The sequence below is a fragment of the Papio anubis genome, chromosome 14 (assembly GCF_008728515.1).
Source record: "Papio anubis isolate 15944 chromosome 14, Panubis1.0, whole genome shotgun sequence".
In the NCBI taxonomy this organism is placed as follows: domain Eukaryota; kingdom Metazoa; phylum Chordata; class Mammalia; order Primates; family Cercopithecidae; genus Papio; species Papio anubis.
In genome coordinates, this window is record NC_044989.1 from 30,251,161 (window position 1) to 30,527,223 (window position 276,063).

General features: G+C 39.8%; 1 protein-coding gene across 13 annotated transcripts; it reads left to right on the plus strand.

The window, feature by feature from the left end:
* Window positions 1–873: 873 nt before the first annotated feature.
* Window positions 874–227,278, plus strand: LCLAT1 (lysocardiolipin acyltransferase 1). Of its 13 annotated transcripts, XM_031655039.1 has the most exons (10): window positions 8,944–9,055; window positions 40,578–40,820; window positions 43,920–44,057; window positions 50,894–51,022; window positions 53,514–53,594; window positions 100,499–100,667; window positions 108,978–109,176; window positions 137,541–137,687; window positions 143,429–143,545; window positions 223,177–223,679. In XM_031655039.1, the coding sequence occupies exons 6-10, from the start codon at window positions 100,503–100,505 to the stop codon at window positions 223,677–223,679; spliced, it is 1,131 nt and encodes a 376-aa protein (XP_031510899.1). In that variant the 5' UTR covers window positions 8,944–9,055; window positions 40,578–40,820; window positions 43,920–44,057; window positions 50,894–51,022; window positions 53,514–53,594; window positions 100,499–100,502. The 13 variants fall into 13 exon arrangements, with proteins under 13 accessions (XP_009182197.1, XP_017802899.1, XP_021780404.1 ...); XM_009183933.4 differs by lacking the exons at window positions 8,944–9,055; window positions 40,578–40,820; window positions 43,920–44,057; window positions 50,894–51,022; window positions 53,514–53,594 and adding exons at window positions 874–895; window positions 25,362–25,532; XM_009183929.4 differs by lacking the exons at window positions 8,944–9,055; window positions 40,578–40,820; window positions 43,920–44,057; window positions 50,894–51,022; window positions 53,514–53,594 and adding exons at window positions 8,114–8,936; window positions 25,362–25,532.
* The last annotated feature ends 48,785 nt before the right edge of the window (window positions 227,279–276,063 follow it).

The window sequence follows — 276,063 nt, forward strand, 5'->3', positions numbered from 1 at the left end:
CAAACTACTTTGCCTCAAATATAGAGTTGGTATGTGGCAGTGGAACTGGATTGCATCTCGCTGTCTTTGCTATGCTTAGCGTTTATGAAACCATGACTATAAATTTTAAATTCACTTCTTACTGGTAGTTTGCCTACAGGTCGATGAACTGGATGGTGTTTTCTAGTGACAAACCGAGGATTGAGACATCTACTATTCTCTCACCTCCTGTTGCTGATTTTTTTTTTTCCTTGAGTTATTTATCCCTATTTCCCTAAGTCGATTGATGTAACCAACACAAGCTGATGTGATCATGAAACATGCATGACTTTGGTGGAAGAGACGAACACAGAGGTCAAGAAACAGGAAGTGAATCCAAGGTGAACTTGAATCAGAGCCTAGGGCAGCCCCATCCAAGATAGGGAAGCCATGGTATATAGTATCCTGGGAAGAATTCCAGGGTAAACTGGAAATGAGGACTCTTTTTTCAAGCTATTTTCAATTTATCCAGGAATAGAAGACACTGTTTTCTAAACACATGAACACATTGATGACAAAGGATAAAAACACATAAATGACGTTGTCTTCTTTTGAAGAAATCCTGGAAACAGACGGGTTTCTTAACCAGCCAGGAGTACTGTTCTGTTTCATTTCACCACTATGACCCAAGCATGGCATATCAGTCAAAAGAGCTTTGTGACCTTGGATACAGCAATCATTTTTCATATCATTGTTTCTAACTATGGGGCAGCTTCCACATGCTTGCCTCCCCCCATTTGTTCCTGGAAACTGTCTCTCATCACGAGGCAACAAAATGAACCAGCCTAGATTTCTGCGAATAAAGCATGTATATTTGATCCTGGGTGTTGCTTTGCATTTTATAGCCTGGGACATTTATAGCTGAGAATACCTGAAGGTAAGGCCTCTTTACTACTCTGTTGGCTTCATACGGTATTTTTCTTGGATGCCTTTCTCTCTTTTATGAAGAAAGTAATAATTTTCAGATTCTGTAAAACAGAATATACTCCAGGATACTTAGAAACTGGCTAGTCGGTAGGTCTAAAAGGGAAAAGGGAAGGAAATGACCATATATTGGACATCTAGTATGTACCCCCATTCCTAAGGAGCAGGTATTACCATCTCAATTATACAGAAGAGAGAATAAAGAAGTGAGGCACCATCAGAGGCATGACCTTCGGCATGACATGGACTCACCTGAGTGTGCATTTTGGCTACACCACCATCTAATTCTGCAGACTTAGTCAAGATTTCTGAGCCTCAGCTTTTTTTGTGTTTGTTTTATTTTCTCATTTAGTTTTCTCTTAACAGCTTTATTGAGGTATAATTGACATGCAGCACACTGCACATATTTAAAGATCTGTGTTAGTTTGTTCTCACACTGCTAATAAAGGCATACCTGAAACTGGGTAACTTATTATTATTATTATTTTTTTTTGAGAAGGAGTCTCACTCTGTTGCCCAGGCTGGAGTGGAGTGCAGTGATATGATCTCGGTTCACTGTAAGCTCCGCCTCCTGGGTTCATGCCATTCTCCTGCCTCAGCCTCCCGAGTAGCTGGGACTACAGGCGCCCGCCACCTTGCCCAGCTAATTTTTTGTATTTTTAGTAGAGACAGGGTTTCACCGTATTAGGCAGGATGGTCTTAATCTCCTGACCTCGTGATCCACCTGCCTCGGCCTCCCAAAGAGCTGGGATTACAGGTGGGAGCCACTGCGTCCGGCCGAGACTGGGTAATTTATAAAGGAAAGAGGTTTAATTGGCTCACAGTTCTCCATGGCTGGGGAGACCTCAGGAAATTTACAATCGTGGTGGAAAGGGAAGCAAAGGCATCTTTCTTCACACAGTGCCAGGAAGGAGAAGAATGAGAGCAAAGTGGGTGGCGGCGGGGGGAAGCCCCTTATAAAACCATCAGATCTTGTGAGAACTCACTCACTACCACAAGCGTAGCATGAGGGTAACTGCCCCCATGATTAAATTACCTCCCACAGAGTCCCTCCCATGACACATGGGGATAATGGGAACTATTAATACAATTCAAGATGAGATTTGGGTGGGACACAGCCAAACCATATCGAGGTACAATTTAAGTTTTGACATATGCGTGTGTACACCCATGAAACCATCATCCAGTCAAGATAATCCTAACCTTCTCCCCAAAAGTGTTCTACTGCTCCTTTGTAGCCTTTCCCTTCTCCTCCTTCCCACCCCGTTCCCCGGCAACCACAGGGACTGCTTTTGGTCCGTATGTGGTAGGCAGTAATAACGGCCCCCCAAAGATGTCCATGTCCTAATCCTCTAAATCTGTGAATATGTTACCTTGCATGGCAAAAGGGACTTTGCGGATGAGATTTTCCTAGATTATTCTAGGCCCAACCTTATAAAGGAAAGAGAGAGGCAGGAGAGTCAGAATTAGTGAAGGCTCAGTGATGATGGAAGCAGAGTTTTCAGTGTGAGATCTGAAGATGCGACACAGCTGACTTTGAAGGTGGAGGAAGGAGCCACAAGGCAAGGAACTCAGGTGGCCTCCAGAAGCTGAGAAAGGCAAGGAAATGGAATCACCCCTAGAATCTTCAGAGGCAATGCAGCCCTGCAGACACCTTGATTTTAGCCCCGTGAATCCCAGTGTGGGAGACTGAAGAATAGCTCTCAAAAATATCCAGGTCCTAATTCCTGGAGCCTAAGAATGTTACCATATATGGCAAAAGGAACTGTGTAATTGTGATTAAATTAAGGATTTTGAGATGAGGAGATAATCCTGGATTATCTGGTGGGCCGTAAATGTAATCACAAATGTCCTTCTAAGAGAGAGGCAGAGAGAGATTTTACTGTGGAAGAGGAGAAGGTGAAGTGATGTTGGAAACGGAGACTGGAGTGATGTGCCTTACAGATGGTGGCAAAGGCCACAGAACAAGTAGTACAGATCCTAGAAGCTGAAAAAGGAAAGGAAATGGATTCTCCCTTTGAATCTCCAGAAGGGACCAATGCTGCCAACGCTTTGACGTTACTCAATAAAACTGATTTTGGACTTCTGACCTCTAGACCTGGAAGATGATGAATTTCTGTTGTTTTGAGCCCCTAAATTTATGGTGATTTGTTACAGTAGTAACACGAAAATAATACACTGAGCCTTGGTTTTACATCTGTAGAATGAGGATAATATATTATTTCTGGGGTCATAATAAAATTAAATCACTTAGTTTATAGCATATGGAGTTACTTTCCTACAGTCCCACTTCTTTCTCCTCAACCCTGAAAGAATGTGGTCTTTGGCATAACTTAAGTTATACTTCCAGAGGTGGTGAATATTAGCAGGGCAAGATTTGTTTGTGCTGTAGAAGCTTTGGTGGGAAGACTTTGGGATATATGAGCCCACTCTAGGGAAGGATCATATTATACAACAATTGTAGGCTAGGACCAAGATCTCCACAGAGCTGGTCCCTGGGTAGAGAGGGCAAATGGTTAGAAAACCACCAAGAAAAAGAAGGGGTTTGTTTTTAAAAGGTTTTCTTGTTATTCAGGTATGGTGCAGCCAAAAGATGGGGATATAACTTCTATTGAAAAGATAATTTGTTACAGTCAAGATGACAGCACATGTCACTCCACGTGGGCCCACAGCGGGGAACACAAAGGTTGGTCAGAATGCACAAGCAGGCCAACTGCAGTGGCTCACGCCTGAAATCCCACTGCTTCTGGAGGCCAAGGTGAGGAGGATCACTTCGGTCCAGGAGTTTGAGACAAGGCTTGGCAACATAGTGAGATCTCATATCTAAAAAAAAAAAAAAAAAAAAAAACACACACACACAAAGCAGGAGGAAATCATGGGAAAGGCCTTTATTGTGGTTTCCATGGTAAGGAATGGGCAAGGCAGGTCACGCAGGCTTAGGATAGGCTAGTTTGATCTCAGCAGGCTCTGGGGTGTAGAAGCTGTCCCAAGTTGTCTGCTGCATTGGTCCTGGGGTGATTAGGGCAGAGGAATATTGGCCCGGAGTGTAAGAACCAGTTAGAGAAGGTGGGGGTTTGTGTGTCCGGATTAGTTGGTTTACTTATGAAAGGCACAGTCCTGGGAGAGTTATTTGCGATCTCAAGAACTTAGCTAACCCTGGGAGAGGTAGTTCTTTAGTGAGGCCTCAAATGACAAAGCATTGAGAACACAGAAAATAAGAAAATACAGTCAATATAGGTATCGGGATGGCCATCTCACAGTGATTATGTGGTCATCAGAGATGATTCAGTGGGGGTCAAAAATAGATGTTGAAGAGATTGGAAGGGGGCCTTAAGGGTCGTTACTATTTAGAGAAACAATAAAGAAAAGGTAACAAACATTTCTTTTTATTTTTTTTTGAGATGGAGTCTTGCTCTGTTGCCTAGGCTGCGGTGCAGTGGCACGAACTCAGATCACTGCAACCTCTGCCTCCCAGATTCAAGACAGTCTCCTGCCTCAGCCTCCTGAGTAGCTGGGATTACAGGCATGCACCACCACATCCAGCTAAGTTTGGTATTTTTAGTAGAGACACGGTTTCACCATGTTGGCCAGACTGGTATCGAACTCCTGGTCTCAGGTGATATGCCCGTCTCAGCCTCCTAAAGTGTTGGGATTATAGGTGTGAGCCACTGCGCCTGACCCATTGTTTCTTGCCTTTGGATATGACTGTGATGTCTGGAGTTGTGACAACCATCTTGCGGCCATGAGGCAATAAACATAAAAACGTAAGGCCAATATGCTAAGGAAGGCAGGGCAGAAGGAGAGAAAGAACCTGAGCTGATTGGGTGCTGTGGTTCACGCCTGTAATCCCAAATACTCAGGAAGCTGAGGTGAGAGGACTGCCTGGGGCTGCGAGTTCAAGACCAGTCTGGGCAACATGGCAATACCCTGTCTCTAAGAAATTAAGAAAGCTTAGCCAGGAGGATCTCTGGGGCCCAGGCTACAGTGAGCTATGATGAAATCATGCCACTGTACTCTAGCCTGGTGTCAAAAACAAACAAACAAACAACAACAACAAAAAAAAACAGAAAGAAAAAAAGGAAAAAAAAAAGAAATGAAAGAACCTGAGTCCTGGATGTCATCTTTAAGTTAGAGTTAATTCTGAGACCACAAAGGTACAATCAAGGTTAAGGGAAATTAACAGAGGGGAATGAAGCACCCTGAGGCTAGATACAGTAAGTTAGACCATCGCACACTGTGGGCCCTGCCTGAAGGGACAAGGCGGGGAGTGGGTCCCAGAACTCAGTGAGAGCTGGGCTCTAGAGTAGGTGAAGCGTGAAACCACTGCCACCCTGCAGCCCCACAGGGAGGGAGCCAGGGAAATGCAGCCTTGGGCTCTTTCTCAGCCCACCCTGCAGAGTCCAGCCAGGGCCTCCCATTGGCTAAACCCTGCCAGAGGCAAAAGACCAGGGAGTCAGGAGAGGAAAGCAGGACAAGTCAGCATAAAGATGGGGGTGGGGCCGGGCGCGGTGGCTCATGCCTGTAATCTCACCACTTTGGGAAGCTGAGTGGGGTGGATCACCTGAGGTCAGGAGTTCGAGACCAGCCTGACCAACATGGAGACACCCCATCTCTACTAAAACTACAAAATTAGCCAGGTGTGATGGCACATGCCTGTAATCCCAGTTGCTCGGGAGGCTGAGGCAGGAGAATTGCTTGAACCCGGGAGGCGGAGATTGTGAGCCAGGATGGTGCCATTGCACTCCAGCCTGGGCAACAACAGCGAAACTCCATCTCAAAAAAAAAAAAAAAAAAAAAAAAAAAGATGGGGGTGGGGAATGGGAAAGGCGAGAAATGGAGCAAAAAGAGAATAATCAGAACTATTAATAACTAGACTCCACAGCTGTTTTGTGTTAATGTAAATTTGTCACTACTTCCAAGCTGTACATTTTAGCACCAAACTCCTCAGCTACCAAAGACATGTCTTACTCCACATCTCAAGAAATCAAAACATTTCATTTCAAATGCCTTTTGAATTTCAGAATCTCACTGGATGACTGATGATATTAGGTAATGCTAAGTCTCATTCATAGAAGTTTTTGCAAACAGGGAGACTATAGGCTATAATAAATGGGCCACTCTGGGCCTCCAGTTAAGTATCTGTGGCCTCCGCTGGCACTGGGCTGCATGTTCCTTGTATTCATTACCTTGGGAGAGACTTGCTCCGATTTTATTGGCAGCGATGTACCTGACTCTTTTCTGAGGTCTGTTATGGAGCACAGATTTTCCCTTATTACTCTCACATTTTGAAGAAAAGGGAGCAATTACATGGGCATAATAACAAAAGTACAATAAGAACTAGGACTTGAGATTTCCTGTGTGTCATAGCGTGTCCCTGAGCATTACAGAGAGTGCCCTATTAAATGTGACTATTAAGTCAATGGCTCATGAGGTTCAACAATTCATCAGCTGTGATGCTCTGTTATCGGGGTCAGGAAAGAGTCAGAAACTTGTCCCTTTGGGACAGTAGAGCACAGATTAACACCACTTTTTAACTGTTATATACTACAATGTAATAATAATAGAAATGAACTGCACAATAAATGTAATGTGGTTGAATCATCCCCAAATCACCCCCTTCACCCTTCACCCTGTTCATGGAAAAACTGTCTTCCATGAAAGCAGTCCCCGGTGCCAAAATGGTCAGGGACTACTTCTCCAGACGCCTTGAAGAAATACATACATTTCAAAGGTGGATAAACCCCACAAGAATTCAGGAGCTTGCTACATTGGTGATATTTTAAAATAATTATTTAAAAAACTGGGGGAATAGTTTTAGACTTAGGAGAGATGTAAAAAGAGTACAGGGATTTTTCCATATATTCTTTACCCAGTTTCCCCTTACGCCAACATCTTGTGTAAGCATAAAACATGTATCAAAACAAAGAATGATCCTGGTATAATAGTATTATGTAAACTACACATCGTTTTGGATGCTGAAGTTGTCCAATGATCGGGCATGTCAGGACATTTTTCCCAGAATGAAAAACATGTTACTACACCTTGCACCTCTATCAAAAGGAAAGAAGCATGACATGACACTTAGTAGATCTCTTAGAGTTTAGAAATCAGCATATTTTCCCTTGGGAATTCTGCTCCTATCCATTTAGCAGTTGATGTGGAAGGTGGCTAGTGATGAGTAGCTCAGATCAAGAAAGGGCTCAGGGCCAGGTGCGGTGGCTCAAGCCTCTAATCCCAGCACTTTGAGAGGCCGAGGTGGGTGGATAGCTTGAGCTTGGGAGTTTGAGACCAGCCTGGCAACATGGTGAAATCCTGTCTCAACAAAAAACACAAAAATTAGCTGGGCATGGTGGCAGGTGCCTGTAGTTCCAGCTAGTCTGGAGGCTAAGGTGGGAGGATTGCTTGAGCCCGGGAGGCGGGGGTTGCAGTGGGCCACAATCACGCCACTGCACTCCAGCCTAGGTGACAGAGTGAGACCCTGTCTCAAAAAAAAAAAAAAAAAAAAAAAAAAGAAAGAAAGAAAAAGAAAAAAGAAAGGGCCCAGCTCTGTCCTCTGTGGTTAGTGCAGCCTTGCCTTTTGGGCTGTATCACCGGACACACCTCATGATGCTAGAACTCTCTGCAATCGAGTTGCAAAAGCTATGAAGAGCCTCTGGCAAGCCCCCAAAGAACCACAGCACAGCCCTTGAAGGTTCTGGAGCATAGCCAGGCCAACTCTTAACAACAACAAAAACGAATTTAGAGATCTTTTATTCCAGTAATCTTATTTTAAAGGTAAAAAGGAGGCCTAAGGTCATAGGCATAATTGGTAGAATTGACTTTTGTTCTGGTGTTTCTCTCTGTAGTCATTCTTCACTTTCTGATGCAATTTTAGCACATCTTAAATACTAAAATGTTCTGGAACAAACTTAGAGAAATTATGAAGCTGATTTAGGAAAATAGCACAGGAATCTTTGATTTACAGGGAATTTGGGGATATAATTTAGCTATGTTGAAGCTATGCAGCCAAAATGTAGACGGTCATTATTATTATACCATAAATTTTGTGAGGTCAGGAACTTTGTAATTTTAAAAATATTCACTCCTCTGTGCCTTGTTGAATAAACGGATGAAACGTATAGACACACATGAACTACTGATGAGTGGCTGTGTGTGATGTGTAGCTATGTTTATTATTTATAAGATTCTTATTGTATTTGTTGAAGGCCAAGTTGAGGAGGGCATTGCTTAAGGGAAATGAAAAGGGGTTTAATCACAGTCCCCACCATTCAGGGGCTTGCAATCTAGTAGGTTAGGGGACAGACACACCATGGTAGGTGAAGGAGACCTTTGGAGCAGTGTGATGAAGTTGCTATGGGAACTGGGAGGAAACATTTTCTAGGACTGGGGAAACACTGAGCATGCTGGAAAAACTTTGTGCTCCTGATGAGGGAACCTGGGTTCTAGAGCTGTTTCTATTACTGATTTGTCCTGTGTCTTCGCGCACCCAATTTAGGCTTGTAAATTAAACTCCCAGATTTCTGTTTTCCATTTTGCAGCTCTAGGGGTTGAATGAAACATTAGGTTTCCTGGGACAAATGACCTCCGCTAATTTCCTATTTCGTTATTTTCTTATCCTTACACCCCACCGTTCCGTGGGTCCCTCCTCTCCAGGAGGACAGACGAGGAAATAAGCGCGGCCTCTTTAAAGGAGCTCTCAAAGAAAGGCACCCGGGGGTATCCCGGGCTGTGGAGCAGGCGCGGGGCGCCGCGGACCCGGGCTTCCCACGCAGCCGGGGACGCCGTTGCGACACGGCTCTTGCAGCCAATCAGGACGTAGCCTTCCGGGACGCATTACTAGGGCGACGGCCGGACGCCTCCGCGCTTCTGGATGAATTAACGGCGGGTTCCGCTCGGAGGTTGTGACCCTTACGGAGTCCCAGCTTGCCCACGCACCCCACTCGGCGTCGCGCGGCGTGCCCTGCTTGTCACAGGTGGGCGGCTGGAACTGTCAGGTGAGGTTACGGCGCAAGGAAAATGGCGGCGGCCGGGGGATCTTAGAGGTGCAGGAGCGGGAGCTGTAGCCCGGGCTTTTCCTCCTGAGACGTGGGCCTCCCCCGGGCCGCGACCTTGGGTAACGGCCCCTGGCTTGGGAGTTGGGGTCCGGTGCAGGTGGCGGTGGCGTCGCTGGCTCAGGTGGGAGGAGGCGCAGGGAAATGAATCCTGGAGGCTGGCGGAGGCGTCGGGTGCGGAGGGGCCGCGCTAGCAGCGAGGGCTAGGTAGCAGCGGGGCGAAGAGTGTCCCGTCGCTGTTTACGCTAGGAGCGTCAAAACCTTCCTCCTGCAACCACAGCGGGTCTGGGAGCTGCGCCCTCCCGGAACGCAACCTGAGCTCAGCCACTGTCGAATCCCATCCACTAAAACGTCTCAAGTGGCCACCACGTGCAGGGCTTCGACGAGAGCTGTGGAGAGCAGGGCCTGGGGCTGCCTTCCCTGTGAGTCCTGCAGGCGCCAAAGGCCTGCCTGTAGGTGCCAGAGTGGCAGTGCCGCGTAAAGAAAGGTAGGCCCTAGCCAGGGCGGATGCCAAACCTGATTTTTAAGGTGTATTTTAGCTTCTAATTGCCCATTTGAAGAAAAGAAGTTGAAAGATAAGGCACTTAGACGTGGTGGTGGAGATGATTTGCTTGCTTGTACTTCTCTGGTTCAGATGACTTCCCTGGAAACATTGCATCTGCCTTTAAAGTTCATTAACTGTGTTTCTTGTGTACCTGGCAGTAGATGAGATTAGGGATTGAGAGTCACTTTAAGCCCAAGAAAAGTATTGAACAAATGTGTTGAAGGCATTACCAAGGTGAAATATTTAATCATATCGTTAACTTATTTGTTCAAAGAAACATCATGTCATGAAATATAACTACTTGGGTTAGTTTTCAAAAAACTGATGATGAAAGCCCTTTTTGTGAAACATGTTTTTTGAGATTAATAAAAATAAATCTTACCACTTTTTTGTCTAGGTTTCTGTTGCACATTGGACTTAGATATGCTTAATATGACAGATAAGCATAGTATTAAGTGACTTTTGTTTTTGGTAGTAGACTTGATTTTGTGGAGTAGTACTTTGTTCTGTAACTGAGAAAAATGTAATAGTGCTTGTAAGTTTCAGTCAATAGCTGCCATCTCTGGAGGGCCAACTATGTGTCAGTTTCTGTGAAAGTTAGGCTTCTTCTACTTTTTAGTTTGAACACGTGGTCCTCTGCATTTGCCCCCATGAGGTCTTTAGGCTGGCTGTTGCTGACAACGAGGAGGAAGCAATGGGGAAAACCCAAAAGATTCTTTCTTCCAAACTGGATCCGTGGAGATTTGGTCAGTTTGGCCTGGGGTTAAGATTATGTGTGGATTCTAGTCCAAACTCTGCCACTTAAAAATGTCTTAGGGTGGCCGGGCCGGTGGCTCACGCCTGTAATCCCAGCACTTTGGGAGGCCGAGGCGGGTGGATCAGAAGAAGGTCAGGAGATCGAGACCATCCTGGCTAACACGGTGAAACCCTGTCTCTACTAAAAATACAAAAAAAAAAAAAAAAAAAAAAAAATTAACTGGGCGTGGTGGTGGGTGCCTGTAGTCCCAGCTACTTGGGAGGCTGAGGCAGGAGAATGGCATGAACCCGGGAGGCAGAGCTCGCAGTGAGCCGAGACCGTGCCACTGTACTCCAGCCTGGGCGACAGATGGAGACTCCGTCTCAAAAAAAAAAAAAAAAAAGGGTAATCATACAACTTTACTATTGGTGTCTTATCTCTAAAGTTAGTATTTCGTGTTCAAACAATCTCATTAAACTGTTGGGAGGAAAAGAAAAGACAGTGTGTGTAAAAGGGCTTAAAAAAAGTTAAAAAAACAGTGAAAATATTTGAAATTTATTCCTCTGTATTCATGTACTATGCCAGGCTCTGAATCGGGGACTTACATGTGCCAACTCAGTCGTCTAGCATCACTGTGAGGTGGATACATTTATTATCTTTATTTTGCAGGTGAGGAAACTGAAGCACGTTGACGTTTAAGTAATTTGTCCATGTCACACAATTAGCATTGTGTTTCCAGCCTGTGTTCTTACTGTCTTACTACCACTATGCATACTATCTTCCTGCGACATACAGATGTGTTACGTATTAAGGGGAAACATTAATATATGCACAAATTTTTCATTTTTTATGTATATATATATTTTTTCAAAGGCTCCAGCGATGTCCTAGAATGAACACATATTTCAAGCCAGTAGTTTTGTTTGTGATCTTTTAGTTGTGTAAATAATCATGTTTTATTCCATTGGCATCCAGTTGTGTGGTAACAATTACATTTACCTTGGTTAAGTGGTATATTCATCTTACTTTTGTTGCCCATTAGTTAAAAATTTGTTTTGAAACAGAGGTATGATTGATTTCTTTTTTTTTTTTTTAAGAGGGAGTTTTGCTCTTGTTGCCCAGGCTGGAGTGCAATGGCACCATCTCAGCTCACCATAACCTCTGCCTCCCAGGTTCAAGTGATCCTCCTACCTCAGCCTCTGGAGTAGCTGGGATTGCAGACATGTGCCACTACGCCTGGCTAATTTTGTATTGTTAGTAGAGACGGGGTTTTTCCGTGTTGGTCAGGCTGGTCTTGAACTCCCGACCTCAGGTGATCCGCCTGCCTTGGCCTCCCAAAGTGTTGGGATTACAGGTGTGAGCCACCGTGCCTGGCCAGTTATGACTAATTTCTATCAGGAAGCACAAATCAGTAATTGAGATTTTTGTTTTTATTACATTTTTTTAAAAGAATAATTTGCTGGGGGACTTTTAAAAGAAAACTGATTTTAGTTAAGCTTGTTGTTTTGATATACTTGTGCTAATTTTTCCAGTCTTTATTTATTGAAAAAATAGGATGAGTAAAAGTGACTAGGACATTTATTCTTTCATTGAACCTTTATGGAATAGCCCCGCCAAGTCTTTAGGATGTAAACATTAACTCCTGACCCTACCCTTGAGGAATTCAGGGAGAAGTCCCAGGTCCAGAAGTTTGTAGACAGTTGAGACAAATAAATAAATGATTAACTAATAAAGTGTGATAAGAACTCAAATATAGTTGTGGGTGCAGAGAGCTGTGAGAGCACATAAAAGGGAACAGTTACTTCTTCTGGGGTGGGTCTGGCCAGAAGAGGAAGGGAGCTAACTGGAGGATAAAGGCATAGGGAGAAGCAGAGCAAAGCCAGGACAAGTGAGAGCTCATGGTGTCCAGGGGTCAGACCAGAGTATTGTAGGTGTTGCTGGGAGGGAAGCCAGGAAAGGTTAGAGCCAGGTTGTGAACTCTTAGCTAAGAGAGTGACTTTATCCTGCAGACAGTGGGAACTGTAGAAGGAGCTCGTTAGATGCATAACCTCAACTTTATGTTTTTGAAAGGTGACTTTGGTGACAGGGTGAAAGACAGACTGTAAAGAGGAGACCAGTTAAGGACAGTTTGCATACTCCAGACAAGAGATGGTGAGGGAAGGAACCAGGCATTGGCTGTGGCAGAGCAGAGTTCACATTCCACACACATTTTGAAAGCATGTTGTGAGAGTGATTGGATGTGAAGATAACAGGGTTGTGGAAGGGAATACGTGCTTGCCGTAAGAGTAAGGTTTATTTCTTTGGAACTATATGGTTGGAAATTGGAGGTCTTCTTAACTAATTTAGGAAAAAGGATAGAGCAGGAAGTTATTTGTTTAAAAGGTGTAGAAAGAATCATCTTAAGGTATGTTTGGGGGAAAAATGCTAGGATAGTGGGTATTAGAAATTTTTTTCTTTTTACATTAGGTTTTGAATATATTTGTACAGAAATCATTGTAATATGGAAGTAATCACTGATGATTTCTCTAGTTTTAAAGCTGATCTCCACTTGAACTTGTGTAACACTAAAGTTGTCCAGCACCTAACAACATAACATGAATGCAGTGCAAATCGACTACAAGGTAGGGGGTGCAAATCTTGCAAAAGAGGCAGGATTTCATGAAGTCAAAGGTAGGGGGAGAACTACTGAAACCATAAGTGCAAATAAAGAACTAGTGCCTAGAATAGGCAGAGATTCTTAAAAAGGACTCAGAAAGCACTGATCATGAAAATGATTGATAAATTTGTCTTCAGAGTTCATTAAACTTGGGAACTTCTCTTCATCTAAAGACACCACTAAGAAAATGAAGAGCAAAATATGGACTGGAAGAAGAAATTTGCAATTTATATATCTGACCAAGGACTCATGCTCTGTGTGTGTGTGTGTATGTGTAGCATAAAAAAATTAATGAGAAAAATCATTTAAAAAATGTGTAGGCGTCTTGAACAGGTACTTTCTATTAGAGAGTCTCAGAATGGCCAGTATGCATATAAAAAGGTACTTAACATTATTTGTCAGTGGGAAATATAAATTAAAACAATAATGAGATACTGCTATACACCTTCCAGAATAACTAAAATTAAAAAGATGGACAGTTCCAGTGTTGGCAAGAGTGTAGACCAGCTGGATCTCTTACATATTGTTGGTGGGGGTGTCAAATGGTACAGTCACTTTGGAAGACTGTGGCTTTGTCTACTCCTACCCGTGATCAAATGCTTGCATTCGTTCCTAGGTATACTCAAGAGAAACTAATGCTTGTGCCTACTAAAAAAACATGTTAAAGAATGTTTATAATGCCTTTATTCATGATCAAAAATTGGTTATAACTCAGTTGTACATCAGCAGTAGAATGGATGAGTAAATTGTGATATATTTATAAGATGAAACACTGCAGAACCAATAAAAGACAATGAATTATGGATATATGTATCAACATGGATGTATCTTACAGACATAAGTCAGACATAAGATTGTACACTGCATGATTCCATTTAAATGAAGTTCAGAAATAAGTACAGTACTTCTCTGGTGACAGAAGTCAGAATAGTGATTACTCTGGGTTGGTGGTGGTGGTGGTAATGACTGGGAAAGGGCATGAGGGAACCTTCTTGCAACATTTTTACATTGAGATGTGTGGTGGTTACACGGGTATATGTATATGTAAAAATTCAGAATGTGTAAAAATATGAAGATTTGTGCTCTTTATGTACATACTTTAATAATAAAAAAGAGGCTCTAGTGAGAGTATGGCAATGCAAGAACACTTTAAATGAGAAAAAACAGCAGGGATAATTATGAAAGAGGTACTTTAAAAGAATTTAAAAGGGGTGTGAGAGGCTCCAGGAGACAAATGAAGAAAAGTATAATTTTTTTTTGGCTAAAATGACTTTTATATAATTGTTTTGCAAAAGGCAAATGTGAAATTAAGGCTGTCACATCATGCTGTTTTACGATTTGGTCACAAAATTGTGCCCCAAGCACTCCATCTATTCATTAGTTTTTTGTCCTAAGAATTAATGCATAGTTGCAAAGTGTAATCTAAATTTTGATCAGTATAATACATGATATTTTATGAACATAATAGATTTTTTTGTTTTTTTTTTTGGGAAAATTCTAAGCAGATCTCTTTTTCTTCATTACAAAAATATGGTCCTTGTTAAAGAGAAATGGCTGTGTGGTCCTCTCCCCATGAGACACTAATTGCTATTGGATAATGAGGACTGCTGTAATTCCTTTGGCTGCAAGGTTTTTAATGCAGTGAGCTAAGAAAAACCTTCAGTGTGTTCCCTATGGCTGTGAGGTAATGTCCCAAGAAAGTCTTATGAGGTTTATTCACACCTTTACCTTGTCCTCTCCTTGTGGCAGTAGGGCCATAGGGATCCTACTGTAAAAACTCAGGAGGCAAATGGAAGAGACATATGAGGGGTTGCCATCAGTGAAAGCTGACAGTAGAGGATTAACCGCCTTTCACAGGTGGTTACAGAACCGTCTGCAGCCTTTCACTGCTGAGATTCCTGAAGACTTCAGTTGTTCACTTCCTCAGAGAAAGTGGATTACTGTTCTAGGGACAAAGATAAAGGGAAGAGTTATGGTACCCTTAGTTTTTCATCTCAAATAGGAGATCACATCTGTTTTATGTAAGTGTATATAGTTAATTCCCTTGGGAGAACTCATGGAGGAGAGGGATAGCATGTGGTGAGCTGGTATCTAGTGGTGGTGTCACAAAGAAGGGAAATGCTGGCCGGGCGCGGTGGCTCACGCCTGTAATCCCTGCACTTTGGGAGGCCGAGGCGGGCGGATCACGAGGTCAGGAGATCGAGACCATCCTGGCTAACACGGTGAAACCCCGTCTCTACTAAAACACAAAAAATTAGCCGGGCGCGGTGGTGGGCGCCTGTAGTCCCAGCTACTTGGGAGGCTGAGGCAGGAGAATGGCGCGGACCCGGGAGGTGGAGCTTGCAGTGAGCCGAGATCGCGCCACTGCACTCCAGCCTGGGCGACAGAGTGAAGACTCCGCCTCAAAAAAAAAAAAAAAAAAGAAGGGAAATGCTAGATGAAGATAAGAATAAATGATGAAGAAAGAGGAATGAGTGGTGGTGGTGGTTTTTCCAGCTCTTCCAGCTCCATGTGACTGGGAGCATGGACTGAGGGGATTGTTTTTACCTCTTAACAGGGACTCTTGCCCCACTGGAATGTTTAGGTATCTTGGGAAAGGCAGCCTTGGCTGTGGCTCTGACCATTTCTGCTTTCATAATATAAATACTGTCTTAGAATTATTTTTTTCTTTTTGTGTAGCCTTTAAATAAAAATTTACCTGTGTAGAGTTAGGGAGGAAAATGATTGAAAGTTGGGGTAGCTTAAACACCAAAATATTTCTTGACTAAACTTGATCATTTTTGGACACACACCATGGACTTGGTAATGGGGACAGAGTTTTAAATAAGACACGATTTATGTCTTTGAGCTTTACTGTGTAGAGAAGGAGATAAACACAAATCAATGCCTTCAGTACAGAGGTCACTGAGATTTCATCACCTCTAGGTTTTCTATGATGAAAAGTAAACATAGTAGCCATGAAACTGTTATGAAGACCATAGGTAGTAATAGCGACCCTCTCTTTTAATAATGTGTGAGTGCCAGGTGTATACTGAGTTCTGTTCTAAATGCTTTAAGTTTTTAACTCCTTTAACCCTCTCAGCTTCCACTGTGAAGTAAATACAAGTACTGTTATTATCTTCATTTTGCTTATGAGGAAACAGAAGCCCCAAGAAGGTACGGGGCATGGATTTGAACCTATGCAGTCTAGTTTCAGAGTCTGTGCTCTTAATTGCTATGCTATAATGCCTATTTTAATCTACTGTAAATTTAAAATATACTGTACTTGTGTGGCTTTAAGTGTAAGGGATTATTTCAGTGAGTGTGCCTTGTATTACAAATTATGTCCAAAGTTTCTGAATATCCATGCTGAATGTAACTTACTGTAGCTACTTAGGGTGAGTCTGTCTATAATGTGGGAGATTTAAATGAGACATCCTTTTTGCCTTTTCCCCTTTCATGTGTTATAATGATTGTTTTGATAGTCTTGCATGTTCCATTGTATCATTTCGAAATTCAGTAAAATATATTACCAGGTTTATTGTTTGTGTTATAATCATACACATAATGAAATTTTATGATGTAGTGCTCAACCTGAAGAGTTTACTGGGTTAACATACTTCTTAATGAGAGTGACTGCAGATTTAAAGTTAGGTTTTTTCATTTTTTATTTTTGTAGAGACGGAGTCTTACTCTGTTGCCCAGACTGGATTGCAGTAGCCTGATCACAGCTCACTGTAACCTTGAATGCATGGACTCAAGTGATCCTCCCAGCTCAGCTTCCCAGAGTAGCTGGGACTACAGGCATGTGCCACCGCACCTGGCCAATTTTTCTATATATATATATATTTTTTTTGTAGGGATGAAGTCTCTCTGTGTTGCTTGGGCTGGTCCCGAACTCCTGAGCTCATCTGATTCTCCCTCTTCGGCCTTCCAAAGGGTTGGGATTACAGGCGTGAGCCACTGCACCTGGCCCTAGGTTGTTTATATTTTTAACGTGGTGGTTCATTAAGACCAATTGATTAAATTAAAGCAAGAATTATGTTTGCTTTGTTCACTAAGAATGGGAAGGCGGTAGAGAAGCAGGATGGAAATAATCTAGAGGACTCCAAGGAGTGCCAGAGTGACCTTATTTTGTTGAATTTCTTTATGGTAGTAATGAAACCTATACAATTTAGCTTCTCTTTCCTTCAGAGAAGAAATATAGTAGAAGTCAGAGTTAATAAAGATTGAGTCTTCAATTTTGCTTGGCTACTTGATAAACAGTTCTTGTCTATTGAGTAGGCTAATCTTCAGGGAACTGAGTATACATTGGATATAATTGGATCCAGTGGATATAATTTCCAAAGCTGTATTTATTTCTCTTTTTATCTATACTTTATAAAAAAATTAGGAGTGTTATATTATCATTTTGAATGAGGAACTCTGAAATTGTATCTGATTTTCTCTTTTGCATTTGTACTTAAGGCTAGTCAAATATGTATGCCTTTTGCATACATATTTATTTGGAGATGGGGAGGTATTTATACCAGTTTCCTGTGGCTGCCATAACAAATTACTGCAAACACGGTGGCTTAAAACGTCAGGCATTTATTTCTCAACGTTCTGGAGGCCAGAATTCTGAAATCAGTATCAGTCAGCCAAGATCACAGTGTCAGAGGGTCATGCCACCTCTGGAAGATCTGGGGGAGAATCTGCTCCTTGCCTCTTCTAGCTTCTGGTGGCTGATGGCATTCCTTGGTTTATGGTTATATTATTAATCTCTCCTTCTTTGGTCACATTATGGCCTTCTCCACTTCTGTCTGCAGTTAGATCTCCCTTTTAGGTTGAGTGTGGTGGCTCACGCCTGTAATCTGGGAGCCCGAAACCATCCTCTGGAGGATTGCTTGAGCCCAGAAGTTGAAACCAGCCTGGGCAACATAGGGAGGCCCTGACTCTATAAAAAAAAAATTAAAAAGGTAGCCAGATGTGGTGGCATGCACCTATAGTCCTAGCTACTTGGGAGGCTGCAGCAGGAGGATCACTTGAGCCTGCAGTGAGCCGTGATCATGCCACTGAACTCCAGCCTGGGTGACAGAGTGAGACCCTGTCTAAAAAAAAAAATTGGAAGTGCTCCCTATGCTTCTGTTTTCTGGAAGAGATTGTGTAGAATTGATCTTAATTCTTTAAACGTTGGTAGAATTCTTTAATGAAATGATCTGGGCCAGATTTCTTTTTCGAAGGCTTCATTCAGTTTCTTTAACAGTTATTAGGGCTATTCAGATAATCCATTTAATTTTGGGTGAGTTGTGGTAGTTTGTGCTTTTGAGGAACTGATCCATTGACACACAAAGTGGGCGTCCTCATTACTGCTGGGCAGTTGTAGGAGTGTGAGCCCCTCTTTAGGACTCTACTAATACTACTGGGAGGGGATGGCCTTCTTACCCCTGGGCTGCGGTGAAACTGACTCTAGGCCTCCTCTGATAGATACCACGCCAGTAGGGATCAGGAGGGATGTCTCATTACTGCCAGGTGGGAGGAGAAACCCAGGCTCTCCAGGTGGTCTCCACAGATACTCCCTGGCAGGGGAAGGTGGTTTTATTACCACCTGGCAGGGAAGGAAGTCTAGAATTCTCCAGTATCTCCCCTGTAGGGATAAGGGGTAGACACACCTGAACAACATTACTGCCTCATAAGGGTGGAAACTTAGGCTCCCCACATGGCTTTTGCTTTTGTGGGTGGGGGTGGGCCAGTTTTTTTCTGTGGTATTGGCTGGAGGGCATGTTGTTGTTCAGTTCTTTGGCTTAGGAGAGCAGGGGTTTGTGTTTTGTTTTTTGTTTGTTTTTGTTTTTAAGCTCGTTGTCTGTGGTATATGTTGAGGCGAAAAGAAAACCCAGGGAACTCACCACCATGTTTTCCATGGGTCCCAAGGTGCCTATCTGGTTTGCCTTATCTGTAGCTTCAGAGTCCAGAGTCTTCCCGTATTTGTTTTACATATAGTGGCTAGGATTTTTAGTTGTACTTAGCTAGAGCAGTAGGAAAAACTACATCTATTTGATCTTGCTGGAAGCGAAAGTTGGACAGGGATTACTTTTTTATGGAGGAAAACATAGGGTAGAAATTGAGATGCATGAATTGGCCAGTAAGACACTGAAGGAGCTAGTTTTATGTTGTCATATACCAGGCCAGATTTATTTAGGTAAAAACAACACTCTTATTTAACAATATACAAAGTCCCCCCCCCCCCCCTTTTTTTTTTTTTTTTTTTTTTTAGTAGTGAGTAAGTCAAGGCCTCTGCGATTTTGGAGGAAAGAGAAATGCAAAGCCAGCAAGTATTTGTTAAATAAGGATTAGAAACGGCTAGGAGAGAGTGACTGAGATTGATAGTGTGGTGGAGATAGCTGGGGAGAGGTAGAGGGTGGCATAAGAACGGGAACGAGAATAATAGTAAGTATAAAAGTAAAGAATAGGACTTCATCAGGGTGAAAGTATTGGAGTGTACTTTGTCACTGAAGATCTTCTGTCTACTTAAAGTGAGACTTAAGGGTGGCAGTTTGAGGTAAAACCAGGCGCCACTGAATATCAAGAGCCTGAGAAACTGCTTGGGTGATTTGGCTAGTAAAGGCCAGTCCGTTATTGGACTGTATAGAGGTAGGAAGGCCAAACCAAGGAATTATGTCTGATAGAAGGGAATAAATGACCGCGGTGGCCTTCTCAGACCCTATGGGAAAGGCCTCTACCCATCCCGTGAAAGTGTCTACCTAGACCAAGAGGTATTTTAGTTTCCTGACTCGAGGCATGTGAGTAAAGTCAGTTTGCCAGTCCTGGGCAGGGGCAAATCCCCGAGCTTGATGTGTAAGGAAGGGAGGGGGCCTGAACAATCCCTGAGGAGTAGTAGAATAGCAGATGGAACAACTGAGAAGTGATTTCCTTGAGGATAGATTTCCACGATGGAAAGGAAATGAGAGGTTCTAAGAGGCGGGCTAGCAGCTTGTCACCTACACGGAAGAGGCTATGAAATGACGACAGAATAGAATGGGCCTGTGAGGCTGGAAGAAGATATTTTCCTTGGTCCAAGAACCATTTGCCTTGTGTGGGAAGAGATTGATAGGTGGAAGTTTCAGTGGGGGAGTAGGTGGGAGTGACCAGATGAGAAGGAGAAAAACTGCTATGAAGGACAGAAGTTGGAACACAAGCTGCAATTTAGCTACCTTATCAGCATAAGCGTTGTCCTGAGCGATGGGATCTGATGCCTTTTGATGGCCCTTGCAGTGAATGACTCCAGCTTCTTTTGGAAGTAAAGCAGCCTTGAGAAGAATTTTTATTAAAGAGGCAGTAATGATGGAGGACCCTTGTGTAGTGAGGAAACCTTTCAGCTCATGAAACAGCATGGTGGTGCAGGATATGGGGTCAGTATAAATATTGATGCGTAGTCCCTTTACAAGAGTAAGGGCCCGAATTAAGGCAATGAGTTTGGCTTGCTGAGAGGTAGTGGATGGGGCCAGAGCAGTAGCCTCAATGTAGCCTGCCTTTGCTGATGTGTGGCGATTAGGCCTGGTGCAACTGCCATCAATTAACCAAGTGTGATCAGGGTGAGGAACAGGAAAGAAGGAAATATGGGGAAATGGGGTGAATGTCAGGTGTATCAGGGAGATACAGTCATGGGGGTCAGGTGTGGTATCAGGAATAATGTGGGAGGCCGGATTGAAGTCTGGGCCAGGAACAATAGTAATTGTGGGAGACTCAACAAAGAGTGAGTGTACCTGAAAGAGCTGGGGAGGGCAGAAAGTATATGTGTCAGGTGTGAGGAAGAAAAGAGATTTTGGAAGTTATGAGAACCGTAGAGGGTGAGTTGAGCATAATTTGTGATTTTGAGGGCCTCTAAAAGTATTAGGGTGGCTGCACGGAGGCATGATGGCTAGGCTAAAACAGTAAGGTCAAGTTGTTTGGATAAAAATGCTACAGGGCGCAGTCCCAGCTCTTGTGTAAGAATTCCGACCACACAGCCCTGCACTTTGGCTGTGTGTAATGAAAAAGGGTTGGGATGAGTTAGGGAGAGCTAGTGTTGGGGCAGCTTCTAGGGCTGTTTTTAAGGAACGGAAAGAAGTGGTGAAAGGATTTAGGGTCTGTGGGGTCAGCTAGGTTTGCTTTTGTGAGTTTATGTAATGGTTTAGTCAGGATGGTAAAACTAGGTATCCAAAGGCGGAAGTACCTAACCATGCCTAGGAAGGAAAGGAGTTGTTGTTTGTAGAAGGGATTGGGGTTTGGGAGATTAGCCAGACACGATCAGCAGGGAGAGCCCATGTGTTTTCATGAGAATTATGCCGAGATAGGTAACAGATGAGGAAGAAATTTGGGCTTGACTGAAGTAATGGGGGCTTTCTGTGAAGCCTTGCGGCAGTACAGCCCAGGTAATTTGCTGAGCCTGATGGGTGTCAGGGTCAGTCCGAGTGAAAGCGAAAAGAGGCTGGGATGAAGGGTGCAAAGGAATAGTAAAGAAAGCATGTTTGAAATCCAGAACAGAATAATGGGTTGTGGAAGGAGGTATTGAGGATAGGAGAGTATATGGGTTTGGCACCACGGGGTGGATAGGCCAAACAATTTTGTTGATAAGGCACAAATCCTGAACTAACCTGTAAGACTTGTCCGGTTTTTGGACAGGTAAAATGGGGGAATCGTAAGAGAGTTTATAGGTTTTAAAAGGCCATGCTGTAACAGGTGAGTGATAACAGACTTTAATCGTTTTAAAGCGTGCTGCGGGACGGGATACTGGCGTTGAGTGGGGTAAGGGTGATTAGGTTTTAATGAGATGGTAAGTGGTGCATCATTTGTTGCCAAGGAGGGAGTAGAGGTATCCTATACTTGTGGATTAAGGTGGGGAGATACAAGGAGAGGATGCGAAGGAGGCTTTGAACTGGGGGAAAAGGCGGCAATGAGGTGTGGCTGTAGCCCAGGAATAGTCAGCGAAGCAGATAATTTAGTTAAAATGTCTCGATCTAATAAGGAAGCTGGGCAGGTGGGGATAACTAAAAAGGAGTGCTTAAAAGTATTGTGTAAGTTGGCACCAGAGTTGGGAAGTTTTAAGAGGTTTAGAAGCCTGGCCTTCAATACCCATAACAGTTATGGAGGCAAGGGAAACACGCCCTTGAAAAGAAGGTAATGTGGAGTGGGTAGCCTCCATATTGATTAAGAACAGGACTGACTTATCCTCTACCGTAAGAGTTACCTGATGGTCCAGGGGGTTTTCTGAGGTGATCGGGTAGCGTCAGTCTTCAGCTGCTAAGCCAAGGAGATCTGGGAAAGAATCGGCCAAGGAACGTTGGGTTTGGGCTCCAGGGGCTTTAGGAGCAGCGCTGATGTGAGTCAGACAGTCCGACCTCCAGTGGGGGCCCACATAGACAGGGCACAGCTTAGAAGGAATCCTGGGCTGCTGGCATTCTGAGGCCCAGTGGCCAGGCTTTTGGCATTTTTTTTTTTTTTTTTTGAGACGGAGTCTTGCTCTGTCACCCAGGCTGGAGTGCAGTGGCCGGATCTCGGCTCACTGCAAGCTCCGCCTCCCGGGTTCATGCCATTCTCCTGCCTCAGCCTCCCGAGTAGCTGGGACTACAGGCACCCGCCACCTCGCCCGGCTAGTTTTTTGTAATTTTTAGTAGAGATGGGGTTTCACCGTGTTAGCCAGGATGGTCTCGATCTCCTGACCTCGTGATCCGCCCGTCTCGGCCTCCCAAAGTGCTGGGATTACAGGCTTGAGCCACCGCGCCCGGCCTGGCTTTTGGCATTTGAAGCAAGATCCATGAGGATGTTTTGAAGGAGCCCCTGGGAGCCTTGGCTTGGATGTTCTGAAGTTCTTGTATGCTGGAGACATGGTTGTGGGTTGTCTTACTGCAGAGGCAAGTAGCTGTAACTCAGAAATGCGTTACTGTCTGGCTGCCTCCTCTCTACTGTTGTACACCTTGAAGGCGAGGTTGATTAATTGCTGTTGTGGGGTTTGAGGGCCAGATTCCAATTTTTGGAGCTTTTTCTAATGTCAGGAGCTCACTGGGTGATAAAATGCATATTAAGAATAGGGCGGCCTTCTGGTCCCCCTGGGTCTAGGGTGGTAAAGCATCTAAGGGTTGCTGCTAAGTGAACCATGAACTGGGCTGGGTTTTCGTCTTTACCTTGGGTAGTTTCTTTAAGTTTGTCATAATTAACAGCTTTGTAAGATGCCTTGTTAAGCCCTTCAACTAGGCAGGAAACCATGTAATCTCGCCTAGCTATACCTGGGGAATCTGCCTGTAGTTCCACTGGGGATCTTCTCAGGGAACTGCTCTAATGCCTTCCTGGAGGTCTGGCTCGTGAAGCTGGTGGTTATCAGCGTGAAATTGGGCTAAAGAAAAAACTCTTTCCTGTTTATCTGGGGAGAGGGTAGAAGTTAGGATGACATTTAGGTCATTCCAGGTTAAATCGTAGGACAGAGTTAGATATTGGAATTCCTGTATATATTTAGTGGGGTCGGATGAGAAAGAGCCTAAACACTGGCTGATTTGGGAAAGGTCGGATAAAGAAAAAGGAGCATTAACCTTGACTATGCCTTTAGCTCCAGTCACCTCTTTAAGAGGAAATTGTTGGACAGGTTGGGGAGGGCTAGTCGCAGAACGAAACTGTAAGCCAGACTGGGTGTGAGGAGGGAAGGTGATAGAAGGATTATAGGGTCGGGGAGCAGAGGCTGAGGAAGAATTGGGACCTGGCTTGGCCTGGTGAGGAGCACCCTGGGGAGGCGGGGAGAGGTCAGATGAGTCCATAGAAAAGGATTCAAAGGACTCAGAGTTTGGGGTGGAGACTGAAGGAACAGACAGGAGAGAAAGAAGAAAGATTTGGATGAGTCTCATTGGGAGCAGAGACTAGGGAGGGACCAATGTTTAAAAGAATGCCTGGACGTCAGGCACTTCAGACCATTTGCCCATTTTTCGACAAAAATTATCTAGATCTTGTAGGATAGACAAATCGAAAGTACAATTCTCTGGCCACTTGGAACTACTGTCAAGTTTGTATTGGGGCCAAGCGGTATTTGCAGAAGAAAATAAGACACTTAGATTTTAGGTTAGGCGAGAGTTGAAGAGGTTTTAAGTTCTTGAGAACACAGGCCAAGGGAGAAGGAGGAATGGAGGGTGGAAGGTTGCCCTTAGTGAAGGAGGCAAGTTTAAAGAGAAGGGTAGAGACACGGAGAAGGGGGTGGGGAGCAGCCCTGGACTGCAACATGGGTGAGCAGCCAAAGCAGGCGTCCCCGCAATTGACTTGCCACCAAGGGAACGTGGGTGAATGACCAAGGCAGGCGTCCCAGCGGAGATCAGACACTAATGGAACGTGGGTGAATAATCAGAGAGGCGTCTCCGCAATGATTAAACACCAAGGGACGACTGCCTTCCCGAATCCATGACCGGCGCTGGAGTTTTGGGTCCACGGATAAAATGTGTTTCCTTTGTCTCTACCAGAAAATGAAAGGAATTGAAATTAAGAGAAGGGAGAGATTGAAGGGTGGCACCAAGATTGAAAGGAGAGAGGTTGAGGGATATTGAGAGAGATTGGAGAAGACAGTAAAAAGAGGCCACTTACCTGATTTAAAATTGGTGAGATATTCCTTGGGCTGGTTGGTCTGAGGACCCAAGGTCGTAGGTAGATCTCTTTATGGAGCGAGGATGAGGACAGCGGACTGGTCCCCTGAAGGAGTCCCGCTGACCTGGGTCTTTGGCACCAAATGTCTCACGCGTCCGTGTGAAGAGACCACCAAACAGGCTTTGTGTGAGCAACATGGCTGTTTATTTCACCTGGGTGCAGGCGGGCTAAGTCTGACAAAGGAGTCATCCAAGGGTGGTGGATGATCATTAGTTCTTACAGGTTTTGGGATAGGCGGTGGAGTTGAGAGCAATGTTTTGGGGAGAATTATAAAGAATCTTCTTAAGGGTGGGGGAGATTACAAAGTACATTGATCAGTTAGGGTGTGGCAGAAACAAATCACAATAATGGAATGTCATCAGTTAAGGCTATTTTCACTTCTATGGATCTTCAGTTGCTTCAGGCCATCTGGATGTATACACGCAGGTCACAGGGGATATGATGGCTTAGCTTGGGCTCAGAGGCCTGACAGTTGGGGTGGGATCTAGGCTGTGATTTTGCCCTTGCTGTTCAATTCTGGCTCAGGGAGAAGCGGAAGCTCCAAGGACCTGGCCAGTGTTAACATTTCAGCTGCCCTCTCTCTCTGGATCTTTACAGAGGTGGCATGCATATTGGGCTCTCACCTCAGTCTTTTGGCATTCTCTTCCTAAGCACTATGACCCAGCTTCCTGAGTTGCTCTGTGCGTTAATCCATTCAGTACTCAGATGTTTCAGGTCCCTGGGCCCATAACCTGTTTACTCCATGAACCATCTGATTAGCCCAGTGCACTGTTCCCAAACTCTGCTTTCTCTTTTTTCTCCCATTTGTCATGTTCACAGGCTGAAATACAGAGTGGGTACTCTCTTCTGGGAAGCTGGCAACAAATGGATGATGTGATATGTGCATTCCAGGGGAAAGTAAATTGTGATACTTCTGAACCCATGGTCAGTTAATGAGACAGTTTCTAGCTACTGAACGTACTTTAAAAAGCAGGACTCTAAAAGCTTTGGGTAAGTCTTTGTAATGATTTAGATGCTTGAGGTTTTTGTCTTGCTTCATGTATCTGAACACAACGCTTTTTGAATTGATCATAGTTGTTCCTGTTTATGTTGTATTGTTGACATGTTCTATGCTTGTTCTATAACCTTTTCATTGAAAAATAAGTATTTATTTCTGTTGGAGGGAGATAAATGTCCTTTTTTAGAAAATAAAGTAATACATTTCTGTGAAAGAACAAACTCAGCATTTCTGTTTGGCATTTGGTTGTGTGATTCTTTTTGGATCTTTATTTTAAATATTAGGTACCATTTTGTTTAGAGTCAAAAATACTAAATCTTTAGACGTTATCCCTTACACTCTCTGCTGTATGCAGTAACTTGCTTTTGTTTGACATAGCAGCTTAAGTGACACCATTAGCTGGTGGTATCCTCCTTTGTGAGGGTCTGGGGAGTCTGGTGGGGTGGGGGGTGTTCCATCTATGTGGATAACTCTGACAACTGATTCTGACCATATCCTCTCTCATCTCTAGGCTCATGATCTCCATCTGCCCAGTGTTCATCTGCAATCTCTGGCTGTCACCTCAGTCTCAATTTGATTAAAACTAAATTCATTCTCAATCCCATATTCGGTTTCCTGCCAGGATATGTCTGTCTCTGTCTATTTAATTGTCCAGGCTTGAACCTTTGTAGATAATTTCGACACCCTCCCCCTCAGCCTTTTTCTATTGCTGCTGCTTTTGTAATGCTTTTGATGTTTTTTCTCCTGATCTTTATGCTTTGCATTACTTCAGTAGTCTACTAGTCAGTTTCTGAAATTATAGTCTCTATTGCTTGTGTATGTGATATGATGAAGAATCTATTATATCTGGCCTTTGTCTTTGGTTCCTGACAATGAGCTTCAAAAAATCTTGGAATTTCCTTATAGATGTATCTTTTGTTATTCATAACAAGAGTCTCTTTTGACCACACCTGAGTTTATCCTGATAAGGTGACTGTGGGTGGGCCCTTAGATAGTTCAGGAAAGGAGCTGTCCACATCAGAGAGACCTTGGTTTCTGGGGAGGGGACAGTGACTGGATAGCAAAGCCCAGTCATCTGGCTAGTGATTTAATCACTCATGCCTGGGTCATCAAGCCCCACATAAAAACCCTGGAATAGCAGTGAACGTACTGGTTTGCTAGGAGGATGACACCTGGATTTCTTCAGGAGAGAGCAGGGAAGCTTTGCATCCCGCTGCCCTCTTTCCTAGACCTTGCCCATGTTCTGTGCACCTCTTCCATTGGGCTGTTCCTGAGTTGTAGCCTTTGTAATGAAACTGTGATTGTTTAAGTATAGTGCTTTCAGTGATTTCTGTGAGAATTGTTGAAACTGAAGGGAAGTTTTGGGAATCTCTGAATTCGTAGCCAAGTTGGACATTAGTGTGGATAGCCTGGGGGGGACGTCTGAAGTGAGGGCAGTCTTGTTGGAAACCTTGCTCTTTAACTTGTGGGATCTGATAGTAACTCCAGGTAGTATCAGAATTGAATTGAATTGTAGGACACCTAGTTGGTGTCAGAGAATTGGTCTCAGAGTGCAGTGTGCTTACCCTTTGACAGGCATTGTGGCATGTGTGCTGTGTGCATTATTTCATGTAATGCCCACCATGGTTGGGTAAGACCTAGGATTTTAAAAATTTGTTTCTAGTTTTTGGTGTTTTTGTTGTTGTTGTTTTGTTTGTTTTTTGAAACGGAGTCTCACTATGTTGCCCCCACTTGTCTTGAACTCCTAGGCTCAAGCAGTCCTTCTGCCTCAGCCTCCTGAGTGGCTGAGACTACAGGTGTGTGCCACCAGGTGTGGCCCAGGTCTGGTTTTATCATCTTTGTTTTACTGGTAAGGAAAGGAAAGCCATAACTTTCCCAGTGTCACAGAGCAAGGAAGTGTTGGCAAAGTCAGTGCTTTCTGACTTTAAAGCCCTTTACTTAACCCTTTATGTTAGGCCAACTATCTTCCTTGCTGTACACATTATTACCCTCCTCTCATCTGGCTGCGGTGAACCACTTTTTCTAAATTGAACTTTTATCACATCATTTTTGAGCTCAGAACTCTACTCTCCATTACTGTAGGATAAAACCCATGATTTGCAGGCAGCCATTCAAGGCCCACTGGAGTACCATAGGCTCAAATTAATGCTGTCCCAGTCTTTATATACAACAAAAGGAAACAAATACCTATTGTGTTTCTTGGATGGGCCACTCAGTTTTTATCTCCAGCAAGTTGCACTGGAGATGAAACTGTGTCTTCTAGTTACTTGTAAAGTATAATTGGAAAGTTAGAGTATATGAAAAGAATGTCTGTGTAAAAATAACGCATGCTGACCAAGTCAGTAGTATAGGCGATAAGATGCTTCTGGAGTTCAAAAGAGGCACAGCTTCACTAAACAGGTGTATCTTGAGCTTACCATTGAAGAGATGGTAGGATTTTGAGAATTGTGACTGAGGGTAGTCCCCTTCTGCTCAGGAAGACCGTGAGTGAACTGGAAAGACAGTGCTGATGACAGTGAATACTTAAGTTTACCTGGGGGAAACTTCTGACACCAGGGTCTATTCCTTGTCCCCAGACAAGTTGAAAGTTGCAGCATAGTGTTTTAACTGACAGAGCTTGTGCTAATCTTTGTCTTTTGAAGCTAGAGTTGTTTAGAATGAACCAAAATCTATTTCAGGGCTAGCCTATGTGATGAGGTTGGATGATTATGTTAGTTAATACTAATTTTAAGAATTACCTTTTTTTCTGTTACCTGAGTTGATCAAAGGAAATTTTAAACTATAAAAGTTCAAAAATATTTTTGGTAGTGGAACATGAGAATAAACATATTCAAGGTAACCAGTCTGAATGAGGGATCATTCTTCAGCATAGATAAGATTTGGTAAATGGATAGTTTTAAAAAGTCTTCCTTGTACATGAACTCACATCATTATACCCAATCTCTTGGTATTTTTTAGGGTTAGAATCTCTCCTGACCATAGTGCTAGCTACTTGGGAGGCTGAGGCAGGAGGATTGCTTTAGTTGCTCAATAGTTCAACACCAGTTTGGGCAACATAGCAAGATCCTCTCTCTTAATAAAGAAAGTTAACTTGAATGCTATATACGTAATATTTATACATTTTGGAAAATAAAAAAATATATAAAGAACAGATCAGAATTACATTACTCAGAGATAGTTGATAACTGTTTATTTTATAGTGCTACTTTTATTTATGTTATTACCTATAAAATTTTGTAGCCTACTTTTCTCACTTTATATTATTAGGATTTTTCTATGTCATAAGATTTTTCGAAAACATGGTTTCTATTAATATATAAACATTATTGTACATAGAGATTTCTTTTTGTTTTCTCCTTTAATTAAAAACAGAGTCATTTATTATTTTGTAAGTTGCTTTCTTCATTTCACGTGTCATGTCTGCCTTTCTGAATGACTGCTTATGTTAATGTCTAGTCAGCCCTCTGTATCCACAGGTTTTACATTCGTAGATTCAACCAACCATGGATCAAAAATATTTGAAAAAGAATTGTCTCAACTGAACATGTACAGACTTTTTTCTTGTCATTGTTCTCTAAACAATATAACTATTTATATAGCAGTTACATTGTATTAGATATTATGAGTAATTTAGAGAAAAGTATGTTGGAGGATATGAGCAGGCTATATGCAAATATATCATTTTATATGAGGAACTTGTGCATTTGTTGATTTTGATGTCCTCAAGAGGCCCTGGAACAGATCCCCCATGGATGTTGAGACGATTGTGCTTCACTTTTTAAAAACTGGTTGCATAATATTCCAGTTATATGGCTATGCCATAATTTAACCATTTCTCTGTTGATGGACATTTATACTATTTCTAATTTTCACATACAAATAGTGCCTCCATGAGCATTTTTATCTTATATTTTCTTACTTTTATGAGTACTTTTGTAGGATAGAAGTTTAGAATGAAAATACTGGGTAAAAATGTACATGCATTTTATAATTTGCCAGCCATGCTGAATTTGTCTTTTAAAAGGGCTCTATCAGTTGATTCTCTTAGCAATTTATGTTTGAGGCCTTATTTTCCTATACCCTCGCTTTGCTGGATACTATCATTGTCAAATACGAAAAAGTAATTGGAAACATGGTATCGTGTTACATTAGTCTGATTTCTTTGCCTATTTTTAGTGTTCCTTTTTGTATGTGACTCTTGATTCTTGGCTCATTTTCCTATTGTAATTCTATAATGTTTTCATATTTTACATGTAACTCTTAATTCATCTGGAATTTATTTTGATTTTATGGAATGAAACTGCTTGATTCTGGAGGAGATTCAAGGGCTAGTGGGTCTTGAAATTGTGTGTCTGGAAAAATTTAGAGGATAAAAATAAATTTTGCTGCCTTTGGAAAGTAGTTTGTCTCAAATTTATTTAAAAACTTAATTTATTATTACCCAACTCTATAAAGTATGTTGGAGCAATAAGAAAATCTTACCAACAAAAAGACCCCTTCTTACCAATATAGAAGAGAAAGAACGCTTTGTTTTTATTTGCATGTCAGATACATGCAGATAGGTAGTTTGAGACTACAAAATTTGAGCAGAATTTAACTCAAACAGTAAAACAGACAAAACTTCTCTTGTATTCTTGGAACAAATGGATATACCCTGTGATAGTTTCCTGTGCACCTGATGAAATTCCCGAGTTAATTTCAGTGGTGTTTGTTTGCAACGTCTAGGGTCAGAAGGCCTATGACTTTGGCATTGTGAATCTGGAAACTAAAATAGGATCTAATTCCTGACAAAAAAGCTTGGCCTATTAGGGTTTTTTTGTTTTTGTTCTTTTTAAATTTTTATTTACTTTTTGTTTTGTTTTTTACATAGAGATGGGGTTTTGCCATGCTTCCCAGGCTGGTTTCGAACTCCTGAGCTCAAGCACTCAGCCCACTTTGGTCTCCCAAAGAGCTGGAATTACAGGCATGAGCCACCACACCTGGCCAGGCCTGTTAGGTTTTTAAAGAGACTGTCTGTGGTAGGCTGAAAATGGTTCTCTAAAATACTCAAGTCCTAATCCTGGAACCTGTGAAATGTTACCTTGTATGTTAGAAAATGGTTTTTGTAATTAAATTGAGGATGTTGATGTCTAGGGCACTTATCCTGGATTATCTGAGTGGTCCCTAAAAGCAATCCTGTGTATCTTTATCAAAGTGAGGCAGAGGGAGATTATATATACACAGAGGAAGTGGAGGCACTGTGACCAGGAGGCAGAGATTTGAGTGTTAGGGCCACAAGTCAAGGCATTCCCACAGCCATCAACAGCTGGAATAAGCAAGGAACAGACTCTCCCGTGGAGCCTTTGGAGGGAGTGTGACCTTGCTTTTGTTCTAATGATACTGCTTTCAGACTTTTTTGGCCTCTAGGAGTGGAAGAGAATAACTTTCTGTTTTAAGCCACCAAGTGATTTGTTACAGCAGCCATAGGAAACTACTGAACACCCTAAAGACAAAAGGGCTGTCTCCCTTTTATTAAACAAAGATTCATTATATGTACTATGTTAATTATTGTGAATGACTCTTAATTCTTATCTCCTCTTTGCTAATCACCGTTATTTACTGGTTTTCAGTGTTGAGTAACAGGCTAAACAGTCTACCAAAACGACGTTAAAATGAAAAGTTAACCTCAATAGTAAAGTTCATAGGGAAATATTTTGACTTTTTTTAAGCCTGGAAAATGAGTAATTTAGAATCATTTATATTATTTTGAGATTTGCTTTTGAATCGAGGACAATAGTCTGTTTATTTCTCTTATTAGTGAAGAAAGAACAACAGAAAGAATTTCAAGTCCATTACATTTTGTTAAAACTTTCCCCCTGCTGTACAAATTTTATTTTTTTCAACCAAGTGGTAGATTATATAACTAATGTTACAATTAATTTTTTTCTATTTTTTAATGACATACAACTTCTTATATTTTTGATAAAGTAACTCAAGAGTTGTCTAGATAAGTTGTATTTTTTTCAGTTTATTGACAAACTTATTTTTCTTGCCTGAATGATTAATTTCCTAATTCTGCTTTTACCTGTTTTTGCTGACAAACTTATTTTTCTTGCTTGATTACAAATGATTAATTTACTAATTCTGCTTTTACCTATTTGATAATTCTTTATTTTATTAGAATTTTTAGGACTTTGTAAATTTTTTCATAACGAACCAAGCTCATTTTAAAGTTCCGCTGTCTTTTTATGTTTCTTTTCCTTTTTTTTTTTTTTTTTTTTTTTTTGAGACAGAGTCTCACTGCCACCTAGGCTGGTCTCGAGCTCCTGGACTCGTGATCCTCCCACCTTGGCTTCCCAAAGTGCTGGGATTATAAGCGTAAGTCAATGTGCCTGACCCTTTCTGTGTGTTGTTATCTAATCAATCATTTTTACTGTCATCCATATTTCTATTTTTGTTTTTTAATCATACCTTTTATTTTAAAATTTTGACTGCTTGATTTTAAAATTTGGATTGCTTAGTTTATGTTCTGTTTATTTAAATATTATTTTAGAAAGTATTTCAGTACAGCTTTGTATGAATCCTGTAACTTATGATATGTAATGTCTTTATATTTTTTCTAAATATTCTCTTGCACTGGTTCTAAACTTTGGTGAATATCAGTCTCAGCTGGCAGGCTTATTAAAAATGCAGATATTCCAACTCTACTTAACACTCTGGGTGGAGGGCCTGAGCTGCTGCATTTTTAACAAGCTCCTCACCCCTTGGTAATCTGAATGCACATCAGCATTTGGGAACTACAAGTCTTGTATATTTTTAATTTTTTTCATTAATTCAGCAATTATATAGGAAGGCTTAAGAATTTCTAATCATTAGGGTTGTTTGTTTTGAATTATTAATTCTTAGTTTTATTGTGTCATAATCAGAAGCTTGCCCTGCAAAATTAATTGAAATTTCCATTATGGTCATTTGTAAATGGCCTCTACTGTGGATAGTTGGAAGAAAAAATAGCCATTTGATATATATCTGTTTTTTTTTTAAATTGAGGTGAAATTTACAAGAAATTAAGCATTTTAAAGTGGACAAATCAGTGGCATTTAGTACATTCATGTGTTGTGCCACCACCACTGCTATCTAGTTTCAAAACATTTTTATCACCCCAAAGGAAACTATGTACCATTAAGCAGTTGCTCCCTTCTCCCCAGCCTCTGGCAACCACCAGTCTGCTTTCAGTTTATATAGATTTGCCTATTCTGAATATTTCATATAAATAAAATTATGCAATATGTGACCTTTTGTGTCTTCTTCACTTAGCATAATGTTTTCAAGGTTTATTTAACTCTTTGAGAAACTGCTATTTTATATTCCCACCAGCAATATATAAGGATTGCAAATTTTCCATATCCTTACCAATGCTTGTTATTTTCCATTTTTAAAATTGTGCCCATGCTAGTGGGTATGTAGTGATATCTCACTGTGGTTTTGATTTGCATTTCCCTAATGATGTATGACGTTGAGTAGCTTTTCATATGCTTGCCAACCGTTTGTATGTTTTCTTTGGAGAAATGTTTATTCAAGTCCGTTGCTCATTTAAAAAAGTTACTTGTCTTTTTGTTGTTGAGTTGTAAGAGTTCTTTATATATACTGGATACCAGACCCTTGACTTGTGAATTTTTCTTCCATTCTGTGGGTTGTCTTTTAATTTTCTTGATGGTGGTCTTTCATGTGCAAAAGTTTTTAATCTGGATGCAGTCCAATTGATTTTTTTTTTTCTTTTGTTGCTCATGTTTCTGGTGTCACATGTTAGAATCCCTTGCCAAATCCAAGGTTGTGAAGATTTACCATTGTTTTCTTATAAGAATTTCATAGTTTTATCTTTTGTGTTTAGGTTGTTGATAGATTTTGAGTGAGTTTGAGGACACCTTCATTCTTTTACATGTGGCTAGCCAGTAGTATCATTTGTTACAGATACTATTCTCTCTCTATTGAATGGTCTTTGCACCCATCTTGAAAATCAGTTGGCCATAGATGTATAGTCAAAATTCTGGACTCTCAATTAATTGGTCTACAGGTCTTGGCCTCAGTCTCCCAAGTAGCTGGGACTACAGGCCCGCCACCACACCCGCCTGGGACTACAGGCATGTGCCACTGTGCCCAGCTAATTTTTTGTATTTTTAGTAGAGAGCCAGAATGGTCTCAATCTCCTGACCTCGTGATCTACCTGCCTTGGCCTCCCAAAGTGCTGGGATTACATGTGTGAGCCACCACACCCGGCCCTAATCTTTGTATTTTTTAATAGAGACGGGGTTTCGCTATGTTGGCCAAGCTAGTCTCAAACTTCTGACCTCAAGTGATCCACCCACCTCAGCCTCCCGAAGTGCTGGGATTACAGGCATGAGCCACCATGCCCAGCAAGAATCTGCATCTGATTGGTTGGGTCGGGAATGAAATCACACGAGTGTCAAAATGGTCTTGTGTGCCGAGTCAGTTTCTGGGTGGGGGTTACAGGGCCAGTGGAGCCAATTTCATGTTATGAGTAACCCAGGTGGCGTCAGTTGGTCCACCAGAATACTAGGTCTGAAAAATACCTCAAGAATCAGCCTTGGGTTTTACAATAATGAGGTAATCTATTGGGGTAATCGGGGAAGTTACAAGTCTTATGACCACTGGCTAGTGACTCTTGTCTAGTAAATAATTACAAAAAAGACAACCAAAATAGTGTCTTGTTATTATTTAACTATGCCTAAGTCTTAGCAGAATTCAGGCCCCTACCATAATTTGGACCTTGTGTCCTTTTGTTAGTTTTTACAAAGATGGTTTTGGTCTCTAAACAAGGAGGGGATTAGTTTTGGGAAAGGACTATTATTATACTTGCTTTAAGGTTAAAATATAAACTAAATTCCTCCCATAGTTAGCTTGGCCTATGTGCAGGAATGAGCAAAGACAGTTAGCTAATGAGGTTAGAAGCAAGATGGAGTCAGCTGTGTTAGTGTTTTCTCACTGTTATAATTTTGCAAAGGTAGTTTCAGTACCACACTGTTTCGATTACTGTAGCCTGGTAGTAAGTTTTGAAATTGGGAAGCATGAGTCCTCCAACTTTGTTCTTTTTCAGTATTGTTTTGGCTACTTGGAACCACTTGCAATTCCATTCATATTTGATGATTGGCTTTTCCATTTCTGCAAAAGTTATTGGAATTTTGATAGAGATTGAATTGCAGCTGTAGATTGCTTTGAGTAGTATTGCCATAACAGTATTGTCTTTTATTTATTTATTCTTATTTTTTTTTTGAGACAGAGTTTTGCTCTGTCGCCCAGGCTGGAGTGCAGTGGTGCGATCTTGGCTCACTGCAACCTCCACCTCCCGGGTTCAAGCAGTTCTCTGTCTCAGCCTCCTGAGTAGCTGGAATTACAGGCACCCACCACCACGCCCGGCTACTTTTTTGTATTTTTAGTAGAGACGGGGTTTCACCATCTTGGCCAGGCTGATCTTGAACTCCTGACCTCGTGATCCACCCACCTTGGCCTCCCAAAGTGCTGGGATTACAGGCGTGAGCCACCATGCCCGGCCTATTTATTTATTTTTTAAGACAGAGTCTCACTGTGTTGCCCAGGCTGGAGTGCAGTGGTGTGATCTCAGCTCACTGCAACCTCTGCCTCCTAGGTTCAAGTGATTCTTCTGCCTCAGCCTCCTGAGTAGCTGGAACTACAGGTGTGTGCCACCATGCCTGACTAGTTTTTGTTTTTTTAGTAGAGAGACAGGGTTTCACCATGTTGCCCAGGCTGGTATTGAACTCCTGACCTTAAGTGATCCACCCACCTCAGCGTCCCAAAGTGCTGGGATTACAGGCATGAGCTACCGTGCCTGGCCAGCACTGTCTTTTAATCCCTAAACCTGGTGTATCCTTCCATAGATTAGATTTTCCTTAATTTGTTAATGTTTTGTGGTTTTCAAAGTGTCTTTTACCTCCTTGGTTAAATTTATTCCTAGGTTTATTCCTTTGATGTTATTGTAAATGAAATTATTAATTTTCCTTTTGATTTGTTTATTGCTGGTGTAGAGAAACAGTTGATTTTTGTGTGTTGATCTTGTACCCTTCAACTTTGCTGAATTTGTTTATTAGCTCCAGTAGTATTTTTGTGGGTTCCTGGGGATTTTCTTTTTTTTCTTTTTTTTTTTTTTTTGAGACGGAGTCTCGCTCTGCTACCCAGGCTGGAGTGCAGTGGCCAGATCTCGGCTCACTGCAAGCTCTGCCTCCCGGGTTCATGCCATTCTCCTGCCTCAGCCTCCCGAGTAGCTGGGACTACAGGCGCCCGCCACCTCGCCCGGCTAGTTTTTTGTATTTTTTTAGTAGAGACGGGGTTTCACTGTGTCAGCCAGGATGGTCTCGATCTCCTGACCTCGTGATCCACCCGTCTCGGCCTCCCAAAGTGCTGGGATTACAGGCTTGAGCCACCGCGCCCGGCAGGTTCCTGGGGATTTTCTATACATAGGATCATGTCATGTGCAAATTCTTCCTTCTGATTTGGATGAATTTTGTTTCTTTTTCTTGCCTAATTGTTCTCACTAGAAATTCTAGTTCAGTGTTGAATGACAATGGTGAAAGCAATCATCCTTGTCTTATTCCTGATTTTAGAGGGAAAGCTTATAGTCACTTTACCCCTGAGTATGAAGTATGAACATCATTGTCATGAACCATTGCTGTGGGTTTTTCATAGTGCCCTTTTCTTTCTTTTAAATATTTAACATTCTTCTGAGTGGAGTTAACTAGAAAACTTTAAAGAAGCTAATTTAAAGTTTTTACTAGTTTATGGGACATAGTCTCCAAATTGAGAACAGAAGAAACATCCACATAGTTACAATTTTTGTCCTTAGGGCTTACATGGGCAAGAATATACAGAAAGCATTTATGGAAAAGGAGTTAAAAGGAGACAAGACTTTCAGAACTCACTGAATAGAAGGTGCCACTTGTTTATTTGGCTTTACTCTCTAAACTGTTGGAGTTGACAATTAATCCCCTTCTAAGGCTTTACTTTTTGTCACTGGCTTGTAAAACTGGAAAATTTGCCCAGATTAAGCCTTTTGATGTTTTATTTTGTGTTAATTTCTTCCTTGATTTGAGATAAATGTTTATAAACATCAACTGGTTTTTGTTTCTGAGGCCTACACTGGAGGAAAGGACCGTAATTACTAATGTTGCATCAGAAGTTGCTCAGACAAATGGAAACTTTTTCTTTTCTTATAAAAGTGGAAGTGCCCCTAGTATTAGAATGTACATTATTCTTGCATTTGGTAAAGTGTTCTATTGTCTTTTTTGTAGGCATTTTAATGACATTCAGATAGGTTTTATGCAAAATATTTATGGTAGGCCGGATCTTAAAAATATTTTTTGCAGGGAGTCAGGAGGTGATTACCTTTCCAAGTAATTTCAGGAATTTTCAGTTTTCCTAAATATTTATAGGAAGAAACCCAGGTTCTATTAGAATATTTTGTCTCCACAAGTCTTGCCAATCCCTCCTACCTGCCCCCCACCATACCTTGTAATGGAACATTTTGTGCCATGCATTAGATGAAACTTTTAAGTCACAGTGATGAGGAAGAAAAAAGATTGGCTGTGGATAGTGTGTTGCAACTATTTTTGCATTAAATCATAATTGCGCCTTTCTATCTTCTCTGGAGTTGAAAATAAAAATAAATGATTTGTTGAATATAGTTGATATTTGTGTACCATGTATCCATGGCCTCACTAGTCAGGGGAGAGCAGATTTCCATCTTGGAAAATAGTTTGTCTGGAGTGAATGTTTCTGATTAATTCATTATGTGTATATGACAATTATATGTGTATGATAGTTACATATGTTAGACAATTATATGTGTCTAACTATATTACATATGTAACTACCATATGACAGTTACATATGCTATACATGAAGACATATATATGTGTGTGTATACATATATAAAAAGTTCAGAACAAGGTTGTATGCTTCTTATAGTAAAAGGAATCTGAATCTGTTATGTTCTTTTAAGTTAGTGTCGTTGGGATAAAGAGAGCAGTTAGACGGAAGAGAACCTGGTAGGCTTAAAAGCCACCTGATTCTCCTGATTTGGGTCACCCGTATCTGGAACATCCTCTTTAATTTGGTTATCAACATGTTTTTTCATCCCTTTATTTCTTCTCTAATTCCTTATAATCTTGATAATTTATGAACCTAAACAAAGAGTTTTTGTGTTGATTTCTTCAGTGACATAAAAATTAACCTACTTCTGTGGATGGATAAATGAACATGGATGCGTTCTATGGAGCAGAGTCTACCAAAATTATTTTTTTTAATCATCTGAAGCACTTTGTGCTGTTGGATTGACCATTTTCCTCAGTTGTTTTAACTGTTTACAGGGAATGAAGATGAGTGGGCAACAGGTTGTGGTTGCTAGAGTTCATGACTTCACCATTATCTGCAGTCTGAATATTGGCTTTGAAGGTTCTGAAACCTGGTTTCCTAGTTTTATGCGGTGCTCATGACTTAATTTATACCAGTGAAATTTATAAGGGATTGATTTTCAAAACCCAAAGGCTTGTTTGTTAATTTACATGGGCAGTGGACCTTTCCAGTCTAATTTGCTGTTTGGATTGTTTTTGTGTTGGTATCTGAGTATCAAACAACATCTTACCAATAATAAGAAAGCTGTGTAGTGTGTTAATGACTTTGCAGCTATGAAAATACATGTGTAAAAGAAAAACTCATAATCAGGGAAGAAGGCAAATGTTATACCTGGTTCAATAGAAAAGTAATATAACCCACAAATTTATATGGAGTAAAGAAATGTTGAAATGGACCCAAATGGAGACAAAACTGGTTTGTTGGGGAGGGAGAGCTGGGGAGAGGCCCAGGAGGTCAACTGAACCTCCTGCCTGACAGGATAGAATTTACATGTCCCTCAGTTAACCTATAGCCTACAGAGTTGTAAAATAGCTCCCATCAAACAGAATCTGATAAAGTGTAGAGCTGTGCTATAAATCATGCCTAGTTTTCCATCATGTTTTTCTCTACATATTACTGTGAATTGTCGTGAGTGGGGATTAAAATATTTTTTTTTTAATTTGAGAGACAGGGACTTGCTATGTTGACCAAGCTGGACTTGAACTCCTGGCCCCAAGTGATCCTCCTGCCCCAGCCTTCTGAGTAACTGGGAATACAAGCATGTGCCACAGATATTTGAGTACAGTTCTGGATCCTCTTTGAGCATGATGAGGTTTTAAAATTGTACCATTACCTGGTTAATGAATGAACAGTTTTAATGATTTGGTTTTAAATAATTTAACTTTTTTTTTAATAGGACCTCACTCTGTCACCCAGGCTGGAGTGCAGTGGCACAATCTCGGCTCATGGTAGCCTTGACCTCCTGGGTTCACGTGATCCTCCTGGCACAGCCTCCTGTATAGTTGGGACCACAGGTGTGCGCCACCAAACATGGCTAATTTTATAAAAATTTTTTGTAGAGATGAGGTCTTATTTTGTTGCCCAGGCTGGTCTGGAACTCCTAGACTCAAGCAGTCCTCCCACCTTGGCCTCTGAAAGTGCTGGGATTACAGGCATGAGCCACCACACCTGGCCTTAAATTTGTTAGTTATACACAAATCCAGGTTCAGATTTACCTTGCTAGCCTTTTTTTGTGTGTGTGTGAGACACAGGATCTCACTGTTGCCCAAGCTGGAGTGTAGTGTAGTGGCACAATTATAGCTCGTTGTAGCCTTGAACTCCTGGGCTCAAGCGATTCTCCTGCCTCAGCCTTCCAAGCAGCTGGGATTACAGGCATGTGCCACCAGCACTGGCTAATAAAAAGTTTTTTGTAAAGGTAGGGTCTCACTGTGTTGCCCAGGCTGGTCTAGAACTCCTGGGCTCAAGTGATACTTCTGTTTCAGACTCCATAGTTCTGGGATTACAAAATTGAGTCATGGTCCCTTACTAGTCTTATAGAAACTTATAATTTTCTTTTTGGCACTGGGTCTTTTTTTGGATAGCTGGTGGTGACTTGGAGGCTGGCTGCAAGGGGCAGTATTAAATGTAATCTGGTACTGTATGGTTTTTTTTTTTTGGTAAACAAGTAACCATTGAAATTGTATACAATTATTGGGAGGCTATATAATGGGGTTGGAAAGAGTCCCAGCCCTGTGTTAATCTGTATTACTGACCTATACAACAGCATTTGCAGTTACTGTGATTTTCGACCTAATTTGTCAGAATCTTCATTTTAATTCATTCTGAACATTTTAATGCATGTTTAAATAGAATAAGTTTTAAATTGGCATGCCTGTTTTATACAACTCAGCCCAGTATTTTTCTTTTAGCCAGAATAAATGTTGAATGATTCCTTCCTTTTAGTGATGATTTCTGATATAGTTTCTCCTAATATGTGATGCCCTCTAGTGAATTCAGCCTTGCAGAAATATTTTGAGAAGCAGTAGTCAGTGTAATGAAATCTCAAGGAACATTCTAATAATTAGAACTATTCCTTTATGCTTTGTTGAGATGCAAGTTTCTGTTGCTGTAAGTGTTCAAGCAAAGATGTGATAATCCCCTATGAGTCTTATTGTTGAATGGAGTGAAACTTCTCCAGATGACTTCTAAAGTCTTCTTCAGCTTCGTGGTTCTAGCTTCCATATAAACCAGTAGTCCTCAGCCAATAAATATTGAACATTCACTGGGCCTTAAGCACTGTCCTGGAGGGTTGTGAGGGTTCCAAAGGTAGTATAGGTCATAGATGTGATTTCAAATAACTAATCAAGAGGATAAAATAATAGTAGCTAACCTTTATTGAACATTTACTCTGTTCCTAGAGCTGCTGAAGACAGTTACTTTGTCATTTAATCCTCACAATAGTCTTTAAGTAGCTACCACTTTTAGTCCAATTTATTTTTGTAGATATTGGGGCCACTGAGGTTAAATAATTTGCCCAAGCTCACACAGTAAGTGGTGGAACCAGGACTAGTTTATGTAAAATAATAGTGGATAGGAGGTGAATGGCAGGCCAGCGATCAAAGTTTCATCTGTCTTTACAGCCACTCCACATCACTTGCATTATCGCCTGAATTCCACCTCCGCTCAGATTCGTCACCACTGCATTCGATTCTTACACGAATGCAGACCCTGTAACTGTGCATGCAGGGGATCTAGGTTGCATGCTCCTTAGGAGAATATAATGCCTGATGATCTGTCACTGTCTCATATCCTCCACTCCTCCAGATAGGACCATCTAGTTGCAGGAAAACAAGCTCAGGACGCCCGTCGATTCTACCATTATGGTGAGTTGTATAATTATTTCATTATGTATTACAGTGTAGTAATAACAATAGAAATAAAGTACACAATAAATGCACCGTGCTTGAATCATCCTGAAACCACCCCTGCCCCTGCCCCTGCTCTCCATGGAAAAATTGTCTTCTGTGAAACCAGTCCCTGGTGCCAAAAAGCCTGGGGACTGCTGGTTTACAGGCTGTCAGCTCTCTGAGGGTGTATTTAGTTGTCTGTATTAAGCTAGCTCAAATTACTTTTGGATACCTCTTTACATTGTTACACTTAAGTGTATGATTCTCATATTAACTTCAGTCACAGAAGTGATAGTTAATAATTTGTACATAAGTTTGGCAGTTCATTTTAATTTTTGGCCCGTAAGGTATTTTACTTACTGTAAAGACTTACTTGATAAAATGACACAGTCTTATCTTCTTTTTCCTTTAAAACATCCATTCTTTGAGGTTTAGTGAATCAACTCCTCATTCCTATGCCTAAGAATCCTTTGAGGGCATTTATGACTTGTAGGTGTCTTTTGATTTTCAGAGACATTTACCGTGCTCTTTATTGGATTTTAAGGCTAGGGTAGCTGTTGTTCTTTTAGTTTTTATCACCTAGACTGAATAGAAATCAATTTCTCCATTTGCAGGTAAATTAATTTCATCAAATTAGAGCTAGCCTTTTGATGCCTTGCATTGTACCTGTTTGTGGTGTATTCAGGTCAGTGCTTGTTGTATGGAGAAAATATAGAATACATCTTCAGTCTAATTACTGGAAAGATAATGTGAGCCTTAAAGAAGAAAGGAATATTATATTGTGGTATATAAGGTAGATTGTTCTCATTTCTGGAAACTTTTTTGGTGTCCATTTATGAAATGGTTTATTTGCTCCAAAGTATCTGTATATAGCCTCTAATGGGTACACAACTAAGTCACAGATTGTGACCCCAATGGCCTGAACATCCCTTAGTCTTCATCTCTCCCTGATTTCACTTCTGCGCATACCTAAAGACTTGATGTTATCAACATATCACTTTATCTTTCCATTTAGGCTATCACTGAGTAATGAGAAGGAATGTGAGAAGAAATTAAATTGGAGACTTTCCTAGTGAAAGGAGAGACACTCAGAGGTGCCCAGCCTAGGATTTTAAGAAGTCTAGAAAGATTGAGCAGGGCTCTCGAGAAGAATATTTTAATGCAAGTAGGAGGTTAGGAAAATCCTGCCTGACTCCATGCCCGTTTTGGTAAAAACAGACCAACTTTTTAAGACTTCTTGAAATTTTACTATTTTCCTTCTATTTTTCTAATTTCTCTCTCTCCCCCCAGAAAGTTTCTGTAGCAGTGAAAAATCTCAAAGGGTTATTATTTAAGGGATAGGAATTAAGGAATTCTGTGGTCTGAATTCTGTGGCCCAGGATTTGGGAACATAAAGTCAAAAGTGTTAGTGAGGGGTTAAAAAAAAAAAAAAAGGCATAAGCCAGTTACAGAAGCATTTGTAACTGGGCCTCGCACACTTTAGGAGTTAAAACAAGAGATTGGGGTGTTAGGAGATAGTTTTATAAATCATTATTTGAAGTTAAGCATTTATTCATAGTGGTTAAAGACTGTGTTGTTATTAGTGCTATTTTCAGGTACATTTTTGTGAAGTTGGCTTTTGTAGGCTGACCTGAAAACCTAATCACTTTGTATAATGTAATTTTTTGGGAAAATGCATCTGAATTCCAAACAGCTGATTTAAATGCAGAGTTTTAGAATGCTACCTGCTCATAAGTTGGGACTGTTGTCTCTGTTCATATTTTGATAGAATTCCCAATTTGGTTCATTTCTAATCTGGGAAACAAAATTTTATTTGACTGTAGAGGAGGTAAATCTCTATAGAATAGTTACATGTATAAAAATAAGTTACTTCTTAGCTGAGTGTGGTGGTGTGTGCCTATAGTCCTAGTACTTGGGAGGCTGAGACGGGAGGATCACTTGAGCCCAGGAGTTTGAGGCTGCGGTGAGCCATGATTGTGCCACTGCACTCCAGCCTGAATGACAGAATGACAGCCTGTCAGTAAATAGATAGATAGGTAAGTAGGTAGCTAGATAGATTTGAAAAACCAGACATAGACACACATACACAAATAAAGTAACTTTCATAACCAGAAACTACAGTAATCTTTGGCATAGTATTTGTAACCTAAGACTTGGTTTTATATTGTGCAATAATTTAAAAAATCTTTAGGTTAAGATTCAGATGGACTTGCAGACTTGTGTTACATTGTAAAAGGGGAATCAAGCCTCCTGGGATATACTTGGTTGCCCAATTGCTGTGTTTCTTTAAGTATTTTTTCCCTTTTAGGGCCTTTGTTTCTTCATCTACAAAATAAGAATGTTTGTAATGGCATTATTCATATAGCTCAAACTTGAAAAATACACAGATGTCAAACAGAATAAATACATTTTGGGATATTTATACAGTGAAATACCGTACAGCAATGAAAAAGAAGAAACCATTTTGGCACTTACTTATGTGGGTGACTCTCACAGACATGTTGAATAAAAGCAGCCAGATGCAGTAGAGTATATACTTTTTTTTGAGACAGGGTCTCATTCACTCATCCAGGCTAGACTACAGTGGTGCGATGATAGCTCTCTGCAGCTTCCAACTCTGGGGTTCAAGTGATCCTCCTGCCTCAGCCTCTCAAGTAGTTGGGACCACAGGCGCACGTTGCCATGCCCATCTATGGAGGATCGCTCAAGTGATCCTCCCATTTTGGTAGAGATGAGATCTCACCATGTTACCCAGGCTGGTATAGAACTTCTGGGCTCAAGCAATCCTTCTGCCTCAGCCTCCCAAAGTGCTGAGATTATAGGTGTGAGCCACCACACCTGGCTGTGTATATGTTTGTTAATTCCATTTAGATAAAGTTAAAAGACAGGTAAGACTAATGATGGTCATATAATTCAGAATTGTGGTTACCATTGGAGTAGTTAATTATTGGGAAGGGACATGCATGAAGGAGGCTTCTGGGTTGCAGGCAGTACTCTGTCTCAGTCTGGATATATTGACTTGTAAAAATATTGAGTCATATACTTAGGGTTTGTACATTTTACTGAACCCTACAGTTTTAAGAAGGCTGAAAGTATGTACCAAAATGAAACACAAAAAAGAAGAAAGTAAAAGAAACAAAAGATTGACTGGATTGGGAGCCAGGAAAACTGAGATCAGACTTCAGCTCCACCACTAAACATCTGTGATTTTAGGTAACTCATTGACCTCTTTGCCTTAGTGATTGTATCTGTAAAATGGAAATAATCCCTGCCTTCTGTATTTCAATTAGGGTAAACACTTTCATCCTTTTATACTGCATTTCATTACATCATAGAGATAAACCTTTGAAAGCACATTGGAGGCTATTAAAAATATTCTGGATGTAAAGTGACATTATTTTCCTGTTAATACTTTTATACTTGTTGTATTAGTATTCTGTTTAATAAAAAGGACCGCATATAAAAATAGCAAAAGGGCCAAAGACTGGTCAGCTGAACCACATTTGTTACCTTTTTTTCTTTTTTCCAGACAGGGTCTTGCTCTGTTGTCCAGGGTGCAGTGCGGTGGCCCAATCTTGGCTGATGCAACATGCCCCTCCTGGGCTTAAGCTATCCTCCCACCTCAGCCTCCTGAGTAGCTGGGACTATAGGTGTACACCAACATGCTTGGCTAATTTTTATATTTTTTCTTTGTAGATGTAGGGTTTTGCCATGTTACCCAGGCTGGTCTCCAATTTCTGAGTTCAAGTGATATACCTACCTTGGCCTCCCAAAGTGCTTAGATTACAGGTGTGAGCCACTGCACCCGACCTATACTAGCTTTTGAATTCCTGGCAAAAATATAAAGTGACAGGATCAATTTATCTGACTTTTTCTCTTTTTTATATTAAGCCCTCCATCAAGTAGAAATTGAGCTCTTTCATGCAGGGTATGATGCTTCATGCTTGCAATCCTAGCTCTTTGGGAGGCCTAGGCGAGGGTATCAGTTGGAGTTCAAGTGAGCTGTGATTCGTCACTGCACGTTTAGCCTGGGCAATAGGGTGGGACCCTGTTTCTGGGGTCGGGAAAATTCGAGCTCTTTCAAAGTGTGCTGGGGTTTTATGCTGAGGATATAGTAGTGCACAATATCAATATGGTCCTTACAACTACAGAACTATAGAACTAAGGTTCTAGAGGGAATGACAGGTGGAAAACAAGGAAACAGACAAATGAATAAATAACCGCTGGCTGTAATGAGAGCCATAAATGAAGCACTCAGGACTGAGACAGAATCACTATTGAGGGGAACTTGCTTTAAGTAGTGGTCAGCCTTAGTGAGAGCTTGTTTAAGGAGTTGACATTAAGCTGACACCTAAAACCTCAAGGAAGAAACAGAGGTAGTGAAACAAAGTCTGAGAAGGTAGCCTGGACAATTTGTACTAAGCCCTGAGGTAGGAAGTGGCCTGTTGGAGAACCTGGCAGAAGAGGTTAGCACGGAGGTGGAAGGGGAGTGGTAATTTGATTTTTACTCTAGGCTCAGTGGAAAGCCGTTAAAGGTTTTTAAACTGGGAAATTGTGTAACTGGATTTACATTGTAAGATTACACGCAAGTGTTGGGTAAGTAGATGAACCTGTGGGTCTGGAGCTAAGATAATGTGTTGGAGGTATTTTGGTAATATCAGCATAAAGATAGCGCAAAGGAAAGAGGAAGGAGGAAGAGGATAGAGAGAAGACAACTGATGTCTGAGTGATAGGAAGCTTCAGCATTTAGAGGTCTGGTAGAGGAGGGGGAGCCAACCAATCCAACCAGGAGAGAAGGATCACCGACGTCAGAAGAAAACCTGGAGAGTGGTGTCACAAAAGCCAAGAGAGGCTAGCATTTCAAGGAGGAAGTGGCCATGCATGTGGAATGCTGCCAAGAGGGTAAAGTAAAATGAGGACAGAGAAGTAGCTCTTGGATGTGGCTACATGAAAGTGGACTCTTTTGCCAAAGTGGTTTCAGTGGAATGGTAGAGGCCGAAAGCTGACTGAAGAGGGAAGTTGATTGAAGAGGGAATGGGAAGTGAGGAAGCAGAGACTGTGTGTGTAGTTAATGATTCATTTTTCTGGGCAATCAGTTTAGATTTATACTTTGCTATCCCCAGGTATTTGAGGAGTCTTAAAAACCCATTCAGTAAGCCTAGGGGTTTGCATTATCCATAAATGGCTGTAGGAACTTAGTATTGGCCTTTGACTTCCAGTAATTTTTCTTTGGTTAGCATTTAATTGTTAATTTGAGAGATTCTGAATTTTGTAGGAGGCTTCCATGTATAGTAAAGCTGAGTATTCAATCTGTTAACTTCTAGAGAACTAGTATTATAAATAAATTGAAACTTGGATTATTTACCTTTTCAAGGAAGTAATTACAAGCCTTGAAAGTTATGCAAAAGCTATTTCATCTTGAAACACTTAGAAATTCATTTTGGTTTTTTGTGATTACAGTGTTCAGTAAGACAGACATCTAAATAGGGATTGCATTTGGCAGTTATGTACATGTTCTTGTTCTAAACTAAGCACTGTTTCTGTGGTTTAGATTTTTCCTTTATAAATAGAATTTTAATCAGTGTAGGTTAGATATTTTTCCAGGCATGTTATAATTAGCACTGGCTACAACTTAATCCTAAAATGTGTATAGTAAATCTAATAATATTTTATAAGCACTCCTACCATTAAATGAAAGCAGGAATTATTTGAATATTTTTAAAAATCTCTAGTGTATATCTTTCCAAAACTGTGTGGAAAGAATGTATGGCTATTAAAAAATATTAATACATAACTTGCTTGGTCTTGTCACCGAGAATGATGTTACTTATATTTTGAAGCCACATAGTCTTATATGCCATGATAGCTCATTCATATATTCTTTTGAATATACTATGTAGTAATGTAGTTACTGGAAGAAAAAGCATTGCTGTAGGATCTACTTTCCAAATGTGATATGTCTGCCAATTTAGGCCCAGTGATTTGGGAGGCTGAGGCAGGAGAATTGCTTGAGGCTAGGAGTTCGATTAAGAGCAGCCTGGTCAACATCGTGAAATCCTGTCCCTATTAAAAAAAAAACACCAAAAAACAAAAAACAAACCTAAGGACAAGCAATTTGGATTACAGGAAATTATTTAGTAGTATGGTTAAGAAGCACCCTCTCTGGTGTAAGATACACTTGGGGACCGGTCTCAGCTTTTTAGAATCTTAGATCATCAGAAGCAAGGAAAGTCAGAGAAACTGTCATAGCCAAGAGGAGCCACGGGAGACATGATGGCTAAATGTAATGTGGTATTCTAATGGGACCCTGGTGCAGAATAACATTAGATAAAAGCTAAGGAAATTTAGATAAATTTGGACTTTAGTTAATACAAATATAATATTGCTTCATTAGTTGTGACAAATGTATCTACTAATATAAGACATTAATATTAGGGGAAACTAAGTATAGAGTATATGGAAATTCTGTCCTATCATCACAATTTTAAAACTACTCTAGGCCAGGCACAGTGGCTCACACCTGTAATCCCAGCACTTCAGGAGGCTGAGGTTGGGGGGATCACTTGAGCCCAGGAGTTCGAGACCAGCTTAGGCAACATAGGGAGACCCTGTCTCTATAAAAATAAAATGAAATAAAATTAAAAACTACTCTAAAGTAAATAAGTTTATTAAGAAAAAGAATGTATTTTTATAACCATCTTTAGAAAATACAACCTGCCACACTTTGTAACTCTGATTATATGATTTAACCTTAGTAGACCTACTGTCTTTATCTTTAAAGTGAGGGTATAATGTGTCTACCTCCATAGGGTTGTTCTGAGGATTTAATGAAGCACTGCAAGCAAAAGAGCCTGGCAAAGTGTCTGGCATAGTGAATGCTCAACAAATGCTACTAGTGATGATGAAAACTCATCTTTAATTTTGTTTTAATGTCTGCATAAGCAAACCCACTTTCTTACATTTTGGTTGAGCTATAAGAGCTCTGGCATTGCAAACCAGACCCAGTTTAGGGTCTAGACCTACCATATCCATTTCCAGTTGTCTTAACTTGAATTTAAAACTAAAATTCCTAATGGATTTTAAAAGCAATTCTGCTTTATTCTCAAGCCTTAAATTTTATGGGCAACATAGTGAATGGGAACGAGTACTGAATAGGAATTAGGAGACCTGACTTTTAGGCCCCAGTTTGCCACTAAATAGTTTGGTGATTTGGGGAAATTTCTTTTACCTTTTTAGAAACTTCATTTTCTCGTTAGTAAAATGGGAATGTTGAACTGGATGCCGGTTATTTGTGAAATTGAGTTACATTGATATCTAGGTGAGAAATGGGCTTCAGAGCAGTCACCTTAGAGGTTTTGTCTTCCCAGGAGGCCTCCTAGGAAAATTAGTCTATTACTCATGTTTACATCTCATTTCGGACCAAATATAAGTGGCCCTGCTTGCTGATCCATCATATTCTCTGTATTAGGCCCCATGAGACTCTTTAATTGCTTCAAAAACTCAAATTCGCTTTCAGAGTTTGGAGATTTGTTACCATTCATTGAGGATAATTAATAGAATGTGCTAAAAGTTCTGCAGGGATTTCCCATAAAGGAGTTCTAAAAATACTGTAAGCAGTGACAGCATTGTGGGAGTAAGTATTGTGGCCTTCCCAAATCAGTCATTTTGAAAGCCACAGGGCTCTTTTGGAAATAATTCTGGCATTATTATTATTATTTTTTAATGTATTTACTCATTGTATAATGTGATTCTAGTTTTGAGACTTTTAAACTTTTAGGGTCTTCTCAGTTTCATTATAACTTCCTGGCTTTGCCATTAACCAATATTATTTTATTGTAATTTTAAGATAATAGCGCTAGGAAAGTACTGTGGGCAAGAACTGTGTTGTGCAGAATAAAATCTCTAATGCAGATCTAGTTTCTGTTTCTTTGTCCAGAGCTTAGAGGAAAGCTTGGCCACACATTGTATAAATGTTAGCCATCAAATTTTAATATGACTAGAACTATTATGATCAGAGTGTTTAACTGTGTGTACATTTGAGAGTGTAACATTTAGTAACATATTTGACAGTTTAAAAAAAGTGATTTCATTTTAAAATAATTAAGTTGAACTATTTATTAAATATTTCATTTTTCCATATGTGTTTTAAATTGAATTTCAGTGACCTAAAATTCTGTTTGTAGAAATAACTTTGCACATCTTTTACTATGGTGTGGTATGGTATATGTATGTTAGATTTTTTAAAAACAGTAACTCACTTAAGCAGAAAGTTTATTAAACCCTGACTAATTAAATTATCCAAACATGAACAGACTGCTATATGGTACCACTACTGGTTTTTGTAATATTAACAAGTCACTTAGTGTGATCTTTCACCAGTGAATAATTGCGTATTTTCCATGGAAAGCATTGTGATAAGAGATATATACTACTATTAGAAACCATTAACTTTAGAAATTATCAGCAGATGTTTTCCATGCATGGTCGGCTTCATTTGGTTTGGTTCCCCCTTAGCTGAATAGTTCTAACTTGACTGGAAAGATATATGGCTAACATTTACATGATGTGTTTGGAACGTAATGAAGCACTACACTAGACTTTCAGTTAATGGAATTTGTACCATTTTAATTTTTTGGACAGCTTTTTTCTCTATTTTTAAGGAGGTGTCATGTGCAGTGCCATCTTTTTCAATACTTGCCATTAGTGATATGTAAGGAAGAAAGGTTGAAGAAGTGATTTTTTATAGAACTATTATTTTATTAGAGGTTAGGAAATAACTTTCTTTCTTTAATAAATTCACATTTCCATTGTCATAAATAGTTCCTCTTAAGTGTTCACTTTTTTTAAGATTAAAGTTTAACACTTTCATTCCAAATAAAATTTATTTTTATCTCACGGTTGAATGATGACATTTGAATTTCCCTAGCAAAAAGAGCACTTTACTTTCTTCATTGCTATATTTAATGTTAACTAAACATTTTCCTATGTAACCTGTAGTAAATAGGAAAATAGTAGATAATGCCATTTTTAGTGAAAAGTAGTTCATTTAGGAATGGAACTTTTGATTGATGCTATAGGAACATCTGGATTAATGCTATTGCAGATTGTTCTTAGCATGCTAATTTACTACTTTCTTAAACTCCCTTTTTGGCTTAGTATTTGTCATATATGTTATATGTTTATAGAATAGTTTGAAATTGGGTTCAGAAGAGTCAGATACCTTTCTACCTTTTCAGCATGTATTTTGAGTATAGTTTATATGTGTGGTCTGGTAAGCCTTTCTGCTCACTCCCAGATAACTCTTGTTTTGTATATTTAAACCCTTACAGCTTTTAGGAATAAATCTTTTCTAATTTCCAAAGCAATACAGGCTTGTTAGAAAATATTAAACCACTAAAAATACATGATAAACTGGAAAGTGACGGTAAATCCTCATTGCCTATGGCATAAAGACTGACTTTGTTATAGTCAGGAAAGAGCATTATCTTAGAAAGAACTTTTGACAGCCTTAACTGACCTGTTAAAAATTTTTTTTAGTATAAAAACTTACAGCATGAAATTTTTATATTGTTATCACATTATATATCTTACAGAAGTTGAATTATAAAATTCAGCTTTATTAACAAGATATGAACTTGTATTTATTCTCATTTCATTGTAGAATGGTAGAAAATTTGACATATATTGGGGATTGGTTTTAAGTTTAGCGTTTGAGAACCACTGAACTAACCACCCTTACTCTTCTCTCGCTGCTCCCCAGAATACAGCCAGACTTGTCCTCACTCTTCCAGTGTACTGTTACTTAGCTTTGATTTGCTTGTTTTTGTTCATGTGGTTCCCTCCTTCCCAGTTATGTGCCACCCATCCTCCATTGTTCATTTCAAATCCTCCAGTGGCAGAGACTACCAAATTCCTACTAGAATTTGTTCTCTTCATCCTGAACCTGGAGCTAGCTAGCTCTTGTTTTCCTTGTGACTGAGTTCTAGCCAATGGAATGTGAGTGGAAAATGATATGTAGTGTTCCTCCACATTCTTTCCTTTTTTGCTAGGTGATGTGAAACCATGGAAGTGCAGAGCCACAGTGCAAGCAGCCTAGGTCTCTGAATGACTATGTAAGAGAGTTGCCCCACCAATGTGAGCCTTCCTCCTCCACCCTGTGATTATTACATATGCAAGAGGTAAATTACTTTGTTAAGCCATAATGTGTTTGGTGCTATTTGCTACTTCAGTTCCACCTACTATAATAACCTACTTTCTCTAGGAGGTAGTTCCTGACCATGCTAGTTCACGTAGATTATTTTTTCTCCTAAAATTCTATGATATTTACTAGTTACTTTTAATTCACATTTTTAAGAACCGAAAACAAAGGCAGAAAGGAAGATGGTATGCATTTAATTTATACATGTCTTGCTCACATAGATGGTAGGCCTTTGGAAGAAAGTGACTTTGCTTTACAATTCTTTTGTGTTTCCCATGGAACCCAGCTAAGACACTCAGTAAAGACTTGAAAGAAGGCAAAGTTGAGAACAAATCTTTAAAGCATAGATACTGGAGTCTGCAATGGTGTTAAGTTCAGTGACCTTCATTTATTTTAGTTTTCTCTGATTAGTTGTCCTTGATTATAAAGGAGAAAAATGATATAGAAAATCCATAATTTAATAAATTGAAACAGACATAAAATAATGACATTTGTAGTAGGGTAGCCATTTCCTTCTTTCCTCTCTCTCCCTTTTTCCCTTCTGTAAACATTAAACTTTTTTTTTTTTTTTTTTTTTTTTTTTTTTTTTTTGAGACGGAGTCTCGCTGTGTCACCCAGGCTGGAGTGCAGTGGCGCGATCTCGGCTCACTGCAAGCTCCGCCTCCCGGGTTTACGCCATTCTCCTGCCTCAGCCTCTGAGTAGCTGGGACTACAGGCGCCCGCCACCACGCCCGGCTAGTTTTTTGTATTTTTAGTAGAGACAGGGTTTCACCATGTTAGCCAGGATGGTCTCGATCTTCTGACCTCGTGATCCACCCGCCTCGGCCTCCCAAAGTGCTGGGATTACAGGGTTGAGCCACCGCGCCCGGCCGTAAACATTAAACTTTTACAATGTGTCATGTTTTAGGCCCCAGGGAGTATAGCAGTTAATAAAACAAACAAAAATCTGCCTTTCAGAGTTAACAGAAAATAAGTAAAACATTTGAAATGCTAAATACAACCAGTCCTAAGAAAAATAGAGATTTAGGGTGAGTGGACAGCAATATGAGTGGTGCTTGAAGTGTGTTAAATGAGGATGAGATGTGTTAGGTGGAGTTGAAGTGTGTTACATGACGCTGGTGTTATAATTTAAGTTGTACAGTCAGCAAAGTCCTGTCTGAGGGAGTGACTCTTGGGCTAAGTGCTGAACCAGGTGAATAGAAACCATGTGGCTACCTGGAGAAAGAGCTGTTAAGGAGAGCAGACCACAAGCACTCCTTAACCCAGGGTGAGAGTGATGCAAGTGTTCTAAAATTGTGATTATTTCACTACTCTGAATATACCAAAAATCATGGAGTTGTACACTTTAAATGTGTAGATTTTATGGTATGTGAATTATATCTTAATAAAGCTGTTAAAAAGAAAAACCATCAAAGCTTTAGAGGTCTTCAGCATCAACCCAGGGAAAAACTCTGGTTTCCTTACTGCTCTTTTTAGAGTGTTTGGCTTTGTAGTAGTTGTAGTTACCACAGTGAATCACATGAATTTTTTTCCAGTTAGGTCTAGAGACCGTGAATCACAGCAATCATTAGGAATATTAGTAAATTTGTATCAGATTACTTTGGCTGTAAGGTTTTAAAATTTCCAACACTAAAATTTGGTCATGTATGTGCAATCTTCATAGTTTGCTGCTAAAGTAACAGTAGATTATTATCATACATTTATAACTTGGAGAAAAAGGGTAATGTTGGCTTCATGCTCAGTAATGACTGATTTCAGATTGAGATTGTGCTGACTTTGCAGCCACATCCCTCACCAACATGGCAATTGCCTGATGGCACCAACCTTGGAACTGTCCTTACTTTCTCTTTTCTTTTAATGGTTTATATTGAAAACAGCTTGGTTGTCCCTGACTCTTGCTTTTTCAGATTCTGACTCTTAGATACTATCTTTCATTTTTTCCTCTGGAAATAAGTTTTAGCACTCAGTAACTCCCACATTCCAGATTCCAGCCACCTAGGCTGCATTAATTTAGACCCCTTTCCCTAGACGCTGAGAATTGTAGAGCTAGAAAGAGTCTTGGAGTGCAGAGTTGTGTAACAAGTCAGTGCAAAGCTCGTGTTAGGTTCTCAGCAATCCTGAATTCTGTCCTCAGTGTCTGTTTCCAATATCATTACTATATTTCCATAAGGAATTAACAAATGATGCTCCCCAAAGGCAGTCACCTTGACCATAAGGAGATTCTTCAGATCCTATTACAATGTTAAAATTATGGACTCGAACTTTGTATCTAACATCAAATCATTTCCTCTCAATCTGTAATCATTTTTTGGCCCAGGATCAGTTTTCCATTGTACTGATATGTTAGCATATGACCTCATCCTGGTTTACAGTTGAGAACATGTGACTTAGACTATAGATCTAGCCCTAGATCTGCTACAATGTGACCCTGGCAAGTATCTTAATCTTATTAAAGACATTTTGTATTTCAGATATAGTTCTGATAGCAGCATTCCCCTTTCCACCTTTGTACCACACAAGTGAGTGGGCTTGGAGAATACGGTTCTCAACATGTGAGTACAGTGAAAGCATATTTAATGTTATCTTCTTTACCTTCCTAGACTCAGTGGGGAAGAAAGGGAGGAATTTCCACTCCAAGAAGTACAACTTCTTCACGGTTTCTTACTACATAGGCAAGACAAGGTGGGGAAAGAGCCTATTCTGTCCCATCTGGTCAAGGAAGAAAGGGTAATTCTGCTAAGAGGTCTGTGTAAGGCAGGGATCAGGGCGTGCTCTGTGGCCCCACCCCATCCTGAAGAGAGCCAGTGAGGACTCTAGTTGCTTCTGTACAAGCAACCCACCATTGCACTTAAAACATGCAAAAAACTGGTCACTCTCTTAAACTTCACGTGAAGCATTTGTGTCTACATCCAAACTGATGTGTCTTAATCTAGCTATACCAGCCTCCTTTTAATAACTAATAATAACCAGCATTTACTCAATATGTGTACTCTGCACCAGTTGCTGTTCCAAATACTTTATATGTATTAACTCATCTGATTTTCACAACCCTTTGATGTGTAGGTACTGCTATTATCACCCCTATTTTTTACAACTGAGGAAGTAACAGGTTGGAAATTTCACTTATTAAGTGGCCAAGCTAGGCTTCAAACCTGGATAGTCTGACCACAGTCTTAGCTAATTTAGGGGCTACCCTGATTTTTTTTTTTTTTTTTTGAGGTGGAGTCTCACTCTGTCGCCCAGGCTGGAGTGCAGTGGCGCCGTCTCGGCTCACTGCAAGCTCCACCTCCTGAGTTCAAGTGATTGTCCTGCCTCAGCCTCCCAAGTAGCTGGGACTACAGGTGCGTGCCACCAGGCCCAGCTCATTTTTTGTATTTTTTTTAGTAGAGATGGGGTTTCACCATGTTAGCCAGGATGGTCTCGATCTCCTGACCTCGTGATCTGCCTGCCTCGGCCTCCCAAAGTGCTGGGATTATAGGTGCGAGCCACCGTGCCTGGCCCAGGGCTACCCTGATTTTGAAGAGGAGTTTGATTGTAGGAAGACTTAGGACTCAAAAAAGGAAATTTTCCTGGTAACCCTTATAATACACTAAATTATTTTACTTCTCTGGGTTTCTTCATCTGTAAAGTAGAGTTTTGAGAAACTAGGTACTTTAAATGCTTCCTGTTTGAAAAGTCTAAGATTTTGAATTATAATACCAAATTGTTACTTGTTTTCAACAAATTTAATACAGCATGGAATATTTACTTTTGTAGTCATCAGTATGCAATATACACACCTATGTGCAGAAGTATATTAAGCAGCACTGTCCAATATGGCATCTACTAGACTAATACATAGCACTGACTATTTGTGATGTGGCTAGTCAAATTGAGATATGTTGTAAGTGTAAAATACACACCAGATTTCAAAGACTTAGTATGAAAAAATAAATGTACAGTGTCTTGTTAATTTATTTTGGATTGATTACATGTTGAAATGATAACATTTTAGACATACTAGGTTAAATATATTATATACTTTTTAAAAACGTAGCAACTAGAAGAATTAAAATTACGGTTGTGGCTTAGATTATATTTCTGTTGGATATTGCTATTGTAGAAAGTCCTAAATGAGAAAGAAGGTATAGTTTATATGGGAAGGAAACTCATCTGGTGAAATAGAAGATAGTATGTATCTGGTAAACCCAAGTACATCTGTAAATATATTGGCCATGGATAAAAGTATATGTTTGATAAAATATATTAATTGAAACAGTAAATATATTAGTGCCATGTGTAATTCAGTAGTATATTTATTGAGCACTTACCATATACCAGCCACTCTTCTAAGCACTTTACATATATTAACTCAATACTTATCCTGAGGTAGGTACTGTTATTACTCATGGAGGCACAGTGAGGTTGTTAACTTGCTTTTAAGGCTACATTGTTAGTGGAGTGAGTAATGGAGTTAGACAGGGTCTGTATAGTTTGCCTCCAGAACCTGTGCTGTCAACCATTGTGTTGTATTGCCTTATTAAACTAGGTGACCTTATGATTTACTGTATTTCTGACTCTCATTATTTCATATGGTAGTATGTGCATAGATAACCCACTAGAATTTAAAAGCTTAGCAGATGGCCTTAGTACCAGCTTGTATTTATATTTTGCTTGTAGATTTATTTTTAATTTCCCAAGAGTGAATATTTATTTGTAGCTACCACTTCTAAGGCTGGTTGTTTATGCCTTAATTTTAGCCTATTAATTGCATTTGTGGTAGTACTCCACAACTTTTGTATGTTATATGTAGATGGTGTAACTGTACTTTCTGGGAGAAATGTACATGGCCAAATAATAATTTAAATTAGTGATAAGAAAAGGGAATATAGGAATTTGCTGTTGGATTTACTCTGCTTAGAACCTTTAATTGCAAAAAAGATAAAAAATGTGTGTTTTAAATGGTTTTATTCCTAAAGGGAAACTGTAATGCCATGTCTAGGTTGAGCATACTTTAGGCATTTATATATCATATGTATCAATACATATATTTAAGTACCATCTTATTTAACTTGTAACCTAAAATTTTAAAAAATACACATTTTCTGGCTACCCAGTAGGTAAGGATCATACAAGAATAGATGTAACAGGTCTCTGACGTGTAGAAATAAGACATACATGAAAAAAAGTGAGATAAATATCAGTTTTACACAATAACACTATGTACGTTATGAATAGATAAGTCTTATACTTCTAGGGAAAGAAGGAGACTTTTTTGAACTGATGGTTTGGGTAGGGTTACTGTAGGAAGAGAGAATTGAGCTGGTCTTGCAGGATGGGGTTGAATTTCCTTAAGAGGAGTAAAGCGGGTATATGAGCAGATGCTTAGACATGAGGTATAAATTGAGCTTGGGCAATAGAAAGAATTCAGCTGTGGCTTGAGTATAGCGTTAAGAAGCTGAATAGTTAGAGGAAATTTCAAAAATTAACTTGGGGCCAGGCTGTAGAAGACCTTGAATTTTAACAGTAGGAGTTTGGACTCCTTAAGAAGTTAAGAGTTGGGGGCAGAAAAACAGAAAAGAAAAAAAAAAAAAAACCCTTTGGGTATAGGATACTTTTTCCTTGAGTTACTGCTTATGTGATGAACATCACTAATAAGTTATGTTCTTGACCTAAAATGCTAGATATTTTTAGTTCTTGGTAATAAGCAATACTGAAGAGCTTGCTTTCTTTGTTACTAGTAAAATCTAGTGCATGAAATTGACTTGTTAGCATAATCTCAGATTTCTTGGTTGGAAGAATTTTTATCACATAGCAAATAACTTGACAGTTGTCTATTTTTAGAGATGACAAATCAGTATTTTGCACTGACTGTGAATTTCATTTATACATTTCCACATACTGTAAATTTATCCCCTTATTTTTGGGGCACATTAAAATTAGCTCTTTTTTAAAAAGCTCTGGCTTATTTTGGCACCACTACCTTATTAGCCCAGACCCGTGGGCTACATTGTTTAACCTACTGAACCCCATGTTTTTTGTTTGTAAAACTGGAAAGGCACCACCCTCCCAGGGGTGGTGAGATTGTCTAGTGAAGCAAGACAGTTGCAGTGATGTCTGGCACACACGTGGAGGTAGATACTCAGTAAATTTTGTCTCCCTTCCTCCTAAGATTGAAATGGTTGTGAGCAGAGAGTTAAAATAGACTTTCTTATTATTTAATACAGACTTTCATATAGTGGAGCTCAAGGAAATTTAGAAGGCAGTAACTTTTGTGAAGTCTGACTTTGTTATAACTTGGATTTTTAAAATGTTGATATATCAATAGAACTTAGTGATGTTTTAAAAAATAAATTGGCAACTGTTTCATGAGAACGTACATAAAAAACTGAACAATCAAAGGACTGAAGTATTTCTACAAAGTCATTTTATTTCATGAGCTAAAAACTGTGGCATTGAAAGCAAATGAAGTCCAGGAGGAATATTCTCATACCAAGTATGTTCTAGATCATGCTGTTAAAGAAGTGCAGTTAAATTTTTTTAACTGACTTTTTTTTCTTTTGACATACATCAGTAAATGTTAATATATGTGTAGTTGTGTAACCCCCAACTCTAGTCAAGATACAGAACAGTTCTGTCGCTCTAGAAAACTCCTTGTGCTATCCCTTTATTGTCACATTCTCTCCCTAACCCCTGGTACCACTGATCTTTTTTCTTCTTCCTTTATGGACTAGAATAATGGGGGCTGTCAAATCAGATGAATATCTTAAATATGATACCAACTAAGATAAAATGTTGAAATATCAAATTAGGTAATGGTCATGGAAGTTCTTAGTACATAGAGGCATTAGTTATTTAAAAAGTAGTTTTGACTGGGCAAAGTGGCTCATGCCTATAACCCAGCACTTTGAGAGGCCGAGGTGGTAGGATCTCTTGAGGCCAGGCGTTCAAGACCAGCCTGGTCAACATAGTGAGATCCTCCCATCTCTGCAATCAGTCAGTCCAATAACTCAATAACCAACTAAGTAATTAAAAATAAATAAATAGAAAAATAAAAAAAAAATTGGCCAGGTTATGATGGTGTGTGCCTGTTGTCACAGCTGTTCAGGATGATGAGGCAGGAGGATCACTGGAGTCCAGGAGTTTGAGGTTGCAGTGAGCTATGATTGCGCCACTGCACTCCAGCCTGGGCGACAGAGCGAGACCCTGTCTTAAAACCAAAAAACAAAAAGACCAAAACCAAAACCAAAATAGTTTAATATATAATATTAAGTCAGTGGGTGAAGTTTAGCAGAACTCTTCTACAGAGTCAAGTTTGTGTAAATTTCGACAGCTTTTTTCTTCAGAGGCTTTTAGGCTTATTTTTGAAAGACTTGTTTCACATGGTCCTGATAGCTGGAAATCCCTGTATTGTCTTTTAACCTCATATTGTTCCTAAGTGAAAGTGGACAGTAATATCTGCCTTGAAAGGTTATGATTATTAAGTGTTATGATATCCAAAAATATAAACCTGTAAATATAAGTATACATACATATATGTAAGTGTGTGTATGGGGGGTGCCTTCTTTTATTTATTTATTTTTTTGAAAAAAAAAAAAAAAATCTGCAGTAGCTTTGGAATGTTGGCTTGCTCAAGGGGTGCCATGTCTTCTTAATTTCTGTATTCTCTCCCCTGCTCTTCCCATGGAAAAATTGATCAGTTGATCCTCAAAGCTTCATCTTTCTGTTTTAATCATTTTTGATATTTTTTGTGAAATGTATCACCAATTTCTCTGTTTGGGGGTGGAGGGAAGTATATTAAATCTATATGTTTATCTTAATGATTCCAGGTTTGGTTCACAATATAACCATTCCATGAAGTGTGATTTTTTTTTTTTTTAAATTGATCATTGGGACATATGGGCTGAATCTTTGCCAATCCCAGAACTTCCTTTTGAACTTGGGTTTGTCAGTTCCTATTATAAGATCATTTTGCTTTTGACATTTTAATCTTTTCTTAAAAGTAAAGTACATAGTATTCTGCTATGTAATATTTTAGGCAGTAAGATGTAATTGCTTTCCTACAAATTTAATTATTTAATCAAGTGCAGAAGCAGATTTAGGATTTTTTGTTCTTGCCCACAAATCATTATGTACACTCTCTTTATCAGTGTTCTTTGTCTCATTATTTGTGCTCAAAATATTCATAAAATCAGTAAATTATAGAACTGGAAAGAACCTTCAAGACCATCTAGTCTGTTAATGTTTAATTCTGTCTAATCCATAGCCCCCTTTCATATTAAATATTTCTAATACTCTCCTTACTAATACTCTAATACTCTCAGTGTCCTGAAATGAAATTCCTAATGAAAATTTTTACCCCATAAAAAAAAGAATCAATATAGTAATAATTCTCTAATTGCAATATAAAGGAAAAATGAAAGGAATGTAATTTAAAATGCAATATAAGGTATGATTATGCTAGAAGTTAAAAAAAAAAAAAAAAAGGAAAGAAAAATCACCAACAGATTCCAAAATGCTCTTAGATGGGTAGTGCCATTTTGTTGAGAACCACCAATGGAGCCCCAATCTTCTCATTTCATAGGTAAAGAAAGTAAGGGTGGGGGTGAAAGGACAGAGGAGAGGGTGTTGGATGGATTACACAGGTGTGATTGTTGTAGAGTGTGAGTCCTGGAGTATAAGTCTAAGCAGTCAGTAGGTATCAAACTTCTTTGCCTCATGGTTTTTCTAAAGATTTACATGAAAACATTTTTTGTTTTTTGATGAGATAGGTGGTTATGTATTATTCTTGACTTCTTTGCTGTGGAGATACACATAATATATTGGGGTCTGTATTAGTCTGTTCTTGCATTGCTGTGAAGAACTATCTGAGACTGGGTAATTTATAAAGAAAAGAGGTTTAATTGGCTCATGGTGCCACAGGCTGTACAGGAAGCGTGGCTGGGGGCGTCTCAGAAAACTTAACAATCTTGGCAGAAGGCAAAGGGGAAGCTGGATTGTCTTACATGACCGGAGCAGGAGGAAGAGAGAGAAAGGGGGAAGTGCTACACATTTTTATAAACAATGAGATATCATGAGAACTTATTATTATGAGAACAGCAAGGGGAAAATCTGTCTCCATGATCCAGTCACCTCCCACCAGGCCCCTCTTCCAACATTGGGGATTGGAATTTGACACGAGATTTGGGTGAGGACACAGACCCAAACCATATTGGGATCCCTCTTTCTGAATTAGTTGGTTGCGGGAATCCTGTAGGGTAAGGCCAGCTCAATGTACCTTTTGCCTCTGATTCTGTCCTTGGCACAGAGTAGCCTCTCAGTTAGTGGAGTTTCTTGGGGTCTTTCTTCCGGGTATTGTATAGGTGGTGGACATGTGGACACGTGTATGATAACTAGAGGATGTTCAGTAGGATCAGCGATACCTCCAGTGCTTCCATTATCTGGCTTTATGACTTGGGCACAAACCCATTTTTTTGTTTGTAAAATTCCTACCTTTTCTGTCTTGTAGGTTGCCGCAAAGGTCAAATGAGAGTGTAATGGAAAGTGATTTGTAAACTCTATGTAATGTGTCATATGCAAATGCAATAGATTAATGTTAAGCCTAGCATCCTCCCTCTCTAGAGTTATAAAGATATTATGGTCCTATTTTTTATTATTAAAAATGCTTATCTGAATCTCGTTTCAGTTCCTTGAACCTAACAAACACCTACCCGACCAGGGATGTGGCATACCATACACACTCTGCTTTCTTCAGCCCTATCTCCACCTAGGCAGCCCCCAATAAACCCATAAACAAAAGCTGAAAACCAAACCAAAACTTCTCTACTTTAGCTCTACTACTGTTATTATTTCTGGCCTTCCTGTAAGAGCATACAACTCTTGTTATAGCTTTCATAGCCCTTATTACAATGTCACTATTTACTTATTTCGGAATTAGATTCCTCTGCTAGATTGTAAGTTTCATGAGACTTTTGTGATCTACTTTATGTGCTTGTGTATGAAGGTAAAAGTATTCTTTCCAAAATATAGTAAAACTGATACTTAGGGAAGATGCCCTGTATATATCCTCTAGACTCCACATTTTCTGATATAAACCAAAGTGCTTGGAGTAAACACAATACAAGGCAACCCTAATACCAGTTCCTTTTTACTTTAATCCCACTAACTCATTTAATTTCTTGGAGAAGTGCCATCCCCAATAACTTCTAGAATGTTGCTTTTGTAATTATTAGTTATGTGGAATTTAAGTAGCTTAACTTTTTATATTTTTTAACCTTTACACTGAATTGCTTTTTTATCAGGATTCTAGGTATAATCAAGGATAAAAATCTTTTAGAGAAAAACTGAGTTTTTATTAAGAATGGTAGACTATGTGTTAATAACTATTTTTGTAGCATTTTGTTAAATATCTGAAAAACATTTTACTCTTTTGTAAATAATTTTGTTGTAAATAAATTGTAATTTACTCATTTGTAGCAGCCTCTGACAAATTTTTTTCTCATTCACTTTTGGACTTAATGCTTTTGCTTAAGTTTAGTGATTCAATTTCTCATTGTTGATTCTTTGAATAGTTATTTTTAAAGCTTTCTTTACATTCATAATCTAGGCCTCATTAATTTAAACTGAGCTTAGCTTTGTTGGTCTTCTTGTTACTTTGTTTCTTCTTATTTTTTAATGCATTGTCAGCCATACTCTTCATCACCTCATTTCAGCGATGCCAGTAACTTAGGGTATTCATATTAGTAGATAACTGTCACTCTGATACTATTTTGAACAATATATGGCATTTTTCTCTGCCTGCACCATGGAGTCCTCCTTTCTTTCATAGCCTGGAATTTGTGCTACACAAATGTAAAGTTGTTTATTGGAAACAGTTCAGGATTTGGAGTTAAATGGATGTAGGTTTAAATCCTGTCTCTGCTGCTTGCCAGTTATATGGTCTAGGTGAAGCAGTCTTGTTTGAGGTGTTACCCAGAGTTCTTTGTCTCACGACCAAGAAAATTAAGGAGCATGGACACCGAGGGTGAGGTTGGAGCAAAAGTTTTAATAAGCGAAAGAGAAAAACTCTCTACAACTGAGAGGGGACCTGAAAGAGGGTTGCCAGCTGTGAGGCTGATCCAGGGATTTTATGGACTGGAAAGACGAGGAATGTGCTGACTGGTCTGCAGGCTATTTTGGAGAAAGCACCACTTAGAGGTATGTTAGTGTAAAGAATTGGAGGCAGAGGTGGAGGCTCGGCCCAGGACCTTGGCCTGGGACCAGTCAGGGGCTGAAGTGAAAGCTTGGCCTGGGACCAATCAGGGGCTGAAGTGATGATTCACCCTATATAAATGAAGACTTAGCCTATGGCTAATTACAGAAAGGTAGACATATGTCAGTAGATGAAAAGTAAGAGACTAAGGCATGCCAAGGAAAGGGAAATGTGTCCAAAGGGTTTTGGGTTCGCAGAGTAAGCATTCCATTGAAGGACATGGGCTCTTTCTTATGTGGGGCCTGCAGTTTGATTTTCAGGCTTTTTTGTTTGAAGGAGTTTTAACAAGCAAGGACCCACCCCAAATGCCTGCCTAACGGGTTTCTTACTTTATCCTCTCTCACGGTTTCTTACTTTATCCTCTCTCATGGTTTCTCACTTTATCCTCTCTCATGGTTTCTTACTTTATCCTCTCTCATGGGCATGTTTAAATGTTTCTGAACTCACTTTCTGCATCTGTAAAATGGATATATGGTTCACCGCCTTACAGAGTTGTGAGAATTGGAATATTGCATGTAAAGTTTTTTATACGGTATTTCTCTTTTCTTCCATGTCTTTTAATGATTTCTGAAAAAATACTCATTTTTAATGCAACCAATTTTAATACAGGTAGAGTAGACTGGAGAGACCATACTGAGAGTGGGAAGCCTGCCCTTAGGCTCCTTCTATCTCTAAAGTTATGTGTTTGTGACTAACTTTAAATGAAGATTATATAAGGTGTAAAACAACTACCAGGCAGTCTGGATAAAAATTTTCTTAGCAGTAAGGAAAATAAACTGTCAAAAGTGAATCTGATCTCTGTTACCTCATCTAGAATAGAAAGGGTTTACCTGGGCCACTGATTTCAGATGATGTTCTTTAACACCTCTAAGAAGGAGAGGTCCTGGCAGAGGTGAGGAGTGGGATTGGGCTCTGAAATAGAGACTATGTTTTGTTGTTGTTGTTGTTTTTGGAGACGGAGTTTTGCTCTTATTGCCCAGGCTGGAGTACAGTGGTGCAGTCTTGGTCCACTGCAACCTCCGCCTACTGGGTTTAGGCTATTCTCCTGCCTCAGTCACCCGAGTAGCTGGAATTACAGGTGCCCGCCATCACGCCTGGCCAATTTTTTGTGTTTTTAGTAGAGACGGGGTTTCTCCATGTTGGCCAGGCTTGTCTCGAACTCCTGACCTCAGGTGATCCACCCACCTTGGCCTCCCAAAGTGCTGGGATTACAGGAGTGAGCCACCGCTCCCAGCCTGCTGCTGTGTTTTTACTTGTTTTATATGAGACTTCTTGGTGGGATTTTTGGATGAAGAGTTTCATGGTCCAGAAGTTTGCAAGCCAGTGGACTAAGTTATCTCTAAAGCCTCTTTGAACTCTGAATTTCCATGGTATATGATTGTATAGGCAATGTGGTTTTTAGATTGATCAGATTTTCAAGGATGTCTTCCATAGTATTTTAATGATTATACTGTTCTGAAAATAGTCTCTTTTTGTCCATCAAAGAGTTACATCTGTATATCCTATAAATTATTTTATTTTATTTTATTTATTTATTTATTTTTTTGAGACAGATTATCGCTCTGTCGCCCAGGCTGGAGTGCAGTGGCCGGATCTCAGCTCACTGCAAGCTCCGCCTCCTGGGTTCACGCCATTCTCCTGCCTCAGCCTCCTGAGTAGCTGGGACTACAGGTGCCCGCCACCACGCCCAGTTAGTTTTTTGTATTTTTTTAGTAGAGATGGGGTTTCACCATGTTCGCCAGGATGGTGTCGATCTCCTGACCTCGTGATCTGCCCGTCTCGGCCTCCCAAAGTGCTGGGATTACAGGCTTGAGCCACTGCGCCCGGCCCCTATAAATAATTTTTAAAAAATCCTATGAGTACCAGTTACCTTTCTTAAGCCTTCATGAGATTTTATTACCAAATAAAGTCTTTTTATTGGCAGTCACATTAACTATATGTTTTTATTTATTAATGGTAAGAATGTGCTACATGAAACACTTTAAGATAAATAGAGTTCTATGGTCATTCTCCATCTGTTACTTAACTTTGATTTTTGTAAATCTAGAGAATAAAAGGGTCAGCATTTTAATAGCCAAGCAGAAGTTTCAGTAATTAACCCTGTTACTATTTGTACAAAATATACTTTTATATAAAGCCATTGTCTTTGAGAATAAGTAAAAAAAACCCACCCATTTTATTAACATTAGTAACATTCACACAGAATTCCTTAGTTGATAGAATTCAATCAGAAATGCTTTGAATAAAAAATTATTTGATTCCATTCATATTATGATATGTTAATCATGAAAACATCTCAAGTATTTAATAAACAAAATCTAATGCCAATAAGTAGAAACAAAATAATACTACCTATAATATATATATAAGAAATAGATCTTTTATTTCTACTTTTTCTTCAGTACTTCATGGTTTTTTGACTTCTCAGGTTAGAGTTATTTTGTAGAATAGTGACTATATATGCTTTATCTGTGGCTCTACCTCATTGCCTAGATAAGCTTGTTTCATGAATGAAAATTACACGGTATAGTTTTATGAGAGTTAAGCACGTCTCTAGAATTTGTTTCTAGCAGAAGACTGTCTTTGGCTGCCGCTGAATTGTTTTTCTAAAGCAATAGTGCCGTAACTCTTTTTAGTTACAAACACTTCTGAAAAATGTTAGGGATCCTCTCTGCAGAAAAATACTTATACATAGTAGACAGATTTAGGGGGCCAAACCCTTGAAGACATTTCGTGAATCATTGTGGGTAAACTACCCTTTGCTGTGTGAAGAACAGGTTGTAAGAGGGAAACTGATTTAAATATTTTCATCATTTTGCTTGTATCTGTTAAAAGAAAAAATAATATGAATGACAGATGTGAAACCAGCCCACTTGTCCCATGGAACTGATTTTATAGTTTCTTTTGAATAAACATAGAAATTGACCCTCCCAGGCTTAAAACCCGAGAAAGGTTACTGTTGTCTTATCTGAGTTACTTTTTCAAGAAACCAACCATCAGGCCTCCCAGATAGTATAAAGAGAACTGAAACTTACCAAATCACTGTATCTGGACAGTGAGACACCAGCCTCTTCACCCGTCATGATTGACCGACCCAAGCACCTGCTGCCTGTTGACCGTCTCCTCTTCCTTACCACTCCCTAATTCCATTTTTTGTTTTGTTCTCTCTCTCTCTCTCTCTCTCTCTCTCTCTCTCTCTCTGTGTGTGTGTGTGTGTGTGTGTGTGTATGTGTGTGTGTAGTTACATTTCTTTCCTGCTTATAAACTCCTGATTCTAGTTGGGCAAGAAGGTGAATTTGAGACTGATCTCCCATCTCCTTTGCTGCACATCCAGTTAAAGCCTTTTTCTCTGGCAATACTCATCTCAGTGATTGGCTTTCTGTGCTGCAAGCAGCAGGGACCTAGACCAAACGCTCAGTGCTTTGGTAACAGATGTCTTTGTTTTATTTGGCAAAATGGTGGTGTGTTCATTCAGTTTGCATTAATCTGTAACTTTAAAAAAGTCTTTTATTAAAGATAATGACATAACTATAGATTTTGTAAAGAATATGAGCAGTTTGTGTTTTAAAGATTTGATTGTAGGGTGAGTGCGGTGGTCAACATGGTGAAACCCTGTCTCTATCAAAAAATACAAAAAAAAAAAAATTAGCTGGGCATGGTGCCCCACGCTTGTGGTCCCAGCTACTTGGGAGGCTCAGGTGGGAGGATCAGTTGAACCCAGGAGGTGGAGGTTGCAGTGAGCCAAGATCATACCACTGCCTTCCAACCTGGGTGACAGAGTGAGACTCTGTCTCAAGAAAAGAAAAAATAATTGATATAATATGAAACATGAAGGAAAGCATTTTATTCCTTGTCCAGTCAAATGACTTGTTGGATGCCCTTCTCTGAAACAGTGGTATTTTATGCCTTCCAGTGAATATCAATAATTTTATATTAGAAAAAAAGATTAGTCTGAATATCAACTTTTATATATATGAAAAACATTGGACCCATTTAACATTGTATAATTCAAATTTTATACTTTATGTTAGTGGCTAATGCTACCCTCAGTGATACGTATGTTAGTGATGGACTTTTGTCCAGTCCTTTAATATAAGAAATTCCAACTTCTGATTTTTGTCTTCGGAACAGATGTTGCTGGGATATTTTTTGTTAATATGTAAAAATAATACTAGTTGCACACAATTTGGAAAATAAAGTAAGGGAGGGAGGAAAAACTATAGTCTCACTATGCAGGAACAGCCATTGGTAACATTTTGATGTATTTCTGTCTAGTGCTTTTTTTGTTCAGTGATTTCACTCTTTAGTTTTTGGTCCCTTTTTGTTCTCTTGCTTTGCTTGTGTTTGTTCTTGTTTCGAATTTGTAAGGCGATGGGTATCCTCACAGTTTCTCTTTTCCTTCGGCATTCATGGCTTCCAGGGCAGAATTGGTTAGTTGTTCATGTCTTGGTAATCTCTCAGCTAAGTAACATATTATTATTTTTTTGTTTTGAAATATTCACATATACAATTCACTCATTTAAACTGTATAAGTCAATTGTTTTTAGACTGTTCACAGAGCTGTGCAACCATCACCACTGTCTAATTTTAGAACCCCCCCTTCATAAGCTTTGTACTAATTAGTACACCTCACATTCCCACGGTCCCCCTAGCCCCAGCCCTAGGGAACCGCTGATCTACTCTCTGTCTCTGTAGCTTTGTCTGGTCTGGGCATTTCATATGAATGAAATCATTTACTATGTGGCCGTTAATGATTGGCTTTTTTCACTTAGCATAGTGTTTTCAAAGTCCATCTATGTTGTAGCATGTGTCAGTACCTCATCTCTCTCTCTTGCTCTTTTTTTTTTAGTATAGTGTCTACTGATAGATATGCCACTTTTGTTTATCTGTTCAACAAGTGAAGGCTATTTGGGTTGTTTCCACCTTTATTATGAATAGTGCTGCTATTGATGCAGGACAAGTGAGCCCCCAAATTGAGGCTTAACCCAGGAGGATTCTTGGGTTTACCCAGGAAAGAATTTAAGGGTGAGCCAGTGACAGCAGTCATTTATTGAGCAGTACAGTTCCTTGCGGAACAGGGCTAACTCATAGGCAGCGGGCCCAGAGTAGGCAACGTATGGTCTCTTGGCAGTTGCACTTATACTTACTTAAACCTACTTTCAATTACGTGCAAATTAAGGGGCAGGTTATTTAGAACTTTCTAGGAAAGGAGCCATAACTTCCAGGCCCTTGCCAAGGAAGGGGTTGGTAACTTCCAGGTCATTGCCATGGCATTTATAAACTGTCGTGGTGCTGGTGGGAGTTTCTTATGCTAATGGACAATGAGGGCAGCTAGGGATTGCTTTCCTTGCCATTGTTGGATGACTGCCTGTTTTTTCACTTCATCCTGTCGGGGCCAGATCCTGTTTTGACCAGTAGGGTTGTGACCAGAAAACAAGTCCTGCGGGTCTCCTATCTCATATTTTTTTTTGTGTGGACATATGTTTTCATTTCACTTGGGTTTATATATCTAGGACTGGACTTGCCAGATCGTATTGTAACTCTATGTGTAACATTTTGAGGACCATAGTAAGTTGAAAAGCAGTCCCTTAAATAACAGCTAGGTGGAGTATACTAGAGTTACCCTAATCATTCTGAAATGGTTTCACATAGTAGAGTTCCACTTAGTGTGGGTTTATGTGGTTTTAACTTCTATATCTCGTAAGGAAACTTTGTGTAGTAACAGGAAGTTGTTGAAATATAGTGTACTTGCTATTTGTGCAGAAAAAAATGGTGACATTTTAAAAAGTTTGCTGCTAATAATTCAGATTGTTTGAAACAATTTGGAGAAAACAAAACCAAACAGAAATCTGAGACCATGGAAAAACTTCCTTGTGACTAAACCAATCACTGTGCAGTGTGTACCATAAAAAATAATGTCAAGAAGTCCGCTTCTTTATGTCTTTGCATTTTGTCCTAGCTTGACTGAGCACTGTCCTGCCTCAAGACTTAGGCCTTGTTTGTATCTTAATTTCTTTTCTGTGTTTTAGTTGATTTTCCTTAGCCTTCTAAAGGCTCCTTTCTAATGGAAAGAACACTTAGCTGGTCACAGGAGATGTGAGGTCTTAGCCTGACTGTCACAACTGGCCTCTGTGAGTACAAACCAGGACCTTCAACCTTCCGGCTCCTCACTTCCTTCATAGGTGTGCTGAAAGATGTTTAAAGCTCAGTGATTTTAATTGTAGATCTAGGCCTGTAAGATTTTATGAACTCACTATCACATACCTGCTTATTTTCTCAGAATGTGGCATTTAATATATTCTTTTTTGTCATTTCCTTCCTCCCTTATTGAAATACATTATTCTCTCCCCACCTAGGTGATACCCATATGAGGGTGCAGACTCCATGTTACTATCCTTGTACTTTGCCCAAAGATGGTTAATATTTGATAGTACAAATAATATATGAGTTTTTTTTTTTGGCCGGGCGCGGTGGCTCAAGCCTGTAATCCCAGCACTTTGGGAGGCCGAGACGGGCGGATCACGAGGTCAGGAGATCGAGACCATCCTGGCTAACACCGTGAAACCCCGTCTCTACTAAAAATACAAGAAAATTAGCCGGGCGAGGTGGCGGGCGCCTGTAGTCCCAGCTACTCAGGAGGCTGAGGCAGGAGAATGGCGTGAACCCGGGGGGACGGAGCTTGCAGTGAGCCGAGATCGCGCCACTGCACTCCAGCCTGGGGCACAGAGCAAGACTCCGTCTCAAAAAAAAAAAAAAAAAAAAAAAAATAATAATAATATATGAGTTTTTAATGACTGTGGAATGACTGACTCATTGATGCTTATTTGCTGTTTAAATGAAATGATTAACTTGGTAAATTTAGACAAATTCTTTCTTCTTTTTCTTTTTTTTTAAGTATATGCTTTTGACTAAAGTAAACATGAGTATAGTCAGGAATGACCATTCTGTTTTTGGTGACTTTTTAAATATCTATTTTCTGCTAGAACTTTCTTCATGCTTAAGGGACTTGTGTGTGTGTGTTTATATGTGTGTGTGTATATATAAACACATATAACATATTACACATATATATACTACATAAACATATATACTACATATATTACATATAATATGCGTTACATATATATAACATATTACATGTAACATATGTATTTATGGGCTCATATTTTGTGTAGATGTATTTAATTTCAGTAAACCTGCTTTCTGATAGTCTGTATGCCTTCATAACTTAGTTCTTTTATTATATATTTTTCTGGTTGTGTCTCATGAAGGGAAAAATAAAACATGAGCTTAAACTTCAAGTGGACAGAGATAAATGCTACTCAGTAAACCAAATGATAGTTTTATTAGGCTCAGGATCCTCGGCGGTACCAATGTAGTTTTAGTTTACTAAGATACTTTTATCATTCCTATCTCAATTTATGTTTTCAGTCTTTCTAATTTGTCTTTGAAAATTTACTTTGGGCTTAATGTATGGCAAGCAATCATCTGCCTAAGCCGGTATGGGTTGTTTCTACCTTAACATTAATCATTTTTGCTTTGATTATGGGATCATGGAAAAATCACAGTTACTGGCAGGCAGCTTACTTTGGCTATGGCTAAGCTACTTCTTTTTTCTCTCCCATTCCTTTTCTCTCTCCCTTCTTTCCTTTTTACCCTATAAATAACAAATGGAAATACTCTCTATGAAACATTAGAGAAAGGTTTAATTTCCTTTGACCATCATCCTCAGTCACAGCTGTCCCATCCCATAGAGGCCCGTATGTGTCATGGGCAGGTATTCTTCTAGACAGATCTCTGTGCATTTGTAATTATTTATATAAACCATATGGCATTAAGCTTTTTGGGGGAGCTTAAATGGTATTGCATTTTCTCTTAGCAATGGTATTGCATTTTCTTCCTTCCAAAAATGGTATTGCATTTTCTCTTAGCAATACATCTTGGAGAGCAGATCAATTTAGAAAGTACAGCTTGACTGCATTCTTTCCAGGTGCTGCATATTGTGTCATAGTGTTTGGATGTACCATAGTTAGTTTAGCTCTCTCCCCATCAGTGGACATTAATGTTTTTCCTTTTTCTGTTACAGACAATGCTGCAAGGAAACATCTTTGTACATTCAGTTGAATATTTCTCTAGGGTAAATACTAAGAGGGAATTAATGGTTCTCAGAATAGCAGTAGCTACTTATCAGTTTGCCCTCTAAATTGGGTATTCCACTTGATACTCTCTCCAGCTCTGAAGGCAAGGACACGAACAATGATTTTTAGAATATCAGGGGCAAAATGTATACTTTTTTTTTTTTTAACCATCTACAGGAGAGGGGAATCAAGTTTTATTGTTTTTCTTGAAAATAGTGAAGTTGAACATTTCTTTGTATATTTATTGATCATTTGTATTTTCTTCCTATAAATTGCATATGTCTAATTAGATGATTTATAAAATATCCAGGTTAAATTATTTTATACATGTAACATTTTTGGGTGAATATGGTTATAATATACATATAGAGAAGTACATAAATCACAAATTTCAGTTTTAATAAAGTGAATGCACCCTGTGTAACGAGCAACCAATTCAAGACACATTTATTACCAAAATCTTAAAAGGTCCCTAGTGCTTTCAGTTGCTATACCTGCTCCACACCTCCCAAAGATAACCAATACTCGGACTTGTAACATTATAATGTAGCTTATCTGTTTTTGAACTTCAGATAAGTAGAACCATACAACATATACTCGGCTTCTATGTATTATCTTGAATTTTAAGCAAGATAATTATATCAGGGTTTAGAGAACTGTGAATATTTAATTCACACTAAACCTTTCAGTAAACCTCAAGAGGTAAGTAATAAGAGATACATCATGTCATTTTGAGATAATCCGAACCACCTTTATTCTGGTTTAAAAACTCTCAGAATAGACTCCCCCCAGGGAATTATCAGGCTTGTTTATTGAATCCATTAATGGTTCAGAGTCCTTCCTTGCTTCATTTTGGGTACATATAACTGAAGTTTGGCCCCATTCTGCTCTTTTTTTTTTTTTTTTTTTTTTTGAGACGGAGTTTTGTTCTGTAGCCCGGGCTGGAGTGCAGTGGCCGGATCTCAGCTCACTGCAAGCTCCGCCTCCCGGGTTCCCGCCATTCTCCTGCCTCAGCCTCCGGAGTAGCTGGGACTACAGGCGCCCGCCACCTCGCCCGGCTAGTTTTTTGTATTTTTAGTAGAGACGGGGTTTCACCGTGTTAGCCAGGATGGTCTCGATCTCCTGACCTCGTGATCCACCCGTCTCGGCCTCCCAAAGTGCTGGGATTACAGGCTTGAGCCACCGCGCCCGGCCCCATTCTGCTCTTTAACTGTCCTGCTGTGTTTGTTCAGAATTCGTGAACTGGGCTTTTATTTCTCCTAAGTTCTCCCTGACTAAAAAGCTTGTTATCTTGTAACTTCTTTTTGTTCCTAAGAAAGTATTATTCTTTTTTACTGTTTCTGGAAGAATGAAACTGTGTAGTTTGTTCCTTTCCTGTTGTCTGTTTCTTTTTTCCAAACGGATAAAGGTTTTTTCTTTTGATGATCTGTTTATTAAAGGAGTATACTTTTCTGGCTTTGGAATATTTTTAACATAAATTCTTAAATATTTCTAGTGGTTTCTCAAAACCATACTTTAATAGAGACATTGTTTTAAAATTAATAAGTAAAGATGAGTAAGTTCACTAATGGTGACATTCTATTTTTAATTAATAGTCGCTTCCTAAAAGTGAAGTTTTTTATAATAAAAGACACGTGATAATGCTATTAAAAATACAAATAAAAGATTGAAAGAGGAGAAAGAGATAGTAATAGCCACAATCTTTCTTCCTGGAATTGAATGTTAAATTTAGCTATGAGCGTTTGAGACTCAAAAGGAAAACAAATACGGTTCTCATTGGGGTAATAAAGAAGCATACCATTTCTTCAGGCAGGACAGTTTATGTTACTAAGTTCTGAAAGAAAATTACATGGATCCTTGTAGATTGCACAGAAAGGCTTGCATAAACTCTTCAACAGCAGTTAGAAAATGCAGTTCATCAGCATGAGGCTGTGCAAATTAGCATCTATCTATAGATTTAAAAGAAATTAGCTCATAAATATTTCACTAATGTTTGTGGAAAAAACCAGTTTGTGTCTAGTTGTGAAGCTTACAAGAAGAGTGGTATATAAATAATGAACATAGTTAAATTCCTTCAGATTGCAGAATAATCTCAGTAATCAGGTTCTGATTATTTTAGCTGTCTTCTAAAATGTTTCTATTTTTATCGCTAATGATAATTTTGTAATAATGACTATTATTGTATATGCATATACTTTATATGCAATAATTGACATTAGTGTTCACTTTAATTTTGTGTATTTGATTTTGTCATTTGAATCAAAATCAATGTGTTGCTTATAGTTGTCTTGGAAAAATTATAAAGTTGTCTGATATATTTGTTTTAACTGACTCCCAAGGATTGCTTTTCTATTGGAGTATTTGATTAGAGATTATAACAAAAAATAATTCTAACAGGGATTAATTGATGTCTTTTAAAATTTTTTATTAAATATTTTTATTTGCGTTCAGGCTTACATGTGCAAGTTTGTTATATAGGTAAACTTGTGTCATGGGGGTTTGTTAAACAGATTATTTTGTCACCCAGATATTAAGTCTAGTACCTGTTAGTTATTTTTCCTGATCCACTCCCACCCTCTACCCTTCAACAGGTCCCAGGGTGTTTTGTTCCCCTGTGTGTCAGTGTGTTCTCAGCCTTTAGCTCCCACTTATAAGTGAGACCATGTGGTATTTGGATTTCTATTCCTGCGTTAGTTTGCTTAGGATAATGGCCTCCAGCTCCATCCATGTTCCTGCAAAGGACATGATTTCATTCTTTTTTTATGGCTGCATAGTATTCCCTGGTGTATTTGTACCACATTTTCTTTATCCAGTCTACCATTGATGGGCATTTAGGTTGATTCCATGTGTTTGCTATTGTGAATAGCTGCAGTGAACATACACATGCACGTGTGTTTATGATAGAACAATTTATATTTCTTTGGGTATATATCCAATAAGGGGATTTGTGGGTTTTTTAGGTCTTTGCAGAATTGCCACACTGTTTAACACAATGGTTGAACTAATTTACATTCCCACCAGTAGCATATAAGCATTCATTTTTCTCTGAAACCTTGCCAGCACGTGTTATTTTTTCTTTTTAGTGATAGCCATTCTGACTGGTGTGAAATGGTATCTAATTGTGGTTTTGATTTGCATTTCTGTAATGATCAGTGATGTTCAACTTTTTCTCATATGCTTGTTGGCCACATGTATGTCTTCTTTTGAAAAGTGCCTGTTCATGTCTTTTGCCACTTTTTAATGGATTTTTTTGCTTGTAAGTTTAAGGTTTTTATAGATGGTGGATATTAGACCTTTGTCAGATGCATAGTTTGAAAAAATTTCCTCCCTTTCCATTAGTTCACTCTGTTGATAATTTCTTTTGCTGTGCAAAAGTTTTTAGTTTTCTGAAATTCCATTTGTCAATTCTTGCTTTTGTTGCAGTTACTTTTGGTATCTTCGTCATGAAATCTTTGCAAGTTCCTACGTCCAGAATAGTGTCGCCTTCTGGGTTTTTATAGTTTTGAGTTTTACATTTAAGTCTCTAATCTATCTTGAGATGATTTTTTTGTATAGTGTAAGGAAGGTGTCCAGCTTCAGTCTTCTTCCAGAGTCATTTACTGAATAGTGAGTCCTTTCCCCATTGCTTGTTTTTGTCAGCTTTGTTGAAGATCAGATAGTTGTAGGTGTGATGCCTTATTTCTGGGTTCTCTATTCTGTTCCTTTGGTCTGTGTGTCTGTTTTTGTACCAGTACTGTGCTGTTTTGTTTACTGTAGCCCTGTAATATAGTTTTAAGTTGGGTAGCATGATGATTCCAACTTTGGCAAACCTAAGCAAAAAGCTCTTTGGGCTCTTTTTTGGTTCCATATGATTTTTAAAATAGTTTTTTTCTAGTTCTGTGAAGAATGTCATTGGCTGTTTAATAGGAATAGCATTGAATCTATAAATTACTTTGTGTAGTATGGCCATTTTAATGATATTGATTCTTTCTATCCATGAGCATGAAATGTTTTTCCATATGTTTGTGTCATCTCTGATTTCTTTGAGCAGTGTTTTGTAGCTCTCCTTGTAGAAATCTTTTCACCTTAATGATTAACTGTATTCCCATTTTATTATTTTTGTGGCAATTGTGAATGGGATTGTGTTTGTGATTTGGCTTTCGGCTTGACTATTGTTGATGTATAGGAATATTAGTGATTTTTATACATTGATGTTGTTTCCCGAGACTTTGCTAAAGTTGTTTATCAGCTTAAGGAGTTTTTGGGCCAAGACTTTGGGGTTTTCTAGATATAGGTTCATGTCATCTGCAAACAGGGATAATTTGACTTCTCTTCCTATTTGGATGCTCTTTATTTCTTTCTCTTGCCTGATTGTTCAGCCATGATTTCCAATACTATGTTGAATAGGAGAAGTAAGAGAGAGCATCTTTGTTTTGTGCCAGTTATCAAGGGGAATGCCTTAACTTTTGCCCATTCAGTATGATGTTGGCTGTGGTTTTTGTCATAGACTTTTATTATTTTGAGGCATGTTCCTTCAAAGCCCAGTTTATTGAGAGTTTTCAACATGAATGGGCTGTTGAATAGTATAGCTGTCCAGTGGGAATATATTTTCTGTTTCTAAATTCACCATGTGTTGTCTCCATATTTCAGGATTAGGTCAAAGCAGGGAGTACTTTTTTTTTTTTTTTTTTTTTAAGGCAGAGTCTCATTGTGTCCCCCTGGCTGGAGTGCAGTGGCCTGATCACTGCAACCTGCGCCTCCTGGGTTCAGATGATTCTCCTGCCTCAGCCTCCCGAGTAGCTGTGACTACAGATGCGCGCCACCATGCCCGGCTAATTTTTGTATTTTTAGTAGAGACGGGGTTTCGCATGTTGGTCAGGCTGGTCTCAAACTCCTGGCCTCGAATGATCCACCCACCTCGGCCTTTCAAAGTGCTGGGATTCCAGGCGTAAGCCACCATGCCCAACAAAGAGTACTTCATGACAGATAAAATTAGTGTTATCAGCTGATGTGGAAGCCAGATGTGGCAGGGAGAGCAGGAATTTTATTAGCACATGGTCAAGAAGCCAAGTACAGATTAGAATTTGTGCCAGGTTCATCTGGGCATTCTATTCTCTACTCAAACAGATGGTTTGTTTAGTAGCAAGGATTTTGGTGATACAGCTTTCAGAGAGTCTTCCTCTTGTGCCATCCTCTCAGAATTTGGACTGAATGCCTTCTCTACCTAATGTATAGTTGTCATCCTGAAATCTCCCTTTCAGGATCGTCTTTGTTGACCTCTCATCTATGATGATCTCTTGTTTGCTGTATTTCAAATCTCTGTTAGTCTTTGTTTACTTCTTTTAGTGGAGCCCATTTCCCAGTAACTTCTTTTTAAAAGATTTTATGGGAAGTCACTTTTACACCTGGCATGTCTGATAGTGTTTTTCTACTAACTATTCTAACACTTGCTACAGGGACGGATTGGAAATAATTTTCTTTAGAGTCTTGCAGTCATTGTTGTTTTTGTCTTGCTCCTGGTATTGGCTGCTGAGATGTTCAAAGCTGGTTTAATTTTTAATCCTTTGTATGTGACCTGTTTTTTCCTCTCTAGAAGGTTTGTGGAACGTTCTTTGTCTCCACTGTTCTGTAAGTTACAGTGGTATTCCTTGGTGAACATCTGTTTTCATCCATTATCTTTGCTTTTAATAGGCTCTGTTAATGTGGAATGTCATTTTCTCCAGTTCTGGGGGATTTTTTTGAGATTGTTGTTGCTGATTTCCCCCTCTCCAATTTCTCACAACTCTCTTTTTGGCCCTTGTATTACTGGCATATGGGACGTCATGTCTTGGCCTTTTCATATATTCTTTCTACTTTCCATCTCTTCATCTTCTGCTGGGCTTTTTGGGAGATTTTTTCTCAACTTTATTTTCTAACTCTTTGGTTGTATATAATTTTTGCTAATCATTTTTGCTGTTTTAAACTTTCAGTAGCTCTTTTATTCTCTAGATATTTCCTTTCTTCATTTTATTTTCCCACAAGAATATGTTATTGTTTCCTGATTGCAGTATTTATTGTCTTTTGAAAATGTTATAGTTTTCTTTAAAGTTTTCTTTTCCCCTGAAATGTTTATTTCCTTCAAGTATACTTTGTTTTTTCCTGTTTAATTTAGTCTCTAATGTCATGTTAGAGTGTTTGCTCAGAGGTCTCATTATCTGTTCCTAATAAAAAATGGGTGACTTAGAAAGCCAGTAGAGGCTTGCACATAGGTGAGGCTTGTGAACTTTGGGCTTTACTGAGAGTGATTTATGTGAGCTGTTTATTAGGGAATCCCTCAATGTTTCTGTATTTTCGAACTCCTGACCTCAAGTGATCTGACTGCTTCGGCCTCCCAAAGTGCTAGGATTACAGGCATGAGCCGCCACGCCTGGCCTGTTTCTGTATTTCCGTCTTTCCTCATAACCTGGTCAGACTTCCCAGAGAATATACTCCTGTCTTCTGCCTAGGACTGTGCTGTTCAATCCTGTGGCCACTACCCACATGTAGCTATTTAAGTTGAAATAAAATTAAGTTAAAAATTCATTTCCTCAGTGGCACTAGCCACATTTCAGATGCTCAGTAGCTACATGGAGCTAATGGCTGCAGTTTTGGATAGCATAACTAGGGAACGTTTCCATCATTGCAGAATGTTCTATAGGACAACTGGCATAGGACTAAGGATCTTGTTGCCAGCCATCTTGAGATCTCATCCAGGGAAGATGGTCTGAGGTTTTAGCATTCTGAATTCAGTGTGTATATGGTCACTCAATCCCACTGTTCTTAGAATGGTAACCATGCCCTAAACTGTGCATTTCCTAATTGGGAAACTCAGTTTTACCTTCTCTAGAGAATAGGCATGCAGGTTTATGCTGGGGTAGGAGAGGGACTGTTACCCAGAGGTGCAGAGAGAGAAGGGAATCTAGAAATCCACCTGCCCCGTTATACCCAGACCATTTGTTCCCCAAAGAAGACCACCAGAGTCCAGAGTCAAAGCCAAGCGGCAAGGATCTTTACTACAAGTTCGAACTTGGTCCCTCCATTCCACAGCATACAAGAGGGCCCCGAACAATGCGAGTGCTTGCTTTTTATAGCCCGATGTAAACAGGATATGTAAAGTTACAGGGGAACAAGGTAATTCTCTCGGTTACAGCATTACAATTGGTTAGCATTTTTTTTATTGGTTCCCGCTGCGTCATCGGCGATTTCCCAGGTGATGTTTTTCTGAAGTTTGAAAGAAATATGGAGGAATGTGTTTGTGCTGGGCTCGTGCTGGGCTCAGGGAGTTGGGAGATATATGGGGGATGTGTTTCATTCCTTTCACCCCTCCCTCATTACCTAATCATCTTTATTTTGGCACACTGCCATACCTCTCCATTTGCTCCAGCAGTACCTGATGCTTCTGCTTCCCAGGCCTTAGGAGGATTCTGTGGGTTTGTCCTCAACTTTTTCCTCTGCTGGCTTACACTTTGTCTTTTCAGGTCTGCCAACATAGTCAACATTTGGCTTTCTGCTTTCCAGCTTTTAAAATATTGTTCTTTTTTTTGGTTATTCTTTGTAGGTGTGGGATTTTTAGTGTGTTTTTTGAGAGAGCAAAATTAGATATTTCATCTTAATGTGAAATCTCTTCAGACCTTTTTAGTTTTTAGTTTTTTGGAATTCTTATTTTATTTCATGACACATTTGTTTTTATCAAAATTAACAAATACACGTAAGCAAAAATATAAAAAATTAACCATTGTATGTCATGCGTGTCCATGTGAAGAGACCACCAAACAGGCTTTGTGTGAGCAATAAAACTTTTTAATCACCTGGGTGCAGGTGGGCTGAGTCCGAAAAGAGAGTCAGTGAAGGGAGATAAAGGTGGGGCCGTTTTATAGGATTTGGGTAGGTAAAGGAAAATTACAGTCAAAGGGGGGTTGTTCTCTGGCAGGCAGGAGTGGGAGTCACAAGGTGCTCAGTGGGGGAACTTTTTGAGCCAGGAAAAGGACTTTCACAAGGTAATGTCATCACTTAAGGCAAGGACCAGCAATTTTCACTTTTGTGGTGGAATGTCATCAGTTAAGGCGGGGCAGGGCATTTTTACTTCTTTTGTGAATCTTCAGTTACTTCAGACCATTGGGGCGGACCTGCAAGTCACAGGGGATACAATGGCTTGGCTTGGGCCCAGAGGCCTGACATTCCTGCCTTCTTATATTAATAAGAAAAGTAAAACAAAATAGTGTTGAAGTGTGCTGGGGCAGCGAACATTTTTGGGGGGTGGTATGGAGAGAGAATGGACAATGTTTCTCAGGGCTGCTTCAAGCGGGTTTAGGGGCGGCATGGGAACCTAGAGTGGGAGAGATTAAGCTGAAGGGAGATCTTGTGGTAAGGGGCTATATTGTGGGGTTGTTAGAAGGAGCATTTGTTGCATAGAATGATTGGTGATGGCCTGGATGCGGTTTTGTATGAATTGAAAAACTAAACAGAAGACACAAGGTCTGAATAAAAGGAGGAGAGAAAACAGGTATTAAAGGACTAAGAATTGGGAGGACCTAGGACATCTAATTAGAGAGTGCTTAAGGAGGCTCAGCATAGCCCTGCCAGCAAAGATTATTTATTTACTTTAAGAGGGAATTTAGAGTAGTGGTTTGGGATCGCACCGGGAGGTATCAGCTATGATGGCTTGGAGAAACAGTGTAAACTAGCAGTGTAAACACCAGCAGGGCATTTATGAGTATTTGATAACAGTGAATAGGAGTCTGACTAGACAGAAGATAGTAGGGATGACAAGTTATTTGGGGTGCAGTCTAGTTGGTCTGGTGTCTGGAATGAGACTAGGACTTAATAAAAAGGAGTGTCCACACAGGAGCTCAAATGGGCTGGAATCTGTAGCATTCCGAGGACAGGCCTGAATTTTGAGAAGGGAAAGTGATAAAAGTATTGTCTAGTCCTTTTTAAGTTGGTGACTGAGCTTGGTGAGGTGTGTTTTTAAAAGACCATTTGTCCGTTCTGCCTTTCCTGAAGATTGAGGATGGTAAAGAATATAAAGGTTTCACTGAATACCAAGAGCCTGAGAAACTGCTTGGGTGATTTGACTATTAAAGGCTGGTCTGATATCAGACTGTATAGTGGTGGGAAGGCCAAACTGAGGAATTATGTCACAGAAGGGAAGAAATGACTGCAGTGGCCTTCTCAGACCCTGTGGGAAAGGCCTCTACCCATCCAGTGAAAGTGTCTACCCAGACTAAGAGATATTTTAGTTTTCTGACTCGGGGCATGTGAGTGAAGTCAATTTGCCAGTCCTGGGCAGGGGCAAACCCCCGAGCTTGATGTGTAGGAAAGGGAGGGGGCTTGAACAATCCCTGAGGGGTACTAGAATGGCAGATGGAACACTGAGAAGTGATCTCCTGGAGGATAGATTTCCATGATGGAAAGGAAATGAGAGGTTCTAAGAGATGGGCTAGCGGCTTGCAACCTACATGGAAGAGGTTATGAAATGACAGAGTAGAATGGGCGTGTGAGGCTGGAAAGAGGTATTTTCCTTGATCTAAAAACTATTTGCCTTGTGTGGGAAGAGATTGATAGGTGGAAGTTTCAGCAGGGGAGTAGGTGGGAGTGGCTGATGTGAAGGAGGAAAACTGCCTTGAGGGATAGAAGTTGGAATGCTAGCTGCTTTTTTAGCTAACTTATCAGCATAAGCATTGTCCTGAGTGATGAAATCTGATGCCTTTTGATGGCTACTTTTTTAGCTACCTTATCAGCATAAGCGTTGTCTTGAACGATGGTTGGGGTAAGAAAATAGATTTTGGAAGTTATAAGAACTGTAGAGAGTTGAGCATAGTTTGTGATTTTTAGGGCCTCTAACAGTATTAAAGCAGTGGCAGCCACTGCGCCCAGGCATGAGGGCTAGGCTAAAACAGTAAGGTCAAGTTCTTTGAACAGAAAGGCTACAGGACGCGGTCCCCCGGCTCTTGTGTAAGAATTCTGTCCGCACTAACCATGCCTAGGAAGGAAAGGAGTTGTTGTTTTGTAGAAGGGATTGGGGTTTGGGAGATTAGCCGGACACGATCAGCATTATCATGTGTTTTTATGATAATTATGTCAAGATAGGTAACAGATGAGGAAGAAATTTGGGCTTCACTGAAGTAATGGGGTTGTCTTTGAGGCCTTGAAGAAGTAGAGCCTAGGTAATTTGCTGAGCCTGATGGGTGTCAGGGTCAGTCCAAGTGAAAGTGAAAAGAGGTTGGGATGAAGGGTGCAAAGGACTAGTAAAGAAAGTATGTTTGAGATCTAGAACAGAATAATGGGTTGTGGAGGGAGGTATTGAGGATAGGAGAGTATATGGGTTTAGCATCACGGGGTGGACAGGCAAGACAATTTGGTTGATAAGGTGCAGATCTTGAACTAACCTGTAAGCCTTCTCTAGTTTTAGGACAGGTAAAATGGGGGAATTGTAAGGGGAGTTTACCGGCTTTAAAAGGCCATGCTATAGCAGGCGACTGATAACAGGCTTTAATCCTTTTAAAGCGTGCTGTGGGATGGGATGTTGGCATTGAGTGGGGTGAGGGTGATTAGGTTTTAATGAGATGGTAAGGGGTGCATGAGCAGTCACCAAGGAGGGAGTAGAGGTGTCCTATACTTGTGTGTTAAGGTGGGGGGATACGAGGGGAGGATGTGAAGGAGCCTTTGAACTGGGGGAAAAGGCGGCAATGAGGTGTGACTGTAGCCTAGGAATAGTCAGGGAAGCAGATAATTTAGTTAAAATGTCTTGGCCTAATAAGGGAACTGGACAGGTGGGGATAACTAAAAAGGAGTGCATAAAAGAATGTTGTCCAAGTTGGCACTAGAGTTGGGGAATTTTAAGAGGTTTAGAAGCCTGGCTGTCAGTACCTACAACACTTATGGAGGCAAGGGAACCAGGCCTTTGAAAAGAAGGTAATGTGGAGTGGGTAGCCTCCGTATTGATTAAGAAGGGAACGGAATTACCCTCCACTGTAAGAGTTACCCAGAGCGTCTGTGATGGTCCAGGAGGCTTCTGAGGAGATGGGGCAGCGTTGATCTTCAGCTGCTAAGCCAAGAAGGTCTGGAAAGGAGTCAGAGAGCCTTGGGCCAGAGCTCCAGGGGCTTGGAGTGGCTGCCAGGCGAGTTGGACAGTCCAATTTCCAGTGGGGTTCCACACAGATGGGACACGGCTTAGGAGAAATCCCGGGCTGTGGGCATTCCTTAGCTCAGTGGCCAGATTTCCGGCACTTGTAGCAAGCTCCTGGGGGAGGAGGTTCTGGAGGAACCCCTGGGAGCTGCGGTTCAGGCATTTGGAGTTGTCGAGATGTGTGCTGGAGATGTGGCTGGGGTTTGTCTCACAGTGGAGGCAAGGAATTGCAACTCAGAAATAAGTTGCTACTTGGCTGCCTCTACTCTATTATTGTACACCTTGAAGGTGAGGTTCATTAAGTCCTGTTGTGGGGTTTGAGGGCCAGAATTTAATTTTTGGAGCTTTATTTAATGTTGGGAGCAGATTGGGTAATAAAATAAAATGTGTATTAAGAATAAGACGGCCAGCATCTCAGGGTTGCTGCTAAACAGGCCATGAACTGAGCTAAGTTTTTTATATTTGATGAAAAAGAGCCTAAACGCTAACTGATTTAGGAGGGGTCAGATAAAGAAAAAGGAGCATTAACCTTGACTGTACCTTTAGCTCTATCCGCTTTTTTAAGAGGAAATTGCTGGACAGGTTGGGGAGGGCTAGTCAAGGAATGAAACAGAAAGCAAGACCGGGTGTGAGGAGGGGAGGTGATAAAAGGATTGTAGGGTAGGGGAGCGGAGGCTGAGGAAAAATTGGGACCTAGCTCGGCCTGGCAAGGAGGGAAGAGGTCAGATGGGTCTGTAGAAAAGGAAGACTGGAAAGACTCAGCGACGCTTGGGGTTGGGACTGAGGGGACAGGCGGGAGGGAAAGAAGGAAGATTTGGGACGAGTTGCATTGGGAACAGAGACTAACTAGGGAGGGACCGATGTGTAAAAGAATGCCTGGATGTCAGGCACCTCAGACCGTTTGCCCATTTTACTACAAGAATTGTTTAGATCTTGTAGGATGGAAAAATCGAAAGTGCCGTTTTCTGGCTATTTGGACCTACTGTCGAGTTTGTATTGGGTTCAAGCGGCATTGTAGAAGAAAATAAGGCATTTAGGTTTTAGGTCAGGTGTGTGTTGAAGAGGTTTTAAGTTCTTGAGAACACAGGCTAAGGGAGAAGAAGGAGGAATGGAGGGTGGAAGGTTGCCCATAGTGAAGGAGGCAAGCCCAGAGAAAAGAAAGAGTAGAGACACAGAGAGAAGGAGTTCAGGGGTTCTTGCCCTCCAGAAAAGCAGGAAAGGGGTCAGGGCGTGGAAATAGAGGATTGGGGTTCAAAAATATGTTGGGGCACAAAATAAGAGGATGGGGTGCAAAAGTAAGAGGTTGGGGCACAAAAATAAGAGGTCAGGGTTCAAAAATAAGAGGTCGGGGTTCTTGCCCCTCCCCCAGAAAAGCAGAGAAGGGGTAGAGACAGGGAGAGAAGGGGTTGGGGTGCTTGCTTCTCCCCCAGAAAAGTGGGACTTGCCACTTAGGGTGAAGGACCAAGGCAGGTGTCCCTGTAGCGTGGTCAGACACCTCTGAAACGTGGGTGAGTAATCAGAGAGGCGTCCCTGCAATGATTAAACACCAAGGGAAGGCTGCCGTCCCCAGTCCATGATGGGGGCGCCGGAGTTTTGGGTCCATGGATAAAACGTGTCTCCTTTGTCTCTACCAGAAAAGGAAAGGAATTGAAATGAAGAGAAGGGAGAGATTGAAGGGTGGCGCCAAGATTGAAGGGAGAAAGAGGTTGTGGGATAGTGAGAGAGGTTGGAGAAGAGAGTTAAAAAGGGGCCGCTTACCCGATTTAAAATTGGTGAGATGTTCCCTGGGCTGGTGGGTCTGAGGACCCAAGGTTGTAGGTGGATCTTTCTCACGGAGCAAAGAGCAGGAGGACAGGGGATTGATCTCCCAAGGGAGGTCCCCTGATCCGAGTCACGGCACCAAAATGTCATGTGCGTCCGTGTGAAGATACCACCAAACAGGCTTTGTGTGAGCAATAAAACTTTTTAATCACTTGGGTGCAGGTGGACTGAGTCCGAAAAGAGAGTCAGTGAAGGGAGATAAGGGTGGGGCTGTTTTATAGGATTTGGGTAGGTAAAGGAAAATTACAGTCAAAGGGGGGTTCTCTGGCGGGCAGGAGTGGGGGTCACAAGGTGCTCAGTGGGGGAGCTTTTTGAGCCAGGATGAGCCAGGAAAAGGAATTTCACAAGGTAATGTCATCGCTTAAGGCAAGGACCGGCCATTTTCACTTCTTTTGTGGTGGAATGTCATCAGTTAAGGCGGGGCAGGGCATTTTCACTTCTTTTGTGATTCTTCAGTTACTTCAGGCCATCTGGGCAGATGTGCAAGTCACAGGGGATGCAATGGCTTGGCTTGGGCTCAGAAGCCTGACACTGTATAATGTATGTGTAAAAGGTTATCATATTCTAGATAATGCTTTGTAACTCCTCATTTTCCTTATGCTCATATTGTTCTACTGGATGTCTTCTCTTTGCCCTCTGGACACGCTCAACATTCTTTTCTTTTGTCTGCCTCAGGAGACCCAGGGAGTGCCCTTTTCCCTTATTTCCAGTTGGGTGAGGTCAAGGGGAAGGAAGCCCTTACAGAAGATAAAAGGGTGGATGGAGATTAAGGAGAGGATATTTATCTCCAGATAGCCTCTTTGTGGCATAGTCTTGAGCTTACTATGCCCCTCTATTGAAATCAGACCTATTAATACACCTAGAAATACATGTACTGACATGCACAGATATACACAGATGCATACATTTTTTAAAAAATTGACTTGTTAAGGCAAAAATGGGAGCATGCCATCTGTTATATTTTGCACTTGGTTTTATTTACTGCATATCAAGGATACCCTATCATATCAGATGATGTGAGTTTCCTTATTCTCTTGAATGCCTGCTTAGTACTTCAAAATAAATGTTAAAATAAATGTTCCCCCTTCTCTTATTGGTAGACTTTATTATTGCCCACTGTTTATTGTTACAAATTATACTTACATGAACAATGTTGTACCCATTTCTTTGTGAACTCCTATAAATATTTCTGCATGATAGAGTTCTTGAAGTATAATTATTAATTAAACATGCACATTTTGTCTTGACAAGTACTGCCTTCTTACTAACCTAAAGGGTGGTACTTAATTTACAATCTTAGTAGCAAGATAGAAAAATACATTTGTATCTATAACCCTGCCAATGTTAAATATTGTGAGTATTTTCAGTTTTTCTAATGAGATAGAAGGAAAATGGTACTTTATATTTTACTGATCACTAATGAACATATTTCACAAAAGATGTGTTAGGGCTTTTCATTGGAAAATTTGTTGAATCTAAACTGAGTTTAGATTAATTATTAATGTGTAGTTATATATAAATATATAGTTTGCTATATTTAGCTATATGTATTTAAATAGATAAATATCAATAAATATATGTAAGTCAGCACATGTTAATTTTTCATTTTCCTATATTTTTGGAAAAAATGGGGAATTTCTAGGGTTCCCTAGTTACTAGAGTAAAATGTAAGAAGTGCAACTGTAGTATAATGTAGATGGGTGGTTTTGTGTGTACTTTATTGACCCCTAGTCTCATGAATAAATGAGCTTGCATTTGCTTAAACAATATGCTTAATTTGTTATATGCTTTTATTATTCATTATTTACTTTTTGGCCTTCAAACTCTCTGCATTTGAACTCTTTTCTCTGTGAAAGGAAAATATCTTGGGCCCCCCAAATCACTAAACTAAAGGAAGAAGTCAGGCTCGGAACTGCCTAGAGCAAACCTGCTTCCCATTCTATTCATAGTCTCTCCTCTGCAAACTGAGATAAATGTATATCTGATTGCCTCCTTTGGAGGGGCTAATCAGAAACTCAAAAGAATGCAACCATTTGTCTCTTATCTACCTATGACCTGGAAGCCCGCTCCCTGCTTCCAGTTGTCCCACCTTTCCAGATGGAACCAAATGTTCATCTTACCTATGTTGATTGATGTCTCATGTCTCTCTAAAATGTGTAAAATCAAACTGTGGTCTGACCACCTTGGGCACATGCCATCAGGACCTCCTGAGGCTGTGTCACGGGTGCCTGTTCTCAACCTTGGTAAAATAAACTTTCTAAATTAACTGCGATCTGTCTCAAATTTTCGGGGCTCACACTGCATTTTCTGGGAATCTCCTTGGTTATAGGTTTCTTACCTCACTCAATATAAAGTGTCAGGGACTCGTTAATGGAACTAAATCTTTCATTCCTTTACCTGTAAATACTACTGATAAATCAACAGCTTGCTTTTGAGGCTTTTGTTTGGATGAGGTGAGAATGTAAAGTGCCAGTGTTAGGACATACTTGACATTGTCAAGGGATATAACAAGGTCCTTTTGAACCTTCACATTTACAAATCTATTATAGCATATCACTTCCCCAAAGAAGTGTGTATGAAGTAAGTAGAAGAGAATAAAAGCTTTTTGAGATTAGGATACTAGACAGTTGGCCAGAGTCATTAATTACTACCTAAATGGTTTGTTTTTTGACATCAGCCTTGCAGTGTTCACAATTGAGCTTTGAGTTTCAGCAGATTACTTCCATGTTATGACCTTTGGATTATTCATGAATAGTTGAATCTCTAGGTGTTAGATATGTAAATGCCAAGAGCCCTCTGTAAAGTTCCTGATAAGTATTCAGTGGGCAAAAGATAGCCTATATTTAGAATTCCTGTGTTAGTAGAGGCCCCAGAGAGGTTTTTCCCTAACCTCCTAACTTTATAAGTGAAGTGTCCAGGTTAAGTAATGTGGTTGTGATCCTCTGGCTGTTGAGTGTTGGAGCTGCATCACAGACCTCTGTGATACCAGCGTCTGTCAGTCCTGGGATTTTTGCCAACAAGTCCCATGCACTCTCTGTTTAGATCCAGAGAAGGCTCTTAATAAAATCAATCTGTATACTGATTGAATTCATGTTCATATACATTTCACTTCTGAAACGTTTATATACATTTCACTTTTAACATGTATCCTAAAACATGACTCATATGCCTTAGATATTTTTCCTCCACCCCTAGTGACCTGTCAAATGTGGTTTTCTTGGCTATCCTGGCCTGGGTGTGTGTACTTTCTCCCTCAGGCCTATGTTCTTGCAACCCCCGCTCCCCCCGCCCCCATTGTGTACCCTGTACGTCAGTAATACGAGTTTTAAAAGTTTTCTGATTAAGCCGTGCTGTTTCAAATTTCTGTGACTCTGCAGGTTATTGCCTGGAGTATTCTCTCCCCTCCCACAACCACTTATCCTCCAAGAGTCTAAAGCCTTCTTTAATCCCTGTTAGCAGAGTTCATCTTGTCTACTTTGATCTACCCTTAACACCTGTTGCGTATCTCCTATCCCTCTATTACAGCATGTATCACAGTGAATTGCAATAATTTATTTTCGTACTTAGCTTCCCTATTAGACTCTGAGAGTAACACTAGTTGCTAACACTTGACTTGTTACGTGAATAAAATAACTAGGGAGATTCTATGAAAATGTTTCCTTCCTGAGCAAGGGACTATAGGTATCCATAATGGAGTCAGTTAATCTTTGTCAGGGAATGTCCTCCCACATTGTCGTGCTCTAGGAATAACACATGCAACTGAGTAAGAAGTCTAGGTGGGCTGTATTTTGGTTCATGTGTTCTATTTTATCTTTTGTTTGGTGATGCAATGGTTTGAACCATAAGTGGTTAGACACCATGGGTAAGCATCATAATCATATTATGAGCTAGGAAATTAGTGAGGTTATTAAGATTGTTGTTAATTCGCTGAAAGGAAAGTGGTCATTTGGGAAAACTTGTTAGGTTACACTTGAAGTAGGCATAGTTTTTCAGGATTATCTACAGTTCACTTCTCTATCTCTGTTATACCTATCTCTGTTATTTGTCAATAAAATATTATATGCCCTTTTAAAACTGCAGTTAGTTTTCAAATGTCTTTTTAAAAAAGGTATCAGTATTATGCAAAGAATGCACAAAATGTGATACTAAATTGCAGTGTTTTTAATTACTTCTCAATTATGTCACCTTTTTTATTTTAAAGGGTTTTAGAAAGATTAAATATTTAATTTGTCAGTTATTTAACCCAACTTTCTTCCATCAGAAGCTGGCAACTCCCATTCCTTGCACCTCCCCAAGTTTTGGTGTGATACACATTACATTAGGTATTGAGGGATGGTAATGATAGTCCTGTCTAGCTGGATTTCCTAGGCCGACTAAGAATTCCTAAGCCTAGCTGGGGAAGGTGACCTCACCCACCTTTAAACACAGGACTTGTAACTCAGCTCACACCTGACCAATCAGGTAGTAAAGAGAGCTTACTAAAATACCCATTAGGCTAAAAGCAGGAGGTAAAGAAATAGTCAATCATCTATCGCCTGGGAGCACAGGTGGAGGGACAGTGATCAGGATATAAACCCAGGCATTTGAACCGGCAGTGGCGACCCCCTTTGGGTCCCCTCCCGTTGTATGGGAGCTCTGGTTTCACTCTGTTAAATCTTGCAACTGCACACCCTTCTGGTCCATGTTTGTTAGGGCTGCAGCTGAGCTTTCACTCACCGTCCACCACTGATGAACGCCACCGTCACAGACCCGCTGCTGACTTTCACCCCTCCAGATCCGGCACGGTGTCCACTGCACTTCTGATCCAGCAAGACGCCCATTGCCACTCCCGACGAGGCTAGAGGCTCGCCATTGTTTCTGCGTGCTAAGTGCATGTGTTCGTCCTAATCAAGCTGAACACTAGTCGCTGGGTTCCACAGTTCTCTTCCATGACCCATGGCTTCTAATAGAGCTATAACACTCACCGCATGGCCCAAAGTTCCATTCCTTGGAATCCGTGAGGCCGAGAACCCCAGATCAGAGAGCAAAAGGCTTGCTGCCATCTTGGGAGTGGTCTGCCACCATCTTGGGAGCTCTAAGAACAAAGACCTACCAGTAACATCTGGTGGCCTATACAGGGATTCTCCAAAGCCTTGAGTAATATCGGACCACTTACACTTGCTATTCTGTCCTATTCTTCGTTAGAGTCGGAGGAAAATACTGGGCATCTGTCAGCCATTTAAAAATGATTAGCGTGGCTGCCGGACTTAAGACTCAGGTGTCAGGCTTTCTGGGAAAAGGCTAACAGCCCCCAACCCTTCTGAATTGGGAGCGTTGGTCTGCCTGGAACCAGCTTCTGCTTTTACAATTTTCCTGGGGAAGCCGAGGGCCAGCTAGAGGCAGAAAGCTGTCATCCCGAACTCCTGGCATTGGCCGGTCGAGATTATGGTGCAGCTAGAAGTCTTTACTCCACAGTCGCTGATGCATGCGCCCCTACCTCTCCTTCTGACCCATACCTCCTGGGTCCCAACCACCACTTTCTTGAAAGTGTAGCCCCAAAATTCTCCTTACCTCTGAATCTACTTCCTCCGATCCCTGCCTCCTAGGTACTAATGGTTCAGGCTTTCATTTCCTCTCCCAAGTATTAGAGCAAGTTGTATTTCCAAAGGGATCTGAGGAAGCTCTCCACTGTGTCCTTAGGCATCTAGGCTATGAACCCAGAGAGTCTTGTCCCTGGTGTCCCTCCCAATTCAGGTATACAGCTGTGGACATGGGCAGTTATGTGGGACCCGTTCCCCACCACCCTTGCCAGGGCCCCAGATTTGTAAATGGCTGGGAGGATTGCTCTCCCATTGTTTTAAGATGCTCTCCTCCCAATTTCTACCCAGCTTACCGGCCCTTCCCCCCTCCCCACCCCGCAATACAATCTCCAAGCCTCAACTCCTTGGCCAGGGCCTTAGAATGATAACCCAGTACTTTAACAACTGAAACTGGGTCTACCACAACATAACAGATCAGGATGAAAGCGAATTGAGTAAATTAAAGGGAAGAGCATATTCCTTTTTTTTTTTTTTTTTTGAGACGGAGTCTCGCTCTGTCGCCCAGGCTGGAGTGCAGAGGCCGGATCTCAGCTCACTGCAAGCTCCACCTCCCGGGTTTACGCCATTCTCCTGCCTCAGCCTCCCGAGTAGCTGGGACTACAGGCGCCCGCCACCTTGCCCGGCTAAGTTTTCGTATTGTTTAGTAGAGACGGGGTTTCACCGTGTCAGCCAGGATGGTCTCGATCTCCTGACCTCGTGATCCGCCCGTCTCGGCCTCCCAAAGTGCTGGGATTACAGGCTTGAGCCACCGCGCCCGGCAAGAGCATATTCCTATAGTGGCAAATGGGGGCAATGTCATTCTGCTATGTTCCCAAAATCCATCTATCAAAAGAGAAGGGAGAAAGAGAGGGGGAAAAAAGAGAGGCAGAGAGACAAAGGGAGTCAGAGAGAGACAGAAAGTCAAAAAGAGAGAAAGAGAAGTAGTAAAGAAAAAACAGTGTACCCTATTCCTTTAAAAGCCAGGGTAAATTTAAAACCTGTAATTGATAATTGAAGGTCTTCTCCTTGACCCTATAACACTCTAATACCCACCTTGTTGTCAGTGTAAACAAGGGCATAGCTAAAAGCAATGGGGCCACTGACAACCCGTAGCCTTCCTATCAAAAATCCTTAATCCAATAACCCACAGATGGCTCAAATGCATTCAATCTGTAGCGGCAACTGCTTTGCTAGCAGAAGAAAGTAGAAGAATAACTTTTAGAGGAAAGCTCATCATGAGCATACCTCACCAGTTCAGAAATATCCTAAGTAAAAAAGGTAGCTTACTAACTCAAAAATCTTAAAGTATGGGGCTATTCTGTTAGAAGAAGATGATTTAACATTAACCACTGAAAATTCCCTTAACCCAGCAGATTTCCTAACAGGGGATTTAAATCTTAATTACCATACAAAGTTCCAACCAGACCTAGGAGGAACTCCCTTCAGGACAGGACGATAGATGGTTCCTCCTGGGTGATTGAGGGAAAAAAAACAGAATGTGTATTCAGTAATTGATAGGGAAACTCTTGTAGAAGCAGAGTTAGAAAAATTGTCTAATAATTGGTCTGCTCAAATGTGCGAGCTGTTTGCACTCAGCCAAGCCTTAAAGTACTTACAGAACCAGGAAGGGACGATCTATACCAATTCTAAGTTAATTTAGACTAAACAAAATCTTATTAATAGCAAAGGATAATTGAAATTCCAGACTTACAAGGTTTTCAATAAAAGTAAAGTTGCTAAAAGTTAACAGTGTAACATATATTATCCTAACTTCTAATCTTGTGGCCTTAGACGGTCTAGTCCCCAGGCATGAAGGAAGTTTGCTTTGGATAAAAATGGTTATCATAAAAAAAAAAAATCTATCTCAATCCTGACTCAAAAGGTTATCTACACCCTCTAGGAACCATTGTTTATGGGAATGCACCTTGATGGGGCAACTGGTTTGTTATGAAACACTCAGGAACCCATCCTAGCTCTAGAACTCAACCCTGAGCACAAAGGCAATGTTGGGCACGCTGGTAAAGGACCACTGGAATCCAGCAGCCCAGACCCCTTTCTTTGTCGGTCAAGAAAGGCGGGAAAACAGGTGCAGGACTGCTACATCAGTGAGCATAACTAATCTGATAAGCAGAAGTCCATGGGTGGTTACGCACCCTGGAAAGGAATAAGCATTAGGACCATAGAGGACACCGTAGGACTAATGCTCATCGGAAAATGACTAGGGCTGCTAGCATCCCTATGTTCTTTTTCCAGATGGGAAACGTTTCCCCCAACGCAAAAACGCCCCTAAGATGTATTCTGGAGAATTGGGACCAATTTGACCCTCAGACGCTAAGAGAGAAATGACTTATATTCTTCTGCAGTACCGCCTGGCCACAATATCCTCTTCAAGTGGGAGAAACCTGGCCTCCTGAGGGAAGTATAAATTATAACACCATCTTACAGCTAGACCTCTTTTGTAGAAAAGAGGGCAAATGGAGTGACGTGCCGTATGTGCAAACTTTCTTTTCATTAAGAGACAACTCACAATTATGTAAAAAGTGTAATTTATGCCATACAGGAAGCCCTCAGAGTCTACTTCCCTATGCCGGTGTCCCCCTGGCTCCTTTCCCAACTAATAAGGACCTCCCTTCAACCCAAACTGTCTCCAGAGGAGATAGGCAAAGGGGTAAACAATGAACCAAGGAGTGCAAGTATTCCCCGATTATGCCCCCTCCAAGCAGTGGGAGGAGGAGAATTCGGCCCAGCCAGCGTGCATGTACCTTTTTCCCTCTCAGACTTGAAGCAAATTAAAATAGACCTAGGTAAATTCTCAGATAACCCTGATGGCTATATTGAGATTTTACAAGGGTTAGGACAATCCTTTGATCTGACATGGAAAGATACAATGTTACTGCTAGATCAGACACTAACCCCAAATGAGACAAGTGCCGCCATAACTGCAGCCCAAGAGTTTGGCGATCTCTGGTATCTCAGTCAGGTCAATGATAGGATGACAACAGAGGAAAGAGAACAATTCCCCACAGGCCAGCAGGCAGTTCCCAGTGTAGACCCTCCTGGGGACACAGAACATGGAGCTTGGTGCCTCAGACATTTGCTAACTTGCGTGCTAGAAGGACTGTGGAACACTAGGAAGAAGCCTATAAATTATTCAGTGATGTCTACTATAACACAGGGAAAGGAAGAAAATCCTACTGCCTTTCTGGAGAGACTAAGGGAGGCATTGAGAAAGCATACGTCTCTGTCACCTGACTCTATTGAAGGCCAACTAATCTTAAAAGATAAGTTTATCATTCAGTCAGCTGCAGACATTAGAAAAAACTTAGTAAGTCCACCTTAGACCCAGAGCAAAACTTGGAAACTCTATTGAACCTGGCAAGCTCGGTTTTTTATAATAGTGATGAGGAAGAGCAGGCGGAACGGGACAAATGGGATAAAAAAAGGCCCTCAGGCAAGTGAACTTTGGAGGCTCTGGAAGAGGAAAAGGCTGGGCAAATCGAATGCCTAACAGGGCTTGCTTCCAGTGTGGTCTACAAGGACACTTTAAAAAAGATTGTCTGAATAGAAATAAGCTGCCCCCTCGTCCATGCCCCTTATGTCAAGGGAATCACTGGAAGGCCCACTGCCCCAGCAGACGAAAGTGAGTCAGAAGCCGTTAACCAGATGATCCAGCAGCAGGACTGAGGGTGCCTGGGGCAAGCGCTAGCCTATGCCATCACCCTCACAGAGCCCCAGGTATGCTTGACCATTGAGGGCCAGGAGGTTAATTGTCTCCTGGACACTGATGCAGCCTTCTCATTCTTACTCTCCTGTCCCGGACAGCTGTCCTCCAGACCTGTCACTATTTGAGGGGTCCTAGGACAGGCAGTCATTAGATACTTCTCCCAGCCACTAAGTTGGGCCTGGGTAACTTTACTCTTTTCACATGCCTTTCTAATTATGCCTGAAAGCCCCACTCCTTGGTTAGGGAGATACATCCTAGCAAAAGTAGGAGCCATTATACACCTGAACATAGGAGAAGGAACACCTGTTTGTTGTCCCCTGCTTGAGGAAGGAATTAATCCTGAAGTCTGGGCAACAGAAGGACAATATGGACGAGTGAAGAATGCCCGTCCCATTCAAGTTAAACTAAAGGATTCTGCCTCCTTTGCCTACCAAAGGCAGTACCCTCTTAGACCTGAGGCCCAACAAGGACTCCAGAAGATTGTTAAGGACCTAAAAGCCCAAGGTCATGCAGTAGCCCCTGCAATATTCCAATTTTAGGAGTACAGAAACCCAACGGACAGTGGAGGTTAGTGCAAGATCTCAGGATTATCAACGAGGCTGTTGTCCCTCTGTACCAGCTGTACCTAACCCTTATACTCTGCTTTCCCAAATACCAGAGGAAGCAGAGTGGTTTACAGTCCTATACCTTAAGGATGCCTTTTTCTGCATCCCTGTACATTCTGACTCTCAATTCTTGTTTGCCTTTGAAGATCCTTGAAACTCAACGTCTCAACTCACCTGGACTGTTTTACCCCAAGGGTTCAGGGACAGCTCCCATCTATTTGGAGAGGCATTAGCCCAAGACTTGAGCCACTTCTCATACTTGGACACTCTTGTCCTTTGGTATGTGGATGATTTACTTTTAGCCACCCGTTCAGAAACCTTGTGCCATCAAGCCACCCAAACGCTCTTAAAGTTCCTCGCCACCTGTGGCTACAAGGTATCCAAACCAAAGGCTCAGCTCTGCTCACAGCAAGTTTTAAATACTTAGGGCTAAAATTATTCGAAGGCACCTGGGCCCTCAGTGAGGAACACATCCAGCCTATACTGGCTTATGCTGATCCCCAAACCCTACTAACTGTTGGATGTGCCTCCCCCTGCACTTCAGGCCATACATTTCAATCCCTGTATCTTTAACCTCCTTGTTAAGTTTGTCTCTTCTGGAATCGATGCTGTAAAACTACAAATGGTTCTTTAAATGGAGCCCCAGATGCAGTCCATGACTAAGATCTACCGCGGATCCCTGGCCTGCTAGCCCATGCTCTGATGTTGATGACATCAAAGGTACCCTTCCTGAGGAAATCTCAACTGCATGCCCCCTTCTATGCCCCAGTTCAGCAGGAAGCAGTTAGAGTGGTTGTCAGCCAACTTCTCCAACAGCACTTGGGTTTTCCTGTTGAGATGGGGGAACTGAGAGACAGGACTAGCTGGATTTCCTAGGCTGACTGAGAATCCCTAAGCCTAGCTAGGGAAAGTGACTGCATCCACCTTTAAACACGGGGCTTGTAACTCAGCTCACACCTGACCAGTCAGGTAGTAAAGAGAGCTCACTAAAATACCCATTAGGCTAAAAGCAGGAGGTAAAAAAAAATAGTCATCTATCGCCTGAGAGCACAGGGGGAGGGACAGTGATCAGGATGTAAACCTAGGCATTCGAACTGGCAGTGGCAACCCCCTTTGGGTCCCCTCCCATTGTGTGGGAGCTTTGTTTTCACTCTATTAAATCTTGCAACTGCACACTCTTCTGGTCCATGTTTGTTAGGGCTCGAGCTGAACTTTCGCTCGCCGTCCACCACTGCTGAATGCTGCTGTTGCAGACCCGCCATTGACTTTCACCCCTATGGATCTGGCATGGTGTCCTCTGTGCTTCTGATCCAGCAAGGTGCCCATTGCCACTCCCGATCAGGCTAGAGGCTCGCCATTGTTTCTGTGTGGTTAAGTGCGTGTGTTTGTCCTAATTGAGCTGAACACTAGTTGCTGGGTTCCATGGTTCTCCTCCATGACCCACGGCTTCTAATGGAGCTATAACACTCACCGCATGGCCCAAGGTTCCATTCCTTGGAATCCGTGAAGCCAAGAACCCCCCAGGTCAGAGAGCAGAAGGCTTGCTGCCATCTTGGGAGCGGCCCACCACCATCTTGGGAGCTCTAAGAACAAAGACCTGCCAGTAACAGTAAGATAAGAAAGACATAAGGCTTTCTCACTAAGTTTCTATGAATTCTAAAATTCAGAATAATTTTTGTATGAGGTATTAAACATTTAGTTTATAATTGTAAATCTTTATTTTATAGCCTATTTAAAAACAGGTATATATTTAACTACAGATGTAATATATTCTTGAAAAGGAAACATAGTGTAACATTTTAGCCTGAGTGTGGACTCTGACACCAAGTTACCTGGCTTCAAGTTCCAGTTTTGTTATTTATTAGCTGTGTAGCTTTAGTAAGTTACTTAACCCCTTGCTGCCTCAATAGCTTTATATGTAAAATTAAGGTAATGAAAATACCTACATTATGAGATTGCTGTGACTGGTGAACAGGTCGACATGTAAAATACATGAAACAGTGCCTGGAATATTTTAAAAGCTAGTTACATTTTAGGTGTTACTGTAATTGAAATAATCCAGAAAATTGGAATTCCCCATATTATAAGAGAACAGTAAATATTGTCAGATTTTATATCACATAGCATAATTTTTAAAAAATTTATTTAAAAATCTACAAACAGTAAAGTTCCCTTTTTAAAAAATATACTTTCTATGGATTTTCACAAATGTGTATAGTCTTGTGACTGTCACAGGTGTGTGAACTGGAACAAATCCATTTTAAATAGGAGCTGGGTAAAATGAGGCTGAAACTTACTGGGCTGAATTTTCAGATGGTTAAGGCATTCTAAGTCACAGGATGAGATAGGCGGTCACCACAAAATACAGGTCATAAAGACCTTGCTGATAAAACAGGTTGCAGTTAAGGAGCTGGCCAAAACCCACCAAAACCAAGATGGCAACAAGAGTGACCTTTGATGGTCCTCACTGCTACACTCCCACCAGCACCATGACAGTTTACAAATGCCAGGGCAACGTCAAGAAGTTACCCTATAAGGTCTAAAAGGGGGAGGCATGAATAATCCTTACCTTGTTTAGCATATCATCAAGAAATAACCATAAAAATGGGCAACCAGCAGCCCTCAGGGCTGCATTGTCTGTGGAGTAGCCATTCTTTCATTCCTTTACTTTCGTACTAAACTTGGTTTCAGTTTGCATCGTGGACTTTCCCTGAATTCTTTCTTGTGTGAGATGCAAGAACCCTTTCTTGGGGTCTGGATCAGGACAGCTTTCCTGTAACATAACCTAAACAGGAAATAGAACAGTTTCCAATTTCCTCAACCCCCTAAACTTCTTCTTTTTTTATTTTTTATTTATTTTTTTGAGAGGGAGTCTCACTCTGTTGCCAGGCTGGAGTGCAGTGGCACCATCTCAGCTCACTGCAACCTCCGACTCCGGGTTCAAGCGATTCTCCTACCTCACCCTCCCAAATAGCTAGGATTACAGGCACGCGCCACCATGCCCAGCTAATTTTTGTGTTTTTCGTAGAGACGGGGTTTCATCATGTTGACCGAGATGGTCTCAATCTCCTGACCTCGTGATCTGCTCCCCTCGGCTTCCCAAAGTGCTGGGATTACAGGCACGAGCCACCTTGTGCCTGACCAACCCCTAAACTTATATTGTGTTGTTTCTTTGTAATCAAACCATCTCCCTACTTCTAATCTTTGCCAACCACTGATCTGTTTCCCTATCCTTTGGTTTTGCCTTATCTGGAATGTCATATAAATGAAATAATCCAGTAAAAGATTTTAAAACCATATCTTTTGTTCAGCATAATGCATTTGAGATTAACTCAACATGTTGCATGGATCAATAGTTTGTCTTTATTCTGAGTAGTATGTCATTGTGTGGATGTACTATGGTTTTGTTTATCCATTCTCCCTGACTGACAATTGGGTGGTTTCCAGTTTTTGGTAATTATGAATAATGCTGCTGTAAATAATTATGTATAGGTTTTTGTGTGAACATACATTTTCATTTGTCTTAGATATTGAGTGGAATTTCTGGATTTTATTGTAAGTGTCTATTTAGCATTTTAAGAAACTGCCAAACTTTTCCAAAGTGGCCATCCCATTTTGCATTCCCACCAGCAGTGTTTGCAAGTTCTGGTTGCTGCATATCCTTGTCAGCTCCTGGTATTGTCAGTAGTTTTATTGTTTAAAAAAATTTTTTTTTTAGCTATTCCAAATAAGTATATAGCTAGCATAATTTGGAACCAAGTTTGTCCATCAAACTCTTGAGACTTGGAAGAAGATACAGAATAGGGCTAGATTAAATGCAGAGCCACATAGGAGCTCATAAGGAAGAGATGGAGGGACCATTAGATTTGTGAGAGCTTTGCAATTTCTGTCATATTCACTGTTATAATCTCCAGATGACTAACATAGTGTCTGGCACACAGTAATTGGGATATCTTTGTATGTTTATTGAATCATTGAAAATCAACAAATGATTGAAAGAGAAGGAATAGAAGTAGGATGGAAATAATTTTAGATTAGATTTGGTCTGAGTAATCCCAGTATATTCATGTGACACACACCTTTCTACCCGTTTAAGTCTATGTTTAGAGACATATTTCAGGGCTAATTTCTGGCTCCTTCACAGGAGAAAGAGAGCATGATATAGCAGAAGCAGCAGTAAGCAGAAAAGATTTGATGCTACTAATTTGTTGTGTGGATTTAGGAAAGTCTTCTTAACTCTCCTGAGCCTCAGCTTCATCACTGCATAATGAAAATATTTTATTATATGATAGCTAAGTTACTTTATATATTTTTTTCTGTTAATCACATCAAATCAGAAATTGGTGAGGAAGAAGCATGCCAGAGCCTTGATGGGGGAAGCATTATATATGGATACAATGTGAAGTGTAGCTCTGCAGGGAGTTGAGGGGTGAGGGTCTAAACACAGAGCTAGCTAATCACTAATTGGCAGAAAAAAACAACAGTAGATAAAGGTAGTTACAGGGATTTCAAATAGAGCAGCAGCATTGCAGGACTGGGGGGCGGGGCGGGTATATAAAAGGAAGTAGGCATTGAGAATACCAAATTTAGATGTTTGTAGGGTTTTTTTTTTCTTTTTTCTGGGGAGAAGCTAGCTATAGTGTCATCAATGCAAAGAGGAAGACCTGAGCCTCAGAGAAAGGAAAGTTGAGGATAGGTGGTAACAGACCACTCCAGGCCCCATGTGTGAGCTCTGGGAATTGTTCAGCCTGCTGCTTTCCAGTAGTCTTTTTCCATTATTACTCCATTACCCCACCTCTTTTTTTTTTTTTTTTTTTTTTTGAGACGGAGTCTCGCTCTGTCGCCCGGGCTGGAGTGCAGTGGCCGGATCTCAGCTCACTGCAAGCTCCGCCTCCCGGGTTTACGCCATTCTCCTGCCTCAGCCTCCCAAGTAACTGGGACTACAGGCGCCCGCCATCTCGCCCGGCTAGTTTTTTGTATTTTTTAGTAGAGACGGGGTTTCACCGTGTTTGCCAGGATGGTCTCGATCTTCTGACCTCGTGATCCACCCGTCTCGGCCTCCCAAAGTGCTGGGATTACAGGCTTGAGCCACCGCGCCCGGCCCTACCCCACCTCTTAAAAGTTTAGATCTAGAGTTTAGCAAAAAGCCAGCTCTTAGTTGATGTTTATTCAGTTTGTACTTTGAAGGATTTTGTACACGGTACTGTCAAGTATCAGTAGAAATTTAAAAATAGTAGTCAGTCAGGCGCAGTGGCTTACGCCTGTAATCCCAGCATTTTGGGAGGCTGAGGCGACCAGATCATGAGGTCAATAGATCCAGACCACCCTGGCCAACAGGGTGAAACCCTGTCCCTACTAAAAATCAAAAATTAGATGAGCATGGTGGCGCGCGCCTGTAATCCCGGCTGCTCCAGAGGCTGAGGCAGGAGAACCTCCTGAACCCGGGAGGCAGAGCTTGCAGTGAGCCGAGATCGCGCCACTGCACTGCAGCTTGGCGACAGAGTGAAACGCCGCCTTAAAACAAACAAACAAACAAATAAAAACTTAGTATACTGTCAGTCTTGATTGTGTGTTTTAAGGTATTTGACCTGTTTTGTTGTTTGTCTGATATTTTTAAAAAGCACCATGACATTTGAAAATGTATTCTGTTTCCTGTTGTGATTCTTTTAAAATATTCAGAGGTCTTGATCTCTGAGATACCTTTTTGCTACATAGATTTTAAGGCCATTTTTTTCATCATTTCAATGTTTCTAACAATTTTACTCTGAGGCAAAACACAGTTTTTCTCTAACATAGTTTAAGTTGTAAAATCAAATGTTTATTCATATTAGACTATGTTTCCAACAAGCATTCCAACATCAGTATGATGTTCTGGTTATGAGGACCCCCTACAGTAATCTTTGGAAATAGCCAGTGAAGAGTCTAAGTTCTACTTAACCCTTCAACTCATAAAAAGCCAATTAAAGACCAAGTACCCAAGATGTTATTTTCAGATTCTAATATAAAGAATTAATATTTCTGGATTTTAAAAAATTTCAATGTACTCTGCTAACTTGCCATTGTTTTTAGGTATATAGTAGTCCCCTCCTTACCCACAGTTTTGCTTTCCGCGGTTTGAGTTACCCAAAGTCAACTGTGGTTTGAATGTTTTATGGAAAATTCCAGAAATAAACAACTGATGGGTTTTAAATTTGTGTACCATTCTGAGTAGCGGGATGAAATCTGATGCCATGCTTCTCTGTCGCATTCAGGATGTCAATTATCCCTTTGTCCCGTGCGTTGATGCAATATATGCTATCCTGCCTGCCTGTTAGTCCCTTAATAGCTGTTTCTGTGATCAGATTGACTGTCGGGGTATAGCAGTGCTTGTGTTCAGGGAGCCTTTATTTTACTTAATAATACTTTATTAATAATAGTTATTATTAATCTCTCACCACGCCTAATTGGTAAGTTAAACTTCATCATGGTATGTATGTAATGTATATGAAGGGTTTAGTACAATGTGTGATTCAGGCATCCACTAGGGGTCTTGGAATGGATCCAAAGTGGGGACTGTTGTACTCAACTTGGGAAACTTGTCTGTAGTTTTCAGTCAATTGCTTCTAGTTCTGGATAGGAAAACACTCTGGAATATTTTATGAGTTTGTTAGATAACACCTTAGAAAGGAAAATACATGGTTTTATGATTTAAAAAAAAGGCTTCTTAAACTAGATAACTCTTTTTGGAGGTCAGATATTTGCTCTGTTGAGAGTATCACTTTCTTTTTTTTGAAACAGTCTCACTGTGTTGTCCCAGCTGGAGTGCAGTGGTGCAATCTCGGCTCACTGTAACATCTACCTCAGCCTCCCATGTAGCTGGGATTACAGGCACAGTACCACACCTGGCTAATTTTTGTATTTTTAGTGGAGATGTATTTTAGTGTTTCACCATGTTGGCCAGGCTGGTCTCGGACTCCTGGCCTCAAGTGATCCACCCCCCCCCCACCCCCAGCCTCCTAAAGTGCTGGGATTACAGGCGTGAGTCACCACACCCGACCAGAGAATATAAATTTCTAATGTACTGGCAACTTGTTAGACCAGTAGAGCATGTAGGAGGGTCACCTCTTTGAAATTCAGGCACTTATATTGTTTATTAGAGCCTTTCTGTAGCCCTAAAATTAGTGATCATTTTATGCTCCATCATCCTGAAATTGAATTCAAGCCGTTAAATGTATAGTAACAAAATATATCCTTTTTTTTTTTTTATATCTTTCAGAATCATGGCGTCATGGAAAGGGATTTACTTTATACTGACTCTGTTTTGGGGAAGCTTTTTTGGAAGCATTTTCATGCTGGGTCCCTTTTTACCTTTGATGTTTGTAAACCCGTCTTGGTATCGCTGGATCAACAACCGCCTTGTGGCAACATGGCTTACCCTACCTGTGGTAAGTTACACACCAGAGGAGACTGTCTGCTTGTACTAGAGTGCCCCCTACCCCTGATAGATACCTAAATCCATGGATGTTCAAGTCTCTACAGTATTTGCACATATCCTATGCACATCCTTCTGTATGCTTTAAATATTCTCTAGATTGCTTATAATACCGAATACAACATAAATGTTATGTAAGTAGTTGTTATTGTTAGGGAATTGTATTGCTTAGGGAATAATGACAAGAAAAAAAAAGTCTGTGCATTCTCAGTATAGGTTCAACCATCCTTTTTTCCCATGAATATATTTGACCCATGATTGGTTGAATTCACAAATGCAGACCCCAAGGATGTAGAGGGCTGAATGTGTTTTGCTGTGTTCCATTGGGCTTCTTAGATCTATAGGTTGGTTGGTTTTTGTTTTTTTTTTTAACTGGGAAATTTTAGACCATTATTTTTTTCACATTTTTTTCTACCTTATTCTCTCTCTCCTCATTTTGGGAACTACAATTACATGTATGTTAGATTGATTATCTTGTCACATATGTCACAAAAGCTCTCTTCCTTTTCTTCCCTTGTATTTTTTCCCCTGTATTTTTCATATTGAATGATTTCTATTTATCTGTTTTCAAGCTGAATGACCCTTTCTTCTGTTATCTTTAATCTGCTGTTTGTTCATCTAGTGAATTTTTATTTAAAATACTGTAAGTTCTGGAATTTATTTTGGGTTCTTTATTGGTTCTGTTACTTTCTTGAGATTTCTCGTCTATTTATTAATTATAGCCATATTTTCCTTTAAGTCAGCTGGATGATGTCTAGTACCTTTTACTCTGTTAGGGCTGGTCTTTTAGGCAAAATTTCTTCTTGCTTTTTTTAATATAAGTATGCTTTGTTTTGTGATTGGATTGCAAGAGTAGTTGGCAGGATCTCTTAATGTTCATCCAGCAACTTGTTATTGTCTACCGTGTACCTAGCATTTTGCTAGGATGCAGTGATGAACAGGACAGATATGATCTCTGTCCTTGTGAAGATAATAGTCCTCTACCTAAAATGTCTTATCCTAATTGTCAATTTACAGAGCTTGACTAATTTCTTTTCTGGCTTTCATTTGACTAAAAATCTTTTTCTTTTAGAGGACAGAAGTTGACTTTCCCAGACCATTAATTTTTAGAGTTACATTTTAAAATTAGCTTTAATGATATGAAGCCCAGTGTTTCATTGCAACCCTAAACATACCATTTACCATAAAATACTCATTTTATGTTGTTGCTTAACCACTATCACTCTCTATTTACAAAGTGAGTATTTTTCTATATACATATATTAAGTAAAATAAGAATACTGTTCAGTTTACATAATATTAATCATCACAAGTAGATACTTCTAAAACGTCATCTACAAACTGTATGCTAAGTAATGTTACTGTCATCGTAAAATCAGAGACATTTCCTATTGAAACATTTGACTGTTTTCGTGTCATTTATATAACTATTTTTAGTGTTTGTTTCATCATCTGTAAAATAAATTGGAGTAAATGATCTTTGAGATTTATTCTAGATTCAGAATTGTATATCTGATTGTAAAGCAAACATTCAGAGGTTAAATGATTTTTTGTAATAGTCATGTATTGTTACTATACTTCATTTTCTAAATGTCATCTGTTTTCTGTAGTATATAATCTTTTAATTATGAACCACACATTTTTGTTGAATCTTTCTGCCAAAACCTTGAGAGTTCTGAGAATTGGTAAACATTAATATAATTGTAATGCTTTTACAGTGTCCAGTCACTAATTTTTGGAGAGCGAGCATTTTCACAGACATTGCAGACAGGTATTTGGTTTCACTATTGGCCTTCCCACTTTCTAGTCGTTTGAACTTGGCTAAGCTCCTTAGCCTCTCTGTAAGCTTTTGTTTCTTCATCTCTATAAAAAGGGATCTTAATACTACCTACCTATATCAGAAAGTCATCGTAATGATTAAACGAGATAATAAATATATAGCCTTTTTAGTATAATGCTTGCCATTTGGTAGATACACAGTAAATATTTGGTATTATATTAATTTTAGTTTTAGTTTTAGTTTTGCTTTTGTATTTTAGGCTAAACTGGTGTTTTAAAGAAAATTCAAAATATAGTGGCTCAAATACGGTAGAACTGTACTGACTTACAGGGCCAGGCTGGCAAGGTACCTACGGTCTCTGAGGTCATCAAAGGGTCCTGATGTCATCAAGGGTTCAGATGTCTTCTATCCTGTTAATCCATCTAGCTTGGCCTCCAGCCTGGTATAATGTCCTCTTGTATTTGGTCAAGACTGGGTGACTGCCACTTCTTTGCCCCACTCTGGAGGAAGTCTAGAGCAAATGCTTTCTTTCTGTATCAGTGACTCACGTGTCTAGTACATAGCAAGTTGCACATATCACTTTTGCTTACTCTACTGGTAAGAGCAGCTAAAAACTGTAGTAGAATCTGGGAAATGTCTTTTTTTTTCTGGGCAGCCATGTACACAGTTAAAACTCTTACTCTGGAAGAAATGCTGGTATTCATAGGACAAGTTACTAAACAAATTCTGCAGTAGCTGTTTCTACTGTTATTAATATTAGTAGCATTACTATTACTGCAGAATTACATTATACACCCACAGTATTTGTACAGTTTCAATTACATACACTAAGATAGGTAAGGGAATAGTGGGCAGAGAAGAGAATGAATTGTTTCTGCTTCATATGAGATGAAATGGGAAGTATGAGTGGTTCTCTACTGAGTATGATTCTTATGTTTAAAGATAGATATTTTTAAACAACATACAAACCAATCACTTTGTCTGATGGTCAGGTAGGGTAATAGCAATGTAGTACAATTTTGGGAGAAGATTGGCCGAGCTGGACTTACTGATAGTGTAATCTTTTGAGATGCACCATCCTAGGAGATTTTCAAAGATAATTTCACCTATTCCTAACTTTTGTCTTATTAGCTGTTTGGACAGTTTAACACATAGGTAAGATTTAACTACCACAGTACTAGTAAAAAATTAGTATACATTTGGAAAACTGCTGTCACTCAGCTGTTTAGTTTACTAGTTACAGCATATCAGGCAGAGAACGTTTTTTTAGTTAAGAAATGTATAGACGTTGAATTCCTTATAGCTAGGTTACAGAAAAATTGATATCCTAGTTTTGAGATAATGAATGTCTCTGTTGAAAGAAATGGAGAAGAACTATCAAGGGTGTCTTTAATCGCCTTTTATCTCATACTTGTACAGGGAGCTAAAGGAGTTTTTAAGCAATAATAAAATATATTATTTTTAAATTCAAAGTGAATTTAATCTGAAACTTATTCTTATCCCTTATTGATGTACTTTATTTTAAGCAATCCCAAACAGTTAAAAATAATTTTCCACCAAAAATAAATTAGGATAAATGCACTTAAACTAATTATTGCTTCACAAAAATAGTCACAAAATGATCTTCTCTTTCGTTAAGTTTCTCTTGTGGATTAAAATGATTTCGTTGGCAAGATTTTTCTTGTCTTACTATTTTTAAGGAGCACATTTTCTGTGCTAAAAGAGGCATAGCAGTGAAGTGTTTTAGAATCTTAGAATTAGATGAGACTTAGAGGTCACTTTGTCTAACCTAACTCTGTGGGCAAGAATCCCTTCAAGAACAATCTGCAGGGTGACCATTCAGTCTTTGTTTGAATGTTTCTATAATTTGGAGTGCATGTCTTTGTTCCTTTCATTTTTGGACAGTTCTGTTCAACATAATCAATACTGTAAGGGTCAAACTCAGCATGTGCTCAGAGCAGTTTTTGCTTCTCAAAATCTTAACTCTGACCAAACAGTCTGATTACTACCTGGGATTATGAAAATTACTTGGAGTTCTGTCCTTTCACCATAAATCATGCCTTAAGAATTTAGAGGTCATTTTCTAACTGTCTGCCTAGGGCACAGGTTTCTTCCACAGCCTTCTGATCTTTTGATACCATTCCAATCCTAGCATAAAACAGATGTTCAATAAACATAGATTGCTGAACGTGATTTTTGTCTGTACTGTTGCTCTTAACAAAGTGGGTGCTCAGTGTCTTGAAGAATGAGTTGGGATTGCAAAGCCTCAAGTAGCTAGAGATTTGGGTAACCAGACCTAAGCTGAACCTGAAAAGCAAAAGCAGATGTGGAGATGAGTTGTTATTACCTCAGACTAAATAAAGATCCATCAGAATGATAAATGAGAGTGAGAGCAGCAGGCATGATGGCAAAACTTTCTCTGTCATCTTGAGAGGAACCACTCTCATCTTTGTGTTTTTATACACGATGGAACACTTGGACATAGTAAGTAGTGGTATATAAAAGATCCTTGGAAAATGCTTCCATATTTCTATTAAATAATACACAGAGAAATCTTTGACCAATTAGGTAAAAATGATCAGAATTGTTACTCTTCAATATAAGAAACAATGCATTATAAAATTTTGTAAGATTTATTACTGTTGACACTATTATCTCTCTCGTATACTAGAAATAAAATAAATATGAGAATAGTGTCTTTTTTCCCAGTCTTTTAGTCTGGATTATTTGAATTCTGGAGTTCTTTATAGATATTACAACTTTATTTCTGTGTAGTATATTTGTTTTTCTGCCTTTGCAGGAGCTGTAAATAGGTTGACTGGATATGTCTCATCTGGTATTACAACTGATTAATGTGGACTTGAGATCTTGGCTGCCCAGAAGGTTATTTATAACCTTCAGGCATATTCTGATAGAATGCTGGATGTCAAAGGAGAGAATGTCATGTTATATGAGATGTTCCTAGACACCCGATCTTGGTGGTGGTGGTGGAGGTGATTTTTTTTTTTTTTTTTTTTTTGAGACAACATTCTCTTGCCCAACTGGAATGCAGTGGTGCGGTCAGATCTCACTGTAACCTGAAATTCCTTGACTTGAGCAATCCTTCTGCCTCTGCCTCCTGAGTAGCTAAGGCTCTGGGCATGTGCCACAATGCCTAGCTTTTAAAATTTTTTTGTAGAGCTGGAGTCCTACTATGTTGCCTAGGCTAGTTTTGAACTCTTGGCCTCAAGCGATCTTCCTGCCTGAGCCTCCCAAAGTGCTGGGATTACATGTGTGAGCCACCACACCCATCCCAGTCTTGGATTTTTAAATTTTGTTATTTTTCATAATGAAAAGCAAAGGATTGTTTGGAATCCATAGGTATCATATGTTAGAGATTGCATATATAGGGTTATATATGAGGTTTGGGATTTTTTTTTTTTTGAGACGGAGTCTCGCTCTGTCACCCAGGCTGGAGTGCAGTGGCCGGATCTCAGCTCACTGCAAGCTCCGCCTCCCGGGTTCACGCCATTCTCCGGCCTCAGCCTCCCGAGTAGCTGGGACTACAGGCGCCCGCCACCTCACCCGGCTAGTTTTTTGTATTTCTTAATAGAGACGGGGTTTCACCGTGTTAGCCAGGATGGTCTCGATCTCCTGACCTCGTGATCCGCCCGTCTCGGCCTCCCAAAGTGCTGGGATTACAGGCTTGAGAGGTTTGGGATTTATAGGCTTAAGATTTTTAACTCTTGGCCAGGTGCGGTGGCTCACACCTGTAATGCCAGCACTTTGGGAGGCCGAGGTGGACGAGTCATGAGGTCAGGAGTTCAAGACCAGTCTGGCCAACATGGTGAAATCCCGTCATTATTAAAAATACAAAATATTAGCTGGGCGTGGTGGGCGGGTGCCTGTAATCTCAGCTACTCGGGAGGCTGAGACAGGAGAATCGCTTGGACCCAGGAGACGGAGGTTGCAGTGAGCCAAGATCACGCCACTACACTCCAGCCTGGGTGACAGAGCGAGACTCCATCTCAAAAGAAAAAAAAAAATGACATTTTTTGCTGTGGGTCCAAGCCCGGAGGACTCTGCCATGATCCTTTTTACCAGGAGGTCTTACATGTAGGTATTTCACTTTCAAGGGACTTTTTAGAGTAGGGGTTATAATTAGTTGAGCAGTTATGGACCCTTTTGAAAATTTGATGAAAACTGCAAGCATTTTACTTAACAAAAGTATGTGTACACATTGACATATCTTTATATACAGCTTAAGAGGAATACATTTTTATTGACCTCTTGGAGGCCGTCCTTCTAGGACATAATAGGTACTGGATTAAATACCCATGCTGAAAGTGAACCTCAGCTGTGGGAAAGTAACTTAATGAGGACCTATGGGATATCTGTAGCTACTTAGTCCAAATGATTTTGTATCAAGATGTTAACACCTTGACTCGGTAGCAATTTGGACATACAACTTTTCTAACTTCTTTTTACTTTCTAGTATATTTCTTTAGCTAATATTATTTTGAACCAGTGTTTTATTGATCCTATTATGTGTTTCAAAGTCTTACTGTTTCATATTTCATTTTTTTAAAAATGCTTTTTTGTTGTGAAGTATAGCAAACATACCAAAAAGTTATTAAAACACAAATGTACAATTTAATGAAAAATTTTGAGGGTAACTATCAACTAGGTCAAGAAATACAACATTGTCAGCTCTCCAGCAAGCTACCTAGACTTCCAGTCAAAACACCCTCCTTTTGGTAGAAGTAGTTATTCATCTGACTTTTAAGATAGTTATTTTCTTCTTGTTCTTTATAATTTTAGCATCTATATAATCATCTTTAAAATATCTTAATCTTTTAGAAAGTCTTGTATATTGACATTTATTGTATATATTTTTGTTTGTTTTGCTGTCTCAAAATTATGCTTCTGTGTATCTTTCATGTTGCTATAGGTACTTGTAGTTCATCTACTTTAATTGTTGTATCATTTTTCCATTATATGAGTACACCACAGTTTGTCTATTGGCTGAACCTTGTTTAAGATTATCATGATATTCGCAAAGAGAACTTTTGATTCTGTACTGTATATTTGCCTTTAGATAAATTTCTCTCTTTATTAATAAGTCAAATATTAACTAGTAAATTTGTTACATGTAAATAATTTGAGAATTCAAATAGGAGTTTGAAATCAATAATCAGGTTTTATTATAAGCTGTTATTTTACTTTCAAGAACTCGTAAGTCTGTAATATATTGTTTTTCTAAATATTTCATATGTATTGTATACCTGGCCCATCAGAAAAGTGAATTAAGCAAATTCAGCAAACATTTGAACATTACTGTGTTCCAGGTATTAAGGCTTGTAGTATTTTTTTTTTTTTTTGAGACGGAGTCTCGCTCTGTCGCCCAGGCTGGAGTGCAGTGGCGCGATCTCGGCTCACTGCAAGCTCCACCTCCCGGGTTCACGCCATTCTCCCGCCTCAGCCTCCAAGTAGCTGGGACTACAGGCGCCCGCCACCACGCCTGGCTAGTTTTTTTGTATTTTTAGTAGAGACGGGGTTTCACCATGTTAGCCAGGATGGTCTCGATCTCCTGACCTCGTGATCCACCCGCCTCGGCCTCCCAAAGTGCTGGGATTACAGGCTTGAGCCACCGCGCCCGGCCGGCTTGTAGTATTTTAGTAGATGTATAGTTAATTTATTCTTTATATAGTGTCTAAGTAAGATCTATGTTTTTGTTTTTAAAACATCATAGTACAGGAGGCTATAAAGTGAACAGTTTAACTTTCTGGGATATTTTTTCCCCTGTACCCAGTGCTAATTCTTTGACTATTCTTTCTAGAAAAAAGGTAATAATGTTACATATATATATCCTTAAAATATTACACAGTAGAATCTTGATATACTATAACCTTTTATACTTTCTTTTTACTTAATAAGGTATCTTGATTTCAAGGATAATTAGCATTTTTTAAATTAGGAAATCACAGAAACTTAAAATAGAAATAGTGCTTGATATTCTCATTCTTCTAGATAACGTCACCACCCAATTTTTTATTATAGAAGCAAGGATCATGGGAAATACTAACTTTTATATATTAGAAATCCTTTTTTTTTTTTTTTTTTTTTTTGAGACGGGGTCTCGCTCTGTCGCCCAGGCTGGAGTGCAGTGGCGCGATCTCGGCTCACTGCAAGCTCCACCTCCTGGGTTTACGCCATTCTCCTGCCTCAGCCTCCCGAGTAGCTGGGACTACAGGCGCCCGCCACCTCGCCCAGCTAGGTTTTTGTATTTTTTAGTAGAGACGGGGTTTCACCGTGTTAGCCAGGATGGTCTCGATCTCCTGACCTCGTGATCCGCCCATCTCAGCCTCCCAAAGTGCTGGGATTACAGGCTTGAGCCACCGCGCCCGGCCTATATATTAGAAATCTTAAGATTTATTTATAGGGCATGATAAAACTTACCTATGGAAAATCATATTTTTCTCTGTATCTGTATTATTTTCTTAGGCATTATTGGAGACCATGTTTGGTGTAAAAGTGATTATAACTGGCGATGCATTTGTTCCTGGAGAAAGAAGTGTCATTATAATGAACCATCGGACAAGAATGGACTGGATGTTCCTGTGGAATTGTCTGATGAGATATAGCTACCTCAGATTGGAGAAAATTTGCCTCAAAGCCAGTCTCAAAAGTGTTCCTGGATTTGGTAGGTTACTCATACATTATTTTAAGTGGCTCATTCATTTTGCTGTAAAACTGACGTAAGCATTAGAGCAATTCCATTTTTTTCCTCATTGGGCTAAAAACAATCTCAGGTTCTTTTGTCTTTAGTGGATCTGTTATGGCAGATGACTTTATTTTAATCTCTTTTTAAAAAAATCTTACACTGAAAGAGAAAATAAACTATTCTCAAGGAAATGGATATATAGTATCTGAGGACCACCACATTGAAGGATATGAATTAATAGTTTAGTAACTTTTTATTGCAGGTAGTACTTGTGATTTCGGCCAGAAACTGGTCTGTGCTGATAAACTACTTGACATTGACGGATTGATTGATATTCGTGTAGTAAATATTAATTGAATACCTAGGTTCCAAGCATTCATTATACTAGGTGCTAGTACTTTCTGAACTTCCTCAATCTATAACTTTAAAATTTTTTAAAAGTCTTTTTACTTTGCTTGTATAATATAATATTAAAGTTCCTGGAAATGTTTATTTTAAATGGCTAGGAATACAACATGTGCCTTGTGTGTTGCAGAAGTAGGGATATTTCAGCATTGCATGTTAAAAATAAATGGCCTCTTTTCTCAACTTACTACTTAATGTGAAATAAGGAAGGGGACAGATTATAAATATATTCAAATCAGTTATTCCCATGGGTATATGAAGTACCCACTGTATCCTCCTGACAGCCTCATTAATTACATTTATACTTCTGTGGTTTACCTAGGTAACACTTCTTACTTATTTAAATTATGTACTCTCTTAAACCATGCCTCTATTAGTGTACTGACATGGTTTATGATTTGTGAGGGCAAAGGGCAGGCCCTCACAGGATAGACTAGTAAGGTGTTTGTAGTTGATTTGCTGTGTTTTGTTTTTTGTTTTTTGTTTTTGAGATGGAGTCTCGCTCTGTCACCCAGGCTGGAGTGCAGTGGCGCTATCTCGGTTCACTGCAAGCTCCGGCTCACTGCAAGCTCCACCTCCCAGGTTCATGCCATTCTCCTGCCTCAGCCTCCTGAGTAGCTGGGACTACAGGTACCCGCCACAACGCCCGACTAATTTTTTTGTATTTTTAGTAGAGATGGGGTTTCACTGTGTTAACCAGGATGGTCTCAATCTCTTGACCTTGTGATCTGCCCACCTCAGCCTCCCAGCGTGCTGGGATTACAGGCTTGAGCCACCGCACCTGGTCAACTGTTTGTGTTTTAATTGCCTTTGTACTTATAGCTTTATCTTTCTCTTTGCCGCTTTTCCAATATAGTGATCTCAGGGTAGTCAGATTTCTTACATGGCAGCTGGCTTTCCCTAGAGAACAGTCTCACTTGAGAACCAGCAAGAAGCTGCAAGGTATTTTATGACCTAGCCTTAGAATTCAAACAACATCACTCCTACCATATGTTATATTGGTGGAAGCAGTTACTATCCTCAAAGATTCTAGAGGACGGAGCATAGACCCCATAGATTGAAGATGTGTCAAAGATGTCAGTATTTAAAAACTGCCACATCCCTAAGAGGACTGATAAATATAAAAGAGAAGGCACATATTACCAGTAGCAAGATTGATTCTACATGAGATATACTAACAGGATATTAAGAATAACATTATGCCAATGACTTTAAAAGTGTATATGAGATTTAAAAAATACAGAAAAATGCAACTGACAAAATCTGACATCAACAGAAAATGAAAAAGCCACAGTTATGTGTCTAATAGAGATTGAATCCATAATTAAAAGTCTTCTTACAGAGGTTTCTGAAGGACAATGTCAACTGTGTATTTTTCTTCACCCTAATTGTGAAAAATTTATGAAATCAAGCAGGAGAGGAAAGAAAACCATGTATCACCTATCTCTTTTAGTATGAGAAGACAAATAATGCCATAAGCTTTCAATTGATTTATGAAGAGAAGTAAATTCCAAAACATTTCCTTCTGCCCTCCCATCTTTACAAATTTAAGAGTGCTAAGAGTGGAGAGAAGAAGATTAAGAGTAGAATGGCATGCACCTGGGGCTTGCTGGCAATTCTGTCCCTTCTAGTGGTAGAGCATTGTGTGCATGCGTGTGTTCACCCCCCAGGGTCAAAAAAAACTTGCCTTCCCAGCATTCTTGCTTCCAGTAAAGCCACACCAGAGCATCCACAAACAGCTGCAGCCTAGGCCAGTGAGGCACTCAGTAGACACCACTGATGTTGATGAAAGCTGAAGAAATCATATGGAGTCTATATTACTGTTGTTGCACGGAACCAAAGTCAAAGCGTCCTGTCCAACTGAGACTATACAGCATATCTACAGGAAAAGGTTTTTCCATATAAAAGCTATATCATAAAATTGGAAAAAGTGGCTGTTCCATTGTATGCACAGATACCAGTGTAGGGACACAGGAAATGTGAAAAAGCAAGGAAACTTGATACCTTCAAAGGAACGCAAAAATGCTCCAGTTAATATACCCCAAAGTAAAGGAAACCTATCAAATGCTTGAAAAGGAATTCAAAATAAAGATCTTAAGGAAACTCAGCAAAATACAAGAGAACACAGATAAAGGATTCAGCACAATCAGGAAACAATTCATGATCTGAATGAGAAATTCAGGAAAATGGTAGGTATCATAAAAAGAATCAGAAATCTCAAAACTGAAAAATTCAGTAAATGAAATAAAAATAAAATCAGGAGCTTCAACAATAAACTAGATCAAGAAGAAGAAAGAATTTCTGAACCTGAAAACACGTGTTTTCAAGTAACCCAGTCAGATCAAAATAAAGAATGAAGAAAGCTTACAGAACATGTGGAACACCATTAAGTGATCAATTTTTGCATCATGGGAGTTGGAGAAGAAGAGGTGAAAAAAGGCATTGAAACCTACTTAATGAAATAATAGCTGAAAACTTTCCAAGTCTTGGGAGTGATATGGACATCCAGATACAGGAAGCCCAATGATCTTCAAATAGGTTGAACCTGAAAAGGGCTTCTCCAAGGCATTTTATGGTCAAGTTCTCAAAAGTCAAGAGAGAATTCTATAAACAGCTAGAGAAAGGTGTCAAATCACATAAAAGGGAATCCCCATCAGACTAATGGCAGATTTCTTAGCAGAAACTTTACAGACCAGGAGAGAATGGGATGATATATTCAACGTGCTGAAAGGAAAAACTGCCAGCCAAGGATACAATAACTGGCAATGCTATTCTTTAGAAATAAAGGAGAAATAGTCTTTCCCAGACAAGTGAAAATGAGGGAATTCATCATGACTAGACTGACTCTAAAAGAAATGATTAATTACTTCTGCATCTGGAGTAAAAAAATGATATCTAATTATTATGAAAACATGCAGATAAAACACACTGATAGAACAGATATGTAGATGAAAAAGAGAAGGGACTCAAACATTAACACTACAGAAAAATCACCAAATTGCATAGATAAAAACAATGAGACAGGAAGAAAGGTACAAAGGATATACAAAATAACCGGAAATCAATTTAAAAGTAGTGGGGATAAGTGCTCACATATTAATAACCTTGAATGTAAAGCATTTAAATTCCCCAATTAAAAAATATAGACTGGCTGAATGAATTTTAAAAAAAAGACAAAGCAGGACCCAACTATATGCTGCCTACAAGAAACTGACTTCACCCATGAAGATACACATAGACTGAAAATGAAGGAATTGAGAACGAAATTCTATGCACATGGAAACCAAACATGAGCAGGAGTAGGTATAGAGTATCAGATGAAATAGACTTCAAGTTAAAAAAAGAAAAAAACCCCACAACATAAAAAGTGACAAAGAAGGCAATTATTAATATATAGTGATAAAGGGATCAATTCAGCAAGAGGATGTAACAATAAAATACACACACACACACACACGCTAAACACCAGAGCCCCCAGATATATAAAGCAAATATATCTATATTTAGACCCCAATATAGTAATAGTTGGGGACTTCAACACCTCACTCTCAGCAACAGATAGATGATCCAGACAGAAAATCAATCAAGACATATACTGGATTTAAACTGCACTATAGACCAAGTGGACCTAACAGATATTTAAATAATATTTCATTTAACAGCCACAGAATATACATTATTTTCATCAGTTCATGGAACATTCTACAGGACAGATCATGTGTTAGGCCACAAAACAAGTCTCAGCAAATTTTAAAAAATTGAAATTATGTTAAGTATCCTGTCAGACCACAATGAAATAAAGTTAGACATTAATAACAAGAGGATATTTGGAAACTGTACCAATGCTTGGAAATTAAACATGCTTCTGAATGACCAATGGGTCAGTGAAGAAATTAAGAAGGAAATAAAAAAAATTTGAAGCAAATGAAAATAGAACATAACATACCAAAACCTATAGGATACAACAAAAGCAGTAGTAAGAGTGCAGCTTATAGCAGTAAATGCCTACATCAAAAAAGTAAACAGATTTCAAATAAATCACCTGATGCACCTCTATGAACTAGGAAAGCAAGAACAAACCAAACTGAAAATTAGCAAAAGGAAAGATTAGAGCAGAACTAAACAAAATAGAGACTGAAACATATGAAGGGTCAGTGAAACGGAATGTTGATTTTTTTGGAAAGATAAATAAAACTGATAAACCATTAGACTAAGTAACAGAGAGAAGATGAAAAAAAAAATTAGGCCAGGTGCAGTAGCTCATGCGTTTAGCACTTTGGGAGGCCAAGGTGGGTGGATCACCTGAGGTCAGGAGTTGGAGACCAGCCTGGCCAATATGATGAAACCCTATCTCCACTAAAATACAAAAATTAGGCGGGCGTTGTGGCAGGCACCTTTAATCCCAGCTCCTTGGGAGGCTGAGGTAGGAGGATCGCTTGAACCCAGGAGGTGGAGGTTGCAGTGAGCTGAGACTGCACCACTGCACTGCAGTGTGGGTGGCAGAGCCAGACTCCATCTCAAAAAAAATAAAAAAATTTGAAATGTAATAAAAAATTATAAATGTAATATGAGATATTACAACTGATACTACAGAAATAAAAAAGATCATTAGAGAATATTATGAGTTACTATATGCCAGCCAATTGGAAAACATAGCAGAAATTGATAAATTCCTGAACATATAAGCTATCAAGATTAAAATAGGGAAACATAGAAAACCCGAACAGATCAATAACAAGTAATGAGATTAAATCAATTATTAAAAACATCTCCCAGCAAAGTAAAGCTCAGGATCAGATGGCTTTACTACTGAATTCTACCAACCTCCCCTGAACTTTTTTTTTTTTTTTTTTTTTTTGAGATGGAGTTTGGCTCTGTCGCCCAGGCTGAAGTGCAGTGGTGCGATCTTGGCTCACTCAAACCTCCACCTACCTGGTTCAAGCGATTCTTCTGCCGCAGCGTCCTGAGTAGCTGGGACTACAGACACTCGCCACCATGCCCAGCTAATTTTTGTGTTTTTAGTAGAGATGGGGTTTCACCGTTTTGGCCAGGATCTCTTGATGCTGTGATCTGCCTGCCTCGGCCTCCCAAAGTGTTGGGATTACAGGTGTGAGCCACTGCGCACCCGGCCTTTTTTTTTTTTTTTGACAGAGTCTGACTCTCACACATGCTAGAGTACAGTAGCATGATCATAACTCACTGCAGTCTTGAACTTCTGGGCTCAAGTGGTCCTTCCACCTCACCCTCCTCCTGAGTAGCTAAAACTGTTAATACAAGCTTGCACAATGATGCCTGGCTAATTTTTTAAAAAATAAAACTTTAGAGCCAAGCATGTTTAGTCAGGATCTAGACACCACTAAATGTTCTCTTTTAATGTTATATATACTGTTTTAACAGGCTTGGCTGGTCTACCTTCAATTTATTTAAGAACATGTATTATAAAACTATGTAAACAAAAACCTTATATCACTGTGTATGGATCATGCTAAAGTAAACCGCTAATCATTTTAAGAAATCTTCTCTTGGATAAATGGTTTGTACTTCTTAATCATGGTCCATCTTAAATTAGATGTCAAAAAAAATTTGAATAATTCAATTTGGGTATAATTTCAGGAGAAGGAAAAGGTAAAAGAATCTCTAATAATTTGTTATTATGTGCTGTGTGCAGAATACTGTGTAAGGGATTTTATATACATTATCTTATTTAAAGGTCACAACTGCATATCATAACATAATGCTCTTAAAGAAAATGGAGTTTAAGAATGTTAAATAATTTGCCTTGTTCCACATAGATACTATGGAGTGGCAATAAATTATGAAACCGGGTCTATTTAGTTCTAGAGTCAAGGCATAAAAATATTTAATTTTAAATAAAATGTTTAATTACTTAAATTTTTATGTATTATAACTAACAGGTACATTGTACAAAATCAAAAGCTACAAAGAGTTGTATACAGAAAATAAAGTTTTGTCTCATCCTGGCTCTGTAGTCATTCGGTTTCCCCAAAACAGTTGTTAATAGTTGTTTTCAGAGCTATTCCATGCATGAACAAGCAGATTGTTTTCTTCCACTTAATTTTGTTAAATAGAAATGGGTGTAACAAAATACATATACTGTTCTTCATATTATTTTAAAAGTATTTAGCAATATATGTTGGAGATTATTCCATGTCAGTGTATCTATTGCTGCATTATTTTAAAATGATATCATAGTATTTAAGGATACATGATATTTTTAACCCATCCACTGTTTAAAATTTTCCAATCTTCAGCACTTACTAATAATGTTGCAGTGATTTTCTTTGTCTATGCAGTATTTCACATAAAACTAAATTTATCAGCAAGAGTTGAAACCTGGATCAGAATATGAGAGATATTGTCCATATCCATCCATAGGGATTAAATCAATTTATATTTTAAACAATGATATATATGCTGTTTCATTACACTCTCAAAAACATGGTGCTATGAAATACCTGGGTCTTTGTCAAACATAGTTAGATAAAGAAGATATTTCAATGTAGGTTTATATTTATTTTTCTTTCTTTTCCTTTCTATTTTTTTTAATTTTTTTTTTTTTTTTGAGACAAAGTCTGCCTCTTGTCCCCCAGGCTAGAGTGCAGTGGCGCAACCTCGCCTCCTGGGTTCAAGCAATTCTCCTGCCTCAGCCCCCCAAGTAGCTGGGATTACAGGCGCCTGCCACCACGCCCAGCTAATTTTTGTATTTTAAGTAGAGACGGGGTTTCAGCATGTTGGCCAGGCCGTTCTTGAACTCCTGACCTAGTGGTTCGCCCGCCTTAGCCTCCCAAAGTGCTGGGATTATAGGCGTGAGCCACCACCCCCGGCCATATTTATTTTTCTTAAAGGTGATGAGGCTGGACATTTTTCTGATCAGCACGGGAGTTTTTACCCGCTCCGTTTCCGACCTGGGCGGGTTCACCCCTCCTTAGGCAACCTCATGGTCCCCGGCTGCAAGGAGGTCACCATATTGATGCCGAACTTAGTGCAGACACCTGATAGGCATAGGGCACTACAACCCAGAACTCCTGGACTCAAGCAGTCCTCCAGCCTCAGCCTCCCGAGTAGCTGGGACTGCAGGCACGCGCCACTGCGCCCAGCAGAGGCTGGACATTTTTCTATTGGAATGTTAGTCTTTATCCTTTTGGGTTATACGAATTCTCAGTAGAAATATTAACATTTTGTCTGGGGTGAGTTGCTAATATTTCCTCTGTCTTTTGTCCTTTTTCTTTGTTTAGGTTATTTTTTTTTCTAGTGGAAATACTGTTTTTGTGCAAACTGATTAATCTTTTATGTCATCTGGATTTTATAGCAAACTTAGCTTTTCCATCATGCTTTTATGGTTTCACTTGTCGTGGTTATTCTGGTCTAAGCTAGGAGAGCTGGGCATGGTAATTCCAGCTTTTTGGTTGGCTGAGGAGTTGAGCCCAGGAGTTTAAGGCTACATTGAGCTATGATTGTACCACTGCACTCCAGCCTGGGTGGCAGAGTAAGACCCTGTCTCTTAAAAAAAAAAAAAAAAAAAAAAAAAGGTTATTAAACAAAAAAATCTAGAGGAAAGGGACTTCTTGTTTATCGCCCCAAATAGCTACTCAGCCCAGTACTCTTTTCTGAATAAGTAATCTTTTCTTGATTAGTTTGAAAATGTCACATTTTATCAGGTTTTATTTTATTATGCATAAGTACCATGCTGTTTTATTTACCATACCCTTCTATTACTTTTAATGTATTACTTATATTCAATAAAATTAACCAGTTTTAAATTGCATATCGTCATGTAACTCACAACAGGTGAGTTAGTTGTATCCTTGTGCCCTTTTGCACCCAAACCCCTAGATAATATGGTAAATGTGTCTTTAACTTTCTAATTTACTTCCATACAATTTTTCCCATTTTACATTTTTACCAGTAATGTAAGAGAGAGTTCCAGGTGTCCCATATCCTTGTCAGCATTAGGTATTATCAGTCTTTCTGACTTCAGCTATTTTTGTGCCTTTGTTGTGGCAACAATTTTTCTTTTAAGACTAGGGATTTTGATCCTCTTCTCATGTGCTCATTGGCCATTCATACAGCATGTTTTGTGATAGTTCTAGTCGTATATTTTCTCCTTTATGGGTTGTTTCTTCTTTATTGCTCTATAAGAGTTCTTCGAAAATTCTGGATATAGGCTCTTTATAGATATGATTTTTGCAATTTTTTACCCCAGACTGTGGTTTGCCTTTTTACTTTTTTTAAACCTGTCTTTCAAAGAGCAAACTTTATCTTCATGAGGTTTTTTTTTTTTTTTTTGAGTCGGAGTCTCGCTCTGTTGCCCACGCTGGAGTGCAGTGGCGCAATCTCGGCTCACTGCAAGCTCCGCCTCCCGGGTTCACACCATTCTCCTGCCTCAGCCTCCTGAGTAGCTGGGACTACAGGCGCCCGCCACCGCGCCCGGCTAATTTTTTGTATTTTTAGTAGAAACGGGGTTTCACCGTGGTCTCGATCTCCTGACCTTGTGATCCGCCCGCCTCGGCCTCCCAAAGTGCTGGGATTACAGGCGTGAGCCACCGCGCCCGGCTTTCATGAGGTCTTTTTAATCCATTTCTTCTTACTGTTCTTTCATTGTCTAACCTTGTGTCACAAATATTTTCTCCTCCCAAGAAGTTTAATGGTCTTACTTCTTAACTTTATGTATGACCCATTTTGATGCAATTTTTATTGTGAGGCAGGGTCAAGGTTTATTTTTTTCCTATACAGCTTTCCAGTTTTCCATCAGCTTTTATTGAAAAGTCTGCCCACTATCCACTGAACTAACTTAACGCCTTTTTTTGAAAATTAGTTGTCCGGTAAGTGTTATTTCATCAATATCACACTGTCATGATACTGTAATTTTATAGCAAGAATTGAAATCAACAGTTATTTTAAATTTTTTTTCAACTATTTGAGTATTTTTCCTCTCTATTAAAATTTTAAAATAAGCTTGGTAATTTCTTCAAAAAATCCTCAAGATTTTTATTGTGATTTAATTCAATCTAATTTCCCTTTGCAGTACTTGTAGTTTTTCATATAAAGGTCTTTCACAACTTGCATTTGATTTGTTTCTGCATATTTTTGATTCATGCTATTTTGGAGTTGTTTTAAATTTGTACTTTCCAGTTGTTTGCTGCCAGTTTATAGAAATGCAGTTGAGTTTTGTATCTTGCAACTTTTCTGAATTCAACTATTCTGCCTGCTTTGTGGGTTCCTTAGGGTTTCTATATTCATAATCACATTGCTTGTATGTAAATATTATTTTAATTTTAATATTCAACTTCTATACCTTTTTTTTTTTTTTTTTTGCCTTACTGCAGTGGCTATTCTTTTAGTAAAATGTTAAGTAGAAGTGTTGAGAGCAGACATCCTTGCCATGTTCCTGATCTTAGGTAGAAAGCCTTGAGCCTTTCACTGTAGAGTATAATGCTAACTGTAGATTTTTCACAGATGCTCTTAATTAGGTTGAGGAGTTCCCTTCTATTCCTGATTTGCTGTGACTTTTATCATAAAATGGTGTTGAATTTGGTTTTAATGCTTTTTCTGTATCTATTAAAATGATAAGATGAGTTTTCTCCCTTGTTCTATTAATATGTTAAATTGCATTGATTAATCTCTGATGGTAAACTAACCTTACATTTCTAGGATTATCTCCACTTAACTTTTTTATATATTGTTGGATTCAATATGCTAATAGCTTTAAAGAGTTTTTATATCTGTGTTAATTAGGGATTTTGTTCTTTTTTCTTGTGAGATACATATCTGTTTGTGATCTCATAAAATCAGATGGTCAGTGTTCTCTCCTTGCATGTTTTCTGTTAAGAGTTTGTATAGGACTGATGTTATTTCCTTTTTAAATGATTAAAGGAATTCACCAGTGAAGCCATCTAAGCATGGAATTTTCTTTAGTGGGTGTCTTTTTAATTACAAACTAAATTTTTTGAGTTGTTATAGAATTCTTTACTTCTGTTTCTTGTAATTTTTCTTTTCAAGAAATTGTGTTATCTAAGTTGTCAAACTGAAGTGTCAAACTAAGGCATCAAGTTGTTAATAATATTTTGTTAATTTTTTAATGCTTAAAGAGTCTGTAGTTAATCCCCTCCTTTATTTCTCACTTTTCTTGTTCAATCTGGCTGGAGTTTTGTCAGTTTTTTTGATTTGCCCCTCTCCCCTAAAATAATCAGCTTTTGGTTTCATTGATTTCTTCCCCTTCCCTCATCAATCTGTGTTTTTAGTTTTACTGATTTCTATTCTTATCTTTATTATTTCCTAACTTTTATGTTCTCTGGGCTTAATTTGCTTTTTAAAAAGTTTTTTAGTTTCTTGACATTGAAGCTTAAGCCTTTGATCTGATACCATGTTCCTTTTTTAACACCGGTGTTTAGGACTATACATTTTCTTTCAGCACTGCTGTAGTTGTGTGTTGTATCCACATATTTTTCTGTGGACTGCCTTTAGCCCGAGGCTGAAAGCTTTGGAGAAGGGAACATACTCTTAGAGCTTTCCATCTTCCTTCTTGCAAGTGAACATGAACTCCCACCAGTCTGTCTGCTTCTGCTCCCTCTCTAGTACCTTCTAATGATTACCTTTATCTTATATCCAAATTTTGTCATTGCTTTCTACAGAGACAATTTGACCGATAGAGTCTTAACTCCATCATGCTAGAAAATGGAAACTGCTTAAGGACTTTTTTCCTTTTTAACTGTTAAGAAAAAGATTCCTGAAGCATAGGATTTTAGACTTGACATAAAATTTAGAGATTACTTAGTTTCTCTCTGTGCAATACAGGAATCATCCCTGACTCATTCTTTCTTCAATTAGTTACCAAATCCTAGTTTTTCTCAAAATATAAAAATATTCTCTTGCCAATTATGCTGTTAGTAGCTTCCAGGTTACAGCTGAGCTCCTGATAGCTTGGTCCTTTGGATTATCCTTCCCTTCCTTCAGTCCCACCCTTAAATACCCAGTAGGGCTAGAGTCTTCTCAACTTCCTCTCTGTGTGTTACTTCTATCAGCTTTGAATACCTGATGTATGTCCTGTGCCTAAGGGATTATTCTCTTGTTTATCCTGAGGCCCACTTTGGATATTGGTTTATGAAGGTGGATACACTCTCCTACCCCTTACCTTACAGAAATTCATATTAGACTTATGGTCCATAATCTCTTTCCTTGACCACTGAGTGTTTATTTCTCCTACTCTGTACTGGTATAGTCATTTTTATCATTCCAAACCTGTCGTTCTGCAAGACAAGAGGAAAATTCGTCTTGAGCCCCTATTTAAGTATTTCAGTCTTAACTTTTCCATTTGTTTATTTTCTTTTCTTTCCTGAGTTATAAGCTATTTATAGAGTACCTTACCCATTGTAGGCTCTTAACTATTTGTAGGCTTGATAGGATTTCATGACAATGCAAGCTACTAATGGGAACAGATTTTGGATTGGAGAAAAAAAGATTTTAGAATCTCGAAAGCAAACAAATACAGAGTAATTTAATCAAGGCATAAATGTAAACAGCAAACAAAACAGCATGTTTGCCAATGAGAGTTAAAAAGGGAATTAAAGTTGGAGTTTGTAGGAGGAAATGATAGGGAAAAGAATGGATGCATTGTAGTGGTCAACTATATACTGTTTGAGACTATACCAGTTTTAACTTGTTGACAATTTGGTGTAATTTTAGGGAGTGTATTTAAGATTGCTGTTCACATTTCTTTTTCAAATAAATGTTTGCTTACCAGATGTTTAGAATATAATTATCTGGTCTATTTAATTCTTGTGCAAATGACTAAAGGAAAACACTGTATCTGTAATGCCAGGTTGGGAAATGGATGAGAGTTTAGAATAGAAAGTTCTTTTCTTAAAGTATAAAAGCAACAGACCTATGTAACAGGGTAGGAAATAAATCATTATGATGATTTAGATTTTAGGTCAAGTTATAAAGAGTTTGTTAAATTAACTAAACTGTTTAGAATTTATTAAGATACACAGAATGGATTTTAAGAAAAAATGTTTCGTAGAGTTCAACTCTCTACCATCTCTCTGATGGTACTGCATATGTAGATTTTTACTTTTAGCCAATTTTATGACCACTTAATAACTAGTGAAATGAAATATTAAACTTAAAACTGTCATAAAAAGTCCATTTGCCTAGTGATTTTGTGCCAGGAAATGCATGTGCCAATTGTATGTACCCAACTCATGGCTTCTTGGTTTCTCTGGATCATTAATCACTCTAGAGTGAGAAAAGAGTTTGAGCCTTTTAGAAAGCATGAAAAGGACAGTAATATTAAAGAGATAGTGATTTAAAACCTGGCCAAGTCATGGATTAAGCCAGAAATTTTCCTGATATGACCTCATGATTTCATATTAAATTGTTATGTAATTCTGGAATTCTAAAGCATTACATTCTGCAATGTAGTGTAGTGGTGAAAACTAGGAAAGTCACACATTGTAATATATCTGGATTATTCAGAGTGAGATCAGAGAGAAGCCAGCAGGAACAGCGTGGCCTCTGATGAATGCTTTCATCCATTCTCAGTTCTCCAAGACATACGAAGACTGTTACTGCATATGTAGAAGTTCCTGTAGTGGTCTGCTTTCACAGGATAATGGAAACTGATTAGGAAGCTGTTCAGAAGTTCAGCCTGCCAGAATATAAACTGCCAAATAATTTTTTTAGTCAAATCTGATGAAATGATTAGAATTTTATTTTACATGCTGTTGGTATTTTTACATATGAATTTTTCTTTTTAAAGATCCTGAATAAAAACAACTCAGTTACAATGTGGTGTTTACCTTTTTAGTACACTGTAGGAACATGATTGTAATGCATGCTGCTGTTAACATTAAAGTGGTTCAATATAGTGATATGGGAATTGGAAAGACTCATGTGGTCAGATTTCCAGTTTGATCTGTAGTTTATTGATGTATTTATAAACATTATAAATTTGTGTAAATAAATGTGCCATTGCCAACACAGTTTTAAGAATTACTAAATTTATTGAAGTCACCTTAATTTTATTTACTATCATATGTTAACCACAAATAATAGATGTCTATTTGACATATTTAAAATTTGTAATGCCTAACTTTACCTCCTGTGAGAAAGAAACTTTACCCTCTTTCTTACCAGCTTCCTCCTACTTAAAACAGACTTTCACTAAAATTAGAACAAAGTCATGAATATTTTCGACTCTATCCAGTTTGGTGGCTTCTTTTTTTAATTCAACACAATTTCATGCTGCTCTTCTGCTCATAACAAGAAGAATAAGATGAATGGATTCATCTTATTGATGAATCTGTTAAGATGAATCGATTCATCTTATTGGTGATTTTGTGCCAGGAAACGTACATGCTAGTTGTCCCTTCCCAAACTGTAGAAGACGCCCCATGGGACTCAGTAACACTCCACTCCTGCCAGTTCCTTTAGTGCAATCATAGGCATCAGTTTTGGTACCTACATTAGGCAAAGGTGCCTTATTACCCAAAAGTAACAACAGCTCGAGCCTTCCTGGAATGAATCTCTGCAGCTAGTGTGTTTGAAGCTCCACTTGTGACTCTTTCTTCAAAGAGGGCTTCTAGTCAAGGATTCCTGGCTACTTATTAACTATACTATAGCTATTACTGTCACAGCAAACTTTCTGATGTCCTGGCCTTCTTTATTGCATTTATTAGATTATGATATCCTATTAACTGATCATATAAAACTTCACAACAGCCTTCTTCCCCTGTGTTATTCCACATATTAACAACTAAAGGCCAGAAGTAGGACTTTACTAATCTTAACAGTGAACCACGGTGATGCACACATCCTATGACAGAGAATGAAAATACTTGATACTGGCTTTCTCAGCCTCCTGTCAGCAGGGATGGTTGTTTGAGCCAGTCTAACCAAAGGGTCTTATGGGAGAGTCTTGGAGTCTCTGCGAAAGATATTCCTCCTTAATAAGATGAAAGAAGTCAGTGAAGGGCCAGTGCCACTCCTATTCGGCTTGTGGTCGGTATTGTGTTAGCACCTGAGGCTTGCAGCTTTTGCAAACATTCCCTCAAAGAGGGGGAGGTCCTCAGACATCACGAGGATGGCATAGTAGAATGGGAGATCCCGGCTCCTGAACTTAGCGTTGGGGCCAGACTTTATTTTATGTGAGAAGCGTAAACCCAAATTGTTCATATGACTTTTAGATTAGTATTCTGTTATTTATAGCCAAAAGCATCCTGATGTAACTTGCTTTCCCCTATTTCACCAAGCCATGAGAAATGTATCCATTGTTTGATTTACTCATTCAGTAAATTTTATTAATGCTAGTCATGAATGAAAATTTTTATGAAAACCATCAAGTAAAGTAGAATATATTAAACATATTTTAGTTCTGTTGCCTGGAAGACACACATACATCTCTGCTTATTTTTAGATGTATAACAAATTATTTCATTTTAGCAATTCTACTGGCATTTGAAACATAAGTTTTGGTAATTGTTGATTTTGTAGTTTTGGTTGCCAGCATTGCTTGGCCGAGATGAGTTTTAATGCATGGCCTGGTAAGTAGTGGAGATATACTTTTGTTGACGAAAAGAGTCAAACTCTGTAAAATATTTGAAGAGATTTATTCTGAGCCAAATGTGACTGACTATGGCCCGTAACACAGCCCTCAAGAGGTCCTGAGAACATGTGCCCAAAGTGGTCGGGGTACAGCTTGGGTTTATATATTTTAGGGAGCCATGGAACATCAATCAAATACATTTAAGAAATACATTGGTTTGGTTCAGAAAGGCAGGACAACTTAAAGCAGGGGCTTTCAGGCTATAGGTAAATTTAAACATTTACTGGTTTACAATTGGCTGAGTTTATGTGAGGACCTGGGATTAATGGAAAGGATTGTTTAGGTTAAGGTAAAGGATTGCTGAGACCAAGTTTTTTTGTGCAGAGGAATCTCTCAGATAGCAAACTTCAGAGAGAGAGAGCAGGTTGTAAAATGTTTCTTATCAGATTCAAAAGGGTGTCTGGCGCGTAGTTGATTATCTCCTAGATCTGGAAAGAAAGGAAGTAAAACAAAGGGTGATTGGGATTCTCTATAGAATGTGGATTTTTCCCACAAAAGACTTTTCAAGGCAATTTCAAGGTATGGCAAGGTAATATATTTTGGGGTAAAACATTTTGATTTTTTTCCCTTGTTATGCCTGAGTAAGACTGGAAAGTAAGTCACAATATACAGGGTTAAACAAAGCTCATGTGATGAGAATTTATGGTTTGTAGGGCGTGATTCCCTAGATCCCTTAGAAAGGAATTTGGGCAAGATAAAAAATTAGAGCTTAGTCCTTACTTTCTTCCATTGGGAAGAAAAGAAAGGTTCAATTCATTTAAATCATCTGCCAGGCAGTTTACCAGGATTACCCTTCTTTCTAGAATGACATTGAGAACTAAGTAATTTTTTAGGATGGCACTGAAATCTAAGTAACTTAACTGAAGCTTTTGTTTTGAATATGTTAGCTGACTTCTGAATAGAGCTCAAGCCCTGAGCTGTGTAAAGTTGACAGTTTCTTTGGCCAGGAGAAATGGCTCGGAGCTTTAAGGTTATCTAATCAATCACTTACTGACATTAATGCAATTGGTTACCTAAATTGGATATCCTGTTGATGTGTACTATTTCTAATACCTCAGCAGATTTACATTGCGTTAGGCTGCTAGATATCCCAGATGTGAGCTAGGAAGCGAATTTCACCTCTACTACTTTTAGTACCCTCAGGTCTGCTGAAAATTGAGGAATTCCTTTGCTTAAATTAATAATTACATTCTAAAATTATCTGAAAGACATGCTTTTATAACGGTAACTTCAGTAGAAAGAAATATAGAATTGGAGAGAGATTTAGGGTTTTGAATCTACTTTGTATTTGGTGGAAAAACACAAATGAAATAAATCATATAGTAATCAGTTTTGAACCAACTTTGAAACGGCAGTTTGCAATAATAATAGAAAAGATATGCATGATGAACCCAACTGTATCTCAAAGTTGGTAACTTTAATAGATAATTTGACTCCAGTGCCTTCTTTGTTGTTCTTTGTCTTGTGGCTAAGTATCTGTAAATTGTGCAGGTATTTTAAAAGAGAAAGGCAACATTGTAAGACCTGGGGGGAAAATGAATTAGCTGTTTTATTTATTATATATGTCATTGAAAATATATGGCTTTTCCCCATTTATTTCTTATAACAAATCTTACAGAAAATATTTTCCTTATGCTTGAAGTCAGATGTTTCTGAGTGTTACACTGCTGTGTAATGAATACCAGGCAGGGACATATTATGTAGCCAAGAATTAAAAATGTTCTTCCACAATGAAAATAATGTCAAAACTATATCTTTAGAAATGCTGTTACTGATAATCTTCAATTATTACAACCAAGTAATATGGTATAGTAAGCAAATTCCAAATAAGATTATTTAGGTCTTGATTTTGAATGGAAAATGGCCATTATTTGTGTATTTTTTTAGTCAAACAGAAGTTTGCATCAACAAATAGATGTTCTAAAGTAAACTTTTTATATGGAATCATTTTAGATTTATTGAAAATTTGTAAGAACAGTACAGAGAATTTTCCTATCTTTTTCACCCAGCTTCTCTGATGTTATATGGTATATCTGTCAAAACAAGAGGTTAATTTTGATACAATACTATTAACAATGGACTTTATTCAGACTTCACCAATTTTTCCACTAATGTCCTTTTGTGGTTCTAGGATCCAATTGAGAATACTATCTTGCTTCTAGTCATTGTATCTCTGTAGTCTTTCTTCATTTTGTGATAGTATATTCTTGCTTTTCATGGTGCCTTTGAAAAGTACTGGTTGGACATTTTGTAGAATGTTCCTCAGTTTGGGTTTTTCTGATGTTTTCTCATGATTAGACTAGAGCTGTAGGCTTGGGGGTAGAATACTGCAGAGGTGAAGTACCCTTATCATATCAGAGAGATTCATGATATCAGCCTGACTTATCACTGGTGATGTTAATCTTAATCACTTAGTTAGGTGGTATCTGTGAGGTTTGTCTACTGCAAAGATGCTGTTTTCCCCTTTACATTTACATACTCTATCCACTAAGCACAGCCCACACTCAAAGGCTGGCTGTTGGAGGAAAGGAATGAAGCTCCACCTCCTGGAGCGTAGAGTATTTATATATATTATTCATACCTCTGTGGAAAAAATTTGCCCCTACTCCCCATTTATTTAATTAGTAATTTAATTATATCAGTATGGACTCATTGATATTTATTTTATTTTTTAGATTATAATCCGGTACTATCATTATTTTGCCACTGAAAGTAATGGCTAGCTTTGGCCATTGGGAGTTTTCTTGAGACAAGGTCTTGCTCTGTCATCCAGGCTGGTGTGTGGTGGTACGTTCACAGCTCACTGCATCCTTGACCTCCTGGGCTCAAGCAATCCTTCTGCCTCAGCCTCCTTAATAGCTGGGACTATAGGTACATGCCACCTTGCCTGGCTAATTTAAAATAAATTTTAAAAAACAACTTTTTATTTTTTTTTTTGTAGAGAAGTAGGGGGTCTCGCTATGTTGCCCAGGTTGGTCTTGAACTCCTGGGCTCAAGCCATCCTCCTGCCTTGGCTTCCCAAAGTGCTGAGATTATAGGCATGAGCCACTGCGCCCAGCCTGGGAGTTCCTGAAGGTTGGCTCTTGTGTCCTTTTGACATACTACCATCTTTTTTCTTTTAACTACTTATTTTTTGGCACTTTAAATTCTCCAGGTTCATCTTGTATTCTTCCTTGCCCCATCCCTAGACTCAGCATTTCTCTAAGGAGCCCTAGATCCCTTTTTTTGAAGAATGATGTGAGAAACTAAAATCTAGGCACTTACTATGCTCTTTATTAGTTTCCTATTGCTGCTTACACTACAAATATAGAGTGGTTTAAAGGACACAAATTTATTATATAACAGTTTTAGAGGTTTGATGTGGGTTCTGCTGGGCTGAAATCAAGGCATTGGCAGGACTGGTTTCTTTCTGTAGGATTGGTATGGGATCTGTTTCCTAGCCTTTTCTAGCTTCTAATGGATGCCTACATTCCTTGGCTTGTGGCCGCTTCTTCTGTCTTCAAAGCCAGCATTGGCTGGTTGAGTCCTTCTCACATCAGTACTAAGTCATCTTGTGCCTCCCTCTTCCACTTAAAAAAATTATTTTTAATTTTCATAGGTACATAGTAAGTATATATATATTTATGGGGTTTCTCTCCCACCTTTAATGACACTTATGATTACACTGAGCAGAGTAATCTAGGCTAATCTCACTACGTTAAATTCATCTGATTAGCACTCTTAATTCTCCTTTGCCGTATAACACGGTGCATTCACAGTTCCAGGAATTAAGATGTGGACATCTTTTGGGGGATGATTATTCTGCCTACCATATGTTAATCACTACTGGGATGTCTTTGATTATAGGTCCTCTCAGTGTGCACAGCTAGCAATGTACTTAGGAATCAGTTTTGCAACAGGAAGAAATATCTCAGACAATAACTCATTAAGAAAATTGGTCAAATTTCCAATCTCATATAATATGAAAGATTAGTTTGGTCTCTCTCCTGTTAACATGAACCCCAAAATTGTAATCACAACCAAGAAGCCTCAGTGTCAAGCAAGAATTTTTACTGTCTGCATGTATATATGATTATGTTTGTGGAATCTAGTGAAATTTGTAGTACAAATGGTTTCTCCATTTTTCTCCACTTTTTGGTGTTTCAAGTTTGAAATTATATTTAGAATTAAGTTTGTTAGAATATTATGTAATTATTACTTGCTCATATTTTATACTTTGATTTCTATCTTGTATTTTCAGCACAGTCACATTTGAAACCTAACGATACAGGCATACTACAACAGGATTATTGCTGCAAAAAGGTCATAAAATTACCTCTCATCAGAGTTTTTAAAAGCCTTCGTGGAAATTAATCATCTTAGAAGAGGGATGTGGAGAGCATTACTCAGTTTGTAATGTGAGTTCAGAAAAGATAGATCTTCCCTAACTTTGTCTATCCAGCATTTAGCGCCCTAATAAAAGTTGAAATTCTGAAAAGTATAACTACTTGTTACTTAATTCCCTGATTTATTTGTATAACTACTATTATTATGGACAGATCCACACTCAGTAAATACAGTATTTTCTTATGATCTTTGTGATAAAAGTTTATATAAAATTTGCATCTGTTCCTGTTGTTCATTCTCATTTAATAGAGGACTATGGGTAGCATTTCCTTGGTTGCATCCACATCCTTTATTCAGGATTGAAAATAATGTTGAAGGAGCAGTTGTCTATCTTTCTTCTGCCTTGCTTTTTGCTTCTGGTGTCATATTCATAGTGCCATAGTAGATACCATATTGAGTTACTATGAGTACAACAGTGATAAATTTTACCCTATTGTTGAGATTCAGTTATTAGAGCATTGGTGAGTAGTGCTGATGTTTTCGTTACTCCCTAAATTATATTCATCTACACTGAAATGAAAAAAAAAAGTTGTGAAAAGCCTTACTTTTTATTAAGAATGCATAATGCCAAAATACACATTCAAGTAAATAGTTATTTTTTTCCCTCCCTAGGCAACTCTAAAACTTGGTAAAAGGGAATGTAAGTCAAAACTAGGTTCTAAAATGATGAGCTAGGTTTGGACAATAGAGTATGCCCAGGGATTACTTACAACTGCTTTGAGAAGGCAATGCTGATAACATAAATGAGGTTTTAGAAAGAAGATAGCTGTAGTGGAGCTATGCCAGGATATACAGATTCTATCTTTATAAACCTGCCAGACTCCCAGCCCTCGTCTGAGAAATTCAGGTTAAAGACAGAATATCCCGCAGTGGAAAAGTATGAAAAAGACAAATTATATATACTAATTTTAACGATACAGGTTGCACTATCATAAGCTCATAGAAATATGAAATAAATGTCATTAAAATGTGATTTTTGAGGATCTCAACATTAAGAAAAATCTGAGTAACACTTTAAACATGGATAAAATTTGCACTGATGACAATGAAATGGGAAAAAAACAAAACCCTTGCCAGGTATTCCTGTGATTTTTTTTGTGGGGAAAAAAAGAGAAAAACATTTAAGCTAAAGGAAGTAAAAAATATTTAGAAATATTGGCTTGGAGTTTCTAGAAGATAGAACAAAATATTAGAAAAGTTTTATAGCAAAACCTCATGGATATTGCTACCACTTCCATCCCACATGGGGAGCAAGAGGTTTTCTCACTTGCAGAAATACATTCGATCTGTCAGTATTGTTCAGTCTAGAACATCCTTTACAAGTATGATACTCTGCAGAATTAGTAAACATTCAAGGAAAATGTTAAACAGTATCTAGTACTAAAAACTGGAAAATCTAATCTCTGATGAATAAATAATTCTCTGAGGAGAATTTAAACTATGTGTAATTAATACCTGTGGAAAGATTGAAGTATCTATGCAGAGAGGCTGTTTAGTACAGTGATTTAAAAACATCAAGTTTGGTGTCAGACTGCCTGTGTTTAAAATCTGGTTTTACCACTTACCATGTCTTTAGCCCTCAATGTCTCTCAGTTTCCTCATTCATAAAATAGGGATAATAATTTTACTTATTTCATAAGGTTGTCTTGAGAATTAATTGAATTAGCGAAAAATGCTCGGAACAATATTAGACATGTAGTAAGCACACAGTAAACCTTTTTATTATAATTACACAATTTGTTCCTAAAAATAGCTGCTATGAAAAAGACCACTTGCAAATCTTGAAGATTAAGAATATGATTTTTGAAATAAACTAAATTAGTAGAACAGGTATAGCTAGCTGACAAATTAGTTAGATGATCAAGCCAAGGGATTATCCGTAAAGTTGTCAAATGGCAAAGAAATGAAAAGTATGAGAGGAGAGATCCAGAAGTTTTAACATCTAACAGAATTTCCAGAATTTCCAGGTGAAAATATGAGAGAATGAAGATAAAAAAATGTATCTTCTTAAATGGAAGGAATGTTTTCTATATTAAAGAAAGACTCAAATATTGGAAGAGTTTACCAACTGCAGGGCAGAATTAATGAAAAAAGTTCCATACCTAGACTAACATTAATGAATTTCTGTAAAAGAAATTCATTAAATTTCTTTTAATGAAGAGAAAATTATAAAAGCTTCCAGAAGAAAGAAATAAATTACCCAATTAGGAAAACTTAGTTATCTGTACAAATTTGTATAGCTAGATTTCTTACTAGCCATATTCAATGATAGAAAACTACAGAAAATTGCTTTGATATTCTAAGGAGAAAATGATTTGGAACCGCAAAATTCTGTTTTTAGCCAAACTAGCCTCTAAAATTGAGAACAAAACAAATACATTTCAGGAATGCAAAGACTCAGACATTTTTTAAAATAAATTATTTTGAGGAGAACTAAGAGGAAGACGTAGGCAACAAGAAGAAATGATGAGCAAAGAAACCAGCAAACTTATGGTCAAATCTAAATAATAATAAATGTTTCTGTCAAGTTTAAGGAATGTGTTAGTTATAATAATACTTACAGTAATTATTATATAATTGCTGTTGCAGTAAAATAGTATTTTTTGCAGCTGTTGGGTGATTTCTACAAATCTTATAAGAAAGGCAAGAGGAAAGCATATCCTTTTTAATATTATTACTATTTTAAGAAATTTAAATTTAAACTAAACTCTAATTAGTGATAGAATTGAGGGCATGCTTTTTTGTTCAGAGGTTATTATTTATTAACCCAATGTTCATAGACTTAGATGTTTAAATGCATTTGTCAAAAATAGAAGGGTGAAAATATTTTAAGGGCGAATTCTAAAAGAAGAAAACGGGGTATACAATTTCCAAACCACTACAATAGGGGTCAACAAGGGACTATTTTGTAAGGGACTAGGTAATATTTTAGGTTGTGGTCCATACTATCTCTGTTGTACCTATTTCCTCTGTCATTGTAATACTGAAGCAGCCACAGGCAGTATACATAAACAGATGGGTATGGCTGAGTGCCAATAAAACCTTATTTATAAATAAACACTGAAATGTTAATTTCATGTAATTTTTTCACATCACAAAACATTCTTCTTGTGGGCCATATATACAAAGTCAGGCAGCAGAGTAGATTTGGTCCATGGGCCATAGCTTGCTCCTTTCCACATTAGAGAACAAAGGGAGGGAACAAAGGAAATTAATTTCAATTAAGACAGAAAATGGGAGAAAAATGGACCAGGGTAGGGGGAGCAAAAAACTGCAAGGGAGTATAACAAACAGGAAACATAAAATGAGATATCAGGAAAAGAAAAAAATTATCCCAATAAATGTGAACAGCATAAACTTTTATCATAAAGAGAAGAAATTCTCAGGATGTAGCCTGAATGATAACAGGGTACTAGACAATCAGGGTGTATCTCTATCATAGAGCAGTGCTGTTGAAGTATGATTTGTATAACAGTACCAGTCAGCAAACTGTTAAATTCCACAATAAGATAAGAATAGAAACAGAGTAAGTTAGAGTAAGTATTTAGAAACTCTTTTTTTTTTGAGAGAGTTTTGCTCTTGTTGGCCAGGCTGGAGTGCAGTGGCCCGATCTTGGCTCACTGCAACTTCCACCTCCTGGGTTCAAGCGATCTCCTGCCTCAGCCTCGTGAATAGCTGGGATTACAGGCATGCCCTACCATGCCCGGCTAATTTTGTATTTTTAGTAGAGACGAGGTTTCTCCATGTTGGTCAGGCTGGTCTCGAACTCCCAACCTCACGTGATCCGCCTGCCTCGACCTCCCAAAGTGCTGGGATTACAGGCGTGAGCCACCGTGCTCGGCCTAGAAACGCTTATAATAATGTGACATTGTTACCACATCCATGTGTGAGATTATTTTTCTACTAACTCATTGAATTTCACAAAACTCAGTTCATACAAGTTTGGAAAATTAAAAAGAGAAAACTGGTTTGAGAATTGCTACTAGAGAATACAATGCAGTTATTTATCAAATGAAGTAGTTCCCTATGTGTAGACATGGTCAATGAAATAAACACATTGTAGGAAAGTGTAGAAGGTATGATCCTGTGTGTGTGTGTTTACAACCAGTCTTAACTGGAACTAACATGTTTTTTAAAAGCACCAATCATATATGTAACAAATTCTCAAGGAGTGGAAAAATTCACATCAATTTTTTTTTTTTTTTTGAGATGAAGTTTCACTTTTGTCACCCAGGCTGGAGTGCCATGGCACAATCTCGCCTCACTGTAACTTCTGCCTCCCAGGTTCAAGCAATTCTGCCTCGGCCCCCGAGAAACTGGGATTACAGGCGTGCACTATCACGTCTGGCTAATTTTTATATTTTTAGTAGAAACAGGGTTTTACCATGTTGGCCAGGCTGGTCTCAAACTCCTGACCTCAGGTGATCCACCCGCCTTGGCCTCCCAAAGTGCTGGGATTACAGGCGTGAGCCACTGTGCCCTGCCCACATCAAATTTTTACTCATGATTACAAATAAGAGATTATGACTGGTAGAGTACAATTGAGGGAAGTAGTGATAAAGGAGTATTTTTATGTTTTAGTCTACTTACGTTTGTATTATTTGACTTTTTTTTTTTTTTTTACAGTACATGTATTTCTTTTATAATGCTTTTAAAATGTTTTATTTAAATTATAATCTCTTGGCCTTTTAAATAATTGCCACTGGTCAATTGAATGTCCATTCAGAAAACAAAGAGTTTTAACCTCTGCTTCACATAATCCACAAAAATTCATTTGAAATGGATCATGCATAAACTCATGAAAGTTAAAACAGTAAAGCTAATAGAAGAACACATGAATAATGTCCTAATGAGTTTGGGATAGGCAAAGATTCCTTGAGCAGGACACAGAAAACACCAAGTACATGGAGAAGATGACATGTTTATATTCTGTATATGTGTATGTGTGTGTCTGTGTTTATAGCTGATGGACTTCATATCCCAAAAACTAAGAAAAAGACAGACAAATCAATTAAAAAAAAAAAAAAAGGTTTGGAAGAGGTACTTTACAATGAAGAAATCTGAATTACTAATTTGAATATGAAAAGGTGCTCAGTTGGCCAGGTGTGGTGGCTTACGCCTGTAATCCCAGCACTTAGGGAGGCCGAGGTGGCTGGATCACCTGAGGCCAGGAGTTGGATCACCTGAGGTCAGGAGTTTGAGACTAGCCTGGCCAACATGGCAAAACCCCGTCTCTACTACAAATACAAAAATTAGCCGGGCATGGTGGCGGGTGCCTGTAGTCCCAGCTACTCGGGAGGCTGGGGCAGGAGAATTGCTTGAACCCAGGAGACGGAGGTTGCAGTTAGCCAAGATCATACCACTGCACTCCAGCTTGGGTGACAGAGCAAGACTTCGTCTCGAAAAAAAAACAAAAAAACAAAAAACGGTGTTCAGCATTATTATACAGGAAATGTGAATCAGAACTACTACACGTGAATTCTAATGGCTAAAATGAGAAGAACTCCTAAGATTAAGTGTTGGGGAAAATATAGATAGAGCAGTTGGAACATTTCCGGTGGGAGTGTCAATTGGTATAATCACTTTGAAGAACTGGTGCTATCTACTGAAGCTGCACAGACACAAACCCTATGAGGCAGCAGTTTCACTGCTGGTTATCTACTCAACATAATTGGGTGCTCATGTTCAACAAAAGACAGGTACAAGATTATCTGTATTAGCTTTATTCCTAATAGACAAGGAATCTTCATAAAAAGCATAAACTGTATATTGGTCTACAGTGGCATATTTATATAATTGACACCAGCAATTATATCAATACTGGCATTGCAAGGAAGAAAATGCTGCCACACAACAACATAGATGAATCTCATCGACAAAATTATTGAGCATAAGAAGCAAAATACATAAGAATATATACTGTGTGATTCTACTTATATGATTTATGGTGTTGGAAGTTGGAGTAGTGGTTTTCTTTTGGGAGGGGAAGGTTTGACTGGGAATGGGACACATGGGAGCATCTGAGGATTTTAGAAATGTTCAGTATCTTAACTGGGTGACAGCCAGGCATATATGTATATGTGACAATTTATTAAGCTCTATACCTATATATACTTACTGTTTGAACACTTCACTGTAAGTTATACCTCTATAAAAATGTTTAAAAAACACCAACTCAGTCATTACCCACTCATCTGAAATTCTGTCATTATTATGTACCAAATCCTTAACATATTCAAGGACTTTTATCTAAGTCTTGCATTCTTTTCCATTCACCTATTTTTGCAGGTGTACTTTTGATTTAATCATTGTTGCTTCATAATACACTTGTTTAATGGTTCATGTCTTTCCTGCTTATTATTCTACTGCAAAGTTATCTTGAATATTCTCACCTTTTTATTATTATAGATAATCTGTAGCTTTATTTAGTTTTTGGCTTTGTCAAATAGCCAAATTCTCACACACCCTCATGCTATTGAAATTTTCACTGGAGATCATTGGCATCACTGGTTGAGTTCAAAAACATTGTGTAATCTCTCCATCTCTTTCTAGTTAAGTAATTGTTTTCATGTGACTCTTGCAAGGTAATTAGGTTTATTTCTGCACATTTTGGTTTTGCTGTTGTGAATAGGAACTCTTTTGTTACATTTTACAATCCCTGATGCTATATTCTTGATATTATTGTAACTTGTTGATTATAACAATAGTGCCTACCTGTTGAACACTCTGTGCTAAATAATCTTATTTGTTTCTCACATCAGTCCCCCTCAGGTAAATAGTGTTGCATTGTGCTCATTTTATATTTGGGTCTGAAGGGTGAACAGCTGGCTTGTGGTGGTTTAACTCCAGAGCTGTACTGCTTACACGCACTGCTCTGTGGGCCTAAGTGTCCTCAATGAAGGACAGATGTGTGGGAGCAGGCAGTGTGGGGTCATGTCCAATATTGGTGAATGAGACTGACATTATAGTGACTAGTAACTGAATGCTTATCAGCAAGACCTATACACTGAAGTGAACTTTTTAATACATGCTTATTTATATATGTAAAATACAGTATTCTAGTTTGGACTTACCCAAACCAAATAAAGCGTGGTGTGTGTGTGTGTGTGTGTGTATGTGTATTTTTTATTTTGATGTGGAGTCTTGCTCCATTGCCCAACTACGTTGTTGTGTGGCTGGAGTGCAATGGTGCGATCTCAGCTCACTGCAACCTCTGCCTCCCAGGTTCAAGCAGTTCTCCCCCCTCAGCCTCCCGAGTAGCTGGAATTCCAGGCAGCTGCCACCATGCCTGGCTAATTTTTGTATTTTTGTAGAGATAGGGTTTCACCATGTTGGCCAGGCTGGTCTCTCAGGTGATCCATCTCCTCAGCCTCTCAAAGTGCTGGGATTACAGGCATGAGCCACCATGCCCGGCTATGTGTGTATTTAATCACTGTTAAATACATTATTTTTATGTATTCTCAGGGTACTGCTGTATTTACCAAATGATGATAGCTGTTGTCTTAGTTGCGTTCTTTGCTTGCAAGGAACCACCAGCTGAAATAATGAGAGTTTATTATTCCTCTATTCCTGCATAGCAGGAAGAGAGGTGGATTCTCAGGGATATCCAAGAGGTGGATCTGTAGACTGGCCAGGACTTGCGGATATTAAAACTGTCTTTTGTTATGAATCATAGTCAGCTTTAGGGGGCTTGGCTTATCTGGAGCTTTTGCCCTTCACTCTTGCATGCTTTTATTTATTCTTTTTGAGATGGAGTTTCACTCTTGTTGCCCAGGCTAGAATGCAATGGTGCAATCTCAGCTCACTGCAATCTCTGCCTCCCGGGTTCAAGTGATTCTCCCTGTCTCAGCCTCCTGAGTAGCTGGGATTACAGGCACCTGCCACCACGCCTGGCTAATTTTTTGTATTTTTAGTAGAGACAGGGTTTCACCATGTTGGCCAGGCTGGTCTTGAACTCCTGACCTCAGGTGATCTGCCTGCCTCGGCCTCCCAAAGTGCTGGGATTACAGGCATGGGCCACTGCATGTGGCCTCTTGTATGCTGTTTTTATCCTGCCTCAGCCCCTCTGCTCTTTGGTCTGTCCATTTGACTGTGTGCTACCAACTTGTCTGTTTTCTCTGTGGTCCTAGGTGAAATTTCTGAGGGGGAACATTTAGTTGGCCTAGGTATTTACTGTGTTTGCCCAAGCTCTTCATGCTTTGTGGGCTATTGGACAGACTATTGGATTGGCTGCCTCAGTTAGGTATCTACCGTAGTAATTCTGGTCATTGTGGCCAGGGGGAGATGGCTGGTCATCTAAACATGGCACATCTAGGACTCCCTCTTCAAAGAGCAAGGGTGATTTGCCCTAGAGAAAAGGAATGTAGTCACAGTGTACACTCTGATTAGTGTGTTTAGTACCATTACACAATTTCCCTTTTCAATGCAATAGAAAGTGGCTAACATTGAAAATAGCAGTTGGATTTAGAGACTTGAGTAGTATCAGAAGGGAAATATTAAAGAGAATGCTTATACACTTGACAACAGTCTTTTGCTTACTGCTCTGTAAGCTGTCAGCACATATTCTTTTATCTCCTGTAGGTATCTTGGTTAAAATATCTGTTTAGCTAGGATTGTTAAAATTTTGGATAAGTTAGTGATAAATACTAAGGAAAAACTCTTTCCTTAATATTTTAATAGCTAGTTTTCACTTGAAAAGATAATTTTGAGAATTTTGCAAACCTCATGATTACCAAATCTCTTTTAGGATCTTCTCATATATATATGTTAGTTTTTTAAGCCAAGATCAGTGCTGAATTTATGGTATATCATGGAGCATTTATGATAATAAATAATTTATAGTAAAACCAGAAAACTGAAATATTGTATTCAATAATATGTGGATATTGGCAATAAAATTATAGGTAAATACTTGTTAAATTGATTCTAGGTTGGGCCATGCAGGCTGCTGCCTATATCTTCATTCATAGGAAATGGAAGGATGACAAGAGCCATTTTGAAGACATGATTGATTACTTTTGTGATATTCACGAACCACTTCAACTCCTCATATTCCCAGAAGGGACTGATCTCACAGGTAAGGTAGCCTGGGTTTGGCACAGTTAGAAATCATGTAGTCTAAACTTCTCATTTCTCAGAAGTAGTAACTGAACACCAATAAGAATAAGGGCTCTTCCAGGTGTGGTGGTCCATGCCTGGAATCCTAGCTACTCAGGAGGCTGAGACTGGAAGATGGATTGAGTCCAGGAGTTTGAGACCAGCCTGAGCTACATAGCGAGACTTCATCTCAAAACAAAACAAATCAAAACAAAAAAATTAATGGCTTATCCCTAAGGTCACTCAGTTAATCAATAGCATGTTAGGACTCAGAACTCTTGGTTTCTAGCCCATTTAATTTATAGTAGGCAACTCCAAGAGGTCATATTATTCATACTTGCCATCTTTGAACTTTATATTTTAAGCCTCAGAATATATTTTAAAATATCAGGCTTTTATCCTTATGTAAGCGTAGTTTTAAAATCGTGTTTTAGATAATGTTTATCCTCCCCTACCTGTTGTTTATATTCTCTTATCCCCTTTAAGGTATTTATCCATTAAACCCTTCCTACTCCTCAGCTTCTTCCTCATAAGAAAAAGATCTGATAGTAACTAATTTCAGTTATTGTTGATTTACATTAACAGGTTACCTGTCTCCTGATATTTAAGCCCTATCCTTGCTACAAGCAGGAATAGCTTTGCCCTTCTTCAAGAAAACTCAGCCATCATTGAGTTGTAGCGAGGACACAGGAAGACATGTTTATAACTTTTCTGCCTTCCTGAATATTAAACTTTTTTTTTCTTCTTCTTTGAGCCTGTCACCTCGGCTAGAGTGCAGTGGCATGATCATGGTTCACTGCGGCCTTGAACTCCTGGGCTCAAGCCTATAGTATTTGGGCCTACACCAGATACTACCACCACACCTGGCTACCAGATTTTAAACCGTATAGGCTAGGAATTGCCAATGGATTTCAAGAAAGTCTTACAAAAACTATAAACAAAATACTCAACAGTCTGTCATCCTTACTAAATCAATAGTTTTCACACTTTTTAAACCATGGATTATTTTTGCAGATGAAGCCTTCTATCAAGGATGTTAGATGATAAGACAGATAAAAGCAGAACTGCTCTGGTTGATACTGGGAGGAGTGGCGGTGGGGGCATAGCTTAGACAGAAAGTACTTCTGTAGAATCTTTGGACTCAAAAGACCAAAATTTGCTTTTAATAGTCCCGATAACTTCAAGAAAAATACAGCAGAATTTGAGAAGGATTCAGTGGATCTTACAGCTCTGCTGTATAAGGGAAGACAGGCTGAAGCAGGAGAGAACTGAAATCTAATATCTCAAGTAGTATGGAGAGGTAGAACATGGACTGAACTTTCAAATTTTTGGTAATAGACTAAGAAGGGCAACCCTTAGAATTTAAGAGAGGAGAACAGGTAAATGAACATACTGTTCACACTGCGGACATAATAATTTATGGAACTCATTACAAAAGAGAGTTCAAGATGAAAAATAGACATTACATACATATTTAAGCAAGTGAATAGGTGACTGAGCCATAATAGATTGTTAAGGGAAATTAAGGTATTTTAGGATTTACTGTAGGTAGCAATTAAGAGATCTTTGACACATCTATTGCAGATGGAACTGAGCTAAATGAACGGTGGCACTTTTTATATACTAGTCAGATCTCTAAAATATATGCCAACTGTGTAGTATATATTTGAATTTTTACAGTTGAGATTCTAAAAGTGGTTGTATCACAGAGGATAATACTGAGGATAATAATGGCTGCTTGTGGAAACTGGAAAATATATTCTTGTAAGTTGTAAGTTGATTTCCAGAACTAAATTATCATTAGGAAATTATAAGGGATAGGTGGCCATATTTAAATTTTATAATATTTAGAATGTATAATACCTAAATTTCGATATTGAAATATCAGCTTTGTTTGAGTATAGAAAGCCATTTACTGAAATGATAGATTTATATTTGTGAATGCGAAAATATACACCAAAGAATGTCAACTTTGAAAGTTATTTGGTAAACAAAAACTAATGAAAGAAAGGTCATATGTTACTGCTACATTAGTGTTAATATGTTCATACATTAGACCTTCAGAGTCATAAAATGTATATGTAAAACTTTTTTCATTCTATATTTGTTCTCAGGTTTCCTTTTATAGGTGATGAACTCTACATCTAGTTGCATAATTTTGGAGTCCAGAGTGCTCACCATTACATGATGTAGTTGCATATATATTTTAAATGCAAATGATATTTACCTTTAAAGCTAGACTTTGCCAAGGAGAAAAAACAGACTGATCCTGAAGCTTTTAAATATTTTTTTAACAGTATAATACAGATAATTGTATTGAGCTGGTAAAAAAAAAAGTCATTTTTAAAAATAGGCTAACAAAATATCTCCAGTTTGGAAAAAGTATCTGTTAATTAAAAGGTGTTTAGTTACTACCATACTAACCTTAAACTGGGTTTTTCAGCCCAATCAGACTGTTTTATAATTTAAGTTCTGAATCTAGCTGGCATGTACATTTAAATTAGTGCATTTAAATCTAACTTTACATATATTCTATCTTCATATTTTATTGTTGGTTATAACTTTTTAATGGAAGCAATATATGTTAATTAAGGAAAATTTGGAAACATAGAAGTGTGCACAAAACTTGCTATAATCCGACTGCCCATAAGTGAACACTATTTTAATGTTGATCCATTTCTTTTGAATCATTTGGTCACATGCAGACATATGTGCACCCATCCGTATTCATTCTTTATTCTTGGGTTAGGGAGTTCTATATTGTATTGGCATATTAGTTAGGGTTCTCTAGAGAAGGAGAACCAGTAGGATGTGTATATATAGAAAGAGGTTGAGATTTGTTTTAAGGAATTGGCTCTTACAGTTGTGGAAGCTTGGTAAGTCCATGATCTATAGGGTAGGGCGGCAGAGTGGAGATCCCAGGAAGCAGTTGAAATTCAAGGCCAAAGGCAGTCTAGAGGCAGAATTCTTTCTTCCTTGTTGAGGAGAGGAGGGCACCTCTGTCTTTTTCTGTTAAGACCTTCATTCACCTGATTTGATGGGGCCCACTCCCATTGTGGAGGGTCATCTGCTGTACTCAGTCTACTAATTTAAATATTAGTCTCTTCTAAAAAACAGCTTCCCAGAAACATCTAGAATAATATGTGACGAGATACCTGAGTATCATGGCCTATTCAAGTTGACATATAAAATTAGTCATCACAATTAGTATATGATGATTTTGAGTTCCATTTCCCTGATTTGGAAAGATTGTAACAATTATATTATTGCATATAACTTAACACCTACTATATACATACAACTTATTCTTTTTAATTCGTATATGAGTGCCTGGATCTTTATCCCTACTATCATGAACTTTATGTTCTATGAGGAAAGACAGGTGATAAACTATTAAGTTAATAAAAATATGTCAGTCCTAAGTGCTATGCAGAAAAATAAGGCAGGATAAGGAGATAGAGAGTCATAGAGGGAGTGTAGGGTGCTGTTTTATTCAGGATGGTTAGGGAAAGCCTCTCTATTAAGTTTCTATTTAGGTAGGGACTAAATGAACAAAGCAGAAAACCATGCAGCTGTATGGGCGAAAGGCATTCTGGGTGAAGGGAGGAGCAGCAACTGCACGGACCCTGAGGTGGGAACGTGCCCAGCTGGTTTGAGAGCAGCTGCTAGTAGTCCCATGGGTGGAAGGAGTGCAGGAGTGGGATAGTTATAGGGAGAAACGTGACAAGACAGGCTGTGGTCAGAAAGTGGGATGCTAGTGCACTTACTAGCAATAACGGAGTCTGGGGATGGGTAGATGAACTAGGGGGTAGATGGAAAAGTCTGCATCTCTAATCTCTCTGTATTTCTGATCATTTTTACCTTCCCACATTGTGACTATTTGTTTTAGAGCTGTTTATATTTGTACTCACATTCTACAACAGTTCAGTTTTGCTTTCAGAATCCCCAGAGTTTTATAAACTGAAAGACCAAACTAAAGGGTAGTTACTACTCATCTTTGTGGTGTCTCTGGGATTCCGAATCCCGTTTAAGGTCCTGTCAGCTGTCTATAATATAAGTATTGTTTTGTAGCCCCATGCCCAGGGTATCTTCAAATGAATATAAGAGGAACTTACTACTCTTCATGTGTAGGGGCTTTACTTTTGACTTGCCTGGCTCAATTCCTCTATCATGAAATGATGTAACACCTTCTATAGGAGTGTTCTTTGAATATTTCAGTGTTATGGAAGGCATCTATGGTTTTTGGAGACTTTGAAGATTCAGTGATCTTAAATTCACTCCTAGTAAAGTTGTGTCAATATAGGTATTTTTCTTGTAACTGGGAATAATAGTTTATAAATTTCGGAATGTAGCTGAGGATTGCGGGTTCTAACATCTGCTGTCATCAGAAAGTATTTCATGATCTCTCCCAGCAGTTGAGGCCAAATTTCTGAACACTTTACTTTTTCCAAATGTATTTGCTGAATAATGGGTTTGGTTCTTCTTGGAACTTGTAAAGTTACCTCATGGAATGGAAAAAGGAGGTTTTGCCAACAACTGGAACATGTACTTGACTCCGTAACTATATTCAGCCAAACCATGTTCAGATGTTTGTACATGATGTGCTAATCATGTGCCCATTCCGTTATGGAGTGGTTTGGGTTAGTAATATTAGCATACTCTGTGCCTGAGCAAGGCAGATATTTCAGTTTACATGGAAGGCTTCAATTATTGAGTTTTAAAGAATGTTGATCTGATATATTTGATTGCTAGTTATTTCTTCTGGATGTCTAGGTCATTATATTTTGTTAGTGTCTTAGTTTTGTTTTATTAGCATTTTATATTTTAATATTTCAATTTTCTTTTACAGGGATTGTTTTACAAAAATTTTAGTTTATTAGCATTTTAATTTTCATAGAATGTTGACTTTTATGAAATCTTTTAAAGAAATTAAAATATTTGAATATGAATTTCAGAAAATGTATAAAAATCTATTTATGCCTTTCTTATAATTTTTTTTAATTCTGGTACGTATAACCGAGCATCTCAGCTTTGAAATGCATTTTAACACTTTTTTTCTTTAGTCTTAGAATATAGCCTCGAAATGTACTTTGAAACTCTGTTTTCCTTCTTTTTACACTAGACACTTCCTTGCACCATGTATGCTTATCTACTATATGCTTGCTTAGAAATTCCAGAGGCTAATTTTGAAACAAACCAGGCATGGAGGCCCTGTGGAATCCTCCCACTTAGGGGGAGTTGTGAACGATTAGTCCACTACTACCAGGCTGAAGTCAAATAATGCCAAGTGGACCTCTGGATGGCCAGTTACCCAAGATAGCCATCAGAACAAGACACACAGACCCTGTGCCATCCACACATTTCCCATAGCAAGTTTCCTTTTGAAAACACTATGATAAATTTTAAAACTTAAGATGGGACTTTAGAACACTAGTTCCCTATCTTCTCAGTTTGCTGACTCTCTGTTTAAAACCTTCTTTCCCTCCCACTAAACTTGGCCTTTCGAGCAGCAAATAGCCAAACCTGGGTCTGGTTACATAAGTAGGTCTGGGATCTTGATAACGGATCATCTGCAATGTTTGTATCTTCTCATTTGACTCAGTATTCAGTCATTATAGAATAACTAACTGCTATTTTTATCAAAAAAATTCTGTACTTCTTTCCTTACCTCATTTATTTCCCTTTAGTTTATGATTTATAATGGTCCATTGTTTTGTTTAGAAAACAGCAAGGCTCGAAGTAACGCATTTGCTGAAAAGAATGGACTTCAGAAATATGAATATGTTTTACATCCAAGAACTACAGGCTTTACTTTCGTGGTAGACCATCTAAGAGAAGGTAAGCACCCATTTCAAAATGTACTTTTTAATGAAAGTGGCAAAAATTGCTAAGCTTTATATATAGCCCTTTAGAGTTTATAAAATATGTTTTAATACTTTATCTCAAGAAATGAGATACTGTGTTTTTATTCCAAGTTGACCTATGTACTAAAATATTTTGCCGTGTATTCTTGAGAGATATAAAAGAGATCTCTGTAAAAACTTCTTTCCCCTTTTTTGGAACAGACATAACTCTATGTTACATACTTTTATATATGTACACACACATATAGCATATGTGTATATGTGCATATGTGTGTGTATGTGTGTGTATATATATGTATGTATGTATAGAGTTAGGCTATAATTCCATTTTAGGATATTTCTCCAAGTGGCAAAAGTGTCTTTTTCTTTTTCTTTTTTTTGAGATGGAGTCTCACTCTGTCACCCAGACTGGAGTGCAGTGGTGCTATCTTGGCTCACCGCAAGCTCCGCCTCCCAGGTTCACGCCATTCCCTTGCCTCAGCCTCCCGAGTAGCTGGGACTACAGGTGCCCGCCACCACGCCCAGCTAATTTTTGGTATTTTTGGTAGAGACAGGGTTTCACCATGTTAACCAGGATGGTGTCAATCTCCTGACCTTGTGATCCACCAGCCTTGGCCTCCCAAAGTGCTGGGATTACAGGCATGAGCCACTGCACCCGGCCAAAAGTGTCTTAAGAGTATCTTATCACTTAATCCATTCCTCTAGTACTCATGAAAAGCAAAAAAAAAAAAAAGAAAGAAAAAAATCTTATCACTTAAACTAACCATATGTTCAGCTCTTAGGGTTTGAGAATATATCATTCTCTTACTATTTTAAGCTATAGAAATATAACAATTTGAAAAATAATTTTACTTTAATTATTTCACTCAGTCCACCAAGTAACTGGTTGGTAGGAAGGGAAGTGCCACTGCCTCTACTATTTTATAGTAGAACTGGCATCCAGTGTGGTAAGTACATTTTCACAGGTTACTTGAGTCAGGGATAGAACCTCCTTCTTCCTTATTTGTGGCTCATATCACACTTCTTTCAAACTACGTCTATTCGGGGGCATATATGAGCAGAAAGTGATTCCGTTGATGATGTCGCACCCATTTAAATGCTTAAGTTTTGATGTAAATGAAAACCAATTGTACTTTTTAATTATAGTTCTGCATATTTGCAAGTTTATATATTTATACACATTTGTACATACAAATAACACACATATGAAGTAACTATTTGGAAACATACTGAAGTGTTAATTTTATAACAATTCAAAGCCCACAGTCAGCTAACAGAAGAACTGTGTTTGCACATTTCTGCTCTTCACTCTGATTTCCAGTAAGCATATTCTGTAATGGTGATCTCTGTGACAAATTACCACCTTCATCTGGTAACTGATACATTTTCATAAAACTGCTGTGCATAACATGAAAAGTCTTGAACCATTATGTAAGAAAAGGTACGAAGTTCTTCTTTCCCTCAATGGCATCACTATTGTTCTTTTAGGATTTAATATGCTTTAAGATAAAAAGTATAACCTGCCAAGATGAAGCATATTTATAACCAAGTACCCATGATTTAAAGAAAGGTTCACAATCAATTCGAAATCACATGCTATGGTAAACCAAAAATGTTATCCATATTAGTTTGGTTTGCTTTTGAAATTCTGTGATTACAACTAATACGACATGGACTTGTGGGCTTGACATTCCTGTTGGATGTGCTTAGTGAGTGCCCATCTACCCATAGAAGTTCATGGAGAATATGGTTCTTCATGCCTGTGGAGTGGGGTGGAGAGGCACGAAGACATTCGAGTAGTGATGCTTTTTTTTTTTTTTAATTTGATACCATTTACTGTGGCATGTAACTTAGACTCACCCTTCTCATTCAACAATGTTTTTCTATTTTACAGTATTTAATGATTTCTTTAAAGGTATTTCTGACATCATAGAACAAGCTATAGAGCTCTGTTTTGAAATCTGGAAAATATTTTAGTAGCAAACTGATTTATAACTTTGGTGAATGTGTATTAGTCCTCACTCCAAGCACTAGTCAGCAACCACAATATGTAATTTTTCCTGCCAGTTGTGGCAGCTGGTCTCCCCAACATCCCTCCTATATCAGTAAAAAGAAACAGAGATGATTCCATTTGTTTCAGTTAGAAAACAACAGTTAGATGATTTTATTTGTTAGAAACATAGAATGGGACTTGTATACTATAATAATAAAAATAAAAAATATGATGAGGATAACTATAATAGTATAGCAGCTAACATTAACTGAGCATTTACTAGGTACCTAGCATTATGCTGTATGTTTTATATGCCCATGATCAATTCATCTTCACAACAACTGTACGTGGTAGTTACCATTATAAATATTTATCTCATTGTGCAAAACTGAAGCAGAAATTGAGGTAAAGAACCTCATCAAAATTGTTGGAATACACTTTGTCTAACTGAATAGCTCATGTTCTTTCTACTGTAACTAGTTGCTGCTTGTATTTATAGTATGATTTTAGTTAACAAAATCTCCAGATCATTAAGCACCTTTCTAACACTAGTGAGCTGGAATATTTTCTTTAAGAAAGAGTTTAATAGGAAAAGAATTTAAAAAGAAGCTAAATGGCCAGAACACGGAGAGATGATAGTCACCAGGCAGCTGGTTGTGATGCTGCCTGAGATAATGGGGGAGGGGAGCAGAGCAGGCAGAGGCCAAGGAGGCATCAGGTGGGGAGTTGAGGGCAACTGTCATTTCTTGGGGTTCAAGTGAATAAATAGAGAAGTTTCATTAGTGATCGGAGGTGAGGAGGATCTTGGAGGTCATCTAGTCCAGAGTTCCCTTTTAGAATGGGAATCTAAGACTCAGAAAGGGGCCCAGCCTGGCTTTCTGATCTTTAAGCTCGTATATTAAGACTTGAGATCATATAGATTTGTTTGAGTTTTAGGTTTGAAATACTTGTTTTTGAATTCAAAGAAAGCAGTTTATATTTCAATCCATACTTAGCTCATATGCTTAAATTCTAAATATAAAGGAATGAAGGATGTAATCTTTCCACTATTACTCCAGGGGAGTACAGGGTTAACCACAAAATAAAAATTAAATTCCCACTAGGTAATTTGGATCAGCACCCCTGAACCAAATTCTTCAGTTTGTATTCAGAGAGAGAGAATTGCTGACTTAACATGCAGATTACATATTTAGTGTCTAACAGTCCTGTTTGTGGGACTCTTGATGTTTGTCTACAATAGTTCTCATGTGCTCTGAGAAAGTTGATGGCTACCTAGGAAATAAAAGCAGTATACCAATCATAGACAGCGTAGTCTTCAGTAGCATTGTTAAACTATTTTAATTTCTTAGATTTTTGGTTAGTGCTTAGCGCTAACAATCCAGTCTGTCTGTGGCCTACAGTGGAGGACTAAAGGTGACCAACAGAAACCCCTCTCTGTGGCTCACATTGCATTTATAATAGTCAGCAAGCCTCTCCCAGGGTGGCATTTCAATTACCCTTTCGAACAGCCAGCATGTTTTAGGAGGCAAGGAAGAAAGACAAATTATTGAAATATTGGGTGCATTATATATCATGCACTCTGACCTTTTCATACAGCCTTTTATTGCTGGAAACTATGAAATTGGATAAGACCTTTCTGTTATGTTAAATAAGATGTGGTTGTACAGTAGACTTTTGACATTTGCTAGAATATTTTCTGAGACAATTTCCATTTCCTCAGTTTTAGAAATGTTTTTGTAGTTTAGTAGCTTTTGAGATCATTTTACAAGGAACATGATAGAGTGCAACAAAACCTAAATGAAGTTTGTACACTGATCAGTGGATAAGCACCCAGATCACCTAAGTGGCCTGGTGACCTGCACGTCATGAAGCAGAAATTCTTCAAATTTGCCCCAGGAGAAGTATACATGACCGCATGTCAGAGACCGTTGATGTCTCTTCATGTTGAATTTTCAAATGCCATGGTATTGCTTTAGACCATAAAGGGAATTCATATTGTTTTCTTTGTTCCTTTTAGTCACTGCCCACCTCGCCCCCGCTTTCCCTCCAGCGAAAAATCTGAGCTGCTCATTTAGGACAGATCTTGTTGTGTTTAGTGAAAAAAGTCATGATAGCCTTAATGAAAAAGGATAGAAGCCTATCTGTGTACTTAAAAACAACCATCTAACACTCACCAAGTTCTGTGCCAGGTATTGAGTTGTGCACGTTTCTTTACCTTGCCCATGCAGTAGAATCAACCATAGAGCTTTTTAAAAATACAGATACTGAGGTCCAAGCTCAGACCTATTGAATCAATCTGGTGATGGGGACCTAGACTCATCGCTACTTCTTTCACCACTCATACGTATCCCCTAATTCTCCTACCTAAGCTAGGTGGTAGTTTGCCCTGTGCTGCACCTGTGGAGCCTGGCTCTGTTTAGCAACTTTCGCAGGGTCACACTGCTGCTGAGCAGAGGAACTTTAAACTCAAGTCTTTTTGATTCCAGTGCTCATGTTCTTTCTACTGTATAATAAGCTTACAGTTTTTCAAATGCAAAAAAAAAAAAATTATTCTTTGTAGATTTTTTTTTTTCTATTTCCAAGATTTCTCCCTGATATCCTTGGCTCTACTGTGAGTTCTGTTTAAATGAAAATATATATATAAAGGATTTTCTTTTTGTAAGCCTCTTTTATTTTTCTGATTTCTGCCTTTACCAGTTCCTCCTCCATTTCTCTAATCTTTAAAAAAACAAAACAAAACATGACATTCAAACTCTCTGTCCTTTCAAATTGTGGTTCCATTCTCTGGCAGAACCTGGGTTGAAAGAGGGAAAACAAAATTTTGGTTCAATCGTTTTCTTTCTTTTTGCCATCAAATTGCAGAAATAGCTTGATGACTTGATTTTCTCAACACTGGTTCATTTTTTATTAAAAATAGATAATAGTTTTTTAAATTGTAAAAACAGAACATACTTACCGTTAAAAAAATTGGAAAATTAATAAAGAAGAAACTAAAGGCATTGACCCTGTTGCACAAGCCAGAAACCTGGGAGTCATTCTTGGCTCACCCCGCTCTGCTTTTCACATGCTGTGAAATCCCAAACAAGGCCTTTTGGTTCTACCCCTTAAGGATCTCTCAAATTAATTCTTTTCATTCGCAATGCCATACTGGTCTGGGCCTTCATTGTGTGTTCTCTGAATTATCATACAGCTGCTCAGCTGGTCTTTCTAGCTCTGGTCTTGCCTTAACCAGTCCTTTCTTCACTTTGTAGCCAGAGTCAAGGCTTTTTCTAAATGAGGGTGGCAGCACACTGAGGTAGGTGTCCAGGCACTGGAGTCAGGTCTCACAGAATTCCAAGGTTAAATCTACTCTAACATGATTTACCCAGGCCTTCTATGACCTACCTCTCTGGCCGTATCTCCTGTCTCCCTAGTTGTACCATTTGTTCTAGCCTTATTGAACCACACTTCTTTCCCAGAGTGCACAGTATGCTGAGCCTTCCCCACGGTATCCTCTTCCTCAACCTGTAGATGTTACCTTAGATAACAGGTCATCCAGGAAACCTTCCTGATTTTGTTTGGCTTGGTTGGGTACCTTGCTTTATATTCCCTGTATGAATGCTTTTCCTACTAGCTATATGTACATTTTTCTTACTATAGTATCACTTGCGTAGTTGTTTATCTCATTGACTGTTTTTTTCTCAAGCCTTTAGCACAGGGCCTGGCATATAATAGATACCCTTCAAATTTTTTGAGCCAATCAACTAATTGGTCAATGTAATTTTATACCCTATGTTCCAATAAAGATTTAAAATGGCTAACATAAATATGTATCATATAATAATAGCAGTGCCCCAGCCTGGTCAAGATGGCGAAACCCCATCTCTACTTAAAATACAAAAATTAGCCAAGCATTGTGGCACGTACCTCTTAATCCCAGATCTTCAGGAGGCTGAGGCATGGGAATTGCTTGAACTTGGGAGGCGGAGGTTGCAGTGAACTGAGATTGCACCACTATACTCCAGCTTGGGTGACAGAGCCAAGACTCTGTCTCAAAAAAAATAAAATAAAATAAAATAAAAATAATAATAATAGCAGCAGCACCAAAAGTAAGAGAAGAAATCAAGGTAAGGGAAAATAGGGGTAAATTTTTTAAAAACTAGATGTGAGGTTACTATACAAAACATGTTATAAGTTTCTACATTCCTGTATAATACGAGTCCAAACATTGGCCCTGAGCTTTCTGTGCCTTTTATACAAGGAAACCAAAGTATCATTGACCATGTGTATAAGGTCAAAGCAAGCCAGATGATTAAAAGAAGCATTTTTGAAAAACTTGGAATATCTCCCATGGCTCTTCACAAAGAGCACATTGTACATTTCATGACCAAGATCCTGAACAGCATCTTTATGGGAAATACAATGAAATTTTTAGGACTACTCCACATAGACTCATCATGGTTGTCCATGTTGGCTAATGGAATTAAACACATTCCATTACATGAGAAAGAGCAGTCTCATAAAAGCTCAAAACACTGAGACTCTATATGGATTTAGAGTGTCTCAACTCTAAAGGTATACATAGACTGCATGTCCTTCAAACGATTCTCCCTAAAAAGTATTTCACTCACTGAGGATTGGATGACAATTAGTTCACGCTGAGTTTGATTTTTCTTTGTAAGGCATCTGTTCTACAGATACTTTGTGTCATGAAGTGCTGCAGAGTCAAGGGCGATAGTAGTAAGTGGATCTAGGAGTTGGACTGAGGGAAATTACAGAGCTTACTGAGATTTCACACATGAATTGAAGGCCTCCCTCCAAACTGAGATCTGCCAGCATGTCCTTAGAAAACAGTGAGGAGTATGTGTTTTTCGTATCCTCTGCAATGCTTGCACATAGTAAGTGGACCATTGCTGAAAGCTCAGGTCCTGGTCTGTGTGGCTCTTTTGGTCTTGTTTATTGCTGTGACTTCATGCCCTCTCTTCACTCCAGTCATGTGGGACACACTTTACTCATGCTGTTTCTTCTCCCAAACTGTTCCTGTTCATCTGGCTAGCTCCCATGGGTTCCTCCAGACAGCTTAAGTGTCTTTTCCACTTCAAACAATTTTCTGACCTCTCCAGGTTATTGGAGTTCCCTCTTCTTACTGTCATCATAATCTATACATTTCTGTTAATAACCAGTAGGTTTTTAGTGGCTTTTTTTTTTTTTTTTTAGTCCATCTCTCTCATTGGACTTGAGCTTCTTTAGGATAGAGATACTGTGCCGTATTTGTTTTTATATCTGAGGTCCTAATACCATGCCAGGAATATTATAGGTACTCAATAAATTTATAGTTTGGTACAAATTCTTAAAGATGACCTAATTTTAGCATCTCTCTCATACACACATATGCACATCTGATTAGCAGCTCTTCCTACCCCCTTCAGTCTAGTGATCAGACACTTACAGATTTTAATTTATATGGAGTCCTTTCATTGCAACACAGATGAGATTTATGCCAGTGCCAGAGGGCCACCTGAGGCAGATGCACAGCAAATAATAACTATCTAAGACACTCTCTTCTTTTTTTAACTACTGGAGGATAAAAGGGTACTTTTTTTTCTGGATTATGTATACTATTAGAAGAGAATTACAGAAAAATGTCATTTGTAACTTAAATGAATAAGGTCTTGGCATGTGATCATGTAAAATTCAATATGGAAATGTGGTTCTTAATTAAATGTTTCCTATATTTGTATCTCAATGAGTTTCAGATTCTAATATGGTGTTAAACAGATAGTTATTGCAACCTTGTGTTTCTCTGTACCACTTGACTTCAATAGGAGAAAAATTTTGCCCTGGGTTTATTATATACTATTTCTCTACCACCAGCCAGCTATAAAAATGCCTACTATTGTGAAAGGTAGGTCTGGGTTATAATTATTGCATGTCTTATGGCACCATTAATAAAAAATTTTCAAAATATATGTTCTTTATTAGATTATCATTTTCATAGATGAGTGAAAATTATATACAGTTGTATTTTACTTATTCATAAGGCATGTCTGTGCCTAAATATTGGTGCCCTGTATAATGTTTAATATATTTCTTAAGAATGTCACACTGAAAAATGCTGATAACAGTGACCTTTACAAAATGTGTTTATTTCAAAATTCAGAATTTTGGAAGCAGCTTTTGTGAGTAAAATTTGTGGAATTGCCTTTGAGTGATGACTTTCTGTAGACTGCACACTGACCATAAAGAATATTGTTACATACATTGAAATAATTTTGTCGGTTTCCCATTGGAGGGCAAAAGTGAGAGATAGAAAACAACTGCAGAAGGTGTGAGTAGCTGTGTCATCACAATGCTGTTTACTCACTGTGTGGCAGATGGGCACTACATGTTTATGTACTTAGAATCTCGTTTCCAGTAAAATAGAGAAGAGAGTTTCAGTGAATATGCAAAATGTATGTAACAATATACTTTAGCTTCCTGTTCATATGAAAAGCAAAATTCTCAGCCAAGGTGAGATTTTGACCTGAGTCTGAACCCTGTGGACCTTTGAATCCAGAAATTCATCTTAACAGGAGCTTATGCCTGCCCTTTGGTTTTATACAGTATGCAGTTTCATTGTGAATATATATGCTTCTTTTTTGGGTTTGTCCAAAAAAGGTTTACCTTGTTTCTTCTTTGTTGTTGACATATGTCCATTTCATTATTTTTAAAGTCTGTGCCTTTTCTTTAGCTTTATCGATTTTTTCTTCCTTATTCAAAATATTCTATCTGCATTTTTCCAATTATTAGAACCTTTTTTTTTTGCATTTTTTCATAATTGATATTTGTGTTGAGTATTGCAAAGCAATATTAAAACAGTACTCACTTGCTGGAGTGTATATGTGTGTACACATGCAAAACCAAATTCATATACCTCACTTGTAAAAAATAGGAAACTAAATACAGAAATTGTTTACTTATTAATGTTGAAAGTTATTTGCACAGCTCTCTAAATGAAAGTAGTTTTTTCCACTTTATTTTGCATAGATTATATTTTTATGTTATATAAAATTATATTAATATATCATGTACCAATATATTATTATATATATTTTGTCACATAGGCTCCCTATACATATCTGACTGCTAAAAAGCGTGCAAACTCACCTTGTCGTAGAATCTGGGCTGAGCAAAACTAGTCCAGGTTCATTTATCATACGTTGGCTACTCTGCACTGCATAAAGTGCAAGACATTGAAAGAATGTCAGTAGCTTCTAAATCAGCAGCCTTCCCCTAGTGAAGTTATGTAGGAGAGTAAAGCTTAAGTGTTCTCAGTGACTTTCACTCCCTCCACACAAGAGTATTGCATTTGGCCACATGGGGTAAATTCCAAGGATGGTCCTACTTGGTAAGATTACTGACGTTGAGAATCTATCAGAAGTGCATATGTACACAAAATGCATATTTTTAAGTGTTGTATTTTGTGATAATTAATAACTTAATCCACATAATTTCATTGTGGTTCACTCATCTCTTTTTCATAGGAAATGGTACTTGAAAGGGAAATTCAAATGAAACCACTAATTTACATTTGTTTCTCAATTTTTGTTTTATGAAGTACCTTTTCCAGTGATAGTCTCATTTGGTTGTAATACACTAACAGACAGTAATCTACAATGTGTTGCATCTTTTCATTTTAATATTTTTCCTTGGGAAAAAGATTACTGTCTTTACTGTCTTGACAGCAAGCTTCATATTTGTGCTATTCTTCTTCTTGTCTTTGACCATGGCAGTTACCTCTGTTGTTCATGCTACCTGCCTGATTTTGATGACCAAAATATTTTTCACTAAGAAATATCTGAGTATTGTTAAGTAAACATCTGTCTGTGATTCCTTATTATTTACCATATATAACATTTTTAAATAGTCTATGTACACTAAATGGGTATTTGTAAACTTTTAAACACTTAGCCTTTGAAAGTGTGAGGCTGCCACACAATTTCTTAGACCTTAAATGTGAGAAATTTATGTTGATAGTTGTTTGTCTTATCTCTATGTTCACAACCACTTTCTTTGAAGTGACAGATTTCCTCTCCAAAAACTTAGAATGCTTTGGGTTAATGTTGCATTGTGTAAATGTAGGCTGAAAGTAATTTGGGGTTCCATGTGGAAATTCTGATAACTTGTGAGACTGCAGTACCAAAGTTTTAAAATCCTATTGTATAGTCATAGTTTATTTATGACTTATATCTTCCTTGTTTCATCGTAGAATTTTAAATGGCCTTTAGCAGAAGCTAAATAAGTGAAATGTGGCCCAGCGTGCCAAAGTCAGGTAATAAAGTATGTATGTGCATAGGACTTGAAGGGAAAGCGCATATTATCCAAGCTAAGGAAAGCTGCTCCTCCTAGTCAAACATTGAGCCTTAGCACCGATCTCCTTAGAAGTCAAGGCAAAACGGTCTTTCCTGTAGTTTTCTCGTTGCATTAAGTTCTTGGTGACTCACAGTGGTAATGAGCTAACTTACAGTAGAAGAATTGTTAGTCAATGCCTTTTCTAGGCACAGTTATCACTCATTGGCAGCAGATCTACGTTCAGTTAACTAGCACCTCTCAAAGCTAAAAAACAAACATTCCTATTTTTGTGGACTGATCTTAGATGTCATTATTATAGAAGATCTACCAACTTGACCATATGTTTCAGGAGAGGAACTTCATACTGTTCCTTATGTGAGTACATGGAAATTACTCATAATCTATAATCCATGGTGCCTAAAAAGAATTGAACACTTTTTTTCTAGCTCATAAGATTTACTTGTTTTCATTCAGAATGGTGTCTTAATGACCACAACAGGTTCATAATGTTAAATCCAAAAGAAATTACCAAATAGTTTGCCAATTAATTTTAGTTATGGAAATTATTAATAACCTTTTGGATCAGTAAAAAGCATCTTTACCATGTTGGTTCCATTATTCATTCATACTTATTTTTTACTTCTTAAATTCATTAGAAAGGGTCTCTGTTGCCATGGTGCCTGGCCTGTTCCTTTTGTAATTCAAGGAGACAGTAGCCACTCTTATATGCCTAGATTAGTTTTAACGAAGGCTTATATTTTAAAACTTTAGGGATGGACATTAGTAAGAACTGAAATTAAGAAAGACTTGACAGGAAATATTGTGACTTTTGTTTAGACTTGACAGATGAATAGAGTTTAGGCAAAGGAGAAACATACTACAAAAAGCTTTCCCTGTACATACTATCTTTAAAGTTGTATACACAAAAGGTGTTTATATTTAAGTATTTTTAAGAAAATGTCTTTGTTGTAAATGCATATGACCTGATTCTTAGGTAAGTCCTATGTGTTGTAGTTAATATCATGTGATCAAGGCATACTAGTGACAGTATCAGAATAAAAATGTATAATGAACACATCTTTATGCATAAATTTGGGAGGTTAGTATGTGATCCAGTGTCACAGAAAGAGCATACAAGTGCAGAGTAGAAAAGAGTTGTGGCTGGCAGATTAGGAGAATTTAGGGAATAGGACTTTGAGTTCGATCTGGAGGAATGGCAGGATTTGAATTGGTAAAGAAATGGGGAGAGTATAGTCAGGGTTAGATACTCAGCAGTGGAGACCAGCCTTTTTATGTGGCAAGAACTAAGAGAAGTAGTCTTAATTGTCATGAAGTCTCACTTCTAACAAACTACATAGGAAAGAGTGGGAACTGTGAAAGTTCTAGTATTTATGACTTTATAAATACTCCAAACCTGGTGACTACATTGTTCTCTTCTTAGTATTCTAAGACAGTTTATTATCTTCCTAAGCAGTTTACTACTTGTTCTAAGATAAAATAAGACCTTTAGAATAAGGCTTTAGCATCATGATAGTTATCCCAAAATAGTTTCTTATTTTGAGACTTCTGCATGAATTATGTTCAGTTAAAAGAGACTCAGTAAAAGTAATTATACCTCATGTTTTTTACATTTCCTTTGATCCATGAGTGAGGTATTTACAGACTATATGATGGCATATAGTAGGAAAAAGACTATGATTCATCCCAATTACAAAGATGTTTCCTAGGAAAGAAACTCTGGAGATATGTCTTATGTCTTTACTAATGGTTTTGAGACTTAAGTAAATCTTTTCTGTGTATGGCTGTAAATGGTCATAATTTTATACTTGCAAATATCAATTTGATCTGAATCAAACTTTTCCAGCGTAGTTGGCCTATTTGCAAGGTTGGATATCCATGGGCTGTAATGGATATATGCTCTATAAGATATCAGCGGTTTATCTGGATTTTAGGTACTAGTAACATCTTTGAACATAAAATCTGAGAAGTGTCCTTTGGGTGCAGCAACTATAATGTATTTGGTGACCTTAGAGAGAGGATAGTTTTACAAGAATGGAGGCAACAGGAGCCAGATGTAAGTGAAGAGTGATGTAAGTGGAGATAGCTAGTTTAGATGACTGCTACAGGGAGTTTCCTGATGTAGGGGAGAGGGCTGGGGCATAGACAACAGAAAGGGGAAGCTGCATCAAGGATGAATAAGAGAGTTTAGCATTTTTAAATGCTGAGAAGATTATGTAGAAGAACAGCTGAACGTGAAAGGATTAACACTGGAGCAGGTTTCTGAGAAATCAGGAGAGAATAGGAACAGAAATCAGGTTAAGAGGGACCCTCATTTTGTAAGGCAGGAGGCAAGGTTCAGCATGAATATATATTTTTGTTTGACTTTATAAATACTGCAAGCCTGGTGAGTAAATTGTTTCCTTCTTAGTATTCTAAGAGAGTTTATTATCTTCCTAAGCAGTTTACTACTTGTTCTAAGATAAAATAAGACCTGTTGGCTTTAGCATCATCATAGTTATCCCAAAATAGTACCTTATGGTTGGGAGTAGGTGGTGAGAAGGTGAGGGATGCCTTGCAGGAAGGTCCTGTGCTCTCTGTCAGATCAGAGGTTAGGTAATCTGATGATGGTGGGGTACAAGGGGACAGAGGTGATTAATAAGAGTTTGGAATAGTTGTTGTGGTAAATGAGAAAAGGAAGCTGACTAAAACCAAGTAAGAGCATTGCTGAGCTCTCAAACCTTGGGCTACAGAGCCAATCTGGGCTCTTGCCTCTACTTAAGTTCCATCCAAAGTGGTGACTTCACATGCCTCACAGTGGCTCACTCCTTCCCACCACCTGCAGGACTCCCATCTCTTCTGCTTTTGATCAGATACCCTTGTTCCTTTATGCCTATCTCAGGAAGATCATTTCTTGATCTCTTCAGCTGGAAGTCCTATCAGTCCCCCTCCAGTCTCCTACAACAGTTGAACCCATCTTAAGACTTACACAGTTTCTGGGTGATTAGGAAAATAGTATGTTGAAGAGACATCTGCACTCCCATGTTTATTGCAGCCCTATTCATAATAGCCAGGGTATACAATCCACCGAAGTGTTCATAATCAGATGAATGCATAAAGACAATGTGATGTGTAAATATATACAATGGCATTCTATTCAGCCATAAAAAAGAATGAAATCTCATCATTCCCAGCAACATGGATGAGCCTGGAGCACACAATGTTGAGTAAAATAAATCAGGCACAGAAAGATAAATTCTGCATGGTCTCATATATGGAAGCTTTAAAAGTTGATCTCATAGGAGTAGAGAGTAGAATAGTGGTTACTAGAGGCTGCAAAAGTGAAGGGAAGTAGCCAACGGTTGGTTAATGGATACAACAGCACAGCTAGATAAGAAGAATAAATTCTAGTGTTCTATAACACTGTGGGGTGACTATAATTAACAGTAATTGATTGTATACTTGTAAATAGCCAAAAGAGCAGATTTTCAGTGTTCTCAACACAGGAAGTAAGTGTTTGAGGTAATGGATATGCCAGTTACTGATCTCATCGTTACACATTGCATACATATCTTAAAATAGCACACTACCTCATAAATAGGTACAATTATTTGTCATTTAAAAATACTAAAAAGCAAGAATAATCATGTAATTAGAAAATATATTTTTTCCTCTTTACTAGAGTGTAAGCTCCTTTGGGTCAAGGAGCTTCCAAAACCACAGTAAAAGCATTGAATCAGTCAGTCTCTGTTTCTCCTTTCCCCCTCTCCTTACCCCTGCCCCTGCCCCACCCCCCACCCAGGGCAATGGTGCTAAATTGTTCAATAAGTATTGAATGAATATATTAATGAATATAACAGATATACTGCAATCAAATTGTATATGAGATCAGTTAACTTCTATAGGAATATGTTTGTCAGAATTCTTTACGAGGCTAATAACCCACAGGCACCACCTTGAAGAATATTATTTTATGAGGATATCTAACTCCTCTACAATGGCAGTGAAATATATTGTATTTGTAGGTGATTGTGGCTCGGGATATTTTGTATTTGGCTTATTTGCACTCTCCTAGCCATAAAGAGCTTATGCCAAGCACAATCTCTGTTGTCCAACTTTGCTTATTATGTAGCTTTAACAGCAACTTTTCTAATAGTTTGGATGTAAATGCCATAATGTATCATAAGCCCAGATTCCTTTAAAAAATTTCATCCTCGTAGCCTTCCTTTAAAATTTTATTTTAGTTTATTTCTCACTCACTGACTCACTGTGCTATGTTGAAGGAACTTTGTATACCAAGTGCAACCTCATATTCTATTGGACCTACAAGGTTTGGCTAGGAGAGGAAAACTCAGGATGAAAACATCAAAGAGGCAGCAATTGCAAAAAATGGGAATGTTGGATGTCACAGAGTATGATGGAATATGCCTGAGAATTCTCACCTTTTATGCAGCCTTAAGTTCCATTGGCTAATAGCTTGTAACATTTACATAAATTGAAGCAGATTGCTGTTCTTTTATAAAGGTCATCCTCTTTTATGACTTCACAACTTTTAATAATTCAGATATTTGTATTTTGCTGACCATTTTTTCTGCACTATAAACCAGTTCATTTTATTTTATACTCTTAATTAGCTCTTTATCTAAAGTGTTTTTATTTAAAGTGTTGGCACACAAGTTTAAGATAAGCTAAATTAGCCAACAAATATAACTAGCTATTGGGTATTAATCAAAAGGATGATAGTATGGCTTATTGTTAAAATAAAACTCAGTATTTAGATCTTAATTTACAATTTGACAAGCTAAACCAGAAGTTTCTCAGATGCATCTAATGCCTCTTCTGCTGTCTTGGGAATAGAGATAGATAACAATTATAACTCAAATTTCATTTCTGTAAACTTCAAGATCATGGGTTTCATTGTTTCACTAAAGTGCCATCCAAAAATAGTGTTCTACATCACCACAATAGCAGTGTTGTCCTCTGGCTGCCATTGTCCTTACCCAAGGCCTAAAAAACACATACTTGATTTTTTTTTTTTCTGTTTCAGTGTTTTAGTCCATCCACTTGTAAACAGATTTCCCGCCACAACCCCCAATGCAGTTTCTCTCTGGCAAGATAATGCTGAAACATTATACTCTCACCTTGGGGAAGGGTGGTTGGAAAAGATAAAACCCTTAACTTCCAGGTCCATCTGCTGAAATTGTCTGAATTTGGCCAGTGTATTATATAAAGTGATAGCACATGGAGAGAAAAGAAGAAAATGAATCTTGACGAGTGAGCTGCCATCATTTTTGTGGCAGTCTCTACCAATACTGTTAAATTTCTACCCACTGGATTTTTCAGGCTCCTAATTATTGGTATGTATATTATAGGTGGTGTTTGTATAGCCACTCAGAATTTTAGATTTGCTTTGGTTTGGTTTTTTTCCTGTTGAATTAGGTGGGGATGTTTGAAATAAACAAGAAGATAAGGGAAGGGCTCTTTTCTTTCCTTTTACTTTAAGTTCCGGGATACATGTGCAGAATGTGCAGGTTTGTTACATAGGGATACGTATGCCAAGGTGGTTTCCTGCACCTGTTTACCCTTCCTCTAAGTTACCTCCCCTAGCCCCCCACCTCTCAGCAGGCCCTCCTGTGTGTTGTTCCCCTCCCTGTGTCCATGTGTTCTCATTGTTCAACTCCCACTTATGAGTGAGAACATGCGGTGTTTGTTTTTATTTCTATTTGGGACCGTCTCCTCCATCAAACTTTCTCGAATCCTGTCAGCCAAACTGGTCTTTTCTTTTTCTGAATCCCTAGAGCAGTTTAACTGTACTTCTATTAAGATTCCTCAGGGTGTGTTGTAGTTGCATGCATGAACCTCTCTTCTCTACCCTGTTAGCCTGTTGACTACCCTGTTCTTGCTTCCTTTTTTTACCCGCACTGAATGCATCTAGCCAAAAATAGCTTTGTTGTTGTTGCAGTTGTTCTTGTTATTAACTGTTCTGGCTGGCTGAATCACATCTAGAATGGCTTTAATACTAAGGAGGGCTTCTTGTTGACTTTAATGAATTCATTCAAGATATAATGTATATGGTAGGTACAGATGTCACAGTCTTGAAGAGGGTTAAAGAATATCACTACTTTGTGTGGTATAGAGCTTGATGGTATATGGCCACACTCTGACAATATCCTGGAAGGTTCTCAGGATTTCTTGCTGTAATTCTTTCTAGTTTATTTTCTGTGTATAATTAGACAGTGCTTTCTAAGTAGCAGAATTTGGTTGTAGATACTGGTGCAGCTTAGAAAAAAAATGTTCTATGATGGCAGTTAGTCCAACTTTTATCTTCTTCAGGGCCATCAGGCCTCTGTAATAATTAGAATCCTTAAAAACTGGCTATATTCTAGACTCTAATATATTATAAAAGTTTTATGCTCTTCAGTGATGTCTCACGCACATCATAAAGCATCAGTGATCTTTCCAACAATGTTCCTTGGTGCCGGTGATTTGGGTGACTGGAAAAGTTTGCCAGTGGAAGAACCACTTGCTGCCCTGATAAGGAACCAATATTACTGTATTTCAAAAAAAAAAAAGAAAACCCTCTAGGCTTACCTAAAGGACATGAGTAGAGGTAAGGTTTTATATATCAGAGTGATGCTGTAGCCAAGTTACAGTCTCTGTAAATATGGGGTAAATGAGAAATAATCTTGATCATTGGGATGATGGGCTCGTTTTTCAAACTGCCTCTGTGTTGACCATGCTATCTGCCTTATTGCTTTCATTCAAACATAGCTGTCTCCTGACTCCATACCTCTTCCTTGTTTCCCTCTCAAGTAAGAGCTGTTCATTCTCTCGTATCTCACTACCATATAGTGTTCTTAATTTACTTCTGATTTATCCATCCTGGAGTTAAAAAACAAGAAATACCGTGAGTCAGAGAACATTTTTTGAGCCTTTTGTCATCTAAATATAGCAACCTTTACCTCTCTCAGATACCAGTCAACCCTTCACTACATCCTCTGCCTCAGCCTTCGTTTCACTGGAGAGGGGAGACTTAGCACCTGGCTCAGTCTCCATTCCCTCCCTAGTCTAGCCATCCTCTTAGGTAAGTTCATCGTCTGTGTGATAACTCATGCCAGTTCCATGATCTCCTCATTATTCACACTACTTCATACTTTGGATCTTGTCTTCAGGAATTGCTCCACCTGTTAAACATTAAATTGCAACATCTCACTCTCTAGGCTATTTTTAGTCTCATTAAGATCTCTCTTCCCTTAATGCCCTTATGCTTTTTCCCTATCCATAATCATCCTTTGGTGTTCATGCTTTTCTCTCTTCTCAGTTATACTCTGTGGTCCATTGCTTAAACCAAACTCTGGCTAGTATCTTGAACACCTTAGCCCTGTTGCCCTTGGGTGGCACACAGTCAGCAGAAGTGCATTCCTGGGTCTTGCCTGCTGCTTGCTTTCTCTTTACCAGCACTGGCTTTTAGCTCTGCTGAGAAAATCCCCTAAACCATGCAGATTACTGCCAAAATAAACTCTTGGTTGCTGTATTAGTTTTCTAGGACTGCTGTAACAAATTATCATAAACTAGGTTGTTTAAAACAGTAGGAATGGCCAGGCATAGTGGCTCATGCCTGTAATCCCAGCACTTTGGAAGGCTGAGGCAGGTGGATCACGAGGTCAGGAGATCGAGACCATCCTGGCTAACACGGTGAAACCCCATCTCCACTTAAAAAATACAAAAAAATTAGCCGGACATGGTGGTGGGTGCCTGTAGCCCCAGTTACTCGGGAGGCTGAGACAGGGGAATGGCGTCAACCCGGGAGGCAGAGCTTGCAGTGAGTCAAGATCACGCCACTGCACTCCAGCCTGGGCAACAGAGCAAGACTCCATCTAAAAAAAAAAAAAAAAAAAAGTAGGAATTTATTCTCTCACAGTCTGTAAGCTAGAAACCTGAAATCAAGGTATTGGCAGAGCCATGCTCCTTCTGAAGGCTTTGGGGAGGAGTCCTTCCTTGCCTCTTCTTGGTTGCTGTCAGTCTTTGGCATTCCTTGATTTATGGCAGCATGCCTCCATCTTTATATGGCCTTCTGCCTTGTGACTCCCCACTTTTAAGGATGCCACTCATGATACCCACCATAATCCACAATAACCTCATTGTGACTTAACTAATTATTTAGAAATAGGTTCTTTGCAGATATAAAGTCACATTCTGGGGTTCCAGTAGACATTAAATTGGGGGACACTCTTCAACACAGTACGGTTGCTGACTTCAATGCTGGCTGACCATTTTTCGGTTTCCCTAGTCAACCATTTCATTCTCTGCAGTAGCAATTTCATGCCTCCCCTGTCCATCCTCAACACTCTTGTCCCCGCTTCTCTTAACTCTAACTTACCAATCATTCCTTATCGTCAGCATTTAATGTTGTTCAAATGTCTTTAGTCTTTAAAAAGGAAAAAAAAAAAAAGACTTAAAAAAAAAAAAAAACTATGCAACTACATGGACACTTTTTATAACCCCTTCACCATTCACCCCTACTCCAAGCTTCTACACTACATCTGTCTTTGCTTCAGATATAAGCTTCTTGGAAGAGCTGTTGATGAACTGTCACTGCACACTTCTTCCCTAATAACTTCAAAACTTTTTGTGATCAGTCTTCTACCTCTTAGATTCCACTAAACCTGAACACTCTCTCAAGTGACCACATTGTGGTAAATTCCAGACCTTGTCTTTTCTTACTTTGTCACTAACACTTGATCGTAATGGACACCCCCTTCCTCTAGAAACATTCTCTGCCTTGAGGCCAGCTTAGGGAGAACTAGTGAAGAGGATAGAACTAGAAGACTTATGAGATCTCTTTTAATTCTAATATTTGATCATTTTCTGAGATTTCAAGAATCTTGTGTTCTCTTTTTTTAATAGAATGTCTAGGCAATTTGTGGTTATTTAAACATGGTAGTGCTTTTTTTATGATGTTGAGACTATGGGGTGCAGCATCTTTCTCATGCGGTTACTGTAATTTCAAAGGGATTATTTTTGGTAACTATTTGTTATTGTTAAATTTCTCAGAAATAGAAAAGCACTCTAGGGAAACTTTAAATAGACAAGAACTCTACTGAATTTAAAACCCTAAGATCTGAAGATACAGACTTTGATGCATTAAATTAGTCTTTTGAAGTTCTGAAGTCTGAGAAGTCCTCTTGTAACATTATAAGGTTTTTATATTTATAAAAATAGGCTTATTATCTAATTTGATTTTTCAAAGACAACAGGATGAATTTGTAATATAAGAGAAAGAAGAAACTAAACATTGTAAAAGTTAAGCAAACTTGAATCGTTTATAATTTCCTCTTTCCTAACAATATCTTTAGTATGAATAACTCATTGGTTTATGGTAACTTTTTTTTTTAAGAGCTCTCCCCTTAGAAAAATAGTTGAACTCTATTGGAAGTAGAACAATTTGATTTTTATCCAAGATCAATGATTAAAAGATAATTGACCAGTCTTTAAGTGTTGTAGTAATTCCAAATGTCCCTAAGTCTTCCTAGCCTAAAGATACAGATGAGATTATAATAATACCGAAAAGTTCTGTCTAGAAGCCTTCTTCAGCCTAGCTGCCAAACTTCAGCATCTCTCCCCAAATGTCCAACAATAATTTCCAAGTATTTCTGTCTCCTGAGCTCTGGCCCTCTGGTAGAAGTCTTCCTTGCAAAATCCATGTGAGGAAGCTACCTTGATCAGGTCACCTCATAGCGGGCTGTATAGGCCAGAAACATTGCTTCACACCTAGGGCATGGCTCTGTGTGCTGATGACGTTTTCAACCCTCCAAGGGCCAAGTGGTTCTGGCCTTTCTCTGTCCTGAAGGAGATCCCTCCTGGGAAGCACTTCTTCGTCTCCTTCAGCTTTTAATTCAAATATTCTCTCTTTCTCTAGGACTCAGACCATATCCTTGGGGATAAACACCTTGCTCTCCTCTCCTGTCCTTTTTACGAGTTTCTGCTCATGTGGCTGTGCCCCCAAACATCCTCTTCAGAGACCTCTTCCCCACTGCCATATCATTCATGCATATACATGGGGATGAGGAGAGTGGATGAAAATTTATACTGCAGATATCGTTAGAGCAGTTAAGAGCCAGAACTCCTAACCAGACTCTGAGTCCTCAAACTCTCCTCTTCCCTTTGTGCCTTAGTTTTGTTTTTTGTTATTTTTTGTTGTTGTTGTTTTGTTTCGTTTGTTTTTTTGAGACGGAATTTCACTATTGTTGCCCAGGCTGGAGTACAATGGCACAATCTCAGCTCAGTGCAACCTCCGTCTTTCGGGTTCAAACAATTCTCCTGCCTCAGCCTCCTGAGTAGCTGGGATTACAGGCACGTGCCACCACACCCAGCTAATTTTGTATTTTTAGTAGAGACAAGGTTTCTCCATGTTGGTCAGGTTGATCTCAAACTCCCGACCTCAGGTGATCCACCCGTCTCTGCCTCCCAGAGTGTTGGGATTACAGGTGTGAGCCACAGCACCCAGCCACTTTATCCCCTAGTTTTGTTCAGCTGTAATGAATTAATAAAAGACCCAATTAAATCCAGTCAAATAAAATTGCAGAAATCTTCACAGGTTATTTAAAAAAACTTAACATTATGAATTGCTATAAACTTGATAGACAAGATTTTGGTAAACAGTACATTTTGTAAATTCTGTAAATTGGTTATTTGGCATTGACCCATTAGCAAATTGGCCTGCTTTCCAGTTGATCAGATATTAAATTCCAGTTAGGTTCACTTGGGACTTCCTACAGCCATAGTTCTTTCATGACAGTAAACTTCACAAAACAGTTTTAAAAATATTAAATAATGTCTTCCAATTGAAATATTGTTCCATGTTTAGTTTTATTGAGAACAAAATGTGTCCTCTCTGGTAGGGGAGGTGTATGCAACACAATTACAATAGTTCCTCAAGGATGTTGTGTTAGAGTACTGTCCAGCATAGCTGGATGCTGACTTTGTTTTCAGTAGGATGAATTGAGAAAAAGGTGGATAACTGGAGTATGTTTATCCTAAATCAGGAGAGTGTCATGTTGAGGAAAAAAAAAAAAGCAGAGAAACAGGACAGTATATTGCTGTCATCCAGAGGGACACTTGCCTGCTGAAAATGTAAATTAGACATACAACAGAATAAGAATGTCTTTCTCCTGTTCATCTCATTCCTAAGTTGTGAAAGTGTTGATGAGATGTCTTTAAGCACTAGCGTTGTTGGAGTGAATTGAATGTACTTAGTACGTGGGGTATCTTCTTGAAAAGCAAATGAAAAACACAAATGTATATATACACAGATAGCTTTTATTTATAATGGTGTCTATTTTATCTTTGATATTCAAAGCATATTAAAGTATCCAATTATGAGTGGTGAACTTTTACCTACTAATCTTTTAGTTCGTTTTCTTTGGGTCTGCTGCTTCTACTCATGTCTTTCACCAATGTTTAGTAATAGGCCAGGATTCTTTTTCCATTCATCCAGTGTTTGAAAGGATCTGTTGTAGTAAATCAAAGCATCCAAGAGGTGATTTAGACTAAGTTTTTCTCCCTTCTGTATGGCATTTTAAATTCTATTTTATGGAATTTTGTTTTGAGAGGTGATAATCATGTCTCCTTACTCAAGGACATCTGTCTGCCTTCAGTGTTGCCTTTCTGGTACATTTCATTTCATTTACATAATCATTCTACTCAGACTTTATCTAGAGAAGTTTTTAGAATCTGTTATGTCCATAAAAATTCTGGATCCTTCTGCTTAGGAAAGGCCTTCATTTAAATAAACGCCTAGTGATTTGAGAACATTTGTGAGTGAAGATGTGTCTTGAAATCTCACTTAAAAATAATTTTTGCCAGCTATTTTAAGTTCCATTATTGACTTTAAAATACTCTAACTAAGGCTTTTGATAGATTTTTTTTTTTGAAATAGGAAACAGTAGTCGATTAGTATTCCCTAGCTGAAGCAACTTTATAGATGGCAGGGAAATCACGTGATTTCTAAAAAGAAGTGAAGAATGAATTAGAAGGAATAAAAGATTTTATTTACCCTACCAAGAGGCAGTAAACCTATTTATTACCCATTCTTATGTGAAGATGGACCTAATATATTATTATATTCTGAGAGTGATGAGACATGGCTTTTACAGGGAGGATGAAAATGAAGAAGCAAATTACATATTTACTTTGGAATGGAAACTTGACATTAAAACAGATCATCTTATGTTTCACTGTTTGAAAGTCAGTAAGAGTTTCAGAAACTAATTATCTAGCAGCAGGTAGTGGCGTGGAAATATATTAAATATACATAGAAAACTCTGATACTTGAGCATGGAAAAGGGCCAGGTTACTTTTATTTTTACACAAATAAAACAAAGTTCAAAGGTGCTAAATATCATTAAAATAAATACTAAGTACTAATAACCAGCAAAGAAATGCCTAGCCAAGACATTTCATTTCACAATGAAATACACTGCATGATTTGTAACATCAAAGCTGCTCTGCTGTCCTAAATGTTCCCTCTTCTCAGTCCTTCAACTTCGAGGTAAAATTGGAGAACTGATACATGTATTGTGACTTTTGCAGTTTAGGGCATTAGAAAAACAGTTTGTACAACTGAAAGTGGAACTAAATGTATAGCTATTGAGGAAAATAATGTTACTTTCCAAACTAGAGTATAGTGATCACATCTGTAAAATGAAAATACCTGCCTCAGGATTACTGTCAGGAACAAATGACTTCTGTGTAAAGAGCTTAGCTCAGTACCGAGACCACGCTAGTGTTCCACACATCACCAAAATTATTACTAATGAACTGTTTAAGGATAATTTCCAGCTGCTGAGCTTTGAGCAGTGGCCTTAAGTACAATATTTATGTTGCATCCTTTAAGGTCAACAAATGAAAGAGTACTTTTAGAACTGGTTTTTTGATTTTTTTTTCCTTTACTTTAAACAAAGTAGTATGTTTAATTTTTAAATTAAGTTATTGTCTACAACTGTTAGAAACAACTGTTCTCTATATTCATGTTATGTGTGTTACATTACTGATAGAATAATCATTCCTACAAAGTTTTATTGACCACTTGCTATGACCAGGCTCTGAAAAAACAAAATTAAGAAAACATAGACATGTCTTCCCTAATAGACTAGAACCCACAGTCTATTAAGGGAGACAGACATGTGAACAGTTAATAACACCCTGCACACTATTTCAACTTTCTTTACTTATCCCTTTGCCTCCAATACCCTATCTAGTCCAGAGCTGAATACCTATACACCTTGAAAATTGGCTTGGTTATTGCTCTTCATAGAAACTTTCTTGCCTTGCCCCTTCTACCATAGTTAGTCATTCCTTCCATTGAATGTTCCTATATCTTCTACGTTTTTACATTGTTGTCCTCATCACATAGTATAATAATTTGTTTATTTACATGTTACCTCCCCTACCAGACTATTAATGTCATGAGAGGTATTGTTCATCTTTGTGATCCCAGCCCTAGTGCAGGACTTAGTACTTACAAAGCGCTCCATAAATGTGAATGAATGGATACTGTCAACCTTTTTGCCCTCTTCAATCTCTTTCCCATATTCCAACATGCATCTTTGAAAGACACTGACAGAACATCAAAGAAATGAACCAAAACTCGAGCATGGAAAGGAAAATTGAAAAATCAGTTCACTTGGTAGGAAAGCATTATTTTTCTTTCCTAACTTATATTCATAGACCAACCTGGGCATCATAGGGAGACCCTGTCTCTACAAATAATAAAATATTAGCCAGGCATGGTGGCACATATCGGTAATCCCAGCTACACAGGAGGTTGAGGTGAGAGGATGGCTTGAGCTTGCTGGGAGGTCGAGGCTGCAGTGAGCCGTGATTGCACCATCATACTCCAGTCTGGGTGACAGAGCAAGACCCTGTCTAAAGAAAAAAAAAGAGATATATTAATGTATAGTAAAGTCCTAGTAATGTCAGTTTCTTAATTGAAAATGAATTATGTTGTTTATAAAACTGAACTGAGATATCATATCATTATTTCAAAGACAGGGTTGCTAAGCAGAATAACAATTTGATCAAAACTACTGAAGATTGTTTAATCCATTACAAACATTTTAGTAGCATCTATTTAAATGTGGTTATACATTGATTACAAATAATCATCTGCTTATTAAAGTAGGTCCAATAGGACCTGTTATTTACCAATCTGCTACTGACACTTTTTAAAAATTTTTATTGATATGTAACAGTTGTGTGTATTTTTGGGGGCATATGTGATATTTTGATAACTGTATACAATGTGTAGCAATCAAGTCAGAATAATTGGACTATTACTTCAAACATTTATCTTTTTGCATTGGAAATATTATATTAATAATTCTTCCCTTCTAGCTATTTTAAATATATGCAATAAATTATTAACTATAATTTCCCTACCAAACTAGAACTTACTCCTTCTAACTACTTTTGTACATCTTAACCAACTTGTCTACATCCCTCCCCACCTTCCCCTTCCCTTGCCAGCCTCTGGTAACCATAAATCTGCTCTTTGCCTCCATGAGATCCACTTTTTTAGCACCAACATACAAGTAAGAATGTGAGATATTTGTCTATCTGTGCTTGGCTTATTTTAATATGATTACTTCCAGTTCCATCTATGTTGCTGCAAACGACAGAGTTCCATTCTTTTTGTGGCTGAATAATATTTCACTATGTATATGGAATACATTTTCTTTATCCATTCGTCTGTTGATAGACAGGTTGAGTCCAGCGGTTGTGAATAGTGCTGCAATAAACATGAGAGTGCAGTCATCTCTTTGACATACTGATTTCCTTTCTTTGGGATATATACCCAGAGGTGGGATCGCTGGATCATCTGGTAGGCTCTATTTTTTTTTATTTTTGAGGAACTTCCATACTGTTGTCCATGGTGGCTGTACCATTTTGCATTCCCACCAACAGTGTACAGGGTTCCAGTTTCTTTGCATCCTTGTCAACACTTGCTATCTTTTTTTTTTTTTTTTTAATAATAGCCACACTGTTTTCTATAATGGCAAACAGTATGGAACTACTTTATATTCCCACCAAGAATGTATGAACATTTTCCTTTCTCCACATTCTCACCAGCATGCTGTTTTTTGCCTTTTTGATAACAGCCCTTCTAACTGAGGTGAAATGCCGGGGTTTTTGTTTTTTTGGGTTTCTTTTTTGAAATGGAGTTTCACTCTTGTCACCCAGGCTGGAGTGCAGTGGCGCAATCTCGGCTTTCTGCATCTTCTGCCTCCTGGATTCAAGCGATTCTCCTGCTTCAGCCTCCCGAGTAGCTGGGATTACAGACCCCCACCACCACACCCAGCTAATTTTTGTATTTTTAGTAGAGACAGAGTTTCACCATGTTGGCCAGGCTGGTCTCGAACTCCTGACCTCAGGGGATCCAAGCGCCTTGGCCTGCCAAAGTGCCAGGATTACAGGCGGGAACCACCACCTATCTCATTGTGGTTTTGATTTGCATTTTCCTGATCATTATTAGTGATATTGATCATTTTTTCATATACCTGTTGGGTATTTTATGTCATCTTTTGAGAAACATCTATTTCAGGTGTTTTGTCCATTTTAAAATCAGATTATGTGCTTTTTTGCTATTGAGTTGTTTGTGTTCTTTATGTATTCTGGTTCTTGATCCCTTGTCAGATGGATAGTTTACAAATAGTTTCTCCTATTCTGTAGGTTGTCTCTTCACTTTGTTGATTTGTTTCCCTTTGCTGTGCAGAGGCTTTTTAGCTTGATGTAATTCCATTTGTCTGCTTTTGTTTCCTGGGCTTTTGAGGTCTTACCCCAAAAAACTATAGCATTTCACTGAGTGTTTCCTTGAAGTAATTTCGTAGTTTCAGGTCTTACATTTAAGTTTTTAATCCATTTTGAATTGATTTTTGTATATGCTGAAAGATGGGTATCTAGTTTCATTCTGCATATGAATATTCAGTTTTTTCAGCATTATTATTAAAGAGACTGTCTTTTCCCCAGTGCATATTCTTGGCACCTTTGTGGAAAATAAGTTGGCTCTTAAGTGTGTGGACTTATTTCTGGGTTCTCTATTCTGTGCCATTGGATCTATGCATCTGTTTTTCTACCAGTACCATGTTGTTTGGGTTACTCTAGCTTTGCAGCATGATTTGAAATCAAGTAGTGTGGTGCCTCCAGCTTTGTTCTTTTTGCTTAGGATTACTTTAGCTATTCAGGGTCTTTTGTGATTCCATACGAATTTTAGTGTTGTGTTTTCTATTTCTGTGAGGAATGTTATTGATATTTTGATAGGGATTGTATTAACCTGCAAATTGCTTTGGGTAATACTACTAGCACTTTTCTTTAATAAACTATACTTGAAGTAAAGATTCTTATAAAAGTATGAACTGGAAAATAGTTTCTCTTCTTTCTAATTAATCCATTTAAAGAGCTTTAAATGCCCTATTCTTGGTATTGAATGGCCATAGATTAAAGGTTTAGTTAGTAGTCCCTACTACTTGGGAGGCCAAGGCAGGAGGATTGCTTGAGCACCGGAGGTGGAGGCCGCAGTGAGCTGTGGTCATGCCACTGCACTCCACCTTGGGCAACAGAGCGAGATCCTGTCTCAAATTTTAAAAAAAAGACATTAAAATTCTAATTCTAAAATTTTGTCATTCCACTGACTCCCCAATTCATTTTATTCCACCTATACAATAAAAAAAATTACATAAGAAATGTAATATAGGTTTTATGTTTTAATAAAGCTTTCATAGTTTCACACTTGTTTTTAGGGCCTGGAAACTCAGATATGTGCTAGGAGCCTTTTTCATTATAAGCTTTATTGTGCTATTTGACCTTTTAATCTGTGTTATTTTTAGTCTATATGTTATTCTAAATTTAAAAAATCAAGTTTCATAAACTTGTTCCTGCCAGAATACATGTTTTTCTCCGTATTCAGTCCTCCTGATTCGTATAATTTTTTCCAATACTTTCATGGGAAAATTTTCAAACATATAGCAAAGTTCAAAGAGGCTTACAGCAAACACCCATACACATACCACCTAGAGTCTCCTCCAAGCATTTATTTTACTTCCTTTATCAAGTTATCTGTTTCTTTTAGAGAACTGATTAGATGAATGTGATCCTTGATTAGAGTTCTTTTATGAATTCCTTCTTTTTTGGCTTGTTTTCTTAATTTGCATCAAATTTTATTGCTGTTTCATTTAGCTCTGTGTGACTAAGATTCCTTCGTGTGTGTGCATGTGTATGTATGTATACACACATTTTCACAACCAGAATTTCCAGGTGTTTACACCAAAGTAGCCAATTACCACTATTAGATTAACTATTATGTGGGAGAGTCTCTTGTATCTCAGCACAATGTATAAAATTGTAATCTTTTTTTCTTTTCTCCTCTTAGGAGTTCCATGTTAATTTAAATGAAACAATGTATAATTAATACTTCTCTAGGAAAAAACAACCAAGCAGATTTTATTGGATATTTTTAAAGGTGTCTACAAAGTTTATGCTATATTTGAATCTTGCTGTATAACCCTCAAATATTTTACTCAAATATAAAATAAGCATTATTTTAATATATACCTGTATTTTCCCAATAAATCATATGCCTAAAGCCTATCCCATTCAGTTATGCTAGTCTCCAGAAATGATTGCATGGTGACTTTATTGGTTTTGTCTTTACCTCTTTTCCTTCTCATTTATGTTTTTTAAACATTAATTTTAATCATAGCCTTTTTGTGAATAAGAGATTATGTATCCTTTATTCGTTGAAACTTGAATTAGTTTCCCCTGTGTTGTCTGGTACACACCCGTTTCTTATCACTGAAACTCTCCAGTCTCTTACCTCTTTTGTTTCTAGGGACTGCTCTGTAATATGTTATTACTGGTTTGCAGCAGCCCTCCTGACCACTATCCTTTGTGGGGTTTTTCTTCCCCATTCCATGTCTTTCTCTTAAGACTGCCCTCTTTTTGATTTTTATGGTGGACCCACATGTTTTCTTCTCTTAGGCTTTAGTAATCATTCAAATCACTAACATCTTGTTTTCTTCTCTTAGGCTTTAGTAATTCATTCAAATCACTAACATCTTGAGTATAATTATGTCCCAAGCATTATTGAGCTATCAAGACGCCTCCACCTTATTCCTATTCTGCTCAACTTGGATTCTTAGTGCCTCCTGAACACTTTATGCCCATTCCCAACCAGAACCTGTGCCCTGGTTTGCAATGCCTTTCTCACCCATTCCTCGCTATTTCATTCTTACCCAGTATCCTTCAGCATCTAGCTGCTTTGAGCTTTTGCTGAATTTAATAGGTGCATTACAAATACGAGGTTTCTTTATATCAAAGTAATTTTATTTTAAGTTCCAGGGTATATGTGCAGGGTGTGCAGGTTTGTTACAGAGAAAAATGTGTGCCTTGGTGGTTTGCTGCACCTATCAACCCATCACCTAAGTATGAAGCCCAGCATGCATTAGCTGTTTTTCCTGATGCTTTCCCCACTCCCACCCATGACAGGCCCCAGTGTGTGTTGTGTGTTGTTCCCCTAACTGTGTCCATACGTTCTTGTTGTTCAGCTCCCACTCATAAGTGAGAAAATGTAGTGTTTTCTGTTTCTGTGTTGGTTTGCTGAGGATAATGGCTTCCAGGTCTATCCATGTCCCTGCAAAGGACATGATCTCACTCCTGTTTATAACAGCATAGTATTCCATGGTGTGTATGTACCACATTTTCTGTATTCTGTCTTTGATGGGAATTTAGGTTGATTCCATGTCTTTGCTATTGTGACTAGTGCTGCGGTAAATATATGCGTGCATGTATCTTTATAATAGAATGATTTATGTTCCGTTGGGTATATACCTAGTAATGGGATTGCTGAGTCATGGCATTTCTGGTTCTAGGTCTTTGAAGAATCGCCACACTGTCTTCCACAATGGTTGAACTAATTTACATTCCCACCAACAATGTAAAAGCATTCCTGTCTCTCCACAGCCTTGCCAGCATCTGTTGTTTCATGACTTTTAAATAATTACTATTTGGACTGGTATGAGATGGTATCTCATTGTGGTTTTGATTTGTATATCTCTGATGATCAGTGATGTTGAGCTTTTTTTCATAAGTTTATTAGCCATATAAATTTGAGAAGTGTCTGTTCATGTGCCTTGCCCACTTTTTTAATGGGGTTTTTTTTTTTCTTGTAAATTTGTTTAGGTTTCTTGTTGACTCTGAATATTAGACCTTTGACGGATGGATAGACTGCAAAATTTTCTCCCATTCTGTAGAATGTGTTTGCTCTGATGATAGTTTCTTTTGCTGTGCAGAAGCCCTTTAGTTTAATCAGATCCCATTTGTCAATTTTTGCTTTTGTTGCAATTGCTTTTGTTGTTTTCATCATGAAATCTTTGCCCATGCTTATGTCCTGAATGGTATTGCCTAGATTTTTTTTTCTAGGGTTTTTATAGTTTTGGGTTTTTCATTTAAGTCTTTAATCCATCTTGAGTTAATTTTTGTATAAGGTTTAAGGAAGGGGGGTCCAGTTCCAGTTTTTTGCATATGGCTAGCCAGTTCTCCCAGCACCGTTTATTAAATAGGGAATCCTTTCCCCATTTCTTGTTTTTGTCAGGTTTGTCAAAGATCAGATGGCTGTAGTTGTGCAGACTTATTTCTGAGTTTTCTATTCTGTTCCATTGGTCTATGTGTCTGTTTTTATAACAGTACCATGCTGTTTTGGTTACTGTAGCCCTCTAGTGTAGTTTGAGGTCGGGTAATGTGATGCCTCCAGCTTTGTTCTTTTTGCTTAAAATTGTCTTGACTATATGGGCTCTTTGTTGGTTCCATATGAATTTTAAAAGAGTTTTTTCTAATTCTATGAAGAATGTCAATGGCAGTTTAATGGGAAAAGCACTGAATCTGTAAATTGCTTCGGGCAATATTGATTCTTCCAATCCATGAGCATGGAATGCTTTTCCGTTTGTTTGTGTCCTCTCTGATTTCCTTGAGCAGTGATTTGTAGTTCTCCTTGAAGTGGTCCTTTACTTCCCTCACTAGCTGTATTCCTAGGTATTTTATTCTCTTTGTATCAGTTGTGAATGGGAATTCATTCATGATTTGGCTCTCTGCTTGTCTGTTGTTGGTGTATAGGAATGCTTGTGACTTTTGCACATTGATTTTGTGTCCTGAGACTTTGCCGAAGTTGCTTATCAGCTTAAGAAGCTTTTGGGCTGAAGAGATGGGGTTTTCTAGATACAGGGTCCTGTCATCTGCAAACAAAGACAATTTGACTTCCTTTCTTCCAATGTAGATACCCTTTGTTTCTTTCTCTTGCTTAATTGCCTTGGCCAGAACTTCCATTACTAGGTTGAATAGGAGTGGTGAGAGAGGGCATCTTTGTTTGTGCTGGTTTTTCAAGGGGAATGCTTCCAGCTTTTGCCCATTCAGTGTGATACTGGCTGTGAGTTTGTCATAAACAGCTGCTATTAATATTTTGAGGTGTATTCCTTCAGTATCTAGTTTATTGAGAGTTTTGAATATGAAGGAATGTTGAATTTTATCAAAGGTCTTTTCTGCATCTATTGAGATAACTATTTGTCCTTAGTTCTGTTTATGTGATGAATTACATTTGTTGATTTTCATATGTTGAACGAGCCTAGCATCCCAGGGATGAAGCCAATTTGATCATGGTGGATAAGTTTTTTGATAGGCTGCTGGTTTCAGTTTGCCAGTATTTTATTGAGGATTTCTGCATTGATGTTCATCAGGGATATTGGCCTGAAGTTTTCTTTTTTTAATATATCTATGCCAGGTTTGGGTATCAGGATAATACTAGCCTCATAAAATGAGTTAGGGAGGGGTCCCTCCTTTTCAATTGTTTGGAATAGTTTCAGAAGAAATGGTACCAGCTCCTCTTTGTATCTGTGATAGAATTCGGCTGTAAATCTGTCTAGTCCTGGACTTTTTTTGGTTGGTAGGTTACTACTGCCTCAGTTTCAGAACTCATTATTGGTCTATTCAGGGATTCAGCATCTTCCTGGTTCAGTCTTGGGAGCGTGTATGTGTCCAGGAATTTATCCATTTCTTCTAGAGTTTTTTTGTTTTTATTTGCAGAGATGTTTATAGTATTCTCTGATGGTTGTTTGTATTTCATTGGGGTCAATGGTGATATCACCTTATCATTTTGTATTGCATCTATTTGATTCTTCTCCTTTTTCTTCTTTATTAGTCTAGCCAGCAGTCTATTTTATTAACTTTTTCAAAAAACCAGCTCTTGGATTCATTGATTTTTTTTTTTTTTTTTTTTTTAATTTTTGAAGTGTTTTTCGTATCTCTATGTCCTTCACTTCTGCTCTGATCTTGGCTATTTCTTGTCTTCTGTTAGCTTTGGAGTTTGTTTGCTCTTGGTTCTCTAGTTCTTTTAGTTGTGATGTTAGGATGTCGATTTGAGATCTTTCTAGCTTAATGTGGGCATTTAGTGCTATAAATTTCCCTCTTAATACTGCTTTAGCTGTGTTCCAGAGATTCTAGTACATTGCCTCTTTGCTCTTACTGTTCTCAAATAACTTCTTGATTTCTGCCTTAATTTCATTATTTATCCAGGAGTCATTCAGGAGCACATTGTTCAATTTCCATTATGGTTTTGAGTGAGTTTTTTTTTTTTTTTTGAGAGAGAGTCTCACTCTGAGGCCCAGGCTAGAGTGCCAGTGGCATGATCTCGGCTCACTATAACCTCCGCCTCCCGGTTCAAGTGATTCTCCTGCCTCAGCCTCTCAAGTAGCTGGGATTACAGATGTGCACTAGCATGCCAGGATAATTTTTGTGTTTTTAGTAGAGATGGAGTTTCACCATGTTGGCCAGGCTGGTCTCAAACTCCTGACCTCAAGTGATCTGCCCACCTCAGCCTCCTAAAGTGCTGGGATTACAGATTTGAGCCACTGCACCCGGCCTTTGAGTGAGTTTCTTTATCTGAGTTCTAATTTGATTGTGCTGTGGTCTGAGAGACGATTATGATTTCAGTTCTTTTGCATTTGCTGAGGAGTGTTTTACTTCCAATTATGTGGTCTATTTTAGAGCAAGTGCCATGTGGCCCTGAGAAGAATGTGTATTCTGTTGTTTTGTGGTGGAGAGTTCTGTAGGTATCTATCAGGTCCACTTGATCCAGAGCTGAGTTAAGGTCCTAAATATCTTTGTTAATTTTCTGTCTTGATCTGTCAGGGGTGTTAAAAGTCTCCCACTATTACTGTGTGAGAGTCTAAGTCTCTTCGTAGGTCTCTAAGACCTTGTTTTATGAAACTGCATGCTCCCGTATTGGGTACATATATATTTAGGATAGTTAGCTCTTCTTGTTGAATTGAACCCTTTATCATTATATAATGCCCTTCTTTGTCTTTTTTGATCTTTATTGGTTTAAAGTCTATTTCATCAGCAACTAGTATTACAAGCCCTGCTTTTTTCTGCTTTCCATTTGCTTGGTAAATTTTCCTCCATCCCTTTATTTTGAGCCTATGTATGTCTGCATGTGAGATGGGTCTAGTCTTTTTATCTAGCTTGCCATTTTGTGTCTTTTAATTGGGGCATTTAACCCATTTACATTTAAGGTAATATGTTTGAATTCGACCCTGTCATCATAATGCTGGCTGGTTATTTTACAGACTTGTTAATGTAGTTGTTTCATACTGTCATTGGTCTGTGTACTTCAGTGTGTTTTTCTAGTGGTTGGTAATGGTTTTTCCTTTCCATATTTAGTGCTTCCTTTCTTGCAAGGCAGGCCGGGTTGTGACAAATTCCTTCAGCATCTGCTTGTCTGTAAAGGATTTTATTTCTCCTCTGCTTATGAAGCTTAATTTGGTCGGATATGAAATTCTGGGGTGGAAATTCTTTTCTTTAAGAATGTTGAATACTAGTCCGCAGTCTCTTCTGGCTTGTAGGGTTTCCGCTGAGAAGCTGATGGCCTCCCCCTTGTAGGTGACCTGGCCTTTCTCTCTGGCTGCCCTTATCATTTTTTCCTTCATTTTGACCTTAGAGAATCTGATGATTATGTGTCTTGGTCTATGATGTACTTCTTATGGAGTATCTTACTGGGGTTCTCTGGATTTCCTGAGATTTGAATGTTGGCCTGTCTTGCTAGGTCGAGGAAGTTCTCCTGGATGATACCTTGAAGTATATTTTCCAACTTGGTTCCATTCTCCCTGTCTCTTTCAGGTACCTTAGTCAGTCGTAGGTTTGGTCTTTTTATATAATCCCATAGTTCTTGGAGGTTTTGTTCATTTCTTTTCATTTTTTTCCCTCTAACCTTAAATGCCTGTCTTATTTCAGCAACATGGTCTTCAAGCTCTGAGATCCTTTCCTCCTTTTGGTCTGTTCAGCTGTTGATACTTGTGGTTGTGTTGTGAAGTTTGCGTGTTGTGCTTTTCAGCTCCATCAGATAATTTATGTTCGTTTCTAAACTGGTTATTCTGGTTAACAGCTCCTGTAATATTTTATCGTGGTTCTTAGCTTCTTTGCATTGGGTTAGAACATACTCCTTTAACTCAGTGAAGTTCATTATCACCCATATAACAAGGTGATATTTATAACAAGGGTTTCAAATAATCTGTACAGTTTTGCAAAAGAGCTCCTGAATTTTGGGATTCTAAATTTGAATACTATATGTTACTCCTTTTCTACATGCCAGTAGCTGTTGTAATATTTCTAGGCCATTTTTCAACACTAAGTTGCTTTGTAAGTGAACTTAATTATTAAAGTGGTAAAACAACGAAGCAGAACACTAGCTTCACTTCAGTGTATTATTTATTTTGGTTAAGGACCAATAAGGACAAGATTGTGGGTTTATTCCCATGTGGGCCAGTTAATACACCAACAAATACTTACAGTATTCACATGAATATGACTAATTTAGTACAGTCTCATGGTCAGCAGTGCAAGCTTCAGATCCCAAGATTAATAGTTTCAGAAAACAATATGTTTTAATGAAAGCATTTTTTTTTGGCAGGTTTACTTCCTTTAATGCAGTGCCAGAGATATACCAACAAAGTGACATAAATGTTGTATATAGTATAATTTAATTGGCATGTCATTCATATATATATATATATATATATATATATATGTAAATGATTGTTAAACTATAAAAACTTCAAAACAGTTCAATCAAGAAACAGTATAAAATTGAGAACAAATCACATTTGGGGCCAACTCCAACAGTGGGCTGCCTAAATATGATGAGGGGAAGAGGCATCTGACAAGCTTTCTTTTTGTTAGGTAGGAGACTTGGTTGTTTTTCACCCAGCTTCTTTCTCAATAGGATTTCAGGTGGCAGGCAATAGTTAGATGTAATCAACTAAACAAATAAATGAAAGAACTGTAGGGCTTTCATGGGCAAACAAAGGGTGATAAGTGTGTTTGAGAAAGATGCTGCTTGTAGCTGTGTTAACAGTGTAGCAGATAGATGGCTGAACTTTTAAAACCAGACATTTTGTTACTGTGTATCTTACTAGATCTTTCCAGCAAATTGGAATGCACACTAGGAGGAGTTATATAGTTCATTCCTTCTGCACCAGAATACCAGGTCCAAAGTATTTTAACTCTAAGAGTTAAAGAGAACTTTGAGAAATTTTCAGGAAGCCATCCTTTGGTAAAATGGCTACAATGTGAGTTTTGTTTCAGAGGTCACCACCTTACCCTTTCAGTAATTCCTATCATTGACTGAGATCCTGCTGTTGTTTGGCCGTCTTAGACTTCTGCCTAGACACACCTGCACTGGGAATTGTTTTGTACTCTGTTCCATCCAAAATAATCACCTCTCTGTCTCATTTCTTTAAAGTTTTTCATACACAGATTAATCAGTTCCTTCCTAATGACTTTTTTTCTTCCTCTCTCTATGTTATGCACATTTAATATCAGCTTTTATTTTAATGGTGTGAAATAAAGGAGCGTTTCTAATGGTGGAAAGTTTTTAAGCATCGTGACCATCTACTTTGATAGCAGGTTGATCCTGGAGTGCTGCTCTTCACACTAGCTCAGTATTAGCTAAGCCCTGGCTTCCCATCCCTGTCTTTTGATTGAATACATATACATTTAGGCAAAGATAAGATGTCTAGAAGTGGAGATTGTACAACTTCCTTCCATGAACAGTGGAACAGTTTACAGCATGGATTTGAGAATTGGAAAGAATTGAGTTAGAATCATAATTTCATGTCTTATTAGCTGTGTGACCTAGGGTGGTATATTTAACATCCTCTTGGTAAATGAGGATAATAAAACTTTACCTAACATTCTTATTGTGCTGCTTCAGTGAAATAATATATGTAAGAAATTTAAAATATATATGGCACAGTACCTGGCACAGAGTAAACACTCAGAGAATTGTTTTCTGAATGTTGCAGCCTTTGCCACAGAGAATAAATTAGCAAGAAATTATTCAATGAATAATTTTAGAATTTTAAAAAGACCATGAGTGTCTAGAGTGTCTAGAGATACAGTACAATGAAAGAAAAAGACCTAACACAGATCATAATCATCATTAAATTTCAGAAGACCAGCAACAAAGCAAGGATCCTAAAAGCTTCCAAAGAGAAGATCAAAACTTAGAATGACATCACATTGTCCAAGGCAACACAGGGAGAAAAAGTGGAGGAAACTTTCAATTTTTGCTGTTTTTTTTGTTTGTTTTTATTTTTGTCTTTTTTATTTATTTATTTATTTATTTGAAGGAAAATGGTTTCCAATTGAGAATTCCGAGCATGCTCAAATTCTCAATCAAATTAGAGGACAGAATAGGCATTTTCAAACATTCAAGATCTCATAAAATTTATCTCCTTTGCACCTTTCTTGGGGAACTGTTGAAGGATATATTGCAACAAAAGAATAAACCAAAAAGAGTGCTCAAGGATTTAGGAAACAAGGAAAACAACATATGAAGACAATCTCCAGGATTATTATGTTGAAGGAGGATCCAAGGATGACAGCTGTGCAACATGCATGTAAGATTATAGTCCTGATCAGAGTAGGGACATGAAGGGTTCCAGGAGGAATGGCCCCAAGAAGATGAAAGTGATAGATTATCTGGCATATTTGAATGTATGGGAAGGAGATTTGTACTTCTAGCAGAGAGTTTGGGTCTAAATTAGTGACAGGTCTCTAGAAAATTAAGAGAAAAATAAGGTAATTATTAACCAGGGAAAAATGATTCATGGAATAAGAAATGTAATTGCTACTACATAATTATACTGTGAATATTTACCTAGCTGTATAATATAAACACTAAATATTGAACTTACCAAGAATTATGATATAACTATATTTGGACCATGGAAGAACATAGTTCTTCTCTCTTTGCTGGGGACAGCAGAAACACATGTCCCCAAGTGCCCTTTTGATTAAGGCACAACTAACTCTGGCCAGAGAGCAGATGTAATGAGTGTCATTTTGGGGCTTTAACAGTGTGACCCTTCAGCCCCCTCTTCCCATGCCTCAGCAACTTGCAAGGGACAGGGATAAATTGGAATGTATTGTTATACCCAGACCGTTTGTTCCCCAAAGAAGACCACCAGAGTCCAGAGTCAAAGCCAAGCGGCAAGGATCTTTACTACAAGTATCCCTCCCTTCCACAGCATACAAGAGGGGCTCGAACAATGCGAGTGCTTGCTTTTTATAGCCCAATGTAAACAGGATATGTAAAGTTACAGGGAACAAGGTAATTCTCTCGGTTACTGCATTACAATTGGTTAACATTATACATTTAGCATTCCTTATCGGAGATCTCCCAGGTGATGTTTTTCTGTCGTTTGAAAGAAATATGGAGGAATGTGTTTGTGCTGGGCTCAGGAAGTTGGGAGATATATGGGGGATGTGCCTCATTCCTTTCAGTATCCAGTAGTCTAGAAATCTCTTCTATGTTCTTTAGGACTGTGACTTCTTAGCTTAGGGAAAAGACAACTAAGAGAAGATTTGACAGCTGTCTGGCTGTCTTTTTAATCACCATTGGTAAGCGTTTTCTGTAGAGAGCCAGGTAGTAAATATTTTAGGCTGTGCAGGCCATACAGTCACTTTCCAAGCTACTTAATTCTGTTGTACTGCAAATGAATGAATATGTGTTCCAATAAAACTTTATTTATGGACATTGAAATTTAAATTTCATAGAACTTTCAGGTGTATAAAATAAAGTTATACTTTTGCTTTTTGCCCCAGCCATTTAAAAACTGTAAAAACCATTCATAGCTCTCAGGTTGTACAAACACAGGTGGAATTGGTCCATGGGCTGTACTTTGCTAACCCGTGCTTTAATATTTGAAGGATTGTTATCCACAAAAGTTAAAAGCATCACACTGTTTGTTTCTAGAGGACAAACTAAGGAGTGGGAATCTCAGAGGGATAAACTTCAGCCTCAAATTTCCTTGGGTAATAAAAGCATTTCTACAAATTAGAGCTGCCTGCCAGGAAAAAGGCTGCCTCAAGGCGTCTCTGTCCTTGTCGCCCTCACACACAGGTGGGAGGTTGCACTAGATGACCTCTGTGCTCCCTTTTAATGGTTACATTACATGGACCTGTAATACAGTTAACATGGGTCATTCTGATAAAACCATTGTATTGTTTTCCAAAGTACAGTAACTTCCCACCAGTTTTAGGACAGTGCTTTAGAAAAAAGACCAAAATGTTTGTGTGTATTGCCTTAACTATTTTAAATTAAGCATTTATAGTGCGGAGATTTACAGAGACTACTTGCTAACCTAAACATGTTTGTACACAGCAGTATTTTCTAATTTAAATTCAATCATAATATCCAAACAGCCCTTGCTTAGACCAGCTAAAGATATAAACTTCATTTTTATCTCATTAGGCCACCTGGAAGCTACAATCAGTGAGTAGTCTTTACGTCAGTAGTCTGTCTGCTTCATTAAAATGTTAATTTCATGGCTTTAATTCCCTTTATAAAATGCACCAATGCAGGACACTGTATGCAGATTTATTCTAAGGCAGACCAATTTGCATATTGTGCTTTTAGTTTATTCAGACTTTCTCTTTGTATTGCTGTTAAGAACTGTTTTAGTGTTTAAGAAAGTGTTCAAACGTTTAGATATGTAAGGCAATTTCAACCTAAAATGAATTTTAAAAGAATTCTAAGAAAGCTTAATTTCTTCATCAGTGATACGATTCCCACTAAGAGTGAAATATACATTTTTCCCCCTACAACTCTGAAACTGCACCTTTAAAGAAAGAAAGGTGTAATAGCAGTTTTAGCGAATGATCAGAGTGAATCTAGCGCCTAATAGCGAAATGGATGAGCAAATCTTTTATGTCAGTGGTCCCCAGCCTTTTTGGCACCAGGGACTGGTTTTGCGGAGGACCATTTTTCCACAGATCGGGGAAGGAGTGGGGGGATGGTTTCGGAATGAAACTGTTCCACCTCGGATCATCAGGCATTAGATTCTCATAAGGAGCACACCACCTAGATCCCTCGCTTGCGCTGTTCACAGGAGGGTTCTTGCTACTATGAGAATCTAATGCTCCCCTCTCCACACTCCGCTGGTCAGGCAGGAGGTAGAGCGCAGGCGGTCATGCTCGCTTGCCTGCTGCTTGGCCTGGTTCCTGATGCAACTGCCCAATGGGTTCACCTTGCCCGCTGCTTAGAGCCGATTTATCAAGACTGAGGAATTGTAATGGAGAAAGAGTAATTCACTCAGAGTCGGCTGTGCAGGAAACTGGAGTTTTGTTATTACTCAAATCAATCTCCCTGAGCATTTAGGGATCAGAATTTTTAAAGACAATTTGGTGGATAGGGGCTTCAGAAGTGGGGAGTGCTGATTAGTCAGGTCGGAGATAGAATCATAGGGGGTTGAAATGAGTTTTTCTTGCTGTCTTTGTTCCTGGGTGGGATAGCAGAACTAGTTAAGCCAGATTACTGGTCCAGGTGGTGTCAGCAGATCCATCGAGTGCAGGGTCTGCAGAATCTCTCAAGCACTGATCTTAGGGTTTATAATAGGGATGTCATCCCCAGGAGCAGTTTGGGGAAGTTCAGACTCTTAGAGCCAGAGGCTGCATGACCCCTAAACTGTCATTTCTAATCTTGTAGCTAATTTGTTAGTCCTACAAAGGCAGACTGGTCCCCAGGCAAGAAGGGGTCTTTTCGGGAAAGGGCTGTTCTCAATTTTGTTTCAGAGTCAAACCATGAAATGAATTCCTTCCCAAAGTTAGTTCGGCCAATACCCGTGAATGAACAAGGACAGCTTTAGGTTTGATTTCTTTCACCGTCATAATTTCCTTAGTTATAATTTTGCAAAGGCAGTTTCACTAACAAGCCACAGACTGATACCAGTCCCAGGAGTGGGGACCCCTGTTTTATATCATATTGTTCCCAGACCAAACTGAGGCTTGGGCTGCTGTTTCTCCTGGCGCAATAACGAGATGCAGATGAACTGGTGGAGGGAGAGAGTTTTTATTTTCTGTAACCGGTTACATGGAGAAGGCCTGGAAATTACCACCAGACCTACTCAAAATTACAAAGTTTTCCAGAGCTTATATACCTTCTAAGCTATGTGTCTATGTGTAAGGGTGCATTCATCTAAACACATAAGTGATCAACTTCTTCTAATCTATAACTGAGGTCTGAGTCTTGAAGACCTTCCTCTGGAGCCTCAGTAAATTTAATCTAAATGGGTCCAGGTGCTAGGGTGATTACCCCTATCTTGTCTTCTGCTAAATCACAGAGATTTGGGGAGTTTCTTCAGATCCCCAATAAAACTTGTTTAATCATGCGTTAAGGTTCAGGAAAGTCCTGGGCAAAACTCTTGGTGGGCTTTTGTTACATTCCAGCCTTTGTATAAGGGCACTGGCTTTTAATATTTAACTTAACCACTCAATGAGACTTGGCCTACCACAGTGTGAGGGCCTCTAAGTTACTTATTTTTTGAGACAGAGTCCTTGTCGCCTAGGCTGGAGGGCAGTGGTTCAGCCATAGCTCACAATAACCTTGAACGCTGGGGCTCAAGCAACCCTCCCACCCTGGCCTCCCCAACAGCTGGGACTACAGCCATGTACCCCCATGGCCAGGCTGGTCTCAAACTCCTGGCCTCAAGTAATCCTCCTGCCTAAAGTGCTGGTATTACATGCCTGAGCCATTGTGCCCAGCCTTAAATTATCTTTTATATTTTGAAAGCGCCAGTGTAAATACCAAGCTTACATTTTAACTTCTCCAAATCTTGAATTCTGACTGACTTCTTACAAGGGAAGGTTATGCTAGACCAAGAGGCTGCTGCTGCCCTGACAGAAACTAAGGATGTTCCAGTCAGTGCCCCCAAACCAGTTACCAGAATGATTGTACTGCAGAAAATCCAGATTCAAATGTTCTGTATGCCTAGACCTCTGTGAGTATCTATCTTATACTTTCCCTTTCACATATTTTTTAGTATCTTTCCATCATGCTGATTTTCCTCATAACTGTTTTCTTTTAGGTCTCCTTTGCAGACTTCCTTTCCTTCACTGGTCTCCGGGGTGAAAATCATTCCCTAAAGTTCAGTCATCTGCCTTCAGCTCTTTTTTTTATTTTGAGAGGGAGCTTCGCTCTTGTCACCCAGGCTGAAGTGCAATGGTGCAATCTCAGCTTACTGCAACCTCCGCCTCCTGGGTTCAAGTGATTGTCCTGCCTCAGCCTCCCAAGTAGCTGGGATTTTAGGCACCCGCCACCACACCCAGCTAATTTTTGTATTTTTAGTAGAGATGGGGTTTCACTGTGTTGGCCAGGCTGGTCTCAAACTCCTGACCTCAAGTGATTCACTCGCCTCGGCCTCCCAAAGTGTTGGGATTACAGGGGTAAGCCACCATGCCCGGCCCAGCTCTTCTAATAGTCACTCCCTTAGAGTGTATCTTCCTGATTGTGACTGTCACTGTCATCTCTTTGCACATGATTCCCAGATTTATGCTTCTCAGTAACCTGTATCCAAAGGTCTGACCTGTGTCTCCAGTAAGTGGGTTGGATAATATTTTTTAGATATTTGCTCTGTCACCCGAAATACAGTCTGTCTAATACCAAACTCCTTACTTTCTCCCTGGCTTCCCGTTCCTCTTCAGTAGTGCCACCATTCTTATATACTCTCAAGCTAGAAGCATTCCAGGAGGTAGTTCACAAAGATTTAATGCAGAAATAAAATAGTTCATCTGTTATCACCTCAGGACTTCATGGAAAATAGAATTAAACAATAAAAATAAAAAATATAAACTTTAGTTCTCTACATAAGCTCTAGTAAGGTCAAGACACTTTTATAAGTGATGATACCAGCCATTTAGTCCATCTCTAAGGAACTGAAGGTCCTGGGAAGTTATCCATGTCAGTGTAGTTCATTTTACATTATTACCTGAAAATATGTGGGCACCCTTTGAATATTTTTTATGATTTTAAGAAACAGACGTCAGAAGGAGCCATATCTACCATATCATCTATAAGGCAGATGCCTAATGATTTCCCATCAAAACTTTAGCAAAATTGTCCTAATTTGATGACAGAAGTGAGCAGGAGTGTTGTTATGGTAGTGGAAGACTCCCTGGTGAAGCTTTCTCAGGTGTTTTTCTGCTAAAGCTTTGACTCACTTTCACAAAACATTCCCATAATAAGCAGATATTATTGTTGTTTGGGCCTCCAGAAAGTGAACAAGCAAAAATGGTTGCAGCAACCATTGCTCTTGACCAGTCTGCTTGTGGTTTGAGCGTACCACTTTCACCTCTTGGTGGCCATTGCTTTGGATTGTGCTTCATCTTCAGGATCACACTGGGAAAACCATGTTCCATCTCCTGTTACAGTTCCTTGAAGAGATGCTTCAGGATCTCAATTGCACTTTTAAAAAATTTCTACTGAGAGTAGACAAAAGTCTGTAGCTGATCTGGGCATAGTGCTTTTGACACCCATCAAGTAAAGTTTGCTCAATTTTAATTTTTCAGCCAGGACTGTATAAGCTAAACCAATTGAGATGTTTATGGTGTTGGCTATTGTTTCTGCTGTTAATCATAGGTCCTCTTCAGTTAGGGCACAAATAAGATGCATTTTTTTCTTTGAAAATTGTTGTAGATTGTTTGCCATAGTGGGTTTTATCTTCAACATTGACTCATCCCTTAAAACAAACTATCTGATTCCAGATGATTGCTTCCAGCCAAGGAGTTCAAGACCAGCCTAGGCAACATGGTGAGACCTCGTCTCTACAAAAAAAAAATTAAAAATCAGGTGTGGTGGTATGTGCCTGTGGTGTCAGCTACTTGGGAGGCTGAGTCAGGAGGACAGCTCGAGCCCAGGAGACTGAGGCTGCAGTGAGTCAGAATGCCCCACTGCACTTCAGCCTGGACCAGAGCAAGACCTTGTCACAAAAAACACCAAATTATCCATTTGTAAACAGCTGATTTCTTTGGGATATTGTCTCCATAATCTTTTTATAAATCATCAATAATTTCACCATTCTTCCATCCAAGCTTCACCATCAATTTGATGATGTTCTTGCTGCACTTCTAGCAGGATTCATGTTGCTCTGACAGGGGCTCTTTTCAAACTTGATGTCTTACCCTTCTTAGTGCCTCAAACTAGATCCTTTCAGACATGTTATAACAACTTGGTATGAGTTTATTTTAGTGTCAAAAACTTTGAAATCCATGTGTAGTTTTTTCATAACAGGCATTTTGCATGAACTTTTTGAAGACCCATTGTAGAACTACCTTAGTTAATTTTTTAAGTAAGAATTTAGCATGTAACGTTCCATTCCGTGTTTCCTGACTGAGTGGATCATGCAGCTCTTTTCTTAGATACATTACTGAAGATTAGATACAACTATAGTGGGTTCTTGGTATCTGTGGGAGATTGCTTTCAGGACCCCCTGGACGCCCAAGGTTAGCAAAATCCATGGATGCTCAAGTTCCTTATGTAAAAGAGTGTATTATTTGCATGTAACCTATTGAGAATCCTCCTGTATACTTTAAATCTTTACATTATTTATAACACCTATTATAAAGTAAATGCTATAAAATAGTACATATTATTTAGGGGGAAAAAGTCTGTGTATGTTCAGTACAAATGCAGCCATACATTTTTTTTTCCCAAATGTTTTTTATCCACAGATGTAGAACCCACAGATGGAGGCCTGACTATATTTCAGATGCAAAAAGAAAGGGAATTTTAATTTTTTAACTTTTTGACCGATCTGATACCATTACCACCAGTTGTCTTGGGTGACTAGGGACATATGAGTCATTAGTACCACATAAGTTTAAAGTTACTATTTTAAGACAGTTTGATATCTCCTGTGGATACTTCAATGAAAATAATAGTTAACAAGGTTGAGACATTTTCAGTAAGCTAAGTAGAACAGCTCTGCAGTCATTCAGCAGATATTTATCAAATGTCTGTAATAAGTCAACATTGAACTAAATACCATATGGCATACCTCAGACATTACTCTCAACAAACCTATATAATTTAATAAAATTTCTATTAATAATTGAGTTGGTGAGTTTTTTTTTTAATTATGAGATTAACATTCTACCATGAAGACACATGCATGTGAATGTTTGTTGCAGCACCATTCACAGTAGCAAAGATGTAGGACCAACCTAAATGCCCATGAATGACAGATTGTATAAAGAAAATGTGGCGACTGGGTGCAGTGGCTCACACCTGTAATCCTGGGACTTGGGGAGACCTAGGCAGGTGGGTCACTTGAGGGTCAGGACTTCGAGACCAACCTGGCCAACATGGTGAAACCCTATCTCTACTAAAAATACAAAAATTTGCCAAGTGTGGTGGCGCATACCTGTAGTCCCAGCTACTCAGAAGGCTGAGGCAAGAGAATGGCTTGAACCCGGGAGGCAAGAGAATGGCTTGAACCCGGGAGGCAGAGGTTGCCGTGAGCCGAGGTCACGCCACTGCAGTCCAGCCTGGGCGACAGAGTGACACTCTGTCTCCCCGACTCCACAAAAAAAAGAAAATGTGGTACATATACACCGTGGAATACCATGCAGCCATAAAAAAGAATAAGATTCTGTCTCTTGCAGGAACATGGATGGAGCTGGAGGCCATTATTCTTAGCAAACTAATGCAGGAACAGAAAACCAAATACTGCATGTTCTCACTTATAAGTGAGAGCTAAATGATGAGACACAAAGAAGGACACAAAGAAGGGAACAACAGATACTGGGGTCTTTCAGAGGATGGGAGAAAGAAGATCAGAAAAAATAACTATTAGGTACTACACTTAGTACCTGGGTGATGAAATAATCTGTACAACCAACCCCTGTGACATGAGTTTACCTATGTAACAATCTGTATATGTACCTGTGAACCTAAGATAAAAGTTAAAAAAAAAATGATAAAAATAAGACACACTAACTTTAAAATAACTCACATATACAAAGGAACAAAATAAATGAAAGCTGCCCTCTCCTAACCCATCAAATTATTCTTCCAAAAGATAGTTATTAATAATTCCTTGTAATTCCTTCTAGAAAATAAAATTATATGCATTTAAAAATTATGAGATTAAAAGCTTCCTCCTTCCATATCATTGAATGATGAATTCCTAAAGTCTACAACTATATTTGGCAGTATCAAGTATTTGTTCTCATTTGAGTATATTCATCAGAGTCTAGACCTGATTCTATGACTTCTTTTAAACCCTAAACACTGATAGGATCTAGAATGACATCTTCTCAGGGAACCCCCTGAGCATAGACACATTAACATGAAACCGACTTTGACCTTAGAGTTTAGGGCAGGATCTGCACCCCACCCTACCCCACTGCCACTATTAAGTGAGCTCTAACCAGCTGCATCTGCTGCAGTATATGAAACAGCCTTAGAATCACTGAGCTGCTTCTCTAGACTGAAAGGCACACCAGAATGTAAGCTTAGCTTTCATTTTAAATGTGCAATCAAATGTTTCTGAGTGAGTCTTGTTGAGTGTACTTTTGTTACCAAGTTGTCTTTCCTAACCTTCTCAGTGTGGGCAACATTTTCACATATATACCCATGGATAAGAATGTTGGAGGCTGCATCTAAAGAAAGATGTGAAGAGAATCAAGTCAGAGAAATCTGAAGTTGTACCAGGACTCTAGCTGAGCCAGCTATAACAAATTCTGTAGAGAGAAAAGGAGATTTCACCCCAAGAGCCACTGATGGGTTTTCATGAGAATGTTGGCTAAGTGGCAGCACCGTAAAGATAAAACTGTAGAAAAAGATTAATGATCACAGGAGAATATTAGTTTGTGTGGTCATCCTACTCATTTATAAACATTTAATTTTCTCTGTCAGACTGGATATAAAAGTTTTGGGTTCTTTTTTTTTTTTTATGAAGAAGAGATTTATTCATATTAAGTAGCAAAGTTACTCCAAGCAATGTAAATTCATTGGAATAAAAGATAACATAGCTCACCCTGAGAATGCAATCAACCATATAATTTCTCACTTTATTGCAGGTAAATGAAGGAACCACTTAAAAATTCACATGTGGGCCATAATTCTTTTAAACAGAATTAGATATTCATAATCATACCTGGAAGAGTAATGGAAAGCTTTTCCATTCAGAACGATATGCAGGAAAACATACCCTAGCCTAGTGCTTTTCTATTGGACACATTCTCAGAACAATGTGTTTCTTCTGCTGTGGGTAAATGTTAATTAGTTGGTGTTTTGTTTCAGAAGTAGAAAGAATTTCAGTTAGATTTGCAGTGTGATAAAACTAAGATGTGTACCGTTTGCCTAAAACACTTTTGCTGCTGAACCTAATGTTTTGAGAGACTTTTGAAAAGATAATGTTAAGACCAGCTGCATCCTTCCAGATTGTAACTTTTAAAAACTGTGCTTATGGAGAACACCAAAGCACAATTTGGAGGCCTTTGCTCCAGTCCTTTGATGTAATGGAAAGGGCCAACTGAAGCTGGGAGGCAGGAAGCCTGGTTTTTAAATGTAGTCCTTCTATTCAGCAAACTCTAAACATCTTTGGAAAATCACTTAATCCCTTTAACCTTCAGTTTATGAAACTGAAGTGAGAAATTCTGAATTATCTCCCAATATTGGACCTAGGTTAGAACCATTACCTTGTCCCTTACAGGCTTTATAAATTACTCAACCTGAGTTTCAAATATCAAGGCCCACTTCATGGGGTTGAATATTGAATAAAATCTTACGAGAAAGTACTTAGCATGCTATTTGGCAGTCAGTTTGTTTCTTTTTTCTTAGTCACTAAAATATAAAGGAATTATTCCTCCAACCGGTATTTGTGTGCATAGTATGTTCAAAGCAACATGGAGAATATAAAAACGAGAAAGACATGCAGCCTGCCCATGAGGAGCATATAATCTAATCCAAGAAATTGTTGTGGTTTGACAGTAACACTTAACATAAACTAAAAAAATGGTTAAGTGCTATAAGAGAGGTCCACATAAAGAGCTGTGAGATTTACAGAAAGACGACCACATATACCTTGTGATATGGTTTGGCCGTGTCCCCAACCAAATCACATCTTGAATTGTAGCTCCCATAATCCCCACATGTTGTGGGAGGGACCCAATGGGAGGTAATTTAATCATGAGGGCGGTTACCGTCATGCTGTTCTCATGCTAGTGAGTTCTCACGAGATCTAATGGTTTTATAAGGGGCTTCCTCCCTTTTGCTCAGCACTTCTTCTCCTTGTTGCCTCCATGTAAAGGGGAACATGTTTGTTTCCCCTTCAGTCATGATTTTAAGTTTCCTGAGGCCCCCCCAGCCCTGAAGGACTGTAAGTCAATTAAACCTCTTTCCTTTATAAATTGCCCAGTCTCAGGTATTTGCTTATAGCACTGTGAGAACAGACTAATACACCTTATCAAATTCTAGAGTTCAGATGCCTTTGTAGTAAAATAATAGATTCATATGTGACAATTAAGGGAAACTGAGAGGTCACAACAGAGGCATTCCTATATTTAAAATATTTGGCTTCCATTGTATCACTTGATCTACAACCAAAAACTAAAATGATGCACTTAACCAAAGAGATATAAATAATATTGTCCTAGGAACTTATAGTACTCCAGTTTATAATGGGTTTCACTGGCTCAGACAAACCATCCCCTCCTCCTTTTCCCATGATGTGTATTAAACATGTAGTGTTCCATGGCAGTGGGAGGTTGACCTTTAAATCCTTGCTTTGAAAATTGTGTGTTAGCTCTTCCTTTCTAAATATGCCATTATTTGAGGGGATAATGTAGCTAAAGATTTTGTGTGTGTGTGTGGCTATTTTAAAGGGCCTGATTTGTATTTCAAGTGTCTATTAATTATTTAAGAATACTCTTAATTACTTAATGAAGACCTCAGGTTCAGAAGAATAGTCATCCTCTTTACAGGGCATTATCATTATTGGTCTTGAGCATGGTTTCTCTTACTATTTTTCACTTGATCTCTTTTATCCCTATATACTACTCCCATTTCTTCTTCCATAGGCAGTCATCCTGATATATGTAACGTGTATCTCTTTTGGTTCTTTGTGTTTCTGTGAAATGTTTTTGTTTTGTTTTATATTCCTATGTCACCTTTTCATTTAGCATTTTGTTTTAAAGATACATTTGTGTTATTTTGAGCCTGTCTAGTGCTTGGCTTCCGACGACCAGCTTCTCATGCTGTGTCCCTTCCACATCTCGCTTATTCAGGTTCCTAAAAGCATACACCCTTGTAGCCTCCAACTGTCTCCATTAAAAAAGCATCACAGGAAGTATCCTTATAGATGCCTTCTTGTGTACCTGTGTAAGAATTCCTTTGGGATATACAGTCGTGCAACACATAATGATGTTTTAGTTAGTGGCGAAACATATATATGATGGCAGGATCATAAGATCATAATGGAGCTAGAAAATTCCTATCACCTAGTGACAGCATCATATGTTTGTGATGATGCTGATGTAAACCACTATGCTGCCAATTGTATAAAACGGTAGCACATAAAATTATATACCGTAAGTAATGATAATAAATGACTGTGTTACTGATTTACATAGTTACTGTACTATACTTCTTATTGTTATTTGAGTGTATTCCTTCTGCTTACAGTAAAAGCAGTGAAACAGCCCCAGGCAGGTCCTTCAGGAGGTATTCCAGAAGAAGGCATTGCTCTCATAGGACATGACAGCTCTATGCTTGTTTTTACCTCTGAAGACCTTGCAGTGGGACAAGATGTGGAGGTGAAGACAGTGATATTGATGATCCTGACCCTGTGTAGGCCTAGGCGTGTGTGTGTGTGTGTGTGTGTCTCTTAGTTTTTAACAAAAAGTTTTGTAAAAAGTTTTTATAATTAAAGGTTATGGAATCAAGATAGAAAATATTTTTGTACAGCTGTACAATAGGTTTGTGTTTTAAGCTAAGTGTTATAAAAGAGTCAAGTTTTAAACATTTAGAAGTTTACTCACACCTGTAATCCCAGCACTTTGGGAGGCTAAAGCGGGTGGATCACCTGAGGTCGGGAGTTCGAGACTAGCCTGGCCAACATGGTGAAACCCCATCTCTACTAAAAATACAAAAATTAACTGGGCATGGTGGCGGGCGCCTGTATTCCCATCTACTTGGGAGGCTGAGGCAGGAGAATCACTTGAACCCGGAAGGCAGACGTTGCAGTGAGCCAAGATCGCGCCATTGCACTCCAGCCTAGGTGACAGAGTGAGACTTCATCGCAAAAAGAAAAAAAAAAAATTTCAGAAGTTTAGAGTAAAGAAGTTACAGTAAGCTAAGGTTGACTTATTATTGATGAAAGTTTTTAAAATAAATTTAGTGTAGCCTAATTGTACAGTGTTTATAAAGTCTACAGTAGTGTACAGTGATGTCCTAGGCCTTCACGTTCACTCACCCTTACTCACTGACTCACCCAGAGCAATTTCCAGTCCTGCAGACTCCATTCATGGTAAGTGCCCTATAGAGGTATACTATTTTTCATCTTCTATACTGTATTTTTACCGTACCTTTTCTATGTTTAGACACACAAATACTTAGCATTATGTTACAATTGCCTACAATATTCAGTCCAGTAACATGCTGTACAGGTTTGTAGCCTAGGAACAATAGGCCATACCATTATAGCCTAGGTGTGTCATAGGCTGTATGCTGTCTGGGTTTGTGTGAGTATGTGCTATGATGTTCCCATGACAACAATTGCCTAATGACACATCTCTCAGAACACATCCCTGTCAAGTGACACACAGTTGTATGTCCAAGAGTAGAACTGCCAAGTCATAGGGTTTGGTAACCTGAATTTGACCAGCCCCAAATTATACTACATAATAGATACTCCCCTCTGAACACCCACTGGCAATGCACAAGGGTGCCTGTTTCCTCTCATTCCTATGAACACTTGGTATCATCCAGTTTTCTAATCCTTGCCAGTCAAATAGGTATATTTTAATTTGGTTTTGTCGGATTACAAACAATTTTCACATGCCTGTTATTTTCTGGGTTTCCTCATCTATCCATTCCTGTTTATATCTTGTCTATATTTCTATTGGGATTACCATAGTGACTTGTTAATTCGCACTGGTTCTTATGTTCTAGATATAACCCCTTGTTCAATTTTAGACATTGCAGGTATGTTCTATTTTATTACATATTCATTGAACAGAAATTCTTAGTGTAATCAAAAAGTTTTTGTCTTACAACCTATGCTGTTGAAGTCTTGTTTTTAAAAACCTTGTTACTTCGTCTCCATTTTCTTTTGTTAATTGTGTAATTATTTTTTACATTTCAGCTTTATCCATCTGGAGTCCTTTACATGTGTTGTTTGATGTGAGGATCTGGTTTCATTTTTCTCCAACACTGTGTACTTAATCTGTTGTTCTCCATTGATTTGTGATGTTACCTTTATCATATATTAAATCCCCATATATTCATGAGAATGACTTTGAACTCCATTCTGATACTTGTTTTTCCACAACCACTTGATTCTTTTAGAATGTATTTTCCATAGTGAAGACCCAGTTTCTTCTAAATCTCAAGGACTTAGTTTATGCATGTATTATACCAGGATAGCCTTTTTGTGTGCTGAGCTGTTTAGGCATTTCAGCCCACAGTACTCCTGTCCTCCTTTGAACTCATAGTGTTCATTCTCTCCTACACTCACCTCACTTCTCTTAAAATTTTATATTAGCTTGTATTCATTTCCTGTGTTATTACTTAACTTTTCACATGTTTACATCTTGTACTTCAACTAGATTATAAACTTCTGAAAGGCAAGGATTGCTTCCATGTCTTTAAATCTCCCATGGTAGCTGTAACTAGCACAGGACTTATAATCATTATCATAACCATGATGTAGTGAGCAATTACTTAACTCTTTATCGATACTTTTGATGTGATGAATGCATGTCTTAACATAATTTTAAGCACATAAGGGCAATAACCAATTTTTTGAAGAATATAGGACAAATATGCAGTTTCTACATGTACAAATTGAACACAGCATACCCCCTGCATTTTTTAATAACTAGAACTTTGTCACATCTTACTTCCTCTATTTCTTAAAAAGTTTTAGTTTACTGATTTTTTCTTTCCTTCTTTAGTAATTGCATTTTTTTAGGTTTCCTTAATAAACCCTGTGAAAAGCAATGTGCTAAATAAATTATATGCAGGGCAAAGCAATACATTATAATTAGGATTTCATTATCATTTAATTAGGCATTCCATTATTGAATTGATGCCTCTGGCTTCTCCTGGTCTCTGTCTAATCCTGAAACAAATTCTTTTTGTGGACAAATATTAGCCTATAATAATTAGAGTATTCCTCTAAGCTAACGCTTTTCATTAAATTTCCTTCTGATTAAGATAGCTCCATAAGTACAGACTGATTTAATTTAATATAATTTATCCACTTGTACATCAACGTCTGGTGGAAATTGTTTTTAACACCAGAGAGGATTGTGAATATTCAGATCATCTTTATATTCACAGATCTCTCAGGTATTTAAGACCTTGTTGTTTGAATAGTTATATAAGCCTAGGTCTGATGTCACTCTGCTAAATTCAAGAGTATCTCAAGTGCTGTAACAGGCTGTCATTAAAAACAATACGGATTCTGTTTTATATTAAAATATTGGAGCTTAGAGTTAGTACATTCTTGTGTTACTTGGGTTTGGGAATCTGTTTTCATTCCAATTGGTTGGTCCAACACATTTAATGTCTTTTCTGTTTTACCAGAAGTTCAGTGTTATTAAAAACAAGTAAATCATAGATATATATTCTGAATTAAGGGCCTACACAGACATGAATACAACTTTTTAAAAAATTTATTGGACTTAACTGTTGTTATTTCCTCACCTGTTACCATCCTTATGCTTTTCTTCTATTTTTTTAATGCTGGCCATGTAATAGATACCAAATACTGAGCTTAATTTTTTTTTTTCACTTCTTCCTTGATCATCTTTTCCCCCAATATTCCTCCCTTAATTTGTTAAATTCTGGCTTCACTACCTGCTCTTCTACTTTTAGCTTTTTTTTTTTTTTGTCCTATCAGTAGTCGACAGACTCATTAGCCTTTTTCTTCTGACCTTTTTGCCCATTTTTTTTCTTTTTGGTCCTTTTATAGTCTTTCCTCCTTCATTATATGTGCATGAGAATGTTTGCATTGCTGTATGTGAACATCATAAAGCTACATGAATTAATTCTGTGAAACCAAAGCATATATTCTAATTTGCTGCATATAACTAGGCTTATATAACTATTCAGACAACAAGGTCTTAAATACCTGAGAGATCTGTGAATATAAAGATGATCTTAATATTCACAATCCTCCGGTGTTAAAAACAAATTCCACCAGACCTTGATACACAAGTGGATAAATCATACTAAATTAAATCAGTCTGTACTTATGGAGCTATTCTTATTTCCTGAAAATAAACTATATAATTTGTCCTAATTATAATTTAGCTCCAGTTTTAGGAAATCCCAGAGAACAGCGAGTATGTGTGTATACACTCACACTTTCAGTTGAGGGTGAAAGGGAGTGCCATGAAAGCAAAAGGAGAGACATTCTAGCATGTGGAACTTTCTGAGGTCCCATTTCTAGCCACATCCTCTTTATTTTCAGGTTTCTGAGAGTTGTTAACTCTTCTTTCTCTCCCCTTGACTCTGCTCTGCCCCATGTGTGCTGTTCTCAGAAGACAGTGGTGTGTATGGTAGGAACCTGAGTCAGTAGGGTGAAGACTTATAGAAAGAAGGTATCTTGGAGTCAGGACTGGAAGCTGAGGGATAACAGGCCAAGTCAGGCTGAGATTCTTAACTTGTCTGGGCTCTGGGCATAGCAGCAAAGAAGAGCTTACTTCATCTGGGTCAGCTGAGGGAAGTGGTTCATGAACCGCTTAGCAGACCACTTGAACTAATAGGAGGAGGATGACGCAGAACTCAAGTGAAGTACTGTGGTCATTTGCAGAAGAGATTCTCCTGGGAGGAGGTCAGAGTAGAAATGAGAGTATCATGTCCATAAGGCAGCAATTACTGTTTTCAGAGCCGTGTCTGCACTGATAGAAATGCCAGCTCTGTGAAATATTTTTTAAAGCTGGTGGGACTCCCATGTGTTCTATGGATAGAAAGAAAAAAAAAATAGCACAGTAGAAAATGAAGACTTTCTGTGAGGAGGTTGGTGGTTCTAAAGACATAGTCTTGAGAATTGATTAGGAAACAAATACTTCTACAGTAATACCTCGATTAATGAAGAGACTTTATTCGGGAATGTTTAATGAAGTTTCTGTTACTATCATAGAGAAAATGAAGCAAGCACAGGGGATTGCATTCCAGAATGTCAGGAACATTTTAAACTAAATGTTTTCAGTTTAAAAACAACACTATATGTTTTAACATTGTCAAATATGCCATAAACTAAAGAGTATTTGTCTCAGGGTTTGAAGGGAGAGGGAAAGAGGAGCATATCAAACTCACATAAGCTCTTTAAACCTATAAAAGGCACTTATCATCATTGAAGAGGTCTCTAGCTTCCTGTCCTTGTGGCGCCCTGTGCCTATTCGGATGTTGGTCAGTTAGTGCCCTTGACCTACTGTTAACACCACACACATGTGACCTTGACTTCCCACCATATCCTCTGAAACATTATTATCTCAGCTTACCTGACAACTCATGAAGAACCCCAGTGCTTTAACAATAATATAGTGATTGCACAGATAGTGAGTGGCAGAACTGCAGAGTATCTAAGGCTTAGCAAAGAATGTCTCATGCTCCAGAGCAGAAGCATAAATTCCTGTCTGCCTTCTCTGCCATGGTCTGGGGGATCATTAATCACAATTACTTTCCAGTGACAGTCTCTCATAATGTACCTTTCTACTGCAGGCTGTTAAGGAAGGCTCTATTCTTAGGCTCTCTGCCAAGAAGTACCCCAGAGAGAGAAGCTCAGCTCAGTTTCCCCTTTTCTGCTTACTCAATTTATATATTTCCTGAGCTCACTGAAGCAGCACAGGAATACCCCAATGAATAAAATAAACAAAAATTCAGACAATAAATAAGTAAAGTTTATAGTGTGTCAGATGATGGGGCTTACAGAGAAAATAAATCTAGGAAGAGGGAAGACTGAAGTAGGGTAGTCAGGGCCCCCCTGAAAAGAGGAATTTGGAGGAAGAGGATCCCTTATAGAAGGAACAGTAACGTGCCTGAGATGAGAGTGTGCCTAGTGTGTTCAAAGAACAAGAAACGCAGTGTGGCTAGACCAGATCAAGTCACGTGAACAGTAGCACAGAATGAGGGCAGAAAGGTAAATGTTGGCCAGATAGGCCACCAAGAGAGTTTGGTGTTCTCTCCGAGATGGGCAGCCACTGAGGAGAAAGGGTGAAGGGGGAGGGGTTATAAGATTGTGATTAAGATTATTAAAGGATTACTCTGGCTGTAATGTTAAGAAAAATCTGTGGGTCGGGGCGGTGGGCAAACAGAGAAACCAATTAGAAAAGTATTTATAATACTCCAGGAAAGAGAAGTGGAAAGTGAGGTAAAATTAGTGAGGTTGTAAAAAAAAATGGCTGGATTCTGGATATATTTTAAGGTGGAAGCAATAGAATTTTTTGATGGGTGGAGTATAAGAAAATGAGAGGGAACTAGTGTGGCTGCAAGGTTCTTGGCCTGAATTGAAGGAAAGGCAGTTTTGCCTTTTAACTGCAACAAAGACTGTGGGAAGTACAGGTTTTGGGGGAAGGGTCAAAAAGCAGTTCCATTTAGGCCATGTTAAGTTTGAGCTACTTATTAGACATCCATAAGGAGTTATGAAATTAGTAAATATGTGAGTCTAGAAAGGAGAGAGGCAGGAGATACACATTTGGTAGGCATGACCACATATGATAATTAAAGTTGCAAGACTGAAAGAGATCACCTAGGGAATGAGTGTGGATGAAGAAGAGTAAGATCCCAGCCTAGTTAATAGTAGGCAGTACAGTATTGGGGATCAGAGAACCAAGCCATCCGTAAAGGAGACTTCAGAGTGGCCTGTGAAGTTGGGGAAAAGTGAAGAGAGTAAGGTGGCCAGGAAGCCAAGAGGGAGGGAGGCATTGGGTTTGGTACATAAAGGTCACCGAGGACACTTCTGGTGGAGTGATGAGGGCAGAAGCTAATGGCATGGGTTCAAGAGAGAAATGGAAGAGGATTGAAGACAGTGAGTATGGACAGCTCAGGAAGTTTGGCTGTGTAAGTGAGCACAGAGATGAGTGGTCACTAGAAGGAGAGGTGAGCCAAGAGGGAATGATGGGAGAAGTTATCGTATGTTGATGGTCAAGACAGAATGACTGATTAAAGGGTAACTGCTGGGGCTCTGTTCCTGAGTAGGCAAGAGTGGGTGAGATAGAGGACGTAGCGGGAGGGATTGGCCCTAAATACGTGCATGGACAGATCGTCCTTATAAAGAAAAGAAGGCAAAGTGTACGAACTCACACAGCAGTAGGAGAGTAGATAGGGTGGTACAAGTTTGTGCAAGTTTCTTTTTATTGATTTTTCTCAGTGAAATAGGATGAGAATGAAGGATGGTGAGGAAGTTATTGGAAGTTTTTGAGAAAAGCAGAGTCATGAAGTCCTCAAATCCAAGCAATTGGGACACAGAATGGACTAAGGAAATATGTATGTTGAACAGTACTAAGGGGCTGCTTTTGGCCAGTGATCAGGAATTTACCAAAGCCTCCCAGTAGCCTTCATTCCCTGCCGAAAAACTTACATACTTACACCAAAACATGTGCTTAATAGGCTCAAATAAGTTTCTGGGAGAAAAGGGATACCACACATCAAAAAGCCTTTGGCCATAAGACTTATATAAATGTGTAAAGCGAAAGGAAATAAAACCTTAGGAACTGGGCTTTCAAATCTAGTTTGGCTTATGCACTTTCTGAGTCTGTGGTAAGGAATTTATCTGGGAAAGGTGCATTATATACTGCAAAAAATACATCAAGAGTACTAAATCAGATTACTTGCTGGTTACGTCTTCAGACTGATTGAATGATCAAGACTTACGACATCTATTCACGTTGGAGTATAATCAGTGAATTGATCAGCTTGTGTAAGGGATTGAAATGAGACCCTTCCCTACCTTGGAAATGAGTAGAAGGCACTAGACAGAGGGAGAGTTGTGGTCTCCACTGAGTTACCCTTCACAGTTTGCCCAGGCCAGTTTCATCTATAAGAACTGTGCGTAATTAGAAGCTACTCAAAGGTGATTTTGATACAAGCTGTCACACCATGTGCACAGTTGACAGGGAATGTTGCTGTTGAATTGCAACGGTAAGTGAAGGTTTTGTTGTTGTTGTATTTTGGTTGCTGGTTGAGGGAGTACTTAGCAGGAGAAAGTTGAAATGGATATTTAAACCAGTTTCCAAATGTGTTGAGTTTCTGTATCATAGCATTGATTAAAAGCAAAAATACATCCTTCAAATCTGAACCAAACAGATTAGATGCCACACTGTCATTGTAATTTTTGCTCTGAGTTTTACAGGAGGAATTGAAGGGTGCAAGAATGTGTGTATGTGTTTGTTTTGTTTGATACACCTAAGCCCTGCTACTACTGTGGTAATCTAATAAATTAGAGCTCTATGCTTCTAAAATACTGATTGCAAAACACATTGTCTCTCACTTCTAATATTTTTCTTCTTTTCTCTGTGAATTCTAATTGAACTATTTGTAACTGCTTCAGAAGTATGTTGATGCAACCTTTTCCCTTTCTAGACAGTATCAAGAAAACATGGTAGTTATTATTTGTGACCCTGAAGGAAATTAACGTCCTAGAAATTTTTAAATGTCAGCTTACACTTAAAGTGATCCCTTAATTAGGGAATTATATCTTGCATGAACCAGGAAAGGAAAAATGATGCAAAATAATAATGAAAACCTTGTGGGATATGTTAATGCTTATTTGAATGAATAGGAAAACATCTTGTTTCAAATAAATTCTAATACCAAAAAAATTGAAATCATACATGTGAATACATTTGTTTCAAACTCTAAATAATGTTTTCTAACATTTTGGTTTGACAAGAATCCATGTAGCCTTTTAGAAAGCTCTGTTTAGACTATAGCACATATTACAGATTTGTGATATTATATCACTTAAATTTTTTTAGGGCAAATATTTGAGATGCCTTAATAAAACAGCTTTTAGAAGTAGAATTTACTTGCTGTAAAATGTACTCATTTTAAGTGTACAGTTAGATGTCTTTTGTTAAATGCATAGAGCCACATATCTACCCACAGTCAAAATATGAAACATGTCCATCACCCCCAAAGGTTCTCTATGTACCTCTGCAGTCAGGCCCCTTCCCTGAACCTTGGTCCCTGGAACCCACTGATCTGCTTTCTGTCACCATAGTTTTGCATTTTCTAGATTTTCATATTAATGGAATTATATAGTATGTGGTCATCTGTGTCTGGTTTCTTTAAGTTAGAATAATGCTGTTAAGTTTCATCCATATTGCTGCACGAATCTGTAGTTTATTCCCTTTTATTGCTGATTGGTATTGCATTGTGTGGAATATTCCACAATTTCTTTAACCATTCACGGACTGATAGACAACTGAGTTATTTCCAATTTTAGGATATTATGTATAAAATTGCTACAAACATTTGTGTATTAATACAAAAATTTGTATGGGCATATATTTTCTTGGGCATATACCTATGCTGTCATTCTCTGGTTTTCCAGAGTGTGTAGACTGGTTTACATTTCCATTAGTAGTATTTGAGGGTTCCATTTGTTCACCATCCTCACCAAAACCTGATACTGTTAGCCTTTTTAACTTAGCCATTCTAGTAAATGTATATTAGAATCTTATTGTGGTTTTATTTATGTTTCCCTAATAGTAACTAAAGTGTTAATTTAAGCATATTTTCCTGGGCTTGTCTTTCATATACCTTCATTGGTGATAGGTTAATTCCAATTTTTTATCCAATTTAAAACATGGGGTTACTTTATTATGGACTTGTAAGAATGTTTTATATATCTTAGATAAAAGTTATTTATAATATATTTGGTTTGCAAACATTTTCTTACAATCTGTGGCTTGCCTTTTTATTTCCTTAATACTGTTTTATGAAGAGTAGAAGTGTTTAATTTTGACAAAGTACAATTTTTCAATTTTACTTTATTATTTGTGCTCTTCAGTGTCCTGTGTAAGACACTGTTGCCTAGTCAGTTCACAAAGATTTTCTGTGTTCATCTGTTTCTAGACCCCGTTCTATTTCACTGATCTGTATGTCTAACTTTCCTACAGTATCGTCTTGATTACTGAACCTTTATAGTAAGTCCTGAAATGAGCAGCTAATGCCCAGTCTCCACCTTTTTCTTTTTCAAAATTGTTTTCTTATTCTAGTTCCTTTGCACATCTATATAAAATTTAGAATCAGTTTGTTAATTTATACACAGAAACAGACCAGAAGTTTTTATTAGGATTCCTTTGAATCTATAGAGCAATGTAGAGAAATTTCATCTTAATAATATTGAATTTTCCAGTCTATGAACATGGTATATCTCTCCATTTATATGTGTCTTTCTCTCAGTCATGTTTTATAGTTTGCATTCTTGCACATATTTTATAAAATTTACTACCAAGTGTTTCATAAATTTGATATTGTAAATGGTGTTTTTAAAATTTCAGTGTTCCAAAGAAGGAAACAACAGACACTGAGGTCTACTTGACAGAGGAGGGTGGGAGGAGGGAGAAGAGCAAAAGAGGTAACTATTGGGTACTGGACTCAATACCTGGGTGATGAAATAATATGTACAACAAACCCTCATGACGTGTGTTTACCTATGTAACAAACCTTCACATGTACACCCAAACCTAAAAGTTACAAAAATAAAATTTCAGCGTTCAATTCTTCATTGCTAGTATCCAGAAATAGATTTAATAATGAATTTGTATCCTGTAACCTTGCTAAATCTATTTACCTGTTCTAGTAGTTTTGTAGACCCCTAAGGATTCTCTACATCATAGTTTGTGAATAAAAAGTTTTACTTTGATCTGTATGCCCTTTTTTGTTTTTGCCTTATTGCAGTGATTAGGATCTCTAGTGCCAGGTGTCTGGTAACAAGTCAGGTAACAAGTGCTATAGTAGAGCTATATGGCTTCTTAATGTTATTTTAGATATGTGGAATTTAGAAGACCAAGAATAGTCCACCTAATGACTTGGGTAATTTTTCCAAACACATCTTCCTACATAATCCCTGGTTGAGCATCTCTGCCCTAGTGAGCTGCTAGGAGTAGGAAAAAGGTTGAGAACCACTAGTTTTGATTATACATTAACCTTGTATCTTTATATACTACTTATTTTATATACTACTTATAGACACTAGAACTAGATAAAAATTTTGCTGGTAATTATAGCCCTAGCTGAGTGAATACTGGTGTTGAAAAGATGGTAATATGAAACTTACTTCCCACATGGCTCTAACACCAAGACCATAGCATTCTCTTTTGGATTCAGGATTCAGGCTCCAGACCACCAGATCTGCTCTCCAGCTCACCCTGGCATTAATCAGTAAACCTCTATAAGGTGTCTGCATTCCTTGCCACTTTCACTTTCTTATCCCACTGATGAAGGTTTTTACAGATACGAAACTTTACAAGATATTCTAGTGCTAATAAAAAAGATACTTTACTCGTGCACCTATTTTTAAAAGAATTTCTGGTTGTTTTCCTTGTGAATAAAGGTTTGGGATTAACTGAGAAACTGGGCTGAATTAGAGGTCAGGAAGGACACTATTCAACCCAGTCCAGGTACGTAACTTTGTCATTAATAAGCTGAGCATGCCAAATGCAGCAAGAATTCATTTTGAGTACTAAACTTAGAAGCCACCAGGATCTTCAGGCAAAATTGCAGTATCGGCAGAGCTTATCTTTGCCTTCTTCCCTTTAAGTTTTTCCCTCCAATCCTTAGTCATTTCGTGTCCCAGAGTTATCCAAAATCATATCTAGCAAGATTTATCTACCAGGTTCCAAAGTGGGAATAAACTATTTCCAATGCCCTAAACAAATCTCCTACTATATGAGCACAAGTTATGGTAGTTAACTGTTATTACTGAGTAATTCACTCTATCATGTAAGTTAAAATTGTTGTTGCCTTAAGTAAATTTTAAAATAATTTTAATAGGCAACATTCATTGATCACTTACTTAGGATAATCTCAATTAATCCTCCCCAAGGTTGTGTATGTTTCTCAGGGCCATACATCAGCAAGGAGTGGAATTAAGCCAAAAAAAACCTAGTATTTTGTGTGATTCCAGAACCCAGCTCTTGAATACAACTTCCCATGGTCCTCTCTGCTGAAAACCATCCCCATAACCCAATATGTATTTCCCCAGTGTGGCCTTTCCAACCCCTGTATCTGATCACAATCTTTTGGAGTACTTGCTAAAATACCGATTGCCTCATCCCAGCCATACAAACTAAGGGAGAGTCTTTGGGAATGAAGCCCAGGACTCATTTTCAATTCCCCAAGTATTCTTAGGCAACTAGAGTTTGAGAACTACTATCATAGCCTCTGTTCCTCAACTAAGGAACAGATCTCTGTAGTTTGTAGTAACTGCTGTAAAATGGCAGCTCCGTAGGGACCTATTTTCCATAGGAACCTGCAGTTCACCTGTTCAGACAGATTCAGAAAATTAAAAGTCTCCATTTTATATATAGCTATTTCTATATAGTTGGGTTATCATGCTTCCTTCTTCTCAAAATATACCACTTTATAATTCAAAACTACAATAAAACTTTAGAAGAAATTTTCTTCCTCAAAATCAAGACTACAAAAAAAAAATCCTTGTCATTAGATATTTCTTAATGAATACTGTATTCTAGACTGCCATAAAACATTACCACAAACTTTGTGGCTTAAAACAATAAAAATTTCATTTTCTTATAGTTGTGGAGACTAGAAATTCAAAATTAAGATGCTGACAGGTCCACAAACCCATCCCATGGCTGTAGGGGAGAATCCTTCCTTGCCTTTTCTAGCTTCTAGCAACTCCTGGGATACCTTAGCTTGTCACTGCGTAACTCCAACCTTTGCCTCTGTCTTCACTATATTTCTATATGTAAAGACACTTTTTGGGATTTAGATGACACCTGAATCCACAATGATCTCATCTCAATCCTTACCTTAAATCTGCTATGATCCTATTTCCAAATAAGATTACAGTCTTAAGTTCCAGTGGCCAGGTATTTTGGTAGGACACTGTTCAACCCACTAAAAGTTCTTATTTACCCCTCATGTATTGTTATTCTCCCTGCTTAAATTTTAGGATCAGTAACTACTCATCCAGATGTTGACTCTCATGTTCTAACTGAATTTAAACAAAAAGTTACTACTACAATGAATGTTTTGATGTTGCTGTGGAGTGAATGTTTGTGTTCCCCCAAAATTCATATATTGAAGCCTCAATCTCCCATGTGACATATTTATTAGAAGGTGGGGCCTTTGGGGGAAATTAGCTTGTAAGAATGAAGACCCTCATGAAAGAGATGAGTGACCTTATAAGAAAGGACAGGGGGAAAAAATGGCAGGTAGGAGGCAGAACTAACTCGCAGCTGACTCGGATGGACAGAGCAGCCTGTAGAGACTCACATCGTGGACTTTCGATCCAAGAAAGCTGAGAGAATCCACAGACCCCTTGAAGGAAGCAGCTTGCCACTGCAGGCTCCGTGAGACAACCAAAAATCTGTGAGCGACCAAAGTGTGAGAAGGGGAACCTGAAGGTCCAGATCATGTGAGATGGATTTGACCTTACCTGGAGCTGAGATAAATTTAAGAGAGCCAAGCAAAATACAGGGGTAGAGGAAGCAGTGGGGAGAGCCCTGTGGGCACTCTCATTCCCAGGGAAGCCATTTTTGACTTTGTCTCCCAGGGGTCCTTGGGGAGGACTGCCAGTGGAATTGGGGAAAGACCACAGGGAAAAGGAATCTTCCAGCTGAACTTTGTAACAACTTTGATGGAATGTGAAGTTTCCTGGACAGAATCTGGTGAAGGTGGCAAACAGGGAGTGCAGATATGATCACAGAAGATGCGGCAGACTGGGAGGTACAAAACCTGAAAGGCCTGCTTGCTTTCTCAGTGAGGGGGGTTGTAGCCTGGGGCAGGTTCTCAGCCCTGCTCACCGGCTGCCTGGAAATAAACTTGGAGGGGACACCGGAAGAGTAAGACCAGCCTTTCAGGCTGCATGGGAGCTGGGTGTGGCCTGTCACTGTTCCCTGGCGACCTGTGTGACACAACAGAGGCAGCCGCAATCCTCCTGAGAACCTAAGTCCATTGGCCTGAGAACCACACCTCCATCCCCCACAGCAGCCACAGCAAGCCCTGCCCAAGTAGAGCCTGAGCTCAGACCAGCCTAACCCTGGCCTCACCTGATGGTCTTTCTCTGAGACCTGTCCTAATAGCTGAAGACAAAGGACATAAATTTCTTGAGAGCTCTATTGTCCCTCCTACCACCTGAGAAACCCAAATACTTATCCAGACGGCCCTAGGGCAAACTTGTATCCTCCCTATACTACCACAGCTGATGCTTTCTGGAAAGCGCCACCTCCTGGCTGGAAGTGAACCAACACAAAAAACAGCACACTAAACAAAACTACAACCAAGGACCCTCGGAGTGCACTCCCCGATCAGGTGCTGGTATCCACGACTGAGACACCTGAAAATGGATTACATCACACGACTCTGCGAACATTCCCCATTAACCAGCCAGAAGCCTGGTAGCTCCGCTGGGTGGCTAGACCCAGGAAAGAAATAACAGTCACTGCAGTTCAGCTCTCCGGAAGCCTCATCTCCAGGGGAAGGGGGAGAGTACCACATCAAGGGAGCACCCCATGGGACCAAAGAATCTGAACAGCAGCTCCTGAGCCCCCAGTCTTTCCTCTGGCATAGTCTATCCAAATGAGAAGGAGCCAGAAAAACTATTCTGATAATATGATTTAAAAAGGTTCTTTAAGAGCCCCAGAATATCACTTTAGCTCACCAGTGATGGATCCAAACCAAGGCAAAATCTCTGAATTGCCAGTAAAAGAATTCAGACGGTCGAGTGTTAAGCTATTCAAGGAGGCTCCAGAGAAAGGTGAATACCAATTCAAAGAAATTTTCTAAATGTGACAGGATATGGACAGAAAGCTATCCAGAGAAATAGATAGCATAGATAAAAAAACTTCTGGAAATGGACACACTTAGAGAAATGCATAGTACACTGGAAAGTCTCAGCAATAGAATCAAACAGAAGAAAGAACTTCAGAGCTGAGACAAGGCTTAAAATAACAAAGACAAAGGAAAAAGAATGGGAAAAAAGAAAAAAAGCCTCCCAGAAGTTTGGGATTATGTTAAACAACAAAACGTAAGAAAAATTGGTGTTCCCAAGTAAAAAGAGAAATGTAAAAGTTTGGAAAACATATTTGAGGGAAGAATCAGGGAAAACTTCCCTGGCCTTGCTAGAAATCTAGACATCCAAACACAAAAAGCTCAAAGAACACTCAGGAAATTCATTGCAAAAAGATCATCACCTAGGCACATAGTTGTCAGGTTATCTAAAGTCAAGATGAAGGAAAGAATCTTAAGAACTGTAAGGCAAACACATCAGGAAACCATCCTGTAAAAGAAAAACCTATCAGATTAACAGCAGATTTCTCACCAGAAACCCAGCAAGCTAAAAGGGATTAGGGTCCCATCTTTAGCCTTCTTAAAACAATTACCAGCCAAGAATTTTGTATCCGGCGAAACTAAGAAGCTTCATAACCGAAGGAAAGATACAGTCTTTTTCAGACAAACAAATGCTGAGAGAATTCACCACTACCAAGCCAACACTACAAGAACTGCTAAAAGGAGCTCTAAATCTTGAAAAAAATCCTCAAAATACACCAAAATAGAACCTCCTTAAAGCATAATCTCACAGGACCTATAAGACAATAACACAATGAGGAAAACAAAAAAGATATTCAGGCAACAACTAGCACAATGAATAGAATAGTGCTTCACATCTCAATACTAACATTGAATGTAAATGGCCTAAATGCTCCACTTAAAAGATACAGAATGGCAGAATGGAAAACAATTCACCAACCAAGTATCTGCTGTCTTCAAGAGACTCACCTAACATGTAAGGACTCACATAAACTTAAGGTAAAGGGGTGGAAAAGATATTCCATGCAAATGGACACCAAAAGTGAGCAGGAGTAGCTATTCCTATATCAGACAAAACAAACTTTAAAGCAACAGCCAGTTAAAAAGGACAATGAGGGACATTATATAATGATAAAAGGACTGGTCCAACAGGAAACTATCGCAGTCCTAAATATATATGCATCTAACACTGGAGCTCCCAAATTTGTAAAACAATTACTACTAGACCTAAGAATGAGACAGATGGCAACACAATAATAGTGGGGGACTTCTATACTCCACTGACCGCACTAGACAGGTCATCAAGACAAAGTCAACAAAGAACAATGGACTTAAATTATACCCTAGAACAAATGGACTTAACAGACATTTACAGAACATTCTACCCAACAACTGCAGAATATACATTCTACTCATCAGCACCTGGAACATTCTCCAAGATAGACTGTATCATAGGCCACAAAACAAGTCCCAATACATTTGAGAAAATCGAAATTATATCAAGTACTCTCACAGACCACAGCAGAATAAAACTGAAATCAACTCCAAAAGGAACCCTCAAAACCATGCAAATACACGGACCATTAAATAACCTGCTCTGGAATGATCATCGGGTCAACAATGAAATGAAGATGGAAATTAGAAAATTATTTGAACTGAAATATAATAGTGATGCAATCTATCAAAACCTCTGGGATACAGCAAAAGCAGTGCTAAGAGGAAAGTTCATATCATTAAATGCCTGTATCAAAAAGTCTGAAAGAGCACAATCTAAGGTCACACCTCAAAGAACTAGAGAAACAAGAACGAAACCCAAACCCAGCAGAACAAAAGAAATAACCAAGATCAGAGCAGAACTAAATGAAACTGAAACAAACACAAAATACAAAAGATAAATGAAACAAAAAGCTGGCTATTTGCAAAGTTAAATTAGATTGATAGACCATTAGTGAGATTAACCAAAAAATGAAGAGAGAAGATCCAAATAAGCTCAGTTACAAATGAAATGGGAGCTATTACAACCAGGACCATGGAAAAGACAAAACTGCCATCTGTAACTTAACCAGAGACATTCACCTTCTACTCTCTAGTTGTCTTACTCCTGAAGACAGCAGCTTGCCCCCTACCTCACTGATAATATCCCATCTTCAGCCAAATTTACTTTTCCTCTCAATGGAGAAAAGAAATTGTAGTAAACTCTGTTATAAGCAAAATCACACAGAAAGATGGTAGGGAGATTAACAACATTAGACTTTATATTGGGGCGTATTTTTACAGGGTTAATCTGTTTTGTTATCATGTATTTTCTAGATTTACAAGAATGTAATTTAAACAGTCTGCTATGGTTTTGATGGGTACAAAACCAGGTCAGTCTGACTCTGTAGCTCCTGATCTTAGTATGCCATTTTTAGAAAGTAGAGTAGCATAGTGGAAAGGCTTTATTTAGAGTCACACAGAACTGACCACTAACTGTGATCTTCAACAAGTGACTTCTCTGTGGCTCAGTTTCTGCAACTATAAAAGAAATAATCTCTCAAGGGCTCCTACGACACTTAAAAGTGACTGTGTGCACTGATAAACTCTGTAAGGGCAAGCATTTTTTTTTCTGTTCAACCATGTGCCCCAGATGACTACAGCTGTGACTGGCACAGTGAGTGCTCTGTAGATAATTGGTTGCATGAATAATGCCTGGCACATCAGAGGCACTCAATAAATAGTAATAGCCATGTGCATCATTAATCATCTTCAATCCTAACATCAGAGCATAGAAACGATAATAGTATGCTGTCTCTGGTCTCATTTATTTCAAAGACCACCAAATTAGTAGATTATGCACATGCTCATGCTTCTTTTAGGCTTTTATTGTTTCATTTGCAGGGGTTTTGGCAACTTGTAAACAAATTGTTGGGCCCAACAGTAAGATAAAATATACTTTGTTACTGCTCTTGTTTTCACATTGAATTTTGAATGCCCTCTCTCAAAAATGATATTGAAAACAAAGAAGGTATATGAATTTAAAGGATTATGAGTACATGAATTTACACATGTATATGTTGTATACAAGTCTTTGTGATTTTTATCATGTGTAGATTCATGTTTTCATAATCCTTTAAACTCTTCCGTATTATGATTTTAGTTTTCTTTACTATTTGTAATCTTAAATATTTATGCTTTTTCCCCTCAGTCAGATCCATAGGGTTTAAGTATCTTCTTCATCTTATCAAATAACTAACTTCTGCATTTATTTTTTAGTTTTACTTTATTAAGTACTGCTTTTTATCTTTAGTAATTTTTTTTCCCTCTAATTTTCAATATGAGTAGTTCCTCTTTTTCAGTTTTCCCCTTTTAGTAATGAAGCATGTAAGGTCATAAATTTTTCTTTTTATTACTGTCTTCATTATATCCTATAGATTCTCTTTTTCATTCCTTTTTAGATAATTCGTAATTTTCCTTTTATCTTTTATCCATGGTTTATCTAAACTTTTTATTAAAAGAGGAATATTATTTTATTATTTTTATGGAATCTTGATGTCAGAATGTGCATCATAAAGTCTCAGTTTTGGCAAAATGTGTTTAAATTGTCTTGCCACTAGGTAAGTAATCAGATTTTTATAAATGCTCATGGTTACTAACACCTTTAAAATATTTTTGAGTATCAAATGGGTCTGTGAGAAACACACTCACCCGTCCAAACCCAAAGAATGGACTTGGAGGCACAAAGAACAGCAAAAGTGAGACTTTTTAATAGTGTCTTGCAAGATCGAGTGTCTGGTGGGCAGGCACACCCAGGGCAGCTACAGCAGATAATTTATCTCCTAGCACACAAGTCCCTCCACCAGTTCCCCACTGGTCAAGTACTATGGGGTTACAATCTTCTCTGATGTCACCAAAGTTTCATTATCCGCCTTCATTTATCCGCCAAGGTTATACCCTGGTCTCCTTCTCCACTTAAGTTTCGATTTCCGAATAACGAAACTTTCTTCCCTTTAATAGGCTGACCCCTCCTCTACATTCTGTTTGCTTATTGTGACCTTCTAGGTACATGAGTCATGCAGTTTATTATGTTTGCAGCTGGCTGCCAGTACTTAGACTTACCATGCCTTAAAAAAATGGACCATTTAAAATATTTTCTCACAGGTCTGTATAAATCTATTAAGCCAAATTTATCAATAGCTATTCAGTTCCTTTATTTAACTAGTTTTTATCTACTGTAGTTGTTCAGTTATGGTTGAAATAGTGAAGCCTACACTATAATTTTATTATTTTTCAATTTCTCTTTGCACTTCTTTCCTTTTAACTGCTAAGACTTTGGTTCATATAGGTCTTTGACTAATATTTTCTTTAAAACAAAATTCTACTGTTAGATGCTGAAAAGATATTTGATAAAGTCAAGCCATTCCTAATAAACACTAGGAAAATAAAATAGAAGTTAACTACTTTAATATGAGTTTTACCAAAACTCAGCAGTAAGCATCTTATATGCTAAAGATCTCATTTTAAAACCCACATTTTAAATTCAGAACTTTAAGTAAATGTTAATGAAAGTAATAAAACTACCAAAAGACTGTAAAATTGACCATAAAACCATTTTTGCTGCAATCTATAAGGTCAAAAAGTCTACTAAAAGTTTAATTACAATAAAAAAAAAAATTGTAAGTTGGCTGCAGATAAACATACAACAATAGATTTGTCCCTATTCTAGCAGTGATTACCTTAAAACAGAAATAGAAACACATGTTGTATTCACAATTATGTTCTATTCACAATTATGTGACAAAAATTATGAAATTGTTTAGGAATAAATTTTTTAAAAAGGTCGTCACAGAAGCTATGTGAAGAAAATGAAATTTATTAGAAGACATAAAATAAGATTTGAGCATTTGCTCAAATGGAAAGAGAAGCCATTTTCTTGGATGAGAAGACGATAGAAAATTGCCAATTCTTCCAAAATTGTTATGTAAATATATGCAATACAATTGCAGGACAAGTTTTTTGGGAAGGGTATAAGGTATTTGTTTTGGAATTGAATTAAATGCTCTTCAAGTTTGTATTGCAAAACAGTTTCCCAGGAGAAGCCAAGTCTAGTTTGAAAAAGAATACAAAGGCACAGTTGCTTTACCAGATATTGAGTCACTAAGAAAAACAGTGTGGTCTAGAAGCAGGAGTACTCACAGATCAGTGGAGTAGAAGAGAGAAGGGAAACTAGATAACTACATATGTGAGAATTTAATAAATGACCAAGTTGGTATTTTAATACAAGAGGAAAGGAGATTGGTGCCATAATTGAAATACCAAGTTGGTATTTCAATACAAGGAGAAAAGAGTTGTTTTGCTTGAAAAACTGATATCTATTTGAAAGAAAGTAAAGCTGGATTATAAAGCTAAAAGAAAAAAACGTATTTCATCTTTCAGAGAAATAAAGGATACATGTATAATTTAGGGACTGACAGACAAGACTAGGAATCCAGAAGCTATAACAGAAATTTTCTTGACTAGACACACACACGTGTTGGAAAAGATGCCATGAAGTCAATAGATAATGGACTTATGAAAATACTTGCCACACAGTGTACAGAGAACTAATAATCTGTGATAAAGAAGGGACTTTGCAAATTGACTAGATGGTGACAAACAACTTACAGAAAATGGATAAAGAAAATGAAGCTGCATTTACAGAGGAGCAAATCCAACAAAGTAAACCCAAGAGTGGCTATATGGCAAAATAAGTATGTAGAAAACATTTACTATCTACATGGTAGAGGGTAAAGAACTCTTGCAAAGCCATAAGAAGATGACAAATACATTATATTACTACTGTGTTTTTCCAATAAGCTTATTTTTTCTCATCAAAGACATAAAAATACAAAATGAGGCCGAGCGTGGTGGCTCACCCCTGTAATCCCAGCACTTTGGGAGGTTGAGGCAGGTGGATCACCTGAAGTCTGGAGTTCGAGACCAGCCTAGCCAACGTGGTGAAACCCCGTCTCTACTAAAAATACAAAAAGCCGGGCGTGGTGGTGCGTGCCTGTAATCCCAGCCACTCGGGAGGCTGAGGCAGGAGAATCACTTGAACCTGGGAAGTGGAGGTTGCAGTGAGTCGAGATTGTGCCATTGCACTCCAGCCTGGGCAACAAGAGCAAAACTCCATCTCAAAAAAAAAAAAAGAAAAAGAAAAAAAATATACAAAATGATATACTTGAGCAAATTTCTTAAAATTACAATACCAGGTATTAGTAAAAGTGTGAAAAGGAAAGCACTATTATACATTCTTGGTGTGCATTTAAATTGATGTTTCTGGTCAGTTTCCAATATATAGCTAAAGCTTATTAAGGTGTTCATATCCTTTTTAGTTAAGGTGTTCATATTCTTTTTAGTTAAGGTGTTCATATTCTTGTTATGGAGGTATCTATTTAAATGTGACTTTTGTGGAAACAACTTAGAAATATGAAAACTTTTTTATGTGATATCTATATAATCAAATACTGTGCATCTATAACATGTTTTAGAAAGTCTTTAACGGCATCAATGGAAAGATGCACGAAAAATTAATTATACAACAGTATTATAGTATGGTTCCATTTCTAGATTTTTTTTTCCAAGGCATATGTTATGTATGTATTTGTCTGCTGGAGAGGCCATAACACGATAACACAGACTGAGACTGAGTGACTTAAACAAAAGGAATTTATGTCCTCACTGTTTTGGAGGCCAGAAGACCAAGATCATGTGTTGGCAGGGTCAGTTTTTCCTAAAGACTCTCCTTCATGGCTCGCAGATGGCCACTTTCTCACTGTGTCCTCACATGATATTCTTTAGACATGAACACTCCTGGTGTCCCCTCCTCTTCTTATGAAGACATCAGTCGTACTGGATCAGGGCCTCACTTTTTTTGCCTCATTTAATCTTAATTACCTCTTTAAAGGCTTATCTCCAAGTATAGTCACAGTAGGGGTTAGGGCATCAACATAAATTTTGAGGATACAATTGTTTATAACAATATCCATTTCCATAGGTGTTTTATGTGTGTAAGTATCACCTATACTTTGGGGAGGAATAAACAAATGGAAGGATATATACCTTAAAGGAAATCAGTTGGTATGATTCCGTTTTTTTCTTCTATAGACTTAACTTGCATTTTCTTCACTTATCTACAGTAACTTCTGTTACCTTTTGTAATAAGGGAAATGTTTTTTTCGAATTCAGAGAAATAAAGTATCACATGAAAAAAGTAAGTGATAATGCTAATATAAAATAAGTTTTATATCTAAATATGAAGCACAGAGAAAACAGCCTTCTACTTTTTTCAAATAATCTTGAAGGCCTACATGTAGGACTGTCTGTAGTTGTTATGAACCCCAACTCTTCACTTAAGAAAAGTCCATTTCTCAGCATTGGCTTTTTAGGATGAATGGCATTGAGTCACCTAAAAGGGACTTGACCTCATATGAACCAAAATGTACTTTGAAGTAAAGTATGAATCTTTAAGGTGATACTGGAGAAATGCTTCCTTAGGGTCCACATATATATATTTGCATGCTGTTAGGGTAACAGTAGAAGGTAAATAGAACACTCAAAATAAATGGAAAGCCTGTTCAAAAATAGAAAAAGCCAGAGTTTCTCCTGTAAGTTGTAATTGATGATTAACTCCCACCAGTTGATACTGCATCAGTTAGAGTACTTTAACTGCTTATAGCCAAAAACCTGATTCAAACCAGGTTGAAAGGTAAGAAAATGCATTGACACAACCACAATGTTAGCAATAGGGTACGTTTAAAGGTTAGATTTTGGCACCCAGCCATCTAAGCAAGGTCCTGGTACCTTCTGTCTCCATTCTGACCTCTATGATGTCAGCTATATGTGGTTTTCTTGTGGCTTTCTGTATGTGATTTTCTTAGGACTTTCTCTTGGGAGCAAGGCAACTTTCTCTAGAAGTCCTAGACATACACCTCTTATATATCATTGTCCCGAATTGAGTGGTGAACTTATTCCTGAACCAGTCCCCAGTAAGGGATATAGGGTTGCCATGATTAGCTCAGGTCAGTATCCTAAAGGCTCTGCTTCTGTGCTATGGGAGATGAGTAGACTGAATGTTAGAGAATAAACGACAGCATGCCCTACACCACACTTGGCATCTCTCACAAAGGAAATATTCAGGATGCTGAAGGGCCAGTGTGATTATAATATGATGTCCTTGAAGTATCAAGATGTTGCCAGATCCAGTAGAGGTCAATGTTTATCACACTTGCTAGGAAGCTCAATATAGTAGCAAAGTTACTTTTCCTTTTATTTTTAATGCATTGTATGAAAAATATTCCTTGCAAATTTCAGATGTTTTCACTGAAGAAGCTTGAAATTAACATGTACTCAGCCTTAACTTTCCATGGTTTTAAATTGTAGAAATTATCGGTAAAATATAGACATAGTAGATAAGTACTGTTAATAGCTAGGCACTTGCAGCTATTCATTTTTATATGTGAGAGTTCCAAGAGCTGTGATTTAAATTTCACATTGCTTCTTTTTTAACTTCAGCCTCAGCAAGTGCATACTTTTATTCAGATTTTCAGTGATCTATTAATGTATTAAAGTCAAATTTTGGAACATGTTGACATATTTCTATTCTATCTAGAAAATTACACTTGTTTTGAAGATCCAGAGAACCAGTATTCATTGGGAGAGATAAACAGCACTGAAAAGATTCACCATTTATACAAAACACAAAAAGTGCAACAGATTTAGGATAGAAATGTGAAAATAGCTTTCTCTAAAACTATCTGTAAAGAATCAAATTGAAGTTGAATAAGCAAGACTGTTCACAGGTATACCATTTTTAGTTTTAACTTTCCAGCTGAAGGTTAACTTTGAAGCTCAAGATGGTTCTTATTTAGAAAAAGATTGAGTACTATCCTTGACTTAATAAAAAACAACAACAAAAAGATAGAACAGGTGGCCAGTGATCCTAGAGCACAGATTATCAACTTCTAATTCTGAATGCCATGGGACAATTTAATGTCTACGCTTCGCTTAAAATGTCTAAGGAGTGAGTTAGTAGGGATGGAGAGGAATATATGCCAGACATAATAGGGCTCAGAGCCAGAGTCAGTCCTCTAAACAGCTTTGCTTCTGTGCTGTGGGAGAGGAGTGGACTGCATCATGAGAATAAACCACATCATGCCCTATAACAGACTCATCTCTCTCAGAGGACAAGGAAATCTAGAGAAAGAAGAAAGGTAAAGGATAGCAACCTAAATCTAAATTCACATCAAGTGGAAACAGTGATTATCCCACCTAGAGGAAGAATAATGATGATACAACAAGAACCTGTGAAGAGTATGTGCCAGGCACTTCTCTAAGCACTGTAAAGTCTACATCCCATTTGCTCTTCACAAAACCCTATGAGGGTAGGGACTGCTGTGTCCATTTACAGCCAAGGCTCATAGTGAGGATGCCAAAGTCATAGAGCTGGTCAAAGGCAGGACTGAGAGCAGCCTGACTGCACCTTTTGTTCCTTAAGTATTCAACTTACGTAGGAGAAATGAATAACGTTCCTAGTAGGAAACAATAGTATTTTAACACTCAAAGAAAATGGTACTGTTTGAGCCTTAATACCAGTTGGTTTTAAGTGTTTCATGCATACCCTTTTATTTTGAAGCTGAAAGGTATAATATTTATCGGTATTTTTAGTCTAAATATATCTGAATTAGTCCATTCAAGACTGTTCTTCAAAATGTACTGACTAGTGCCAATCTGTCATGCTTTATTATTAGCTATGTACTGTTACATGTCTGTGTCAAAGTGGCACAGTGAATGATTGCTGAGTTACTAAATCCAAATTTTATCTTCTTGGAGTAATTTTTCTTTTTAATTTGAAAAACAATGTACAAAATCAGCAGCCTCAGCGTTTCCTTTTAACACAGATGCATCTTAGATGACAAGCTACTTAACTCAAAACTCTAATCCATGCAGTTAGATTTGTGAATTTAGATCTGGAAAATAGAAAATAGATTTTTATTTTAATTTTTTTAAAGCAGGTGTTCAAATGTAATCTTAAATAAGTTACATTTTGGCCAGGCACAGTGGCTCACACCTGTAATCTCAGCACTTTGGGAGGCCGAGGCAGGCGGATCACGAGGTCAAGAGATCAAGACCATCCTGGCCAACATGGTAAAACCCCATCTCTACTAAAAACACAAAAATTAGCGGGGCATGGTGGTGTCCACCTGTAGTCCCAACTACTCGGGAGGCTGAGGCAGAAGAATTGCTTGAACCCACGGGACGGAGGTTGCAGTGAGCCAAGATTGCACCACTGCACTCCAGCCTGGGGGACAGAGCAAGACTCCATCTCAAAAATAAATAAATAAATAAAATAAGTTACATGTTTATATAGTCTGCATATATTTGATTATGGAATGGAGAAAGAAAAATTTTAGTTGTTATGAGATCACTGGGTTAAAAAAATTGTGTTAATCTGTCATTGGACTGTGTAATTGGATCCGATACAAAGGCATGAACAAACCTGGATTTCTTCACTGTACTGTGCATGTAGAGACTACAAAAGCCTCTTTCCATTCTTTTGTTTTAAACATACAGATGTGTAAGGATTTGGGCTCCCTCCCATTCTTAGTGAGCTGGGACTCTTGTAATAGGCATGGGCTCAGCTTGATGTGCTTAGAGACACTTCATGCTGGATATTACATTCGTAAAATTCAGTCATAGCCTTTAAGCTTCTGTTACTTAAACATGAATAAAGTACTCAAGATTTCCTCACTCTGAGACTAAAAATTAGGATTTGAAATATTAAGCAAGTGCTTCATTCTTCCAGGGAATAAACAACTATGGGCCCCAGTGAGTGTGGTTGTTCTAACACAGTGCTGGCTTTATAAAATATTAAAATATGAAACTTTCCAATAGTCACAATGTCTGAAACAGAACAAACCCATTTTCTAAACCCCATATAGGCAGATGACAGAATAGACAGCATCTAGATTTATAATTTAAACCATCTGGCCATGCGTGGTGGCTCACGCCTGTAGTCCCAACACTTTGGGAGGCCAAGGTGGGCCGATCACCTAAGGTCAGGAGTTTGAGACCAGCCTGGCCAACATGGTGAAACCCTATCTCTACTAAAAATTCAAAAATTAGCTGGGCGTGGTGGTGTGCACCTGTAGTCTCAGCTACTCAGGAGGCTGAGGCAGGAGAATCACTCGAACCCAGGAGTGGAGGTTGCAGTGAGCCGGCGACAAGAGCGAAACGCCGTCTCAAAATAAAAATAAATAATAATTTAAAGCATCTAAAAAGCAATGAGATCTTTTAAAAATGGCTTTTACTGGTGGCAGCCACCTTAATTTGCCTATTTAAAAGTCTGTTGTTTTCATACCAAAAGATTTAAAGGCAGTATAAATCCTTTGTAACTGCAGGAACATTTTTTTCTTACATATTACAGTATTTTAGCCCAATTATAAATGGTAAATGAAAGAGGCACATCTCAACTTTTGACTATCCATTTCATTATTGTCACTTTCACATGAACCAAGCCCCAAGGCCATGCTGACCTCTTTTACCTGTTCCCTATATGGGGAAGCTCAGTTGTCTGTTGGTACTGGCTCCCTGTGCCAGAGGCCATGGTGCCAGAAGGTCTTGATAGGATATGAGAAATCAGTTCTTATTCTACAGAATTTGGCTCTTCTAGTCAAGAAGAACAGAGTTACATGTGGCTTTGTGGCTTTTGTGTTTGGAGACATTTACTTAATATAAAGCTTTAAAATTATCAAGACAGGCCAGACGTGGTGGCTCACATCTGTAATCCTAGGACTTTGGGAGAATGAAGTGGGAGGATCACTTGAGTTCAAGACCACTGAGTGACATAGCAAGACCCCTGTCGCTATATACATACACAAATATATATATATATAAAAGTATCAAGATAGTCGACTCTCTCTCCATGTATAAAAGCGATTCTCCATTTCCTCCTCTCTTGCTTTTGGAGTTAACACATTTTCGAGTCTCTGTGATGCTTAAGGAAAGCCTAGGCTGCAGCACTGCTCAGGGAAATGAGTGTCAAGGTGTAAACTCTCTTCCTTCTCTCCACACCTAGTTCCCTTAATCACTTTGTCTTTTTTAGTTTCTAACATTACAGCGTTACTCTTTACTTGCTTATAATATAGATGGCATTTTAATTAAATTATATCATTCCAAAGTTCTAGATTTTAAACAAGCAATTTTTTAAAACTTTTGGAATGTTACCTTTTTGTAAAGTGAACCCTTTCCCCCTTCACAAGATTGTTATAATTCTTTCAGAACCAAGACTTCGTAGAACCCAAGTTGAAAAAAAAAACATACCATGGAACAAGTCATAGAAGGTGCTACTATCCAAGAACTATACTATATGGCAAATACTGTCCAAAGAGCTCACTGTACATTAGCTCACCAAATTGTCAACACAACTCAATGGAGAGAGCATTATAATTATCTTCTATATTTTTAGATGAGAAGATAGCAGACCATACAAATATTGGTCAACTACTCATTTCTAGAGCCTTTTTAGTGGAGCCTTTTTAGTGCTAGTTACTAAGTCTAAAAAAGAAAAGACATGGTCCTTGCCCTTAATGTACTTGAGCATCTAGTAAGGGCACAGGATGGCAACCAGCTACCCAAATGAGGTTATCAGTGCATGTGCTTTAAGCATTCACAAGAGGCAAGGCCACTTTGGGCCTTGGTACTTGAACAAGCTCCTTCTTAGAACCCTTGGCATTTGAACTAGACATTGAAGGGATTTGAGATGAAATACTTCAGGAAAAAAGGCTGAATATTTTGAGGCAGAGAGAGTATTTTTGGCAATTTTGTGAAATATTCGTTAGAATATTTGTGTTGAGTAGAAAAGTTAAATTAGGAGGTCTCTAACTGGCATTCTCAGGGCCCAGGCGAATAGTGCTGTTGACAGTGGTATGGAAACAGTATTGAATTGTCATTTCCCCCCACATACTATGTTGGTATCAGTGGACTCCAGGAGCTAAAGTTAGAGGAAAAGAGTACAGCCTAGTAAACAGCCTTTATTGAGAATTTGCTATTTAAGCCCCACAACAACCTTCTTAGGTAATTTATAGGTACAGGAACTAAGTAAGCCATAGAGAGATTGAGTAACTCAGCAAGAGGCAGAGCCAGGATCCCAGGCAGTCTGTGTCCACAGCCCTCCACACTCAGTGCTGCCATGAATCTAAAATCTTTCATCAAGGAAAATTTCTCAGTGGTGCCATCAAACTTGCCATCTCAAAACTTGCCATTTCTATACTGAACATTATAATGCCACAGACACATGTGGTCCACACACACACACACCTTTACTGTAGATCGTCAAGAAGAAGGAAGAAAGAAAGGGGCATTCTTCTCACCATTTTAGTACCTATTTGTAAAAACACATGACTGTTTGATCCGTAAGCATTAGGAACCACCTGTATGAGAGAGGCTGGGCCACGTGAATGAACTGTTCCTAAGATTTTAAGATTGACTGTGACAGTCATGTAGAATGACTGAGTAGAAAGGTAGATGGAGCTACATGGGGAAAGGAGATTGGTCAAGGCTGTTGTGAAAGGTGATATTGATGAAGACCTATAATCCTGATTGAGGAGAGAAGTATTTGGGCAGAAGGTAGAAGCAGAAGTATTGATTCCAGAGGAGTTTTGAAAGTAAATGAAATGTGAACATAGTTCTGAATCTGGCTAATTGGCATGACAAGTTACAGGAGGCAAAGACATCTTATTTACCTCCATGTGAGAGAAAGAAAAGGGTGGGTGGCATTGAGGTAAGGCAACTAAAACAAGGATTATGGTCGCAGTTGGCGGGCAGAAATGAATGGCCTCTGAGGTCTGCAGATAGAGAGTGCTCTAAAATATTAAACTAGCTTGTACTGTCTAGTCAAGGAAAAGCTTCATCTCTCATGAAGTAATACAGACGAAAGATTGCTTGTTTTTTTTGATGCAAGTGAGTTAACAGGTGAGACGTATTAACATTTTATGGAATGTATCATAGTCTATCAGCGATGGAATAGCGTCTTTTTTGGATGCTTGATCGGACGGCCCACCTTTCAGCATGCAAATTCCCACTGTAGCATACAAGGCAAGTGGTCAGCCAGCCCTTTCTCAAATGGTAAATAAATCACCTCTTGATAGCTAAGTCACAAAGCTTTTCCCATGGGCTTCTGACTACTGGCCCAGTTCTTTTTTTTTTTTTTTGAGATGGAGTTTCATTCTTGTTGCCCAGGCTGGAATGCAGTGGCGTGATCTCTGCTCACTGCAACCTCTGCCTCCCAGGTTTAAGCAATTCTCCTGCCTCAGCCTCCCAAGTAGCTGGGATTACAGGCATGCACCATCATGCCCAGCTAATTTTTGTATGTTTAGTAGAGATGGGGTTTCACCATGTTGGTTAGGCTGGTCTCGAACTCCTGACCTCAGGTGATCCACCCGCCTCGGCCTCCCAAAGTGCTGGGATTATAGGTGTGAGTCACCGTACCCAGCCCCCAGTTCTCTTCTTTGGAGCCAAGCAGGTCTGGCCTAGTCTGTCTTCAAATACAGCTCCACTGAAGCTTTCTTCAATGAGCCTTTCGTTTGCACTTCCTCTACCCCCTACGAACAATATACAGCACTCCTGAAGGGCTCTCCTTTCAACTTTGAATCTAAGCCTGTTGATGTAGGCATTTTCATTTATAAAGTAGCTCTCATTAAGTGCTGATTATTTTATAATTCAGTTATGAAACCAAATTGAAGCCTGGTTCTTACCCTAAAGTAAATCACAGAGTAATGGAGACTGAGAAACATTTGCAGAAAACTTGAAGAACCATTTTTTAAAAAGCGAATATAACCTAACCCTTTCAGTGGAAAGGGTAAATGTGGGGGAATTGCTTCATATCTTTATTACTGCTGTTGAGGTAAAATGTAAAGCGTCAAATGTGCATGTCTTAAATGTACAATCTGATTATTCTGACATAGGTAAGCATCATGTAATCCACACCTGAATCTAGAGTGTGTCACCCAGAAAATTCCTTAGGCTCCCTTCTCATTGTTTCCCACTGACTGTTCTGATTTCTATCAGCACAGATTAGTTTTGTCTGCTTCATATGGTTCTGTAAGTAATCAAAGTCCTCATCAAAAGTTTCTCACCGAAGGTAACATGGTTCAGAAGAAAGTAACATTTAGACACTCCACACCAACAAGCCGTGTGCCCTTGGGCAAAATACCAAACTTCTCGGCCTCATATAAAGAATTGGATTAAGTGATCCTCAAGGTCCCTTACAGGTCCAACACTCCACCTACATTTCTAATCTCTATGGCCCCACCATCTACTCGGTACCCTGAGCCAGAAACAAACCTAGATTCACTCCTCCCTGCTCCCCCTCCCCATTCTCCCACATCCAGTTGACCACTGTACAGTATCACATCAGTTCTTCCTCGTAACTTTTTTGGACATGTCTTTTTTGGCCCCTACCTCCTCTCCATTTCTTGCCTGCTGTACTGTAACAGCCATCAAACTACTCTATCTCTTTTGCCTCTGGTCCTCTCTAAACCATTCTGGGGTCACTGCCCCCAGAGAGTAATCTTTGCTAAAATGAAACATATGGGTCCCTTCTGTCTGAAATCCTTAAGTAGTTCTCCACCATTTAAAGTGCTTCTCTGCTACCTACAGAATTGAGTTTAAATTCTGAAGAATGATAACATGAGGGCCTGGAACACATGGCTGCTGCCTACGTTTAGTGTTCCCATCCCCACTGTGCTTTTCTGCCGAAACATTTGCTCTGCCACTACCCCACCTCATTCCTCTCCTTTACTAACCCCTTATGTGTTCCCATAAGGTCTATTTAGGCCTTTATGCATGCCTGCTTCCCCAGTTATGTTGAGAACATCTTGAGTGAGGTTTAGGACCATGTCTTACTTCACTGTCTATCTCCAGCGTCTAGCAATCTGGCCTGTGACTGCTGAAAACACATAAGTGAAAACACTTAACCCCGTAAGTTAAATTCAGGATGACAGGATACAGGATCAGGATCTTACTTGGAGTTCAGGTTTATTTATCTATTTATTTTTAAAGACTGAGTCTCACTATATTGCCCAGGCTGAACCCCTGGGCAATAGTGATTCTCCCACCTCAGCCTCCCGAGTACCTGGGCTACAGGTGTGTGCCCCTGTGGCTCAAGCTGATGTTTTTAAAAATAAAAAAGTATATGGAACTTTTCACGTTTCTCACCACCTAAGCCTGATTTTAAGTTTTTCTTTTCAGTAGCTATCATGGTAACATTGGGTTAAAGGTGAGAAAGTCTACTTTTATTTGGAGAGATGGGTATATTAATAGGAGATATCAAAACTGAATTCTGTTGGTGTTTAAGGAGCTAGCCCTGTAATGTTTAATTCCCATCTCAAATTTGAGTTAATGTGCTTAATAGTTTTAGAATGGCAGATTACTGTTTCTGCAAATGAAGATATTTTCTTTCTAAAGATTGTTGTGGTAATTAGCAAGCAGGAAATAAAACTAAAGATGACTGATAAATATTGACCCAGGTGTCCAGGAACACCAGTATCTCTAACCTTTGTTCATTGTGGTTCACACTGTCCTGATTTTTCAGTTTCTGGTGCTGCCCTGCAGTGTGAATCAGCATTATCACCCAAATTGAGCACTGCTTAATCTATGTTTTTATCTTTTCAAAACCTAGGTAAGAACCTTGATGCTATACATGATATCACTGTGGCGTATCCTCACAACATTCCTCAATCAGAGAAGCACCTCCTCCAAGGAGACTTTCCCAGGGAAATCCACTTTCACGTCCACCGGTATCCAATAGACACCCTCCCCACATCCAAGGAGGACCTTCAACTGTGGTGCCACAAACGGTGGGAAGAGAAAGAAGAGAGGCTGCGTTCCTTCTATCAAGGGGAGAAGAATTTTTATTTTACCGGACAGAGTGTCATTCCACCTTGCAAGTCTGAACTCAGGGTCTTTGTGGTCAAATTGCTCTCTATACTGTATTGGACCCTGTTCAGCCCTGCAATGTGCCTACTCATATATTTGTATGGTCTTGTTCGGTGGTATTTTATAATCACCATTGTAATCTTTGTGCTGCAAGAGAGAATATTTGGTGGACTGGAGATCATAGAACTTGCATGTTACCGACTTTTACACAAACAGCCACATTTAAATTCAAAGAAAAATGAGTAAGATTATAAGGTTTACCTTGTAAAAACCTAGGGCATATTTTGGAAATGTTCTAAACCTTTGTAAGCTCAGATGCATTTTTGCATGACTATGTCGAATATTTCTTACTGCCATCATTATTTGTTAAAGATATTTTGCACTTAGTTTTGTGGGAAAAATATTGCTACAATTTTTTTTTTTAATCTCTGAATGTAATTTCGATACTGTGTACATAGCAGGGAGTGATCGGGGTGAAATAACTTGGGCCAGAATATTATTAAACAACCATCAGGCTTTTAGCAGACAAGGAACACACACATTTTTCTTAAAGGCCCAATCCTAACAGACTCCCCATACCAGAGGCAGATCTGGAACTCGTCAACAATGGCCCGGATCACATGCTGTTACTGGACTGCCCAGGTCACCTCACTGAGGTGAGCGCTGTTCCTCCAGGTACTAAGGCAGGTGGTGCCCAGGCTCCCTCCCTTGGCACACTTCTTCCTGCGCCAAACCCATCTCATCCTTAAGATCAGAAAACGGAACCCCCTTGTCGTGAAACTGATCGAGCGTTTTGACAGGAAGCCCTTCATTATTCATAACATCGTGTGCTGACCAAGATGTCAGAAAACCACCTGTGCCCTTTTCTCTCATGGAAGCTAAAACCTGGACTCAGGGAGCAACCACAGGCTCTCCACTTTGAAACTTTAGTTTGAATTTTAAAAGATAGGAAGTAATACAGTTTAAGCTCCTTTCTCACACTCAGTATTGCATGCTTAGTGCTAGTTTCCTTACAACATTTTGGCAGGTGTAGCTTTTTTTGTTAAAAATGGTATACATGAAGTCACATACTTTTTTAAAGGAACACTTAGAACATTCTGTTATTCCAGTCAGAAACCATCTTTTGACATATTTCTTTACAACCTACCAAAAAAGGAAGGTTGTTTTTTCTACATTTGTGTGGGTATCTAACATCTACCATTAAAACAACAAATGGCTTGCAGACAGGGCGGTAATGGTTTATCCTAAATTATTCAACCCCTTGTAGCCTTGACACATTTTACCTTAAAACCAAAATGAAAACACAAAAATTAATCCTTTATAATGATAGCAAGTGACCTTTCTTTTTAGTTTTAGCCTTCCTTTTTCAATAGTAATATTTAAACCCCCTTTTGACCAGTTGTTGCCCAAATATTCTTATCATTTGGAGTCAGTGGAAAATCCAGCACACCAAGCACCAGTCTCCTTCTGAGGCAAAAGAAAAGTGTTGTTGTCATTTTCACTCTGTTGGAGCTGCACACTTTTTGTTTATTTTTTTTTGTTTGTTTGTTTTTTTTTTTTTTGTTTTTTGTCATGTAAGAGGGATGCTGGTCAGAGCTGCAGAAAATATGAGGCAATTAAAAGTCTTTAGCTGTTAGCAAACCTGTCAGTTTTACTTCTGCACTGAACCAGCCTCAGAAACTACTTACTGCTTTATGTACTCTTTGGGCATGAATGCCTTCTCTTTAATTACATCTCATTTTTGCTTGACAGTGACCTACCCAATAATTGCATCATGCATTGCCATGAAAGGTAAACACATTGTGAACTGAACTTGCCAAGCAGATTCTGTGAGAAAGCACTGGTCTAGGCTGAACACTGTTGGACACATCATTTTTATTGGAAGAGTATTAACTGGTGCCTCTTCTGAAACACACCAACCCATATTCCGCAGCTCCCCCAAAGCTGTTTCTGATCCTGCTGGGAGCAGCTAGTTATTATGCACATCTGCTCCAGACCCAGCTCTTTAACTTCATGGTTTTATGGCTTGTTTTCTTTCTTTTTTTTTTTTTAAAAAGCACCTTTTTTGGTTGTTTCCCCTTAATAAAAGAGGTTTCTAATTCATGTTTCTCTAAGATTTCCTTTGGTTGTATTTAGGAACACAAGTAATTTTATAATCAGGATTGCATTTGTGCTGGGTAAGAGGAGAGCTGTGCTTTCTACCCCAAAGTTGGTAATGGAGCCCGTCTGCCCTTCCTACAAACTCAAGAGGCTCATTGTTCAAGGTGTAACAACATTTCATTGCATGCCCTCTAATGCTTTGAAACCTTAGAAGGGAAAATCTCGTTTTTTACAATTTTGTTCCTTTTCATCATAGAAAACATGTTTAAGATAAAATACAAACTTGACCTACCCCAAATTCATAAAGTACATTTAATGCTGTATAGCACTAAAACTTAGGGATATAGACACTGTACTTGCTTTTTAAGAATTAGAGATAGTAACTCCAAAAGTAATTGTCCTTTTTTCTTTTTTTTTTTTTTTTTTTTGCAATGAGGCTCTTAAAAATTGTCATTATTTGTGTTTTCCTATACATTCATCTGTGTGAAAGTCTTTTTCTTCTTTGATTTAAAAAAATTAAAGAACTATACAGTTAATGGTTTAGAACTTAGAACTACTTAGAATTAATACTAAAGTGTCAGGAAGAAATTAATTTAGCTTCAATAATTGTGACTGGCCTCAGGAATTCTCCCTTCCACACCTGCCCACCTCACCACACCAGAGCCAGAGCAGCTGCTTGTCTGCAGCAGGACAAGTTCCTACGTATGCCCTTCCAGTTCTTTCATGGTAAGCTCAATGGACTTTGAATTGTTTACAGTGCTATATGTCCAATTGTTAAATGTACCATTCTGAATGGTGTTAAAGCAAGTGTGGTTTATTTATGACATGAACCATGCTACTTAAAATATGAACTCACAAGGAAGGGCACTCATTAGGTAACAAGTTCTTATACCAAACTTCCTTGATGAAATAAGCCAAAATAATCCTAAAATTCATTAGAAGAACTTGATAAAAGATGCAAATAAATGTTAAAAAAGAGCCCGTAAATTTAGGACTCCTATAAAATCCTTGTTTGTTAATACTATTAAAACTCAGATTCAAGGGAAATAACAGCTTCCGCTTGAGTCACTTTGAAATTACTTAATTCAACTGCACCATGTTAGAAATCATATATTGGCAGCCAAGACTCTGAACTCTGCAGAAACATTTGTTTCACCCAGACTTCAGACTCTAGCCCTGACTATGATGCCCCTGTGTGCATTTACAATAAAGACTCCAACGGAGGGAGCCTGTTGGTGTTAAATTGTTTACATTTCTTTATACAAATAATGTGCTTTCAGTGCCTTAGTTACAGCTCCCTTTCTTTTTCTTGTTCCAAGGATTCTGTAGTATGTAGTCTGTTTCTTAGGTAAAGTCTCTCTTTGCTACTGAAAGGGAAATGGTCTGTAAACACTGGTCACTGTAGCAGGTAAACACTACTCTGAGGTGGAGAAGTGAGCTTCATGCTGAGGTAGTGGTTGCCTTAGAGCTGTTATTTATGCTGTAGAAAACGAAAATGGTTTTGCTACCTGATAAGCTTCAGATTAGTTATAGCCCTAAAGTTATCCTGTACCTACATAAAATTTTCATTTCAGAAGAGAATCTTGGTTGTGGTAATTCTTTTTTTTTTTAAAGATCATTATGTGCAAAACACCAAGTTTTTAAAATAACTCACAGAAAGGCCTTAGTTTTCAATGTCTGATGGTGTATTTGAGTTGTGTTATCTATAATATACATCCCAGAATAAAGGAGTGAATTAAATAGTTTGCATGTGTGTAACGTTCTGTTTTTGCAGGAACGACAAGTAACTGCAGGGGAAGGTGCTACCCCCCCCCCCCCCACCCCGCAATGCCTTGCATTGCAGTGTCTAGTGTTAAGGAAAAAGCTGGCCAGTTAGGTCTCTTTTTTTTTCCACAGATGTCAAGAAAAGTGGCCTAATCAAGAAAATAATGTACTACCCCCACAACTGAAAAAGTCCAGGCACCACAATTGAATTCAGGACTCAACGAATGTCATCAGAACTTGCTTTTCCTCCATCTCTTAGCACAGCCTTGCTATTGAGAACAATTTGGTTGTTCCACAAATGTGGGATCTTACATAAATATCAGCATCACCAACTCTTAGCTAAGATAAATGGGACTCTGTGCCCCGGTCCCTGACCTCACGTTGGGGAGTATATAACTATCTGGGACCCAAAGCTGACAAATGTATAAAAATGTGTTTAGCAAACAAACACATGAGAATCATGGAGTCTCTTGTAATGGGGCCTTCTGCAGTGCCCCACTCTGTCTTCTCAAGTGAGCACCTTGTGTGATAGATTCATGTGGAGGGGAGTCCACAGCGTTATTCCCTGGGAAAGGGAAATGCAGGACCAGAAGAGCACAGGCCCGGCCCCAAGAGCACCAGTGCTTGTGGGACTCCTGTCCTCCGTTTAAGCAAAAGGAAGAGGAGGGCTTTGTTTCTCACCACCTACTTACACCTTCAGCATTATTTTTTTCACTGATAAATTATAGAAAAGGCTTAAGCAACCCTCTCTGGAGGGTGGATTTCTAGTGAGGGCTTCAAATTCCGGCTAGTACGTCCTGGAATGGACATAAGATACTAATCCACACATATACAGTGCACTCTTCATACTCAAATATTTTTAAACTAAATTACTAAAGAGACAACTTGTGTTGTCCTTGGGTTGATCTGCAGGATCCATGTGGGGTGGCATGATGCCTGCAGCCACTTCAGCCCTGCATCCTCTCAGGTTCAAGTCCAGTGGGAAAGAACAAGAGAGACTGCTGCCCCTGTGGCTCAACAACAACCCCGTATTGGGTTTCAGTGCCCATTCCTGAACCAGTCAATTGCCCAGATACATGATGTGTGTTAACAGCGCTGGGTTACTTGCGGAGCCTGTTGAGTAACCTGGACTGCATGGATGGGGGAGGGATGAATTTTAAGACAAAAACACTTGTTACCAAGAACAGGATGAACTGACACTGGATGGCCAAATGACCACAAATGTCCACCACAACTATCAAACTTCCCAACCTCCCAGTGGAGGGAGGCTGGAGCAAATGAATGTGATTTCCTGTGCAGTGAGAGACATCAAGAGGCTGGGCAGCCTTGTCCATCCACACCAGGGGATATCTGGGAACCTAAGGGTTCTCCATAGCTGTGTCTGGACAATCTCATCAACAATTGGTCCATCTGAATTATTCAGTCATTGCCTCCACACAGATCAGTATTGAGAGCATTTCCTTATGGGAAGTTTCTTGAAGTGTAAATACTACAGCTCTAACGGCTCTCCCTGTTGGCAGAGGCAGTTCCCTCCTTCCTTGACACTCAAGCTGTCACTACCAGCCACGTCTTCCTCTTCAGGGCCGCCCTTACTTCTGTTCTGCACACCACAACTATTGCATCAGACCTGGGCAGGTCTGGCAACATCCCATCAGTTTCCTGCTCCCACATTCTCCCCACGCCAGTCTTGGTGCACTAGACTTGTTCCTTGATCATCCTGCGACACCAGTCGTATCATGGAGCTTCCCTTCTTGTAACTCAGTGCTTCCTTCCAACTGCTGGACAGTCCAGACTCCTCTGCCTCCCCTGGGTCCTCTAGCCCAGCCTTAACCTTGTTCCCAGGCATTTTCTCCTGTGCGAACCTTTTCATACCAGCGCAACTGGTTGCCCAAACCTCATGTCCTCTCTCCCTTTCCCAGCTTTGCACATATTTCTCATTTGTGAAAGGTGCTTGCTTAACCAGCCCCAGTCTCATTGAATCCCACTTTTTCTCTGAAGCTTATCCTGATCAATCTAGCTTGAAATGTCCTCCTCCTACCATGGGTGATACTTCTCTGCAGCTCTCGCTTGACTGTATTCCAAGCTGTCTTACGTTACAGTTATGTTTCCGTCTTATCACCTCCATTGGATTATAAGCCTCTGGAAAGCCTAGATAAGGGTATCTAATATTTCTCTTACCCCAAACAGTGTTCAGCTCAGCCATTCTTTTTGCACAATACATTCTTAACGGTGATTGCCTGAAGTTATTCATAAAGCATCCGGTTCTAAATGAAAGCTGGGTGGAGAAGTTTACAAATTTAAAATTTAAAAATAATAATAATTGAAGGCCAGGTGCGGTGGCTCACGCCTGTAATCCCAGCACTTTGGGAGGATGAGGCAAGCGGATCACCTGAGATCAGGAGTTCAAGACCAGCCTGGCCAATATGGTGAAACCCTGTCTCTACTAAAAATACAGAAATTAGCTGGGCATGGCGGCGGGCACCTGTAATCCCAGCTACTCAGGAGGCTGAGGCAGGAGAATTGCTTGAATCCAGGAGACAGAGGTTTCAGTGAGCTGAGATCACGCCACTGAACTCCAGCCTGGGCAACACAGCGAGACTCTGTCTCAAAAATAATAATAATAATAATAATAATAGAAGTGCAAGCCCATCTACTTCTGGAAAATAGATTTTTTGATAAGAATAAAATTACTTTGAAATGATTCACCAAAATATTAGTATCTGCTCTTAGAAAAGTGGGCTCAACATGTGTACCCTCAAGAAGCCTAGATCAGGTGATTTCACCATGCCCTCTTCTATACTTGAGCAGAAGAGAACTCGCAAAGGTCTAACATAATTGTTACACATTTACCCTTGTCCCACAGTGCTGCTTCTAAGAACCTATTCCAACAGTACACTGGCCAAAACAAAGATAATTGTAAGGTGCATAAACAAAAGTCCACAGCCCTCTCCATAAGAATACTGGAAACAACCTAATGTCTGTGGTGGGGAACTGATTGAATAGTCCATGGTACAATTACACTGGTTACCACCTTATCTGTTCCCATGTTCATAGCAGCATTATTCACAAGCACCAAAAGGAGGAAGCAACACAAATATCCACTGGTGGATGAATGGATAAACACAATGTGTTGTGTACATAGACGCATACACACAGACGCTGGAATATTACTCAACCCTTAAAAAGAGGGAACTATTATTTGCGACAGGGATGAATCTGGAGGATATTATACTAAGTGAAATAAGTCAATCACCAAAAAAATAAGACAATACCTACTTTGGGGTATATTTGTTAAGAGTGAAAATGGAAGCTCATCTTCCTAATAGTCTGGTAAGTGCTACATAAGCTTAAGGGTTTTGTTACTTACGGTAAGTAGTTTCGAGTCTACTTCTGAAGCAATTGGTGTAGGGCTCCACCTAGACAATGCAGGCAGCAGGTCAGCCAGTCCTGGGCAGTCGGTCGTGCCGGCTGAGTGGCTGGTGTGTGGGAAGACCATCCCACCATAGCCGTCTGCCTGGGGGAGCTTCTGGGGACTCAGGAACCTTCTGGGGGAGTGTAGAAGGGGGATTGCCACCCCTCATCCAGTCCTGGGTCTTCCAGCCAAAGTGTCAGTCCCTTAGCAGAGCCAGGAAGAGTTCCAGATAAACATTCACCAAATCCAGTCAGCTCTTCTCCCACCATAGCGTCTCTCCAAAGGCCTCCCTCTGCAAGCTCTCCCCAAAAGCCCCCTTGACATGACCTCTCAAGCATCCCCGCTTGTGGGGAGTGAGCAGGGAACAGACAGGGCTCTCTCCAGCCTAGCGCCAGACTCTGTCTCCTCCCTCCCAGGCCAGGACTCTTAAGCCAGGCGCATTAGAATCACCTGCAGAACCTTAATACCTGCATCCAGGCCCCACCCTCAGGACGCTGACTTCATTGGTCAGGTGTGCAGCCTGAACCTCCAGAGCCGTAAAAGCTCCCAGGTGATTCTCATGAGCAGCCAGGGTGCCCGCCCTTCTAAGACCTCAAGCTTAGGGCTTCCCCTCTCTAGGCCTCTGGTCCCTCATTTGCAAAATAAGCATTTGGTTGTAAGTGTTCTGGAAGCCGAGGTAATTTATAAGTTGATGGCATTCAGTAAATATTAACTATTTACTGGATGTGGGGCCCCGGCTTAGGACTAGGGACGGTGCAAAGATACATAAGCTTTATTTGGCTGGGTGCAGTGGCTCACACCTGTAATCCCAGCATTTTGGGATGCAGAGGTGGGCAGATCATTTGAGGTCAGGAGTTCAAGGCCAATATGGCAAAACCCCGCCTCTACTAAAAATACAAAAATTAGCCGGCATGGGGGCACGTGCCTGTAGTGCCCCCATGGGAGGAGGAGGAGGCAGGAAAACCACTTGAACCCAGGAGGCAGAGGTTGCAGTAGCCAAGATCATGCTACTGCACCCCAGCCTGGGTGAAAGAGCAAGATTCTGTCTCAAAAAATAAATAAGCTTTATTCTTTGCCCTGTGCACACATGTGTATGTGTACACACACCCTTTTCCTTCCAAAAAAAAAAAAAAAAACCAGTGTTTGTGAAGCATTAGCTTCCAAATGTGAAGCCAACCAGACAGAAACGAAGAGGGCAAATAAACAAGAGAGGGCATCCTGTGCGAAGGCATAGCCGTGTATCTGCTACAAAAATGTGGGTGCAGGCAGGCCTGAAGGCTTCCCAGACATATCTGGTGAGCCCAGGGCACCGACCCTGTTACCACCTTGTCCATTGCCCAGGGGCTAAGTAGGTGTTGTGGACAGTAGCTGGCAGTGCAATCTCCAGAAACCATTATGAAATGACAAATGACCACAGCCTGCTCCCTGTAACCATTTATATCCACCTTGCTGACAATGGGAATTTTCTATCCCATGGGCTGGCTGGAGAAAGGGCCCTTCTCTTCAACTCTTCATCCTGTAAGATTGAAACTCCATCTAAGAAATAACCCCTTATGGCCAGCACCTGCCAGGGAAGGGAGCGGCAGACTTGGTTCCTCAGGGTTGGTTCCTCTGGCAGCAGGGAGTGGGCCGAGGAAGGGGGTGGACTGCTCAGGGGGTGCGAGTGCACAGTGACAAATGTGAGGCTGGGCCTTCAGCCAGGCGACAGCAGGCACGGGCTTTGAGGAAGCATGAGATCATTCCAAGAAGGAGAAGGGTGCGCAGAGCCAAGAAGATGTCCCCCGCCTGCCTCTTCCGGTGGAGATGACTTCACTCATCCTGAGGCTATGATGGCTGGAGAGCCAGCTGCCTTGATGAGCCAGCCCGGGGTTCTGCTCAGGAGAGCCACTGAGGATGAGAAGTCAGCCATGGGTCCTTCTAGGGAAGTTGTGGGGGGAATAGTGGCTGGAGACAGGGTCAGCTTCATGGGTGTGCAACTGGTGCATTTGCATAGGGCCCTGCCCTCAAAAGGGGCCCACACTTGGTTTAATGCTCTGCTGTCACTGTCTTGAATTTCTCAATAGTTTTTGAACAAAGGACCTCCCATTTTGTTTTTGCAGCAAGTCTTGCAAATTATGCAGCTGGTCCTTGCTGGTGGCTATAGTAGGCTAAGGAAAGTCTGATTTAGAATCATGGTCCTCAGCCCTGGCTGCTCATGGAAATCACCCAGGGCACTTTTCAAAACTATAGGCAGCCAGCCTTCCCACCCAACCCCAGAATGAAGACAGGCACCCTCCCTGGTGATTCTCACGCACAGCCAGGCTGGAGAATGTGGATTTCGAGGAATGATGCTCCCTTGCTTGTAGCCTGTAAGCAGCCCTGGCTGAGCTGTGGCACCCGCTCCTGAAGAGGCCTCACTGTGCGGTCTGGCGTCATGGAGCCCACTATGCTGTCCTGAAGGCCTCTCCCCTGTCTCCTGGAGACCACACAGACCTGAAGGTCAGGACTGGATCTTATTCATATTTGTACCAGTCACACAGCTGGTGCTCAAGAAACTTATTTTCCCTCTAACTTGTTTGAACTAAACAACAACACGAGCTTTGAATTTTTTCATTGCCTCCTTAAATTGTGGGGCTAAAACACCTCATGACTCACTAGCACAAACTGCTCCTACTAGCCAGAGGAATGTGGATGCTAAAGAAGGACTTCTCTTCTCCGGCTGAAATTTCTCTGCTACTCCTGAGCTCCAGCTACCACTTGAGAATTACATTTCTAATACAGCTTCTTCAAAGCCTAATTGGCTTATCAGATATTTCAGTTGTCCTGTTGTTTCTCAGAAACTTTAAAAATAGTTTAATTTTGAAATATCTATTTTTTTCACACATGTGAAGTGCACTGTGTTTTGCCCGTGCATTCTGCGCAGTCTTTCTGTGTTTATTTTTGCAGAAGGCATTAGAGATGAGGAGCCTGCTGTTCTCACGCAGCACACGGCCCAGGTGGAAATAGACTCCATTAGGGCGAGGACAGGTGGTGATAGATCAAGGGGTGATGGAGACTTTCCGAGATTCCAGCAGTGCCAAAGGATTTGAAGGTGGTAGAGGGTAGGTCCTGTTGTATTATAAGTTGTTATGTCCCATTTGGTTAGAATACTCTAGAAAAGCAGAAAACCATTTCTAGAATATTCTAGAAAAACGTTTGGGTCCTGAGACCTCTTTACACACTTACAAATTATTGCAGCCTCTAAAGAACTTTATGTGGATTATATCCATCAATATTTACTGTAACAAATATTCGTATGTATATTACGTATATTTATATATTTACGTTTATGAATATATGTGTATATGTTTAAAATAAATGTTATAATATGTTAAAGTAAATGATTAATTTTTATCAAAAATAACTATTTTCCAAAACAAAAATGTAGCAAGAAGTATGGCATTGTTTTACATTTTGCCCGTCTCTTCAATGTCTGGGTTACTAGAGGCTAAATTCTCATACCTGTTCCACAGTCAACCTGCTGAATATCGCATGTCATATAGCCTCTGGACAACTCCACTGTACACTTTTGAGAAAATGAGAGTGAAAAAGGCAAATAACATCTTAGTATTTCCCCTGACGCTACCCAATCAGCGAGCAGAGAATACCGTTTTGACCTGATGGACCCCCTGAAAAGGTCTTGGGGTGGAACAACAGGCGTCCCCAGTGTAAGAACCGCTTTCTGGATGTCCGTGTCTGGCATGTGATTTGGCAGCCGGGGCTGTGAAAGACAGGGAGGAGTTGGGGACAGCCAGGCCTGGTGATCAGGAGACAGGGCTGGGGGCCCAGCTCCCTTAACTCCACAGCTGTAACACTGAGCACGTCCCTTCCCGTCTCCGAGCTCTCTGCATCTTAGTTTCCTCATCTGTAAACTGATGACATTGAGCTACACCAAAGGATTTCACCCAGGCTAAATAATAGAACTACCTGGAGAGCTGTGGGAATGTCCAAAAGCCAGACCTCGCTCCAGAAGGATGGTATCAGGATATCAGAATGTGAAGCTGGGTGTTAGTATCCGGAAAAGCTCCCCATGTGGCACTTCGAAAGGTCACAGGTGCCAACCTAAAGGCATACCCAGACATCAAAGCTGGAACAATTTGAGCAACAAAATAAATAATGATAGAATGAATAACCCACAGGGTACAGGAAATATTCATAAGTTCATAGTAACAAAAAATTAAATACATAGTAAATGGGGAGAGGGAGCCACTCTTCCTTATAGTAGCATTCCAATTAATAAATGTTGAAAAATGATGGAGATAGCAAACCACCATTTGGCAAACACCACAGTAATAATCATTGCAGACACGAATCATTGATGGATACTGAATTGAGTAAAAATATATGAGAAATGTGATATGTGCATAGCCTTGCAGTGTCTCCCCAGGAGCTAGCATTAATTACAAAGGGAAAAATAATAACTTTATAGAGAAGAAGTCTAGCAAACACTGTCTTAAGTGATCAAGGCCAACACCACCAGGCCTAAGATATATTGATGTCAGGTACTCCCTGAGAAAGACACAACATCATTCTTGCAAAAAATACTTAATCTAATCCTGAGGAAACTTCAGGCCTAAATTGAGAGACGTTTACAAATCAGCTGGCCGGCCCTCTTTGAAAGTGTCAAGGTCAAGAAAGACAGAGGCTGAGGAATGGTTGTCGACTGGGGAGACTCAGGAGACACGACAACTAAATGGAATGTGGGATCCTGAATTGGATCCTGGCGAAATTGTGAATATGCTCCGTAGATAAGTTAATCATATTGCGTCAATGTTAATTTCTTGGGCTTGATAACTGTACTCTGGCTATGTAAGGTGGCAGCATTTAGGGGAGCTGAGAGAAGTGTACGCTCCTGCCTCAAGATTCTTTGCTCTGTAGTTCCTTCTGCTGGGGGCACTCTTTTCCCAGATATTCACGTGGTTTGTTCATTCATTCTCTTCCTGTCTTTACTTAGATATGTTGAGGCAAGAGATGCCATCAATTTTTCCACCAAGGGAGAATGTCATTAAACCAAGCTTTGTGCTCCCCATTCACTTTTCAGAAGCATCCCACAAACTTCTCATTGAGAGCAAGAAGGAAAATATCAAGCAGGGGAGGGGCCGGGCCAGTGGACCATGGTTCTTTGCCGGATGAAAAGAAGGTCAGGGGATATGAGCCATGAGAGGGGCCTGCAAATATCCAAATGGGGGTAGTGTTAGGCAGGACAAAAGGCAGCTTCTATCCACCATACCTCTGGCCCAGGGCCCAGGGCCCAGGGCCAGAGTCAGGTCCGGTCAGGGCTGGCCAAAAGCACCCTCCACCCTCAGCTCACCACTGGGGGCCAGATGTTTCCAGGCTCTCCCTGATCAGAGGACAGGGCACACAGACCAATTTGTACTCCAAATTGTCCTGTTTGGGATGCACATCTGCTGTAATGATGGAAGGAGGTCAGACCCTGCCAAGGAATTTTACAGAAAACTAAAGAAAATCAGCTGGGCATCGTGGTTCATGCCTGTAATCCCAGCACTTAAGGACACCGAGGCAGGTGGATGGCTTGGGCCCAGGAGTTCAAGACCATTCTGGGCAATATAGCAAGACCCTGTCTCTAAAAAAATATAAAAATATATTTAAAAAATCCATTACCCTTTTCCGCCCATTCTTTGATTCAAATCTCGCGGCATTCAGTGATGGAGAAAAGCTGGACCAAGCATATTATGTCCCTTTCTCAGATGTGGAATTTAAGACTTGCTTAAGTTTTTTCCCAAGATCACATAGTTAGGACGCAATCCCAAGTCAGCTTTTCTGGGGAGCAGCTAAGTCTCTGTACTGTTGCATATTATCCAAGACCAGTCACAGTGGCCCATGAGGCAGTGTTTGGGTTAACTGACACTATACTTGGGCTATGGAGGTGTGTGTTTGAATCCAGCTCAGCCACTTAGGAGCTGTGTAATCTTGGGCACAGCCCTTAACATTTTCAGGGTTCATGTTGCCATGATATGGATAACATATGAGAAAGCGACTTGCAAACTGCACAGTATCATGCTTGCTACTTAATAGCATTTGTATAAGGGCAGCAATAAGGGTCACTATTCCACAGCTTGCTATGATGATCAAATGACCACAGTGCAAATAATAGCTGCATATATAGAGTCTTGCTCTACACCAGGCACTGTGCTGTGTACACGTGAATCATCTCGTTAAGTCCTCCTTATAACTCTATGAGACAGTGTTTGAGTTTTTCTATTCCTGTGTAGCAAACCTCCAAAGCCCTAGTGATTTCATAACAAGAATCACTCATTATCTCACAGCTCTGTGGGTTGACAAGGCATTTTTTCTGCCTCCTGTGGTGCTGGGTGAGCTCTGCAGTGGCCTCAGTCATGTGGCTGGCAGGCGGTGCTGGCCACTGATTGGAAGCTCAGCGAGGCTCTTGGCCAGGGTTCCTGACTCTCCTCCCCACAGGCTTCTCCACGTGCCTGCTTGGGCCTTCTCATGGCCTGGTGGTTGAGTTCTAAGAAGGAATATTCCAAAGGATGAGCTCCGATGTGCAAATGTTTGCCAAACCTCCGTTTGCATCACCTTTGGTCAAAGCTTGTCCCAGAGTCAGCATGGTTCACTGGAGCTACCAAGGAACAGCCTTCTGCAGATAGGGACTACTGCTATCCCCATTTTACAGGTAAGGAAACTGAGTCTTAGAAGGGGTAAGTGACTTGACCAAGGTCACAGAGTTACTAATTGGCAGAGTTTGAGCTGAGATGGAAAGATTTGGCAGACTTGGCTCCAGGGTCCCTGCTTTCACCCCTTCACGTATGGACTGGTCAGCTGCAAAGGCAAGGCTCCCTGTAAAGCTCCAAAGGTTGCTGCATCCCCTTTCCCGGCCCACCCACCCCAGCAACCCCCCTCCCCACCCACTGCCTCCTTGGCCAACTGTGAAGTGCTGCCGCTGAAACGGTCTTTCTCTCCCACCATACAGTGAGCTTAAGTCCCCTCCCCTCTCCTCTTCAGCTTCCCCCCTGCTTTCTCCGCTCCCTAGAACCATGAGGCTGTCCTCCTTGGGGCTGCCTCAAGATGTTCTCAGAGGCCCCTGGGAGCAGAGGTTCAAGTTCAGCCAAGCACAACTATCCGGCAACCAGGGCATTCTGAGGCTGGACTTGATCCCATGTGGGGTCTCAGCCTTTTGGGGCCCAGGTCCTTTCAGTGCCCCAGAGGAATCATGAGGCCACTGACTCCATCTAGGGGCCCCTCTGGGCTGCTGTGAATCCTGGGACATCCCCTGATTTTGCAGCCCAGGCCCTGTGGCTACAGGGGCAGTGGGGGCACTGCCCTCCAGCGGGGCAGCCAGCACCAGACTTGGCTGCACCTCCACCAAACTCTGTGAAAGACCTTGGCCAAGTTACTTCCCCTCTCTGGGGCTCAAGTGCTCACTGCATCATGATGGCGGGTGGACTGGAGAAGCCTCCTAAGAACCTCTTCTAGATGTTGGGAGGAGGAAGCAGGAGTTTGGTTAAAGCTAGCAGGAGAATGTGCAGAACTGGGCGGCTCCAAAGTGAAGTCTTTTGTTCAGCAGGAGGGGATAGGAAGATATCGGGATGGGCAGATACACTCTGATCAGCATCTCAGCTGTACTTGCTCACTGACTCAGCCAGCATCATGGAGTCTCCTCTGTGTCCCGCTGTGGCTGGAGGCCGTGAGGGTGGGCAGTTCTGTGGCAAAGCCACTGAGCTGAGAGTGGTTGGAGGGGAGGAGGGCAGGGCCTCTTCACAAAGGACCTTGGAGGCAGCTATGAAAAATGTCCACTGCACAGTGTATGTCTATTGGAGAGTTGTCACGAGTAATGACATGACCTGCTTTATGTTTTAAATAAACAGATCACTCCCATGCTGCATGAAGGATGGGCTATAGAGGTTAGAGTAGAAATGAGGGATCAGCTCATGAATTCAGGACAGTTACCTGGGCGAAGGCCACTACTCACCACAAAACAGGGAGCACCAGCATCTCACACTCCCTACTTGCTGCCAAACCTGCTATGGAATCTCTCCCTTGGATTCCTTGTTCTGTGGCCTGGTGACTTCACCCTCCTCCCATCCATCCCACCAGCTCTCAGTGGTGTGTCAAAAACCTGCTGTGTACAGACCCAGGCAAAGGCAAGCACTGGGCTCTCAGGCCCCAGACCCTGCCCTTGTGGTCACACCTGGTCTCCATTCCACCCACTGTTTGCAGATACCCAGGGGATAACATGCTCCTATCTCTGAAATTCCAGGCAGCCTTGGAGAATTTCAGGGGGAGGAAGTGTCCCACATTGGCAAACTTCCCATTATGGAGCAAGACCTTCAAGGAGGCCATAGGGTAAGGAATAAAGGTGCCTTCTTTCCCCTCCTTTTCCTTGGGCCACTGAAGATAGAAAGTGAGGAACCCTCCCCTTGCCTTGGAGCCCCTATCTCAGGGTTTGGTGCTTAGCTGACACCATATAATGAGCTCATCCTGGGTGCTGCTTCTCCCCTTGTGTACTCCTGACCACTTACCACCATGACTCAACTTCCAGGGACCAACAGCAGCTCTGCCCTGCCTGGTCAGCAAAGCACAAGCCTGAGTTTCCATCTTCAACAGAGATGTAAGTTCATTCCTGTCTGTGGGTGGCACCTTATACGTCTCCTAAGGCCTTGTCATCAGCACAGGCTCTGGTCAAGGCTAGTTTGGACTCAACCCCAATGTCATCATGGGACCTTGCTTGAGCCTGGGCAGATCTCAAGGCTGCATAACCTTTCTGAGCCTCAGTTTCCTCAGCTGGAAAGTAGAGATAACACCCAGCTCAGGGCCACTGTACAAAAGATAAAATAATGTAAATAAAACACAAGATTCGTGGTAGGTGATCAAAAAATATCACTGCCTGCCCTTACCTTTTGGTAATTAATGTGGGCTCTGGGCTTACCGTCTTACATTTCAGATAGATTTTCTATAATTGAACTTTGGAGTGGATGTATTGTAGAGGTTAGTTTGAATCGTACATATGCAGTAGTCTCATTCTGACCATGAGGTGGAATAATTGGTCCTTACAGAGTGGCCTGAAGTTGTTTTCCCAAACCAGCTCTCTTTGTCATCTCATCCAGATGTCCCTGTGAAGGGACAGCAAAGGAAGGTACCCAGATTCTCTGGTCCAACTGGATGGGAAGACATAGACTGGTGGCAGACGAATGACTTACCTATGCTTGCACAGTGAAGAGATGCAGATCTAGGGCTAGAACTCAGGTTTTCTTTCCTTTCTTTCTTTTTTTTTTTTTTTTTTTTTTGAGATGGAGTCTCACTCTGTAGCCCAGGCTGGCGTACAGTGGTGTGATCTTGGCTCACTGAAACCTCTGCCTCCTGGGTTCAAGCAATTCACCTGCCTCAGCTTCCCAAGCGACTGGGATTACAGGCACCTGCCACCATGCCCAACTAATTTTTGTGTTTTCAATAGAAGATGGGGTTTCACCATGTTGGCCAGACTGGTCTCAAACTCCTGACCTCAAGTGATCCGCTAGTCTTCACCTTCCAACGTGCTGGGATTACAGGTGGGAGCCACCATGCCCAGCCCAGAACTCAGGTTTTCTGATTCTTGGACAGCTTGGTCTCCTGAGAAGCCTTTATCTGGACTTAGAAGAGCTGAACTGATAGAGGTAGGTGAAGTGGGGCTGAGCTCCCTAGCCCATCCTGATTCTCAGTGCCAGACCACCCAGATGATGTCTAAACAGACATTTTCTAGATTTATTCTGGTCACAAGCTTCCCACAAGAGGAAGCTTGGCGCTGAAGTTCTGGCTGGTGACTTATTTCCTGTCCCCTTTATACCTCTGTGAAGGGTTCCAATTTATTCATTCAACAAGCATGTATGAGTTTCTTCTATAATAAGCAAAATAGTATGCATTTGTATTAGTCTGTTCTCATGCTGCTAAAAAAGACATACCCACCACTGGGTAATTTATAAAGGAAAGAGGTTTAATTGACTCACAGTTCAGCATGGCTAAGGAGGCCTCAGGAAACTTATAGCCCTGGCGGAAGGGGAAGCAAACACGTCCTTCACATGGCAGCAGCAAGGAGAAGTGCAGAGCAAAGTGGGGGGAAAACTCTTTATCAAACCATCAGATCTTGTGAGAACTCATTCACTATCACGAGAACAGCATGGAGGTAACCACCCCCCATGATTAAATTACCCCCTACCGGTCCCTCCCACGACACGTGGGGATTATGGAAACTACAATTCGAGATGAGATTTGGGTGGAGACACAGCCAAACCATATCAGCACTGAATACTTAGAATATGCCAGACTATGCATATATTTCTTATTTAATCAACAGTCTGAGTTAGATTATTGTTAGTATTATTTCCCCTGTTTTACTGAAAAGGAATAAAGACTCAGAGGGAAGTGATTTGCTAAAGTACACCATGTTGGATGGTGCTGTGTTAATTTGGTTAAGGTGGGGGCTATACTCCCAGAATTATCTTCCCTGTAAGGCTCCAGGTTATTGGAGCCATATAGAGTCAGCCAAATGGCAACTGGTATGAGATCTGGAAGACAGAAGTGGAATAGAGGCCATTACTCTCTGAATGATTGTCATGGTTGCATATGGTGTGAAACAGATGCAAATGTGTCTGGCAGGTCCCAGCTTGTCCTCGCTCTTTTCTGCTTCCCATCTAGCTTGTCACCCTGACTTCTGGTGCTCCTGACTAGTAAAGGCTCCAGGCCCTCAACCAGAAGATTGACTGTGGACCTGCAGAGAAGGTAGCCAGATGAAGGCATCAGTTTTCCATAGACCTCTCCATGAACTTCCCCTTTGTTGTTTCACCCCAGGGGCTGGAGAAATGCAAAGGTGCAAGTCATGCTTTTGGTATACATTGTGACATGGGATCACCTCTGGAAGAAACTTTGGTTTTATAAATATAAAGAGATTTTGACATCTTGGTAGCCAAAGTTCCAGGGCCAAGACCTTATACAGGCATGGTATCCCCATACCATAGGAAAAAAACCCTCTGTAGAAGTCCAGCCCTCTGGACACTCAGTGTGGAAGTCTCCGAAACAGTAGGAAAATGGATTCCCCCAGGCCAGGACTGGAAGATGGAAGTCAGGCACACAAAGTGCTGATGAGGCTGTTATGGAATCCTAAGAGTCACAGCCTAAGGCATATCCTGTAGCCCCCAGGTCAAGCAGGTGGGTACCAGGGGCTCCAGGTTCCTCCACAGTGCCCTGGGAATAGACAAGTCACAGAGCTTGAAGACAGCAGCCAATGTCTCCTTAGAGCTAGAAGACTTCCAGGAACCAAGGGAAGAATCAATGCATCATTCCCTCGACTCAGGACTCAAGACCCAATTTAAGCCACTTTGAGCTCAGCATGGTGCAGAGTTTGCCATAAAGAAGTAGTTCAGCTATGTATTAAAGAGGCAGAATTCAAGACTTGAGCAAGTCAGTTAATCCTGCTGAGCTTCAGCTTCTTGATCTGCAAAATGAGGAGATGACACCCACTTCCCAGGGTGAATTATTGAAAATGGTCAATGTGGGCATGACTTGGAAGCCGTCTCCAAATGGAAGGGCTAAGAGCTGTTCCTTCATAAGTAGAGGGTGTCGGGAGATAGGATGAAGAACTAGCTGGGGAATCAGGACCCTTGGTGTTCAGTCTAGGCTCTGGCTCTTGCATCAGCATGACCTGGAGGCTCTGATCTTTGGAGGGAGGCAGAAGTCAGCACTAAAGGGTGTCGAATCTCTCAGTACTCTCCCAGGCCAGGTTCCCACACCCCAAATCTCACAAATCCCTCTTCTAGCAAGGTGGAGGGCGATGAGACATGAGAAGACATGCTTGAGACATGATGAGATGTGACCTCTCGTGTTTCCAGGAGTGGAAGGAGGGCTCCATTGTTGTGCTAAAGGAAAGACAAGGCTGGGGACTTTCCTTCCCATGTAGCAAATACTTGGAATCCAGGAGCCCTTTGGTGTAGGGGTGCCTGTGGGACTCCTGTGGTCCTGCAGATCTTCCTCTTTGTTATGTTCTTATGTTTCGAGGTTGGCTTTTCCATCCTCCTCTCTTTCTTCTTTCTTTTCCCCCAATCACTATATCATGCACTACATCTTCTTTCATATGTGTCTCTTAGTGTTCTCTTCTTCCTTCTCTTTGTCTTTTTCCTCCATCATCATTATTAGCAAAAATGAGAGCTGATGGTAAAAGTGGTGCCCAGGGAGGGCAGGTGACTCATCCAAGGCCACACAACAGCAACTCTTATTGAGCTCCTACTGTGTACCAGGCACCCTGTCCCTTGGGACTGTCATGCCACCCCTGGCTGAGAGAGTGTTTATTCCCACCCTGAACAGCCATGCGCAGAACTGTGAAGGCAGGATGAAGGGAGACTTCCAAAGGCCACCCAGGATGCTGAGAGCAAATGCTCACAGAGAACTTCTAATCAGAGCCTTATAAACTAGAGAAGTTAGGCCTTTAGTGATGGAAAAGATAGGGGCAAAGGGTAAGATAGCTGAGGTGAAAAAAAAAAATCATGAAAGCCATGATTGGATCAGTGGACACGAACTCATTCCACAGTAGAGCCTGGAAAGGAAAGAGGGAGGGAAAATAAAAGGCTACTTTTCATGATCAATAATAAAATTGTAGAAGCCATTCTGCCATATGGTCAATGAGGCTCAAACTCTGAATGCCCCTAGAAAGCAGGTGTTGGCTGTTTCAGAAAGGAATGGTTCATTTTATTTGAGGTCCCTATGTCATTTGACAATCATCTGTTGGTATCACTCCAGAGAAATGTATGGTCCTGGTTCAACTAAATTTCATTCCTAGACACTGAAAAGTGGCACCTGGCAAAGAACATGCAAACAGCAGGAAGGTGGGGAGGGGTGGCTGATGATGTCTGTGACTCCCTAGGCTCGTGAAATGACCATGGGTGGCGCGCTGGCCCTCCCCGAACCTGTCATACACAACTCTCCATGGGGAACAGATTCCATGTCACTGTGCTTTTCAGAGGGTACGGGGATCACACTGAGAAGCACTTGGTCTCCCTCAGATGTGAATGTTCCATGGGGTTAGTCATTCCTACTGAGTGCTTGTGCAAAAGTATGCAGTTAATCACAGAAGCAGCTAATGGAGATCGATAACACTTAGCTTGAAATGAGAAGGCTGCATGGAGTACAGGCCTCATCTGACCTGACAGCTGTTGTGCTGGGTGTAGTTAGTTCAGGACATGAGACTTCTCTTTGGGTAAAGCTTTTATTAGCAGTGCTGGGAAGCTGATCAAGTAAAAGCATGTGATGCTGCTTGAACCATGAAGTTGTTCTTCATTAAATGTGTGGCTTTGGGTCAGAGTAGCACCTGATCTACTGACCTGCTCCCAAACACTCTAGCGTAAGATGAGGGGTAGGGAATTGGAAGGAGAGCTAAATTTGCATAAACCTGCTAGATTTTATGGGAACTTTAAGTAAGCAGTCTTTAAAGCAATCATTAAACTCTCTAATGTCAGGATTGAGATTACCATCTCCACCTTCAGCAAAAAGTCAGCCCTTCAACTCCTGGGCAAGGGGTACTCCAGAGAAGACAAAGTACTCACCACAAGTCAGGGAGAGGGGATGGCGGTTGAAGATCTGAGCCTCAGCTTGGTCAAGATAGCAATTCCTAACTATCAAGGAGAAACTGGCTAAATTCTTACTTTGTAGCAAGTGTTCTGAGCTCGAGTAGAAGGATTATTAGAACTACCCGGCATCTGTTAAAAAACAGCAAGACTATTCATGAGATTATAGAAGCTCTAGCTATTGAGAATGAAAGATTATTTGCTTGGAGGAAAAGTCTCCTACTTCTTGGAGCAGAGCTAGTTCTGGCCTCGACCTTCTGGTCAACATCCCAGTGCCAGGGATCTGGTAGAGTTGGACTCCCAAAGATGGTGCTGAGGGGATGACCCTTTCATCTGTCCATGACTGGGCTGTGACTCCATGCCAGCAATGAAACAGACTCTTGGCCCAAAAGCAGGAGATCTCCATTTCATCAGTCAACTCTTTCATTAGCTGCCAGCTACTATCTCTATTCAGGGAATCCCACAAAAGGAGTCTCACCAACTGCTAAAGACACAAAGCCAGTGGCCAGATGTGTTTGAAGAGGCAGCTTTCCTGGACCTTTCTCATGGACTCAAGCTGCCCCTCCACCTTCCGCCGTCTCCACTGCTCCCATTCTGCACTCTGCTCGCCAACAACCCTCCCCAGTAGCTGCACAGGAGACTCCAAACTCCTGTCTGCTGTCCCCACGAGTGCTCTTCTCACACAAACCAGTGCTCCCTCCCTTCCTAGCTCCTTTCTCATTAGCGTAGCACTTGCTTTATCTCTGCTAGCAGGTTTTAAGGGTCTTATGAACAGGACCCCTAACTTGCACTTTTTTCTCCTGCAGAGCTCAGCACCATGCCCTGCACATAGTAGGAGCTTAAAAATAGCTTGTTGAATGGAAGATCTGAACAAAAGCATTCCCTAGCAGGGGCTGGTCCCTTAGTAAGTTGTGTCTGTCTCTTCCAGACAACTCCTTGGCCTACGAAACGACCACCAATAATTAGAGAGTTGATGGCTTGCATTTGTGTAGTGTTCCCCAGTGCCCAGCAAACCCTCTCACTTGGTCCTTATAACAACCCTTCTCATCTATATGTTAACCAAACACAGGGGTGAAAACTCCCGCCTCCGCAGCAAGTTGACCAGGTGGGATGGCTCTGTGTCCTCCTGGATGACCAAATGGCCAGGGCCCATGTGGGTGTTCAGGAACCCAGGCCCAGCAGCTGCACACAGTGGTGGGAACTGTGAGACCAGGACTGTGTGCAATGAAACAAAGCTTCCTCAGCTTGAGGGCTTTTCTGGTTCCTCATAGGGAGACTGTTAAAAGCTCAGCTTCAAACTTTAGAGGACCTTTCAGCCCACATCTGGAGGCCATTTCACATCCAGCTCACATCTCCAGGAAAAGCAGCCTGCATTTCATCCTGCTCCACGTCCTCCCTTGACTGGTCTGGCCTGCATTCCCTGCCCCTCAGGGTCAGAATGAGAAGCAGGCACATTGACTTGAGTGAACTCATTTGCTCTCCTATCGCCTCTGCACCTGCTCCCTCCTGGGCTATGAATCCAGTCGTTTCCACAGCAAACAGTCATAAACAGCCGGAAGGGGCCCAGGACTTCAGGTGCAGGAGGAGGAATGGGGAGTAGCTGCAAACACTTTGGCAAGGCCCACTTTCATACAGATGTTTTTCGCCATAAACCAGGGGGAACTGCAAAGCAAGGAGTGGGCCAGGTTACTAATGACAAAGCCTGCAAAGTGCATTAGGCCGAGGCTCAGACAGTGACTCAGAACTTCCTCAGAGTGCTGGGCTCCACCTCACACAAAATGGGGTGGGAGAGGGGCTGGAGGCTTCAGGGACATTGAGTGTGCAGATCAGGAAGTTCGTGCTGAGAAGACCCTACTTGTGCAAAGACATGGACACCCCAAATTCCCAAGTCCATGCTCTGTTGTGGCAACAGTCCCCTTTCCTAAATTCTAATTAGCAGCATTCCTGAAATGTCTCTAGTTCACCTACCATGTGCAGGCTTTGTGACTAAGACACAGTGTCTGCACTCTTGTTTCCAACCGTGTGGGTGATGGGTACATGCACAGCCAAAGATAAACAGGTCAGATTGTGTCTTGCACTGGGGCAGGGGTACAACATGCAGGGGAAGCACAAAGTGGAGCGGAATGGAGTCATTGGTCTCAGGGCTATGGGAAAGGTCCTTGGAGGAGGTGGCAGTGAGGTGACCCTTCATAGGTGGGTAGGATTTAGATAGGCCTGGAAGGGATAGCACAGTGCAGTACAGGGAACAGCATCTGCAAGGAAGGGGATGGAATGTGCCAGGCAAGCCATGTCCTGGGAATGGCAAAGAGCCTAGTGTCCTGGAGTGTGGCATGGTTTTGGCCATAAACAGGGAGGATGGTGCTGGAAGTGTATGTAAACCCAGGGCCCCAAATGGCAGGAATAAGGAAATTATTGAGAGTATTTTACATGTGAATTAGTCACCAACTTTTATAAAAAAAAGAGATTTCATAGACAAAGTTGGGTTCTTGCATCCTGTGAAACTCTAAAAAGTCTGGCAATTTGGGGTCTCCATTCTCTTGCAGCTATACTTAGCTGTAGCTGGGCAGTGGCTGCTCCTAAGCAGGACAAGCATCCTCCAATCTGCCCCAGTCCTCACGACTCCCTGTGGTGGCCCTTTTATCAACTCGCCCTGGCCTGCATCCCTTTGGTCATCTGCCTGCCCTCCATGGAGTTTGTGGTCTCTGCTGTAGACCCTGAGGAGATGCCAGCGATGCCAATGGATGGTGGGAAATTCCCGCCTCATTGTGTTTAGGAAAATATTTTGAGCACACTGAGAAGTCTGTAACTTGGAGTCAGTAAGGCCAGTGAGGTGTTCTTGAGAGAGTCCTTGTAGAACATGAGATGCCCAGAAGGCGGAAGCAGGGAAAGCAAGGAAAGGGCAAATTGGGAAGAAATTCATAAGTGTGACTGGCTTTGATCATGGATTAGGTGAGGAGAGTGAAGAAGAGGGAGAAGAAGCTGAAGTGAACTCCAGGATTTCAAGATTAGGATTCAGAGCAGAAGGTAGAGTCATTCGAGGAGGTAGATGTGCGAGGCAGTGCTGGGCTCTGGAACCGGCTCTGGAAGGGGATGGTGGGTACTGCTCTGACGTATGCAGTTTGAGGTTCTGGCAGACTGGAGACTCAGATTTGTGATTCTCTGCAGAGGTGACACTCATGGGGACAGGTGTGGTCAGAAGGGCCCTGTTAAGGGAGGAGGTGGAGTGGAGCCATGGTTCCTTACTGCTCCACTGGCAAGCTCAGCTCCACCCTGAGAAATTCATCACAGCTTGTGTTGTGAGGATCCCTCTCTGGAGCTGCTTCCTCCCCAAATCTGTATGTTGAAATCCTAGCATGGTATTCACTAATGTGATGGCATGCAGAGGTGGGAGGTGATTAGGTCACAAGGGTGGGGTGGAGCCTTCATGAATAGAATTAGTCCCCTCATAAAGGAGACACTAGCGAGACCTCTTACCCCTTCAGCCATGTGAGGACACAGTGAGGAGATGGCCACCTCTGAGCCAGGAAGTGGGTCCTCAGCCAACACTGAATCTCCCTGGATCTTGGATTTCCCAGACTCCAAAACCGTAAGAAGTAAATGTGTGTCATTTAAGCCAACCAGTCTGTGGCGTTTTTGTTGTAGCAGCCCAAACAGGCTACGACAATCTCCCTAAGCGCATTGCTTACCTGAAAAGATGTGTCCTTCAGGGGCACGGTGATGGCCACCACTGCTTCTCAGGCACAGAGGGGCAGAGGGTGTGGGCCAGGCTGGGCCTGAGTCACATGGAATAATTTTGTCTCTTGTTCCTCTGAAGCATTCCTGGAGGATGGGGTGGGGTGGGGCTGAGTCATTTGAGCCCCTCCAGCAGATGGTGGAGGGCAGTGAGTCACAGCTCTGGTTCTCAATCAGAAGCAGAGTAGAGGCCTGAAGAGAATGCATTGATGGCCAGGTCTGCGATGCCCAGCTTGCTGGTAACTGTCTCTTAAACAATGACAGTTGTGGCTGCCACTGTGGAAAGCTTCACTGTTGAGACTTTCCCATGTGTTTCCTCACTGGATCTCAGTTTCTAATTATACCTTCCTTTGTGTGGATATTTGATGGTCGCATCCACACTGGGCTCCGTGGGAGCAGGGACTGGCCCTAGTTTTGCTCATCATCAGATCTTTGGCATCCAATCCATTTAAAATGGAAGACTGAATGAACACATTAATGAACGGCTCCATTTGGTGTGAAATTTTAATATAAAGTATGTGTATGTATAACCTATTTATAAACATTTACATGCTATTTCATAGATGGAAAAATAAGAATACAGCAGACATGAAAATTGAGCTTGCCACCTAGAAACAGAGGCTGGGGATTCCTGGGTGATAGGAAAATATATTTTCACTTCATGTGTTCCTCTCTCCCCTCCATCATCTTACTTTTACAATCAGCAAAAAAGGTTTACAAAGTAGATTATACAATCGCATTGTTCCACAACTCTCTCTTACACTGAACCCAATATGGTGGGTATCTTTGGTGTCTGTCAGGCTGGCCTTGATTTTGCATCCTTATGGGCTGCTGATCCACGTTCCAGCTCTCTTGGAGCCCACTCTCTGTTGGGTGGACTCCACACTTGGGTTTGGGGATGCTGGTTTGCCCCTCACCTCTTGGGTGCTGTATCAGTTTCTTGAGGAAACGTGGCCTGCATTACAGCTGGCTGGGATCTGGCTCTTAGAAGCGGACGAGGTGGGGAAGTGGCAGAAGTGAGTGCTGTCCTGAGGACCCCAGACAGATGAAAGATGCAGTCCAGGCTGAGTAAGGGGAGAGGTCAGAGTCCAGTAGAGCCAGAAAGCTGTGGGGTGGTGTGCACTGTGTGCTGGATGATCCTGGTGGGCAGGCTGGGGCTTCCATAAAGAGGGAGGACTCTGTCTAGCTAGGCCTCTTGGTCCCTGATGCCAATGATGGTTTTTTCCAGAGGCTCAACAAATCCAGAGCCAGCCTTTTCTGCCAATTTCTCCTCCTGCAGACCCTAGACAGGATCCGGATCTCTCAGCTTTTGTCCAAGGAAGCTGCAGGTAGAAGACAGTGGACGTGCTTGAGAAACTTTGACTTGGGAGTCACAAGACTGTATCCAGTCTTGGCTCTACTAGTTACTCATGCAACCCCTCTGAGCCCTGTTAAATTGAATTAAATTTGGCCTGAGGCTGCCTTCCTACTTTGAGTTCCTACATAGCAAACTGCAACTTAACTTTGTATGTAAACAAACTGCAACTTAATGAAGAGTATATTCCTGTAAAAATATCTGAGTTTCAGCCAATTAGAGCAGCTGAGCTTTAGCCAATCACAGACTACCAACTGATCAGATCATGTCCTTATTAAGGTAAATGCCCAACTGTAATCAATCAAGTGTTTTCTGTGTGTCACTTCCTTTTTTCTATCTGTAAATACTGCCTGCTCACGATGCTAAGTATAGCTCTCTGAACCTCTCCTGGTTCTGAGGACTGCCCAATTCGTGAATCATTATTTGTTCAAATACTCTGCTCAATTTATCTAATTTTTTTCTCTTACCAGCCCAAATTGACTTCCATTATATCAGGTTTTAGGAGCATGCAAAGTGGTTTCACATGATTATTTTAATTTTCCTTTCTATGTTTACTCCCCCTGTTTCTTTGTTATTTGTGTCTTCTTTTTCATTTCTCAATTTACTCTTTTCAAAGGATCACATTTTGGATTTATGTATTGGTCTTATGTTTCTCTGTTATTAATTACTTTGCTTTTATATTTTCCTTCCTGCTGTTTTTCCTTTTCTTTCTGAATTGAATCTTATTCGCCTGTTTTATTGTTTTTTTTTTACTGATATATCTGTCAAGGATTATTAATTTTCCTCTGAGCACTGCTTTATTTATATCCTTATTGGACTTAACATATGTACTTTTTATTTAATACACATAGTTAATTCTATTTGTTTCTATTTTCCCCTTTAACCTAAGAGTAATGAGTTTATCAATTTAGAAAGGAGTTTATTAATTTTCAGATGAAAGGAATGTTTTCAGGATATTGTTATTCATTTTTAATTTTATTACATTTATTGTGACTAGAGAACATCACCTATATTATTTATTGAGGTTCCCTTTGTGGCTTAATGTAAGGCTTTCATGAGTGCTTATCTTCACTTGGCATTGAAAAGATGTGTTCTCTATTATTAAGGTACAGTACTTGCCCTATGATCTTACTAAGGTTGACTATAACTTGACCTGTTTCTTTTTGTTTGTTTTCTTGATCTGCCCTAGACCAAAATATAAATTGAAATCTCTTGTTATGGGTGTTTATCAATTTCTCCTGATTTTTTCCATCATTCTTACTGTATAAAATTTGCTACTGTGTTGACTGCATGTTCATAATTCTTACATCTGAGTTGTGGATTATAACCCTTGGCATTATAAAGTGTCTTTGTCTTGTATAGTGATTTCTGAATCCTCCCTTTCCTTACATTAACTTCGTGATTCTTGATTTTTTTCTTCCTGGCATTTACCGAGTGTAACGCTGTCCGTTCTTCCATTTCCAGCCTTCCTGAATCATTTGGTTTTAGGTGTGCCTTTTGTACGGTGCACAGAGTTGGGTTTTGCTCTATGAGTCTATCCGAAATCTTTTTAAGAGGTGAATTTAGCTCATTTACATTTATAGATATGACAAATACATTTGTTTAGGGTTTTGTCATATAATTTTTTTTTTTTTTTTTTTTTTTTTTGAGACAGGGTCTCACTGTTGCCCAGGCTGGAGTGCAGTGGCCCAATCTCAGCTCACTACAGCTTCTGCCTCCCAAGTTCAAGCAATTCTCCTGCTTCAGCCTCCCAAGTAGCTGGGATTATAGGAGTGCCCCACCATGCCTAGCTAATTTTTGTATTTTATTTTTATGTTTATTTTTATTTTTTCCATAGAAACAGGGTTTCACTATGTTGGCCAGGCTGGTCTTGAACTCCTGGCCTCAAGTAAACTACCTGCCTCAGCTTCCCAAAGTGCTGGGATTATAGGTGTGAGCCACTACGCCTAGCTTTGTCATATAATTTTATATCATGTTTCTTGTTTTTACTTTTAATTTTTACTTATCTTTTAGTTTTTTACCCTGTGGCTTTTATTATATTATTTATTCTTTCTTTATTCCTTTATTTATTATTTTATTCTTTTTCCTTTTGGCCTTGTTTCTTTTGTGTGTGTGGTTCTTCTCATGTTAAGAAAGTGAATTGTTGTTGTTTTTCTAGTATTTACCTTTAAGATTAAAGCTTTGTGTAATGGCTTTAGCTTTCCTTAGGCAGAATATATTAGTTCTTTTCTGTAAATAAGAATAAAACTAGCATTCCTCCTTTTCCCTTTCCTCTACAATGCTCTCCTGGTTTATGGAATTATCTTTTGGCGTTTATCTTCACCATGTTAAATATGCATATACTTCTATTGCCTAACTATTCAGTTTTTTTCATTATCACATGTTACAGAGAAGGCAATTAGCAAAACTTACTTTGTTTCCAATATTTTTTTACCCCTCTTCTTCACCTAAAATAATTGTATTAACTATTATTGTCATAACTATTTTTGTATAACTATATAATTGTATAACTATATATTGTTATATATATAATATATAGTTATATACATAATTGTATAACTATATTGTCAATATATACATAATTGTATAACTATATATTGTCAACAGATATGTTTACATTTTGTCTTGTGACTCACATCTGCATTTTTACTTTTGTTTTTAGAGTCCTGCTCTTGAGTTTACAATAAACAGCTTCAAATAACATTATACCATTAAACAGTAGTGTAAGAAGCTCAGCACAGTATAATCCAATTTCCTTCCTCCCATTCTTTATGCTATTTTTTGTCATACATTTTACCTGTTATAAAGAGACTTTTAAAAGGAACAAAAAGTCTTTTCTATTTACCCCCATTTTTACCAGTTCCAGCAATCTTCATTTCTTTGTGGAGATCCAAGTTTCCATTTGATATATTCCTTCTGTCTGCAAAAGTTCCTTTACAAGTTTTTATAGTGAATTCCCTCAGTTTTCTTTGCCTGAAAAAGCATTTATTTTGCTTTTGTTTTTAAAAACTATTTTTGCTGGGTATAAAATTATGAACTGACAGGTTTTTGGTTTCCTGCCCCTGCCCTCCCCGACACTTTAAAGATGTTTTTCTAGCTTTGGATTGCAGAGACTAAAAGTCTGCTGTAATTCTAATCTTTTACTCCTGTTTGCATGATACCCTCCTCTTTGGTTGCTTTCAAGATTTTATCTTTATCTTTGAGTTTCAGTGGTTTGACTATGATGAGCTTAATTTTTGTTTTGTTTTTATTTATTCTTGTTGGAGTTTGCTAAGATTCATAGAAATATAAATTAATTTTGGAGAGTTGCTTTTAATTAATTTTGGAAAGTTCTTGGACATTGTATATTCAAATAGTTCTCTTCTAGCCTCCCTTTCTTTTCCTCTTCTTTTTTTTTAAGCCGGAGTCTTGCTTTGTTGCCCAGGCTGGAGTGCAGTGGCACGATCTTAGCTCAGTGCAACCTCTGCCTCCCTGGTTCAAGCAATTCTCCTTCCTCAGCCTCCTGAGTAGTTGGGATTACAGGTGCTACACCAGCACACCCAGCTAATTTTTGTATTTTTAGTAGAGACAGAGTTTGACCATATTGGCCAGGCTGAACTCGAATTCCTGACCTCAGGTGATCTGCCTGCCTTGGCCTCCCAAAATGCTGGGATTACAGGCGTGAGCCATGGTGCCCGGCCCTCCCTCTCTTTTTCTTCTGGGATCCCAGTGTTAGATCATTGATATGGATATTGTCCACAGCTTTTGAATGCTTTTCTCAATTGTTATTTTTATTGTTTCCATTTTTTTGCCTTTTTGTGTTTCAATTTGGATAATTTCTATTGATTGACCTATCTTTAAGTTCACTGTTTCTTTCCTCTGTTGCATACAGTTTGCTTAAAAGCCTTCAAGAAATTCTGTATCTTTTTTTTTATTTTGGCATCTTTATTTGATTATCTTTTATAATTCCATCTCTGCTGAAATTCTCCATTTGTTCACATATGTTGTCCATCTTTTCCACTAGACTCCTTTCTACCAAATAATCATAATTATTTTAAAGCCCCTGATAGTTTCAGCATCTATACCGTCTCTGGGTCTGGTTCTGTGAATTGTTTTATCTTTTTACAATAGGTTGCTTATTTTCTGGCTTTTTTGTGTGTCTTATAAATGTGTGTATGAGGGTGTCTTTGTAGTTTTAAAAATTGTGTTCCAAACACTGTGTATGAATTACAGTAAAGATTGAGGTAACTTGTGTTTATGCCAGGAAGTAGGTATCCCTCTGTATCTGCCAGGCTGTTAGTGTGGGGGGTTGAGTCAATTAAAATCAGTAGTTGTGCTGGGTTTTAGTTTTGTAGTTGTAATAACTTACTTTAGGGCAACACCCTTCAAATTCCTCCAGTGGTGGGTTGCTGCTATCTTGTATCTAGTATAGGGCCTGGGGAGCCAGAAGATCTTTCTCAGTATTTCTACTTCCTGCTTAGCTTTCAGGGGACCCTGCACGCCTCCACCACAGAGGGGAGCCCTCTATATTCTTCTCTTATTGCTCATTACTCGGCACAAGGCTCATACTGGGGGCAGGAGGGATTCTCCATTTTTCTCATTTAGTCTTAGTCTTAGGCAGGCTCTGTGCACCTGCCCCTCATAATTCTTGCTTCTCCCTTTTGTGGAATCTATACCTTGACTCATACCTGTGGGGCATCTTAGACAGAGGAGAGCTGTCTGCCTCACTATGGTCCCACCTCCAGTGATATCAGACCTCTGCTTTGTATCGGTACAGAATCCTGGGACTGAGTGGGCTTCTTGCCTCACCAGTAGTAGATGAGGAGCAGAAGAATTTCTGACCCCTCCTCCAACGTCAAATGACCTTTGCTTTTACCTTTAGCCAGGGAAAGTGATTTTCTCCCGGGACCTTGATTTCCTATCCTTCCAGTATCTTAAGGCTTTTTCCTTGTAAAAGAGAAGGGTCTGGGAAGTGGCTGGAGTTTTGTGTCTGTCCTCCAGTGGGAGTGGATTACCCAAGTTTTAAACCTATTGCCATTAAGAAAGGTCATCTCCTTCCCCCATTCTGTTTCAAAAGTACTTGAGGGAAGGTCATGGTAAAGAGCTTGTGAGTGAGTCAAGACAGCAACAGAAATTACCCAAAATTAAATAGAGAGAGAATAAGGTCTCTACTTTTCAGTGGTACTGGAACAATGGATATGCATTTGCATACAACAAACAAATAAAATTTAATTCATATATATCATTATATATAAAAATTAACTCAAAATGGATCATATACCTAAATGTAATACTTAAAACTATAAAACCTCTAGAAGAAAACATAGGAGAAAATCTTCGTAAATTTGAATTAGCAAAGACATTAAAAAATATGACACCAAAAGCACAACCCATGAAAGAAAGAATTAATAAACCTGACTTCATCAAAATTAAAAACCTCTGCATTTAAAAAGATACTGTTAAAAGGATGAAAAGAAAAGCCACAGGTTGGAGGAAAGTATCTGCAAAGCAAAGATTTGATAAGAGACTTGTTTACAGAATATATAAAACTCTCAAAACTCAATAATAAAACTAAAAACCTAATTTAAAATGGGCAAAAATCTTCAACAGACACTTTACCAAAGAAGATAGATAGATGGCAAATAAACACATGAAAAGATGCTCAACAATCATTAGTAGCTAGGTAAATGCAAATTAAAATTACTATATTATAAATGCAAAGTAAAACCACTGCAGTGAAATACCATTACATGTCTATTAGAAAAGAGAAAATTAAAAAGACTGCCCCTACGAAGTTTTAGTAAAAATATGGAAGAAAGTAGAACTCTTATACACAGCTTATGGGAATATAAAATAGTATAACCACTTTGGGGAACAGCTTGACAATTTCCTAAAATGTTAAGCATATATCTCTTATGTGACTTTGCCATTGCACTCCTAAGTATTTACCAACAGAAATGAAAACATATGTCTGTAACAAAGACTTGTACACAAATGTTCTTAACAGTTTTATCTGTAATAAATGCCCATTAACAAGGGAGCAAATAAACACATTAAAGAGTATCTACATAACACAACACTGCTCAGCAATAAAAAGGAATGAACATGGCTAACCACAAAGTAATTACAGCTGAATGTAAGAAGCTAAACAATATCGAGTACATATTTCATAATTACGTATATCTGAAATTCTAGAAAATGTCAACTAATCTATAGTGATAGAAAACAGATCAGTGTTTGCTCAGGGATGGAGCCTGGGGAGGGCGGGAAGGAGAAATCACAATGGGGAATAGGAAAGCCTCAGGAGAATGATAGATATGTTCATTATCTTGGTTGTGCTAATTGCTCCATGGGTTTATACATATGTCAAAACTTATCAAATTGTATACTTTAAATCTGTGCAGTTTATTGTATGTCAATCATATCTCACTAAACTTTGAAAAAACAAAACTAAATTAAAAAGCAATATATATAGAAACCAACATGCCTTTGCTAGAAATGAATCTGAATTTATTAATCATCTCAGTAAATGTAAATGGACTAAAGTTTCTAGTTTAAAGAGAAATTGTTGGACTATTTGAAACAAAGAAACAACAGTCTGTTATATTTTGTTGATGAGAGACATATAAAAAACTTAAGGACTCCAAAGAAACATACTAAAAAACCCAAGAACTCCAAAGGGTAAAAGGATGGAAAAATATACACCAATGAAACGCTAACAAAAATAAATCTTATCTAGCTATATATACCACTACAAGAAAAGATAGACATAGCCTAAGTGCACGGAAAACAGGAATTGAGAAATCTGAATTCACAGTGAGTTCCTTTAGCACTTCAGCATATCTCATCATTGTTTTTTTTTTTTTTTTTTTTTTTTTTTTTTTTGAGACAGAGTCTTGCTCTGTCGCCCAGGCTGGAGTGCAGTGGCACAATCCCGGCTCACTGCAAGCTCCGCCTCCCGGGTTCACGCCATTCTCCTGCCTCAGCCTCCCGAGTAGCTGGGACTACAGGCGCCCGCCACTGCGCCCGGCTAATTTTTTCTATTTTTAGTAGAGACGGGGTTTCACCATGGTCTCGATCTCCTGACCTTGTGATCCGCCCGCCTCGGCCTCCCAAAGTGCTGGGATTACAGGCGTGAGCCACCGCGCCCGGCATCTCATCATTGTTAAATCATGAAACTCCTGTAAGGATATTGGGAAATGAACAGCACCAGTAACAAACTTGATTTAAATAGATGCATGAAGAATTTTGCATTCACCAATTGGAAAATACACATTTTTCTCACATTCCCTTATAACAAATTACAGCATTCTCCATTTGTCTGTCTGTCTGTCTGTCTGTCTGTCTGTCTACATTTATCTATCTACCCACCTACCCATCCATCCATTCATATATCCATTTATCTATATGAAAAAATTTACAAAAATTATCTATGAATGAGGCAAACAAGTCTCAACCACTTTCTTAAGATCAGTATCATACCAACCACATTATCTGGCCACAACAAAATTAAGTTAGAAATCAGTGACAAAAAATAACACAAATCTCCCCACACATTTGGAAATTAAAACACACACACACACACACCCCCCCCACACACCTCTAGTAATTCATGGATTAAAAAATTATAATGGAAAGTAGACATTCTTAGAACTGAAGTAAAAATATTATGGTTAATAAAAGGTGTGGAAGGCTGGGCACGGTGGCTCATGCCTGTAATCCCAGCACTTTGGGAGGCCGAGGCGGGCGGATCACAAGGTCAGGAGATCGAGACCATCCTGGCTAATGGGTGAAATCCCGTCTCTACTAAAATTACAAAAAATTAGCTGGGGGTGGTGGCAGGCGCCTGTAGTCCCAGCTACTCCGGAGGCTGAGATTGTGCTACTGCACTGCAGTCTGGGTGACAAAGAGACACTCCATCTCAAAACAAACAAACAAACAAACAAAATGCTGTGGAATCCAGCTAAGGTGGAAATGACAGAGATATGTAGTGTTTATATTAGCAAGTTAGGAAGACTAAAAATTAACAAGCTAATATCCAACTTAAGAATAAGAAAAGGAACCATAGAGTAAATCCGAATAGAGAGTAGAGGGAAGGAAATTATAGCATTAAGAGCAGAAATCAATACAATGAAATTAAAATATACATTAGAGAAAAATCAACCAAGCCCACAGCTGGTTATTTGGATGGATGAATAAGGTAGAAAAGTCTCCAGTAAGACTTATCAAGGAAAAAAAGGAGGAGGCATGAATAAACAATATTTAAAAAAAAAACACAAAAATGTAGAGTTTTTCAAAAAAACAAGATAATTGTGGACAATTTTATGGGAATAAATTTAACTTTTCGGCAAAATAGACACCTCAGAGAAAATATTTAAAATATTGTTCAAGGAGAAATATAAAATCTGAACATACATTTAAATAAATTAAATAATTACCTAATAAAAGAAAGAAGAAACTCTCACCAGATAGCTTAATAGGCTAGTCATTCTCTTTCCTTCTCCCTATAAAATTTCAGGACTAGATATATACTTTTAAAAATACAAACTGTCCAAGAGATGAGAAACAGATGAGATTAGCTCCTTAAATTAACTCATTTAATAATGTTAGCAAAACCATCCTGAAACCAAGAAAATAAGAGAACATAAAATTATAAACATCACTTATGAACATGAGTGCAAAAATCTTAAACAAATTATGAGATAAAGAAACTAATTAATGTATAAAAGAAATTCTTCATGACCAAGGTTAGCCCAGGATTGTAAAGATGAGTTAATATTAGATTATCTAGTCATTCACTACATGAAGGGATGAAAGAGAAAATGTATGTATTATCTCAATAGATGCAGCAAAAGCACTGGCTATGATTCAATATCCATTTGTAATAAAAATGATTGGGTACCTAGGAGTAGAAAGAAACTTCTTTAACTCAACAGATGGCATCCATCCCTAATCCTAGACAACTTCATACTTAATGATGAAACATGAGAAAGATTACTGTTATATGGGAGAGGAGAGAAAGGCAGGTCCTGGCCAAAGGATGGAGATGAGAAGAAGAAATACAAGTATATGAAGTGAATAGGAAGAAACAAAGTTATCGTTTTCACAGATAACACGACTCTGTACATAGAATCTGAGAATAGAAATTATTAGACACTTCAGCATGTTTTCTTAATATAAAAAATATACAAATGTACACAAAATACATATATATATATTTTGTTTGTTTGGTTGGTTTGTTGGTTGTTGGAGATGGAGTCTCGCTCTGTCGCCCAGGTTGGAGTGCAGTGGCACGATCTTGGCTCACTGCAAGCTCTGCCTCCTGGGTTCACACCATTCTCCTGCCTCAGCCTCCCAAGTAGCTGGGACTACAGGTGCCCGCCACCACAGCTGGCTAATTTTTTTGTATTTTTAGTAGAGACGGGATTTCACCGTGTTAGCCAGGATAGTCTTGATCTCCTGACCTCGTGATCCGCCTGCCTCGGCCTCCCAAAGTGCTGGGATTACAGGCATGAGCCACCACGCCCAGCCACTTATATGTTTTTTTTTAATTCACTGACAACATTGAGTAGAAATTTTTTTTTTTTTTTTTTTTTGAGATAGAGTCTCACTCTGTTGCCCAGAAGGAATGTGTAGACACAGCTGCCCTCTGGAGGAGCGTGGGACTCAGCTACAGAGGGGACCATGGGGAGCTGACCACGAGCCCCAGAAAATGTTGTGTGCCATCTATGCAGAGAAGACCACCTCATCAGCATCACCAGCATTGGCCAGAACCAAATGAAGCCAGGGACACCAGGGAGAGAGAGAGAGACAGCAAATGAGCACCCACAAATCCCACCCTGGGTTGGGAGTGCCGTTACTTGCCCCAGTGACCTATGCAGCTCCTGCTCTGTGCCGACCCCAGGATCCCTTTACATAGACCCCAGGAACCCTTTACATAGACCCCAGGGACCTTCTAGGGTGTTCATCTGGACTTTCTGAGAGCTAGAAGAATGGGTACAGTCCCAGAAACACCCTCCATCTCTGTTGCTCTTGAGCCCCGCTGGCCAAGGCCACATCACCAGGCCTCCGCCTTTGGAAATCTCTGGACCAGAAGTAGGCACTGATCTCGAGGTCCAAGTGAACCCCAAAATGTTAAGGAAGCCAGCCATGGGTCCTCTTCTTCCCCACAGTGTGGGAGGCCCTGTGTCAGACACATATTCCCAGAATGTGCCCGAGGCTCTGACGACAGCTCCACCGCTGGCTTTGGGTCTGCGGCTTGCTGAATACTGGCCCAGCCTGGGGACCAGCCACTGGCCTCCCTTGCTGCAGACACCCCAGGAACAAGGGAATCTCAGGCCTTCTCACTGGGCCTCAGGGGAGTAGCCTCTCACCACAACTCCTGCCCTCCCTGGGAGGCCTTGCCTCTTCCAACACTGCCAGTGGGAAGGCAGGCAGAGCACTTGACATTTGCTGGGAGCCAGATCTCTCCCCGGGTCTGTAGGTGGGAGCTAGCCCCACTGCAGGTGGATTTCTGAACTCAGGATTGCTGGGTCTTCAGTGCTTTCCACTGTCAGCTCTGGCCACTGGCTACAATTCTGAGACACAAGGAAAAATCCCACTTGGCTTCCTGTTCCAACATCCAGCCCATCATCAGCTCATTCTAGTGAACCTGACTTGAACTTCCTGAGCCGTTCTCTTCAGTGAGGACAGTAGGGTCAGCTGACTACAGTGGGAAGGTCACTCGAGGCTTCAAATCCTCCCCCTGCCATCTATTTAACTGAGAGATGATACTCCTCCCCTCATAGCTCGGTGTGCAGATGAAATGAATTAATAGCTGGAAAAGCTTCAAACAATACCCAGTGCATAGTACATGATTTCTAAGTGTTTGCTTTTCTTATCATTATAGTGAATAAGAACTCAGAGGAGCCTCAGTTCCTTGCCTGTTAAATGAGATTCTAGTGCTTACAGGAGGAATTTGAGGATGAATAGAGATGGCCTATAATCAACACGAGACAGTGCCTGGCACATAGTGAGCTCTCAGTAAAGTCAATTCCCTTCCATTCCCCTCCACCATCTTCACATCAGAGGCCATGCCTTGCAGAGACAGGGGGTGCCTTGGATGAGCAGGAGCCACCATCCTCGGAAGGAACTATGCTAGGCAGACCAGAGCAAGGGGCAGAGGAAAAGGAGTAGGAACCATCTGTGCTTGCCTGGAACCAACAGGAGACAGAGCATCCTTGCTCCTCAGTGCCTTCATTCTAAAGGAGACAAATCCCGGGCTAGGAGACACAGAGCTGGGGTTCTGGCCCCAGCATGGCCTGTGAAGCAATGTGCAAGACAGAGCAGCAGTCTGAAACTGGGGTTCTCTCAGGCAATGAGAGGGTTGGGCTTGGTGATGTCCACCTTGGCCTGGTTCTGGCCAGTGACTCCCTGCTGAACCCCATTCAGGACCATTCTCCCTCTCTTCCTCCTCCTCGCCATCTCTCTCATCCTCCTTTCACCCTCGTGATTGCTTTTTTGCTCATGGCCACTGGGTTTTGTTATTCCCTGGCACAGCCCAGCATATTCATTCCTCCTGGTGCACTTCTCAGCTCTGCCTGGCGAATGGTGATGATGAGATATCTCCATGGAAACAGATGTTGATCCCACAGTTGCTTAGCGATGTGGGCAGGATGATGTCAGCCATGCTCTGGTTTCCGGAAGGGCTTGGCATGCGTTGATGTGTCTGTACTACGAGGCCTGGGATGAGTAGGATGTTTCTTTCCTTGTGTCTCCCTTTTTTAATGTAAAAGTAAAAGGCGAAAAGAACTGGAAATTTATTTTGGGGGGGGGACAAATGCCATTGTAAAGAGAGCAAAGTTTTGGGAGCAGAGAATTGGGTTTGAGGCAGAGATAAGATAAGGAAGATGACCTGCTCCTCTGGAGGCCCACGGGCTGGGGGCACCTTGGAAACTGCTTCCAGCGGGGGCAGCTGCTGGCCAAAGCTGAGTACTCGGTGCTTCCCACTCCATCAAGACCTGCCGTGGCAACAGTCACCTTGGGACAAACGCTGCTCCCACCAGAGCACCCCCAACATTTGTGAGACCTAGAGCAAGCGTGCAAATGGAGGTCACATACTGTGTCTCTAAATACTTAAAATTACAAACCAAGTCAGGAGATTGTCAAATAAAAAATATATGCTATCCTCTGACCTTAGCATTTGTGATGTGGAATAGTGCCTGCGCCCCGCAAAGATGTCCACATCTTAATCCCCGAAACTTGTAAATATGTTATGTTTGATTCAGGTTATGGATAATGTTAAGGTTGTGGCTGACTTTAAGATTGGGAGATTATATCCTGGCTTAGATGGGTGAGTCCAGCATAATCACAAGTGTCCATAAAAGTGGAAGATGGAGATAGAAGAGCAGGTCAGAGGGATGCGATGTGAGAGGGACTTAACCGGCTGTTGTTGGCTTCAGAGATGGAGGAAGGGGCCACAAGCAAGAGGATGCAGAAAGGGGCAAAAAACCCGAAATCTACCTGAGAGGCTCCAGGAAGAAATGTAGCCCTGCTGATGTCCGGTGAGACTGCTGACCAAGGGACTCTAAGGTGTAAATGTGTGTTGCTTTAAGCCACTAAGGTTGTGGGAACTTGTTCTAGCGGCAACAGGAGCGTGATCCACATGGGAGGGCCATGGCACTGCTGCTCAGGGGCACGGGTTTTCTTGCCTGCATCTAGGTTCTACCACCAGGGAAAAAATGAAGTGACTTCTTTGCCCTTTCCCTCCTCCACTAACCCCTTGTGTTAGTCTGTTGTGTGCTGCTATAAAGGAATACCTAAGGCCAGGTAATTTTATAAAGAGGTTCTGCAGGCTGTACCAGAAACATGGCATCAGCATTCCTGGGGAGGCCTCAGGAAGCTTTTACTCCTGTCAGAAGGCAAAGGGGGAGCAGACATATCACATGGTGAGAGGGAAGCAAGAGAGAGGCCAGGCTCTTTCAAACAACCAGCTCTTGTGTGAACTAATAGAGCAGGAACTCTATTACCATGGGGAGGGCATCAAGCCATTCATGAGGGATCCTCCCCCATAACCCAAATGCCTCCTGCTAGACCCACCTCCAACACTGGGGGTCACATTCCAGCATGATATTTGGAGGGGACAAATATCCAAACCATATCACCCTTCAGAACAAAATATAACAGAGACAGCTCAAAGAATCTAACCAAGCCAAACTCCTCACTATATACCAAACCCAACTCTCCTATTAGCAGGAGAAAGGAAGGCAGCTCTTTCATGTTACAAGAGATGTTGGGGCCCATGGGGTCTTATGGGACTTGGAATTGCCCTTGCTTATCTGACGCTACCATCAGCCAGCAATGTGACCTAGGGCAGTCACAGAATGATGTGCTTCAGGATCTTCACCAGTGAGATAAAATTCATGAACGACACAAGGGCCGAGTTATTGTCCCTTTCTTCCCTTGGCTGTCTTTTAGTTTACTAAACTGTGTTGCTTACTTCTGAGGGATGTGTTTGGTCAGGAATTGCAAAGGAATCAGTGCTAATGTTTTCTTTTTTCTTTTTCTTTTTTGAGACAGTCTCCCTCTGTCGCCCAGGCTGGAGTGCAGTGGTGCGATCTGGCTCACTAAAACCTGCCGGGTTCAAGCAATTCTCCTGCCTCAGCCTCCTGAGTAGCTGGGACTACAGGCACGTACCACCACACCCAGATAATTTTTGTATTTTTAGTAGAGATGGGGTTTCACCATATTGGCCAGGCTGGTCTCAAACTCCTGACCTCGTGATCCACCTGCCTTGGCCTCCCAAAGTGCTGGGATCACAGGCATGAGCCCCCACAACCGGTCAATGTTTTCGTCTCTCTAGTCAGTCAACCCACTCCTGCAGGATTCTGCAGGTCTGGGGCACACCCCACCTCCTTCAGGTAGCCCACCGTGACCACTGGCGCCCATGCTCAGCACTTTCTGGCTGTAACACCTTTGCCTTCACTTTCTTCTCAGTGTATAGCAATGCCTTTTGCATGTTTAGTTTAAACTTGTCAGTTTGAATCACCATTGGTCAGTTGATGATCAGTTGCTCTATTCAGGGTTACATAATCAAGTCAAAGCCTGAAATACCTTGTAACTCTTAGGCTTCCCTCCTCTGCTGAGTGCAATGGCTTGTCTGGCTTGACGTTTTTACAGCTTCCAAGACCCCTTCTCTGAGAGCCCATGAGCACCTGGGTGTAGGCTGATGCTCGCTGCAGTCTCAGGGTAGATCCTCCGCTCAGGTGGGGAGAATTAACCTGTAAGAGCTACTTTTCACTTTTAGTTATTTAACTTAATATGTGCCATGAGGCTTTCAGGAAGTCCTGGTTGGGAATTCTTTATATCAAGGAGTTAAAAAGGAATTGTTTTAGTTCAAGAGAAAGGAAAGATTAATAATATGGACAACATCAACATCATGAGAAGCCTGTATTGGCAGTGTGTGCTGGTCTCAGTGAGCGTGGATTTCTAGTGAGTGTTGTAAATATACAGCACCCAGTGAAATGCAAGGTGCAATCTCACAGCAGACCATGCTAAGACATCATTATTCCTGCACTATAAGGGCAGACTAGAAATCTGACCACTAAATACTTTAATAATAAAAGAGTAATGCTTATTACTCATTTAAACAAAATTTCCTATTTATTATTGTATCTCAAAGGGTATCTATGACAGCAATATTCGGCTCCAGCTCAATGCTTATCTTAAAACTTCACCATTTTGCATTTATCAGGATGTGTTTTTTTCTTTTTTATTATAATTTCAGTTCTTGGGTACATGTGCACAACGTGCAGGTTTGTTACATATGTATACAGGTGCCATGTTGGTGTGCTGCACCCGTTAAATCATCATGTACATTAAGTATATCTCCTAATGCTGTCCCTCCCCCCTCCCCCCACCCCACAACAGGCCCAGGTGTGTGATGTTCCACACCCTGTGTCCAAGTGTTCTCATTGTTCAATTCCCACCTATGAGTGAGAACATGCGGTGTTTGGTTTTCTGTTCTTGTGATAGTTTGCTGAGAATGATGGTTTCCAGCTGCATCCATGTCCCTATAAAGGACATGAACCTATCCTTTTTTATGGCTGCATAGTATTCCATGGTATATATGTGCCCCATTTTCTTAATCCAGTCTATCACTGGTGGACATTTGGGTTGATTCCAAGTCTTTGTTATTGTGAATAGTGCCACAGTAAACATACACGTGCATGTGTCTTTATAGTAGCATGATTCATAATCCTTTGGGTATATGCCCAGTAGTGGGATGGCTAGGTCAAATGGTATTTCTAGTTCTAGATCCTTGAGGAATTGCCACACTGTCTTCCACAATGGTTGAACTAGTTTACACTCCCACCAACAGTGTAAAAGTGTTCCTATTTCTCTACATCCTCTCCAGCACCTGTTGTTTTCTGACTTTTTAATGATCGCCATTCTAACTGGTGTGAGATGGTATCTCATTGTGGTTTTGATTTGCATTTCTCTGATGGCTAAATGAGGAGCATTTTTTCATGTGTCTGTTGGCTGCCCAAATGTCTTCTTTTGAGAAGTGTCTGTTCATATCCTTTGCCCACTTTTTGATGGGTTTTTTTGTTGTTGTTGTTGTAAATTTGTTTAAGTTCTTTGTAGGTTCTGGATATTAGTTAACCCTTTGTCAGATGAGTAGATTGTAAAAATTTTCTCCCACTCTGTAGGTTGCCTGTTCACTCTGATGGTAGTTTCTTTTGCTGTGCAGAAGCTCTTTAGTTTAATTAGATCCCATTTGTCAATTTTGGCTTTTGTTGTGATTGCTTTTGGTTTTTAGACATGAAGTCCTTGCCCATGCCTATGTCCTGAATGGTATTGCCTAGGTTTTCTTCTAGGGTTTTTATGGTTTTCGGTCTAACATTTAAGTCTTTAATCCATCTTGAATTAGTTTTTGTATAAGGTGTAAGGAAGGGATCCAGTTTCAGCTTTCTATTTATGGCTAGCTAGTTTTTCCAGCACCATTTATTAAATAGGGAATCCTTACCCTATTTCTTTTTTTGTCACATTTGTCAAAGATCAGATGGTTGTAGAGGTGTGGTATTATTTCTGAAGACTCTGTTCTGTTCCATTGGTCTACGTCTCTGTTTTGGTACCAGTACCATGCTGTTTTGGTTACTGTAGCCTTGTAGTATAGTTTGAAGTCAGGTAGCATGATGCCTCCAGCTGTGTTTCTTTAGCTTAGGACTGTCTTGGCAATGCAGGCTCTTTTTTGGTTCCATGTGAACTTTAAAGTAGTTTTTTTCCAATTCTGTGAGGAAAGTCATTGGTAGCTTGTTGGAGATGGCATTGAATCTATAAATTACCTTGGGCAGTATGGCCATTTTCATGATATTGATTCTTCCTATCCATGAGCATGGAATGTTCTTCCATTTGTTTGTGTCCTCTTTCATTTCATTGAGCAGTGGTTTGTAGTTCTCCTTGAAGAGGTCTTTCACATCCCTTGTAAGTTGGATTCCTGGGTATTTTATTCCCTTTGAAGCAATTGTGAATGGGAGTTCACTCATGATTGGGCTCTCTGTCTGTTACTGGTGTATAGGAATGCTTGTGACTTTTGCACATTGATTTTGTATCCTGAGACATTGCTGAAGTTACTTATATCAATCAGGATGTGTTTTTAGTGTACCTCTAAAAGAGTCCCATTGAGGCTTTTTTATTTCTTTCCCTGATAGGTATTTCATCCTGGTTAAAAATAGAGCCTCACATAAAAGCTGAAAACATGTTCCATCTCTGTGTTAGTCTATTCTTACACTGCTATGAAGAAATACCCGAGACTGGGTAATTTATAAAGGAAAGAGGTTTAATTGACTCACAGTTCAGCATGGCTGGGGAGGCCTCAGGAAACTTACAATCATGACAGAAGGGGCAGCAGACACGGTCTTCATGAGGCAGCAGGAGAGAGTGTGAGCAAGAATAAGGAAGTGCCACACTTTAAAAGTACCAGCTCTCATGAGAACTCACTCACTATTATGAGAACAACATGGGAGAAACCATCCCCCATGACCCAATCACCTCCCTCCCTTGATGTGTGAGGATTACTGGGCACATGGGGATTACAAACTGAGATGAGATTTGGGTGGGAACACAGAGTCAAACCGTATCAGTCACTAACTGCTTCTTTATGCTGATTCTCAACCTCCCCCTGAAACATTGTTGATCCAGGTCACTGAGATCTCAGGTCGATGCGGGTCACGAAGTCCCACATTTCCTGTGGGGAAACAGTGTCAGTGAGCGCCCATCCCATGGGTGTAAACCAGTCCAAATAAAGTGCTTGTAAACCAGGTGGAGTCACTACTTCCAGAACCATCTCCTGGTCTTCTCTGGCCTCCACTGTCCCCGAGCAAAGGGGAAGAACCACAGCTTTGTCCTGGTTAAAAGGACTCTGCAGTCACTCCTGGGTCTCTATTTAGTCACAGTCCATTACCACCCAGAATGGTTCCTGAGCCCTCCGCTCCACTCCACATACTGAGCAGAGTTTCGAACTGTGATGAAATGGTTCATGTGGTGGGCAAAAGGAAGTAAAGGAGCAAATGACAGGAATAACCCATAAGGATGGCAAACATCTGCTGACTGAGGGTCAAATATCCCATAACATTATGGTGAACGTGCAATCTCTATTTTTCAAGTCGGTCTTGATTTCGGATGTTCAGTGCCACTTGCCTGATACAAATTTATGGTATTCTTGTGAGCCGACCATGCCTCCATCTGGGAATCAGAAAAGGTGGTGACAGCCTGTAGAGCCTCCCAGCTGAAGGACAGGACAGGTCCCTGAGCTGCTGGAATTGTTCCTGAAGCATCATCCCCACCGCAGATGATAATGCCATTGATGAAGTTCACTCCACTTTGGGAACCCCCTAAAGGAACTCGTGCCATTCATATTTGGTCATGTGCGTATTCAATGTCTTCCATCTGCTCACACTGTAGAGAACAGTTTGCTGTATTTGTCTGCCCAATGGGCTGCTTTGGTTATGGATTATAAAAAATTTATTTTCAGAATCTCAAGACTTTCCTTTTTCTTTAGGATTACATTTTGTATTTTTCATGTGGTTTGCCCTTCTGGGAGAATGCTCTTGGGTCTGAGTAACTTATTTTGGTTCCTCGAAAATGCTTTGGTTTGCACAGATGGTCTTCCTTTCAACCACTTTCCATATTTTAATGATCTCTTATTCTTATGGAATTATTCCAAGCGATGTATTTGATTTCAAGTTTTAGGTTGAAACACAGTTTTTACTGCTAATTCCTGTCCATCTGCAGGGTTTCATCTTTTGGGCTGACTGGGTGAAATCCGCAATTAGCTGTGGTCACTGGGGCACTGTTTCTCAAAGTAGGGTTTGTGTAACACCTGCATTCATAGTCAGCATGCTTCTCCAAAATGTCAATTTCTCGGACTAGTTGCAAACCCCCTAGTTTAACATTTTGGTGGGGGGTTGGGGGTGGGGTAGGGGGAAGGGAGGAGGCCCTGGAATCTGCATTTTTCACAAGTGTAGCAGGTGATGCACGTACGCCATAGAATCTGAGAACCACGACCTAGGAGAAGGAGCGTAGTCCGCTGTGCTCCCAGACTATGTTTCTCCACACATCGCAACTCACAGGACCACGCTGTGAGAAGGGCCCTGGCATTGGGTCTTTTCACCTGCCCCTGTGGCCGGGTGTGGCTTGCTGCAACCATCATTTGCTGCAGAATTTTGATTGCCATTCTGAAGGCAAACTGCACTATTATAGTTGGACTCCATGGAAATAAACCTGGCCACAGTGCCCAGGATGCGTCTGAGTGGGCAGAAAGGGGCACTTGGGAGGTCAGCGCTTCCCAGATTTTCCACATAGAGGCAATATAAAAATGATGACATTTGCATTGCATACTGGGAGTACCAAAGGAGGCTTCCCGGGGCTGCAAGATGCTAGTCCAGAGGCCCCAGCTTCCCCAAGCCTGGTCTGGTTGTGTCCAGGGCCAAGGAGATAAAACCCTAGCATACCTGTAGCCCATTTGTTGGAAGCCCTGTGTTAGATGTCTGCTGCTACAGTTCAGATCAGAAGCAGAAGATGGCCTGTAGGAATAGGAGGGAAGGGATGAAGCAGCAGATACTGAGGGTGGGGATTTTAGGACTTAACTAATAAGATGTGGGGAAACCAGAAGGGAAGGTATCAGAGGGCACTGGGGTCTGAGCCCAGCTGGGAGGTGGGGCCACTAACAGCAGTAATGAGAGCCTGCCCTTGTTGCCGTGGGAGCTTTTATCTACCTCTCACCCCTCTCCTCCACGTCCTGGTGAAAGCCATATCCTTTCCCTCGTCATCTGTCCTGGGGGCTACTCCCAAAGGCCTGAGGCTGTAGAAGTGGGAAGACTGTGGCCCCCCAGGTGTCCGGGCAGATGACTGCTTTCACCTCTCACAACCTGTGCTCCTACTAATGATGGCTAGGGAGTATTTTCCCTATTTTATTTCTTAGTCGAGTAAGGCACACGCAAGCTATGTACCTCATTCCATGCATGACTTACTTGCCATAGGCTGGGGAGGGAGTTTACTGCTGGCCTTTTAATTCCTAACTCAATGTTTTGTGTGTTTTTGCAGTCACCACCAAACAGCCACCTCAGCATATTGACAGAGAGCTTGTTTGCTCTTCATAGTAACCTCTGGCTGTACTGTAGGCAGGTCAGGCTTCTAAATGGCAGTTTACTGAGGACTCCTGGACTGAGATTGTGTGGCTGCACCCAAGTCTTCCAGCCAGCAGGTGGCAGAGCAGGGAACTCTGACTCCCTAATGCTGGAAAGTCTGGAGCTCCATTCTGATCCAGCAAATCACCACGTTTAGCCCACAGTGCAGCCCCCTCCTTAACCTGTCTGCCCCAAACCCATTTGCCAGTTCTTAATGGCAACAATAGGAGAAGTAGGCTTCCAGGCAGGACTGATCCAAGAGACAGCTCTGATTTAAACCCAGGAGTGGGTTAGGTTTTGTGGTGCCTGCAGCTCATACAATTTTGAAGCACCTCTTTAGCAAAACAAAACCAAAAAAGCAAACATGCTGCTTTTCCAAACTTTACAGAAAACACAGGACTGTGCAGGTAAGGGGTCTTGATGTTTATGCTCTGTTAGCTTCTGGGTAAATCTGCTTCTGCTTAAACACACTAAGGACAATTGAGGGCAGGCAGAGGTTTGGGTCACTGTTCCCTCCTGCTCACATTTTGCCTGGCACAGGTGCAAAATTACGGTACCCTCGCATTTGAAAACAGCAGTTATCCCAAGCAGTTATCCCTCAAGGCCCTTTATAAATGTCAAGCTAATTATTAGATGATTAGATAATAGCTACAGTGTGTGCTGTCTGGGTGAGCTGTGACTGCTGCTACCAAAACACCCCGAGAATGCCAAGTGACATGTTTGGAAAGGATTGGAAGAACTAAGAGTTTCAGGCCTGGAGGGTGAAAACAAGCCTGGAGGTGGTCTCCAGTGGGGAGATGCCTTAGAGGGAAAGGATGACGAGGGCAGAGGCTGTGGCAGGTGCAAACATCTTCCCCAGAGAAAGGGCTCAGGTAGCAACAGCCACTTACTGAGCATTTGCTGGGTCCGACTAAGCTCTTTACATGCATTTTTTCATTTAACTCAAAACAACCTTTAAGTGTGGGAAATTTTATGATTCCTAATTACCAGGTGAAAATGGAGGCTGGATAGCACACACCACTGGTAAGCGGTGGAACAGTATTTGAACCTAGAGCTTTCTAAGTCCATGTTTTTAACTCCTGAGCTGCTGGTGAGAGCCCTCTGCCCTCTGGGCTAGGAACCCCTCTCTCTCCTAGTCTTCTTTCTTTCCCTTCCTTCCCTCCCTCCCTCCCTTTCTCCCTTCCTGCCTTCTTTTTTAGATGCAATTTTTGCTCTTTTCGCCCAGGTTGGAGTGCAGTGGTGTGATCTCGGTTCACTGCAACCTCCGCCTCCCTGGTTCAAGTGATTCTCCTGCCTCAGCCTCCCGAGTAGCTGGGACTACAGGCATGCACCACCAGGCCTGGCAAATTTTTGTATTTTTAGTAGGGATGGGGTTTCACCACGTTGGCCAGACTAGTCTCGAACTCCTGACCTCAAGTGATCCGCCTGCCTCGGCCTCCCAAAGTGCTAGGATTACAGGCGTGAGCCACCGTGCCAGGCCCCTGAAAAACTTTTGTTTGAACAAAGGGACCTGCACCCCCAAAATGTATGCAGGCCAACCTAGGTCCTTCCAGCCCTGCCGCCACCACACTGGCTGGTTGGGAGCATTGTTCAAGGTCATGGGAGTAGAGCAGCCCCTCTCTTCCTTGTTAAGGCAGCCTGGTGAAGCTTTGAATCCCTCCTCAGAGCTAGATTTTTAAATTCATGAAACAGAAGACATAGGATAACACCAATTACGTTGAAATACAATTATCACAATATTTTTATAAAAGTTAGAATTTCTGGTATCACATCACAGATGCTTCCTAACACGATAAACAAGATCTAGTGACAGATCTAGCAACCCCCATAATTCTGAAGCAGTGATTAGCTTAAACAATCATTTCAGATATCGTAACAAGTGCACTGTGATATGAAATGTAACTTTGACTTCTACTGGCAAGTCGCAGATGCTGCTAAAATGTCTGAGGCCTGTTGACTACCTTCAGAAGAGCAGGAGATACTCAATTTCAGTGGAAGGTTAGTGAAAATAAGGATGTAAATTTTTTCCCCATTCAGGTTCACAGACCTTTCGAATTCTCTCTCCACGGCCCCACTGCCCCTGTTGTAAATCCATCAGCACAGTATGCTAGCCATTCAGGTCATTACTGCTAATTATAGCTGTTGTTAGTATTTGCTTCAGGCACAGCTGGCACCATGGCCTGGCTTGTCCCAGCTTCACTCGTTCCCTGCTCTCAGTCCTGGTGACTAGTGAGGGAAACGTGTCTGCACAGCTTTTCTCCCTGGATGGAAGCCGAGTGCCTCCGGCCTGGAGCCTGTCCCTCAACCTGTCCCTCCACCAGGGAAAGCTGCAAAAGGGAGTCTGTGGCCTCTCCATCCTGGGTCTGTGGGAGTTCATCAGAGCAGAAGGCGGGCTCCTGACCCAGCCTGTCCTCCTGGGAGTGCTGCAAGCTCACACCTAAGAGAGAATCGCGGGATTCCTAGGGTGACCTGCCCTGGCAACATAGGAGGGTGTCTCTGTTGCAAAGGCCTGGGAGGAGGTGGCCGGCAGAGCTTCAGAGAGCCATTTAGGGGTAAGCGGCTTATTTTTCCCTCCCTGCAATGGCTTGTTTTCAGACGCATTCACAGAATGCCACAGAGGCCTTGAGACCAAGGAAAGGGCGACAGTTTTTCCCTGCACCTGTGGTGGAATGGGCACAGAGGAGAACAAGGCTCGTGTGCCTCCCTACTTCTCAGGAAGGAAACTGCCTGTCGCCATTGTTTGCAAATTCTCAGAAACCCTACAGTGGTGCCAGGTCCCCTGTTGGGGGGCCCACCGTTTGAAGGGCTCCTGGCTCAGACTGGAAGATGGAGAAGGCAGGGTAGGGTTGGATGAGCCCAGACAGAGCCAAGAAGGTCAGGGCTGGCAGAGACCTCAGGAGACATGCGACCCTCCTGCCTCATCGCCAGGTGAGGAGCCGGAAGCCAGCTCCCAGTGGGTCAGGGCCAGAGCCAAATATCGGCCTTTCTCACCTCTCCTCTGGCCTCACCAGTCTGAGCCTTGCAGCCTCTCGGGTAGGATCCCTCATCCCTCCTGGTGATGGGGTGGGGAGAGAACAGACATTCAGCCTGCCAGATCCTGATTTCCTCATTGGTAAAATGGGAAAATGATCATCTGTCCCTCACAGGTCGGCAGGGAGGCCTTCATGTTTTACTAAGTGCCCAGCACAAAGATGACAACAAAATCACGAATAAGAGGTCCCTGCCCCTCTCCCCTTCTGTATTGAGTTCATCTGGAATCACCAAGGCCCAGCCTCAGGCCTGGTGCTCAGTGGGGACTTAAAGAATCCCTGTTAAAATAAAGTACACAGTGGTGATAGATGGCTCTGACCTCCCAATGCCAAGACTGGGCTGTTTGCAAATCTAAAGGCTCCTAGGCAGCAGCGGGAGGAATTTGAGCAGAAACGTGGAACAGCATGTCCAAGGACATAAATTCCAAGTTATTTTTGTTGGGAAATCTGAAGAAAATAATTCCATCCACATTCCCCATGTTGGAACTGTTCTCCCAGGTTGGCTTCAGCGGAGACCCATTCCAGCCACCCCTCCTTCCTGCAGGCAGAGGTGAGGCCCTAGGAGGGAGCAGGGCAGGCCAAGTACCCTGTTCGGGAGAAGGTGTGCCTGCATCACTGCCTTGGCTTGGAAAGATGGTGGCACCAGGTGGCAGGGGCTGAGCCACAGGTAGTGGATGGAAAGGGCCTGTCATCCAGGCAGGAATTCAGACCCTGAGGGGCCATGTCCTTAATGAAGGGGAAATGGGGCTGGGAGGCGCCCACGTCACCAGGAAGCATTTCTGATGCTCCCCCTACTACAGGGCTCTCACCTAGCACAGTTTAAACCCATTTTATTCCAAAGTTATATGAATAAAACATCTTTCAGCTTGCCCTGTTAAATGTATATTGTATTCATTTACAAATTATATGACATAAATTACTGTACAGATCTGTGTATTATACACATTAAAACTTTAAAAAAAGAAAAGCATGGAAAAGTAAAAGGATACAAATAAATGTAAACAGAGGATCCACATTTTGATCCTGCATTGGGAACAAATGAATTTGGTGGGCATGCCCCACTCTGGAGACCACCGGTATAAACTACGCTTGCTTTCATTGCTCTTCTGTTTCTTTGAATCTTGCTTATTCGTTGGTTCACCCTGCCAGGCAGGGTGGGTATCTTGTTTTTCCACCTGGTTTATAAAGTTGCTAAAACATCAGAACATTAATGCTTTGGGCAGCACATTGTACACAGCTGGTGCCTTATAAAGGCAGTGAACCTCTCCTGAACACCTCCTTTAGTCCAGCTTTGTAGCAGTCCTTAGGGTTTCAAAAAATAAGACCTACTTTCCACCCTCACAATGCTCACGATCCCAGGGAGAGCCAGGCACACAGAGACCACACTTCAGTGCCCTGTGTGTCAGGGAAGAGCTGCATACACACTTTGGGGACACTGAGGAAGGAGCAGTAATCACATTTGGGGTGCAAGAGGGGCACCACAGAGAAGCAGCTGTTTAAGTTGGGCTTGAGGGATGGCTAGGCCCCCTGAGGGGGAGGAGCAAAGGAAAGACAGCAGAAGCAGAGGTGGAGTATGTGCAAAGGCCTAGAGGCCTGGAGGTTCATTTTGAGAGGCATGGAGGTGCATTTCCAGAGGCCCGGAGGTGCATTTCCAGAGGCACAGAGGTGCATGATTTTGGGTGTGGCCACTGGGCCGTTATGGCTGGAACTCATGGGAAATGGAAGGAGTTGTGACAGAGGAGGCTGGGAAGCTGGGCATGAGATGTCCATGGAGGTTCTAGGCAGGAAAGTGTGTGGTCACTCTACCTGTGTGACTTTCCTGCCTGCAGGGGCTCAGTTGGAGTGTCCTTTTCTCCACGTAACTTTAGCCCAAGGGAAACAGGCGACCAGACAGCTGGTGAAGGCACAGCTCAAACTGGCTGGGAACTGGACTTGGGACTTCAGGGTCAGCCTCAGTCCAGAGCTGGGAGGAGTTGAGAGGAAGGTCAGGTGTTGCTGAGTCCCAGCTTCAGTAGGAACATGGCTGGTCTTCAGGCACATGGAGAGGCAAGAGAAAGCCCCCGGAGGTACCGTCTGGGGCTGGGTCAGCAGGAGGCATTGCTCTGTGCATTGCTCCACGTCTCCAGTGACGCCCAGAGGGCAGAACAGCAGCTGACCCAATGCCGAGGCATGGAGCGGGGAGCCTTGTGTAGGAGAAATCCGAAGCAAGGTTCAGGATGATCCAGGCCAGCTTAATAAACACAGGATGGAGAGGCCCCAAGCTGGGCCACTTCAGGACGCCCTCAGCCCACAAAGCCCAAAGTAAATCAGAAGTCCACATCATCATCTGTAAAGCCTGTGGGTTGGTTTTCTCGCATGGCAAAGGGAACTTTGCAGATGTGATCAGGTAAAGGATCCTGAGATGGGGAGATGACCCTGATTATCCAGGTGGGCTCAATGGAATCACAAGGGTCCTTCCAAGAGGGAAGCAGGAGGGTCAGAGTCAGAGAGTAGATGTGTCCATGGAAGCTGTTGTCCATGTGATGTAGTACCATGGGCCGAGGAACATGGGCAGCCTCTAGAAGCTGCAAAAGGCAAGGAAGTGAAGACACTCCTAGCTAGAGCCAGAAGGGGGCGCAGCCCTGCCTCCGCCTTGGCTTTACCCCACTGAGGCTGATTTTGGTGTCTGACCTCTAGAACTGTGAGATCATACATATTTGTCATTTTAAGCTACTCATTTTGTGATAAATTGTTTCAGCAACAACAGGAAAGTAGTATAAGAGGCATGAACTTTTCCAAGGTACAGAGCTACAGAGGGGAAGAGGTTAAAACAGAACCCAAGTCTGACTCTAAAAGATGTTACGACCTGAATTTTTGTGTTCCCCTACAATTCGTATGTTGAAGCCCTAAATCCCAGCACATGAGGCCTCTAAGGAAATAACTAATGCTAAATGAGGACCTAAGGTTGGGGTCCTGATTAGATGGGATTAGTGCTCTGATAAGAAGAAACAATGGAATCTCTCTCTCTCTCTCTGTCTCTGACACAGCAAGAACAGCAAGAAGGTGGCCACCTGCCAGCCAGGAAGAGAGCCCTCACCAGAACCTGACAGTGCCGGTCCCTTGATCCTGGACTTCCAGCCTCCAGAGCTGTGAGAAACAAGCCACTCAGTCTATGGTATTTTGTTATGGCAGCTCAAACCGATGAATACAGATGTTAAGAAGCTCAGAACACACAGCAAAGGGTGATGCTACTTGTCCAGGTAAGAGAGGTGTCCTAGCCCACAGCCAAGCTGGAGGGACCGACACTGAGCCTTGCCTTGAGGCAGTGGAAGGGTGCTCCACATGAGCCAGGAGCTGAGAAGCTCAGAACTGCAAAATGGCTCCTAGCCCCTGCTTCTTCATGGAGGATCTGCAGCTATCTGACAGCTCTCTGTTCTCACAGGGGTTAGGACCCAGGAGCTGCCCTTCCATGATCACAGCTGGTTGGGGCTTCTGCTGATAGAGGAGGCTGGGCCAGCATGCCAGCAGAACCTCTTACCTCCTTCACGTGGAGTGAGTAAAAGGCAGGGGACCTTCTCTGACACTTGGAAGAGACAAAGCCCAGCTCTGCCATGACTGACCACAAGACCCTGGATAAATCACTGACTTATTCCTGTCCCCAGTCTCTCCAGCTGTAGATGGGATGGCAATGTCACCTCTGTGGGCTGTTGGAAGGATCAGTTGCATATTAGTCTAAGTGGAACTGATGCTCAGCTGGTACTGACCGCTATGCCTCCCATTGTCAGGGGCTGGAGTCCCTTCTGGCTGGCAGCTGCTGGCACCTCACCGGGGATTAAACGATTTTACTCTACCCCTTGGAACTAAGTCAGGTATTCTTAAGCTCCAGTTACCTGCAACCAACCAGCACACCTGGTAAATATATTTCTATGGGGCTGGCCTCCTGTGCTGAGCTTTTACTTCTCTATAACAGGGAGACGTGGCTTCTTGAGTGCCTCCCTGTGAGGGATACATTTGGTCACCTGGAGCCTCTG

Bases quoted from the DNA above. Each gene is read 5' to 3' on its own strand.
- LCLAT1 (XM_009183933.4), top strand. From the start codon at position 100,503: ATGGCGTCATGGAAAGGGATTTACTTTATACTGACTCTGTTTTGGGGA. The intron at 100,668-108,977 runs GTAAGTTACACA...TTATTTTCTTAG, and splicing joins CATGGCTTACCCTACCTGTG to GCATTATTGGAGACCATGTT. The intron at 109,177-137,540 runs GTAGGTTACTCA...AATTGATTCTAG, and splicing joins CAAAAGTGTTCCTGGATTTG to GTTGGGCCATGCAGGCTGCT.